Source organism: Lacerta agilis, chromosome 6, assembly GCF_009819535.1.
Source record: "Lacerta agilis isolate rLacAgi1 chromosome 6, rLacAgi1.pri, whole genome shotgun sequence".
Taxonomy (NCBI): domain Eukaryota; kingdom Metazoa; phylum Chordata; class Lepidosauria; order Squamata; family Lacertidae; genus Lacerta; species Lacerta agilis.
Window position 1 is genome coordinate 90,754,776 of NC_046317.1, and position 277,818 is coordinate 91,032,593.

The 277,818-nt window shown below is 47.1% G+C and overlaps 4 protein-coding genes, 2 long non-coding RNA genes, 2 other non-coding genes, 1 pseudogene and 1 gene segment (V, D, J or C); 3 read left to right on the top strand and 7 right to left on the bottom strand.

Moving 5' to 3' along the window:
• Positions 1–20,303: 20,303 nt before the first annotated feature.
• LOC117047817 lies at positions 20,304–20,765 on the top strand (annotated as a pseudogene).
• A 22,712-nt stretch (positions 20,766–43,477) lies between these two features.
• LOC117047818 lies at positions 43,478–55,897 on the bottom strand. The gene is made up of 4 exons (XR_004426780.1): positions 55,809–55,897; positions 53,829–53,850; positions 46,699–46,741; positions 43,478–43,859 (listed from the first exon to the last, which is right to left on the bottom strand). It is a non-coding gene; the product is annotated as an uncharacterized LOC117047818 (long non-coding RNA).
• Positions 55,898–72,014: 16,117 nt separating this feature from the next.
• Positions 72,015–95,591, top strand: LOC117049255 (signal-regulatory protein beta-1-like). Its single transcript, XM_033153996.1, has 5 exons — positions 72,015–72,171; positions 90,916–91,257; positions 92,378–92,692; positions 93,652–93,990; positions 95,446–95,591. Exons 1-5 carry the CDS (start codon positions 72,015–72,017, stop codon positions 95,589–95,591), a joined length of 1,299 nt encoding a protein of 432 aa, XP_033009887.1.
• Positions 95,592–98,796: 3,205 nt separating this feature from the next.
• Positions 98,797–145,174, top strand: LOC117049256. The segment is given in 10 exon segments: positions 98,797–98,815; positions 105,198–105,539; positions 106,958–107,272; positions 108,468–108,806; positions 110,109–110,216; positions 122,503–122,811; positions 123,761–124,084; positions 141,748–142,056; positions 143,000–143,145; positions 145,037–145,174. Coding segments are annotated over 10 exon segments (2,349 nt in total).
• Positions 145,175–152,442: 7,268 nt separating this feature from the next.
• LOC117049257 (tigger transposable element-derived protein 1-like) lies at positions 152,443–154,137 on the bottom strand. Its single transcript, XM_033153997.1, has one exon. It carries the CDS (start codon positions 154,135–154,137, stop codon positions 152,443–152,445), a length of 1,695 nt encoding a protein of 564 aa, XP_033009888.1.
• Positions 154,138–154,654: 517 nt separating this feature from the next.
• Positions 154,655–159,208, bottom strand: LOC117049131. 4 transcript variants are annotated; one of them, XR_004426918.1, is made up of 5 exons: positions 159,194–159,208; positions 157,245–157,376; positions 155,908–156,155; positions 155,696–155,794; positions 154,655–155,058 (listed from the first exon to the last, which is right to left on the bottom strand). It is a non-coding gene; the product is annotated as an uncharacterized LOC117049131 (long non-coding RNA). The 4 variants fall into 4 exon arrangements; XR_004426917.1 differs by lacking the exon at positions 159,194–159,208 and adding an exon at positions 159,157–159,173; XR_004426916.1 differs by lacking the exon at positions 159,194–159,208 and adding an exon at positions 158,867–158,950.
• On the bottom strand, positions 155,367–155,502 carry LOC117049339. The gene has a single exon (XR_004426967.1). It is a non-coding gene; the product is annotated as a small nucleolar RNA SNORA5 (small nucleolar RNA).
• Positions 156,750–156,884, bottom strand: LOC117049338. Its single transcript, XR_004426966.1, has one exon. It is a non-coding gene; the product is annotated as a small nucleolar RNA SNORA5 (small nucleolar RNA).
• Positions 159,209–164,462: 5,254 nt separating the features above from the next.
• Positions 164,463–204,451, bottom strand: CSNK2A1 (casein kinase 2 alpha 1). Of its 2 annotated transcripts, XM_033153813.1 has the most exons (14): positions 204,331–204,442; positions 195,806–195,847; positions 182,270–182,480; positions 181,636–181,747; positions 178,347–178,448; positions 176,317–176,367; positions 174,538–174,597; positions 172,345–172,428; positions 170,962–171,072; positions 169,254–169,355; positions 167,743–167,843; positions 167,125–167,273; positions 165,338–165,424; positions 164,652–164,787 (listed from the first exon to the last, which is right to left on the bottom strand). In XM_033153813.1, the coding sequence occupies exons 3-14, from the start codon at positions 182,368–182,370 to the stop codon at positions 164,672–164,674; spliced, it is 1,176 nt and encodes a 391-aa protein (XP_033009704.1). In that variant the 5' UTR covers positions 182,371–182,480; positions 195,806–195,847; positions 204,331–204,442; the 3' UTR covers positions 164,652–164,671. The 2 variants fall into 2 exon arrangements, with proteins under 2 accessions (XP_033009705.1, XP_033009704.1); XM_033153814.1 differs by lacking the exon at positions 195,806–195,847 and having other exon boundaries at positions 164,463–164,787; positions 204,331–204,451.
• Positions 204,452–234,749: 30,298 nt separating this feature from the next.
• Positions 234,750–250,578, bottom strand: TCF15 (transcription factor 15). The gene is made up of 2 exons (XM_033153815.1): positions 249,968–250,578; positions 234,750–235,351 (listed from the first exon to the last, which is right to left on the bottom strand). Exons 1-2 carry the CDS (start codon positions 250,460–250,462, stop codon positions 235,274–235,276), a joined length of 573 nt encoding a protein of 190 aa, XP_033009706.1. The 5' UTR covers positions 250,463–250,578; the 3' UTR covers positions 234,750–235,273.
• Between the last annotated feature and the right edge of the window lie 27,240 nt (positions 250,579–277,818).

Sequence of the window (277,818 nt, forward strand, 5' to 3'; positions counted from 1 at the left end):
TGGGTCCCCTATCAGTAGGAGGAAATAACAGAGGCCAATCAGAGTATTGTTGTTGTTCAGTCGTTCAGTCGTGTCCGATTCTTCGTGACCCCATGGACCAGAGCACGCCAGGCACCCCTATCCTCCACTGCCTCTCGCCGTTTGGCCAAACTCATGTTAGTAGCTTTGAGAACACTGTCCAACCATCTCATCCTCTGTTGTCCCCTTCTCCTTGTGCCCTCCATCTTTCCCAACATCAGGGTCTTTTCCAGGGAGTCTTCTCTTCTCATGAGGTGGCCAAAGTACTGGAGCCTCAACTTCAGGATCTGTCCTTCTAGTGAGCACTCAGGGCCGATTTCCTTCAGAATGGATAGGTTTGATCTTCTTGCAGTCCGTGGGACTCTCAAGAGTCTCCTCCAGCACCAGAATTCAAAAGCATCAATTCTTCTGCGATCAGCCTTCTTGATGGTCCAGCTCTCACTTCCGTACATTACTACTGGGAAAACCATAGCTTTAACTATACGGACCAGTGAGCACTCAGGACTGATTTCTTTAAGGATGGATAAGTTTGATCTTTTTGCAGTCCATGGGACTCTCAAGAGTCTCCTCCAGCACCATAATTCAAAAGCATCAATTCTTCGGCGACCAGTCTTCTTTATGGTCCAGCTCTCACTTCCATCAGAGTATATTGAGAAGCAAAGTGGCTAGTAAGCCTGATCTTTATTAACTGTTGCAACAGGGTCCCCACTCACCACACAGAGGGGGGAGGAGAGAACCCTGAACAATGGTGCGCAAGCCCTTATATAGACTTTTGAAATTGCCCACCCTGGAGCCCAAGACCACCCACCAAAACATCACACATGCGTCACATGAGGAGGCGGTCTACAGCAGAAATCCTGCTTGCCAGGATAGCTGATAATGGTCACTGATTGCATTACCTGGGCAGCCAGGCCATTCTTTTGTGGTGGTAAATACTTTAGTTCCTGAATGCAGGTCACAGGCTCACCCTATTCATACACAAACATGCCCTCAAGACAGGATTTGTAAGCAAAAGTACAGTGGGAAGGCTTTCCCCCTTTGCCTCCCTTACAGCAGAGCAGGGGTGTAGCAAGGGGGGGCGTAGGGGGGCAGACCGCCCCATGTTCCAAAATGGAGGGGGTGACAAATTATCAAGGAACAATTACTGCCCTACTAGGGCGGTTCATAAAAAAAATTTATTAGAAAATGCCTGCTCCAAAGGACTTCTCTTACTATACTAGGGATTATATAGCTATATATGAAATTTCATGCATATCAGTTAATATCTTGACCCTCCTCCACCAAAATAGCTGTTCACTTGGCTGTTTTCCTATGTCGTGAAGGCTGAAATTTCAGTTCAGTGGAGCACTTACTGTTCCCAACCCTAACCCTGTGGAAAGCCATCTAATTAGATTTTAATTAGATTTTGAGATGTTTTTTAGGAGGTAATTTAATTATTGTTGGATTTTATACCAATGTTATGTATCTGATGTTAGCCACCCTGAGCCCAACTTTGGCCGGGGAGGGTGGGGTATAAATAAAAGTTTTATTATTATTATTATTACTACTTGTTATTATTCCTTTGTAAGAAAATATGAAATAACATAAAACTGTTTTTGCAGGCGGGGAATATACATTAGGGATTAACAGGAAGTCCAAATTGTGGTAGTATATATATGATTTTGGAACATTTTGGAATATAATTTCGTAAAACCTTTTTTTGTTTTGTTTTGTTCGGTTGGTATGCATATTATTAATATATGTGTGGGTGAAGACAAAGACCAACAAGCCATGATGAGTGCTATAATAATGTTTATTTTTTGTAACATAAGAATGTGCTTTATAATCTGTGATACATAAAAACTTTTGTATTGAATATCAACTTTATGCATTGTTTTGTTATGTATTCTTTTGTTTATTAGTTTACTTTGTAATATAAAATTCTTAATAAAAATCAATTAAAAGAATTAAAGTCAGCAATAACCAAAGAACAGGTTAAAAAGCAAATTCTACATATCTTACCTAAACAAATATGTTTTTAGCAGGCATCGATAAGAGTACAGTGGTACCCCGGGTTGCGTACGTAATTGGTTCCGGGTTACAGTTCGTAACCCGAAAAGTACGCAACCCGAACAAGCGCGCGGAAAACCTGGAAGTAGCGGTTTGCGCATGCGCAGAACGCATCTGTGCATCGCGCACACTCCGGGTTGCGCTTCCGGGTTACCGGAGTTTGGAACCCGAAAAGTACGTAACCCGGAGTGTACGTAACCCGAGGTATGACTGTACAGGGAAGGCACATGCCTGATGTCAATAGGCAGGGAGTTCCAAAGTTTAGGTGCTCTAAAAGGTCAATTTCTTACAAATGCAATTTCTTACAAATGCAATTTCTTACAAATGCAATTTAGCCAATGCAATTCTGGGCTGCATCAATAGGAGTATAGCGTCTAGATCAAGGGAGGTAATATTACCACTATATTCTGCTCTGGTCAGACCTCACCTGGAATACTGTGTCCAGTTCTGGGCACCACAGTTCAGGAAGGATACTGACAAGCTGGAACGTGTCCAGAAGAGGGCAACCAAAATGGTCAAAGGCCTGGAAACAATGCCTTATGAGGAATGGCTTAGGGAGCTGGCTATGTTTAGCCTGGAGAAGAGAAGGTTAAGGGGTGATATGATAGCCATGTTCAAATATATAAAAGGATGTCATATAGAGGAGGGAGAAAGGTTGTTTTCTGCTGCTCCAGAGAAGCGGACACGGGGCAATGGATTCAAACTACAAGAAAGAAGATTCCACCTAACATTAGGAAGAACTTCCTGACAGTAAGAGCTGTCCGACAGTGGAATTTGCTGCCAAGGAGTGTGGTGGAGTCTCCTTCTTTGGAGGTCTTTAAGCAGAGGCTTGACAGCCACCTGTCAGGAATGCTTTGATGGTGTTTCATGCTTGGCAGGGGGTTGGACTGGATGGCCCTTGTGGTCTCTTCCAACTCTATGATTCTATGTGGAATGGGTAGGAAAGCATATTTGAAAAAAATATGTTTGGAAAGGCAAACTTTGTGAGAAAATGCATTCATAAATGCTTATTTAAATTTGTATTTAAATCTTCATGTGGATTTAAAAACCATACTAATTCAACGATTAATGTAAAAAAATGGCACATATGAATACATGGAAAACTCACACAGATTGGAAACTGCCCGTTCCTAGATTCAGCTCATTATTGTTTCTCTCGGCCCCAGAAGTGTGAAACCAAAAAGATTTTTGCCATTAACTACACTTTGCCTCCCTGCTTCGACCAGCCCCAGTTCCACCCTCAGGCTCCGCTTAGATGCCAGAGTTTCTGAAATCAAAAGAAACGCGGAGCACACAGCTACAGGCAATTAGGCGAGGCAAGCATAAAATCAGCTGCAAATCGTAGCGCCAAAAACGTCTCTGTGTAAAGCACTAGTGACCACTAGGCAGGCTGGGGGTTCAATAATTTATTTATCTTTTAGCAATGGCTCCAAGGAGTCTGAACAGGTTGAGGAGCCACCCCAAAGAAACAGTATGAACCCCTTTGGCTCCTCAGGCCGCCAGATCCCTACTGGGCTAAAAGCTACAGTACACCATCTGGCCTGAATCAGTACCGGATTGACGTATAAGCTAAACAAGCTATAGCTTAGGGCCCCACTCTCTTGGGGCCCCCAAAAAAAAATTAAAGGGGAAAAAACCTGCATGTACATTTCCAAAATATAAGATAAAAGACGAATAAAATAAAACCTACATACAGCAACAGTTTTTGTGTGTTGTGTACGCTCCTGTGATATAAGTAATGGGCCCCACCTGCTAGCCTGCTCCCTAAAATATCACTGGTTTGCTCATTTCTATATATAGGGTTCTGCATGGACTGGTTGCACGGCAAATGGCTTTGGGTGCATATTAGGTCCACAAATTACCATACAGCATATATTTCACTAAAAAAAAACCAAGACAATTTGTTGTTGACAAAGGACAGCTGGACATATAAAGGGCCCCATTACCTTCAGTAGCTTAGGGCCTCATCAAACCTAAATCCGGCCCTGGGTTGGAGGACTGCACTGCAATATTCAAGGCCACGCAAATGGCTGGTTGTGAGAGCAGAATGCTGGGTCTGATCCAGTAGAAGTCTTCTTAATATTCGTACACATCGCTAAAAAGGAAGGCACATAGACGCATACAATTTGGCAGGAGCTAATTTAGATCCTGAAGCTGAGGCTCCAGTAATTTGGCTACCTCATGAGAAGAGAAGACTCCCTGGAAAAGACCCTGATGTTGGGAAAGATTGAGGGCACAAGGAGAAGGGGACGGCAGAGGATGAGATCATAGAATCCTAGAGTTGGAAGAGACCCCAAGGGCCATCCAGTCCAACCCCCTGCCAAGCAGGAAACACCATCAAAGCATTCCTGACAGATGGCTGTCAAGCCTCCGCTTAAAGACCTCCAAAGAAGGAGACTCCACCACACTCCTTGGCAGCAAATTCCACTGTCAAACAGATCTTACCGTCAGGAAGTTCTTCCTAATGTTCAGGTGGAATCTTCTTTCTTGCAGTTTGAATCCATTGCCCCGTGTCCGCTTCTCTGGAGCAGCAGAAAACAACCTTTCTCCCTCCTCTAGATGACATCCTTTTATATATTTGAACATGGCTATCATATCACCCCTTAACCGTCTCTTCTCCAGGGTAAACATACCCAGCTCCCTAAGCCGTTCCTCATAAGGCAACCTTTCCAGGCCTTTGACCATTTTGGTTGCCCTCCTCTGGACACGTTCCAGCTTGTCAGTATCCTTCTTGAACTGTGGTGCCCAGAACTGGACACAGTATTCCAGGTGAGGTCTGACCAGAGCGGAATACAGTGGTACTATTACTTCCCTTGATCTAGATGATAGACTCCTATTGATGCAGCCCAGAATTGCATTGGCTTTTTTAGCTGCTGGTTGGACAGTGTCCTTGAAGCGACCAACATGAGTCTGTCTGACCAAACTGCGGGAGGCAGTGGAAGACAAGAGTGCCTGCCGTGCTCTGGTCCATGGGGTCACGAAGTGTCGGACACCACTAATCGACTAAACAACAACAATTTATAGGCATAAAGACAAATTTGGGCATAATCACCTGAATCTAAAGAGAAATGCAATGAACTCCCCCTCTCGCCCATGGCGGACAAGGCTGTGACCAGACGATTGTGTCCCTGCTTCCTCTCCTGCCCAGGGACTCCCTGTGGGTGGGCAACTTAATCCTCTGCCCCCTTCTGCTATTCCGTCTAAATCAGTGATTCCCAAAGTGGGCAGTACTGCCCCCTGGTGGCAGTGGGATTGCCCAGGGAGGCACTAAGAGATAAGCAGGCAGCAGGGGGCGCTGGAGGTGTAAATGACATTTAGACTTTGAAAAGTGAATCAAGTTCACCAGTTTTGTTGAACGAATTAAACGTGCAACCAGTTGTTACTGTTTTGAATTTTATTGTGCTGCTGCCTTCCTTAGCGGGTTGTGCAGACCCCTATTCTGAATTTATAAGGTAGGGGATGAGTTTGTGGAACCAAGCAAGGGTGGTGCCCCCCCCCCCAATGTTTGGGAACCACTGTTTGAAATGGTTATTTATTTTTAAGCATGCTCACTTCAAAGAGAACACCCGTTCCAAGAGAGAGGACTGCCCTCTGTAAAGTAGGACCCATGGTCATCCCAGCCAGAAGTCCCAAGTTTGAGACCTTCCTCTGGTGCCATGCATTGTGCTAATGATTTACTTCTTTGCACACTGGAGCCAGAGACCTGTAATCCAGCCAGAAAAGGCTTCAGGCAAGACCTCCGGGTTACTGCATGAGTGCTGGATGGTTCTTCTGTCTCTCGCAGGGAAAGTTCTCGGGAATGTTTTGCTGGCGGGCTTCTGATGTCCCTGGAGTAGCCACAGCCAGTCACACTCCCGAATCAGTCCATCGGCTTTGACCAGGGTCAGGTTTGCCACTATGAAAGAAGGACTTTCCGAAAAGTGAGCCACTAGCTAATTCGCTGCTAACGAGACGGAGAGGTTAGCAACTGCATGGAAGTGGTGAAACAGATCTGAGTGAAACACGCTCAGGCAAAGCCAGCTAATTCAAATGCACTCGCAGAAAGTCAGAATCCTTACATCTCCCCACCTCGCCTGCTAAATGGAAAGCTTTCCAATATTCTGATTTCGGAGTAGTAGCTAGCAGTGCCATGGACTACAAGAAGATCAAACCTATCTATTTTGAAGGAAATCATCCCTGAGTGCTCACTGGAAGGACAGATCCTGAGGCTGAGGCTCCAATACTTTGGGAAACACTGGCCTGCGAGCGCTCCAATTGGAGAACAGCCTTTACCAAAGGTGTCATGGGCTTTGAAGACACATGAACTCAGGACGCAAGGGAGAAACATGCTAAGAGGAAGGCATGTTTGGCAAAACCTCACCATGATCAACTCCCGCCTGGAAACCTATGTCCCCACTGTGGAAGGACGTGTGGATCCAGAATTGGCCTCCACAGTCACTTATGGACTCACTGTTAAGATTGTGTTCATGGAAGACAATCTTCCTCGGCTATGAGTGATCGCCAAAGAAGAAGAAAGAACTACAACTCCCATCATCCCTTCTCACTGGATATGCCAGTTGGGAGCCAAGGGAGCTGCATTCCCACAGCATCGGAAGGGCACCCTGCATCAAGTTGGGATACAGAATCCACCTGCCTAGGCCGGCGCATCTGCTTGGCAGCCCTGCAAGAAAGTACTGTCCATCTGTGTGCTTTTTTGCAAGGACATAGTGGCAGCGACAATGGCATTTTATGGACAACTGACCTCTAAGTGACATTTGATGGACGGTGGTGTTTCATTGACAACGGAGAGCTCTGTTCTTCTTTCTTGGTAGATCAAAGGTGCCTCCTTCTCTCGTTTGAGCCAGGCTGTGTCTCACGGTCATGAGCTACAAGCACAGCCGCTCGGCCCCCACCCCTCCTTGTTTTGTCCCTAGGACGGTGCTTTTTCACGCACGCCACTGTTGCCGAGAGATGAGCATCGCAATAAAGGGAGGTGGCAATGGATGCTCAGCTGGGCACGAGGCAGGAATATCAAAGAGGTGTCAGCCAGGCCGGCTTTGAGATCAGAAAGAGGAGCGGTGGGTGAAAGCATCTCTTGTTCAGAGAGAAGGCCTAGGGGAAGTTTTGCTTTGCCAAATAATAATAATAATAATAATAATAATAATAATAAAAGCTGCATCCCAGGAAGATGTTTGGATCAGTTCTTTCTGGAGATCTACTCCAGGTCACCCACAAGTCCTCACTGGTAACCTTGCAGGTGAGGAAGGCTTGCTCAGGACACCTGGGTCCCAATGTGGTGCAGTGGTTAGACTGCCGGATGAGGAGCTGGGAGACCAGGGTTCAAATCTCCACTTCAGCTGGGTGACCCCGGGTCGGTCACTCCTTCTCAGCCTGAGCTACCTCACAGGGTTGTTGTGAGGATGCAGTGCCTGAGTGCGATGTCTGTAGGCCGCGTTGCACTCCCCAGAGGAAAAGTGGGATATAAATATAATGAATGAATAAATGAATTTATTTTTAGGGTCACAGACTAACTTACTAAATCAATAATACAAAAGTAATACATTAATACAATCACTTTCTTGGGTTCCATGATCACTGCAGATGGTGACAGCAGTCACGAAATTAGAAGACTCCTGCTTCTTGGGAGAAAAGCAATGACAAACGTAGACAGCATCTTAAAAAGCAGAGACATTCCCTTGCCGACAAAGGTGTGTATAGTTAAAGCTATGGTTTTCCCAGTAGTGATGTATGGAAGTGAGAGCTGGACCATAAAGAAGGCTGGTCGCCGAAGAATTGATGCTTTTGAATTATGGTCCTGGAGGAGACTCTTGAGAGGCCCATAGACTGCAAAAAGATCAAACTTATCCATCCTTAAAGAAATCAGCCCTGAGTGCTCACTGGAAGGGCAGATCCTGAAGTTGAGGCTCCAGTACTTTGGCCACCTCATGAGAAGAGAAGACTCCCTGGAAAAGACCCTGATGTTGGGAAAGATGGAGGGCACAAGGAGAAGAGGGCGACCGAGGATGAGGAGGTTGGACAGTGTTCTCGAAGCTACTAACATGAGTTTGACGAAACTGCGAGAGGCAGTGAAGGATAGGCGTGCCTGGCGTGCTCTGGTCCATGGGGTCACGAAGAGTCGGGCACGACTGAACGACTAAACAACAACAATACATTAAAATTTGCACAACAAAAACCATACACGTATATATGAATGAATGAATCTGCACTAGAGATTTAAGGCACTGTTGTGCCCCTTTATTGATTTTTTCCCATATTACATTGCACTACACATGATTCACAACCACCACCTTTACCCCCTATACCTTTATATATCGTCAATCAATCATATTTATTCTTTTCTCCTGCCTCCCACTTCCCTCCTCCCCAACTCGATTTCCTTCCGGTTATATTAGTTACAGTATGGATTTGTAAATTGAGTGAATATTTAGTTTTGGCAAAACTAACGGCCATTATTAGAAATCAGTCGAATCAAAAATTTAAAAAGGAGTGGAAGTGTTTTGATGATTATATGGTAAAGTATTGCTCAAAAAAAAGATATGCTAATATGCCTAGATTAAAATGTGAAGCATTAGATAGAAGAAAATTTGTAAAGATAGAAAATAAGAATACATAGAAAATTTGAGAAGATTGTAGACTGCAAAGATTACCGTTGTACGCCTTTAAACAGTCATGGCTTCCACCCCCCTAAAGAATTCTGGGAACTGTGGTTTGTTAAGGGACTGAGGGTTGTTAGGAGACCCCCTTTCCCCCCACGCTGCGTTTCAATCCCCAGATTGGTTTCACAATAGAATCGTAGAATTGTAGAGTTGGGAGAGACCTCAAGGGTCATCTAGTCCAACCCCCTGCAGTGCACGAATCTCAGATAATGAATCGCTGACAGATGACCATCCAACCTCTGCTTCAAAACCAACAAAGGAGAGCCCACCACCTTCTGAAGGAATCAGTTCCTTTGCTGAACAGCCCTTCCCATCAGAAAGTTCTTCCCAGGGAACTTTGGGGATGTCTTAGCTCAAGAGAGCGTGCAGCATCAGGCCAATGAGAGCATCAACAGGACCGGTGCTAGGGTTTCTTGCGCCCTAGGCAGACCACCTTTGGTGCCCCCCTCCCCCGCCAAAGCCTGCTTTAGCGGGAGGTGGGGGTGGTGGAGAGGCAAGCAGCAGTTTCTCTGCTGAACGAAGAAGCTGCTGCTCACCCGCCCCACACCCCGCACCCCGCCCAAGCCTGCTTTAGCGGGAGCCGGGGGGTGGTGTAGGGGGCAAGCTGCACCTCTCCGCTATAGCGGAGAAGCTGCTGCTAGCCCATCCTGCCCATCTGCTGAACAGCTCTTCCCACCAGAAAGTTATTCCCAAATCCCTCTTCCCAGGGAACTTTGGGGATATCTTAGCTCAAGGCAGGGGCGTCGTAGGGTGGGGGCGGGGTGGGGGCGGGCCGCCCCTCGTACCGCCCCTAGGTGGGCGTAACATTTTTGCGCGTGGCGGTGACTTGCGGCGGCCCCTCCCACCACTCCCACGCGCCGCCGCTCCCTCCGTCACCCCGGGAGCAGCAGCGCTGCACGGACGGGGTGCTCGCTCGGCAGCAGCGGCGCACAGTGTGTGCGGTGCTGCTGCTCCCGGGGCGACGGAACGAACGGCGGCACGTGGGGTGACAAGCGGCGGCCCCTCCCATCACTCCCCACGCGCCGCCGCGCCGCTCCCTGCCCGCTGTGCTCAGGGAGCGGAGCCCGGGGCGAAAGGACAGGGGCAGGCCCGCTGGCCCAACCCCTCTCCTTTCCCCGGGACGGCTCCGCTCACGGAGCGCAGCGGGAGAGGGGCGGGCCAACTGGCCCGCGCGGAGGCGTTGTTCCGTGCGCAGACGTCATGCGCACGGAGCGACGCCCCGCCCCCATGGGTGCCACTGGGCTTGCCGCCCCCAGCAGCCCGGTGGCTAGCGACGCCCCTGGCTCAAGGGAGCGTGCAGCATCAGGCCAATGAGAGCGTCAAACTAGCTGGCTGTACAAAGGTAAATCTTGCACGCATTGCTCCTCCCACTTTGCCTTTGGCCACGCCCACTTGTGGCATATGCTCCCCCCCCCCAATTTTCCCCACAGGGAATTTGACCTTCGAGCTGACAAGGGTCCCCTATCTAGCGACAAAGGGGCATTAAACTTACCAGATTCAAAGGCTACAGAGTGCCCACCTAGTATTTTGACTCTGGGATGTCTACCATCCGTTGTCATAATCGGGTAGGATCCAACCCCAGAATATAACCCACACAGTTTCCTGCAAGTGCTGCCTTTCCCTGTTGCAATTAGGGATGGCAGAGAATTTAGTCTGATCCACATTTTTACACCAGCTGACCTATTTTGCAGATCCTGGACTTGCACATGCGTTGGAAGGTAATTATCCTTCGGGTTTTGTACTTCTCCCGATTTTGCAGCACAGTCCTCAGCTCAACAAAATGTATAAATGCGTCGTATTTTAGCATTCATTGAGAAATGTATTTGTAGAGATAAATTATGTATTTAAATGTGCCTATTCTGATAAAACCCATATTTAAATACTGTTGCACACCACCCCAATCTCCCCATCTTCCACGTGAGAGCCCTTGAGATATTTGAAGATGGCTATCATATCTCCTCCCAGTTTCCTTTCTTCCAGCCTTCAACCATTCCTCATCAGGCTTTGTTCTTGGTTTTCTTCCTCTGCACGTGGTCCAGCTTGTCAACATCCTTCTTAAATTGTGGTTCCCAGAACTGGATGCAGTATTCCAGGCAGGGCCAACTTAAGTAAAACCGGTGCCCTGGTGCGAAGACCCCTCTGTGCCCCTCGCGCTCTGCTGGGCAGGGCCAGGCACAGCGGGTAGCCGGAGGGCGCGGAGGGGCGGGTGGAGGCGCTGCCAGCTATGCTCCACCTCCGCCTCCGCCTGCTTGGCCGAAGTGGCGGCATGGCACTGCCGTCCAGGGAGCCCTGGCTGCAGCACCCACGGGAGGCTCGCCACCGGCCTCCCCACGTCCGCAGCCCAAGAAGAGGTGGGTGAGAGCGGCGCTGCCGGCGGGGCTGGAGGGCGCAGGTGCCCTCCTCAGGCCTTGGCGCCATGGCACCTTGTGCCAGTAGCCTCAATGGCTAAGACATCCCTGATTCCAGGTGTGGCCTGACCAAGACAGAATAGAGTGGTACCCAAGTGGGAAGAGCATCTCCTGTTCTTGTTGTGTGCTCCTGGCTGTGAGAAGAGGATGCTGGACTAGATGGACCTTTGGTCTCACCCAGCAGGTCTCTTATGTTCTTACACTAAGTCAATTACAGCAAGCCACAAACACCTACCGGTAGCTATCCAGGAGGGAAGGTTGCGGAGAATGAATCCCGGCAGCTGAGCTTCTCTCTCTCCCTCCCCCACCCCCCGCCGCCCTTGGCATCCTCTCAAATAGATTTCTCATTGCCTGTTTTCTTCACACAGCCTGCCTGCCCGCTTCATCCTGCTTCTCCAGAGGCAGGATTTCCAGCCAACATCTGGACCCTTCCTAAATCACTACAGCAACAGCATCGCTCGCAAAGGGTGGAAGGCTTCTTTTTCGCTCCTCGGCGATTTAATATTTATGCAGGGCCTGCAATGCCGTCAGGCCAAGATGCTCAGCAAATATATAACCAAAATGAAGAAAACCGGTGCTCCAGAGATTTGACTGGTTAGCTCAGATCAGTTAAGTGAAACTCAGCTCCTGCTATTTCTCTTGGCCCTTTCCTGCCCCGAGGCTCCTTTGGCTGCAACCACCCTGCATTTTTCTGACTCCAGCCAAACCCCTTTACTTTCTGGATCCCTGCTTTCTACAGCTCGATGCCTTTCCCACCAACTGGTCCTTAGGCTTCTGCCTCTTGGCACACTGCCTATACTCTGCCCCATCCTTCTGATCTCCATCCCTGGGTCTTTTTCTCGCTCAGCCAGCCTAGATGCCCCATATGCCTTCTTCTTTCCCTGTATGCCTACTGTCCAACATTTATCCGATGAGAATAGGGATGTTCTGTTTAATAATAATAATACTCTGCCCAGCTGACAGGGTTGCCCTAGCCACTCTGAGTTGCTTCCATCATCTATACAAACATAATAAAACATTTAGCATTCAAAACCTTCTCTATAAGGGACTGCCTTCTGATGTCTTCTAAGGGTTGTATAATTACTTATCTCCTTGGCTTGGGGGTCACATAACTCCATACCTTCCATCATTTCTCTGGTGAAAATAAGGACATTGTCAGGGTACACCATGGTGTTGCTCATGAGTAACGACAGAGTCCTCTTACACTAAAGACTACTTCATTGCGCATAACTATTTACAGTGCAGAGCTAGCTAAAAACATGACCGCTCAGTCACTTGCAGAATCTGGAAGTGCCCCTCTCCTGTTTCCCACCCAGCACCAAAGCCTCGGCACCCTGAAACGACGTCTTCTGTGTCCCCTGACCCCCCCCCCCCCATGTTGTGCTGGCGCCGGAAGCTGCAACTCCCCCTCTGATCGCTTCTGGCTGGCGTTGCTGGGTCTCTGCCCAGCATCCCTGACCCTCGGCTCCTCCTCCTCTTCCGCGGGAGAGCCAGTGTGGTGTAGTGGTTAAGAGCGGTAGACTTGTAATCTGGGGAACCAGGTTCATGTCTCCGCTCCTCCACATGCAGCTGCTGGGTGACCTTGGGCTAGTCACACTTCTCTGAAGTCTCTCAGCCCCACTCACCTCACAGAGTGTTTGTTGTGGGGGAGGAAGGGAAAGGAGAATGTGAGCCGCTTTGAGACTCCTTCGGGTAGTGATAAAGTGGGATATCAAATCCAAACTCTTCTTCTTCTCTTCTTCTCTGGCGATGGGCTTTGAGAGGAGTCAGATGACAGCAGTGGCTGGGGCTCCCTGTACCTGAGCAAGACCTCCTCTCGAGGAGGTTCCCTACCCTGATCCTCCCCACTAGCAGGATCACCTTCCTTGCTTTTCCCGCTAGGAGTACTCCCGCCTGGGCTCTCCTCACAAGTAGGACCTCCCCCCGGGCTCTCCTCACGAGGAGAAGGCAAATCCCTGGCAGACGTCCTAAGGAAAAGTGGGACATTCCAGGATCGAATCAGAAACTGAGACAGCTTCTATAAATCCGGGACTGTCCCTGGAAAACAGGGGCATGTTTTATGATCCATGGGGGCTCATCCGAAGCACAACTTGTAAACTGCACACAGTTTGAATTCCTTGCCATCTATTCCTGTTGCAGTTTGCACCTCCCTTAGGTTGTTCCATGCCGGCATCTGCCTAATCTAGGCCAAAGCATCTCCAGAAAGTGCCAGTTTCTTTCTTTCCAGCTGTTTCCCATCTCTCCCGGTTCGGCTCCTGGATGCCTGGCTTTGAATTATTAACATCCTGGCAGCCGCGCTCTTAAATCTCAGCTTCTCTGGCTCTCCCCCCAAGGCAAGCTTTCAGAGTCGGTGTTTTTTCTCAGAGCCAAGAGGTCCCATCGCAACACAAGCAAGTTTTTGTCCAGCACAGTAGTGACTGTTCTGTGTGCTACTGGGCTCTCTCATTAATCGGAGGACACCCAGTTTATTTACAGGGTCCTGAGGCTACGGTGTCTTCCTTCTTTGACCAAGGCGCGTTGATTGGTGCTTAATTTAGCGGCGGTGGGGTTTTGCCAGGGAAACGAACAAGGGAACTCCTGAGAATAGTGAAGCCTCTGCTTTGGCTGCAAGGAGTTTTCATTTGATCTGCATTCTGAGTTGAAATATGAGTTTTCAGAGCTAAAGATACTTCAGCTGCAAAGCCTCGCTGTTTATTTATTTTTGCAAAATTTTGAGCTCCCTGCTGAAACCAGTTGGGTGCCAGATTTCCACAATCCCTCTCGCCTCCATAGTTGTTAATTTGTGTGTCAAACTGTCACTTATTTTAGTTTAAGACATCTTTGATCCTGTCTGTCTGTTGAGCAGGACCCTTAAGGTGGTAAACAAACAGCGGTAAAATCAGAAGTTTTAAAGATCAGGTGACATACAGTAGCAGCAGCTGGGGTTGAGTATAGCCGAAAAGGCAGAAACAAATGAAAGTGGGAGGATCTCTCGAAGTGGAAGTGGCGCCCTGTGAAAATAATAACTGAACACTGAAAAATAAGCAATGAGGCACCCAAAGACAGAGACCCACCTACTCTCAGCAGCCAGAAACATCATAGCCAGACACTGGAGAGACCTGTCAGGAGCAAGCATGGACCAATGGTGTCAAATAGTATGGGAAACAGCCTTATTAGAAAAACTAACCAGCAAACTGAAACTGACGTGGGGACAAATAGAAGAAGATGCCTTCACCCCAGTATGGCTACCCCTTTATCACATACACAGCCGAAGAAGAAGAAGAAGAAGAAGAAGAAGAAGAAGAAGAAGAAGAGGAGGAGGAGGAGGAGGAGGAGGAGGAGGAGGAGGAGGAGGAGGAGGAGGAGGAGTTTGGATTTGATATCCCGCTTTATCACTACCCGAAGGAATCTCAAAGCGGCTAACATTCTCCTTTCCCTTCCAACCCCACAACAAACACTCTGTGAGGTGAGTGGGGCTGAGAGACTTCAGCGAAGTGTGACTAGCCCAAGGTCACCCAGCAGCTGCAGGTGGAGGAGGGGAGACGCGAACCCGGTTCACCAGATTACGAGTCTACCGCTCTTAAGCACAACACCACACAAGACAACAACAAGAATCCGCCGACAGCATACAAATCAATCTGGCTAACCCGATTCAAAAATACACACACACACACACGGCTCACACACAAAAACAACCCTCACTGCAGCCAACCCAAGACAACCAACCGCACCCTAAGCCACCCCCAACCTCTCTCACCACCAAGGAAATACAACAAGTGAATAGTAAGAGAACCTGTACAAGTAACACTGACACAACCCCTCCCACACACACAAAGTAGAAGGATGGAAGCATAACCACCCCACCCCACTCGCCTTCCCCCCCTGTTATGTACTGAGTTGAATAGGATCCAAAATGCAGCAGTCTGATTGGTCCTAGAACAATAGGATTGAGATTGCAGCAGTCTGACTGGTCCCAGAACAATAGGATTGAGATTGCAGCAGTCTGATTGGTCCGCAGGAGCCACCCAATCCAGCTCCAGGTGGAAGTGAATCTGCACTCCGATTGGAATACAGGAGTATCCTGGAATTAGCCAATCATGTGGGTCCCATTGTGTAAATAGTGTATATAAAGCAAACATTTTGGGGGAACTGCATTCCTCACTACTATGAGCAGAATAAAGAGCATGAAATTCACACTTGACTCCGAGTATATTTCATCCCCCTTCCCCCTCTTTTCTTCCTAATTGTTTAAACCAATTCATGAACCAAGAACTTATACATTGACCACTAATAATGAAACACTTGCAGACATTTCCCCACATTTATTTATGTTATTTTTGTGGTGTGCAAAGGACATGAGAAAACTTGGTCTACTTACTTGCATAATGTTATTCTTGCTTATTACACCACCCCCTCCCCACAAAAAAGTCTTTCCCTCGGCCTCCCGGAAGCAGCAGCAGCAGGTGCAGACCTTCCTTGCATGTCAGAAAGTGCAGTGGCGACGGACGCGAGGTTTTCCCCAGAGCAACTGCGTTCCCTGATTTCCCCATGCGGTCTGTGCAACCCACAGGGCCACATGGCGGCATGCGGGGCATTGCACTCACACCACACCCTCCAACGTTTCTCCGATGAAAATAGGGACGTCCCATTCCACACTGATAATTTTACTATTTATACCCCACGCATCTTACTGGGTTCCCCCAGCTTCCAACATATATAAAAACACGATAAAACAATAAACATATTTTTTTTAAACCTTCTTTATACAGGATTGCCTTCGGGTGGCTCGGGGGCCGGATACCTCCCCATACCCTCCAACATTTCTCCCATGAAAATAGGGACGTCCTAAGGGAAAGCGGGACATTCTGGGATCATAGCTGTCAAGTTTTCCCTTTTCTTGTGAGGAATCCTATTCGGCATAATAGAATTTCCCTTTAAAAAAAAGGGAGAACTTGACAGATATGTCTGGGATCCAACTAGAAACCGGGACAGCTTTTGTATATCAGGGATGCCCCTGGAAAATAGGGACCCTTGGAGGGTGTGCCACACCTTTCCACACCTGTGCGGCCACCTGCAGTGACGTTCTGCCCTGCTCCTTCCTGAGACTCTCTCCAACGCCACGGCCCTGCAAGGCCACGCCGAAGCCACAATAAACAAACGCAGAGAGAGAAACAGCTCTCCTTGGCCATACGAGCCACATCTAAGCCGTGCGCCTATCACCAAGAAAGAAACATCATTCCTACTGGCATCCCCTCTTCCCTCTCTGTGTGCTTACCTTGCAGGGTTACATTCTGGGTTCCTGTTTGTGTTTTCTCCTGCCAGGGCAGACTCCGCTGGTGGCTTAAAGGATTTTCCCACAATAACCTGCAAATCCCTTTCCCAGAGTGACTAATAAGCTAGAGAAACAATCGCTGCCTCCGACTGGATCCTGGCATGCCAGTGGCTACACCCCCCTTGCTGGCTTTTGACATCAGGCTAAATCTATTGTCTTCCTTTGCCTTCTAGGTTTTCATTTTGTTTTCATTTTAACCTGGGCCATCTTCCATCCAGGTTCAACCTCATCAAGAACCTCTAATCCCCTTCCTCTTTCGGTTATTTGCATAAAAGGACTTCCACCGACTTCATAAAATCTGCTTTCTCGGTCCTGCCGGCCTTTTGAAAAATAATCATAATCATAATGTCTTTTCGCTGTAAGTATTGAGAATCAGGACATGCAATCTAATGGTGGTAGAGTGAAGATCTTGATTTCTTTCACAGTTCCCACCACAGATTTAATAGTTAGTTCTGGGCAAGTCAGTGAGGCAACTATACACATATATATCAGTTACAGGTAGGTAGCCGTGTTGGCCTGCCATAGTCAAAACAAAATATAAAATAAAATAAATCCTTCCAGTAGCACCTTAGAGACCAACTAAGTTTGTTCTTGGTATGAGCTATCGTGTGCATGCACACTTTGTGCATGCACATGATAGCTCATACCAAGAACAAACTTAGTTGGTCTCTAAGGTGCTACTGGAAACATATATATCAGCCAGTGTGGTGTAGTGGTTAAGAGCGGTGGACTTGTAATCTGGTGAACTGGGTTCGATTCCCCGCTCCTCCACATGCAGCTGCTGGGTGACCTTGGCTGGGCTAGTTACACTTCTCTGAAGTCTCTCAGCCTCACTCACCTCACAGAGTGTTTGTTGTGGGGGAGGAAGGGAAAAGAGATTGTTAGCCGCTTTGAGACTCCGCCGGGTAGTGATAAAGTGGGATATCAAATCCAATATAAGGAATAAGGAATAATTTATTATTGGCCAAGTACATTTTCCAACATACGCAGTACTTGGAATTTGTTTCTGCTACATTGCAATGTAAACATACAAACACTGTTCCTCTCACAACACAAAGAAGCAAAGAAACCCCACCCATAATTGACCTCCCCTCCAGCTACACAACTACGAATTTAACAATTTAATGGCACAAGGCAAAAAACTATTCCTGCGCCTGGCCAATTTTGTATATGAAGTCCTGTAGTGACGTCCAGATGGAAGTAAATCAAGCAGATGATGACCGGGATGTAAAGGATCTGCTACAATTCTCTCTGCTCTCTTCCTAACTCGGGTAGCATAGATTGTCTCTATTGTAGGCAAGCTAGCACCAATTACCCTTTCTGCAATTCTTACAGCTCGTTGGATATATATCCTAGCCCCCTTTGAAGGAAACTCGAGCACCTTGTCATCTGGTAGATGAAATGTTTGGAAGTGAGCTGTGGTTTCTCACTTCTTCAAAATATGTACGGTAATGTCTGAGGCAGGGGTGGGTGCCAACTCGTGGGTGTGGCTCGAGTAGCAACTGGGCTTTTATTTGCTATCTATTTGTTTTTAAATATATATATTCTACCCAGTGGAGTCGGTTCACACATTTGGCAAACAGGTGTGGGGACACTCAGAAGTACACATGCATGTGTGAAGCAGGTCTCAGGTGTATGGCTGGAAGTACAGTCACATCTTGGTTCTCGAACGCCTTGGTACTCGTACGTTTTAACTCCCAAACGCCGCAAACCAGGAAGTGAGTGTTCCGGTTTGCGAACGTTTTCCGGAAGCCGAATGTCCAACGCAGCTTCTGCTTGAGTGCAGCCAATCGGAAGCCATGTTTTCGAATGGTTTCGGGAGTCAAACGGACTCCCGGAACAGATTAAGTTCGAGAACCAAGGTACCACTGTACCACATTCAGCACTGTGGATCCAGTGCCCTGAAAAATAATCACAATTCCATATCACACAGAACTCAGATTCTACACCAAGAAAACCCGAATTCTGCCACTGTTAGGCAAACCAAGCAAATTTGTATGGATTAGCGTAGATTCAATTTGTCACAAAACATGAGAGGAGGCCAACGCATGAAACTGACACCCTGACCTGCAAGACCCAAAGCCTCCTGAAAGTGGATTAAGCATGAAACCCATCTTGACTTTTAAGGAAAATTACTTTTTTTTTAAAAAGGAACAGTGGGATTTTTCAGGATACACAAGATTCTTCACCCAGGGTGAGATCCTGCATCTGTATTGAGTGACCACAGAGTATGCTCACAATAATGTTTCTGATTGCATACCTGCACTCAAAGTGAATGAATGAATCTTTATTTGTGTCGGCCATCGGCCATAGCAACAGAAGACCAATGCGATATACAAAGAACAGAAATAATAAGTCAATTATATAAAACACACTTTAGGGTTCTGAATCAACAGACAAATAGTGGACCTTATTCTGACTTCCCCAGCCAAAAACCTTGCAACCTTTACTGCCATCTCAACGTAATAGCCTTAGAATTCATTTTCACCTGATGCTGAAGCGTTCAGTATTGCACAGAGGCTTGCCAATTCTTTCGCTGACCCTGCAAAAAAGATCACATTTCTGTTCCACCTAAACTTTAGGAAGAACTTCCTGACAGTGAGAGCTGTTGGACAGTGGAATTTGCTGCCAAGGAGTGTGGTGGAGTCTCCTCCTTTGGAGGTCTTTAAGCGGAGGCTTGACAGCCATCTGTCAGGAATGCTTTGATGGTGTTTCCTGCTTGGCAGGGGGTTGGACTGGATGGCCCTTGTGGTCTCTTCCAACTCTAGGATTCTATGATTCTATTCTATGATTCTATGATTTTATGTTCCGTGTTATCTCTTCGGAAAGTCGCACAGGTTTAGGCCTGGTGTGGTTCTCCACGTTGCAACAGGCTACGCCAGGCCTTCCTCAGAGCTTGCATCTGCCAGGGTGACGTAAAAATGCCGGCGTTAAATCTCCCCCCACCCCATTATTCCTTCTTTCTCTCTCCCCCGCCCTCTCCTCAACCCTCTCCCATCTCTCTTCCGAGATGCCAGCCTTCCCCCTTTCTGTTTCCCAGAAGAGACTCCTGGGCTCCCCCTGCAGCCTGACTTCCTTGATCTTAAGACCCCTCCGAAGCACCGAGGTGATGTTTTGCTGCTGCTGTTGAATATGGAACATGTCGGCACCGCTCAGCATAAATAAATGCCATCTGCCTCCGTTGAGCTGCGCTCCGTAGGCAGCCAAGAAGCAAGATGACCTCCTCCACCCATCACACTGCCAAATCTTAGAAAACATCCCCCCCTCTCTCTCTCTCTCTCTCTCCTTTCTGCAGCTTCCCTGCTGCTCCCCCCCCCCCGTTCTCTTCCTCTCTCCCCCCCCCCTGCAATCCTTGGTCATGACTGCGCCTCCGTTTCAACATTTAAGCGCACAGAATTTGATGGGCCAGGCGGCGCCACTGGGTTCACGGCTTTATCGATCACGTGTTGCTGTGGGTGACGCTTTTCATCTTGCGGGGAGGCCGGCAAAAGGTCAAGCTCCCTTCCCGCAATGCATTTTTAAATGCTGCTTGTTCGTACATTGAGTTTCTTGAAGCACGGGCGTTGGAGCAACTTGAGGCCTCGGGGGAGAGGAAGAAGGCGAACGGAGAGCTGGGGTTTCACAGGCGCTGAACCCTGTCACATATTCATATCTGTGTGGAAGAGGCAGGATGATGATAATAATAATAATAATAATAATAATAATAATAATAATAATAATAATAATAATAATAATAATGATGTTATTATTTATACTCCACCCATCTGGCTGGTTTCCCCAGCTACTCTGGGTGGGTCCCAATAGAATATTAAAAACACGGTAAATACATCAAATATTAAAAACTTTGCCTGCACGGGTGCCATTCTCTAGCAGACACTATGCCGGCCCTCAGACCCCTCATCAAGCCTAAGATCGTCAAGAAGAGGACCAAGAAGTTCATCCGCCATCAACCTGACCGCTATGTCAAAATTAAGCGTAACTGGCGGAAGCCCAGAGGTATTGACAACAGAGTCCGCAGAAGGTTCAAGGGGCCAAATCGTGATGCCCAACATTGGGTATGGTAGCAGTAAGAAGACAAAACACGTGTTGCCTTCAGGATTCAGAAAGTTCCTTGTCCACAATGTCAAAGAGCTGGAGGCGCTGATGATGAGCAACAAGTCCTATTGTGCAGAGATTGCTCGCAATGTTTCATCCAAGAATCGGAAGGTAATTGTGGAAAGAGCAGCTCAGCTTGCTATCAAAGTCACCAATCCAAATGCCAGACTGCGCAGTGAGGCAAATGAATAAATAGTTGTTCTTGTACAACTGTATTTAATAAAAAGTTTTTAAAAGTGTTGGGGGGGGGAATATTAAAAACTTCCCTGAACAGGGCTGCCTTCAGATGTCTTCTAAACATCAGATAGTTGTTTATTCCCTTGACCTCTGATGGGAGGGCGTTCCACAGGGCGGGTGCCACCACCGAGAAGGCCCTCTGCCTGGTTCCCTGTAACTTCGCTTCTCGCAGTGAGGGAACCACCAGAAGGCCCTTGGTGCTGGACCTCAGGAGGAGATCTGGGGCCCGGTGCCTTAACAATGCATCTGTGTGTAATGCACAAGGAGACAAACGCAGATCATGCCTCTCTAAGGAACACAAGAAAGATGATGGAGAAGCACAGCGATCAGATCTCCTTCCTGGCACCCCAAACTTTAAAGCATCTCCAAGGGGGCTTTTATCAAAGCAGTGATGCTCAGGGACTTAATTAACCCTCTCCCCCCCCCACTAGAGATAGATAAAACTCTCCATTTTGAGCTTGTCTCAGATACTCCAGTTTGGACATAAGAAGAGATCAGATGCTGGATCAGGCCCTTCTAGACCAAGCGTTTCTCCCTTGCGTCCTGAGTTCGAGTGTCTTCAAAGCCCATGACACCTTTGGTAAAGGCTGTTCTCCAATTGGAGTGCTCGCAGGCCAGTGTTTCCCAGTTGTTGGTGTTTATACTGCATTTTTTTTAGATTTGCCTTGAGAGAGTCTTTAAAACTCTTTTGTTGACCACCAGCTTTCCATTTTTAAGTTCGGAATAGAGTAGTTGCTTTGGAAGACGACAATCAGGCATCCGAACAACATGACCAGTCCAACAAAGTTGATGTTGAAGAATCATTGCTTCAACACTGGTGATCTTTGCTTCTTCCAGTACACTGGCATTAGTTCGCCTGTCTATGACTCCCATCACAGTTAACCATGAGTCATGCAGACTCGCGCTGACGGGAGGTGGAGTCCAACGATATTTGGAGGGCCACGGGTTACTCAGCACCAATCACCACTGCCCTATCATATCCATATCTCAGTTCAAAGCGTAACTCTCTATAACTGATGGGTTCTGTTCCAAGATCGTGGACTGTGCCTAAATTATTGCAAAAAGACATGGAATACATGAGGGATATTTCGATAATAAACCAAAAGTAACGGTTCTCAGGGCCAGTGCTAGGGTTTTTTGTGCCCTAGGCAAGATCACCTTCTGGTGCTCCCCCCCCTACCAATCCCTAGCACCGGCCCTGCGGAGAAGCCCGATTTTAGGCTGCTCCCCCCTCCCCGTCACTCTGCCACTGGCGGAGGGAGCGGAGAATCCTGATTTCGGGCTGCTCCCCCCTCCCCGTCACTCTGCCGCTGGCGGAGGGGGAGGAGAAGCCTGATTTGGGCTGCTCCCCCCTCCCCGCCACTCTGCCGCTGGTGGAGGGAGCGGAGAAGCCTGATTTCGGGCTGCTCCCCCCTCCCCGTCACTCTGCCGCTGGTGGAGGGAGCGGAGAAGCCTGATTTCGGGCTGCTCCCCCCTCCCCGTCACTCTGCCGCTGGCGGAGGGAGCGGAGAAGCCTGATTTCGGGCTGCTCCCCCTCCCCCGCCACTCTGCCACTGGCGGAGTGGGGGGGCGGGGGGCAGGCTGGCCAGCGCCCCCTCCATTTTGGCACCCTGGGCAACTGCCTAGTTTGCCTAAATGGACGCACCGGCCCTGACGGCTCTCCTAATACATTCGCTCGCCGCAATATCCAAATCACCCTCTTGCATTCAGCTTCCCCCCTGTAATAATTTAAGATTCAGATTAATCAACCTACAGTTTAAGAATGTCAAACCTGAGAAAAACTCCAGCCTAAACAAAGGGAAAGGTCCTTTGTTGCTAAACAGTTGCAAACTGCAGGCATCGTGCAAAGCTGGTGTTGGCGTGCACGCGTATTTTGGCAAAGTCTATTCATTCCTCGCAAACCTGTAATTAACATTACCCCGAGCCAGCTGTGTAAGAAAAACATCAGAAAATAATGTGATGCCTTTGAAATCCGGGGATTCTTTTCCAGACGTGGAATGCCACATCTCTTGACGTCTGGCAACAGCCCCAGTTTGCTGGGCCTGAGGGAGTATGTTGCCTCAAGGCCTAACTACCCATGATCAAACGACAGTGTTCAAAGTGGAATTGAGATCATAAAGCAGCTACTAAGGAAGGCCATGGATTCAAGGACAAATTCCTGTCTGCAATATTCATACCTTTGCTTGCCGAATCAATGTAAAATGGCAGAGGGCCTTCTCGGTAGTGGCGCCCACCCTGTGGAACGCCCTCCCACCAGCTGTCAAAGAAATAAACAACTATCTGACTTTTAGATGACATCTGAAGGCAGCCTGTTTAGGGAAGCTTTTAAATTTTGATGAATTATTGTATTTTAATATTTTGCTGGAAGCCGCCCAGAGTGGCTGGGGAAACCCAGTCAGATGGACGGGGTATAAATGATAAATTATTATTATAACTTATTATTATGGATAGACCATCTATCCAGGTCTGTCTTGCCTAGACGGAGGGCAGCATTCCCTTCCAGGGATTCGAACCGCCGACCTTCCGATTGGCAAGCCCAAGAGGCTCAGCGCCACCCGTGTCAACCTGGGCATGGGCAAATTCCAACAGAGTGTGTGGCCAAGTTGTTTTCAAAGGGGCACGTTTTTGTGGGTCTTAGGTTTTGGAACCTTTTGGCATCTTAGAATTGCTCACATCAGCAGACCTACAGGGGTGGTCAGGGAAGCATTTTTTAAAATAATAATTAACATTTGGAGGGGTGAGATTTTCGGAAGGCCATAATAGACTCTTAGGCACACAGGAAGCTGGTCTCTCTAGCTGTTGGTCTCTCTAGCTCAGTATTGTCAATACCAGGGACTGAGAGTCTTCAACTTCCCTCAACCCTGGCTACCGCTTATGTTTGCTGAGGCTGATGGGGGTTGTAGTTCGGCAGCATCTGGAGGGCAAAAAGTGCTCCACTTCTCACATACACTGGCTGGCAGTGACTCTCCAGGGTCTCAGACAAAGGTCTTTTGCACCCCTGCTGCAACAAAACATGTCTCTCCCACATTGGTAACTCTCCAACAGTTTGACTTTGACATGGAAGGCGGATGCCTTCGATGTCTTCCGAGACAGATGGATGTCAACAACAACAGGAACTTCCAAGTTCCTGGGGCAACACAGCCAGATGGGTGGGGGTATAAATAATAAATTTTTTGAATTATGGTGCTGGAGGAGACTCTTGAGAGTACCATGGACTGCAAGAAGATCAAACATCCATTCTCAAAGAAATCAGCCCTGAGTGCTCACTAGAAGGACAGATCCTGAAGTTGAGGCTCCAGTACTTTGGCCACCTCATGAGAAGAGAAGATTCCCTAGAAAAGACCCTGATGTTGGGAAAGATGGAGGGCACAAGGAGAAGGGGACGACAGAGGATGAGATGGTTGGACAGTGTTCTTGAAGCTACTAACATGAGTTTGGCCAAACTGCGAGAGGCAGTGGAGGATAGGCGTGCCTGGCGTGCTCTGGTCCATGGGGTCACGAAGAGTCAGACACGACTGAATGACTGAACAACAACAACAACAACAACTATTATTATTATTATTATTATTATTATTATTATTATTATTATTATTATTATTATTATTTAAATGAGCCCTTTTGGGCCAGGAGAAAGTTTCACCTAGTCCAACGGCAACCTGCTTTCCACAGTGGCCAACTACTGTACACCTGATCCCTAGCACTCAGGATTCAGAGATAGATTGCTCCTGAAGCTGGAGGTTCCATTTAGCTGTCATGGCTAAAAACCATTGCTGGACCTCTCCTCCGTTAATTTGTTTAAGCAGCCAGCATTTTTAGCACATTGTGGAGCAGCAAATCTCACCAATGAACTGAGCGCTGTATGAAGAAGTGCTCTCGGTCTCGACTCTACCATGAATCACTTTCACTGAAGTACCCCAAGTTTTAGTGTTCTGGGAGAAAACTGCTCTCTGTCCACTTTGCCCCCAGCAAGTGCATAAAGGGCAGCCTCTAGCAGAAGCGTCGTTGCACGGGCAACGGAGAACTAGGCTTCAAAGCTGAGTTGCGTGGTGAGAGGCAGTGTGGTATAGTGGTTACAGTGTCGGACGAGGACTTGGGAGACCAGGGTTTGCATCCTTGCTTGGCCATGAAGTTCACGTGCCACCTTGAGCTCCTCGGAGGGAAAAGTGGGGGCTATAAAGGCAATGAAGTGCCAAAGAAGCTTGACAGAAAGAAGCAAAAATTATGTGCCGACAGAAGGACCCAGGAATGTCCACCTCCCTTGCGATTATCTGCATCGGGGTGATGGTGCTTGCTGTGTGTGGAAGGCCGCAGACACCAGAGAGGCAGCTCTGAATCTGCATGAGGCGAAAACACCAGGTGGCCACATTTTTAGCTGGGAAAGCCGCTCCTCCTCCGGGAGGGGAGGGGTTGTGGTCGGGAGCCGGCTCCTGCATCATCGTGGGGGCGTCTCACCCCCACCCTCACCTGCCTTACCTTTCCGGCTGCCGCGCCGCGCCCCTAGCAGTCAGCCAATAGGGCTGGCGCAGGGGTGGGGTTTTAGCTGCTCTTAGGGCAGCCGCGGCAGCGACCTCCGCCATTCTGCGTCGCTGCTTCGTCGGATCACCCGTCCACCCTCCCTTTGGTTGGCCCTGGTTAGGACATTGCTATGGACTTCGGTTGGTCGCCTTGTTTGGTCAAGGGGCCTGGTAGGAGTTTTTCTCCAATTGGCAAATTGGCTCAGCCTCTTGGTTTTTCGCCTACCTCGTAGCAAATTGTCACAACTTTGTTAGATTGGCGGTTAGGCATTGGGTTTAGTGTGGTATCGGAGGGCAAGGTTTGGGCCATCGCCTAACCCTCCAATTGCTGGGTATTCCGTAAAGGAATCCGGCGGTCGTGGATCCTGTCCGACGCCCTGTTGGTGGCTAGGGCCATGGCACGACCCCCGGTGACTTCAGGGGTGGAGCTTTCAGTTGTATTTTGCATCAACAGGCTCCACCTCCTGGGTGGTTGAGAGACTCCATGCTTTGCGGGGGGAGTCTACTGTAGTTTGTTCAACCCAATGCCTAAGCCAATACCACTCACATGCTGTAACCAATAAAAGTTGTGGCCTTTTTCCTTCCATTAACCAAAATGTTTTGTGTCATTGTGTTTTATTTCTGCATGCGGGAGTCGGGTCCTCGAATTACAAAGGTGCTTTGCAGAAAACGAAATGAATGGGGACTGAATGGTATGCCAGGAGCCACGCGCAAATTGCATCAAGGTCAGAATCCCCATCTGACTCGGACCCCGTGAAATAAATGCAACAGGGAGTGCTTCCGAGTGCGATGTGCAGACAATGGGATTCGCTCCCACCAGAGGCAGTGATGGCCTTCAACTTCAGAAGAGGATGAGACAGATTCACGATGGAGGAGAACACTGTCAACGGTTAGTAGCCAGGATGGCTGTGCCCTGACCCCACGGAAGGGGGCAGAACTGCTTCTGGTTGCCGTTTGCTGGAAACTCTACAGGAGGCAAGGGTGATCTTGTGCTGGAATCCTGCTTGTGTGTTTCCCAGGATGCTGCAAACCCTCACCGTGATGAACTCCTGCCCGGAAACCAATGTCCCCACTGTGGAAGGACGTGTGGATCCAGAATTGACCTCCACATTAGGGCGGTTCATAAAAAAAAACTTTTTTTAAAAAAATGCCTGCTCCAAAGGTCTTGTCTTACTACACTGGGGATTATATAGCTATATCTGAAATTTCATGCATATCAGTTAATATCTTGACCCTCCTCCACCAAAATAGCTGTTCACTTGGGCGTTTTCCTATGTCGTGAAGGCTGAAATTTCAATTCAGTGGAGGAGGGTCAAGATATTAACTGATATGCATGAAATTTCAGATATAGCTATATAATCCCCAGTGTAGTAAGATAAGACTTTTGGAGCAGGCTTTTTCGAGAGAAAAAAGTTTTTTTTATGAACTGCCCTACACATCACTTAAGGACTCACTTTTAAGATTGTCCAAACAAAATAAAATAAAAAAATTCCTTCCAGTAGCACCTTAGAGACCAACTAAGTTTGTTCTTGGTATGAGCTCTCGTGTGCATGCACACTTCTTCAGATACTTCTTCAGATACTTTGTGCATGCACACGAAAGCTCATACCAAGAACAAACTTAGTTGGTCTCTAAGGTGCTACCAGAAGGATTTATTTTGTTTTGTTTTGTTTTGACTATGGCAGACCAACACGGCTACCTACCTGTTTTAAGATTGTGTTCATGAAAGACAATCTTACTCAGCTACGAGTGATCACCAAAGATGTGTCTAGAAGTATCTGAAGGGCCTCAGATTCCTCACTCCTGTGTTATGGTGGGCTAGATCGGGGTAGGCAACCTAAGGCCTGGGGGCCGGATGCGGCCCAATCGCCTTCTCAATCTGGCCCGTGGACGGTCCGGGAATCAGCGTGTTTTTACATGAGTAGAATGTGTCCTTTTATTTAAAATGCATCTCTGGGTTATTTGTGGGGCCTGCCTGGTGTTTTTACATGAGTAGAATGTGTGCTTTTATTTAAAATGCATCTCTGGGTTATTTGTGGGGCCTTCCTGGTGTTTTTACATGAGTAGAATGTGTGCTTTTATTTAAAATGCACCTCTGGGTTATTTGTGGGGCCTTCCTGGTGTTTTTACAAGAGTAGAATGTGTGCTTTTATTTAAAATGCATCTCTGGGTTATTTGTGGGGCCTGTCTGTTGTTTTTACATGAGTAGAATGTGTGCTTTTATTTAAAATGCATCTCTGGGTTATTTGTGGGGCATAGGAATTCATATTTTTTTTCGAAATATAGTCCGGCCCCCCACAAGGTCTGAGGGACAGTGGACCGGCCCACGGCTAAAAAAGATTGCTGACCCCTGGGCTACATGATCCTTGGGTGCATTCCAACTCAATCAGATGGGTGGCATATAAATAAATTATTATTATTATTATTATTATTATTATTATTATTATTATTCCATGATTCTGTGACCAGGCCACCCTGTTGAGATACTTTTGATTAAATGGCTAAAACCTCATTGGTTTACGAATAAATGAAGTTGGTGATGATACCTTCGATTACTCCCCCGCATCTAACATCCCTTTTGCAAATTCTTTCCATTCATTGTATGATTGTGGCCCATTTCATCCTTTGAATCAATAGCATGTTATTGATATCATCAGAGCCTTTGCCCTCATTTCCTTAAATGCGCGCTGCCAAGTTTATTCCTTGCTTATAATAAATTGTGTCTGGATTATGTAACTGAAGCAGAAACAAACACACTCTGACATTTCGCAGTTGGGAAAAAGGGATGACCTTGCAACACCTCAATTTATATACCCAGGATCACTCCCCAGATACAGAGGCCCATTGCTACACATTCCTGAAGGCCAAAGGACCTTCTAGTTCAGCATCCTGCTAAGTTCAATATATCTACTCTGAGCAGGACTAGTACTGGATACTGGATACAGTGGTACCTTGGTTCTCAAACGCCTTGGTTCCCAAACACCAAAAACCCGGAAGTAAGTGTTCCGGTTTTTGAACGTTTTTTGGAAGCTGAACATCCAATGTGGCTGTCAGCTATTGTTTCTAGGGCACCTGCACCAATCAGAAGCTGCGCCTTGGTTTTCGAACATTTCGGAAGTCAAATGGACTTCCGGAACGGATTAAGTTTGGCGCTTTTGTTTATGCTGTTTATTTTGTGTTTCTGTTTTTGAGGCTTTTTCGGTTAATTTGTTTTTGTGACTGTGTGGAACCCAGTTCAGCTACTGATTGATTGATTGATTGATTGATTGATTGATTGTGTGACTGCGGAAATGGATAAAAGCCCCCACCCAAACAATGACTATCATCAGTGCAGGTAAGAAAAAAAAAATAATGCTGTCTTATTTATTATATGGTACAGTACATTTATTATTGCTTTCATTTTATGGATCAATGATCTCGTTCAATAGTAAAATTCATGTTAAATTGCTGTTTTAGGTACAGGTAGGAAGCTGTGTTGGTCTGTCGTAGTTGACAGACTACGAACCAGAGCAGCGCACGGAAACGCCGTTTACCTTCCTGCCGGAGCAGTACCTATTTATCTACTTGCACTTTGGCGTGCTTTCGAACTGCTAGGTTGGCAGGAGCAGGGACTGAACAACGGGAGCTCACCCCGTAGCAGGGATTCAAACCGCCGACCTTCCGATCGGCAAGCCCTAGGCTCTGTGGTTTAACCCACAGCGCCACCCTAGGAATCGGCAAATCTGTCACTTCCAGATTCTTTCTCTGACTTTTCCAATACTAACATCATCTTTTCCACATTTCCACATCAGTTTACACTCTTTTTTTTAAAGACCTCATGAAAATTCATCAGCATTTTGCTGCAAATTTCTCCTATCAGACACGTGTTTATATGCAATTTTGCTTGATATACACGTTTTTGAAAAACATATTTTGTCTGAAAATGGGAAAGGATTGCTTAGCAGAAGGTAGAACAGCTGGATGTCACCGCAGAGTGGATATTTAGGATAATTTTTTTGTATGTAACTGACAGATGGAAAATTGGAAGTCATTCTATCTCTTTTTTTTTTTTTACTTTCTCTCTCTCTCTTATATTCCTCTCTTTCTTTTATCTTCCTTATTCTTTCTTTGTCCGCCCCACCCACCGCCCCCTTGGAGTCCTCTGTTCCGGGTCTTTATTGGGATTATATATACACATGAAGGTGATGGATGTTTGATGAAGGACCCTGCCTGAAAGTGAGGGAAACGAAAATCTCCCATTGGGAGAAGAAAAGGACGCTCCCAGGTGAAAGCTGGGAGGGTCAGGGGCCGAGGAAGCCGCTTCGCCACCCGGGGCGGCAAACCCAGGGGCGGAGTCACTCCGTTGCGCACATGCACAACGTCAACGTTGCCCATGCGCGCTACTGAGCGGAGGCGAGCCAGGGAGGGGCATCAGCAGCCCAAGAGAAGCCCACAGCCCAAGCAACAAAGCGCGCACCAACGGCTAACCTGCTCGGTGTGCACTTTGCTATTTCCGGCTCGGGCGGAGGCGAGTGGCAGATCCGCCCCTCGCCTGCACCCGAGCCGGAAATAGCAAAGCGTGCGCCTAGCAGGTTTGCAAGCCCCGCGGCGGCGCCAAATGTGGCTTTTCCCTGGCATCCACAGGGCTCGGCTTGGGTGTCATGCCGGGGGGGGGGCGCCCAGAGTGTCACCCCTCCAACCTGGAACACGGGGCGCACCGCCCCCTTCACCCCCCTTCCTATGCCACTGGGGAGGGTCCACCTTTTTCTGTGTGAGACAAGGGTTAGCAACTACCTTTCTTTTTCTTATTGCATTTAGACTAGCTTGTTTTTAAGTGCATTGTGAAACAACCTTAATAAAATATTATGGACAAAACACATCTTGCCGCCTAGTATAATTGACGTTTGCACGTACTTTTCACTAGCACATTCATTCTCATTCACGCTTCCCCGTAGTGTGTGCATTTTTGCACACCTTGGGTGGAGAACTGAGTTGCAAAATGCACATTGCGGATTTCAGAGGAGGGCTGTGTTTCAGTACAGATATCGCTTCGGAAGGAGCAGATTGGGTTAGTTTGCCTCTAACTGTGAGCTGAATTGAATTCTGCCCCCCCCCCATACCTAGGCAGAAGAAAATGTCTCTGTGTGTTTTAAAGGTATATGTTTGTGCAATAGATCTAAGAACAAACATGCATTCCCATTCTTTTTTATTAATTCAGATAGCTGATCCTTTTTGTAAATTCTGCCCCTTATTCCTGAAGAGAACCACCAGGCTAGTTCATAGTTTTAAGTGGAATCCAAAGAGCAGTGGAGCCTTTAGGGGGCATGTACAGAAATCTGATGAAAATCTGCAAGCCGTATCTTGCACTTAGGAGCTGGTTTATCTGCAGAAGAAGGAGACGACTCTCTTCTGGAAAACAGGACATGTGTCCACTCTGTGTCTTTGCATAGTACTAATCACAATCTGAGCTCTCACAATGGCACCCATTAGCTGCCTGGAGCTGCAAATCCAGCTCATTACACCAGTCCCAGGCCTCGTAAAAGTTCTTCAAACGTCTTGCTTTCTCTCTAAGTCCTCTGAAGTGCATATATTTCCAGTGTTTTCTTGCCTCTGTGAAGCTCATCAAACTTTTGCAACATGTCAAAGTTGGCCTTCTCAGTCTGGCAGTTGCATGCTATTAAAAAAATAAATGTCAGCTGCTTCAGGTCTTGCAAAATTCAGGAGTAAAATATTTTCTGCTTTTTTTTTTGTCACAGCGCTGAATCTCTTCCAAGGTTCTTCAGTGTGCCTTGAGAACTGCGGTTCCTGTGGGATCTTCAGATGCCTCATCCATGCAGCACACTCACTTCATCGCGTCAGTTTTCTTTCTGATCAAAGTTGGCTTAGAGATCCCACTTCTGGAAGTGTCCTAAGTTCTCCTTCATTAAAACCGATGGAACTGAAGGCTGTCTTAATGTAATTTGTTTTTAGTGTAGCAAATACATTCTCGCACCAAATCTCTTTGGCATATTTTTCTCCTTGTTGCTCTCATGTGCCTTCAGCTCGACTGAAGATGGTGTGTACGCCCATTCAAGGAGCGACGGGGGTCTGTTCAACTGGGAACGTCTTCAGGCTAGTCGCTCCAAGCTCCCTTCCAACTCCTGTTCTGTGATAGGCCTGCACAGATGGCCTCTTCTCCTTCCTGGCCTTATGCTTAGGTGCCTGTGAATATCACAATTCCTTACTTTCATTGCATTTTCATTGCAGCGCGGGCATATGCTCTGCCACTGCCCAGTGATTCGAACCCGGGCCTCCTGAGTCCCAGTCTGGCACTCTAACCACAACACCACAAGACCGGCTCCCTTATCCCACTACTGTTCCTCCGAGGAGCTTAGGTTGGCACACATTCTTCACAACAACCCTGTGAGGTAGGCAACGCTGGGGGTAGGTGACCAGCCTGGTGTCACCCAGTGAGCTGCGTGACTTGATTGAGAGCTGTCAGGTTCTCCCAGCCCAGCTCCACCCGCTATACCATGCTGTACCTATAGCGGAAAACAGACAGCAATGATAGTGATTAAAAAAAAAAAAATCTGCAGAAGTGTGGGAAATGAACCGTTTTTCCCCATGGAGGAAGAAAACTAACATTATCCTGCCCTCCCCAAAAAACAACAATACAAAGCTCTCCGTGTGTCTTTTGTGGGCTTCAATGCACAACAATTTTTTTTCCCATTCAGTGTTTCCGGCAGTGGTATAACTACACAAAGCAACAGACAAACGGAGGAGAATAGTGTGTTTCTCATTTGTAATGGAGGAGGAGGAGGAGGAGGAGATGGTATTTTCTCTGGCGCAGGTTTCCAAACACCCTGCTGGCTAGAGCAAGAGTGTCAGGATGTAGCAATTGCAATTCTTTTGCCCGAACTGTTCTGCGGGAACCCACGTGGGAAATAACAACCGAGCAAGGTAAAATTGCTTTCGGGGGTCAGGGTCGACGCGGAGGAAGTTTTGGGCTCGGAGCAGGTGCTGAAAACTTGTTTTGAAAGCGCAGCAGCCTCCTGGGGCCGAGCAAGGTGTGTCCGCGTGCGAAGGGTGGCACTGACGGGGGTCTTTGGCAAGACGACCAGAAGGAAGCAGAAAAGGAGACGACAGACGAGCAAATTGGGCCACGAATTGCTCGCACGTTTCCCAGCTTGACATATCGCATCCCACCCACCCTTTACTGTCAATGCTCCCTGGGGCAGCGCGGGAGAATGCAGAAAACAATCAAAATAAGCTGGCCGCTCGGGGCAGGGGACATATTAAAAGCGCCTTGCAATAAAAACATGGCGGCAGCAGAGTGAAAAGGGGGAAAAGAAATAAAGAATCAATGCAGTATTTTAAAAGGTCAAGGATTTTGTCTGGGGCTGGGAAGATAGAGACTGAGCCATCATAGTAGTTAAGTTGTCAGGCGGGGACCGGAGAGGGACTTGGGTTCAAATTCCCACTCAGCTACAGAATAATTTAATTGGAGAATTGGAACGGGCGCTCCCAAGAGTCGAGAAGTCAAATATTATTTAACCGTTGAGTATTATTTATTTGCGAAGCCAAAGCCATTACAAAAAAACCCAAACAAATCCAGGATACATAGAACAAAATAAAATGTATTACATAGTTGAAATTATTAATAACAGGCATTTAAGACTTCGCTCCCCTGAAGAATTTATCTTATCACCCCACAAGGTTTCCTCCCTAAAATTTATTACTCTAAAAACAACACAGGGCACTTTTTCTAGAAGTGCAAGGGAACTTGTTCCCTAGTAAAAAGTTACCCAACCAAACCATCAGTGGTTTTTTATTCATTTAAATCCCACTGTTTCCTCCAAGGACCATGAGGTGCTGTACATAATTCTCCCCTTCCTCATTTAGTCCCCACAACAACCCTGTGAGATACGTTAGGCTAAGAGGAAGTGGACTGACCCCTAGGTCAGACCCACTGAGCTTCATGGCCAAGCGGAGCTCTGAACCCTTGTTTCCCAGGTCCCAGTCCAATGCTCTAACCACTACACCACACTGTCTCTCTGAAGCTCTCGTGAAGCTCACTAGACGAGAACAGGGATGGAGAGCCTGTAACCCTCTGAAAGTTCTTGGGAGTCCAACTCCCATCAGCTCCAGCCAGCAGAGGAAACGATCGAGAATGGTGAGCTTTGGAAGCCTATAGGGCTGACATATCAGGTCGAGGAGGCCCCATATCAGACTGGGTTCACTCGGGATAGATCTGGGGCAGTTGCGCATCAAGGAGGCCGGAGGAGATGCATCCAGGTTTTGGAGAAGAATCCCAGCAAGATGGGAGGCTTGGTGGGTGATTCCCAGGTCTGGGAAATCAACCTACTGCCTGCTCTGGATGGGGCCACACTCTCCCCAAAGGACCAGCTGTGTGGTCTAGAGGGGTTTTCCTTGACCCATCTCTGTCACTGGAGGTGCAAGTGTCTTCAGTGGTTATCAGCAGTGGCGTCACAATGGGGGGCAGTGTGCCCCGGGTACCATGTCTGGAGGGGTGACAAAAAGGCACCCCTGGGGGTGCTTGCCCCGCCACCCCTGGGCATGGCAGCGCGAGCAGCCATCACGCTGCCACAGCTGCATGTGGAGGATCCCTCCGCCGCCACTGCAGCCATGAGCAGAGGATCCCGCCACCATCCGTACAGCGCTCGGGTGGCGCCGCGGCAAACCGCTACATACAATGCATGCGCGGTGTCGCACGCATGCGCTGTATGTAGCAACGCTGCACATGCGCCCTATGTAGCGACGCCACGCATGTGCTGTACATAGTGGCACAATGCGTGCGCAGCCAGCGGTTTGCCCCGCCCCAGGTGTCAGTTAGCCTTCATCTGCCCCTGGTCACCAGTGCCTCTTACGAGAATCCCAGTTAACAGCAGCCATTCCTTGACCACAATTGCCAATGCATCAGGAACCTCAGAGCTGGATTTGTGGGGCTACCCTTGACTTTGAGCTACAGGATTCAGCTAGAGCAGGATTTCCACGAGCTGCCAATATGCTACCAGGACATGCTCAAGGTGTCGGTGCAAACATGTAAGGCCCTGTACAACCCAGGACCAGGGTATCTGAGAGACGGCTGTATCCTTATACTGCTGTCTGTGCTCTGGTGACCTTGAGATTAGATTACTGCAATGCATTCTATGTAGGGCTGCCTTGGAAGATTACTGTATTTTTCTGTGTACTGTATAAGACTAAGTTTCCCCCCCAAAAAAATAATGTCCAAAATTTGGGGGCGTCTTATACACGAGGGCCATCTCCCTCCATTTTCTTAAATCGGAGCCCCCCAAAATTGTTGTTGTTCAGTCGTTCAGTCGTGTCCGACTCTTCGTGACCCCATGGACCAGAGCACGCCAGGCACGCCTATCCTTCACTGCCTCTCGCAGTTTGGCCAAACTCATGTTAGTAGCTTCGAGAACACTGTCCAACCATCTCATCCTCTGTCATCCCCTTCTCCTTGTGCCCTCCATCTCTCCCAACATCAGGGTCTTTTCTAGGGAGTCTTTTCTTCTCATGAGGTGGCCAAAGTACTGGAGCCTCAGCTTCAGGATCTGTCCTTCCAGTGAGCACTCAGGCCTGATTTCTTTAAGGATGGGTAGTTTTGATCTTCTTGCAGTCCATGGGACTCTCAAGAGTCTCCTCCACCACCATAATTCAAAAGCATCAATTCTTCGGTGATCAGCCTTCTTTATGGTCCAGCTCTCACTTCCGTACATTACTGCTGGGAAAACCATAGCTTTAACTATATGGACCTTTCTCGGCAAGGTGATGTCTCTGCTTTTTAAGATGCTGTCTAGGTTTGTCATTGCTTTCCTCCCAAGAAGCAGGCGTCTTCTAATTTCGTGACTGCTGTTACCATCTGCAGTGATCATGGAGCCCAAGAAAGTAAAATCTCTCACTGCCTCCATGTCTTCCCCTTCTATTTGCCAGGAGGTGATGGGACCAGTGGCCATGATCTTAGTTTTTTTGATGTTGAGCTTCAGACCATATCCCTCAAAATAGGGGGCGTCTTATACAAGGGGGCGTCTTATAGACAGAACAATGTGGGAGTTCAGAAACTTCAGTTAGTGCAGAATTCAGCAGCCAAGTTGCTCCCCGGAGCAAGATGGTTTGACCCTGGTCCCATTGCAATGGCTACCAATTAGTTTCGGGGCCCAATTCAAAGTGCTGTTTTTGACCCATAAAGCCTTAAACGACTCAAGACCGCAATCCCTCAAGGACCACCTCTACCCATATGAACTGACCCGGACCCTGAGATCACCTTCTGAGGCCCTTCTTCATGTGCTTCCTCCGTGAGAGCTCTGGAGGGTGGCAACACGAGAACGGGGCCTTTTCTTAGGTGGCTCCCCATTTGTGCAATGTTCTCTCTTCAGGGAGGCTCACCTGGCGCCTTCATTATACACCTTTAGGCACCTGGCGAAAATGTTCCCCTTTAACTAGGTCTTTGGGCGATTGACATCCAATGCCCTTTAAAAATGTGTTAAAATGTTAAAATTTTGTTTTGACTATGGCAGACCAACATGGTTACCTACCTGTAACTTTTAAAATGTGTCTGGGAGATTGGGGTTTATTGGGTTGTTTTCGTTTTTGTTTTTATTATGTATTTTGTGTTTTCACACTGTGATTTTTTGTTGTGAACCACCCCGAGACCTGCGGGTTATAAGGTGGTAGACAAATTTAATTAATTATAGTAACGATAATAATTATCCTTTGTACACACAGTAGGTCACTGCATTCTTCAGGAGCGTTTACCATTAAATTCTCAGAAATACCTGAAGCCTGCTGCTGCGCAATAACTGGGAGCAAGGCTTTTAGTATCTGCCTTAGGCTTTTCAAAACAAAAACACAAACAAAAAACCCAAGGCAGAATAAACACCGATCTGTGGTTGTCATATTCCGTAGTGCTTTTAAAGCTGTTTTTATTTCTTTTGATGTTGGTCACCTTGGAGACTCATGTGGAAGGTAATCCATAGATTAATCGAAACAAAATAGAAAATTCTTTCCAGTAGCACCTTAGAGACCAACTGAGTTTGTTCCTGGTATGAGCTTTCGTGTGCATGCACACTTCTTCAGATACACTGAAACAGAAGTCACCAGATCCTTAAATATAGTGAGGGAGTGGGGAGGGGTATTACTCAGAAGGGTGGTGGGAATGGGTGATCAGCTGATAGGTGTGGAAAACCTGTTGACGACTCTTAACGGCTGCAATTAGTCTTGCAGGGAAAGGCAAGGGGTGAGATGGCTAAAGATAGCTTTGTTATGTATAATGAGATAAGAATCCAATGTCTTTGTTCAGACCAGGTTTCTCCATGGTTTTAAGTTTGGTGATTAGTTGCAATTCAGCCACTTCTCTTTCCAGTCTATTTCTGAAATTTCTTTGTATTAAGACAGCTACTTTGAGATCTTTTATAGAATGTCCTGGGAGATTGAAGTGTTCTCCTACTGGTTTCTCTGTCTTGTGATTCCTGATACCAGATTTATGTCCATTTATCCTTTGGCGTAGGGTTTGGGCTGTTTGTGCAATATAGAGAGCTGAAGGGCACTGTTGGCATTTGGTTGCATACACAATGTTGGAAGATGAGCAATTAAATAGTCCTGAGATGGTATGTTTGATGTTGTTGGGGCTAGTAATGGCGTTCTCCGGGTTTATGTGACAGCAAAGTTGGCATCTGGGTTTATTGCAGGCTCTGGTACCAGTGTCCATGTTGAGTCCTGTTGTTGTATTATTGTGGGTGAGGAGCTGTTTGAGATTGGGTGGCTGTCTGTAGGCGATGAAGGGTCTTCCTCCCAGAGCTTGAGAAAGAGAACTGTCATTGTCTAGGAGAGGTTGTAGATCTCTGATGATGCGTTGTACTGTTTTAATTTGGGAGTTGTATGTGATTACTAGTGGTGTTCTGTTATTTTCTTTTTTGGGTCTGTCTTGCAGCAAGTTCTCTCTGGGTATCAGTTTGGCTCTGTTGATCTGTTGTTTAACTTCATCAGGTGGATATTTTAGTTCTAAAAAGGTTTGCCATAGATTAATATAATTTTAAAAATGATGTTGTCTCTTGTGTGACATATGCATTTAAAATTTGATTTTTATATTTTACCGTAGCCTGCTTAGGGATTCCGGGTATTAAGTGTATACCAACCATTATTTTTATATAATCAACATAGATTTGGAGGCTAGCAGGTGTGTCCACACACACACACACACACACACACACACACAAAAGTTATCTTGATATTCCTGTATTGACTTTTGAAAATCTGGAGCGAGGCAGTGGAGGGACCATTTGATTGAAAGGCAGGGTTTAAATCTTTAAAATTAACAACCTAATGGTTCTCCTTGCGCTGCTCTGACTCTTTTCTTGTTCCGTATCATGTTGTTTTTCAGAGTACATACGCGGCGGTGCTCAGCGGGGCTTCCCCCCTGTGTTCCCGGATCTGCTGTTGCAAAAACGTACCGTCATGCATGTTGCATGGGCTGGGGCTCAGTGGAGCAGCATCTGCTTTGCTTGAGAAAAATCTCTGTTTCAAACCCCAGCATCTCATGGTGCTGAAGTTGGTTGCTAGCTCCCAGTTCCTTCTTCGCTCAAGATTCCAAAGCACTGAAAAATGAAAGTTTGTGTATCCCCGGACTCCAATTTAGGTTAGTAGGCCCTGAAGCCCCAAATAATCACTGGAACACTCGTGTATATATGCACGGAGAAAGGATGCAGCTTTTTGGACTTTTTGGTTTAGAGAAAAGGCGAGTAGGAGATGGCATGTTGTTGTTGTTCAGTCGTTCAGTCGTGTCCGACTCTTTGTGACCCCATGGACCAGAGCACGCCATTCACTCCTGTCTTCCACCGCCTCCCGCAGATTGGTCAGACTCATTTTGGTAGCTTCGAGAACACTGTCCAAGCATCTCGTCGTCTGTTGTCCCCTTCTCCTTGTGCCCTCCATCTTTCCCAACATCAGGGTCTTTTCCAGGGAGTCTTCTCTTCTCATGAGGTGGCCAAAGTATTGGAGCCTCAGCTTCAGGTTCTGTCCTTCCAGTGAGCACTCAGGGCTGATTTCTTTGAGGATGGATAGGTTTGATCTTCTTGCAGTCCATGGGACTCTCAAGAGTCCCCTCCAGTACCAGAATTCAAAAGCATCAATTCTTCGGTGATCAGTGGAACACTCGAATATATGCAGGGAGAAAGGATGCAGCTTTTTGCACTTTTTGGTTTACAGAAAAGGCAGGTAGAAGATGGCAGTTTTTAAAACTATTCACGGCATGGAGAAAGTGGACAGGGGGGAACTTTTCTCCCTCTCTCATAACGCCTCTTTCCATATGAACCTACCTGGACCCTGAGAACATCTTCTGAGGCCCTTCTTTGTGTGTCTCCTCCTTGAGAGGTCTGGAGGGTGGCAACACGAGCGCAGGGCCTTCTCTGCGGTGGCTCCCCATCTGTGGAATGCTCTCCCCAGGGAAATTTGCCTGGCGCCTTCATTGTACACGAGGCCTTTGGCTGATCTGCCCCCAAAAGATAGAAGATTCTTTCTGTATGCTATGACAGTTGCAAGACTATTGCTTGCCAAAAACTGGAAAACACAGGACATTCCAACGATAGAAGAATGGCAAATGAAGATGTTGGACTATATGGAACTAGCCGAAATGACTGGATGGGTCCGAGAACAGAAGGAGGAGACGGTGGAGGAAGATTGGAGTAAATTTAAAGTATACTTTAAAAAAATTGTAATATTTGAAAATTGGAAAGATTTTGGAAGTAAATGGAGGCTAAGGTTTAAAATGAAAATAGTAAAATTGGAAATTAGGGCAATAAAAATTAGATGATGTTAAAAAGAAGGTTAATTTCGAGGATTTTTAAAGCTTAATAATGAAGTTGGAAAACTGCTAAAGATGTAATATAATGAAATTCAACAAAGAGGGATTTGAGGAAGCCATGTAAACCTGTGAGGAAGGTTAGGAAAGTTAAATTTTTATTTGTGTCATAAATTGTGATGAGGTATATTAACTCCGTTAATGTAAGTATGTTGTAATCCTTTTTTATTATTTGTTGAAACTGAATAAAATTTTTTAAAAAAACAACAACAAACTTAGTTGGTCTCTAAGGTGCTACTGGAAGGAATTGAATGTATCTCATGGACATCCAATGAAGCAGCTGATGCTGGAAGACAGAGGACAGAGAAGAAAATCCTCATTCACACAATGCACAGTTAAACTGTGGAACTCACTTCCACATGAGGCAGTGATGGCCACCAACCCAAACAGCCTTGAAAGAGGATTGCACAAATTCATTGGAGGAGAAGGCTATAGATTGCTATTAGCCATGATGTCTTTGTTTTGACTCCAGAGTCAGAGGCAGGTATTCTTCTGAATCCCAGTTCCTGGGAAACACGGGGAGCTCTTTCACTCGGATCCTGCTTGCAGGTTTCCCACAGGCCACCGCGAGAACAGCAGACTCTTCTTAAGTTCTTTTAGAATCCTAGAGTTGGAAGAGACCACCAGGGCCATCCAGTCCAACCCCCTGCCAAGCAGGAAACACCATCAATTCATTCCTGACAGATGGCTGTCAAGCCTCCGCTTAAAGACCTCCAAAGAAGGAGACTCCACCACACTCCTTGGCAGCAAATTCCACTGTCAAGGAGTGTGGTGGAGTCTCCTTCTTTGGAGGTCTTTAAGTGGAGGCTTGACTCTCCCACCTTTGATCTCAACAATAATGCGATTCAAGCAAAATCATCTTTTAATTTTTTTAAAAAAAATTCATATTTATTCACTGCTTGGTTAGTAAAATACCAAACGTGTGTGTGTGTGTGTGTGTGTGTGTGTGTGTGTCAATCTATCTATAATAAATACCAATTAACAACAATTTGAAACATTCAAATATTCAAAGTCAGCAATAAACTGAATAAATTCTAGTTATCCGGCTAGGCTTATCTGAACAAAATGGTTTTTGGCAGCGCTCAAAAGGGTATACTGAGGGCAGCTGCCTGAGATCACGAGGCAGGATGTTCCAAAGTGCAGGTGCTGCTGCCGCACCAAAATGTGGATTTATTACAAATGTGGGACAGGTGCAGTATTATGCAGCACCTATAGGAGTGCCAGTTCTGAAGATCAAAGTGGAATGATGTCGCAATGTTTGCAAAATGTTCATAAATGCATGACAACATTGTAACACCCCCCCCCCAAAAAAAAACAAGACAGAGAAACCAGGAGAACACTTCAATCTCCCAGGACATTCTATAAAAGATCTCAAAGTAGCTGTCTTAATACAAAGGAATTTAAGAAATAGACTGGAAAGAGAAGTGGCTGAATTGCAACTAATCACCAAACTTAAAACCATGGAGAGACCTGGTCTGAACAAAGACATTGGATTCTTATCTCATTATACACGACAAAGCTATCTTTAGCCATCTCACCCCTTGCCTTTCCCTGCAAGACTAATTGCAGCCGTTAAGAGTCGTCAACAGGTTTTCCACACCTATCAGCTGATCACCCATTCCCACCACCCTTCTGAGTAATACCCCTCCCCACTCTCTCACTGTACATAAGGGTCTGGTGAATTCTGTTTCAGTGTATCTGAAGAAGTGTGCATGCACACGAAAGCACATACCAAGAACAAACTTAGTTGGTCTCTAAGGTGCTACTGGAAGGAATTTTTTGATTTTTGATTTTGTTCCAAAAAAAAATATGTCACTGGGGATGCCCCCCAAATTGCTCTGGGAAAGCACAAATCATCCAAGTAAATTGGAGAGTGCCCTCAAACAGTGTTTCCCAAACTTATAATAATTGTGTACCCCTTTTTGCAGCGCCTGATTTAGGCTGGTGCAGGAAATTCCCCTGCGCAGGACACCAAGCCAAGGGGGCTCTTCATCAACATCAAAAAAATAAAAAATAAAAACCCCTATATTTATATGAGTACCTACTGAGAAATTAGGGACGCGGGTGGCGCTGTGGGTTAAACCACAGAGCCTAGGGCTTGCCAATCAGAAGGTTGGCGGTTGGAATCCCCGTGATGGGGGTGTGCTTCTGTTGCTCGGTCCCACCTCCTGCCAATCTAGCAGTTCGAAAGCATATCAAAGTGCAAGTAGATAAATAGGTACTGCTCCGGCAGGAAGGTAAACGACGTTTCCGTGCGCTGCTCTGGTTTCGCCAGAAGCGGCTTAGTCATGCTGGCCACATGACCTGGAAAAACTGCCTGCGGACAAACGCCGGCTCCCTCGTCCAATAAAGTGAAATGAGCGCCGCAACCCCAGTCGTCCGCGACTGGACCTAACCTTTACCTTTACTGAGAAATTATTGTGAAAAAAAGAAATATGGGGGGTGCACGCCATTCCCCTCCTCTCCCAGGGCACCATCTTATCAAAGTCTGCTCCTGTCTTTGGAGAGTTTGGTCTTACTACTACTAATAAGAATAATAATAATATATTCATACCCCACCCATCTGGCTGGGTTTTCCCAGCGCCTCTGGGCGGCTCCCAACAGAATATTAAAAACACAATCAAACATTAAAAACTTCCCTAAACAGGGCTGCCAATGCACCCCTTCTCAGGCAAAGATAATTTGGGAGTACCTTTAATAGCGCTATTTTATATAGACGTAAATTGATTAATATAAATTAGTAAAATAAAAGTTGCAGTATGATGATGATGATGATGATGATGATGATTATTATTATTATTATTATTCTGCCGTGTACCCTTTGAAACCCTTTCGTGTACCCTCTGGGGAACGCGTGCCAATTGGGAAACTCTGCTCTACAAGCGCGTCTGCGTTGTGCGCAAATAAGGAACTGGGAACCACGAACCGCGCCCTGGGCATCTCCGGGTAGGGCTAGGCGAGACTCGTGCCTGAAACTCTGGACAGCAGCTGCCAGTCAGGGTTTGAATAGACCAAAGGCCTGACTCGGTATAAGGCAGCTCCCTGTGTGGCTCTGCCTTTTCGGCAGGGGTCGGGGGGTGGAGCAGATGACCTTTGGGGACCCTTCCCTTTCGCAAACTTAAAAGCGCGCAGCCCTCCCTCGCCACCTGCTGCCCTAAACGCGAAGCAAGTCGCAAACGGAGGGGGGTCCGGGCCGCTTGGGGTGCGAGGAGAAGCTCCGGGGGTGGGGAAGCAGCTTGCAAGGAAGGCCGTGTTATCTGGAGACTGTTTTAAGGCGCTTAAGATGCGAAGAAGCCACCGCCCCTGAACGCAAGCAGGAGGATAGCTGAGGAGCCGGAGATTGCGCGCTCTGAACGGCAGGGGTCGCTCGAAGGCTAAGGAAGCCGCGGCTGACCTGGGATTGCAAGTGTCACACGAAACAAAGCCATCTTTAGCCATCTCACCCCTTGCATTTCCCTGCAAGACTAACTGCAGCCGTTTAGAGTCGTCAACAGGTTTTCCACACTTATCAGCCTATCACCCATTCCCACCACCCTTCTGAGTAATACCCCTCCCCACTCCCCCACTATATTTAAGGATCTGGTGACTTCTGTTTCAGTGTATCTGAAGAAGTGTGCATGCACACGAAAGCTCATACCAGGAACAAACTCAGTTGGTCTCTAAGGTGCTACTAGAAAGAATTTTCGATTTTGTTTTGACGAAACAAAAAGATGTTGTTGTTGTTGTTGCTTTATTTAAATGGCTCTTGCAACAGCGCCGCAAGCTCAATCCGACCAGCGCGCCCGGCTCCCTCTTTTGCTGCCGGCCTGCCACTCAGAAGGCAGCGTTGTTGGTGTATTTGAAATGGATCCTGTTCTGCAGGAAACATTTGCCAGTATATTAAAGGGAGGCGGAGCGGGGAGTTTAGACGGTTGCTGCTGCGAAAGAGAAAAGAATCCAAAATTTCCTTTGCTTCGCCTTCCCTTGGTCTCTGCAGAGATGCGTCTTCCTGTGTGCATCAGAAAAACACGTGTCTCTCCATCAGCCTCCTAGGGAAACAACCCCCAGCACACCCGTGTCTTTGCTTGCCTGGTAATCAAATTAGTTATCTATTAATGGATGGGCCAAGCCTAGTGGGTTTAGTTGCAATGCTCTGTTTTTTGGTTAAGAATAATCCAATGGGCTGCTCTGCTCTCCCTCAGCAAGGGTGGAAGAGTTTTAGCTTCGTGGTAGAGAGTATCCGCTTTTCAGAAGGACCCTGGTTCAATTCCCCATCGCATCTCCAGTTGGCTCCGTCTGAAATCCTGGAGAGCTGCTGCTGCCAGTCAGTGTGGACACTACTGAGCTAAATGGACCAGTGGACTGACTCAGTATAAATTCATTTCCAGTGTCCCTGAGCTGTGCAATGTCCGGAGAGTGATGCCGGCCTCTAGTCTCCCTGCACAAATGAAAAAAGAAACAGCCTTTCCTTTCAAACTTCTTGCAAAAACAGCTGGATCAAATAGCCTCTCTGAGCCAGAATTCATGCAGCACACCCAGACTCTTTAAATTGCGTGGTAGGGTCGGTTTGATGGAGTTTCATCTCTGGTCGGTGGTTTTTGAGTCCAGGCAGGAAAGTGTTCCTCATGCAGCCGCAGATTAAGCTACCCGGACAGTGGCGTATTCTGAATGCTCCTCTGTCTTCCTTTGCTTAGGTCTTTGCAGGCCGCTGGGATACTTCAGGTCTACATAGACAATCTCTTTATTGACAACACCCTGGATGAAAAGGGGAAAAAAGAAAAGTGTGATTTCTTCTCTTCAGGACATTTGAGGCAGGACAGCTTATTTTGCAGTTCTCTCCAAGAGCAGGATGAAATCCTGGGTGAGGCTTCCTAAAAATTCTGGCTTCTTCTTTTTTAAAGGATGGTTTTTCTAGCCCTTAAGATTGTAGATCGTTTAGGAATTGCTAAACATGGATGTTCTGCAACAGGTCTTTTAAAATCATAAGAACGTGATAGAATAAGTTATTTAAAATCAGATAAAATAAGAAATATGCAGCTTTTCTTGCAGCAGGATCAGGGCCGTCTCATCCATAGGGGCTTTGCGCGCCCTTCCAGCACTCCAGCTGGGGCTCCGGGAGGCCAGGGCGGCCAGCTTGCAGCCCGCCCGCCCGCCCCTCATCCCCCGCCCACCGGCGCGAGAGCGCCCGCTCCAACGCCACACCCCTCATCCCCCGCTCGCCCACCCCCCTCCCGAGGGGCGGCCAGCGCAGGAGGGAGGCGGGCGGAGAGGCGGCAGGCCGGGGGCGCCGAGGGATCGCTGCGCCATGGCGGCTGATCCCTCTAAGACGGCCCTGAGCAGGATTTCAGAATTCCTGAGCACGCAGCCCCAGTTAAGCTAAGGTCACATCCACACCATGCCTTTGAAGCATCTTTTCACCACTTTAACACTTCCTCTAAAGAATTCTGGGAACTATAATTTTTTTAAGGTGCCAATGGTTGTTAGACTCTTCACAGAGCCACTATTCCCGGCACTCGAAACAAACTGCAGTTCCAAGGATTCTTTGGGGAAAGCCAAGACCAGGGCCACCTTAAGCATATCTGGCGCCGTGGTGCAAAGCTCCCTCCGCCCTGCCCAGAGCCGTCTCATCCATTGGGGCTGGTGGCGCGGCGCGCCAGGGCGCAATGGCCTGGAGGGCGCCTCCGTCCTCCAGCCCCGCTGGCAGCGCCTGCCGGCAGCGCCCTCTGACTCCCGGCAAGGGAGCTGGCCGGCCACGCCACGCCCTCTGGCTGCCCAGCAGAGCACAGGAGCACAGCTCTGCGCGCCCTTCCAGCGCTTCCGGGACGGGAGGCGAGGGCGGCCGGCTCGCGCTCCCGCGCGCAGCCGGCCGCCCACCCAATGGAGCACAAGCTGCCCAGCCGCGCCGCCCGGCTGCGCCGCGCCATCTGGATGCGCGCGGAAGCGCGAGCCGGCCGCCCTCGCCTCTCGTCCCGAAAGCGCTGGAAGGGCGCGCAGAGCCCCGCGCCGCTCCAGCGCCACGCCCCTCATCCCCCGCTCGCCCACCCCCCTCCCAAGGGGCGGCAAGCGCGGGAGGGAGGCAGCAGAGAGGCGGCATGGCGGGGGCGCCGGAGGGATAGCCGCGCCAGGGCGGCAGATCCCCTTAAGACGGCTCTGGCCCTGCCCCCTGTTTCCCAGAGTTGTCTACCTTTTTTTAGGGATGACAGTGCTGCTGGCGGGGCTGGAGAAGGCAGGGAGCGGCTGGAGGGCAGCTCCTCCGGCAGGGAAGAGACGGAGGCTAGACGCGGCACCTCCCAGCTCAACTGACCGCTTCGTGTCGCGGTGGCCATGGCAGATGGAAGCTCCGGGCCCGCGCAGCCCTGCTTCGGCGCAGTATGGCAGAGGCGGGCAAGGGTGGCGAGCTCATGCTGGGAGGTGCTGCATCCAGTCTCCGCCTCTTCCCTGGCGCCCCGCGCCACTAGCCTCTGTGGGTAAGACACCCCTGGACAAGACTGTTTCAGTGGTGAAGGTGTGCTTTAAAGAAGACCTATGGTTGCATTCATATGAAGCTGTTACTACCGGGAGCCAGACCCCTGTGTTGTAACCCCTGAGCTGCTCCAGGGACTTGTGAATGAAGCTTGCAGACGGCAGCCAATGGATCTCGCTGCCCAGCTGGGAGGGAAGAGACGTCTAAACAAATGAGACATTCATAAAGTTGCATCAGTTCTTCCCCCCACCCCCAAGCAAACAACATAGAATCATAGAATTGTAGAGTTGGAAGGGACCCCAAGGGCCATCCAGTCCAACCCCCTGCAATGCAGGAATACAGTCATACCTTGGGTTACGATAGCTGCGAGTTGCATTTTTTGTGTTACGAACGCAGAAAACCCGAAAGTGTTTATTTCCGGGTTTCTCTATGTGCACATGTGCAGAAGCGTGATATTGCGCTTCCGAGCATGTGCAACATTGCCGCTCAGGTTATGGACTTCTCAGGGTGCAAATAACGGCACCCCGGAATGGATTGCGTCCACAACCCGAGCTACCGCTGTATGCAGCTGTCCCATACGGGGATTGAACTTGCAACCTTGGCGTTATCAGCATCATGCTCTAACCAACCGAGCTATCCAACATGTCTGTGGGGCCTCCATTGCTTCTTCAGAATATGCAATGGGCCTTGTGTATAATTCAGTAACTCAGGGGGCTTGCTTATGGGTCTGTGAGAGCTGGAGGCTTCTCAGAGCCCCTGGGGTGGGTGCCATACGACACCCCCCCCCCACCTGCTCAAGGACACAGCCTGACAGTTTGAACTTAGCTGAGGGGGGGGGGAGATGGATGCTAGGAGTTTTTGCAACCCACAGGCAATAAACCCTGGGGATAAGAAAAAGTTCCAGGGACCTTCTATTTGCTTTTGGGTACACTGATGCTTATTCAAATAAAACATTGCCTTTCCCCCTCCTTCTCATCTTGCAGTTTGCAAATAAACTGACATTACGCCAACACATCAATGTTTTCAGGCTTCTTTCCTCCCAAGGGAACTCATCCTGAATAAGCTGTCCCAGTGACTTCCTGGTCTTTGCGGAAGGGGGAGGAGAGTGCATAGCAATATTATTCTTCATACCTGTTTAGGAAGTCTTGTGTTCTCTCGTGTGGGAGCTTCAGGCCTGGGGAGGGAGCAAAAATCATCAGCAAGGGGAATTCTTGATTATATACCCTCTTCCATTTTTTGCAATAACAAGGGCTCTTGCTATACAGGTTGTATATCCTTTTCCACAAACCCCACCAGCTTTCTCTGCCCGCAAAACCCAACATTTGAGCACCCCAAAGCATCCGGAAATGATACAGAAAGATGCTCCACTTTTTATGAACTTCTTTGAATGCTTTCTGATGAACCAGAGATCCAAGTTGGGGGAGAAATTCACTGGAGAGGGAGCTGTTGGAAAGAACAGCCAGGCTCTTACTAGAAATTAAAGGTAGAAAACGGAGTGTTAGAATCATAGAACTTTAGAGCTGGGAGGGACCCAAGGGTCATCTAGTCCAACCCCCTGCAATGCAGGAATACGGTAGATATAAAAGAAAGAGGAGGCTATGGGTTGAGGCAACATGAGAGGGGGCAGAATAGTGTACAGGCCAAATTGCTGCTTCAGCTGCTCCATGCTAGCCATGACAGCTATGTTCCCCCTTCACTACCATGACTCTGAAAAGCCATCGCTGGAAAGCACAGGAGAGGCAAGGCCTCAGGTCCTGCTGGCTGGTTTTCCTGTTGGGGCATCTGGTTGGCCACTGTGAGAACAGGATGCTGGACCAGATGGGCCACTGACCTGACGTAGCAGCGAGGCTCTCCTTATATTCAGGTGTGGCATAGCAGCAGGTGTTTTCCTCCCCATCCTTTGAACCTCTGCACTTAGCCCAGGTGGGCATACCTGCAGAGCAGAGATGACACGACTGCCCTCTGCCATCCCTTCCACCCAGCTGCAATGTTGCCTGCAGGGCCATCTTTAGCAGATGCGGCGCCGGGGTGCAAATATCCACCCAGCACCCCCCAAATTACCACGGATAGTGTTGGGGTGGCCGTAGCTGCACACTGCCAGCCATCCTGGGAGAGGGGTGCAACTCTCCCCCATGCCGTTGCAGGAGAGCGATCCCCGCAGAGGCTTGGAAGTGAAGTTGCACCCCTCCCAAGCCTTTGTGGGAGGAGAGGGCAGCTTCCCTCCCAAGCCTCCTCGGGAGGAGAGCAATCCCTGCAGAGGCTTGGGAGGGAAGCTGCACGTCCACCAGCCTTATGGTTGGTGGGGTGCAGCTGGCGGGCGTGCAGGGAAAGGGGAGGCCGCCAGTGAAACAGTGCAGTTCCCTCACTTGCTGGGGCGCCCCTGAGAGGCCGGCACCCTGGCGCGATGCACCACTAAGACCTATGGGAAAGACGGCTCTGGTTGCCTGCCACAGATCCTGCTGCTGCCACCAAGGGGGGGGGAATGCCACATGGAGGGAAAATGGGCACTGGTGGTTTGCCACGCCTGTCTGAAATGTCAGAGTCGTTTGAGGACCCTCCGTTGCAATATATCTCCACCTCTAGGAGGGCAGGGAGACCTTGCTTCCTAAACTCTGGAACTCAACTTGTATATCTGCGGACAAGATCCACGTGGGATTCTGTGAAATGAGCATAGCAAAGCAAAAAAATAAAAATAAACCAATGGGGTGGGAGCTGTCATCTTTCACTTAGTGAAGCCGGTGTCAGAGTTGACTTTTAAATAAACCTCAAACACACTAAACAGTCCGCTAGAATTATAGCCTGGAGTTTTACGCAATGAAGATAATGGAGGCAAATGAGCTGCATTTTATCCATTATTAACGTAGTGGACATGACTCTATTTGATTTCTCCATTGCTGCCTCTTAATAGGCACTTGGGCTTAGATTTATTAAGCCTTAAGGCATTTGCATTTTTCAAAGCGCTTTCGAACCTTTTAAAGTGTCTAGTTTGGGGCTAATTGGAAAAATGTGTGTACATGAGAGAGAGAGAGAGAGAGAGAGGGAGAGAGAGAGAGAGAGAGCGCTCTTAAAATTTGGATTTGTTGCATGCCACCCCAATCTCTCAGTGGTGCATGAGTCCAGGAGTTCCTCGGAATGAGGCACAGCGGAGACCGTGGAGTCTTTATGATATATCATTTACTTACATATACAGTGGAACCTCGGTTTTTGAACTTAATCCGTTCCGGAAGACCGTTTGACTTCTGAAACATCTGAAAACCGAGGCACAAAGGGCTGTTGGCAATTTCCATTGAGAAAATGGAAAAACACGCCGCAGAGGCGTTTGACTTCCGAAGCGCATTCAAAAATGGAAGCATTCTTTTCCGGGTTTTCGGCATTCAGGTTCCGAAACGTTCGGCTTCCGAGACGCTCAAAAACTGAGGTTCCACTGTATATATATAACCTGGGCTTGCAGTCGAGGGTTTCACAGCATCAATACCCCAAAAGAGCATTACTTTCCCCATAATTGCAGCCTTGGCTTCAAGCAGAAATCAGCCGTTGCTCTCCGACCCTCTACTTGCTACTCCCCCCCCCCAGTTTCTCACTCACATAACATAACAGCACACACTGTTCTCAAACTCCTGCTTTGTCCTGCTAGGAACTGGAGGAGGGGCCCCACCCATTTGTCTTCTGGCACAGAGCCCCCTTTCCTTTGTTCTCTTATTGGCCCATTACTTTTCCTTTTGCTCTCTTAATGGCTCATCACTCTGGCTGGCCTGGATATTCCAGCAATTGAATCCATGCTGAATCCAGGAATTAGAACAGTCTTGCATACAGCCTACTCCCCCCTCCCCCTCAAAAAAAAACACACAATTCATGACACCCACAAACTCCTAATAGCATGTTTACCCATCCAATTTGTAATTTTAGAAGCTGCTTATTGTGGAGCCTTGCCATCAATGGAGCTTGGCATGAGACAAGCTAAACGTTTTAACATAGGCACATAATAGAAAAACTGTTCTGTTATTGCATGGTCAGGGCTCTCTGCATAGCCAACAATCCTGCTCAGATTCAGAATTAAAAAATAGTCCAGTGGCACCGTAAAGGTAAAGGGACCCCTGACCATTAGGTCCAGTCGCGGATGACTCTGGGGTTGTGGCGCTCATCTCGCGTTACTGGCCGAGGGAACTGGCGTACAGCTTCCAGGTAATGACTAAGCCGCTTCTGGCGAACCAGAGCAGCGCACGGAAACGCTGTTTACCAGTATATTCCCACCTATTTATCTACTTGCAATTTGATGTGCTTTCAAACTGCTAGGTTGGCTAAGTTTGTTCCCGGTATAAGCTTTCGTGTGCATGCACACTTCTTCAGATGCACACGAAAGCTTATACCCAGAACAAACTTAGTTGGCCTCTAAGGTACTACTCTAAGGGACCCAAGTGGCCTCTAAGGGACCCAGGTGGTGCTGTGGGTTAAACCACAGAGTCTAGGGCTTGCTGATCAGAAGGTCGGCGGTTTGAATCCCTGCGACGGGGTGAGCTCCTGTTGCTCAGTCCCAGCTCCTGCCCACCTAGCAGTTCGAAAGCATGTCAAAGTGCAAGTAAATAAATAGGTACCGCTCCAGCGGTCAGGTAAACGGTGTTTCCGTGCACTGCTCTGGTTCGCCAGAAGTGGCTTTGTCATGCTGGCCACGACCCGGAAGCTGCCTGCGGACAAACGCCGGCTCCCTCGGTCTATAGAGCGAGATGAGCGCCGCAACCCCAGAGTCGGACACGACTGGACCTGATGGTCAGGGGTCCCTTTACCTTTAAGGTAATACTGGACTATTTTTTTATTTTGACTGCGTCAGACCAACACGGCTGCCTATCTGAATCTAGATTCAGAATTGTAAGGATTAATCCCACCCTCTCTCTTAAAAAAAAAAAAGGGGTTTCCAGACTTTAGTGGTAGTAAGAAGCTTGAAAGTGTGTGATTAATACATGGTGGAATTGCAGTAGCAATTCATTAGGTAGGGGATTAGGGTTCATGTGATTATCCAGGGTTCAAAGTGCGTGGGGGGGGGGGGAGAGACCCTATGCATAGCTTTCTACCCATACAGTGGTACCTCTGGTTACGTACTTAATTCGTTCCGGAGGTCCGTTCTTAACCTGAAACTGTTCTTAACCTGAAGCACCACTTTAGCTAATGGGGCCTCCCGCTGCCGCCGCACCGCCAGAGCACGATTTCTGTTCTTGTTGTTGTTCAGTCGTTCAGTCGTGTCCGACTCTTCGTGACCCCATGGACCAGAGCACGCCAGACACCCCTATCCTTCACTGCCTCTCGCAGTTTGGCCAAACTCATGTTAGTAGCTTCAAGAACACTGTCCAACCATCTCATCCTCTGTCGTCCCCTTCTCCTTGTGCCCTCCATCTTTCCCAACATCAGGGTCTTTTCTAGGGATTCTTCTCTTCTCATGAGGTGGCCAAAGTACTGGAGCCTCAACTTCAGGATCTGTCCTTCTGGTGAGTACTCAGGGCTGATTTCTTTGAGAATGGATAGGTTTGATCTTCTTGCAGTCCACGGGACTCTCAAGAGTCTCCTCCAGCACCATAATTCAAAAGCATCAATTCTTCGGCGATCAGCCTTCTTTATGGTCCAGCTCTCACTTCCGTACATTACTACTGGGAAAACCATAGCTTTAACTATACGGACTTTTGTCGGCAAGGTGATGTCTTTGCTTTTTAAGATGCTGTCTAGGTTTGTCATTGCTTTTCTCCCAAGAAGCAGGCGTCTTCTGATTTCGTGACTGCTGTCACCATCTGCAGATCATGGAACCCAAGAAAGTGAAATCTCTCACTGCCTCCATTTCTTCCCCTTCTATTTGCCAGGAGGTGATGGGACCAGTGGCCATGATCTTAGTTTTTTTGATGTTGAGCTTCAGACCATATTTTGCGCTCTCTTCTTTCACCCTCATTAAAAGGTTCTTCAATTCTTCCTCACTTTCTGCCATCAAGGTAGTATCATCAGCATATCTGAGGTTGTTGATATTTTTTCCGGCAATCTTAATTCCGGTTAGGGATTCATCCAGTCCAGCCTTTCGCATGATGTATTCTGCATATAAGTTAAATAAGCAGGGAGACAATATACAGCCTTGTCGTACTCCTTTCCCAATTTTGAACCAATCAGTTGTTCCATATCCAGTTCTAACTGTAGCTTCTTGTCCCACATAGAGATTTCTCAGGAGGCAAATGAGGTGATCCGGCACTCCCATTTCTTTAAGAACTTGCCATAGTTTGCTGTGGTCGACACAGTCAAATGCTTTTGCATAATCAATGAAGCAGAAGTAGATGTTTTTCTGGAACTCTCTGGCTTCTGTTCTTATCCTGAAGCAAAGTTCTTAACCTGAAGCGTTATTTCTGGGTTAGCGGAGTATGTAACCTGAAGCGTTATTTCTGGGTTAGCGGAGTCTGTAACCTGAAGCGTCTGTAACCTGAAGCGTCTGTAACCTGAGGTACCACTGTACTTCATAACTGAGAGCCAAGCTACATGTGGCATGGGAGAGAGATCTGTGATCACATCGTCCAATGCTCGTATTTTTGCTTTCAAAGAATTTGCAGGCAGTAGCATCCACGTTTGATAGGCACAGCAGAGGTGCTCTTTCCCATTTTTAAATACCCCCATTAAGCTGCAACTAGCCCCATTAGTGGGGGGCAGCGGCAGGATACAAATATAGCAGCAGCTTTCAGGGTGGGGAAGGTGACATGAGAGAGGGAGGGCTTAGTTCTCCGTCTTTTCTAGCTCCACTGCTCCATTCAGTTTCAGAAACCCCTGCGGCTACTTTAAAGCACAAATTAAAGTATCAAGCGATCCATCCAGGAGGCCCCTGCATTGTGTGGAGTTTGGCTTAAACAGAAGGGAAATAAACTATGCACTGATGGAAAGTTTGCGCAAACTGCAGGATTCAGCAGAAGAGAATTTGGGGCCCCTGTGCAGTGCTGTCAAGTATCCCGTTTTCCCCGGGATTCTCCCATATTTCAAGCAGTTTCCCGCTGCTCTCCCTTATTTTTTATTTCCCTTAAATATCCCGTTTTTAATGGAAGCAGCTCCTCCCCTGCTGGCCAGGGACTGGGTGGGAAGACCTCGCCTACTTGGAGAGAAAAGCCTCAGCCCTCAAAGCAAGTGGGAGCCGTTTCCTGTGCTTACAGGGGGGTGTATTCCTCCCCTTGTATCAGCCCCTATCCGTTGCTGCCGAGCCCCTCAGCCGGCCAATAGGGTTAGCTGGTGGGCAGAGCCTGGCTGCCTTTGAGTAGCTGCTGCTTCCTGTCCTGTTTTGATGGGACCAGACAAGAAGACGATGGGGCTCCATCGCGCGGAGCACATGGCTGCCCTCCTCTTTGCTCCGCTCCGAGCCCGAGGCCGCTTGGAGTTTACATTGCTGCTCCGCCCACCTTTGCTTCTGGCTCCGCCCACCACTGACATGTGACTGTCCCCGGGATAGGTGAGACTGCTGATCCCTTATTTTCAAATCCAAAACTTGACAGCTATGCCCCTGTGTCCTAGGCTGTGTGCTTTATTTTGAGCCAAAGTTTTCATATCCAAACAGCTAATGCTAGCACACCCCAGGGACTTGGATGTCCACAGTGGGAAATTTGGTTTTTGCTTCCTTTCACTCATTCATCCCATTTCCGGAATGGAAATCAATCCCTTGGTATTCGCTGTTTTGTTTTCAGCCTGCAAATAAAACATAATCAAAGACGCCCATCTCCAATTTGTATTGAGATGTAAAATTCTGCTGCAGTGCACAGAAGGAGACTAGTGCTGTAGTCTTTGTCAGAAGCTGAACGGAAGCAGAACGGAAACAACGCTGCGTGCAATGAACATAGGCTGGAACAGAAATTGATGGTACATTTTATGTGTGTGTGTTTGTGTGTATGTGTGTGGGCTTTTGGTAAGAGGAGAAAAATGGCAACAATTTGGAAATGGGGCAAATTGAACTTAAGCCTGGAGAAATGAGAAATTGAAATCGGTAATGATACATTGGGCTAAAGACATTGGTTAAAATATACAGTTAGAAGAAGAAGAAGAAGAGTCTGGATTTGATACCCCGCTTTATCACTACCCTAAGGAGTCTCAAAGCGGCTCACATTCTCCTTTCCCTTCCTCCCGCACAACAAACGCTCTGTGAGGTGAGTGGGGCCGAGAGACTTCAAAGAAGTGTGACTAGCCCAAATTGCTGTGACTTAAACACTCATCTCCCCAAACACTAGGAAAAGTTAATGAAATTGCATTTTTAAATATATACAGACCTTGAGGTATCTTGGTTTCTGCCTAGATGCACACACGGGAGAAGAGAAGAGAAGAGAAGAGACAGTAAATTGGCTTTCAAACATTGAATGCTAATTAGTTTTACTACATTTACATGCCTCTGCTCTTCCAGGGATCCCGGGATTAGCAGTTCTGGCCTTTCCCTTCTCAGACGCCATGTCATTCTCACAAGCACCCTGCGAGGTAGGCCAGGCTGAAAAGAGCAGCTTGCTCAAGGTTGCACAGTGAGATGATGATGATAATAATAATAATAATAATAATAATAATAATAATAATAATAATAATTTATTATTTATACCCTGCCCATCTGGCTGGGTTTCCCCAGCAACTCCAGGCTGCTTCCAACAGAACATTAAAATGCAATAGTCTATTAAACATTAAAAGCCTCCCTAAACAGGGCTGCCTTCAGATGTCTTCTAAAAGTCTGGTAGCTGTTTTTCTCTTTGACATCTGATGGGAGGATGTTCAACAGGGCGGGTGCCACCACCGAGAAGGCCCTCTGCCTGGTTCCCTGTAGCTTTGCTTCTCACAGTGAGGGAACCACCAGAAGGCCCTCAGCGCTGGACCTCAGTGTCCGGGCCAAACAATGGTGGGTGGAGACGCTCCTTCAGGTATACTGGGCCGAGGCCGTTTAGGGCTTTAAAGGTCAGCACCAACACTTTGAATTGTGCTTGGAAACATACATGGAGATTCATGGATGAGCAAGGAGTTGGACCTCAAGTCTCGAGGCCAAACTGCACGTGGCGTGAATTTTGTGTTTACAATAAGCACCGTCTGTTGGGCTGCTTCTTATTCTTGAGAAATAGCAATTGTGGGCTCTGGTCTCTGAACCAATTTTCTGCTGAAAACGATCACTTCCTTTCTCCTCCACAATCCCGAAAAGGGTTCCTAGCACTTTCGAAGCAGCCATGGAGGGGAGCGATTTTCAGAGTTAGGCCACAAACCGTATCTGAGGCAAGTTCTGGATCAGGGCCACACGGCGACGTTTTTCCTTCTCTTCAGAATAAAAGCAACCTGGCTAAGCAGGCTGGTGTTCCGTTTTTAATTCAGAGCAAACACCCCAAAATAAACACCAGAATAAAACCACGCTGTATTCAGAACTCAGAGCATCAATCAGGCATATTTAAACACATGATGGGCATCGCATGACAACAGCATCTGAACAATACATTGAAAGCAGTATCATAGCCCTTTAAATGGGCATGGTTTCTCCCAAGGAATCCTGGGAATTGTAGCTTGTTAAAACAATTTAAGAATCAGGGCCAGCCTACCCATGAGGCAAACAGAAACAGATGCCTTGGGCTGCAAAATCCTATGGGATGGCAACCCAAAAGGTCACAGCGGCTTCCGTCGAGATTTCATGAAACTCTCGCAATCTTGCCGGTTTCGCGGAGAGGAGCCGCGGCACCTTCCCATTTTGCTTCACGCAGTGAAACCAGTGGCGTAGCAAGGTCAGGTGGTACCCGGTGCAGAAAATTTCTTGTCATTCCCCCCACCCACCCATTGAAATTATTAAAAGAAGGAATAATAAGATACTTACAGTCAGTGGCATAGCTAAGGTTTTTGCTGCCCGGGGCAGTCACTGAGTTTGCCATAAAACGGGCTGGGCCACCCCTGCTTTACAGCTCTGCGAGGGGACTAGGAGCCTCCAAACAACTCTCAGCACCCATAAAAAAAACCACAGTCCCCAGAATTCTTTTGCAGGGGGGACCCTGGCTGTTTAAAGTGGTATGACTCTGCTTCAAATGTATCGTGCAGATGGGACCCAAGCCTGATCCCACAAGGTTGACTAGTCTGAGCAGAAGTGACTGGCCCAACATTTTGGCACCGCATTTTTCAGAAATTCAGGGAGGGGTGGAAATATAGGGCCCTCAGAGACTATATGGGAAGGATTTATTCTGCTCCGCTGACTCGAGGGAGAGGCGGGGCCAGTTGCTTCCAAACAAAGGTGCCAAACTCACCTCTCCTCTTCTTTACGTAGATGTAAACTGCCACGAGGAGCAAGACAGCGAGGAGGAGGAAGCTCACCCCAGCAACCACTGGGATGTTGTTGGCAGGTGGCGAATCTAGATGAATGTGGCGGTATAAGATGGAAAGTTAGGACCAGAAAATAATTGACATTGAAAACCAAACTTCCTTGATGGTGGGGTGGGGTGGCAGAGTCCAATACAAGAACAACTCCTTCATTTGGACTCTCCTTCCTCAGAGGCTTTTAAGCAGAGGTTGGATGTTCATCTGTCATGGACGCTTTAGTTGAGATTCCTGCATTGCAGGGGGTTGGACTCGATGACCCTTGGAGGGTACCTTCCAACTACCATTCTATGATTCTATGATTTAAGGAAGGAATGGCTAGCCTTCCCCGTTTTTTGGACCAAGGGTTAGAGTTAACCCTGGACGATTAAGCTCAATCAACGGTGACTTTGGGGTTGCGGCACTCATCTCGCTTTTCAGGCTGAGGGAGCTGGTGTTTTTTGACTGACAGCTTTTCTGGGTCATGTAGCCAGCATGACTAAACCGCTTCTGGGGGCTTTTTCAGCATAAAAAAATGTGCTGGAAAAGTCGGCTTATACTCAAGTATATGCGGTATTTTCTTGCTACACTGAGGCTCACCAACATGGTGCCCTCCATAGCCAATTCCCAAATATCTTGGGGGCACCAATATTATTATTATTATTATTATTATTATTATTATTATTATTATTATTATTATTATTATTATTATTATTATCATGTGTTCCAAATAGAGGGAAATGGCAAAGAGCCACTCTCTGTGACTTAGTATGGTGGTGGCTGAAGGGGGTCCTTTCGTTGTCTGCTCTTTTAGATGCCACCACCATCTTGCCATGAGCCATGGCCGCCATTTTGTGACTGGTGTCCACAGAACTTTATCCAAATTCCTGGCCCCCAAAGACTAAACACCCCTGTCCAAGCATATGGTGAGAATGAATTTGGCCACTGCTGGGATGCAGGGACTATATTGGGAGGTGGGGAGTCCTGGAGAACTTAAAAAAACCTGTAGCTGGACATGACTACCACACTAGTCCAAGGTGGCTCTAAGCCAATGAAACCAACTAGGACTTGAAATTTAAAAAAAAGAAAGAAATTCCATTAGTTTCCCCCCCACTCACCTGTCACAGCCACCTCAGTTCCACCCCCATGTAGCAAGACGTCTTCTATTCCGGATTGTGACTTTACCTTCCCACAGTAATAAATACCAGCATCCTCCCAGGTAACATTATGGATGACAATGGTGAAATCTTCGTTGGAATTTTCATTATTTCTTGTTACTCTCTCAAAACTTCTGGCACCTGAATAGATAACCTTCTTTGTGGGACCTTCTCCCAGGAACCACCTCACAGGTCCTAATGGACCCTTCCCAGTCACCCTGCATTCCAGTGTAAGATCATCTCCTATTCGTACTGAGATAGGATCCTTTGGCTGGTACACCTGTAACGGCGGCTCCTTCTCAGCACCTGAAAAGAAAGACACTCAGCAGTCTGTTGTGACAGCTCACCCTCCTAACAACCTTTCTGACACTTTTGATTTTGTGAGAGCGATTGTTCTTCAGCTGGGGTCAACAACCACTGGTGCTCTGTGGTGGACATTCCCTGGAACGAGCCTACGTTGAAAATAACCAAGGAAGGAAATGTCAGGATGTCCTACACAAAAGTAGAACCTTGGCAGAGACACATGCCCGACTGGCATGTTCCCTCCCTCCTGGGCGATCGTTCAGGAGCTTCATAAGCATTCCGCAGCCCGAACATCACAGCGACTGATGCCAGAAGACATTAGCACACTAACGGATCCGCAGAGGTTTGCGCAGTTGCATAATCTACTTTATTTACAAGCTGGAATTAAGATTGCCGGAAGAAATATCAACAACCTCAGATATGCTGATGACACAACCTTGATGGCAGAAAATGAGGAGGAATTAAAGAACCTTTTAATGAGAGTGAAAGAGGAGAGCGCAAAATATAGTCTGAAGCTCAACATCAAAAAAACTAAGATCATGGCCACTGGTCCCATCACCTCCTGGCAAATAGAAGGGGAAGAAATGGAGGCAGTGAGAGATTTTACTTTCTTGGGCTCCATGATCACTGCTGATGGTGACAGCAGTCACGAAATTAAAAGATGCCTGCTTCTTGGGAGGAAAGCAATGACAAACCTAGACAGCATCTTAAAAAGCAGAGACATCACCTTGCCGACAAAGGTCCGTATAGTTAAAGCTATGGTTTTCCCAGTAGTGATGTACGGAAGTGAGAGCTGGACCATAAAGAAGGCTGATCGCCGAAGAATTGATGTTTTTGAATTATGGTGCTGGAGGAGACTCTTGAGAGTCCCATGGACTGCAAAATGATCAAACTTATCCATCCTTAAAGAAATCAGCCCTGAGTGCTCACTAGAAGGACAGATCCTGAAGCTGAGGCTCCAATACTTTGGCCACCTCATGAGAAGAGAAGAGTCCCTGGAAAAGACCTTGATGTTGGGAAAGATGGAGGGCACAAGGAGAAGTGGACGACAGAGGATGAGATGTTTGGACAGTGTTCTCGAAGCGACTGTCGTGAGTTTGGCCAAACTGCGGGAGGCAGTGGAGGATAGGGGTGCCTGACGTGCTCTGGTCCATGGGGTCACGAAGAGTCGGACACGACTGAATGACTGAACAACAACACTTTATTTACATATAAATACACACAGAGCACTTCAACATGGCTCCCTCTCTCTCTAACATCAGGCAGCAAAGAGAAAGAACAAAGGACAATAGTCCCACTTCAGGGAACCCAGTAAGACAAACATCCTGTCTTCGTCACATCCCATTCCTGTGGAAGCAAAACACACACCGTCATGTGATAAACAACAATCCCATGACTGCACACGGGGAATGAATCTCCAAAAGGAAAATGCTGGCCAACGTGAAATTCAGGCACTGTATTCTTCCCCTTGATGCTGGTGTTCTGAAGACCCGCAATCAGAAGTGCCTTGACCCACAGATGTCTCAGTGGCACAGAGAATCCCAAAAACTAATTCCTCCCACTTCATTTGCTGCAGCAGAAGTGAAAATTTCTGGCGTTTGCTTATTTGTCCCATGTCTGGAATAGAAATCAATCCAGCAAGTATATTGCTTTTTTCAGTCAGCAAATTATACATAACTGATGACATCCTCCTGACATGTAAATAAGTGATTCCTTTACGCTGAAATGAATGGTGTGGAAATAATAGGTATAATTATTATTACAGTGGTACCATGGTTCTCAAACTTAATCCGTTCCAAAACCAAAGCGTTCCAAAACCAAGGCGTGCTTTCCCATAGAAAGTAATGCAAAACGGATTAATCCGTTCCAGACTTTTAAAAACAACCCCTAAAACAGAAATTTAACATGAATTTTACTATCTAACAAGACCATTGATATATAAAATGAAAGCAATAATCAATGTACTGAACTATAAAATAAATGTGACAGTATTATAGGAGATGAAAATTAAAATTATTATTTTTTCTTACCTGCACTGATGATAGTTATTGTTTGGATGGGGGGCTATTATCCATTTCCACAGTCACACAATCAATCAATCAGTAGCTGAACTGGGTTTCACACAGTCACAAAAACAAATTACCGTAACTGAAAAAGCCTCACAAACAAAAGCGCCAAACCTAACCCGTTCCAGAAGTCCGTTTGACTTTCAAAATGTTCGAAAACCAAGGGGCAGCTTCTGATTGGTGCAGGTGCCCCGGAAACAATAGCCGACAACCACATCAGACATTCAAAATCCAGAACACTTACTTTTGGGTTTTCGACATTTGAGAACCAAGGCATTTGAGAACCAAGGTACCACTGTAATTGTGTTAACTTCATAACCTGCATATATGGCGTAAATGTTTGTGCAAATTACATTAAATAGTGGACTGTGAGATGAAGAACGTTGTGTTTGGTGGAAACTGAACTGCAGCAGAATAGAAGCAGCGCTGATTGCGACAAAGACTTGTCGGGAGGGAAGCTGCCCAGTCCCTGGACAAGGCGCATAGGATGCTCTGGGAACCTCAACAGAGGAGCGCAAGGGACACAGGGCACCAATACAGCTCCTTGCCAAGGGCACAAGGGAACCTGGTAATACCTCTGGCCTTCAGCGGTGGAAGCAGAGCATAGCCATTGTGCCTAACAGCCATTGATAGCCCTCTCCTCCAGGAATTTATCCACTTTTCTTTTAAAGCCATCTAGGTTAGAGACCAGGGACCTGGGTGGCGCCGTGGTCTAAACCACAGAGTCTAGGGCTCGCCGATCAGAAGGTTAGCAGTTCAAATCCCTGCAACGGGGTGAGCTCCCGTTGCTCGGTCCCTGCTCCTGCCAACTTAGCAGTTCGAAAGCATGCCAAAAAAGTGAAGTAGATAAATAGGTACTGCTCCGGCGGGAAGGTAAACGGTGTTTCCGTGTGCTGCTCTGGCTCTCCAGAAGCGGCTTAGTCATGCTGGCCACATGACCCGGAAGCTGTACGCCAGCTCCCTCGGCCAATAAAGTGAGATCAGCGCCGCAACCCCAGAGTCGTCTGCAACTGGACCAAACGGTCACGGGTCCCTTTGTTGTTGTTGTTCAGTCGTTTAGTCGTGTCCTACTCTTCGTGACTCCATGGATCAGGGCACGCCAGGCACGCCTATCCTCCACTGCCTCCCACAGTTTGGCCAAACTCATGTTAGTAGCTTCAAGAACACTGTCCAACCATCTCATCCTCTGTCGTCCACTTCTCCTTGTGCCCTCCATCTTTCCCAACATCAGGGTCTTTTCCAGGGACTCTTCTCTTCTCATGAAGTGCCCAAAGTACTGGAGCCTCAACTTCAGGATCTGTCCTTCTAGTGAGCACTCAGGGCTGATTTCTTTAAGGATGGATAAGTTTGATCTTCTTGCAGTCCATGGGACTCTCAAGAGTCTCCTCCAGCACCATAATTCAAAAGCATCAATTCTTCGGCAATCAGCCTTCTTTATGGTCCAGCTCTCACTTCCATACATCACTCCTGGGAAAACCATAGCTTTAACTATACGGACCTTTGTCGGCAAGGTGATGTCTCTGCTTTTTAAGATGCTGTCTAGGTTTGTCATTGCTTTCCTCCCAAGAAGCAGGCGTCTTTTAATTTCGTGACTGCTGTCACCATCTGCAGTGATCATGGAGCCCAAGAAAGTAAAATCTCTCACTGCCACCCTTTACCTTTAGGTTAGAGGCCATCGCTGCCTCCTGCAGGAGAGAATTCCATCCTAAGTGGGGGCTGCAACAAAATGTTCCTGTGCAAAGTTCTGCTTTCCACCCAGTTTTCCAGTACCTTGCTCCATTCCATTGTTCCAGAGCCCTCCCCATTGTGCTTGGATGTTAGCATTTTGGCTACACGGGCACTGACATAGCTTGAACATCAGAAATGGAGAGAATGATTCCCCCCCCATGGTGGATAATTATTGTTATTTATTGAATTTATATACCGTCCTATACCCAGAGGTCTCAGGGTGGTTCACAGAAAAAAAAATCAAAATATAAAAACCACAAAATATATAATCAAAATAAAAACAACAAACCAATAACACACCCACCCCAAAAGAGCCATATTTTAAAAGGGTATGCAATTAGATCAACCAAAGGCCTGGTTAAAAAAGAATCTTTTTGCCAGGCGCCTAAAGGTGTATAATGAAGGCGCCGGGCGAACTTCTCTGGGGAGAGCATTCCACAGATGGGGAGCCACTACAGAGAAGGCCCTGTTCTCGTGTTGCCATCCCCGGCACCTCTCGAGGAGGAGGCACATGAAGCAGGGCCTCAGAATGGGTTTCCCTGCTGGCCACTAGAATTAAATTTAGCATCACCACTAGCAATCTGGCCACCTGCTTAAAGCAGACAAAAGTCTGCAGACCTGCGGATGTGGTAGAAGAACCCGCTATAAAAACTAGGAAGCTATAAAGGTAAAGCGACCCCTGACCATTAGGTCCAGTCTTGGACGACTTTGGGGTTGCGACGCTCATCTCGCTTTACTGGCCAAGGGAGCTGGCGTACAGCTTCCGGGTCATGTGGCCAGCATGACTAAGCTGCTTCTGGCGAACCAGAGCAGCGCACGGAAACACCGTTTACCTTCCCGCCAGAGCAGTACCTATTGATCTACTTGCACTTTGACGTGCTTTTGAACTGCTAGGTTGGCAGGAGCAGGGACCGAGCAACAGGAGCTCACCCCGTCGCAGGGATTCGAACCGCCGACCTTCTGATCGGCAAGCCCTAGGCTCTGTGGTTTTCTTTCCTTCTTGCACCTAACCTTTCTGCTTGGGAAAAGCACCTTCTAATGCAAAAGAGTCTGCGGCTGATGTATTGATGCTTCCTCTTTTGGAGCTACACATGTCTGAGTTTGTGGGTGAAAAAAGGAACTAGGCCTTCGTAAGAGTCATGCTGAGTCAGATGTGCAATTTTTTTTGCTTGTAGCACAAGAGTGAAGAATCTGGCCCTCCAGATGTTGGTGAACTATATCCAGTGCTATTTTTCTAGAAAAAGAGGTGCTGGAACTCACTGTGAGAGCCTCCCTTGTTCTCTTAAAATGGCAAAGGCGCACACTTGGCAGGTACTGGAAATGAGTTTTGGCAAATTCCTGCTGAGGAAAAGCCCTGACTATAAGTTCCACTAGCCTTAGCCAGCAAGGCCAATGGCCAGAGTTGGTGGCAGCAGGGGCGTAGCAACGGGGGAGCGGTGGGGGCGGTGCACTCCTGGTGCCACATCTCCGAGGGTGACAAGGCATGCGGTTTGCCGGCAGCGCCGCTCCAGCGCCGTACGGACGGTGCCGGGATCCTCTGCTCGCAGCTGCAGCCGCATGTAGAGGATCCTCTGTTCATGGTTGCAGCCATGAGCAGAGGATCCTGGCATTGTCCGTATGGTGCTGGAGTGGCGCCGCTGGCAACCTGATACGTAGCGCGCATACACAGTGTCGCTACGTACAAAGCATGCGCGTATGTAGCGACACTGCACATGCACGCTACGTAGCGATGCCCCGTTCCCCGGGTGCACATCATGTTTGCCGCTCCGGGTGCCTGAGCGGCTTCCTACACCTCTGGATGGCAGCTGGAGTTCAGCAACATCTGCAGGGCCAACAGGTTGCCCATCCAGCTGTATCAAGTGTGGGAATGATTAGGAACGTGGATGAGGATATATTTTCTGATATATCCTATCCGAGCTTCTGTTAGCAAGCTCCAAACTTAGCAGAGTTTCATTCCCTTTTAAAACACACGCACAGCAGACGCGCTTGCACAGGCTTGCTAAAGCCTAAAATAATATATATATTCCTGGTATAATTCCCCTATATCCCTCTTAAAAGACTGCACACGACACAATGTATCTTACATGAATTGAAGAGTTTACTCACATACTTCCTGAGTTACACAGCGTTTCTCAGAAGGCAGGCTTGCTCAGTAAAAAGTATTTACTTGTGGTTGCTACTTCCATAGGGAAAAGTAGCTCCCTTTGTTCTCTTGGCTGAGAGCCAGGAGAACATGCTTGTTGCTCTTTGGATAGACGAGGAGAAAATGGTGACTGGTCTTGGGATCTTGTTCCCAGGTGAGACCACACCTACTTCTGGTTACAGAGGAAGTTAACTCAGTCCAGGTAGCAGGAAGTTATGCCTGGAGGACTGAGTTATCTTCATGTCCACTCTAGCAATGTTGTGTTTTGACTGCTCTGTGTTTATATCCTACATCAAGTGATTAGTGAGAATATAGAACATCTTAGGGAAATGTACGTAGGAGATAAAAGCCCAGCACAAACCGTGTGGGTGTCTATTTCAGAAACTCAGTCTCGGAGGCCTGTTTCTGCACATCATCTCTGATGACTGCGCCATGTCAAGTGGTCACTTTCATCTGTGGATGAGCCATCAGAGGTCAAGCCCACGCAGACACAACTGAGGCACCGCCACAAATCATCTGAATGGTGTTTTTCAATGGTCACACATTCAGCTGGCAGCCATAGACACATAGATTTGTAGAGTTCATCAGACAGTAAGTTCTCGACAAACTTGGACCCCCAATCCACATTCTTTCTTTTTAAAACTTTTTCCCAGCGCCTTGTACTTTTAATATTTTGCTGGGCTCCACCCAGAGTGGCTGGGGCAACCCAGTCAGATGGGTGGCATATAAATGATACCATCGTTAACATCATCATCATCAACAACAACAACAACCAGGTGATAAGTGTTTTCTACCACTTATCTCCATGGCTTGAAAGAGCTTCACCTGTTAAATTTCTGTCTGTCAGGTTGTAGGGGCCAATAAGAATTTGGCAACCCAAGTCCCAGGGAAGACGTGGCTCATGGGTCTCCTCCTCTAACTTTCCCATGAGCATCTGGTTGGTCATTGTCAAGAAGAGACTGCTGGAGCATCAGGGCAGTGAGCCATCAATAGCTCTCTCCTCACTGAATACTGGACCAGATGGACCACAAACCTGGTCCAGCAGACTCTTCACATGTTCTTCCTCTGAAGAGCAGCTGACAGTCAGTGTAGACATTACTGAGCTAGACATTACAGTCAGTGTAGACATTACTGTTCTTCCTCTGGAGAGCAGCTGACAGTCAGTGTAGACATTACTGAGCTAGATAGACTAAAGGACCTAAGACCAGATGATCTAAGGCAGCTTTCTGAAGTCCTATTATCTCTAGCTCATAGCTGTCAACTTTTCCCTTTTTTAAGGGAAATTCCCTTATTCCGAATAGGATTCCTCGCGAGAAAAGGGAGAAGTTGACAGCTATGCTCTAGCTGCTAATTGAGAGGCAAAAGACAAATGGAGAGGCCGTTGTGTCTTTGTAATTTGGAGTTTAGGACTTCAGCTCTTAATCCTGCAGCTCTTTTTCAGAGTGAATCGCCACCGAATATTAGTTCCTCTCTGAGAAAATAATTGCCTCTTTTATCAGCTGCACACTTATCTTCCGCAAGCACTCCAGCATTCTTTCAGGTACTTAAAGCAATAAACAATAACAACAACGAATAGATTTAAAGCATAACATAGGAGGATTTGCAGTGATTCAGACTCTTAAGGAATCATTCACAGATAGAAGTGTAAGAGAGAGATTCAACTAAGACATGGAGCAGACCCACTGTAATCAGTATAGGCTCAAGTTATTAAAGTCAGGTGACATCAGTGTGTCTACTCAGAGTGTGACTGCATTATTATTATTATTATTATTATTATTATTATTATTATTATTAGTTGATGCCCCTAAAATGATCTGCAAAATGTAATAGAAGGTTAAGAAGTTATGATTATTTAAATAATGGGAATCTCTCAGTCTATTAATGTTAATGTATTCAACTAAACAAGCAGGAAGGACTTAAGGAGATGGGACTGAATGGGAGAATGGTTTTGGTTCATAGAATCAGAGTTGGAAGGGACCCCCAAGGGTCATCCAGTCCAACCCCCTGCAATGCAGAAATCTCAGCTAAAGCACCCACGACAGATGACCATCCAACCTCTGCTTAAAAGCCTCCAAGGAAAAAGGATTCAACCCCTGGTCTCCCAGGTCCTAGTCTGACACTCTAACCACTACACCACACTAAGAAGGTAACACCCCCCCCCAAAAAAAACCCAGCCTCATTAGGGTGGAGCAGCCTCAGTGGTGACAGCATGCTGTCTGAAAACCAGGGGGGAAGGAACGGAATGGAGTTTCTCACTAAAGGGCATGTCTGGCTGGCTGGCTGTAACCCTGATGAGGAGCAACGTTGCTGTTCTCACTTCTTCAGTATAATTTCCCCACTGTGGCCGAGTACTCACCTTCCATTCCTTTTGAAAACTGGCTCATCAGCACCCTGAAAAACAGGCACCCAAGGGGGCCCTTGAAAGCCATCTGAGACGCTGGTTGCTTTGAAAGGAGAAAGAGTCCTGGGCACCTTCAGCACTGGCTACTTGAATGTGGCATGGAAGAGTCTGCTGCTCGCAGATCGCCAGGCTCCACTCTGGGCATTTCCACTGTCTTGCGGCCTCTGGTTTCAGCCCACAAAGCACAAACAGGAAGTCGCAGCAGGAAACCGAGTCGCGCTGGATTCAGAATGTGGTTCAATCACTGTTTGCTGGGTTGGTTTTCCATGGTAGACAAAGGCCATAGAAGGCACTGGGACAATATTCAGAAAGTGTTTTTGATTTGGGGATCATTTAATTGAGTTTCCCCACTGAAATCTGATGGAAGATTGAAACTAATGAAGCTTCGGCTTCAGGGCCCCTAATCTGGGGGGGGGGGTTTGAAGAAGAAGAAGAATAATAAATAATAATAATTTTATTTATACCCCGCCCTTCCCAGCCAAAAAACCGGGCTCAGGGCGGCTAACACCAATTAAAATCACAGCAAAAAACATAAACACAATCAATTTAAAATAACAGATTAAAATACAAATTTAAGAATTCAATATTAAAACTGTGGTCTCAGTTCCAAAATAACCCACCAATAAAAGAATGAAGCATAAATATTAAACAGAAACCAACCCAAAGGCCAGGTGGAACAGCTCCGTCTTGCAGGCCCTGCGGAAAGATGCCAAATCCCGCAGGGCCCTGGTCTCTTGTGATAGACTGTTCCACCAAGTCGGGGCCAATATTGAGAAGGCCCTGGCCCTAGTTGAGGCCAACCTAGCATCTTTGTTGCTCGGGACCTCCAAAAGATTATTATTTGATGACCTTAAGGTCCTACACGGGACATACCAGGAGAGGCGGTCCCTTAAGTACGAGGGTCCTAAGCAAGTTTAGTCCACATTGTGTTGTTTTTTGTTTTGTTTTTAAGATCTAGTAAACCCGATTTGAGTCACACAACTCAAATCAATTAGGTTGTTTTTTTGGGGGGGGGGGTTTAATATATTTCAACAATCCCGAAGTTTGAGAGTCACTAGCACATATCTTGTAAATGAGGCGAGTCGTGTTAAGTTGGCTGCTCTGCTGTGACCAACGTAATTTCCCCCCCCCTTTTAACAGAGGTGAAGACCCTAGAAGAACAACACTGAGTTGACAAAAATACTTGCGGATACCAAAACCGCAAATTCATGGAAGATTTGTGGTGAACTGTTGTGAGTAACAACACCATTGAAGAAAATAACATGAAGAGCCAAACTTCAGGCCATCTCGATTCTGTCTTCTGCGGCATTAGCTACCCCTCCCTGTTTGGTGTCATCTGCAAATTTGATAAGCATCCCCCCATTTCCTTCATCCGTGTTATTTATAAAGACTTTAAACAACAATGGACCCAGGACAGAACCCTGCAACACCCCACTTATCGCTTTTTTCCAGGAACCATTAGTGAGCACTCTTTGAGTTTGGTCAGTCAATGTCCTGAAACCCAGCGTACTCTGTCAATCTAAAAAGGTAAAAGGTAAAGGACCCATGGATGGTTAAGTCCAGTCAAAGGCGACTATGGAGTTGCAGCGCTCCTCTCGCTTTCAGACCGAGGGAGTCGGCATTTGTCCACAGACAGCTTTCCAGGTCATGTGGCCAGCATGACTAAACCACTTCTGGTGCACTGAGGACCATGACAAGTGCCAGAACGCACGAAAATGCCATTTACCTTCCTGCCTCAGTGGTACCTATTTATCTACTTGCAATGGTATGCTTTCGAACTGCTAGGTTGGCAGGAGCTGGGTCAGAGCAACGGGAGCTCACCCCATCGCAGGAATTCGAACCGCCGACCTTCTGATCGGCAAGCCCAAGAGGCTCAGTGGTTGAGACCACAGTGGCACCCGCGTCCCTTCTGTCAACCTAAAGCACACTAACTCGCAATTTCCATTCCCTGTGCAACTTTCAGGGCTTTTTGAATATCTATACAGTGGATGCTCGGGTTGCGAACGTGATCTGTGCGGGAGGCACGTTCGCAACCCGCAGCGTTCGCAACCCACATCTGCACACGTGCGGGTCACGATTTGGCACTTCTGCGCATGCGCACGCACCGAACCCAGAAGTAACCCGTTCCGGTACTTCTGGGTTTGGCACGGAGCACAACCCAAAAAGACGCAACCCGCATTGGACGTAACATGAGGTATGACTGTACTGGGTTCTGCCAATGAGCATCACATGGGCATATGTCAGCAACATCAAGAGGACCACAAGTTCCCCATCCAGGGAGGATAGGAGTCCAAAGGAAAGCTCATTTTATATAATTTAGGAGGAGGAACTAACAGTTCCCCCCTTCTTTCTACAGAGGCAACATCTGACGGGAAATGAGATGGTGCCAGACACAGCACTGAAGGGGTTCGTTTCTGCCCTCCTGGTGACTGCCATGGGCTCATTCCTTGGGTCTCCTCGTTCATTTCTGCTGCTCCTTCTCCTGCAAATGCTCGGTGAGTGTTTAAAGGTAGACATTGAACTAGCAGGCTTGCTCAGATTCTTAGCTACAGTAAAATCCGGTATAACCCATAGCTTCCCAGAATCCGCCACTCTGGTACCCCTAAGATATATGGAAATTGGCTATGAACAACACCAGGTTGGTGAACCTCAGTGTAGCAAGAAAATATAGGGAACCTGCGGCAGCCATCCAAGGTCCTTCCCTGTGTACCTCCATCACGGGAGTGCCAATGGTAGAATGGGCCTTTTCAGTGGTGGCTCCCCATTTGTGGAATGCTTTCTTTTGTGACCTGGGCTTTTGGCCTTGAAGTTGTAAGGTTTCAAGTACTTGCAGACTCTTTTGAGTGGAACAGGATCTGTATGTCCCATGTTTTTAAGGGTTGTGTTTCTTGTAACTGATCTTAGTGTTTAGAGAGAGTGTTTCTATGTAGCTTTGGGTTACATTTGTGACTTAATTATAATAAAGAATAGTGCGAGGCAAAGTAAGGGAAGCTGTTTGATCTCCTCACTCAAGGACAAAGCGCAAAAGGGCAAGGCTGCTCTAATTTTTAGATAAAAGAAGATATCACTACTTTAAAAGGTAGTAGCACCTTAGAGGGGACCCAGGTGGCGCTGTGGGTTAAACCACAGAGCCTAGGGCTTGCTGACTAGAAGGTCGGCGGTTCGAATCCCTGCCACGGGGTGAGCTCCCATTGCTCAGTCCCTGCTCCTGCCCACCTAGCAGTTCGAAAGCACGTCAAAGTGCAAGTAGATAAATAGGGACCGCTCCAGCGGGAAGGTAAATGGCGTTTCCGTGCGCTGCTCTGGTTTGCCAGAAGCGGCTTAGTCATGCTGGCCACATGACCCGGAAGCTGTCTGCGGACAAACGCCGGCTCCCTCGGCCTATAAAGCGAGATGAGTGCCGCAACCCCAGAGTCGGACACGACTGGACCTGATGGTCAGGGGTCCCTTTACCTTTACCTTTAGCACCTTAGAGACCAACTGAGTTTGTTCTTGGTATGAGCTTTCGTGTGCATGCTTTCTGTGTATCTGAAGAAGTGTGCATGCACACGAAAGCTCATACCAAGAACAAACTCAGTTGGTCTCTAAGGTGCTACTGGAAAGAATTTTTTATTTTGTTTTGGATACCATGTCGTTTATATAATAGTTAAACAAAAGGGGAGCTAGTACGCATCCCTGTTTGACACCCCGCTGAGTAGGTACCTGACGTGTTAGATGCCCCTCAGGCGAGCAGCGGATCCTAAGGTAGGTGTTCGTATATAATAATCTTATCAGATGGAAGAGACGTGGGTCTATTGATGAAGATTTTAACTTCTCCCAGAGTTTGGTTCTTGAAATGGAGTCGAAAGCAGACTTTAGATCGATAAAAGCCGCATATAGGGCAGAAGATTTGTTGACCGTATACTTTTCAACGAGATGTTGGAGTACTAGGCAATGGTCAACAGTGGCTCGGCCTTTTCAGAAGCCAGCCTGATCTGAAATGAAGAAAGAAGGGGGAGGGGAAGCTCAAGACTCTGTTGGAAAGACAGAGTAATTCCTGCCTCACCTCCGTTTAAAAACAACAAACACCAAAATGGACAAAAGGTATCTCCACGGACCTAACAGTTTCACATACAGGGCAGAATAAAGAGAACAGTTTTGAGTTCCTCACTTGAAGCTTTGTAAATGTGTATATTGCAACATCACGAATAGAAACCATTAATTATGTAGCTGTTGACTAAGGGATTATTATAATAACTGAAATGTAAGTGACATTAATTAAGATTATGGAATGCAGTGATCTAAAATCGGAAATGCGCCCAAATCACCATGTGGGGGGGGCACTTTAACTCAAATGTATTAATTGGAAGTTGATTGGCATTTTGATAATTGTATAGTTTGGGCATTAATTGTTATTGTTTCAATTTGTCTGTTATTGGGGGTATATTGGAAAACTAATAAATAAATAACTGCATCGTTGTGTGAGAGGACGTCTGCTCATGCTGTGGGATTTCACTTTCCTCTTCTTCCACTGCAGCCCCTCGCGGACCCTCAAATCCTGCTGTAACCCTCTCAAGCAGATTTTGAGGGCACTCAGGGGCTGCAAGGAGGAGAAGAGATGTTGGATACAAGCACACAATGTTGGATACAACTTCCTCCCGTTTGGGCTACAACACTTCAACAGGAAGGTTCAACAACTGGGGCTATCAGTGGAATTCCTGCGCACAATGTCCTTACTATCTGCCAAGGCCACAATAAAAACTAGGTTGTGGGACATCGAGCGCCAAGAACTCATAGAGGCAGCAGGCAAAACATGTTCCCCTCTTTATTTCATCTTCCGTAGGCACATGAAACAAATTGTAATTATCTTGATTTTCTACTGAACCCCCCAGAAAGAAGGGCTTTTTCGTTGGCCAGGTTCAATGCAAATCCATCGAACCTCCTATGGGGAAGGTTCTCAGGCAGGGTGGAGGGTGAGAGGATTTGTCCATGTGATGACCACCAGGTAGAAAGCCTTGTTCATTTGGTTTTTCACTGCAAACTTTACGACGATCTCCGCCAGCAATTCCTGGACCAGCTCTGTATCCCTAGAAGGAGACCAGAGCGGGAAGTCTTGCATTTCCTACTAACGGGGACTGACCAGGAGCTTACCAAATTGGTAGCTCAATACCTACATTTGCTCTTTTCTCGTCATAATATTCTGCAGTCGTCTGAGTTATCAGGAATCCCAGAGATGTGATCGTGGTCACCGGAGTCTTGTCTCTTTTCTCTTCTAATCTGTGCCACTGTGAAAGTATTAATCCGCTTCTGTTTTGTATGTATGTATGTATGTATGTATGTATGTTCAGGGGCGTCGCTGGGGAGGGGCGGTGGGGGCGGGACGCCCCCAGTGACAGGGTGAGCAGCGGCGGGTGGGGGTGTCAAGCGGCGGCCCCTCCCGCCACTCCCACGCGCCGCCGCTCCCTCCGTCACCCCCGGAGCAGCAGCACATGGATGGGGTGCTTCTGCCGCTTTTTTTCGGCGGGGGGGGGGGCGACCCGCGAGGGGGGTTGTCACCCCCTCCTCGCTGGTCACCCCCCCCGCGCCGAAAAAACCGCGGGGGGGGGGGGCGGGGAAAGCCTGGAAAGGAAGCAGAGCAGGCGCGTTTAAGCGCCGCTCTGCTTCTTTTTCCGCTTTCCACCGCTTTTTTTCGGCGGGGGGGCGACCAGCGAGGTGGGGGTCACCCTTGTCACCCCCTCCTCGCTGGTCACCACCACCCCCCCGCCGAAAAAAACCGCGGGGGGGGGGCGGGGAAAGCCTGGAAAGGAAGCAGAGCAGGCGCGTTTAAGCGCCGCTCTGCTTCTTTTTCCGCTTTCCGCCGCTTTTTTCGGCGGGGGGGGGCGACCAGCGGGGTGGGGGTCACCCGTCCCCCCCTCCTCGCAGGTCACCACCCCCCCCCCCCCCGAAAAAAAGCCTCGGAAAGGGGGAAATCCCCCCTTTCTGTATACACGTGCGTCGTGACGTCATGATGACGTCACGGCGCGCGCGTCGTGCCCCTCCCCCAGGGGGTGCCTCTGCGCTGCCGCCGCCCCCAGCAGCGCAGAGGCTAGCGACGCCACTGTGTATGTTTGTTTGATGCCAATAAAAGGTTGATGGATGGATGTTGGATACAAGCCCAAATTCTGGAGATAGACGGTGCTACTCATTTTGTTGCAGGTGCCAAAGGCCAAGATTTGGAAGTTCTGCAGCCCACGGGACCCTTGTGTGTGTCAGTAGGAGAGAACCTCACTCTGACGTGCACAGTAAGTGTAACTGGTCCACCAGGAGGCGTGAAATGGCACAAGGGTTTGGGAAGAAACCAGCCCACCGTTTACAGTGAAAGAGGACCACCTCCCTCCCGCATGACCAGGGTTGTTCCTGGATCACAAAGAGACTTCAGCCTCCGCATCACCGACATCAGACCTGAAGATGCTGGAACCTATTACTGTGTCAAGTACAGGGCAGGAGCCCAAGACACAGAATTTAAATCGGGAGCGGGCACTGAGGTTTCTGTGATCGGTAAGTCCCCTGCTCAAACTCTCTCTGCTTCCAAGGAGGAAAATATGCCCCCCTCAGTACAAAAGTTCCATATTGTGAGCAAAGGTCTCTGATGAAGGTCAGACTTAAAAAAGAAAGAACAGTGGATGGAGCCACAAAACGTTCCTCTGATTAATATTCTAATTAATATTCTAACTCTTTTAAATGTTTTTTTTAATGCAAAAAATTTTTATTGATTAAAACACAATACAACCAATACATTCTCACATTAACATACAATATCATATATTTCCCATTTTCCCATCCCATCCTCACACCCACCACCAAACACCCCTCTGACTTCCCCCCGTCACTCTTTCGACATCCATTGTAAGCTATTTATTCACTATTTGTACATTCTTAGTTTCTGTATATTTCTATAGTCGTCTTTAATTCTTTATGTGAATTGAATATTTAAAAATTCCTTCACATCTCTTACTCCAAGCATATTAGCACTTCTTTCTTTGAGCAATGTTTCTCCATATACTCCTCATAACATTTCCATTGTTCCGTCAAATTTTGATTTGTTTGGTTTCTTATTGCTGCTGCCAGTTTTGCCATTAACAAATACTCGTTTAACTTGCCTATCCACTCATCCTTTGTTGGGACCTTTTGTGTTTTCCATTTAGCTGCTATCACCATTCTGGCGCCATGCTAGCATACAAAAGAAAAAACTTTTCTTTCCACTAGGAAACATTTTTAAATGTTTTTTTGTGCGGAGAGTGTTATTATTTGGTCGCTCCTGGCTTAATTATTTGTTTGTGCTTTTATCTTGTATTTTAACCTTGTGATCCACCCTGAGATCTTTTGATGACGGGCGGTATTTAAACCTAATAACCTTTAAAAATACAAATAAATAAGGTAATAATATTAATGTGAAATATAGCAGGCCAGTAAGAGGCACAATTGTAGCTCGAGGACACATTTCAGCCAGGGAGAAACACACAAGCAGTGAGCAAAGTGGGACCAATAAAGGTATGGCCTAGGAAGAAGGTGTGTGGCCTGGGGGAGTCCCAGGGGCGAGGTGGTCCTCTAGCAAGTTCTCTTATGGCTATGCTTTCTAAGAAATCCTGCTCTCTGGATGTCTGCAACATACCTGGGTCGTTTTTTTTAAAATTGTTTATTGTACGAGAATTTTTACATACATTGTATAATCTCCGTCAAGTATTGAATTACCCGTACAGTTTTTTCCTTTTTCCCTTCCCACCCCCCTCCCCACCCATGGTCCATTGCAAGGGTTCAAACAGTAGACCTCAGCCACGGGCATAGAGTCATTAATTTCCACCGAATGTCTTCCCCCCCCCCCCGGTTGTTATTATCCATTGAAAATAGAGCTTCCATCTGGTCTTGATCATCGTAGCCTTGACCTTCCATGACGTTTCCTGTTTCGTGACTGCAATGATATCCGATTGGATAAAATCAAAAAGATAATTAGACCAGACCTCTTCTGTCCATTTTTTTCTATCCTTCCACCCCAGCGCTATTGTTGCCTTTCCTGCTAGAATCATGGCTTTGAATGTAAACTGGTCCCCTTTCTCTATGGCTATATTTCCAAGTAATCCCATTGTCATTAGGTTAAAGTCTATAGATAACTTCACTTTTAAAACTTCATTAATGATCTTAAGAATTTTATTCCAGAATCTCCTTGCCTCTGGGCAATCCCAGTACATATGGGAAAACCAGCCCCTGGCCCGTTTGCAGTGCCAGCAGTTTGGGTTGAGTCCTGGTACATACCTGGGTCATTATTCCATGGGAATAGGTGGTCCTGACTCTGCCCCCAGCCTGGTCTGATTTCCTAATTGATCAGTTAATTATTTGGGCATTTGAGGGAAGGGAGAGGGGCAAAGAGCATCTCTCTCTGATGAAGCACAGTCGTGGCTGATGAAGGAGTCTTTTTTTACTATTGATTATTACCCTGGATCGAGCTGGTTAGAGCTAAACTCGGCCCTCCAGATGTTTTGGGACTACAGTTCCCATCATCCCTGACCATTGGTCCTGTTAGCTAGGGATGATGGGTGTTGTAGTCCCAAAACAGCTGGAGGGCCAAATTTGGCGGTGCCTGGGTTAGAGCAAGGGTAGGCAAAATAAGGCCTGGGGCTGGCCCAATTGCCTTCTAAATCTGGCCCGTGGGCGGTCCAGGAATCAGCATGTTTTTACATGAGTAGAATGTGTCCTTTTATTTAAAATGCATCTCTGGGTTATTTGTGGGGCATAGGAATCCGTTCATTTCCCCCCCCCCAAAAAAAGAAAGAAATATTCCGTGCCCCCCCCAAGGTCTGAGGGACAGTGGACCGGCCCCCTGCTGAAAAAGTTTGCTGACCCCTGGTTAGAGCATGGTGCTGATAATGCCAAGTTTGCAGGTTCAAGGCAGTTTTGGATTGGTTGAAGCAGCTGGATCAATCCAGAGCAGTTCAGGCTAACCTAGGGCTCAAAAAAAGCCAGCCTCCAAAGTGTTGCGGAAAAACACCATATAAGGAAGACACCGGGAAGGGAGGAGCTTCCAGTCACCCAACACTCTCCAATCACAGTGCATAAGTTGTTAAGCTAAGTTTTCCAGCTATTTTTAAGGAAATTTGCAAAAAAACAACAAATCAAAACAAATTGACATGGGTTGCCACACGTCCCAGTTTTCCCAGACATTTTCCCAGAAATTCCTCCCCACCCAGCGCTATTTTAAAAGGATGAATCCCAGATATGACCAGGAAAACCCAGACGTATAGCAGCAGCCCTATGAACGAGCAGCTTGCTCTTATTGCCTTTAACAATTTGTAAGTTCTCTGGAAATTACCGGTACCTTGCCAGAGTCTTTGGACAGAGGCTCCCCTTGCTGTTGGGCCAAAGCTTTTCTTGGCGGTTAATCCACTGTCTTTTCCCTTGCAGATCATTTTCTGCTGTCCTCCTTCAGTGTTTTTATTGGACTTATTCTGGCCAACAAGCTTATTGTTCTTGCCCCTTTCCTCTTATACCGTTTCCTCAAAAAATCACGTGGCAAGAGGAACCTGGGGAACACAGCTGTGAGCACCTAGGGACAGGAGCTGGTGGAGACCTTCCTGCAACTTGTCTACATCTCAAGGTGCTGGCGCTGGTGACCAAAGACCTATGCAGCTGGGGGCCAGGATACCTTGGAGATCGCCTCACCCCTTACCATCTCATGAGATCCACTCTGCACAATGTGGGAATGGTGCCAGCGACCTTTTGAAACTTCCTTCCATCATGTATCAGAAAGGTACCCTCCCAAGTAGCCATTTCTGCACCCGCTGAAGTCCTCCTTTTCTCAACAAGTCTTTTCCCTGGAGATGTTTATCCTGTTATGTATCTGCATTGGATTAGAAACTGTTTTCAGGGATATTTTTCACTGTTGTTTCCCCCCCCCCTACCCCCATGTTCTTTATTGTGATTTTCCAGCATTTCAGAAGCTGATGCCCCTTATACTGGAACAACAAAAATTATTAACACCCTTTCAACTTTTTTTCCTGGAGAGACCACCATGCAAACCAAGTTATTCTCTTGCAGTAGAAGCAAGTTATATTGTAGCAAGAAGCAACCCAATATAGTTGTTTGTTACACTATCCCACAAATGGGCGTACGCCTTTCATCTTCCGGTGTGTTTGTGAACATAATGAAGTTCCTGTTGGAAAAACACTCTGGGGACCAGACAGCAAACTCCCCAAGACTCCGGAGCATCTTCCTTGACCCTCTCTGGCTGGCATCATCCCTCAGTCCAGAGCGCCGGTAATCTGCGACTCTTCTCTCGTGAAAAGAGCACACAATGTCTTCTGGCATTACTCAGCAAGAAGAAAGACTCATCTGTAGCCCTAAACTACTTTATTTACAGTCTTATATGCAGAAACTCCATAAGCACGTCTGTGTTCTCCAAACAACAGTACAGAACTGTGACACTGTAAAAGTAAAACTAAATTACAATAACAACACTTAGGCAGAAGAGATAAGACCAACTTCCTTTCTCATACTCACTCAGACACTCATGTGATTCACAGAATCATACCAGCTCTTGCTAAAGCAGCAGAGGATAGATAAAAATCCCAACAGTTCCACCATTCTCTGTGCCCCCTTGTGTTTTATTCCTCTGGATAGTTTCAGGTTTTGTGTTCATTTCTCCATGGGGGTTATTTGCCACACTCTCTCAGAGCAGGGTGCTACGGGAGCTCCCTTGAGGTCTTTCCAGAACTTGGCCATAGCCACACATGCTCCCATCAACACAATTCCAGTTAAATGTTTGTTCACCAGCTCTTGGCTTTCATTTGTCAGAAATGTTATCTATTTGACTCATCGCCTGGTTCCAAAATGTCACGAGGCAGAAATTCTATAAATCTCATGATTATTAAGGCTATGCTTGTGTCTGTTAAGATTACAGTCTGACCACTAAACTGGGGTGGGGGGTGGGGAGGGGGCCAGTTTAGAGCGAGCCTGACTGACTGCTTGGGTTGAATAAGTGTTTGAAAGGACTGTGTTTGGGTGGGGTGAAGTGATGGTGAGGTGCTGGGGTGGCAGAAAGGGCAGGAGATAGCTGGCTAGAGGATGAAACAGCCAAGATGATGGAATGCTCTCACAGACTCTTTTGAACTCTGTCCAGTAATGCATTACTCAATAAAAGTGTGATAATCTGGTTTGAGCCTCTGTATTGACCCCTCAGGAATGAATTTTCTCCCACAGTTGCCACCTTTGGGCGCGTCGACCACATGTGCCTGTAGCTGTCCCTGTTGCCTCTGCCGCACCAGCATATTATTATTATTATTATTATTATTATTATTATTATTATTATTATTATTATTATCATCTACTCATCTGGCTGGGTTTCCCCAGCCACTCTGGGCAGCTTACAGCACATAAAAAAAAAACATTAGACATTAAAAATTTCCCAATACAGGGCTGCCTTCAGATGTCTTCTAAAAGTCAGATAGTTGTTTATTTCCTTGACATGTGGTGGGGGGGGTGTTCCACAGGGCGGGCGCCACTACCGAGAAGGCCCTCTGCCTGGTTCCCTGCAGCTTCACTTCTCACAGGGAGGGAACCGCCAGAAGGCCCTCGGAGCTGGACCTCAGTGTCTGGGCTGAACGATGGGGGTGGAGAAACGCCTTCAGGTATACTGGGCCAAGGCCATTTAGGACATTAAAGTTCATCACCAACACTTTGAATTGTGTTTGGAAACTGGCAGCCAATGAAGGTCTTTCAGGACCAGTGTTATATGGCCTCGGCAGCCACTCCCAATCACCAGTCTAGCTGCTGCATTCTGGATTAATTGTAGTTTCCAGGTTACCTTCAAAGGTAGCCCCACGTAGAGCGCATTGCAGTAGTCCAAGTGGGAGATAACTAGAGCATGCACCACTCTGGCGAGACAGTGCACAGGCAGATATGGTCTCAGCCTGCGTACCAGATGGAGCAGGTAAACAGCTGCCCTGGACACAGAATTGACCTGCGCCAACATGGACAGCTGTGAGTCCAAAAGACTCCCAGGCTGCGCACCTGTCCTTCAGGGGCACAGTTACCTTATTCAGGACCAGGGAGTCCCACACACCCGCTCACTCCCTGTTCCCCAAATACAGTACTTCTGTCTTGTCAGAATTCAACCTCAATCTATTGACCGCCTTCCATCCTCCAACTGCCTCCAGACACTCACACAGGACATTCACCACTTTCAGTGGTTTTGATTTATAAGAGAGGTAGAGCTGGGTATCATCCGCATACTGATGAACACCCAGCCCAAACCCCCTGATGATCTCTCCCAGCGGCTTCATATAAATATTAAAAAGCATGGGGAAGGCTTCCGGTTAGGTGCCGGTCAATGGCGGACGGGAGCCGAATAGCTCCGTCCACTGCGAGGCTATAGGGACTACCGTGCCTGCGCCACGGGTCCCTTAGAGCCACGGGAAGAGCGTCCCGTGGACCGTGTGTCTTGTGGGTCCCAGACGTGTCGTCTCCGCTCCTGGTTGACCCTCGTAAGGGGGGAAATCAGGCGAGCGGAGCTCCGGCACGGGACTGAAGAGACGGCTGCCTCCTCTGGACAAAGCAGCGATCCCGCCAGACTCGAGCACCCGGCACTTCCGACATAGAAACTGCAAAAGAAACTCTGTAAGTAAAAGTTTTGAACTATCTAACAACTTTGGAGAACACTGCTTACAGAGAAAACGTCAAAATGAAGCCTGTTCTCTTTGAACTGTTTGCGCGAGCTTGGTAGCGTTATAAGATCAAAGCCGCGACTAACGGAAAAGTTTTGCGAACTCTGCCAAACTTTTTAAAAGTGGATTAAAAGTTGTTTTAAGGATGTTTAGAGACTTAAAAACAGGTGATATGGCAAAAGAAGACACCGCTCACCCTCTGGATTAGGATTCGGGGTCGGAAGCGGGCTGCATTATTTTGTTGCCATTTTTTCTTTGTTACTGCTTCAGTGACTGTTTACCAGTGGAGACATTTTAACTGCTTTGCAGCCAGATACAAGTAATTATATGGACTTGGTGGTAACACTGCAAGCGAGAAACAGCTACTGACTTGGGCTATTTAAAAATAACTCTTCTTGGCTATAAGAAAGTTTGGTACTTTGAAAATTTGAACTCTTTGCCTAAAAGTTGAATTATTGGACTTGTGTGGGACTCCTGGCTCAGCAGGCTCTTTGTTCTCAGAAGGGAGCTGCTGGCCACCTGGTGTTTATTTTTGGGACTGTTGGTCTTCTGCTGTGAATGTCTGAGATTGTTACCACAGCAACTGGAGTGACCTTGAGATTACAATTGCAGAGCCCACAGGAAATGCATGAGAGCACTAGATCTAAAACAAGTAGCTCTGAACGAAGAAAAGGCTCTGTTTCCCTAACTTTGCAGGAACAAATGGAGAAATTGGTTGCCAGTGTTGCAGAAATAGCAGCAGGACTTAATAATGTGACTGAGGGGTTGAAGCAGACGCAAGAGTCAGTGAATACAATTGGTGCATCAGTTAACACAACAGTTAACTCTGCAATAGAAAAACTCCAAGTGGATATAAAAGCTGATATTAAAAAATCCACCCAGATTTTGGAAAAATCAATCGGCCAAATTGAGGAAAATGTAAGGAGGAACAGAGAAGAAATTAATAAAATTGGGCAGGAGGTGACAACCTTGAAAAAGGATTCTGAGGAAATTAAAGTGGTCAGAGAAAAAATAAAAAAGGTGGAGGAGAAATTGGACAATATAGATTTGGAGCAGATAGAGCAAATTGGAACACGACAGAGAACTGTAGAAGAATCTCTTGCCTTTCTTCAACTCCACCAGAGAGAGGGGAACATCCGTCTGAGGGGTCTTCCAGAATTGGAAGGGGAAGACCTGAAAGCCTATATTGTGGAGCAATTTTCAACATATTGGGAGTTAGAAGAGGTAAACGTCTCAGCACGCATAGTGAAGGCCTTCAGATTTGGACCCAGAGGATCCAGAGGAAAGAAAAGCACTAAAACAGTCAGCGACTGTTTGATTGTGCTGCATGATAGACACGACAGAGACTACTTTCTGGACTTGCATTACAAAAATAACCTGGTGGTACAGCAGAATAAAGTCATTTTTTATAAGGACATCCCCAAATTTTTCCTGGACAAAAGAATTCCCTACAACGATTTGGTCGCTGAGCTAAGAAGAAGAAACATCTCCTTCAGTTGGGAATTTCCAGAGGGCCTGGCATTTACGTTTGAAGGGAAAAAGATAAGGATAAAATCCCTGGCGGAAAAGCAAAAATTCTTGGACAAACATCTGGAACAATTTAAAGGTACACCACTCGATCCAGCACAGCTGTATAAGTTTCCAGCGGTATTTCCACCGCCGGGAGTACCAGGACCAAGCCAAAAGGACCCAGAAGAAGGCAAGAAAGGAGAGGCAACTGGAGAAGGAGACTAAATAAAGCAAAATGGCGCTCAAATTAATGACTTGGAATGTTCGGGGATTGAACCAGAGACCAAAGAGACGCAGAGTGTTTTACAACTTAGAAAAGAAAAATTTAGATATAATATGTTTACAGGAGACCCACATAGTTCGACGACACAGAAGATTATTACAGAACAAAAAACTAGGCCAAGAGTTCATATCATTGGATAAGGTCAAGAAGAGAGGAGTAGTGATATATGCAAAGGAGAAATATAGCCCAAGACAGCTATTTAAAGATGAAGAAGGGAGATACATCGCAATTGAAATTAACGTACAAGGCGAAAAATTTTTGATTCTGGGACTTTATGCACCAAATGATGGAAAGTCGATTTTCTACAAGAATATACATGATCTGCTGTTGGACTATTTGGAATACAAATTAATTTGCCTTGGTGACTTTAATGGTGCAGTTTCCACATTAATGGATAGATCTCAAAGAACTAAATTAACGCATGATGGGAAACTCCCAAAGACTCTTTTTGAAATGGTGGACAATTTGAATTTGGTGGACTCTTGGAGGTTAAAAAATCCCACCGAAACAGAGGCAACTTATTTCAGCGAACCCCATCAGTCATGGTCGAGGATAGATTACATTTGGATCTCGAATGAATTGGCTCCAAAAATACGAAAGGCGGAAATCGGCCCAAAAACATTTTCAGACCATAATCCGGTACAGCTAAATTTAAAAATGATTTCCAAGGATTCTTTTAGATGGAGAATGGATGACGCTTTGATGAGAGACACCAAGCTAGTAGAAAGAGCGGTGAAAAAGATGAAAGAGTACTTTCAAATCAATTGGAACTCTGAAGTGGAGAAGAGGATTGTTTGGGATGCAAGTAAAGCGGTAATGAGAGGATTCCTCATAAGTGAAAAAGCAAAAAAGAAGAAACTACAAAATGCGGAAATGGAGAGATTGTTGAAATTAATCAAAGAAAAGGAAAAAGAATTAAGAGGACATCCCAAATGTGTCAAAATTCAAAAAGAAATTAAATACTTGCAATCCCAATATGCGAATATTATGAATCAAGACATTGAATGGAAAGTGAAAATGATGAAGCAAAGAACATTTGAATCTGCAAATAAATGTGGAAAACTACTAGCTTGGCAACTAAAGAAAAGACAAAAGGCGAATGTCATCAGTAATTTGGCAGTAAATGGAAAAAATATAGAGAACCCGGAGGAAATCAGATGGTGTTTTCAGAAATTTTACAAGCAGTTGTACAAGGAGGAGAAGATAGAAGAAGCAGAGATAGACCGATTTCTGGAAAAAAATGGATTGCAAAAAGTCCCAGAGGAAAAACTAATAACCCTCAACCACCCAATATCGACACAAGAGATAGAGGATGCAATTAACAATATGCAATTGGGGAAGGCCCCAGGACCTGATGGATTAACAGCAAAGTACTACAAGATTTTGAAAGATTGGCTATCGCAGCCGTTGAAAGAAATTTGCAACAAAATTCTAGAAGGAGATAGGGCACCAGAGACGTGGAAAGAAGCCTTCATCAGACTGATTCCAAAACCAGATACGGACAAGACTCTAATGAAAAATTATCGTCCAATATCCCTTTTGAATGTGGATTATAAAATTTTCGCAAATGTTTTGGCTACAAGGTTGAAAAGAGTGTTGAAAGATTATATACATAAAGACCAAGCAGGTTTCTTACCAGGAAGACAAATAAGCAATAACACAAGAATTATTGTGGACATATTAGAAAAACTGGAGAGAAACATAAATACAGATGCGGCACTATTGTTTATTGATGCAGAGAAAGCATTTGACAAAGTATCTTGGACATTTATGAAAAAGAATTTGGAAAAGATGGGAGTTGGAGAAAAATTTCTAAATGGCATCAAGGCCATTTATACAGAACAAAGAGCAAAGATAATAGTAAACAGTGTGATATCGGAGGAAATTGAAGTTGAGAAAGGAACAAGACAAGGGTGCCCTATCTCCCCTTTACTATTTATTACGGTCCTGGAAGTCCTCCTAAATATGCTACGAAAAAATAAACAGATAAAAGGAATTAGAGTGGGAGAGAAAGAATACAAATTACGCGCCTTTGCAGATGATTTGATGCTATCCCTACAGGAACCGGAAAGCAGTGTCCCCAAAGCCTTGGAATTAATTGAACAATTTGGACTTGTAGCTGGCTTCAAACTAAATAAGCAGAAAACCAAAGTCTTAGGTAAAAATATGAGTGCAGAACAGATACAAAGATTACAAGAAGGCACTGGCCTTAATTTTGTTAAAACTGTAAAATATCTAGGTATCAATCTCACAGCAAAAAATCTGAACCTGTACAAGGATAATTATGAAAAACTGTGGATGGAGATAAAGAAAGACATGGAAATATGGACAAGATTAAAATTGTCATTAATAGGAAGAATAGCAGTGGTTAAAATGAATGTCCTACCAAGGATGCTGTTTCTATTCCAAGCCATACCAATTTTGGATAAATTGGATTGCTTTAAGAGATGGCAAAAGGACCTATCGAAGTTTATATGGCAGGGCAAAAAGCCTAGAATTAAGTTTAAGATTTTGACAGACTCTAAAGAGAGAGGAGGCTTTGCCCTGCCGGATTTAAGACTTTATTTTGAAGCAGCGGCCTTTTGCTGGTTGAAGGATTGGTTTAAACTAGAGAATGTGGATGTGTTGGACTTGGAAGGACACGATAATATGTTTGGTTGGCATGCATACCTTTGGTACGACAAGGTTAAAATTCACAGAACTTTTAAGACTCATATAGTTAGAAAATCCCTGTATCAGGTTTGGATTAGATATAAAGACTTACTGGAGAGAAAGACTCCTAGATGGATTTCACCAGTGGAGGCCAAGGCCTATAAGAGACCGAATATGTCTGCAAGTTGGTTACGATATATGGACATATTGCAGCAGGAAGGGGACTCATTTAAGCTGAAAAGCTATGATGAAGTCAAAAGTCAAGTCCCCGACTGGCTGCAATATCACCAAGTATATGAAACATTCAAATTAGACAAAAAAATTGGTTTTCAAGTGGAAAAATCAAAACTGGAAACAGAACTGATTGAATCGAACTCTAAAAACCTTTCCAAGATGTATAATTTGTTGCTAGAGTGGCATACGAAAGATGAATTGGTTAAATCGGCAATGATAGACTGGGCGAAAGATGTGAGACATAATATTATGATGGATGACTGGGAGAGATTGTGGCAGAAAGGTATCAAATTTACTGCTTGTAACAGTTTAAGAGAAAATATAATGAAAATGGTATACAGATGGTATTTGACACCAGTTAAGATAGCTAAGATGAATGCCAAAATGTCAGATGTGTGTTGGAAATGTAAACATGCGAAAGGTACCTTTTTTCATATGTGGTGGTCGTGTCCAAGGGTAAATGCTTTCTGGGATAAGATTTATAATGAGCTTAAAAAGGTAATGAAAATTACCTTCACTAAGAAACCAGAGGCATTTCTTTTGAGCATGACCAATGAAGAGATTCCCAGTCAGGACAGAGTATTTTTTATGTATGCCACAACATCGGCTAGAATTTTATTGGCAAGAATCTGGAAAGGTGAAGAGATCCCAACAGTGGAAGAATGGCAGATGAAGCTAATGGACTACATGGAACTCGCAGAACTGACCGCCAGAATCCGAGACCAGAGGGAGGAGAAGGTGTCACAGGATTGGAAAAAATTTAAAGACTATCTAGTTAAATCAGTAAAATTGAATATTTGAGCAGAATTAAGCAGAAGATCGGCTTTAGTAGGTTTATATTAGATAAAATTGTTTCGAAGAAACTTTTTTGTGCGAATGATTTAATTGTTAAAAAAGTATTTTAAGATTTGGTGTTTAAGATATGGTTTATATTTGATTAGGTATTTGATTAAGTAAAGCTAAGTGTATCAAAAATATGGTAAAGGTTAATGGAATAAGATATAAAGCTACCTAGAACATATATATGATTTTGAAGACAGTGGAGGGAACGGGGGAAGTCCCCTGAATAGAGAAGATTGTAATAAGAAAACTACGAAGATAAGTGTTGGTTAAGGTTTGTATATGTGTCTATTTTATGTTTGCTTATATTGTTATTGTTTTTATTGTGTTTATGTATTGTGTTTTTATAGTGTTTATGTTGGTGTTTAGGCTATGTTATTCTTTTCTTTGTTTTAATGGAAAAATAATAAAAAATCTCTTTAAAATTTTTTTAAAAAGCATGGGGGAGAGGACGGAACCCTGAGGCACCCCACAGGCAAGAGCCCAGGGGTCTGAACGCTCATCTCCCAACACCACTTTCTGGACACAGTCCAGAAGGATGTCATGGTCGATGGTATCAAAGGCCACTGAGAGATCCATCAGATCCAGGTGTTTCCTGCTTCGCAGGGGGTTGGACTGGATGGCCCTTGTGGTCTCTTCCAACTCTAGGATTCTATGATTCTATGATAGTTAGGAGAATAACAACTTAAACACATTGCAGGATTCCCACCCCCACCCCCAAAAAATAGACCACCAGAGGCAATTAATATTTCATCCAGCAGAGCTTTGCTGCTACTGAAGGCAAATGAGCATAATGGTCTCAAATCCAAAACATTCAGGATTGGCCCTGTCCATAAGAAATCCAGTTGCAGCAGACTTAACTTAAACTTGCAATAACTTATAATAAGACTAAACCTTAATGCTATATACAGAACACCACACCAGAAGTAAAAGAGATAGAAACAGAAAGTGAAACCCAGGCTCCTTCTGGCCTCTTATTATAGTCGGCATGACCTTGACGGAAAGAGGTAAGAGAACCAGTTTAAGCCAGCTGTACTCAGCTTCTCTGAAGGAATTGTGCCCAAACATCAGGAACCTTGTGCTTGTTCCTTTCACACAGAGACGCTTCCAGAAGATTCCAGAACCCTCTTGAATTAATTAGAATAGGAAAGATCTCTGCACATCAGACCAATACTTTCTGCACTAAGAAATGCAAACTGACAGTTTTCTCCTGCTCTGGAGGGTAGGAATTGAACCGATGGCTTCAATTTACAAAAGGAGGTTCTGACTAAACACCAGGAAGAACTTACTGACAGTAAGAGTGGAACGGGCTCCCCTGGAAGCTGGTGGACTCTCCTTCATTGGAGGTTTTTAAGCAGATTTTGGATGCAGTGGCGTAGCAAGGGCGGGGCGATGGGGTTGGGGCGCCCCGGGTTCCAGGGCTGGGGGTGCCCCCTCCCGCCACTCCCCGCCACCCGTGCTGCTCCACGAATGGCCGGGGCAGCCCCACAAGCCACTGCTTACCCGGCGCCTCCTCCGGTCACCACAGGAGCAGCAGCACCGGGTGGGATGCACTGCGCATGCCCAGAAATTCAGGGCATGCACAGTGCATCCGAGTCAGTGTCGCTGCTCCCGCGGCGACCGAGTGAGCCACTGATCGAGCGGCGGCCCGTGGGGACACAGCAGCCCCATGCCCCACCACCCGCTTGGCGGGTCGCCACGGGAGCAGCGGCACCAGGCCAGATGGACTGTGCATGTGCGGCATTTCCACGTCGCGACGCCCCGCCCCGAGGGGGGTGACTCCGCGGCGCCACCCCGGGCGGTGCAGAGGCTTCCTCCGCCGCTGGTTGGATGGCCACCTGTCATGGGTGCTTTAGCTGAGATTCCTGCATTGAAGGGGATTGGACCAGATGAACCTTGGGGTCCCTTTCACCTCTGCAGTTCTGTGATCTGCAACCTCCATCTCTTGCGCAATTTCTGGGGCTTTTAAATAATCTAAGCAGGATTTTTCGGAACTAGATGAAGCAACCGTTTCCTCTTCCTTTTCTGCGGAGGCAGCATGTGATGGGAAAGGGTTGAGCTCAGACACAGCACAGAAGGGTTTCCTTTCTGTCACCCCGATGGCTACTTTGGGCTCCGTCTCTGCGTATCCTCACTCATTTCTGCTGCTCCTCCTTCTCCTGCAGATGCTCGGTGAGTGTTTAAAGGTAGACGTTGAACTTGCAGGCTTGCTCAGATTTCTAGGTATGGTAAAGTCCAGTATGACCTACAACTTTCCAGAAATTGCCACTCTGGTGCCCCCAATATATTTGGGGATTGGCTGTGGAGGGCACCAGGTTGGTGAGCTTCAGTGTAGCAGGAAAATACAGGGAACTTGTGGCTGTCAGCCAAGGTCCTTCTCTGTGTGCCTCTATCACGGGAGTGCCTATGTTATAAGGGGCCTTTTCAGTGGTGGCTCCACATTTGTGGAGTGCTCTCCGTTTTTACCTGAGCTTTTTGGCCCTGAGGTAGAAGGTTGCAAGTACTTGTGGCCTTTTTTAGTGCTGCCGGATCTGTTAGACCCATCTTGCATTTGCAGAGATGTGTTTTCTAGATTTTTAATTCTTGTGTTTCATGCAATTGGCTTTAGTGTTTAGATAGTGCTTGTAAGTAGCTTTGGATATCTTTTGCGAACTAATAATAATAATAATAATAATAGAATAGTGCTATAGGCACTTGTAGTGGACATGATCAAAGGTGGCAAATTTGGAGGAACCAGTCCTTTAAGTATTCATAACCATATCTCACAGTCTCCAGAGTTTGCATTATATTGAACTTGCATATTTCAATGAAATGTCAGGCCATGGCAATAAGTTCTCTTAGGACATTGATTCTGTAGTATCTGAAGATGAATTGCAATTTTGTTGTTGGTCAGTCGTTCAGTCGTGTCCGACTCTTCGTGACCCCATGGACCAGAGCACGCCAGGCACGCCTATCCTTCACTGCCTCCCACAGTTTGGCCAAACTCATGCCAGTCGCTTCGAGAACACTGTCCAACCATCTCATCCTCTGTTGTCCCCTTCTCCTTGTGCCCTCCATCTTTCCCAACATCAGGGTCTTTTCCAGGGAGTCTTCTCTTCTCATGAGGTGGCCAAAGTACTGGAGCCTCAACTTCAGGATCTGTCCTTCTAGTGAGCACTCAGGGCTGATTTCTTTAAGGATGGATAAGTTTGATCTACACTCAATATGCCAGGAAGTTTGGAAAACTCAGCAGTGGCCAGAGGATTGGAGAAGATCAGTCTACATCCCAATCCCAAAGAAGGGCAGTGCCAAAGAATGCTCCAACTACCGCACAATTGCACTCATTTCACACGCTAGCAAGGTTATGCTTAAAATTCTACAAGGCAGGCTTAAGCAGTATGTGGACCGAGAACTCCCAGAAGTGCAAGCTGGATTTCGAAGGGGCAGAGGAACCAGAGACCAAATTGCAAACATGCGCTGGATTATGGAGAAAGCCAGAGAGTTCCAGAAAAACATCTACTTCTGCTTCATTGACTATGCAAAAGCATTTGACTGTGTCGACCACAGCAAACTATGGCAAGTTCTTAAAGAAATGGGAGTGCCAGATCACCTCATTTGTCTCCTGAGAAATCTCTATGTGGGACAAGAAGCTACAGTTAGAACTGGATATGGAACAACTGATTGGTTCAAAATTGGGAAAGGAGTACGACAAGGCTGTATATTGTCTCCCTGCTTATTTAACTTATATGCAGAATTCATCATGCGAAAGGCTGGACTGGATGAATCCCCAACCGGAATTAAGATTGCCGTAAAAAATATCAACAACCTCAGATATGCTGATGATACTACCTTGATGGCAGAAAGTGAGGAAGAATTAAAGAACCTTTTAATGAGGGTGAAAGAAGAGAGTGCAAAATATGGTCTGAAGCTCAACATCAAAAAAACTAAGATCATGGCCACTGGTCCCATCACCTCCTGGCAAATAGAAGGGGAAGAAATGGAGGCAGTGAGAGATTTCACTTTCTTGGGTTCCATGATCACTGTAGATGGTGACAGCAGTCACGAAATTAGAAGACGCCTGCTTCTTGGGAGAAAAGCAATGACAAACCTAGACAGCATCTTAAAAAGCAAAGACATCACCTTGCCAACAAAGGTCCGTATAGTTAAAGCTATGGTTTTCCCAGTTGTAATGTACGGAAGTGAGAGCTGGACCATAAAGAAGGCTGATCGCCGTAGAATTGATGCTTTTGAATTATGGTGCTGGAGGAGACTCTTGAGAGTCCCATGGACTGCAAGAAGATCAAACCTATCCATTCTCAAAGAAATCAGCCCTGAGTACTCACTAGAAGGACAGATCCTGAAGTTGAGGCTCCAGTACTTTGGTCACCTCATGAGAAGAGAAGAATCCCTAGAAAAGACCCTGATGTTGGGAAAGATGGAGGGCACAAGGAGAAGGGGACGACAGAGGATGAGATGGTTGGACAGTGTTCTCGAAGCTACTAACATGAGTTTGGCCAAACTGCGAGAGGCAGTGAAGGATAGGTGTGCCTGGCGTGCTCTGGTCCATGGGGTCACGAAGAGTCGGACACGACTGAACGACTGAACAACAACAACAACAAAGTTTGATCTTCTTGCAGTCCATGGGTCTCCTCCAGCACCATAATTCAAAAGCATTAATTCTTCGGCGATCAGCCTTCTTGATGGTCCAGCTCTCACTTCCGTACATTACTACTGGAAAAACCATAGCTTGAATTGCAATGCTTCCTCCATTTTACAACCGTGAATGCCCCATTTTGTATCTTCCCCATAGGTTCCCCATTCCTGTTTTCAATGTAATAAAGCAGTAAAACACGAGGCAGGGTTTGTCTTTGTTCTGCTTTTTAAAATCATCGCTTTATAGCTTTTCAAACAAAATATTCAGGTTAGAGGACTGTGGTTAGAGTTGAAACCATTTCCCACCCTGATTTATCCATCAGTTATTCTCTGTGAACAGATTTCATGTTGACTGTTATAAGAAAAAAACTGCTCCTTTTATAGGGTATTCCGGAGCCCGTATAGAGTCCTTAAGTGGGTTCCCCAACCAGAGAAAATTGAGTCGCAAAGCAGCTAGCAAGCCTGATCTTTATTAACTGTTGCAACAGGGTGCTCACTACCACTTGCAGGAGGCAGGAACGACCCAGAACACTGGTGCGCAAGCCCTTATATAGACTTTTGAAACTGCCCACCTTGTAGCTCAAGACCACTCCCCCAAAACATCATACATAAATCACAGAAGGAGGCAGTCTACAGCAGAAATCCTGCCTGCCAGCATCTTAAAAAGCAGACAGCATCTTAAAAAGCAGAGACATCATCATGAGGTGGCCAAAGTATTGGAGCCTCAGCTTCAGGATCTGTCCTTCCAGTGAGCACTCAGGGCTGATTTTCTTAAGAATGGATAGGTTTGATCTTCTTGCAGTCCATGGGACTCTCAAGACTCTCCTCCAGCACCATAATTCAAAAGCATCAATTCTTCGGCGATCAGCCTTCTTGATGGTCCAGCTCCCACTTCCATACATCACTACTGGGAAAACCATAGCTTTAACTATACAGACCTTTGTCGGCAAGGTGATGTCTCTGCTTTTTAAGATGCTGTCTAGGTTTATCATTGCTTTCCTCCCAAGAAGCAGGCATCTTTTAATTTCGTGACTGCTGTCACCATCTGCAGTGATCATGGAACCCAAGAAAGTAAAATCTCTCATTGCCTCCATTTCTGCCGCCCCTTATGGACTCTCAAATTCTGCTCTAACCCTCTGAAGCAGATTACAAGGTGGCTGCTAGGGGAAGAAGCAGAAAATGAAGCTCTGCCCCATGGGTGAAAGACAGTTCACTCCAAATAGCCAGGAACTGACCTATGGGCCCACTGGCATAGGAAGGGCGGGGCTTAGGGGGCAGGGTGCCCCGAACAGCGCTATCCCGGTAGGGTTCCATCTCGGCTGCCCCCACCACCAGCGCTGCACGCCCTGCCCCCAGAACGCGCGCCAGCCCCGCCCCCGCCTGCTTCCCGCCCCCGGTGCCGGAGCATGAAGCTCCGCCCCTGTATGGGCCCCACACCTTTTAGGTACCCAGTGACAAGGGATCAAACAATATTGATTTGATCTTGAAAGAATATTACAATCAAGTATTAGGAGATTATTTGCGAGCAAGCTCCCGCCCCCCCCCCCCCCATTTTTTTTTTAACTGCCTAGAGGCCTCCACAGGGTTCAATCCGGTACTGTTTCACTCACACACAAACAATGTTTGATACAGCCTAAAGAAGATGGTGCTATCAGACCCTCGAAGTGTCCCTATTTTCCAAGGACAGTCCTGCATTTACAGAAGCCATCTTGGTTCCTGATTTGATCGCAGAATGTCCTGTTTTTCCTTACAACATCCCTGTTTTCATTGGATAAATGTTGGTGGGTATGGAGTTCCCCGGCCCCTGAGCTGTCTGAAGGCAGTCCTGTATGTTATGAAACGTCCCGGGGGGGGGGCAAGTTGTTAGACTGACCCCCAGACAGGAACGAAGCTTGCGTGCCCTCCTGGCTACTCGAGTCCAGGGGCACATTAGTAATATGTGATTGTTCCCAGTTTGAAGAACAACACACACAAGCCAGTGAAGGCTAAAACTACTTTATTGCAGTTAAAATGCAGAGTATGTCTCTGCATAGCCAGCTCATGAATTCAGAGCTGTCTGTAATGGCGTCCAGCATCTCTCGAGCCAGAACTGAAAGTAAAGTACAACAGTACAGTGAAAAAAAATCACGTGTGTGTGGAAAGCTGGTAGGATTGGTAGCTTTCCCACAGGATGAAAACAGACACAATAGTCAAGCTGACCTCGCTGCTGCAGCGTTCGCAGCTCGGCATGCAATAATATCACAACACTGTATGGGGAAGTTTTTTTTTTAAGTTTAATGTTTTATTATGTTTTTACATACATTGAAAGCTCCCCAGAGTGTCTGGGCCAGCCCAGTCAGTTGGGCGGGGTATAAATAGTAAAATCATTATTAAGGAATAGGAAGTCCCTCTTTTCATCAGAGAAATGTTGGAGGTTACGTGCTACTCATTTTGCTGCAGGTGCCAAAGGCCAAGATTTGGAAGTTGTGCAGCCCTCGGGACCCTTGTCTGTTTCAGCAGGAGAGACCCTCACTCTGGCATGTACAGTAAATGGAGTTGGTCCACCAGGAGGCGTGAAATGGCACAAGGGGTCGGACAGAAAGCAGCCCCCCATTTACAGTGAAAGAGGACCAACTCCCTCCCGCGTGACCAGGGTTGTTGCTGGATCAAAAACAGACTTCAGCATCCGCATCAGCAACATCCGACCTGAGGATGCCGGAACCTATTACTGTGTGAAGTACAGAGCAGCAACCCAAGACACAGAATTAAAATCGGGAGCGGGCACTGAGGTTTCCGTGATTGGTAAGTATCCCTCAATTTCTCTTTGTTTCCTAGGGAGATAATCTGCCTCCCTCACCCCAAAAGCTCCATGTTATATAGAAATGCAAAGGAATCTAATGAGGCTCAGACCTTTTTTAAAAAGTAGAAAATAGCCTTGTGGGTCGCATGTTTGAGTAGTGGAGCATTGGAAGGAGAAAGGATGCACAACTCTTTCAATGCTGGGCAATATCCTGCTCAAAATCTCTCTTCTCCCTCCTCCCACAGGGTCCAAAACCTCCTTTTCATACTTTGAAAACCTAGATGTCATTATAAGCATTTATCTGTAATGTGTACTTGACCCCTTTGGTAACTCAGCTACGTGGAGAGCCTGTTGTGAGCGGGGTGGGAATATTTGATCTGCTAGGGAATGGGACAACTCAGTTAATCACCTGGGAATTTCCTAGCTATCCAGGACTCATTCTGGAGCCCTTGGACTGGGCTGCAGAATTGCAATTTATTTTATCTTATTATTTAATCTGGAGCGGAGAGTTTGTGGCACAGGAGACATTGAGGCAGCGCCTGGAGGCATCAGTGAACCAAACCACACCTCCTAGGGCGCCATGAAAGGTCACGATAAGGATTCTCTGAAAAGGCTGCAATAAGACCGTTGGCTCTTCCTGCTTGGTTCCTGTTTGCACTGCCTCGGCCACTCCTACATTAAATACACCCCTTTACAAAGAGCCACGTTGCATTGGATGCCAGGGATATGGACCAAGGGAATAGGTGGGCCTGACTCTGTCCCAGCCTGGTCTCATTTCCTAACCGGTCGATTAATCATCTGGGCAGTTGAGGGAAGAGGGAGAGGTGCAAAGAGCTTCTCACTGGGACCAAGTGCAGTGGTGGCTGATGGAGGGGCCTTTTTCACCATTGGTGCAAGGGGGGGGTGTCCACACCATTTTGCGCTCTCCTCTCTAGATGTGGCAGGCGTTGTGTGTTCTGCCACCCACAAGCCCCAAGGCAGCCGTCTTGCGACTGGCACCCATGGCACTCTCTTAAAATTCCAGATGTGCCCACTGGGCCAGAAAAGGATTTCCCTTGGGATTGGTGATGGGTCCTATCCTGCAAGGGTCACCAGGTGATGTGTCGATGCTTCCTCCCGCAGCCACGCCATCCCCGCCATCTATCAAGGGTCCCGCCAGCAGAGTGTTATCTGGGACCTTGGCGACTTTCAGCTGCACCTCGGATGGGTTCTCCCCCCGAGCCATCAAAGTCACTTGGTTGAAAGACAACACCAGGATCACGTCCCCAGGGCCCACCATTCTGCCAGAAGGAGACAGCATCTCCTACCAACTACTGAGCACCGTGCAGGTGCCACTCACAAGAGACGATGTGAAGTCTCAGCTCACCTGCCAGATTGAACACGAGACCTTGCGGAGTCCCCTGCGGGAGTTTTTCAAACTTGGAGATATCCTACGAGGTACAGAGACTGGTGGGGCTCTGGCTGTCAGGTGGCGGATCCTTGCTTTCGATGGGGTGGCTCAGGTATCATGGTGGCTCTCACCTGCCTTCTGAGCAGCAAGCTTCACTGCTGGTTCCTGAGAGGGAGGGGTAGGGAACAAGCAGAGCTTGTTTTTCCAGCCAGAAATCACTGGAACTCTGTTCCGGCACCATTGCCGGAATGGTGGGCGCCATGGCCATTATAAAAAAACACAAGGCATCACAACGACAGCCACACAGATGTTGCTAGCCCAGAGATGGAAAGAAACAAGGTCCCTACCAGAGAAGAATGTCAAACTAAACTGCTGGAGTATGCCGAAATGGCAAAACTGGCCGGAAAGCTCAGGAGCCAAGAAGACCAAAACTTCAACAAAGAATGGGGGAATTTATTTGGAGACCGCTGTAAGCAGATGTAAACATTAGCAGAATTGCAATAACACTTGTAATGTAGCAAGTACTATGGAGATTAATAATAATAATAATAATAATAATAATAATAATAATAATAATAATTTATTTGTACCCCACCCATCCGGCTGGGTTTTCCCAGCCACTCTGGGCTGCTTCCAACAAATATTAAAAATACAGTAATATAAAACATGGATTCTTGAATAATATGCAGTTGAAAAGGTTAACAATAGGACGCATGGAGGGGAAGGTGGGAAGTCCAGAGATTCTGAGGAATCTACCAAAGTGGAGATGTATGGTTGTAGTGTTGTGATTTCAGACTTGTAAAATAAAATGTGGAGAAGGACTTTCTTTTATATGCCCCGGATCTTCCAATATTCAGCTTCCCTGGATGTCCCCAAGTTCTGGTGTTATGAGATGATACCCAACTCTACCAGGAATGCCATTCTAGCCCACGCTGGAGTCTGGCAACCACTTCCCCTCAGGGGTATTGAGGTCCTCCTTCTGATTTCTTGGCCTTTGTCCACACAGTTCCACCCAGAGTGAAGCTGGAAGCCAACCCAGCCAACCCCGTCCCGCTGAACGAATCGGTGACCTTCAGCTGCAGCGCGGAAGGGTTTTACCCAGAAGACACAACCTTGGCCTTGACTCTGAACAGCAGCCTGAGTGAAACAGGAACGGCTGAGCCCATGGCCCAGAACGGGGATGGGACATTCACCCTCAGGAGCTCCCTGAAGCTGAACGCCACAGAAGACAGGAACCAGTCTGCATTTACTTGCATGGTTACGCAAAACTCCCAGCCTGTAGCAGCTGAAACGTCAGTGTTGAACATCAGGGTGCCGACTGAAGGAAGTGAAAGCGTCAGTATAGGTAAATGTGGGTCCTAACACCATTTTTTCGTGGTTTTTGCCCTCCATCCCTAAATCCATGTTTGCTTTTTTGTCAACACGTATGTCTATTTGTGTGCTGGTTTCATCTTCAGACCACTTCACACCTAAAAGTGAGGATCTACAGCTCATCGGAAGAGCAGTAGTTCCCAGGAAAAGGCTTCTGCCCAAGACCCTGGGGAGAGGCCCTGCTAGTTAGTGTAGACTAGATAGATATGGGAACTGGCTGGTCCTCCAGAACTTGCTGAACTACAGCTCCCATCAGCTCCTGCAAACATGAGTAATGGCAGCGTGTGATGGGAGTTGATATTCAGCCATGTTTGGAGGGCCAAAGGTGCCTCCTGCCTGGTCAAAGGATCCCTACATAGTGCTTTGTGGTATGCCCACATTGATGCCCAATAAGGCTCCCTTGCCTCTTCTCATTTTGGAGGGAGATCCTGAGCATCACCAGTTTTTCTTTTGTGAAATGCGTTGGGGTTCTTTTGTTGCCTGCGGCACACATCCTTAGATTTCCAAATCTGGCCTTGGAAACAAAAACGTTTGGGGTGCCCCTGGTGGAATTGGTTTCCAGGAAACTTTCTGAGGGCCACATGCCAGTGGTGGGAGGGGCCTGAGGCCGATGTTTGTGGAGCAACAAATTAGCCTTTGTAAAATATACTACTTTCTCTACACATTCACATACCCAACTCTAACCCCCAATCCAGGAAAGCAGGAGCAGGGCCGTCTTAAAGGGATCGGCCGCCGTGGCACAACGATCCCTCGGTGCCCCCCGTGTGCCACCTCTCCGCCCGCCTCCCTCCCGCGCTGGCCGCCCCTCAGGAGGGGGGGTGGGCGAGCGGGGGATGAGTGGCGTGGCACTGGAGCGGCGTGGGGCTTTGCGCGCCCTTCCCAGCGCTCATGGGGGCGGGGGCGGTTTGTGGAGGGGGCACCCGATATGCTGGCGGGCTTGCGGGGGCGCCCCTGGGGGCCCGGTGCCCTGGCGTGCTGCGCCACCCAGGCCCTATGACGAGACGGCCCTGAGCAGGAGTCATTATCAGAGTTCAAGGTGACATTTTGATGCTGGCCCCAGTTCAGTGCATTTCTGGATTGATCTGAAGCAGATGGGTCAATCCAGGGCAGTTCAGACCAATCTGGGGCTCAAAACACTCTCTAAGAAAGCCAGAAAGCCTGCCTCCAAAGTCTTGCAGAATGACACCATATAAGGAGAACACCAGGAAGTGGGGAGCTAGATTGATAGCTCGGGCGTCCAATTCAGGGCTAGCATCTCACCCAACACTCTCCAATCACAGTGAAGTGTTAAGATCAGCAGCTTGCTTTTACTGCCTTTCTATTGTAAGTTCTCTGAAAATTACCTTGCCAGAGTCTTCGGACAGAGGCTCCCCTTGCTGTTGGGACAAAGCTTTTCTTGGCGGTTAATCCCCTGTCTTTTCCCTTGCAGATCATTTTATGCTGTCCTCCTTCAGTGTTTTTATTGGACTTATTCTGGCCAACAAGCTTATTGTTCTTGCCCCTTTCCTCTTATATCGTTTCCTCAAAAAATCACGTGGCAAGAGGAACCTGGGAAACACAGCTGTGAGCACCTAGGGACAGGAGCTGGTGGAGACCTTCCTGGAACTTGTCTACATCTCAAGGTGCTGGCGCTGGTGACCAAAGACCTATGCAGCTGGGGGCCAGGATACCTTGGAGATCGCCTCACCCCTTACCATCTCATGAGATCCACTCTGCACAATGTGGGAATGGTGTCAGCAACCTTTTGAAACTTCCTTCCATTATGTATCATAAAGGTACCCTCCCAAGTAGCCATTCCTGCACCCGCTGAAGTCCTCCTTTTCTCAACAAGTCTTTTCCCTGGAGATGTTTATCCTGTTATGTATCTGCATTGGATTAGAAACTGTTTCCAGGGATATTTTTCACTGTTGTTCCCCACCCCCATGTTCTTTATTGTGATTTTCCAGCATTTCAGAAGCTTATACTGGAACAACAAAAATTATTAACACCCTTTCAGCTTTTTTTCCTGGAGAGACCACCATGCAAACCAAGTTATTCTCTTGCAGTAGAAGCAAGTTATATTGTAGCAAGAAGCAACCAAATATAGTTGTTTGTTACACTATCCCACAAACGGGCGTACGCCTTTCATCTTCCGGTGTGTTTGTGAACATAATGAAGTTCCTGTTGGAAAAACACTCTGGGGACCAGACAGCAAACTCCCCAAGACTCCGGAGCATCTTCCTTGACCCTCTCTGGCTGGCATCATCCCTCAGTCCAGAACGCCGGTAATCTGTGACTCTTCTCTCATGAAAAGAGCACACAATGTCTTCTGGCATTACTCAGCAAGAAGAAAGACTCATCTGTAGCTCTAAACTACTTTATTTACAGTCTTATATACAGAGACTCCATAAGCACGTCTGTGTTCTCCAAACAGCAGTACAGAACGGTGACACTGTAAAAGTGAAACTAAATTACAATAACAACACTTAGGCAGAAGAGAGAAGACCAACTTCCTTTCTCATACTCACTCAGACACTCAAGTGATTCACACAGTCATACCAGCTCTTGCTAAAGCAGCAGAGGATAGATAAAAATCCCAACAGTTCCACCATTCTCTGTGCCCCCTTGTGTTTTATTCCTCTGGATAGTTTCAGGTTTTGTGTTTATTTCTCCATGGGGGTTATTTGCCACACTCTCTCAGAGCAGGGTGCTACGGGAGCTCCCTTGAGGTCTTTCCAGAACTTGGCCATAGCCACACATGCTCCCATCAACACAATTCCAGTTAAATGTTTGTTCACCAGCTCTTGGCTTTCATTTGTCAGAAATGTTATCTATTTGACTCATCGCCTGGTTCCAAAATGTCACGAGGCAGAAATTCTATAAATCTCATGATTATTAAGGCTATGCTTGTGTATGTTAAGATTACAGTCTGACCACTAAACTGGGGTGGGGGGTGGGGAGGGGGCCAGTTTAGAGCGAGCCTGACTGACTGCTTGGGTTGAATAAGTGTTTGAAAGGACTGTGTTTGGGTGGGGTGAAGTGATGGTGAGGTGCTGGGGTGGCAGAAAGGGCAGGAGATAGCTGGCTAGATAATCTGGTTTGAGCCTCTGTATTGACCCCTCAGGAATGAATTTTCTCCCACAGTTGCCACCTTTGGGTGCGTTGACCACATGTGCCTGTAGCTGTTCCTGTTGCCTCTGCTGCACCAGCAGAACATTATTATTATTATTATTATTATTATTATTATTATTATTATTATTATTATTATTATCATCCACCCATCTGGCTGGGTTTCCCCAGCCACTCTGGGCAGCTTACAGCACATAAAAAAGTAAAACATTAGACATTAAAGATTTCTCAATACAGGGCTGCCTTCAGATGTCTTCTAAAAGTCAGATAGTTGTTTATTTCCTTGACATCTGGTGGGAGGGTGTTCCACAGGGCAGGCGCCAGTACCGAGAAGACCCTCTGCCTTGTTCCCTGTAGCTTCACTTCTCACAGGGAGGGAACCACCAGAAGGCCCTCGGCACTGGACCTCAGTGTCTGGGCTGAATGATGGGGGTGGAGACGTTCCTTCAGGTATACTGGGCCAAGGCCGTTTAGGACATTAAAGTTCATCACCAACACTTTGAATTGTGTTTGGAAACGTACTGGGAGCCAATGAAGGTCTTTCAGGACCAGTGTTATATGGCCTCGGCAGCAGCTCCCAATCAGCAGTCTAGCTCCTGCATTCTGGATTAATTGTAGTTTCCAGGTTACCTTCAAAGGTAGCCCCACGTAGAGCGCATTGCAGTAGTCCAAGTGGGAGATAACTAGAGCATGCACCACTCTGGCGAGACAGTGCACAGGCAGTTAGGGTCTCAGCCTGCGTACCAGATGGAGCAGGTAAACAGCTGCCCTGGACACAGAATTGACCTGCGCCAACATGGACAGCTGTGAGTCCAAAATGACTCCTAGGCTGCGCACTTGGTCCTTCAGGGGCACAGTTACTCCATTCAGGACCAGCGAGTCCTCCACACCTGCCCGCCTCCTGTCCCCCAAAAACAGTACTTCTGTCTTGTCAGGATTCAACCTCAATCTATTGACCGCCTTCCATCCTCCAACTGCCTCCAGACACTCACACAGGACATTCACCACTTTCAGTGGTTTTGATTTATAAGAGAGGTAGAGCTTGGTATCACCCGCATACTGATGAACACCCAGCCCAAACCCCCTGATGATCTCTCCCAGCGGCTTCATATAAATATTAAAAAGCATGGGGGAGAGGACGGAACCCTGAGGCACCCCACAGGCAAGAGCCCAGGGGCCTGAACGCTCATCTCCCAACACCACTTTCTGGACACAGTCCAGAAGGATGTCATGGTCGATGGTATCAAAGGCCACTGAGAGATCCATCAGATCCAGGTGTTTCCTGCTTCGCAGGGGGTTGGACTGGATGGCCCTTGTGGTCTCTTCCAACTCTAGGATTCTATGATTCTATGATAGTTAGGAGAATAACAACTTAAACACATTGCAGGATTCCCACCCCCACCCCCCCAAAATAGACCAGAGGCAATTAATATTTCATCCAGCAGAACTTTGCTGCTACTGAAGGCAAATGAGCATAATGGTCTCAAATCCAAAACATTCAGGATTGGCCCTGTCCATAAGAAATCCAGTTGCAGCAGACTTAACTTAAACTTGCAATAACTTATAATAAGACTAAACCTTAATGCTATATACAGAACACCACACCAGAAGTAAAAGAGATAGAAACAGAAAGTGAAACCCAGGCTCCTTCTGGCCTCTTATTATAGTCGGCATGACCTTGACGGAAAGAGGTAAGAGAACCAGTTTAAGCCAGCTGTACTCAGCTTCTCTGAAGGAATTGTGCCCAAACATCAGGAACCTTGTGCTTGTTCCTTTCACACAGAGACGCTTCCAGAAGATTCCAGAACCCTCTTGAATTAATTAGAATAGGAAAGATCTCTACACATCAGACCAATACTTTCTGCACTAAGAAACGCAAACTGACAGTTTTCTCCTGCTCTGGAGGGTAGGAATTGAACCGATGGCTTCTATTTACAAAAGGAGGTTCTGACTAAACACCAGGAAGAACTTACTGACAGTAAGAGCTGTTGAACAGTGGAACGGGCTCCCCTGGAAGCTGGTGGACTCTCCTTCATTGGAGGTTTTTAAGCAGAGGTTGGATGCAGTGGCGTAGCAAGGGTGGGGCAATGGGGGTGGGGCGCCCCGGGTTCCAGGGCTGGGGGTGTGACACTTGGCGGCCCCCTCCCGCCACTCCCCGCCACCCGTGCTGCTCCACGAATGGCCGGGGCAGCCCCACAAGCCACTGCTTACCCGGCGCCTCCTCCGGTCAACGCAGGAGCAGCAGCACCGAGTGGGATGCACTGCGCATGCCCAGAAATTCAGGGCATGCACAGTGCATCCGAGTCAGTGTCACTGCTCCTGCGGCGACCGAGTGAGCCGCTGATCGAGCGGCGGCCCGTGGGGACACAGCAGCCCCATGCCCCACCACCCGCTTGGCGGGTCGCCACGGGAGCAGCAACACCAGGCCAGATGGACTGTGCATGTGCGGCATTTCCACGTCGCGACGCCCCGCCCCCAGGGGGGTGCCTCCACGCCGCCGCCCCGGGCAGTGCAGAGGCTTCCTCCGCCGCTGGTTGGGTGGCCACCTGTCATGGGTGCTTTAGCTGAGATTCCTGCATTGAAGGGGATTGGACCAGATGGACCTTGGGGTCCCTTTCACCTCTGCAGTTCTGTGATCTGCAACCTCCATCTCTTGCGCAATTTCTGGGGCTTTTAAATAATCTAAACAGGATTTTTCGGAACTAGATGAAGCAACCGTTTCCTCTTCCTTTCTGCGGAGGCAGCATGTGATGGGAAAGGCTTGAGCTCAGACACAGCACAGAAGGGTTTCCTTTCTGTCACCCCGATGGCTACTTTGGGCTCCGTCTCTGCATCTCCTCACTCATTTCTGCTGCTCCTCCTTCTCCTGCAGATGCTCGGTGAGTGTTTAAAGGTAGACATTGAAGTTGCAGGCTTGCTCAGATTTCTAGGTATGGTAAAGTCCAGTATGACCTACAACTTTCCAGAAATTGCCACTCTGGTGCCCCCAATATATTTGGGGATTGGCTGTGGAGGGCACCAGGTTGGTGAGCTTCAGTGTAGCAGGAAAATACAGGGAACTTGTGGCTGTCAGCCAAGGTTCTTCTCTGTGTGCCTCTATCACGGGAGTGCCTATGTTAATAATAATAATAATAATAATAATAATAATAATAATAATAATAATAATTTATTTGTACCCCAGCCACTCTAGGTGGCTTCCACCAAACATTATAATACATTTAAAATATCACAGTTTAAAAATTTCCCTAAACAGGGCTGCCTTCAGGTATTTTCTGAATGTCAGGTAGTTGTTTATTCCCTTGACTTCTGATGGGAGGGCGTTCCACAGGGCGGGCGCCACTACCGAGAAGGCCCTCTGCCTGGTTCCCTTTAGCTTTGCTTCTCGTAGTGAGGGAACCGACAGAAGGCCCTTGGCGCTGGATCTCAGTGTCCGGGCTGAACGATGGGGGTGGAGACGCTCCTTCAGGTATACAGGACCGAGGCCGTTTAGGGCTTTAAAGGTCAGCAGCAACACTTTGAATTGTGCTCAGAAACGTATTATAAGGGGCCTTTTCAGTGGTGGCTCCACATTTGTGGAGTGCTCTCCCTTTTTACCTGAGCTTTTTGGCCCTGAAGTAGAAGGTTTCGAGTACTTGTGGCCTTTTTTGGCGCTGCCGGATCTGTTAGACCCATCTTGCATTTGCAGAGATGTGTTTTCTAGATTTTTAATTCTTGTGTTTCATGCAATTGGCTTTAGTGTTTAGATAGTGCTTGTAAGTAGCTTTGGATAACTTTTGCGAACTAATAATAATAATAATAATAATAATAATAATAATAATAATAGAATAGTGCTATAGGCACTTGTAGTGGACATGATCAAAGGTGGCAAATTTGGAGGAACCAGTCCTTTAAGTATTCATAAGCATATCTCAAAGTCTCCAGAGTTTGCATTATATTGAACTTGCATATTTCAATGAAATGTCAGGCCATGACAATAAGTTCTCATAGGACATTGACTCTGTTGTATCTAAAGATGAATTGCAATGCTTCCTCCATTTTACAACCGTGAATGCCCCATTTTGTATCTTCCCCATAGGTTCCCCATTCCTGTTTTCAATGTAATGAAGCAATAAAACACGAGGCAGGGTTTGTCTTTGTTCTGCTTTTTAAAATCATCGCTTTGTAGCTTTTCAAACAAAATATTCAGGTTAGAGGACTGTGGTTAGAGTTGAAACCATTTCCCACCCCGATTTATCCATCAGTTATTCTCTGTGAACAGATTTCATGTTGACTGTTATAAGGAAAAAAAACTGCTCCTTTTATAGGGTATTCCGGAGCCCGTATAGAGTCCTTAAGTGGGTTCCCCAACCAGAGAAAATTGAGACGCAAAGCAGCTAGCAAGCCTGATCTTTATTAACTGTTGCAACAGGGTGCTCACTACCACATGCAGGAGGCAGGAGCACTGGTGCGCAAGCCCTTATATAGACATTTGAAACTGCCCACCTTGTAGCTCAAGACCACTCCCCCAAAACATCATACATACATCACAGAAGGAGGCAATCTCCAACAGAAATCCTGTTTGTCAGGATACCTGATAATGGTCACTGATTGCAGTACCTGGGCAGCCTGGCCATTCCTTTTGAGATGCTAAATACTTAGTCCCTGAATCCAGGTCACAGGCTCACCCTGTTCATACACAAATACACCCTTAAGAAAGGCTTTGTGAGCAAAGAGACAATGGCAAGGCTTTCTCCATTTCCTTCCTCAGTGCAGAGGAATATTTGAGGTCAATTTGGGAGAGTCAAAATGGCTTCAGGATTGTACTATTTCAAACACGTTGCTTTTATACTTACGTATGTGTTTGCCTTGTAAATTTATGAACATTTAATTTATATTTTTGAGACCTTAAATTCTTACAACATATACAACACTATTTCGTAACAGAAATGCAGTGAGAGATAGGAGGCATGCGGTAGCAGTTAGTATTTGGCAGTACTTGGTAACAGCTTTTGAGGTGCATTAAGTTTTGCCTGCTAAAATGAGAGAGAATTTAGAAAAAACAGAAAAAGAGAACAAAAAATAATCATTGCCAGCTAGTCTGAAATAGGAGTCCCATGACTATTGGAACTGGAATATTACATAAATCATGTACCTCTGGAGAAATGCTTTTGAGAAGAATTGAGGTGAGCAGGGCTCTGTTTTCATTCATCTTGCCTCTGTTTCCCCATTTTCATTCCCTGGATTAATGAAACCTTGTGTGTCTGGATGTCTGTGCATGCAGTGAGATTTCACCTTCCTTTCCTTCTGCTGCCACCCTTGTTGTTGTTGTTGTTGTTGTTTAGTCGTGTCCGACTCACTCTTCCTCCCCCCAACTTCCGAACAAAAGGAACAAACATAGTCATCAAAGTGTGCTGGCCTTTTCCGCTCCCGCTGGGACCGTCGTGGTTCCTGTGCCCGAATGGGTGACCCAGGAGGTTCCTCCGGTACCTGCGGTCTAAGTGGGGAGGCCAGCCCTGAAGGGGTCATGGCCAATGGCACCATTGAGGACTCCGGCCTGAAGTCACCTTGCTGGGGTAACTCGGTCACCGGCAACCCATCTGGTTCCCACCCTGGCCTGGGCACAGAGTCTCCCAAAGTACCCATTTCTCTGTACTCTGGTTCCGCTTGAAGTTCCCTGTTCGGAGGTGTCCTGGTTCTGATCTGGTCAAGGTGTCTCTTCCAAACCAGACCCCCCTCCAACCCTACCTTGTAGGAGACCGGACCTGTACAGCGGGCAATGGTACCTGGGACCCAACCCTGTCCGGGCCCATAGTTCCGGACGTACACAGTGTCCCCCGGGAAGAAACCTCTAGGAGCCCCCCGCACCACAGTCGATGGCTGTTGCTCAAGAGCCCGGTCGGGGTGCATACGATCAAGGAGGGTAGTGAGCCTCCTTCCCATAAGCAACTCCGCTGGGCTCCGGCCGGTCACTGCGCTTGGAGTGGTGTGTTGGGCCAATAAGAACTCCGCTAACCGGAGAGTCCAGTCACCATGCACTATGCGCCTAAGTGCGTCTTTGGTAGTACGGACCATGCATTCAGCTTGGCCGTTAGTGGCCGAGTGAAAAGGAGCAGAACGAATGTGGCGGATTCCATTCTTTGTTACAAATTCTTTGAATTCCGCCGAAGTAAAAGTGGTCCCATTATCACTCACCAGTGTGTCTGGCAAGCCATGTGTTGCAAATAGCTTCCTAAGCGTGTTTATAGTTGCTCTCGTGGACACGGTTGAGGTAGCCACCTCTAGCCACTTGGACTGAGAGTCGACCACTATTAGGAAGAGTTGGCCCTGAAAAGGCCCCGCGAAGTCCACGTGCACCCGGGACCATGGGGACTGTGTGGACTCCCAGGACTGTACTGGAGCCTTGGGTGGATCCGGCCGGGAGACCTGGCAGGGCTCGCAACGTTTCACCCAACCCTCTATCTCCGCATCTATATAGGCATTGGCCCGTAGTCTGGCCACCATATATAGCTACGGGCCAATGCCTTCATCCGGACAATTCCCGGGTGAGACACATGCAGCCCTTCTAAGACTTTTTTTCTTAACGGGGTGGGGACTATAACACGGCTACCCCATAACACGCATCCTCGGTGAGTAGACAGCTCGTCTTTGCGGGCTGTGTAACATGAAAATTCTGGACCCGGCTTCCCGGGCCACCCCCTCCCCACCCAGTCCGAGACACGGGCCAATAGTCTGTCCTTCACGGTTGCGGCGGCAATGTCCTTCACATGCAGGGGCTGGTCAGGTAAGTCTTCCAGCCGCAGGATCTGGTGGGCAGGAGCAGGGTCAGGGCCGCTCTCCGGCAGTGGCAAGCGGCTGAGCGTGTCTGCGTGACCCATGGCTTTCCCAGGTCGGTGCTGTAGTGAGTATTGGTACCCGGCCAGGAAAATGGACCAGCGCAATACTCGTGGCGAAAGCATCTGGGGTGTCTGGCGGTCGGGCGCAAAGAGTCCCAGGAGTGGCTTGTGGTCTGTAATGATTGTGAAAGGCCGACCATAAAGCAAGTCATGAAACTTGTCCTGCTTTTCCTTACAACATCCCTATTTTCATTAGATAAATGTTGGAGGGAATGGAGTTCTCTGACCAGTGCTGTCAAGTATCCCGTTTTCCCCAGGATTCTCCCTTATTTCAAGCAGTTTTCCTGTTATGTATTGGGTTTAACACGTTATGATTCTAACCAATCGCAGAGCGTAGGTGGACGAAAGTTCTAATGGCAAGCTCTGTCAACTGTCAACTGCCAATTTCCCGTTTTTAATGGAAGCAGCTCCTCCCCTGCTGGCCAGGGACTGGGTGGGAAGACCTCGCCTACTTGGAGAGAAAAGCCTCAGCCCTCAAAGCAAGTGGGAGCCGTTTCCCGTGCTTACAGGGGGGTGTATTCCTCCCCCTGCATCAGCCCCTATCCGTTGCCGCCGAGCCCCTCAGCCGGCCAATAGGGTTAGCTGGCGGGCGGAGCCTGGCTGCCTTTGAGCAGCTGCTGCTTCCTGTCCTGTTTTGATGGGATCAGGCAAGAAGATAATGGGGCTCCATAGCGCGGAGCACATGGCTGCTCTCCTCTTTGCTGGCTGCCCTCCTCTTTGCTCCACTCTGAGCCCGAGCCCGCTTGGAGTTTACAGTGCTGCTCCGCCCACTTTTGCTTCTGGCTCCGCCCACCACTGACATGTGACTGTCCCCAGGATAGTCAAAACAAAATCGAAAATTCTTTCTAGTAGCACCTTAGAGACCAACTGAGTTTGTTCTTGGTATGAGCTTTCGTGTGCATGCACACTTCTTCAGATACACAGGATAGGTGAGACTGCTGATCCCTTATTTTCAAATTCGAAACTTGACAGCTATGTCCCTGACCCCTGAGCTGTCTGAAGGCAGTCCTGTATGGGGAAGTTTTTAAAAAATGTTTAATGTTTTATTATGTTTTTACATACATTGGAAGCTCCCCAGAGTGTCTGGGCCAACCCAGTCAGTTGGGCGGGGTATAAATAGTAAAAGCATTATTAAGGAATAGGAAGTCCCTCTTTTCATCAGAGAAATGTTGGAGGTTACATGCTACTCATTTTGCTGCAGGTGCCAAAGTCCAAGGTTTGAAAGTTCTGCAGCCCCCAGGACCCTTGTCTGTGTCAGCAGGAGAGACCCTCACTCTGGCATGTACAGTAAATGGAGTTGGTCCACCAGGAGGCGTGAAATGGCACAAGGGGTCGGACAGAAAGCAGCCCCCCATTTACAGTGAAAGAGGACCATCTTCCTCCCGAGTGACCCGGGTTGTTGCTGGATCACAAACAGACTTCAGCATCCGCATCAGCAACATCCGACCTGAGGATGCCGGAACCTATTACTGTGTGAAGTACAAACCAGGAGCCCAAGACAGAGAATTTAAATCGGGAGCAGGCACTGAGGTTTCCGTGATTGGTAAGTATCCCTCAATTTCTCTTTGTTTCCTAGGGGGATAATCTGCCCCCCCCCTCACCCCAGAAGTTCCATGTTGTGTAGAAATGCAAAAGCATCTAATGAGGCTCGGACCTTTTTTTAAAAAGTGAAAAATAGCCTTGTGGGTCGCATGTTTGAGTAGTGGAGCAGTGGAAGGAGAGAGGATGCACAACTCTTTCAATGCTGGGCAATATGCTGCTCAAAATCTCTTATCTCCCTCCTCCCACAGGGTCCAAAATCTCCTTTTCATGCTTTCAAAACCTAGATGTCATTATAAGCATTTATCTGCAATGTGCACTTAACCCCTTTGGTACCGTATTTTTCGCTCCATAGGACACTCCGGACCATAGGGCGCACCTCGTTTTTAGAGGAGGAAACAAGAAAAAAAATATTTTTCTGGTTTTCCTCCTCTAAAACCCATGGTTTTTTTGAGAATCAGCTCAAAGTTTTACAGCTTTTTTTGCAAAGGGAAAAACCCTGCTTTTTTGAGGATCAGTTCAGATTTGTGCAGCTTTTGCAAAGGGGGAAAAGCATTGCTTACAAACCAGTAAGCACCAGTACAAACCAGTACAGACCAGTAAGCACCAGCAGGTAATAGGAAGCAAGAGGAAAGCGAACCAGTACAAACCAGTAAGCACCAGTACAAACCAGTACACACCAGTAAGCACCAGTAGAAACCAGTACGCACCAGCAAGTAATAGGAAGCAAGAGGAAAGCGAACCAGTACAAACCAGTAAGCACCAGTACAAACCAGTACACACCAGTAAGCACCAGTAGAAACCAGTACGCACCAGCAAGTAATAGGAAGCAAGAGGAAAGTGAACCAGTACAAACCAGTAAGCACCAACCCACGCCTCCTAGGGCGCCATGAAAGGTCACGATAAGGATTCTCTCAAAAGGCTGCAATAAGACCGTTGGCTCTTCCTGCTCGGTTCCTGTTTGCACTGCCTCGGCCACTCCTACATTAAATACACCTCTTTACAAAGAGCCACGTTGCATTGGATGCCAGGGATATGGACCAAGGGAATAGGTGGGCCTGACTCTGCCCCAGCCTTGTCTGATTTCCTAACCGGTTGATTAATCATCTGGGCAGTTGAGGGAAGAGGGAGAGGTGCAAAGAGCTTCTCACTGGGACCAAGCGCAGTGGTGGCTGATGGAGGGGCCTCTTTCACCATTGGTGGAAGGGGGGTGTCCACACCATTTTGCGCTCTTCTCTCTAGATGTGGCAGGCGTTGTGTGTTGTTCTGCCACCCACAAACCCGTCTTGCGACTGGCACCCATGGCACTCTCTTAAAATTCCAGATGTGCCCACTGGGCCAGAAAAGGATTTCCCTTGGGATTGGTGATGGGTCCTATCCTGCAAGGGTCACCAGGTGATGTGTCAATGCTTCCTCCCGCAGCCACGCCATCCCCGCCATCTATCAAGGGTCCCGCCAGCAGAGTGTTATCTGGGACCTCGGCGACTTTCAACTGCACCTCGGATGGGTTCTCCCCCCGAGCCATCAAAGTCACTTGGTTGAAAGACAACACCAGGATCACGTCCCCAGGGCCCACCATTCTGCCAGAAGGAGACAGCATCTCCTACCAACTGCTGAGCACCGTGCAGGTGCCACTCACAAGAGACGATGTGAAGTCTCAGCTCACCTGCGAGATTGAACATGAGACCTTGCGGAGTCCCCTGCGGGAGTTTTTCCAACTTGGAGATATCCTACGAGGTACAGAGACTGGTGGGGCTCTGGCTGTCGGGTGGCGGATCCTTGCTTTCGATGGGGTGGCTCAGGTATCATGGTGGCTCTCACCTGCCTTCTGAGCAGCAAGCTTCACTGCTGGTTCCTGAGAGGGAGGGGTAGGGAACAAGCAGAGCTTGTTTTTCCAGCCAGAAATCACTAGAACTCTGTTCCGGCACCATTGCCGCAATGGTGGGCGCCATGGCCATTATAAAAAAACACAAGGCATCACAACAACAGCCACACAGATGTTGCTAGCCCAGAGATGGAAAGAAACAAGGTCCCTACCAGAGAAGAATGACAAACTAAACTGCTGGATTATGCCGAAATGGCAAAACTGGCCGGAAAGCTCAGGAACCAAGAAGACCAAAACTTCAACAAAGAATGGGGAAAATGTATAATTTATCTTGGAGACCGCTGTAAGCAGATGTAAACATTAGCAGAATTGCAATAACACTTTTAATGTAGCAAGTACTATGGAGATTAATAATAATAATAATAATAATAATAATAATAATAATAATAATACTAATAATAATAATTTATTTGTACCCCACCCATCTGGCTGGGTTTCCCCACCCACTCCGGGCAGCTTCCAACAAATATTAAAAATACAGTAATATAAAACATGGATTCTTGAATAATATGCAGTTGAAAAGGTTAACAATAGGACGCATGGAGGGGAAGGTGGGAAGTCCAGAGATTCAGAGGAATCTACAAAAGTGGAGATGTATTGTTGTAGTGTTGTGATTTTAGACTTGTAAAATAAAATGTGGAGAAGGACTTTCTTTTATGTTTCCCGAATCTTCCAATATTCAGCTTCCCTGGATGTCCCCAAGTTCTGGTGTTATGAGATGATACCCAACTCTACATTAGGAAGAACTTCCTGACAGTGAGAGCTGTTCAGCAGTGGAATTTGCTACCAAGGAGTGTGGTGGAGTCTCCTTCTTTGGAGGTCTTTAAGCAGAGACTTGACAGCCATCTGTCAGGAATGCTTTGATGGTGTTTCCTGCTTGGCAGGGGGTTGGACTGGATGGTCCTTGTGGTCTCTTCCAACTCTATGATTCTATGATTCTATGATTCTACCAGGAATGCCATTCTAGCCCACGCTGGAGTCTGGCAACCACTTCCCCTCAGGGGTATTGAGGTCCACATTCTGATTTCTTGGCCTTTGTCCACACAGTTCCACCCAGAGTGAAACTGGAAGACAACCCAGACAACCCCGTCCCACTGAACGAATCGGTGACCTTCAGCTGCAGCGCGGAAGGGTTTTACCCAGAAGACACAACCTTGGCCTTGACTCTGAACAGCAGCCTGAGTGAAACAGGAACGGCTGAGCCCATGGCCCAGAACGGGGATGGGACATTCACCCTCAGGAGCTCCCTGAAGCTGAACGCCACAGAAGACAGGAACCAGTCTGCATTTACTTGCCTGGTTAGGCAAAACTCCCAGCCTGTAGCAGCTGAAATGTCAGTCCTGAACATCAGGGTGCCGACTGAAGGAAGTGAAAGCGTCAGTATAGGTAAATGTGGGTCCTAACACCATTTTTTCGTGGTTTTTGCCCTCCATCCCTCAATCCATGTTTGCTTTTTTGTCAACACGTATGTCTATTTGTGTGCTGGTTTCATCTTCAGACCACTTCACACCAAAAGGTGAGGATCTACAGCTCATCGGAAGAGCAGTAGTTCCCAGGAAAAAGGCTTCTGCCCAAGACCCTGGGGAGAGGCCCTGCTAGTTAGTGTAGACCAGATAGATATGGGAACTGGCTGGTCCTCCAGAACTTGCTGAACTACAGCTCCCATCAGCTCCTGCAAACATGAGTAATGGCAGCGTGTGGTGGGAGTTGAAATTCAGCCATGTTTGGAGGGCCAAAGGTGCCTCCTGCCTGGTCAAAGGATCCCTACATAGTGCTTTGTGGTATGCCCGCATTGATGCCCAATAAGGCTCCCTTGCCTCTTCTCATTTTGGAGGGAGATCCTGAGCATCACCAGTTTTTCTTTTGTGAAATGCGTTGGGGTTCTTTTGTTGCCTGCGGCACACATTCTTAGATTTCCAAATCTGGCCTTGGAACCAAAAACGTTTGGGGTGCCCCTGGTGGAATTGGTTTCCAGGAAACTTTCTGAGGGCCACATGCCAGTGGTGGGATCCCTCGGCGCCCCCCGCGTGCCGCCTCTCCACCCGCCTGCCTCCCTCCCGCGCTGGCCGCCCCTCGGGAGGGGGGTGGGCGAGCGGGGGATGAGTGGCACTGGAGCGGCGTGGGGCTTTGCGCGCCCTTCCCAGCGCTCGTGGGGGCGGGGGCGGGTTGTGGAGGGGGTGCCCGATATGCCGGCGGGCTTGCGGGGGCGCCCCTGGGGGGCCTGGTGCCCTGGCGTGCTGCGCCACCCAGGCCCTATGACGAGACGGCCCTGAGCAGGAGTCATTATCAGAGTTCAAGGTGACATTTTGATGCTGGCCCCAGTTCAGTGCATTTCTGGATTGATCTGAAACAGATGGGTCAATCCAGGGCAGTTCAGACCAATCTGGGGCTCAAAACACTCTCTAAGAAAGCCAGAAAGCCTGCCTCCAAAGTCTTGCAGAATGACACCATATAAGGAGAACACCAGGAAGCGGGGAGCTGGATCGATAGCTCGGGCGTCCAATTCAGGGCTAGCATCTCACCCAACACTCTCCAATCACAGTGAAGTGTTAAGATCAGCAGCTTGCTTTTACTGCCTTTCTGTTGTAAGTTCTCTGAAAATTACCTTGCCAGAGTCTTCAGACAGAGGCTCTCCTTGCTGTTGGGACAAAGCTTTTCTTGACGGTTAATCTCCTGTCTTTTTTGCAGATCATTGTCAGCTGTCCCCCTTCGGACTCTGTATCGGACTTATTCTGGCCAGCAAACTCCTTGTTCTTGCCTCTTGCCTCTTATACCTCTTCCTCAAAAAAGAACACGGCAAGAGGAATCTGAGAAACACACCTGTGAGCACCTAGGGAAGGAGCCGGTGGACAGACCTGCCTAGAATTTGTCTACCTTTCAAGTTGGTGGCCCTAAGACAGGCTTCCTCAAACTCGGCCCTCCAGAGACTACAATTCCCATCATCCTTAACCACAGGTCCTGCTAGCTAGGGATCATGGGAGTTGTGGGCCAAAAACATCTGGAGGGCCAAGTTTGAGGAAGCCTGCCCTAAGCCCTAAGCAGCTGGGATACCTAGGAGATCGTCTCACCGCTTATATCCCTTACATCCCAGTCTCTCATTCTCCTCTGCCAGAGAGGAATTCCTGCAGATACCATCTCATGAGGTCCATTTTGTACAACATGGGAACATGCCATCTTCCTTTTGAAACTCCCTCACTAGTGCCTTTCCCAGTCATGTTGAATACATTCTTTTTTTCAACAAGCCTTTTCCCTGGAAAGTTTTATCCTGCTCTGTATGTCCGTTGGATTAGAAATTGTCAGGATATTATTACACGCCAAGATGCAAAAGCTGCAGCAGCGAGGCTCACGTGACTATGTGTCTGTTTTTCTCCTGTGAGAAAGCCACTAGTCCTAACCGCTTTCTCACACATGTGTTGTTTTGTACCTTTTACTTTCGTTTCTGGCTCAAAGATGCCGGACACGCTAATGCACAGCTCTGACTGGCAAGCAGAGGCATACTCTGCATCTTATCTACAATAAAGTAGTTTTAGCCTTAATGGCTTGTGTGTGTTGTTCTTCACGCTGGGGAACAATCGCATATTATCAATGTGCCCCTGGACTCGAGTAGCCAGGAGGGCACGCAGGCTTCGTCCCAACCTGGGGCTCAGTCTCACAACTTGCCCCCGCGGGACGTTTGCTAACAGAAATTGTTTTCAAGTATATTTTTCATTATTGATTTTTAAAAAAATGTTCTTAATTGTTCTTTCCCAGCATTTCAGAACCTGGTGTTCCATGTGCTGGAGCAACAGAAATTATTCACGCCTAATCAATTGTATTAACTATGTTCCTGGAGAAAAAAGAAAAAGAAAAAAAAACTATGTTCCTGGAGAAACCACCATGTGAACCTAGTTATTCTCTTACAGCAGAAGCAAATTACATAATAGCGGCAATCGGTGCCCATTGGGGACATTTGGTGCCCATTGGGGGCGACTGATGTGGTGATTGGCACCCGGGGGAATTTTTTTCACCCCTCTCAGAGATAACCCCCGGGGCGAGACACCCCCACCCACCCACCCCCCTTCCTACGCCCCTGCTCTGCAGGGCTGTGACTCCCAGGAGCTGGCTGGGGCTAATTGATGTCATACTTGGAGGGCACCAGGTTAGTGAGCCATGGCCTGGAGAGAGACTACAGGGACCCTGTAACTGCCATCTAAAGCCCTTCTCTGCGTGCCCCCCCCCTCTGTGGGAGAACAGTCCTTTTCAGTGGTGCCTCCACACTTGGGAGATGCAAGGAGGCTCGGCTGGCTCCCTCTTTATCTTTAGGCATCAGGAAGAGGAGGGAAAGTCTGCGTGTCTGCAGTGTTGCAGCTTTTAGGGCAATAAGGTCAGAAAAGCAGCATGTGGACAGACGACGCGGGCATCTTCTGCACGGAGGCGAGCTGCTGATCCTAGCAGGCAAAAGAGGCCGTGGTTGTGTTGCTCTTCACAGTTTCAAAAGTTGGCATGAAGTGTTAGGAACTGGCAGGCTTTCTTATCGGATTTCTCCCCTGGTGATCCTCTATGCAAAGATTCTATTTACGTGTGTTATTCTTAATTGCCATGCTAGTGCAGGGGTCGCCAGCGTGATATCTGTGGGTGCCAGAGTGCCCGCCAGTAAAATCATAGAATTGTAGAGTTGGAAGAGACCCCCAAGGGTCATCTAGTCCAACCCCCTGCAATGCAGGAATCTCAGCTGAAGCATCCATGGCAGATGGACACCCAACCTTTGCTTTAAAATCTCTAAGGAAGGAGAGCACACCAGCTTCCAAGGGGGTCCATTCCACTGTCAATCAGCTCTTACGATCGGAAAGTTATTTGTATTGTTTAGTCAGAATCCCCTTTCTTGTAACTTGAACCCATTGGCTTGGTTTCCACCCTCTCAAGCAGCAGGAAAGAAGCTGTGTGACAGCCCTTCAGATATTTGAAGATGTCTCACAGTCTCCTCTTCTCCAATTTGTTCCTTCAAATCACAACCCATATTTGGGCCAAGATATCGAGGCTGTGACAATGTCAGTCACAGAGATGAATAAGGAAGCTCATTTCTCCCTCGGTGTGCTGGGTGCACTGGGCTGGGGTGCTCATGCAATGCCCCTGAGCATATACTGTGTGTGTGTGTGTGTGTGTGTGTGTGTGTGTGAAATAAACTTGTGGATTATGGGTTGAATCTAATGCACTGCTGTGTAAACTGTGTTAGCGCAAGGATTCATGACTTGCACAATGAAACTCCCCCCCCTTTTGCTGCTGTGCATTATCTAGAGCATGTGGCAGGTGGCGCTGTGGTCTAAACCACAGAGCCTAGAGCTTGCCGATCAGAAGGTCATAGAATCATAGAGTTGGAAGAGTCCACAAGGGACATCCAGTCCAACCCCCCTGCCAAGCAGGAAACACCATCAAAGCATTCCTGACAGGTGGCTGTCAAGCCTCCGCTTAAAGACCTCCAAAGAAGGAGACTCCACCACACTCCTGGGCAGCAAATTCCACTGCTGAACAGCTCTCACTGTCAGGAAGTTCTTCCTAATGTTTAGGTGGAATCTTCTTTCTTGCAGTTTGAATCCATTGCCCCGTGTCCGCTTCTCTGGAGCAGCAGAAAACAACCTTTCTCCCTCCTCTATATGACATCCTTTGATATATTTGAACATGGCTATCATATCACCCCTTAACCTTCCCTTCTCCAAGCTAAACATACCCAGCTCCCTAAGCCGTTCCTCATAAGGCATCGTTTCCAGGCCTTTGACCATTTTGGTTGCCCTCCTCTGGACACGTTCCAGCTTGTCAGTATCCTTCTTGAACTGGGGTGCCCAGAACTGGACACAGTATTCCAGGTGAGGTCTGAATACAGCGGTACTATTACTTCCCTTGGTCTAGATGCTATACTCCTATTGATGCAGCCCAGAATTGCATTGGCTTTTTAAGCTGCTGCATCACACTGTTGACTCATGTGATGCAGCAGCTAAAAGACTCTTAGATCCTTTTCACATTTACTGCTCTCAAGCCAGGTGTTCGAATACCCGCGACGGGGTGAGCTCCCGTTGTTTGGTCCCTGCACCTGCCAACCTAGCAGTTCGAAAGCATGTCAAAGTGCAAGTAAATAGGTACCACTCCGGTGGGAAGGTAAATGGCGTTTCCGTGCGCTGCTCTGGTTCCCCAGAAGCGGCTTAGACATACTGGCCACATGACCCGGAAGTTGTATGCCGGCTCCCTCGGCCAGTAAAGCGAGATGGGTGCCGCAACCCCAGAGTCGTTCGCGCCTGGACCTAACGGTCAGGGGTCCCTTTACCTTTACCTTTACCATCTAGAGCAGATTTGGAGAGGGTGTGGGGCATACATGGGGGGGGGGAAGAACAGAGGGGGAAATCTGCTGCACAAGCATAAACCCTGCTGCTAATGGAGTGGGTGCATTTCATGAAATTCCTAAGCAGCTTACATCTCAACAAAAAATCATCATTTATTACATAAAGACACCACACTGAATACAACCGCAACCGCTAATAATAAAAGTCCATATTTTAAGTTGGATAATTATGCAATACATCTCTCTGCACAAATGTACCCGAGTACTTAAGTAAAACAAACAAGAGCGAATGATATTAGAAAAATAAAAACATCAAGATAAGCATTGGAGTACAACGTAATTACAATATATATATAGAAACCTGATAAATATTGTAAAACATCCTCACATGTAAAGATACAGTTCAGGAGCCCTGCTGTTTTCCCCAAACACACTTTGCACCAACCATATTGCTTTATCAACTTCAATAAAACACTCTAACACTCAGCAACTAATCTTTCTTCTTTGGCGATCACTCATAGCTGAGTAAGTTTGTCTTCCATAAACACGATTTTAAAAGTGAGTCCATAAGTGACTGTGGAGGCTAACACTGAATCCACACGTCCTTCCACAGTGGGGACATTGATTTCCGGGCAGGAGTTGATCATGGTGTGGATTTGCCAAGCGTGCCTTCCTCTTAGCACGTTTCTCCCTTGCGTCCTGAGTTCGAGCGTCTTCAAAACCCATGACACCTTTGGTAAAGGCTGTTCTCCAATTGGAGCGCTCAAAGGCCAGTGTTTCCCAGTTGTCGGTGTTTATACTACATTTTTAAAGATTTGCCTTGAGAAAGTCTTTAAATCTCTTTTGTTGACTACCAGCATTACGCATTACATTTTTAAGTTCGGAGTTGGCATCCATCTGCCCCAGGAGAAAAGTGTGGAGGTGTGTGTCTTTGGGTGGTGAAGTCAAACCACTAGAGAGTTACAGGGCCTGCTGTGACTGTAGAGACTGATAGGGGAGAGACATGTTTTGTTGCAGCTGGGGCAGATAAAGGCATCCGGTTGTGCTGCTGCAGATGCACCCTGGTATTTCCTCTCTCTGCGCTGCTCCCAGGTGTCATTCCTCCTCTGGTCACTGCTGTGGATACACGACCTGACCATCTGTCTCCAGGCATTGTGGTTGTCTGCCAATCCATCATCAGGCGAAAAGTCCCGTCTCCCTGCTGCATCATAATTTCCAAGCATCTTTCCCCTGGGGCAATCCAGACACATTCTCCACTTCTCACCAAGGGAGTTTAAGCCCTTCTCCACCAACAGACTCTCACGCTGAGTACGCATTCAGGGTAATTCGGGACTCTATGCTTGCCTTGGCATACCCTCCAACATTTCTTCAATGAAAATAGGACGTCCCGTTCCATAATGATAATGTCACTATTTTTACCCCACACATTTTAATGGGTTGCCCTAGCCACTCTGGGCAGCTTCTAACATATGGTCGTACCTTGGAATTTGAACGGAATCCATTCCGGAAGTCCGTTCGACTTCCAAAACGTTCGGAAGCCAAAATGCGGCTTCTGATTGGCTGCAGGAAGCTCCTGGATCAAGTTCATCCACGTTGTTGAATTCATGCAACTGAATAGTTTTAATTGGAATTTGAACAAATAGTTGGTGTTTTGAATTTTATTGTGTTATTATCTTCTTTAGTGGGTCATAGAATAATAGAATCGTAGAGTTGGAAGGGACCCTGAGGATCATCAAGTCCAACCCCCTGCAATGCAGGAATATGCAGCTGCCCCATACGGGGATCGAACCTGTGACCTTGGCGTTATCAGCACCATGCTCTGACCAACTCAGCTATCCAAGTTGTGCAAACCGCTCTTCTGAATAATGTTGTCTATAGGGTAGAGGGCACTGGGCATGAGCTTATGGAACCAAAGGGTTGTCAGACTGAAAAGGCTTGGGAAACGCTGGTATAAAGGGCCATCAATGCAACCTATTGATATAACTACAATATATTACAGCAATAGTGCATAAGAACACACCCAAAAGGAAATAATCATGTGTCTGTACCAGGGTCCTACACGAGAGTAGGACGCCCCTAACAACAACATGTGTGAAACAGACTCATGCTGTAGCAAAACAACACCCAGCCTGCAACTTTCTAAATCTGGGCAATTGCTTTCTGTGTTGCAGCTTCCATTGAACAATAAACCCCACTTGGGGAAGTTTTGCTGGTAAAATAACTGCTGCTTAAGCAACCGTACATGATTCACGTCAGATAATACACTTCTGGAAAAGGGCACAGCAGAGGCTGTTGGCCGTGTTATTTTTAGCAGCCGGACACAACCAATTGCTCATTTTAAAACTCAGCTTTGATGAAGCAACAACACGAATAATAATAATAATAATAATATTTATTATTTGTACCCCGCCCATCTGGCTGGATTTCCCCAGCCACTCTGGGCGGCTTCCAACAGAAACCAAATACAACAATATCAAACATTAAAAACTTCCCTAAAAAGGGCTGCCTTCAGGTATTTTCTGAATGTCAGGTAGTTGTTTATTTCCCTGACCTGTGATGGGAGGGCGTTCCACAGGGCGGGCGCCACTACCGAGAAGGCCCTCTGCCTGGTTCCCTGTAGTTTTGCTTCTCGCAGTGAGGGAACAGACAGAAGGCCCTCGGCGCTGGATCTCAGTGTCCGGGCTGAATGATGGGGGTGGAGACGCTCCTTCAGGTATACACGAAATGTAATCTGGAGATCTTGGGGTCTTTCTAAAGAATGCTCAACAACATTTGGGGCATTAAATATTAGTGCTATTGCTACTGCTAATAGCACTAATATTTAAAAGGCCACATTTTGAGGCTCCATTACTTTGGCCACCTCATGAGAAGAGAAGACTCCCTGGAAAAGACCCTGATGTTGGGAAAGATGGAGGGCACAAGGAGAAGGAGACGACAGAGGATGAGATGGTTGGACAGTGTTCTCGAAGCGACTGACATGAGTTTGGCCAAACTGCGGGAGGCAGTGAAGGATAGGCGTGCTTGGCGTGCTCTGGTCCACGGGGTCACGAAGAGTCGGACACGACTGAACGACTGAACAACAACAAGGATATGTCAGAACAACATACATTAGTATATAAGACACATAAATATCTGTAAGCAAAATAAATGCAAAATGCAAATCCTATAGAAAATGTCAAAATAGCAAGATACAACATCAGGAAACAACACAACTAAAATATATTGCTTTGAAAAATCTCATAAATATTATCCCCCCCCCCAAAGGGAAGGGGAGGATAATTATTTGTACAATAACATTGTACAAAAAATGTACATGTTAGGGGACAATAGGCATCAAAATGCATGCAGCAGAAGGGGCTTCTCTCTCCCCCCCTCCCCCAGCCCCTCCCCTGCCTACCTATGGTGTTGCTGGCGCAAGGGCGGACTGGCGCCGGAGAGGCGCTGTGCAGCGCAAAACTCTGCCAACTGCAGCTCCTGTGCCTGCCCTTGCTTTCGAGCCACCCACCCCTCCGCCACTGCCACCGCCAGCCTCTGCGGCTCGCAAGGAGAGGCGCTGCCCAAAATGGCACTCGGCCAGCTCAGTCCAGCCCGCTTCCTCCTCTAGGCAGGGCAGGGAGAAGCCAGGAGGAGGCGCCTGAGAGGTGTTATAAAAATTCCGTAACTGGGTCCGTCTCCAGAAGGGAGTCCATAACCCCGGGAAGAGCTCTACATTTTAAGAGCCCTTTCTGTTAAGTCGTGGGTGGACACAGCAGACGACACAGTGATTTCCAAACAGCTCTTGTTTATTCTCAGGCTGGAACAGAACTGAGCTGAAGGCCTCAGCAGCCTGCTTATATAGAACTCAGCTACAAAGCAACAGTAACAACTTTCCGCAGTTAACCAATCCCTGAACATCCTTTACCATCCTTCTTTTGCATATGCGGACCTGAGTGAAAACTGCAGCAGAATGAACTATATACACCCACCCCTAGTGGCCTAGGGTGAGAACTTCAATACATAACACTTTCCGACAATGCAGCACAAAAGACAAAGACAATACCGAGTCTCCCAAAGCAAGGCCCTTTTTATTAGAAACTGCTGCAGCAGGGTGTTTTGCAAGCCAAAGACCCCGAACAAAGGCGCACAAGCTCCTATATAGACTTTTGAAATTGCCCCCCTCCAGCTCAAGACCACCCCTCCATACATCATACATGTTGTGTATTAAATAAGATATTCTGTCAGCCGGGTAAAGTAATGTTATTGGTCAAGTTAAAGAGTACAATCACAATCCACAGCCTGATTGGGTCCCGCCGGAAAGTTTGAATATTATTGGTTCCCGCTAAAATGTATCTTTTCCCCCTGTCCCAATGTGTCTATAAATAGAGCTTTCCCTACCCCCTATTCCCCAGTCTTGTCTTATCCCTTATAATAAAGAGCTGTTCACTAAGAAGTGTTGCTGGACTTATTGCTACCAGAACCCACGACACAACAATACATACATCACAAATTGGGAGGGTCTGTTAGCAGTGATCTGAGCATCTTGGACCCTGCCCCCATGTCTCCTCTTGCCCTCCACCAAACCCATCAAGTGAAAACAAAGGAGATATTTACATTTCCCTGCTTCCCAGCAAAGTTAATCACAGCCTTTTGTCTGGCACTGGTATCAGGATGCCAAGGATTACTGAGATAATGGGAAGGTTCCCCAACCCCCCCCCCCTTCCTTGCAGAGAAGCAGTTTATCAGTTTGGGAGTGAAAAATGGTGTGAGGCCTGTTCTTCCTATGTTTGCTTGGTGAATTAATAATATATTATATATATAAATAAAAGACCTTAAATTCTTACAACAGAGGGAGAGGGGGAATGGTGCCCCCCAAAAATTATGGCGGCGCAGGAAAGAAAATGACAACAAAATGAACAGAATCCACATGATCCACAGACCATCCGTGGGCCGGATCCTGAGGGCAATTGGGCCGGATCCGGCCTGTGGACCGTAGTTTGCCAACCCCTGCTTCAGTGATGTTTCTGTCATTGGCTTTTGTATGTTTAAACTCCTGAGAGCCCTATTTTGCCATGACGTGGTGCATGTACCATATTTTCCGGCGTATAAGACGACTGGGCATATAAGACGACCCCCAACTTTCCCAGTTAAAATATAGAGTTTGAGATATACTCGACCGCAGATTCTCTACCCGGCGTATAAGACGACCCCCCGACTTTTTCCTGGATTAAAAAGTAATCTTATACGCCAGAATATACCGTATATAAACATGCATCTTCCTGTGTACATGAAAAAATGTTAAATGTCCTTATGCTCTGCAGTTTGAGTGTTGTGTCTGCAGTGAGGATGAACGGAGGGTGAATGCCCTTCGCCCAGCAGTTTAGTGAACTCCTGGGTGAAACCCCTCTCCCTTTTAAAAGAGATAAGAATTGGAATGAAGGGGGGCTTTAGGTAAGAGGGGAGGGGCTTGGGGCAAACTTTGGGGAGATAGGCGAGGGGGTGGGTGAAGTGCAAAGGGAGAGGGGTTGGTCAGGTGTGAGGACAGGCAAGGAGGTAAATTAATTATTATTGAGACTTTTATTTATTTTTATGGCAGTTGAAGATGATTGATTACATGGAGCTCGCAGAAATGACCAGGAAAATCCGAGACCAGTGGGACGACGCGGTGGAGAAGGATTGGAAGAAATTTAAGGACTATTTAAACTGCGAGAGGCAGTGAAGGATAGGCGTGCCTGGCGTGCTCTGGTCCATGGGGTCACGAAGAGTCGGACACGACTGAACAACAAAGAAATCATGCAAAAATAAAGATCTAAGAAAGGAGCAGATGGAAGTAATAGGCAACACTTAGTTTATATTAGAAATAGAAGAATAAGTTTAATAGTATTTCTTATTGGTTAGAATTATGAGGTTAGGGATTACTACAGATGCGATACAATGTACGTAGAAGGAGAGGGTGTGCGGAGGTCACTAAGGCAATGTAAAAAAAGATGTAATGGAATTTATGATAATGTTTTGATGTTGTTGGTTTATTGTTTGTATTGTTGTTGTCTTGTTTTTCTTTTTCTTTTTTGTATTGTTATATTAGAAAATAAAAAAAATTATTAAAAAAATAAAGAGACTTTTATTTATTTTTGTAAATGACTTTATGTTTGTCGTTTTTGTTGTTTACAGTCAAGCAGTGGGGTTGGCAAGTGAAGCAATCAGGCCTTGCAGCCCCTAGTATGTGGGTGTGTGGATATCATTCTGTGCAGGGGAGCCTGAAAGCAAAGTAGACTTTCCAAATTCGGGGAAGTGAAACTGGCTTCTATTAATTGCAGGAGGAAGTGTCACAGCCAAAAGGAAAGAAAAGCCTTTCTTCTGCAACTGGAACGAGAGTTCCCGAGACGCAACGCAGGCGGGAATGTCGGTTTTTCTGCCACTTTGATGGCTGCTTTCAACTCTTGGCTGTGGCTGATCCGTCTGTTCCTACAGCTCCACCTCTTCCTGCAAACCCCCGGTGAGTCTGGAACAAACAAACTCGTAAATGCCATTAAATCGACTAGGACCTGCTTTCTGAGCTTCGTGAATCCCGGTGAAATAAACTCTCTAGGGAGGGAGGTGATTTGTGGCTTCGGGCTGCTTGCGCGCAGTAGAAACCCAGATGAAGAGGACCTTTCAAGTCTCTTCATTGTGGTCCATTTCAGAACCTTCCAGAGTTGGGTTCAATAGTTTGTTGATAGGGTTGCCACCAGGTATCCAGAAGATTAGAACCTGAGACCCAGAGGGTAGAAATTAGGACCTCCATAGGGGTAGATGCTAGAAAGAGCAATTTAATAGAATCATAGAATCATAGAGTTGGAAGAGACCACAAGGGCCATCCAGTCCAACCCCCTGCCAAGCAGGAAACACTATCAAAGCATTCCTGACTGCTGAACCCCCTGCCAAGCAGGAAACACTATCAAAGCAAATTCCACTGCTGAACAGCTCTCACTGTCAGGAAGTTCTTCCTAATGTTTAGGTGGAATCTTCTCTCTTGTAGTTTGAATCCATTGCCCCGTGTCCGCTTCTCTGGAGCAGCAGAAAACAACCTTTCACCCTCCTCTATATGACATCCTTTTATATATTTGAACATGGCTATCATATCACCCCTTAACCTTCTCTTCTCCAGGCTAAACATACCCAGCTCCCTAAGCTGTTCCTCATAAGGCATCCTTTCCAGGTCTTTGACCATTTTGGTTGCCCTCCTCTGGACACGTTCCAGCTTGTCAGTATCCTTCTTGAACTGTGGTGCCCAGAACTGGACACAGTATTCCAGGTGAGGTCTTTTCTCAAGGGCTGCTGGTCATGTTGACTACATTAACACACAAGTGCATTAAAAACAGCCTGCTGGGTCAGACAACCATCTGGTCCAGCATTCTGTTCTCACAGACGCTTAGGGGAAAAGAGCCTGCAAACAGGATCCGAGCACAAAAGCCCTCTCCCCTCCTGCAGTTTCCAGCAACTGGCATTCAGACACACGCTGCCTCCAAGAGTGGAGGAAGGACATCAGGGCTAGTAGCCATTGGTAGTCTTATTCTGCAAGAACATGTCTAACCCTCCTTAAAAGCCTGCAAAGTTGGTTGCCGTCAACAAATAATTCTTTCAATGCATGAGTAGCTGGGAGTAAGCCCCTGAATACCATTGGCATCTGCCTGTCTCGGGAGACAGTGGAGGAGTGTGCCTTTAAGGATGAAGCCAAACTGTTGGAAGTTTGCAGCACCTGCTGTGGCCGTAGACACCGATACAGGAGAGACATGTTTTGTTGCAGCTGGGGCAGAGGAAGGCGTCCGGTTGTGCCGATTTCTTCTCTTCGCTCCTCCCAGCGGTCATTCCTCCTCTGGTGATTGCTATGGATGTATCCCCCATGTTATTTCTGCTGGATCAGCAGCACCCAAGTGACCTCCCCGGGGTGCAAGCCTGGGCAGTGTGTATAGAGGTCCTAGGCTGCCCAGAGTACAAGACCCCCCCCCTCAGCCTCGCTGATGTCCAGTTCTGGGCACCACAGTTCAAGAAGGATACTGACAAGCTGGAACGTGTCCAGAGGAGGGCAACCAAAATGGTCAAAGGCCTGGAAATGATGCCTTATGAGGAACGGATTAGGGAGCTGGGTATGTTTCGCCTGGAGAAGAGAAGGTTAAGGGGTGATATGATAGCCATGTTCAAATATATAAAAGGATGTCATACAGAGGAGGGAGAAAGGTTGTTTTCTGCTGCTCCAGAGAAGCAGACATGGGGCAATGGATTCAAACTCTAAGAAAGAAGATTCCACCTAAACATCAGGAAGAACTTCCTGACAGTAAGAGTTGTAGGACAGTGGAATTTGCTGCCAAGAAGTGTGGTGGAGTCTCTTTCTTTGGAGGTCTTGAAGCAGAGGCTTGACACCCATCTGTCAGGAATGCTTTGATGGTGTTTCCTGCTTGGCAGGGGGTTGGACTGGACGGCCCTTGTGGTCTCTTCCAACTCTATGATTCTAGGATTCTATGATGTGGTCCAAAGGAAAGCAGAGCAAGGTGTTTAGCACCAGCTTGGCTGCAGGAGTTGCTGGAAGGAGGCGGACAAGGCCCCAACCAGCCACCTTAGGGACTCTACTCTGGATTTTTGTAGGGTTTACTCTTCACCCTTTTCTTCTCCCAAAGAGTTTGGGGTTGGGGTTGTTCTTCCATGGTTTTGAACTGGAGGTCAAAGGCTACCTCCAAAGTGATTAAAATGTTTTAAATCAAACAGGGGTAGTAAAAGCAGAATCTGGAGAGGAACCAGAACTATGTGATGTTCTTTCAGATGCCAAAAGAATCTATGCGAAGGTCCAGCAGAAGCCCAAATTTCTATCCACTTCCATTGGAGAGACCATCACCCTGCACTGCCAATTGACCCGGGCAATTATCCGCCCTACCGTGAAATGGTACAAGGGGTCCCAAGCTCTTGACACAGGAACCGATTCCCGGGTGAGAAGAGTCCACCCTGGCTCGCAAACAGACTTCTCCATCCTCATCCCCCACATCGAACGCCAGGATGCTGGGACCTATTATTGCACGAGAGAATTCTTCGGACTGAAGCGCAAGGGAAAAGGCAGTGTGGTTTCTGTGGTTGGTAAGTGACTGACAAATTGTTCTTACATCAGTGGGGAAGAACATTATCTCCAAGCAGTGAGAGCCTCCAGGGCTGCCTTCCTGTGTTTTTCCAGAATTTCATTTCCTTCGAATGAAGGTCAGCAGGGACTGTTGGGTCTTTATTTACACATATAGGTAAAGGTAAAGGGACCCCTGACTATTAGGTCCAGTTGCGGATGACTCTGGGGTTGTGGCGTTCATCTCGCTTTATTGGCCGAGGGAGCCGGCGTACAGCTTCCGGGTCATGTGGCCAGCATGACTAAGCCACTTCCGGCAAACCAGAGAAGCGCACGGAAATGCCGTTTACCTTCCCGCCGGAGCGGTACCTATTCATCTACTTGCACTTTGACGTGCTTTCGAACTGCTAGGTTGGCAGGAGCTGGGACCGAACAACAGGAGCTCACCCTGTTGCGGGGATTCGAACAGCTGACCTTCTGATCGGCAAGCCCTAGGATCTATGATTTAACCCACAGCACCACCTGTGCCCCTTATTTACACATATATGTATACATAAAATCATAGAATTGTAGTTTGGAAGGGACCAATTCTGTAATTCTCCCCCAAAAGGATACCTCAGGGAAGGTGGGGTCACCAGGCTATTTCTCAAGGGACCAGCAAGGCCTATTTTTACGACTATTAGCAGTCTGTTTCCATCCCAGTCAGCACCCTGTCAGTTAAAAGGAGACCCTGGTGACATAAGTTTGGTTGATTTCCCCTTCCCTTCCCTTTTTCCTTTTGTGTTGTAGCATTTTAGACTGAAGTCATTGCTAGTTATTGCATTTTACATATATATTATATGAACATCGTTTTGGGAGCCTTTCTGGCTGAAGAGTAGGATATAAGTCCTATGAATTAATTAATATTGATTTCTCCTTAAAAGCGCAGAGCATAAAAAGTCCACATTTTAACAATTGGCTTTGTCTGCTCAGTTCCGCCCAAAGTATGGCTGAAAATGGACCCTCCCTCACCTGTCCAGGTGAATGACACTGTGACAGTCACCTGCTACGTAGAAGGCTTTTATCCCAGAGACATCATTTTTAACTGGCTGAAGGACCGGGAGGAAACCCCCCTGGAGGTGCCAGTTTTCAAAATCCCAAATCAGGATGGGACCTTCTCCCTTCGGAGTTCCCTGGAAGTGACAGCAACTAAGCAGAGAAGCTCTTCAGTGTTCACTTGCTGGGTTGTGCACAACTCCCAGCCCCCCATTAGCAAATCTGTGGTGCTAAAAGTCGTAAGCAGCACATCTGAACCAGGTAAGCCTGGGCCCCATTTCCCCCAGAAGTATCTGGATATATATGAAGGCTGCTTTCTACCGAATCAAACCAATGACTTGCTCAGCATTGCCTAGTGACCCTGAGGATCTCCATGGCTTCCCAGTCCTGCTACTGGACCTCCCATTAGCCAGAAATAAGGACATTAGTAAGATGCTCTATTGTATCAAAGGTTCATCTCCTCCACCCTTCACCTTCAAGGAAGATGCTCTGGAGTGCAACTCCCATCAGCCACAGGCAGCAAAACTGTGCTGGCCAGGGCTGATGGGAGTTGTAGTCCAGAACATCTGGAGGGCACCACGTTGACAAAGGCTGATTTAGTCCCTTTCCCTTTCCCCCACAGTGCAGGACAGATGCTATTGAGAAACATACTGGCAGAGCAAGGTGGCCAATAGTGCTCTCCTGTTGGTGTTTCCTTGTTTTTGTTGTTCAGTTGTTCAGTCGTATCCGACTCATTGTGACCCCATGGACCAGAGCATGCCAGGCACTCCTGTCTTTCACTGCCTCCCGCAGTTTGGTCAGACTTACGTTGGTAGCATCGAGAACACTGTCCAACACTCGTCCTCTGTCGTCCCCTTCTCCTTGTGCCCTCCATCTTTCCCAACATCAGGGTCTTTTCCAGGGAGTCTTCTCTTCTCATGAGGTGGCCAAAGTACTGGAGCCTCAGCTTCAGGATCTGTCCTTCTAGTGAACACTCAGGGCTGATTTCCTTCAGAATGGATAGGTTTGATCTTCTTGCAGTGCATGGGACTCTCAAGAGTCTCCTCCAGCACCATAATTCAAAAGCATCAATTCTTCGGCGATCAGTCTTCTTGATGGTCCAGCTCTCACTTCCATACATCACTACTGGGAAAACCATAGCTTTAACTATACGGACCTTTGTCGGCAAGGTGATGTCTCTGCTTTTTAAGATGCTGTCTAGGTTTGTCATCGCTTTTCTCCCAAGAAAAGATGCTTCCTAGCTGCTGGTATTCTGTGGCGTGCTTTCTCCTGACATGGAGGGTCCATGTAGCTATCTCCACTTCCATCAATTTGTCTTCTCCCCTTTTAAAGTCATCTAAGCCAGTTGTCCTCACCACATCTTAGGGCCACTAATAATAATAATAATAATAATAATAATAATAATAATAATAATAATGTTTACAGTTATACCCAAATTAAAATGACCACCAACCTCAACTAACATTTAACCAACACCAACCCAACAAAAACAAAACAGAGGAACCAAAATTAAAACCACTTAAAACCCCATATATACAACCTGGGGCCATCTTAATGCAACACATGTACGCTTCCAGTGTGGTTTGGGGCCTTCCCTCAAATTGCAGGTTGCTTTGGAATGAAGCTACTTTGTCCATCCAGGCCAGTATTGTCTCTCTGATGTCATGGACTGGTTGGGCACAGAGGAATGGTGGGAGGAACCAGCTGGGGAACCAACAAGGGAAGAAGACTCAAGAGTCCCAGGATTGGTGGTGAGACAATGTTGAGTGGTCAAAGAGAGAAGACAGAGAAGAGGAAGTGTCAGAAGCGGAAGAGGTAGTCTGTGGCGGAGAGGAGGCCAGAATCAGAGGCAGAAACTGAAGCAGTGGGGAATTGAAGCCAAGAGACAGAGATGAGTCCGGCTGTTGAAGAAGCAAGAGTGTCTCTTCCTTCTGCTGTGACAAGCTCCCCTCCCCACTTGTTCCCCAGAACCAGAAGAGGCATGCAAAGGGCGGAGGAGATGTTGTCTGCATGCTGGCGCAGTCTCTGATTGCTCGGAAAAAGCCCTGGAGAGGAGGGAACTTAGATAAGTGTAGGGAAGCAGAGACTTTCAGTCTCAGCAACTAATTTTGAAGTAGAAAGGCCACCTGGAATGAACTGCTCTGACACTCATCCAGGTCTATGGAGGTCCTGTTTTAGCTGGTAAAAAGTCAACTCCAATTTTGAACTGGGTGATTACTGTTGATTTTGAACAGTTGATTCCCTGGTGGCCCGCTGGAATGCGGAGTTAACCAGGGCTATTGACTGTCTGGCTCCGAAGCGTCCTCTCCGATTGCATGGAGCCCGGACAGCTCCGTGGTTTTCCCCGGAGCTGAGGGCGATGAAACAGTCGCTGAGACGGCTAGAGCGCCGGTGGCGGAAAACTCATTCTGAATCAGACCGGACACGGGTTAGAGCTCAACTTCGAGCCTACCAAGTGGCAATGGCGACAGCGAAGAGGACCTTCTTCGCTGTTTCTATTGCATCTGCAGAAAACAGCAGCAGGAGACTCTTCCAGGTGGTTCGCAACCTAGCAGAACCACCTTTATCACCGGGGTCTGGTAGGGACCCCAAGATCTCCTGCAATGCTTTTGCAAAGTTTTTTGCAGATAAAGTCGCTCAGATTCAGAAGGAGGTAGACTCCACCGTGGGAGCAGGGCCGGGGCGGGAGAGTGCTAGAGCCCTGTCTAGTCATGTTTCATGGGATCAATTCCAATCTGTTACCTCCGAGGATGTGGACAGGCTGCTTGGACGAGTGAAACCGACCACCTGTCTCCTAGATCCTTGCCCATCCTGGCTTATAAAGCTAGCCGGGAAGGGCTGGGCGATGGGCTCTGCGCGGTGGTGAATGCTTCCCTCTGCGAGGGAATCTTTCCAGACCCGCTGAAAGAGGCGGTCATTAAACCGCTTCTTAAAAAAACATCTCTAGACCCGGCCAATATGGCCAACTATCGCCCAGTCTCAAATTTACCATTCTTGGGCAAGGTGATTGAGCGGGTGGTTGCTGAACAACTCCAAGCACGCCTGGAAGATGCGGACCATTTGGATCCCTTCCAATCAGGATTCAGGCCTCATCATGGGACTGAAACTGCCTTGGTCGCGCTGGTTGATGATCTCCGGCGGGCTAGGGACAAAGGTGAGAGCTGTTTCCTGGTTCTGCTGGATCTCTCAGCGGCCTTTGACACCATCGACCATAACATCCTTCTGGACCGGCTAGAGGGGTTGGGAGCTGGGGGCACTGTTATACAGTGGTTCCGCTCTTTCCTCCTGGGCCGTGTTCAGAAAGTGGTGGTGGGGGATGAGTGTTCAGACCCCTGGGCTCTCACTTGTGGGGTGCCTCAGGGTTCTGTCCTCTCCCCCATGCTTTTTAATATCTATATGAAGCCACTGGGAGAGATCATCAGGGGGTTTGGGTTGGGTGTTCATCAATATGCAGATGACACCCAGCTCTACCTCTCTTTTAAATCAGAACCAGTGAAGGCGGTGAAGGTCCTGTGTGAGTGCCTGGAGGCTGTTGGAGGATGGATGGCGGCTAACAGATTGAGGTTGAATCCTGACAAGACAGAAGTACTGTTTTTGGGGGACAGGAGGCGGGCGGGTGTGGGGGACTCCCTGGTCCTGAATGGGGTAACTGTGCCCCTGAAGGACCAGGTGCGCAGCCTGGGAGTCATTTTGGACTCACAGCTGTCCATGGAAGCGCAGGTTAATTCTGTGTCCAGGGCGGCTGTCTACCAGCTCCATCTGGTACGCAGGCTGAGACCCTACCTGCCCGCAGACTGTCTTGTCAGAGTGGTGCATGCTCTGGTTATCTCCCGCTTGGACTACTGCAATGCGCTCTACGTGGGGCTACCTTTGAAGGTGACCCGGAAACTGCAATTAATCCAGAATGCGGCAGCTAGACTGGTGACTGGGAGTGGCCGCCGGGACCACATAACACCGGTCCTGAGAGATCTGCATTGGCTCCCAGTACGTTTCCGAGCACAATTCAAAGTGTTGGTGTTGACCTTTAAAGCCCTAAACGGCCTCGGTCCTGTATACCTGAAGGAGCGTCTCCACCCCCATCATTCAGCCCGGACACTGAGATCCAGTGCCGAGGGCCTTCTGGCGGTTCCCTCACTGCGAGAAGCAAAACTACAGGGAACCAGGCAGAGGGCCTTCTCGGTAGTGGCGCCCGCCCTGTGGAACGCCCTCCCGTCAGAAGTCAAGGGAATAAACAACTACCTGACATTCAGAAAACACCTAAAGGCAGCCCTGTTTAGGGAAGTTTTTAATTTGTGACTCTGTATTGTATTTTGATTGTTGGAGGCCGCCCAGAGTGGCTGGGGAGACCCGGCCAGATGGGCGGGGTATAAATAATAAATTATTATTATTATTATTATGACCAGCCTGTGACATCTGACTTGTGGGGGCTTTCCAGATTTTGGCTTTAATTTGGCTATTAGAGATGCTCTTATGCCTGGAACTGAGCCAGTCGAAGCTGGTCTATTAGGAAGAACGGGGCACTTTCCTACCACCCCTGAATCTGACCTCAGCCGACCATCATCTGTCTACCTTCTTCCTTACAACCAATGCAGGGTTTGGCCTTGTCTCTCAGCTTCCTCCTCCTTAGGCTCAGCATTGCCCTTTTGTTGAACTCAGCGGGGAAGAGAATTAGGACAAAACTAGAATGAGTTGGCTCTGTCCATCATTGGCCCTGGTGTCCCTGCCTTCCATGCCACCAATCCGACAGGGCACCAGTCACCACTGCCGAACTTGTGACCTTCTGAAAGCAAAGCGTGGAAACTCCCTGAAGGTTGCCCAATGCAAGTGACTCATGGTGAACGAATGGGTTCATGGAAAGTGTCTTCTGTTGCCAACACCAACACTTTCCAGCAAAGTAACGTCGCCAAGGCAACCGTCTCCATAGGCAACTTTTTTGGCACAATCCCAATTTCTGTGGGGTGTTGATGGAGAATGGGACGTGGGTGGCACTGGGGGTTAAACCACAGAGCCTAGGGCTTGCCGATCAGAAGGTCGGCAGTTCGAATCCCCGCGACGGGGTGAGATCCCATTGCTTGGTCCCTGCTCCTGCCAACCTAGCAGTTCGAAAGCACATCAAAGTGCAAGTAGATAAATAGATACCGCTCCGGCGGGAAGGTAAATGGTGTTTCCGTGCACTGCTCTGGTTCGCCAGAAGCTCCTTAGTCATGCTGGCCACATGACCCAGAAGCTGTACGCCAGCTCCCTCGGCCAATAAAGCGAGATGAGCGCCACAACCCAGGAGTCGTCCACGACTGGACCTAATGGTTAGGGGTCCCTTAAGTTGATGGAGAGCTCTGTGCAGGCCAGGCACTGGCCCACTGGCAAACAGCAACCACCTGCAGCAGCACACTAAGTCTCTGCAAGCACATGGCCAGCTCTTCAGCTCTTCTCCAGGGGCGTAGCAAGGTAAATTGGTACCCGGGGGCAAAAAAAAATTTGCCCCCCCCCCGGCACGGGAAGGCCAGGTGGTACCTGGTGCGGGAAATTTCTTGTCAACCCCCCCATTGATTCCCCCCCCCCGCAAACATTGTTTTACGTTATTTCATATTTTCTTACAAAGGAATAATAACAAGTAACAAAAAAAAACTTTTATTTATATCCCGCCCTCCCTGGCCGAAGTCGGGCTCAGGGTGGCTAACATCAGATACATAACATTGGTTATTGGTATAAAATCAAACAATAATTAAATTACCTCCTAAAAACATCTCAAAATCAAATTAAAGTCTAATTAGATGACTTTCCACAGGGTTAGGGTTGGGAACAGTAAGTGTTCTCTGAACTGAAATTTCATCCTTCATGACATAGGAAAACAGCCAAGTGAACAGCTATTTTGGTGGGGGAGGGTTGTAGAGGTTTGGAGCTTTTAGAGTTAACAAGCTCAACCAGATTGTCCCACCCACAGGAGGAAGAGCGTCACCGGATGCTCTGTGTACTGTTGTACTGTGTAATGTGATACTTTCTGTTTCTTTGTCCGGAGAACGGGGAGAAGGGAGAAGCCACCAACATGGCTTGCGACTCTCCCGGAATGTAATGATTTATGCCTTGTAAAATAAAGCTTCTAGATTAGAAAGAAGCCGGACTCTGTTGTCTGTAATATGCTGGCATGCACACAACCCGTTGCGTGAGAGAAGATAAGAAAAGAAAACTCTGCTGAATAGCACAGGAGACGGCAGCAAGGAAAGGCGCTTCAGTAAGGTACGCGCAGAGGAAACGTGCCGGGCTCCAAGAAGTGCAGAAGTTGGTTTGAAGCGTTTCCAACAATCAAAAAACACTTCAGGTTATGGATCCAAGCTTTTCCCCATTCTGGATTGATTCTGGGACAGTTCCAAGGATCCAGAACGTGTGTGCTTTGCCTCCCTGGCTTGGACTGTGATGGAGCACCCAGGGAGTTTGCTTTGCCAGCAGGAGCATTCAGCAGTCTGCTGAATGGCTCAGGAGCCTAAAACCTGCTGCCAGAGGTTGGAAGGCAGCAGGAAAGCCCAGATTGAGGTGTGCCCAAGCAGTGTACCCTCTCTGGTGAAACCCCCATCTGTGGAGCCGGGTGAGAAGCTACAGATTCGTAAGTACGCTACCCCTGGGCAAGATGGAGGGAGCCATAGCATTCCCAGCAAGGAGGAGGGAAGCTTTTGTTTGCAAGCACCTCCAGCCTCACAGCTTCGGTGCAGAGGGCTGTTCCCTGAGAGCGTTGATGTTCTGGCCAACGCCTGTGAGGAGGAAGGTCTGGCCAGTGCTTGTGAAGCCTGGAAGAAGACCCTAGCCCAGTTTCCTGGGGCTGAGGGACTGGCTGAAGTGGCTTTGGAAAGCTCGCCCCCAGCTCGGCTTATGGCTGTTGTGCAGCAACAGTGCCATGGAAAGCAGGAGGGGGGCCAGATCGCCGTGGGCTTTGCTCCCAGAAAGGGAGGGGCTGTTTCCAAGTCTGAAGCCAGCGTAAACGCCTTGACTGTGGATCTGTGTTTTGGCACGTAGCCTGCACCTGGTCTTTTGTTGACGTGCATGGCTGAAGATAAGGCCAAGGACATGACGTGTGGTACTGGCCATGAGAATCGCAACAGCTCTACCACAGCCCAGGCGGAAAAGGATGGAGCCGAGATAAGCCCTACTGTTGTGGTGCAGTTGCCGTGGCAACGAAGGCCAACCCTGGTGAGCTGCGTGTGATGGTTGCCATCGTCATCGTCATCGTTCCTCCTGGTGGACTTGTGAGGAACTGCAGCTCTTTTTCTACAGAGCAGTTTGAAGAACTGACTGTTGGAGGCAAGAAAAGGCTTGACTTTTTGCTAACAGTCAAGGGACAGATCCAAGGGACAGAACTGGCGTTTTCTGTGGCTGTTGACATAACTCTGTATTGTTTGTTTATGTCAAACCTTCTGTCCAATGTTTTTGCTGTCTGTTTTGTGCTTATCACCTGTTCTGCTTGCAGGGGCCAGAAGATGCTTCTACGCATGGAATGCAGCCAGGACGGGCTGTTTGCTGTTAAGAAGTCTCAATCCAGAACAGGGGGAGGTGGCGCTGATGGAATGTTTGCTCAGTGCACCAGTGTGCCCGTGCACCACTTATGTTTGTGTCAGTGGTACCAAAGGCTGGCAAGTCGCCACTGGGACAGTGTGCTGAAGCAGCCTGAGTTCTCTGAAGGGTGCAAGTTAAGGGCATGTAACAGCTTTCTTGATTGCAGGGTTTGCAAGGTCGAGGAGTCGACATCCTGCTACCCCGCGTCTGAAAGGGAAACCACGCGTCCCTTTTCCCTGGTTCATGTGGCTGTTTCTGAAGGGAAGCCAAATGCTAGCCTGGGGGGAGCGTGCTGTTCTGAGTGTTTGGCTGATGCTTTCTCTCACCACATGTGGTCTGCGTTGCTCAAGGAGGCAACTGAGGCAGTACCACTGGTTGCAGATGTGGAACAGCAGGTTTCTACTGGAGTAGGCTGTTCCCAGGTATGTGGTCTTGCAGAGAGGCAGCAAAGGATGCTGCATGCTGCCACTGAAGACATGCTCTTGGATGCAGAGCTTCCTCAAGGGTTCTGGGTGGAACTGGGTGGTACCAAGGTTCCGAAAGTGTTTTTCTGTGGGTACGAACCCAGCTTGCGTAGCTGGAAGTTAGTTAGCCCAGATAGTGACCAGACCCAGGTTCTAGTCAGCAGGAGTGCTGAATTCTTTGAGCAGAATGGATTGGAACACATCCCTAGAAGCCCTGATGTTCTGGATGGTCCTGTCAGTGATGGACAGGCAGATACGCCACCTGCTGGTGGCGGTGGTGGTCCAGGTGGATCAGCCCCAAGAGGGGGTATTGCTGTGGCTTTGGCACCTGCTGGTGGCTCGGGCCGAGTTCCCGGCCATCACCAGGGTGCAGCGCAGCTAGGGGCAACTCCAAGGCAGCAGCCTGGGAGTGCACCCGCATCTCCTATGTCACGGACTAGGAGGCAGGCCACGCATGGTGACTCTTTGTGTGGCAACTCTTCTCCAGGAGAGCCTGGCGCAGGTCTCGTCCTGGAGCAAGAGCAGGGTTCTTTGGGAGTGAAGCAGGAGCCCAAAGGCGCGCCAACGTCATCCTTAGGTGGTTCAGTTAGGATGCACAGGCGCAGCAAGTCAGTAGGTGAGATGCCTGACGTCAAGGACGTGCAGGTGGAATCCAGTGCAACTGGAACAGAGGGAGAATCTGAAGTGGTATCACAGCAGTCTGCACGATCCACTGAAGGGATTCTGCCCGAAAGGTTCACGGCCACTAGCGTGAGTGCTTGTTTGGTTCAGTGTGAACCGGAGAGCCTTGTGAAGGTTCAATGGGTATCTCAAGGTGAGGCCCAGAAATGGCAGGATGCCATGGTAGAGCAGGTAAGCTCAATGAGGTCTTTGGGTGTGTGCACAACCACGACGCTGTCAGAAGGTCGTTGGGTGTGCAGACTCAAGACGGCAGCAACTGGCGAGTTGCAGTGCGAGGCTAGGTCAGTAGCCAGAGGTTTCACTCAGGAGGAGGGGGTCCATTGTTCCGAGGTACTGGACGCACCCTCTCTCAGAAGCGAAACCACGCGCATGCTGTTAGCGGTCGCGACTCAAAGCAGTTTTGAGGTAAGCCACTTTGGTTTGGGTGCCTGTTTGGATTCTGACCTGGATGAGGAGAGGTACGAGGTACCTCCGCCAGGGTTCGAGGACAACGGGCCAAATCAGGTGTGGAGTTTGCACGAGGCAATCACTGGCTTGAAGGAGTCAGCCAGAGATTGGTCCTCAGGCGTGCAAGAAGCTTTGAGAAAGCTAGGTGTCAGCCAGAGTTGTGCTGATAGCTGCCTGTTTCTGGCAGGAGTAAGCCCAGAGCAGGAGCTAGTTCTGCAGTCCAGTGCGGACATGCTTTACCTGGTGGAGACCAGGGGACAGGTGCAACGGTTCGCAGAGGAGCTTGGTCAGTCTTTCCAGCTCAGGAACCTAAGCCCTGTTGGTGTTTACCTAGGTGTGCAGGTAGACAGAGCCGAAGACGGTAGTGTCTTGCTCAATCAGACTGGCAAGGTAGTGCAGTTGTTGAGGAAGTTCAGAGTGTCTGAATGTGCTAGTGTCAGAACACCCATGGAGACGTGTCTAAGTGAGGACAGTCAGACCGGGGAACGCTCTGAGTTCGAGAGCCCCGAGGTGTTTAGGTCAGCTCCTGGGAGGCTGTTGTTTCCTTCACAGTTGAGCAAAACTGACATAGCAGTTGCTGTGGATCTGTTCAGCAAGGTGGCTGCAAATCCCAGCGTGCATGCCTGGAATGGCATGGTGAGAGTGCTCCAGAGTTTGCAGGAGATTAAGGAGTTTTGCCCGGAGTTGTCAGCTACCGGTGAGCCCCAGCTCACACGCTGGTGCGACAGCGATTCGGCAAATTCCGAGGACAGGAAATCTGTGTCTGAAATGGTTGTACAGTGTGGAGGAGCTCTAGGCGGGCTGAAGTCCCGGTGCCAGAGCCTCATTGCTCGTTCTCGTGCAGAAGCCAGGTACAGTGCGTTGTCAGTGCTTTGCAGGGAACTGGAGTTCAATAGTTGTTTGGTCCAAGAGATCTGCGTTCAGAGTTGCCTGCCCGTGATGGTTTGGGAGGACAACCAACTCTGTTTGTTGGTGGCAGAGTCTGGACAAGTCAAGGCCAGACCCAAACACCTAGACGTTCTCTTTCGAGACGTGTGCGTTCAGACCGGCTTGGAGAAGCTGAAGTACTGTCCTGGTCAGGTGAACCAGAGGGTTGGGTTCACGAAGCCCCTGAGCTTCCAACGTCATGGGGAGTTCTGTGAGGGTTTGTGTGAGGTAAGCTGCAAGCTTACAACGCCCCTGTGTGCGGGACAAGAGGGGGTGTAGAGGTTTGGAGCTTTTAGAGTTAACAAGCTCAACCAGATTGTCCCACCCACAGGAGGAAGAGCGTCACCGGATGCTCTGTGTACTGTTGTACTGTGTAATGTGATACTTTCTGTTTCTTTGTCCGGAGAACGGGGAGAAGGGAGAAGCCACCAACATGGCTTGCGACTCTCCCGGAATGTAATGATTTATGCCTTGTAAAATAAAGCTTCTAGATTAGAAAGAAGCCGGACTCTGTTGTCTGTAATATGCTGGCATGCACACAACCCGTTGCGTGAGAGAAGATAAGAAAAGAAAACTCTGCTGAATAGCACAGGAGACGGCAGCAAGGAAAGGCGCTTCAGTAAGGTACGCGCAGAGGAAACGTGCCGGGCTCCAAGAAGTGCAGAAGTTGGTTTGAAGCGTTTCCAACAATCAAAAAACACTTCAAGGGTCAAGATATTAACCGATATGCATGAAATTTCATATGTAGCTATATAATCCCTAGTATAGTAAGATAAGACCTTCGGAGCAGGCATTAAAAAAAAAAATTTCAAAAGTTTTTTTTTAAAAAAAAAAAATTCCAAAAAAATGTTCCTTGATAATTTGTCACCCCCTCCATTATGGAACACGAGGTGGCCCGCCCCCCCCGCCCCCCTTGCTACGTCCCTGCTCTTCTTCCTTCTTATATCTGAAGGAGAGGCACATGCACACAAAAGCTCATACCAAGAACAAACTTAGTTGGTCTCTAAGGTGCTACTGGAAGGAAATTTTTATTTTGTTTTGACTACGGCGGACCAACACGGCTACCTACCTGGAACTGGAACTGAAGGAGAGGGAGAGGGAAAGGTTTGAGCAAACCAACTTTTATGCATTGTGGATTGTTGAGGGGATATTTACCGAGGACTTTTGCAGGCAGCATGAGAGTTGCTGCTCTTCTGGGCTGCATCAACAGAAGTAGTGTCCCAACCAAGGAAAGTTGTAGTACCACTCTATTCAGCCTTGATCAGACCACACCTGGAATACAGTGGTACCCCAGGTTACGAACTTAATTCATTCCGGATGTCCGTTCTTAACCTGAAACCATTCTTAACCTGAAGTGCGCTTTCGCTAATGGGGCCTCCTGCTGCCGCCACTGCCACCACACAACTTCTGCTTGCATCCCGGGGCAAAGTTCGCTACCAGGGGCACCTACTTCCACGTTAGCGGAGCTCTTTACCTGAAGCGTCCGTAAGGAGGACGGTATGTAACCTGAGGTTCCAATTCTGGGCACCACAATTTAAAGATGTTGACAAGCTGGAAGGTATGCAGGAGGGCAACCAAGATGACCAAGGGTCTGGAAAACAAGCCTTATGAGGAACGGTTGAAGGAGCTGGGTATGTTTAGCCTGGGAAAGTGGAGACCGAGAGGAGATATGATAGCCATCTTCAAAGATCTGAAGGGCTGTCACATGGAAGATGGAACAAGCTTGTTCTCTCTTGCTCCGAAGGGTAGGACTCCAACCAATGGCTTCAAGTTACAAGAAAGGAGATTCTGACTGAAATCAGGAAGAACTTTCTGACAGTAAGAGCTGGTTGACAGTGGAATGGACTCCGTCGGGAGGTGGTAGACTCTCCTTCCTTGGATGTTTCTAAGCAGAGGCTGGATGGCCATCTGTCAGGGATGCTTCAGCTGAGATTCCTGCATTGCAGGGGGTTGGACTAGATGACCCTTGGGGGTCTCTTCCAACTCTACAATTCTATGATTCTACTGGCGGGCAAACTGGCACCCACAGATATCACGCTGGCGACCCCTGCACTAGCATGGCAATTAAGAATAAGACACATAAGTAGAATCTTTGCACAGAGGATCATCGGGGGAGAAATCCGGTAAGAAAGTCTGCCAGTTCCTAACACTTCGTGCCAGCTTTTGAAACTGTGAAGAGCAACACAACCGCGGCCTCTTTTGCCTGCTAGGATCAGCAGCTCGCCTCTGTGCAGAAGATGCCCGCGTCGTCTGCCCACATGCTGCTTTTCTGACCTTATTGTCCCAAAAGCTGCAACACTGCAGACACGCAGACTTTCCCTCCTCTTTCCCCATTGGCTTTGCTTCGATTTGGGGTTCAAATAAACGTATCAGCTTTCCCTGCCACCAGCCAGCCATACCAGGGTGGACCTGATTGTAATGATTTTGCAGGAAGGAAATGAGCACAGGCCATATCTCTTTTTCTTTTTACAGGGATGGAATTTTCTTTCTTTTTTTTAAAAAAAAAAACTCTATTGACAATTTTGCAAATACAAAAAAGACACAACTTGAAAACAAAAATTACATAACTTAAATATATATATATATATATATAAAATAAAATTAAAAAAAACAATTTCCCCCTTTCCCGCCACCCCCCCCCACCCTGTGATGGCTTCTAGCCTTCCCTATATTGCATTTTTTTCTTTCTCCTTAATTATGTGTATACCTTTATAATTTTTCTTCTCTCCTTTATGCGTTTGCTTGAGCCTTCACAGATCTGCCAAAAGATCAGCTTTTTCCACATGACATAATATACTCTTTAAATGACTTCCAATCCTTATCTATTCTTTCTTGACTTATTGTAACTTCACCAATTTTTGTAGCCAAATTATAATAAGCTATCATTTTTATTTGCCAATCTTCTTTACTGGGTATTCTTTTGGCTTTCCAATTTTTTGCTATAAGGAGTCTGGCTGCTGCTGTTGCATACGTAAGTATGCACCTGTCCTTGACTTGAATATCATCGTCCAGCATTCCCTATAGAAATAACTCTGGATTTTTTAAAAAAAGAATATTTCAGCATCTTTTTTAATTCCTTATATAACATTATCCCAAAATCCCTTAATATTTTTGCAATGCCACCAAATATGAATATATGTGCCAATTTCCTTATTGCATCTCCAACATTCGTTATTTGAGCACAGGCCATATCTTTAGGTGTCCACATTTACAGTGAATTAAAGACTGTCACGCTTCCCCAGTTGGTCAGGACCATCCTCTGGAGGGCAGTGGTATCTCAGTTTTCAAACAGCTTAGTTGAAACTACTTGGAACCTGAACACTTCAAACCTGGAAACGAGTATTCCAGTTTTGGAACATTTTTCGGAAGTTGAACGTGCTCTGTTCTGAGTATAACTTCCGTTTTGAGTGCTTCACTTCTGTTTTCCTAGTGAGGAAAGGTGGGCTGGGTAGTGATAAAGTGGGATATCAAATCCAAACTCTTCTTCTTCTTCAACAGCCCTGCTGGGGGCAATGGTGTGCGTGCCCATAGAGAGGGCCCTGAGTGCCCTCTCTGGCACATGTGCCATAGGTTCGCCACTACTACTGATCTAGGACATCCTAAGAGGCAAGGGGGTGGCAGGGGTACTAGAAATGACTCTTGGACTGCTATTGCTGGATAAAGTTCACTTTTGTGAATTAAACTAGTTTTCATTGGATTGTGAATAAATGTGCAATTAATCATCACTCTTTTGAGAGCTGATTCTCAGCCCCACAATCCCAGAAAAAAGGGGGCTCCCTTCTCCAAAGTATTTTTTGTAGGGTTCCAATGAATAATATTTTATTTCAGTTTTTGCATCCCAAGCGGTGTTGGTGCTGGGAGGGAGGGGGGTTTAAAAAGTTTCCTGGAAAATAAACCTGTAATTGTGAATAACAAACAAGAGCTGATCTGCCTTTCTTTCTTAACAGGCGAAGGACATCTATTCTCCAGTTCCGCTTTCTGGATTGGATTTATCCTAAATAAGGTCATAGCTGCTTTCTTGCTCCTATGTCTTTTCCTGAGAAAACAGCACAGCAAGATGAATCCATAACATTATGGGAGTGAATGAAAACACAAGTCCTTTATTTGCTGCAGAGGATGAGGAGGTTGTAACCAACACACAAGCAGCAGCTGAAATCAGTTTGCAAACTTTAAAAGAGATATGTTAGTGGGAAGCTACTGAATGCATTTCTGTTTGTGAAAATTTGTAAGCATGGTGTTATAGGGAGCTCGACAGCACATTATACATAAAAGAAACTTGGGGAAGAGAGATCTGCAAGGCAAGGTGCGTTCAAAAAAAAAAGTTTCAGGATAGACAAAATAGGATGTGAATATGCAGCTTTTCAACTTAATTTGACAGAATATTGTTGCATGCCACCCCCCCTTCAAAGCACTGCAAGATTCCCACGGTTCTAGGCACTCACCTGGGGTTCGTGATTTATTTTGGAAATGAGGCACAGTAGAGACTACGGTGCCTTTATTATAGAGGGTTTATTATAGAGGGTTTATTCACACATATATGACCTTAGACACAGCATTAACATGCCAAGCTGATTCAGACAGGCACCAGCCGTATCTCCGAGCCTTTCTCCAGCTAGTCGCCTCTACCAGAGTGCAACCTTTTCCCTCCAGGTCACATTCCAGCCAACTCTTAAACCCTGGCTTTGGTTCTTCTAACTCACTCTGAGCTGAGGGCCCTGGGCATTATTAATGGCTCATCACATTCCTTTTGTCCTCCTAATGGTCCACCCCAGGTAATTTCCTGGTCAGGAGAGTGGCCTGGCATATATTTTAAGGTTTGGCTTGATTGAATTCTAACACTTACTAAACCAATAATTTAGGATTCTAACAAACACATAACAATGTTGACTATTGCTCAAATAACTATAGAGAGTGCATAAGATAGCCACAGAGCAGTTAGGTGGCACTACAACATCCTTCTCTGGTGAGCTGGAGATGTTGCCCCACCAGGCTGAGAACCAACAGACTCCTCGGAGGATGAATCAAACACTCCATAGGTCTAGGGCCTTAAGTTGTTGGCAGGATCTTCTTAAGGGACTCAAAGGGGCTGGCCTAGAGAGACCTGCTGAAGAAACCCTGCAGCTGTGGAGCAACCCATCTTCAGAAACACAGTTGCCAAATGGTCTGGGTCCAGGCTGAAGCAAGACATGACATGCATCTGTGGACCCATAGCCAATGTGTGACTTTTGTGAAAGGCTTCTCCGCTTAAGGATTCCCAAAACTCCTTTATTACCAGCAGCTGTGATCTAGGAAGCAGATGGATCTACTTCTTGAGCCTTCCAAATGTTAGAAACAAAGTTTTTTTTGCCCCCCCCCCATCTAGCACCGTTCCCTTAACTCCCTGCAATATTGACCATGGGACTTTTTGCAGAGTTTGCCTCTGGATCACATTTTGAACCTAGACCGGTTCACTGCGATTAGCCTCGGTTTATTTGCACTGCACTGCTGCTGCACTTGGCAAAGAAGTTCATGCCTTGGCCCTGCTCAGAAACTCTTGGAGCAAATTTGAACGTCACTGAGACAGAGAGAGGGTGTCCGTCCCCCCACCTGGGCAGCCCAGGAGCTCCATACACACTGCCCAGCCTTGTGCCCTGAAGCCACTTCAGTGCTGCAGTCAATTCACCACACTGCAGAGACGGGCAAAGTCTAGCCACTGTGTGCAAATCTCATTATGGGGCAGTTGCTGTTCCAAAGACACATTTTGCCTTTTGAGTCAGGTTCCTGTTTTGCTGTTTGGAACATTTTTTATTACTATGCACATACATCAATAAGTTATTCTGTAAGGTGTGCTATATACAGCAGTTATCAGCCAATGAGCTTTACAAGTGATCCAAATGCTTCTATCACTTCTGTCCCAACGTAGCTCCCATTGATGGAAGGGGCGCTCCTTTTTGTTCCCTGAAGGCACCAGGATTCAGCAGACGATTCCACTTACGGAATGCGATGCTTCCCACTCTTGCACTGGCCTCTGTGCTGCTCCAACCTCCCAAAGCAGATTTTCATGAGACTGCAGGGGGAAGGAAGCAGTGGCAAAAAAAGCTCTGACACAAAGCACCCTCTGCGGACGGAACTCTTCTTTCAGGTGTCTAGGAAAGTCTGCAACTGCAGCCGAATAGTGGATCAATCAGCACACTGCCTACTCTGATGAACCCCTCACTAATAAACAAAAAAATATGAAAACCCAGCAAGAAGTCTGAAACAATTGAGATTTTTAAATTATCAACTTTAATGCCTTAGCAAATGTAAGCCTCAAATGTGTGTGTGTTTATTGACCTGCATCTCTCCAGTGTGGTGTAGTGGTTAAGAGCGGCAGACTCGTAATCTGGTGAATTGGGTTCGCGTCTCCACTCCTCCACATGCAGCTGCTGGGTGACCTTGGGCTAGTCACACTTCTTTGAAGTCTCTCAGCCCCACTCACCTCACAGAGTGATTGTTGTGGGGGAAGAAGGGAAAGGAGAATGTGAGCCGCTTTGAGACTCCTTCGGGTACTGATAAAGCGGGATATCAAATCCAAACTCCTCCATGTTATATGTATAAATCTGTTTGAAATACAGTGGTACCTCAGGTTACAAACTTAATTCGTTCCGGAAGTCCGTTCTTAACCCGAAGCATTTTTAAGCCAAGGCGTGCTTTCACACAGAAAGTAATGGGAAAATGGATTGATCCATTCCCGATGATGAAAACCCGTAAAACAGAAATTTAACATGAGTTTTACTATCTAATGGCAACCTAAGGCCCATGGGCCATAAGCCCACTGCGGCGTCTGTGGGACCGTGAACCTGCTCAAGCCATGAAAATGTTGCTGACCCCTGATCTAATGAGACCATTGATCCATAAAATGAAAGCAATAAAAATGTACTGTACTGTAAAATCAATAAAACAGTATCAGTGATTTTTAAAAAATGAAAACATGTTTTCGTCTTACCTACACTCATGATAGTCATTCCTTCCCTTGCTTTTGTTACACCACTGCTACCTGGTTCAGACTCACTGGATCTCTTCCTTACCAAAATATTTTCACTTGAGACTTTTCACTTGAGACACCACAGTTCAAGAAGGATACTGACAAGCTGGAACGTGTCCAGAAGAGGGCAACCAAAATGGTCAAAGGCCTGGAAACGTTGCCTTATGAGGAACGGCTTAGGGAGCTGGGTATGTTTAGCCTGGAGAAGAGAAGGTTAAGGGGTGATATGATAGCCATGTTCAAATATATAAAAAGATGTCATCTAGAGGAGGGAGAAAGGTTGTTTTCTGCTGCTCCAGAGAAGCGGACACGGGGCAATGGATTCAAACTACAAGAAAGAAGATTCCACCTAAACATTAGGAAGAACTTCCTGACAGTAAGAGCTGTTTGACAGTGGGATTTGCTGCCAAGGAGTGTGGTGGAGTCTCCTTCTTTGGAGGTCTTGAAGCAGAGGCTTGACACCCATCTGTCAGGAATGCTTTGATGGTGTTTCCTGCTTGGCAGGGGGTTGGACTGGATGGCCCTTGGGGTCTCTTCCAACTCTAGGATTCTAGGATTCTATGATGTGGTCCAAAGGAAAGCAGAGCAAGGCGTTTGGCACCAGCTTGGCTTCAGGAGTTGCTGGAAGGAGGCGGACAAGGCCCCAACCAACCACCTTAGGGACTCCACTCTGGATTTTTGTAGGGTTTACTCTTCACCCTTTTCTTCTCCCAAAGAGTTTGGGGTTGGGGTTGTTCTTCCATGGTTTTGAACTGGAGGTCAAAGGCTACCTCCAAAGTGATTATAAAATGTTTTAAATCAAACAGGGGTAGTAAAAGCAGAATCTGGAGAGGAACCAGAACTATGTGATGTTCTTTCAGATGCCAAAAGAATCTATGCGAAGGTCCAGCAGAAGCCCAAATTTCTATCTGCATCCGTTGGAGAGACCATCACCCTGCACTGCCAATTGACCCGGGCAATTATCCACCCTACCGTGAAATGGTACAAGGGGTCCCAAGCTCTTGACACAGGAACCGATTCCCGGGTGAGAAGAGTCCATCCTGGCTCGCAAACAGACTTCTCCATCCTCATCCCCCACATCGAACGCCGGGATGCTGGGACCTATTATTGCACGAGGGAATTCTTTGGACTGAAGCGCAAGGGGAAAGGCAGTGTGGTTTCTGTGGCTGGTAAGTGACTGACAAATTGTTCTTACATCAGTGGGGAAGAACATTATCTCCAAGCAGTGAGAGCCTCCACGGCTGCCTTCCTGTGTTTTCCCAGAATTTCATTTCCTTCGAATGAAGGTCAGCAGGGACTGTTGGGTCTTTATTTACACATATAGGTAAAGGTAAAGGGACCCCTGACTATTAGGTCCAGTCGTGGATGACTCTGGGGTTGCGGCGCTCATCTCGCTTTATTGGCCGAGGGAGCCGGCGTACAGCTTCCGGGTCATGTGGCCAGCATGACTAAGCCGCTTCTGGCGAACCAGAGCAACGCACAGAAACGCCGTTTACATTCCCACTGCAGCGGTACCTATTCATCTACTTGCGCTTTGACGTGCTTTTGAACTGTTAGTGGCAGGAGCTGGGACCGAACAACAGGAGCTCACCCTGTTGCGGGGATTCAAACAGCTGACCTTCTGATCGGCAAGCCCTAGGATCTATGATTTAACCCACAGCACCACCTGTGCCCCTTATTTACACGTATATGTATACATAAAATCATAGAATTGTAGTTTGGAAGGGACCAATTCTGTAATTCTCCCCCAAAAGGATACCTCAGGGAAGGTGGGGTCACCAGGCTGTTTCTCAAGGGACCAGCAAGGCCTATTTTTACGACTATTAGCAGTCTGCTTCCATCCCAGTCAGCACCCTGTCAGTTAAAAGGAGACCCTGGTGATGTAAGTTTGGTTGATTTCCCCTTCCCTTCCCTTTTTCCTTTTGTGTTGTAGCATTTTAGATTGAACTCATTGCTAGTTATTGCATTTTACATATATATTATATGAGCATGGCTTTAGGAGCCTTTCTGGCTGAAGAGTAGGATATAAGTCCTATGAATTAATTAATATTGTTTTTTCCAAGCGCAGAGCATTAAAAGTCCACATTTTAACAATTGGCTTTGTTTGCTCAGTTCCGCCCAAAGTATGGCTGAAAATGGACCCTCCCTCACCTGTCCAGGTGAATGACACTGTGACAGTCACCTGCTATGTAGAAGGCTTTTATCCCAGAGACATCATTTTTAACTGGCTGAAGGACCGGGAGGAAACCCCCCTGGAGGTGCCAGTTTTCAAAATCCCAAATCAGGATGGGACCTTCTCCCTCCGGAGTTCCCTGGAAGTGACAGCAACTAAGCAGAGAAGCTCTTCAGTGTTCACTTGCTGGGTTGTGCACAACTCCCAGCCCCCCATTAGCAAATCTGCGGTGCTAAAAGTCGTAAGCAGCACATCTGAACCAGGTAAGCCTGGGCCCCATTTCCCCTAGAAGTATCTGTATACATGTGAAGGCTGCTTTCTACCGAATCAAACCAATGACTTACTCAGCATTGCCTAGTGACCCTGAAAATCTCCATGGCTTCCCAGTCCTGCTACTGGACCTCCCATTAGCCAGAAATAAGGACATTAGTAAGATGCTGTATTGTATCAAAGGTTCATCTCCTCCACCCTTCACCTTCAAGGAAGATGCTCTGGAGTGCAACTCCCATCAGCCACAGGCAGCAAAACTGTGCTGGCCAGGGCTGATGGGAGTTGTAGTCCAGAACATCTGGAGGGCACCACGTTGACAAAGGCTGATTTAGTCCCTTTCCCTTTCCCCCACAGTGCAGGACAGATGCTATTGAGAAACATACTGGCAGAGCAAGGTGGCCAATAGTCCTCTCCTGTTGGTGCTTCCTTGTTTTTGTTGTTCAGTCGTTCAGTCGTATCCGGCTCTTTGTGAACCCATGGACCAGAGCACGCCAGGCACTCCTGTCTTTCACTGCCTCCCGCAGTTTGGTCAGACTTACGTTGGTAGCATCGAGAACACTGTCCAACACTCGTCCTCTGTCGTCCCCTTCTCCTTGTGCCCTCCATCTTTCCCAACATCAGGGTCTTTTCCAGGGAGTCTTCTCTTCTCATGAGGTGGCCAAAGTACTGGAGCCTCAGCTTCAGGATCTGTCCTTCTAGTGAGCACTCAGGGCTGATTTCCTTCAGAATGGATAGGTTTGATCTTCTTGCAGTCCATGGGACTCTCAAGAGTCTCCTCCAGCACCATAATTCAAAAGCATCAATTCTTTGGCGATCAGTCTTCTTGATGGTCCAGCTCTCACTTCCATACATCACTACTGGGAAAACCATAGCTTTAACTATATGGACCTTTGTCGGCAAGGTGATGTCTCTGCTTTTTAAGATGCTGTCTAGGTTTGTCATCGCTTTTCTCCCAAGAAAAGATGCTTCCTAGCTGCTGGTATTCTGTGGCGTGCTTTCTCCTGACATGGAGGGTCCATGTAGCTATCTCCACTTCCATCAATTTGTCTTCTCCCCTTTTAAAGTCATCTAAGCCAGTTGTCCTCACCACATCTTAGGGCCACTAATAATAATAATAATAATAATAATAATAATAATAATAATAATAATAATAATGTTTACAGTTATACCCAAATTAAAATAACCACCAACCTCAACTAACATTTAACCAACACCAACCCAACAAAAACAAAACAGAGGAACCAAAATTAAAACCACTTAAAACCCCATATATACAACCTGGGGCCATCTTAATGCAACACATGTACGCTTCCAGTGTGGTTTGGGGCCTTCCCTCAAATTGCAGGTTGCTTTGGAATGAAGCTACTTTGTCCATCCAGGCCAGTATTGTCTCTCTGATGTCATGGACTGGTTGGGCACAGAGGAATGGTGGGAGGAACCAGCTGGGGAACCAACAAGGGAAGAAGACTCAAGAGTCCCAGGATTGGTGGTGAGACAATGTTGAGTGGTCAAAGAGAGAAGACAGAGAAGAGGAAGTGTCAGAAGCGGAAGAGGTAGTCTGTGGCGGAGAGGAGGCCAGAATCAGAGGCAGAAACTGAAGCAGTGGGGAATTGAAGCCAAGAGACAGAGATGAGTCCGGCTGTTGAAGAAGCAAGAGTGTCTCTTCCTTCTGCTGTGACAAGCTCCCCTCCCCACTTGTTCCCCAGAACCAGAAGAGGCATGCAAAGGGCGGAGGAGATGTTGTCTGCATGCTGGCGCAGTCTCTGATTGCTCGGAAAAAGCCCTGGAGAGGAGGGAACTTAGATAAGTGTAGGGAAGCAGAGACTTTCAGTCTCAGCAACTAATTTTGAAGTAGAAAGGCCACCTGGAATGAACTGCTCTGACACTCATCCAGGTCTATGGAGGTCCTGTTTTAGCTGGTAAAAAGTCAACTCCAATTTTGAACTGGGTGATTACTGACCAGCCTGTGACATCTGACTTGTGGGGGCTTTCCAGATTTTGGCTTTAATTTGGCTATTAGAGATGCTCTTATGTCTGGAACTGAGCCAGTCGAAGCTGGTCTATTAGGAAGAACGGGGCACTTTCCTACCACCCCTGAATCTGACCTCAGCCGACCATCATCTGTCTACCTTCTTCCTTACAACCAATGCAGGGTTTGGCCTTGTCTCTCAGCTTCCTCCTCCTTAGGCTCAGCATTGCCCTTTTGTTGAACTCAGCGGGGAAGAGAATTAGGACAAAACTAGAATGAGTTGGCTCTGTCCATCATTGGCCCTGGTGTCCCTGCCTTCCGTGCCACCAATCCGACAGGGCACCAGTCACCACTGCCGAACTTGTGACCTTCTGAAAGCAAAGCGTCTGGTGGCTCCTTCTCTGTGGAAACTCCCTGAAGGTTGCCCAATGCAAGTGACTCATGGTGAACGGATGGGTTCATGGAAACTGTCTTCTGTTGCCAACACCAACACTTTCCAGCAAAGTAACATGTCGCCAAGGCAACCGTCTCCATAGGCAATTTTTTTGGCACAATCCCAATTTCTGTGGGGTGTTGATGGAGAATGGGACGCAGGTGGCACTGGGGGTTAAACCACAGAGCCTAGGGCTTGCCCATCAGAAGGTCGGCGGTTCAAATCCCCGCGACGGGGTGAGATCCCATTGCTTGGTCCCTGCTCCTGCCAACCTAGCAGTTCGAAAGCATGTCAAAGTACAAGTAGATAAATAGATACTGCTCCGGCGGGAAGGTAAACGGCGTTTCCGTGCACTGCTCTGGTTCGCCAGAAGCTCCTTAGTCATGCTGGCCACATGACCTGGAAGCTGTACGCCAGCTCCCTCGGCCAATAAAGCGAGATGAGCGCCGCAACCCAAGAGTCGTCCGTGACTAGACCTAATGGTCACGGGTCCCTTAAGTTGATGGAGAGCTCTGTGCAAGCCAGGCACTGGCCCACTGGCGAACGGCAACCACCTGCAGCAGCACACTAAGTCTCTGCAAGCACATGGCCAACTTTTCAGCTCTTCTCCCTTCTTATATCTGAAGGAGAGGCACATGCACACGAAAGCTCATACCAAGAACAAACTTAGTTGGTCTCTAAGGTGCTACTGGAAGGAATTTTTTATTTTGTTTTGACTACGGCGGACCAACACGGCTACCTACTTGTAACTGGAACTGAAGGAGAGGGAGAGGGAAAGGTTTGAGCAAACCATCTTTTGTGCATTGTGGATTGTTGAGGGGATATTTACCGAGGACTTTTGCAGGCACCATGAGAGTTGCTGCTCTTCTGGGCTGCATCAACAGAAGTAGTGTCCCGACCAAGGAAAGTTGTAGTACCACTCTATTCAGCCATGATCAGACCACACCTGGAATACAGTGGTACCCCAGGTTACGAACTTAATTCATTCCGGAGGTCCGTTCTTAACCCGAAACCATTCTTAACCTGAAGTGCGCTTTCGCTAATGGGGCCTCCTGCTGCCGCCACACAACTTCCGCTTGCATCCCGGGGAAAAGTTCGCTACCAGGAGCACCTACTTCCACATTAGTGGAGCTCATTACCTGAAGCGTTCGTAAGGAGGACGCTATGTAAACCGAGGTTCCAATTCTGGGAACCACAATTTAAAGATGTTGACAAGCTGGAAGGTGTGCAGAGGAGGGCAACCAAGATGACCAAGAGTCTGGAAAACAAGCCTTATGAGGAACGGTTGAAGGAGCTGGGTATGTTTAGCCTGGGAAAGTGGAGACCGAGAGGAGATATGATAGCCATCTTCAAAGATCTGAAGGGCTGTCACATTGAAGATGGAGCAAGCTTGTTCTCTCTTGCTCCGAAGGGTAGGACTCCAACCAATGGCTTCAAGTTACAAGAAAGGAGATTCTGACCGAAATCAGGAAGAACTTTCCGACAGTAAGAGCTGGTTGACAGTGGAATGGACTCCCTCGGGAGGTGGTAGACTCTCCTTCCTTGGATGTTTCTAAGCAGAGGTTGGGTGGCCATCTGCCATGGATGCTTCAGCTGAGATTCCTGCATTGCAGGGGGTTGGACTAGATGACCCTTGGGGGTCTCTTCCAACTCTACAATTCTATGATTGTACTGGCGGGCACACTGGCACCCACAGATATCACGCTGGCGACCCCTGCACTCGCATGGCAATTAAGAATAAGACACATAAGTAGAATCTTTGCATAGAGGATCATCGGGGGAGAAATCCGATAAGAAAGCTTGCCAGTTCCTAACACTTCATGCCAGCTTTTGAAACTGTGAAGAGCAACACAACCGCAGCCTCTTTTGCCTCCTAGGATCAGCAGCTCGCCTCCGTGCAGAAGATGCCCGCGTCGTCTGTCCACATGCTGCTTTTCTGACCTTATTGTCCCAAAAGCTGCAACACTGCAGACACGCAGACTTTCCCTCCTCTTTCCCCATTGGCTTTGCTTGGATTTGGGGTTCAAATAAACGTATCAGCTTTCCCTGCCACCAGCCAGCCATACCAGGGTGGACCTGATTGTCATGATTTTGCAGGAAGGAAATGAGCACAGGCCATATCTCTTTTTCTTTTTACAGGGATGGAATTTTCTTTCTTTTTTTTAAAAAAAAACTCTATTGACAATTTTGCAAATACAAAAAAGACACAACTTGAAAACAAAAATGACATAACTTAAATATATATATATATATAAAATTAAATTAAAAAAACAATTTCCCCCTTTCCCGCCACCCCCCACCACCCTGCGATGGCTTCTAGCCTTCCCTATATTGCATTTTTTTCTTTCTCCTTAATTATGTGTATACCTTTATAATTTTTCTTCTCTCCTTTATGCGTTTGCTTGAGCCTTCACAGATCTGCCAAAAGATCAGCTTTTTCCACATGACATAATATACTCTTTAAATGACTTCCAATCCTTATCTATTCTTTCTTGACTTATTCCTTTAACTTCACCAATTTTTGTAGCCAAATTATAATAAGCTATCATTTTTATTTGCCAATCTTCTTTACTGGGTATTCTTTTGGCTTTCCAATTTTTTGCTATAAGGAGTCTGGCTGCTGCTGTTGCATACGTAAGTATGCACCTGTCCTTGACTTGAATATCATCGTCCAGCATTCCCTATAGAAATAACTCTGGATTTTTAAAAAAAAGAATATTTCAGCATCTTTTTTAATTCCTTATATAACATACCCCAAAACCCCTTAACATTTTTGCAATGCCACCAAATATGAATATATGTGCCAATTTCCTTATTGCATCTCCAACATTCGTTATTTGAGCACAGGCCATATCTTTAGGTGTCCACATTTACAGTGAATTAAAGACTGTCACGCTTCCCCAGTTGGTCAGGACCATCCTCTGGAGGGCAGTGGTATCTCAGTTTTCAAACAGCTTAGTTGAAACTACTTGGAACCTGAACACTTCAAACCTGGAAACGAGTATTCCAGTTTTGGAACATTTTTCGGAAGTTGAACGTGCTCTGTTCTGAGTATAACTTCCGTTTTGAGTGCTTCACTTCTGTTTTCCTAGTGAGGAAAGGTGGGCTGGGTAGTGATAAAGTGGGATATCAAATCCAAACTCTTCTTCTTCTTCAACAGCCCTGCTAGGGCAATGGGGTGCGTGCCCATAGAGAGGGCCCTGGGTGCCCTCTCTGGCACATGTGCCATAGGTTCGCCACTACTACTGATCTAGGACATCCTAAGAGGCAAGGGGGTGGCAGGGGTACTAGAAATGACTCTTGGACTGCTATTGCTGGATAAAGTTCACTTTTGTGAATTAAACTAGTTTTCATTGGATTGTGAATAAATGTGCAATTAATCATCACTCTTTTGAGAGCTGATTCACAGCCCCACAATCCCAGAAAAAAGGGGGCTCCCTTCTCCAAAGTATTTTTTGTAGGGTTCCAATGAATAATATTTTATTTCAGTTTTTGCATCCCAAGCGGTGTTGGTGCTGGGAGGGAGGGGGGTTTAAAATGTTTCCTGGAAAATAAACCTGTAATTGTGAGTAACAAACAAGAGCTGATCTGCCTTTCTTTCTTAACAGGCGAAGGACATCTATTCTCCAGTTCCGCTTTCTGGATTGGATTTATCCTAAATAAGGTCATAGCTGCTTTCTTGCTCCTATGTCTTTTCCTGAGAAAACAGCACAGCAAGATGAATCCATAACAACATTATGGGAGTGAATGAAAACACAAGTCCTTTATTTGCTGCAGAGGATGAGGAGGTTGTAACCAACACACAAGCAGCAGCTGAAATCAGTTTGCAAACTTTAAAAGAGATACGTTAGTGGGAAGCTACTAAATGCATTTCTGTTTTGTGAAAATTTGTAAGCATGGTGTTATAGGGAGCTCGACAGCACATTATACATAAATGAAACTTGGGGAAGAGAGATCTGCGAGGCAAGGTGCGTGCAAAAAAAAAAAAAATAGTTTCAGGATAGAAAAAATAGGATGTGAATATGCAGCTTTTCAACTTAATTTGACAGAATGTTGTTGCATGCCACCCCCCCTTCAAAGCACTGCAAGATTCCCACGGTTCTAGGCACTCACCTGGGGTTCGTGATTTATTTTGGAAATGAGGCACAGTAGAGACTACAGTGCCTTTATTATAGAGGGTTTACTTACTCATATATATGACCTTAGCCACAGCATTAACATGCCAAGCTGATTCAGAGAGGCACCAGCCATATTTCCGAGCCTTTCTCCAGCTAGCCGCCTCTACCAGAGTGCAACCTTTTCCCTCCAGGTCACATTCCAGCCAACTCTTAAACCCTGGCTTTGGTTCTTCTAACTTACTCTGAGCTGAGGGCCCTGGGCATTATTAATGGCTCATCACATTCCTTTTGTCCTCCTAATGGTCCACCCCAGGTAATTTCCTGGTCAGGAGAGTGGCCTGGCATATATTTTAAGGTTTGGCTTGATTGAATTCTAACACTTACTAAACCCAAGAATTTAGGATGTCTAACAAACACTTAAAGAGTGTTGACTATTGCTCAAATAACTATGGAGATTGCTGTTGAAAAGAGTAAGATAGCCAAAGAGCATTGTTAGGTGGCACTACAGCATCCTTCTCTGGTGAGCTGGAGTGGTTGCCCCACCAGGCTGAGAACCAACACAGACTCCTCGGAGGATGAATCAAACACTCCATAGGTCTAGGGCCTTAAGTTGTTGGCAGGATCTTCTTAAGGGGCTCAAAGGGGCTGGCCTAGAGACCTGCTGAAGAAACCCTGCAGCTGTGGAGCAACCCATCTTCAGAAACACAGCAAGACATGACATGCATCTGTGGACCCATAGCCAATGTGTGACTTTTGTGAAAGGCTTCTCTGCTTAAGGAAGCCCCAAAACTCCATTACTACCAGCAGCTGTGATCTAGGAAGCAGATGGATCTACTTCTTGAGCCTTCCAAATGTTAGAAACAAAGTTTTTTTGCCCCCCCCCCATCTAGCACCCTTCCCTTAACTCCCTGCAATATTGACCGTAGGACTTTTGCAGAGTTTGCCTCTGGATTACATTTTGAACCTAGACTGGTTCACTGTGATTAGCCTCGGTTTATTTGGACTGCACTGCTGCTGCACTTGGCAAGTATTTTGCAAAGAAGTTCATGCCTTGGCCCTGCTCATAAACTCTTGGAGCAAATTTGAACGTCACTGAGACAGAGAGAGGGTGTTTCTCCCCCCCCCCCCAACCTGGGCAGCCCAGGAGCTCCATACACACTGCCCAGCCTTGTGCCCTGAAGCCACTTCAGTGCTGCAGTCAATTCACCACACTGCAGAGACGGGCAAAGTCTAGCCAAAGTCTAGCCACTGTGTGCAAATCTCATTATGGGGCAGCTGCTGTTCCAAAGACACATTTTGCCTTCTGAGACAGGTTCCTGTTTGGAACATTTTTTATTACTATGCATACATCAATAAGTTATTCTATAAGGTGTGCTATATACAGCAGTTATCAGCCAATGAGCTTTACAAGTGATCCAAATGCTTCTATCACTTCTGCCCCAACGTAGCTCCCATTGATGGAAGGGGCACTCCTTTTTGTTCCCTGAAGGCACCAGGATTCAGCAGACGATTCCACTTACGGAATGCGATGCCTCACCCTCTTGCACTGCCCTCTGTGCTGCTCCAACCTCCCAAAGCAGATTTTCATGAGACTGCAGGGGGAAGGGAGCAGTGGCAAAAACAGCTCTGACACAAAGGTCCCTCTGCGGACGGAACTCTTCTTTCAGGTGTTTGGAAAAGTCTGCAACTGCAGCCGAATGGTGGATCAATCAGCACACTGCCTACTCTGATGAACCCCTCACTAATAAACAAAAAAATATGAAAACCCAGCAAGAAGTCTGAAACAATTGAGATTTTTAAATTATCAACTTTAATGCCTTAGCAAATGTAAGCCTCAAATGTGTGTGTGTGTGTTTATTGACCTGCATCTCTCCAGTGTGGTGTAGTGGTTAAGAGCGGCAGACTCGTAATCTGGTGAATTGGGTTCGCGTCTCCACTCCTCCACATGCAGCTGCTGGGTGACCTTGGGCTAGTCACACTTGTCTGAAGTCTCTCAGCCCCACTCACCTCACAGAGTGATTGTTGTGGGGGAAGAAGGGAAAGGAGAATGTGAGCCGCTTTGAGACTCCTTCGGGTAGTGATAAAGCGGGATATCAAATCCAAACTCCTCCATGTTATATGTATAAATCTGTTTGAAATACAGTGGTACCTCAGGTTACAAACTTAATTCGTTCCGGAAGTCCGTTCTTAACCCGAAGCATTTTTAAGCCAAGGCGTGCTTTCACACAGAAAGTAATGGGAAAATGGATTGATCCATTCCCGATGATGAAAACCCGTAAAACAGAAATTTAACATGAGTTTTACTATCTAATGGCAACCTAAGGCCCATGGGCCATAAGCCCACCGCGGCGTCTGTGGGACCGTGAACCTGCTCAAGCCATGAAAATGTTGCTGACCCCTGATCTAATGAGACCATTGATCCATAAAATGAAAGCAATAAAAATGTACTGTACTGTAAAATCAATAAAACAGTATCAGTGATTTTTAAAAAATGAAAACATGTTTTCGTCTTACCTACACTCATGATAGTCATTCCTTCCCTTGCTTTTGTTACACCACTGCTACCTGGTTCAGACTCACTGGATCTCTTCCTTACCAAAATATTTTCACTTGAGACTTTTGCCGATGTTTTAAGATTTGTCTAAAGTGAGACATAGCGAAATCATTGAAAGTGTTTGTGGCGTGACTCACAGCAGCTTTATCCGGGTGGTATTTTTCAACAAAAGCTTGCATTTCAGCCCATTTTGCAAACATTTCTTTGATTTTTGCTGTAGACACACTTTCTCTGCTCTCCCCCTCCTCCTCCGAAGATATTTCCTCAGTTGCCGCCTTTTGCTGCTCCCTCAGAAGGTTCTGAAGTTCTTCTGTGGTGAGCTCCGTCCCGTGCTCCTTCACTAACTCCTCCACATCAGCACCACTCACTTCCAAGCCCATGGAATTTCCCAGAAACACAATATCCTCAACAATAGGAACATCCTCTTCAACAGCCTCCGTTACATGTTCTGGGACAGCATCCGGCCACAATTTCTTCCACGCTGCCTGCAGCGTTCTCTGACTCACGTCCTTCCATGCTTTGTCTATCATATGTAAGCAATGGAGGATATTAAAATGATTCTTCCAGAACTCTCTTAGGGTTAGCTCTGTGTCCGAGGTCACCTCAAAGCACTTTTGGAACATTGCTTTGGTGTAAAGCTTCTTAAAATTAGATATGATCTGCTGGTCCATGGGCTGGATGAGAGAAGTTGTGTTGGGGGGCAAAAACCTCACACTGATGAACGCAAACTCTTCCAACAACTCGTCCTCCAAGCCTGGAGGGTGACCTGGAGCATAGTCCATAAGAAGCAGGCACTTCATTGGAAGGTTTTTCTCCTGGAGGTATTTTTTCACACTTGGCCCGAACACTTCATGAACCCACTCAATGAAAAATTGCCTGGTTACCCAAGCTTTGCTGTTTGCCCTCCACATAACATGCAATTTGCTTTTGATAACGCTGTTCTTCTTAAATATCCTGGGGTTCTCCGAATGGTAGACTAGCAACGGCTTCAACTTAAAATCCCCACTTGCGTTCGCACACAATAAAAGGGTCAGCTTGTCTTTCATGGGCTTGTGCCCTGGCAGTGCCTTCTCCTCCTGTGTTATGTAGGTCCTCCTTGGCATTTTCTTCCAAAAGAGGCCCGTCTCATCACAGTTGAAAACCTGCTGGGGAACGAAGCCCTGTGACTCAACGTAATCTTTGAATTCCAAAACAAACTGGTCTGCATCTAATTTGTCGGTAATGGAATGCGACTCGACGTTATCTCTAAATTCCAAAACAAACTGGTCGGCATCTAATTTGTTGGTACTGGAAGCTTCGCTGTGTTTGCTGCGGATGCCACTTCTCTTCTTAAATTTTTCAAACCACCCTCTGCTTGCCTTGAAACTCTCAACCTCAGCACTTGCTCCAGGGGTGTTTGCGACGAGATCGGCATGCAAATGTAAAGCTTTTTCACAAATGATGCTCTCAGAAATGCGGTCGCCCGCCAACTGCCTTTCGGTTATCCATATTAAAAGCAATTTTTCCATTTCTTCCATTGTCTGTGTCCGTTGCTTGAGCGTTTTAACACCCTTTGCAACGCTGGCCCCCTTAATGGCATCCTTGTTTTTTATCATGGTGCAAATCGTAGATTTGGCCATACCAAACTGCGTTGCCAGTTCACTTATACGGACCCCACTTTCATGCTTGGAAATGATTTGCTTCTTCACCTCAACAGTTATCACGGTTCTCTTGCCTTTGCTGCTTTTATCCATGTCAGCAGTCCCACAGCCAATCAATAAGAAGCTCAAACGGGTTCCATATAATCCCCAAAATAATGGCAGAAGGCAGTCCCCCAAAAGTCCCCAAAACAAAGGAGCCAAGCAGATACAAAGGCACAAGACAGACTTACATAAACAAATCCCAAAATCCCTTGCAGAATCCCAGTTTTCCACTCCCCCCTCCCGCAGGGTGGGTGGGCTTACCTGGCCAGGTGCCACCCACCTTGCTACCAGCTTGGCGGGGGGGGGGGCAAGGGCCGGTAAAAGGCTGGTGCTTTCCGGCCCAGGCTCACTTTGTTTACTCACTAGGCTCACCGCTTTCGCTTTTGGTATTCGTTACATAAGTGTTCCTTGCCTAACGTTTGGGGCTGGAGCGCGACCTATTGGGCCTCCTGCAGCTAGAAGCATGCCTCCTGACACCTCCTGCGGCCAGAACCCATTAGCGACGGCCTCTGTAAGCCCTGCAGATGCCAGGGCCTAGCTCTGGGCTGCAACAAGGCCTCCCAAGACCGGAACCCGATAGTGGAGGCTTCGGTAGGTGCCGGGGCCTAGCGATGCCTCGCTCACATGCCGAAATAAATTCACAAGCAGGAACACTCAGTTCCGGGTTAAAAGTGTCCGTAACCCAAAAAATTGTAACCAGGGCCGTTCGCAACCAGAGGTACCACTGTAATGAGATGTTGAGGAAATATGAACAAGCCACACTCCCCAGTCTGACTGCCAAAATCCAATTAAAGCTGCCAGGTGTGTTCTGACTTGGTTCTTCCTTGCAGGTAGTCTGATAAGAAAACGATTATTTGCCAGCAGGAGACATTCGTAAGAGGCCGTGCATCGCTCGCTCACTCAACAGTTCTGTGCTTTCCTGAAGCTCCGAAATACCGGGAATTCCAAATCTAAACATGAAATCTTCTGAACCTATTACAAAAAGAAAGAAACATTAATGCTGTACACTGCGCACCAGTTTCAAAAGACTGGGATAGGCAAAGTAAAATAGTCCCTTGGGGAATTCCTAATCGAAATCTGCAGTGTTTAAAGGCCAAACGCTCGATGGCATTTCAAAGTGTGGAATCAGTCAACATGTTTTAATTTGTTGGAAGTTGCCCAGAGTGGCTGTGGCAACCCAATCAGATGGGTGACATATAAATAAGTTATTATTATTTATAGCTGGGGGGGGGGGGGTGAGTGCATGCCCTCGGATTCGGAGAGCCAGGAAAGTCTGGCACCAGTGTCTGCAGAAAAACTGTCCCCAGAGCCCACAAAAGGGTTCTGAGGCCCATGGACGGCAGATTGTTGCTGTGGCAGCTGCTTGGACCACTCCCCGCCACAGGAAAGGTGGGCAATGAATTTGACACAGCTGCAAAGGGCTTCATGGGTTCAGCCAGGCAGAAGAGAATTTGTGTAGGTCGGAAAAGCTCTGGTTACCCCCAGAGGGACAGGGCAAACTGGAAGGGGACGTTAAAACAAGCGTGATCTGCAACAGCAATCCCCCTTGTAGATCAGTTTGAGCCTCCTATAAAATCCATTTTAACTACTGGACTGTACCAATTCTCACCTCAACTGCTGGAGAGAGCCTCCTCTTTAGGCAGAAGCATCACAATGCATTCTGTATATATCCATGGTGCTGGCAGCTGTGTGTTTAGCCAGGGAAGGCCTAGTGGGAAGAGGTGGGGAGAAGCAAAATTGGGGTGAGGACATTGTCTTCCTTTTTTCTTCATGGCCTGCACACCTCTAGGAAGCCCCTTGGAAGTCAAGTGCTCTACTCACCAGCACACCTCCTGCTCTGCTCTAGTGCCATCCAATTGTCAGCCTGGATAGCTCACTTGGTTGGAGTGTAGTGCTGATAATACCAAGGTTGCAGGTTCGATCCCCTTATAGGACAGCTGCATATTCCTGTACTGCAGGGGGTTGGACTAGATGATCATAAGGGTCCCTTCCAACTCTAGAATTCTATGTGTCTAAATGAAGGTCCTTCAGAAGGTTAACCAAAGGGCAGCATTCCAAACACGAGAAATCTGGGCACAACAAGAAGACAGGGAAATTTTAAAGAGACAAATAAAGAGATCTCAGTGCTCAGGCAGATAAGGTTACTAATCAGGAAGTTAAAAGAAAGGTTTATGCCAAATAGATATGCCTTCTGAAGAGATGGTACCTGTAGGATACCAACTCATCAACTCCTTTTGGGAAACCTTGTAAACCAGTTTGATCCTCCTTTAAATCCAGTTTGAATCAGTTTACATCTCGCATGTGCAGCACAATGAAACTGTCCAACCCAGAGGTAACAAACAAATGGGTTACAGTGGTCAGGCTCTCCTGGCCCAAAAACTGGCCTGGCTATCTTACCAAACAAAACAGACACAAGACAGTCTTAGCCAGACAGTATTAGCCAATGAGATAACCCAAACCCAGAGATGGACTCAGCAGCATCCCTAGAGTATGAGCCTGCTCCAAATCAACTGCACCAGAATCATTTGTGTGAATGAGCTAAGCAGAGATCCAGACCGCCCCAAAGCTCTCCAGTAACAGGGCTCCACTCAGGGGCTTTTTTTGGGGGGGGGTGTCAGGGGAGGCAAATGCTAAAGGGTTGGAGGGGCAGGAGAGTCTGGCACCAGTGTCTGCAGAAAAACTGTCCCCAGAGCCCACAAAGGGTTCTGAGGCCCATGAACGGCAGATTGTTGCTGTGGCAGCTGTTTGGACCACTCCCCACCACAGGAAAGGTGGGCAATGAATTTGACACAGCTGCAGAAGGCAGTCAGCCTCGCTAAGATGAGTATTAGGCTTTGGTTACCACAACAAGCAAAAGAAAAATGGGAAAAACTGGAAGCAGATCCTAAAATGAGCATGTTCTGAGCTTTGGGGCACTTTGTAGACTACAGTGGTACCTCTGGTTACGTACTTAATTCGTTCCGGAGGTCCGTTCTTAACCTGAAACTGTTCTTAAACTGAAGCAACACTTTAGCTAATGGGACCTCCCACTGCCAGAGCACAATTTCTGTTCTTATCCTGAAGCAAAGTTCTTAACCTGAAGTGTATGTAACCCGAGGTACCACTGTAGTTTGATCCTCGTTCAAATCCAGCTTGTGTTGGATTGCATCAATTCTCACCTTGCTCTTTCAGATCATCCATCAGTGGCATAGCAGGTCCCCACTTTAGGCATAAGGATCAAAACACATCTTTCTTATTTGCTGCGTCACCCAGGCGCTTGCTCTGGTCTCCCTTCATTGTGCACTCCAAGCCTGAGAAAGATGAAGACAGTTTCGTTTTTAAACATCGATACAGAGGATTGCCGCGGTGCTTAGAAAGATAGCTGAGGTTACTAACAAGAAATCTTTTTTAAAAGTTTATTTCTTTAAAAAAAGTTTATGACACAGAAATATACCTTATTCCCAGTTCTGTGATAATCAAGTTCCATGTGTAGAATTACACAAATAATATAAGCAGAAGAATATTAACCTCATTGCACAACAGAACTGCGCTTGTAAGGTAATTAACCCCTTTCTTCTGTTTTTAAGTCACTGGTTTGCCCTAGGCAAGATAAGAGCAACTAGACAAATGTAAAAAAAAAAGTGAAATAAATAGCTTTTATCCTGCACCATCCCACTTTAGCACTGGAGGCTGCACCAAGGTCCCTGAGAGAGGCAGGAGCCATATCGATTGTTGCAACCGATTGCTTCAAGTTACAAGAAAGGAGATTCTGACTAAACAAACAGAAGAACTTTCTGATATTAAGTGCTGTTCAACAGTGGAACAGTGTCCCACGAGAGGTGGTGGACTCTCCTTCCTTGGAGATTTTTAAGCAGAGGTTGGATGGGCTTCTCCCATGGATGCTTTAGTGGAGTTTCCTGCATGGCAGGCGGTTGGACTAGATGACCCTCAAAGTCCTTTCCAACTCTACAATTCCATGATTCGCAAACTGCCCTCCTCTGCAGGGGCCACAGGGCGCCAGACAGCTGTTCTCCCACTCCCAGCTCCACGTATGATCCTTTACACCAGGGGTGCCCAAACTTTTTTTCAAAGACAGACAGATATGATGAAGTGAACATGCATGAGAGCCGACCAAAGTTGTAGACCTTTTTTTTCGGATAGAGGTTGTTGCGCAGGCATAGGCAAACTCGGCCCTCTAGATGTTTTAAGACTACAACTCCCACCATCCCTGACCACTGGTCCTGGTAGCTAAGGATGATGGGAGTTGTAGTCCCACAACATCAGGAGGGCAGAGTTTGCCTATGCCTGTTGTTGAGGTTTTTTTTTTACCGCAGGAGATAGACTGCCACAGGGGCCAGATTAAACCAACCGGTGGGCTGGATTGGGCCCCCCAAACGGACTTTGGACATGCTTTACAAAAGAAATCCGGAAAGAGGTTTCTGGGTCCTCCTCCCGATGGCCATGTTGCAGCAAGGCAAAAGGGGGGGGGATCGGGGCTGGTGGTCTGGCAAGGTGGCCCCAATCCTGGCTCCCCTCCCGCCAAGCTGGTTTTCCATTCGACCTTTCCCTGTTTAGGGAAGCTTTTAATGTGTGATATTTTAATGTATTTGATTTTTGTTGGAAGCTGCCCAGAGTGGCTGGGGAAATCCAGCCAGATGGGCGGGGTACAAATAATAATTAATAATAATAATAATTATAATTTCCCCGACCTTCAGTTTACACGAAATAAATTAAAAGTCAAGAAAAGGAAATAAGCCCAAGCCAGCCTTGCCCTCCCCAAGATCTGGGAACCCGGACGAACCTCTTTCCGTCTTTCCCGGCGGCCCCTCATTCCTTTCCCCGTCCAAGCGCAGCTTCCCACACGTGCTCCCGGGGCAAAAGGAAGAACAGGAAAGGGCCGTCGCGCGGGCTGGTGCGTCACTTCCCCTGCGACGGGAGAGCGCTCCCCCTTGCCCTCGACTGCCATTGGCTTGCTGGGAGAAAACCGCTGGCGCCATCTTTGTGGAGGGTATTTGTCCCTTTCTGCTCACCCCGCTGCCCCTCCCCTAGATAGAAATTCAGAATAAGGGCCGAGATACTCCCCTTCCTTACCTCCACGTCTCTCCCCCGTTTTCCTGGCATCGGTTACCTCAGAAACCGTCTCCCCGCAGGCTTGCAGAGCGACGGTGCGCGTGCGGCTCTTCCCTTTTCCTTTCTCTAGGGCTCGACCCTCTCTCGTCTTCGACCCGCGGCCCGATCAACCGGAAGCGAACGTTGGAAGGAGGGGGCGGAGCTTGGCGCCAGGCAACGCAGCCAGGGGGCGGGGCGCTCCGGGGACTTTTCGCCACGCACGTCGATGCTGGACTTCAATTCCCATCAGCCCCAGCAAGGAAGACATTTAATGGCCGTAGGTGATGGGAAGTGTAGTTCAACAACATCTGGCGGGACTGAGGTTCTCCACAACTGGCCCACGTGGCTGCTATAGTCTCATTTCGACCCAAGTATATTTAATTGTTTTAATAAATATCAATTTATTACATTTATGGACCACCCTTCATCACAGGGCAGTTTGCAACATAACATGGCAATTCTGCACATCTTTTAAGTCCAGGGACCTTATTCAGGCAGAGGGCCAAATTGCCTCCTGGGCAAGCTTTCGGGGGCCACATTGTCATTGGTGGGCAAGGCCAGAGGCAAAAATGGGCAGGGCAACATTTCCCTTTTGGTGCAGTAGCCTCGATCCTACAAACACTTGTTCAGCCCTCTCTATCCTTCACCCATTGCCCAGCCAGACAAAAACACTTAAGGAGGGAGTGCAAAATCTCCCTTTTCCAGCTCCTCCCGGGGCTACTGAGCAGAGAGGAAGGTGGGGCGGGGAGTCCCAGGTGGGGCCATCACACAGCAGCCCCACACCCAAGGATACCACTGCAATTTCCAGCAACTGGCATTCAGAAGCCTCTGCATGCAGGAGGCAGAGCAAAGCCCATGGTGGCTAGTAGCCAGCCATCGATAGCCCTTATCTTCTCTGTTGGATTTGTCCAATTCTCTCTTAAAGCCATCCAAGTCTGTGGCCAACGCTACCTCCTGTTACCCAAATGCTCATTATATGAAAATTTACTTATCCAAAGACAAGGAATCAGGACCAAAACCTCACTACACATGCAGCAGATTCAGATGTCCAATCTGTTGGACCTTTGAGTTGTGCTGTAAAAAAAAATAAGCAGTCTTAAGTGATTCTTATTTTTTGTTTTGCTGGTCTGCGGCAGTCATTTTGCCTGAAATTATGGTGGGGAGGAAGGGGGAGTTCAGACATGTAAGAGAGCAATTTTTTTCCCTTCCATGTTTGCAAGGTTTCAGCAGGTTTCCCTGGTTTTTTCCACATCATTTGGAGGTGGACCATCATTCTGTGGTCAGGAAGATTTGAGATTTCCCCACATGAATTAATGGAAATCGTCAACTCATCATGCAAACACTCATCAAACAATTCATTGAGAGCATATTATGTTTGGAAAGCGGTAACTGTGTGTATCTTTGAAATAGTAGGAGGGTTCCAATCAAAATTAAAATGAAGGGAAGGCAGGAGTGACTGAACAATTAAAAAATAATTTCTATCCCATCCTCTTTTTGAAGATGGAAAGGGTGGAAAAGTGAAGATGATAAACCACTCAGATTGGGTCACATTAGTCATATAGGAGCACCCAGAAAGGACTCTTTATAGCAGGCATAGGCAAACTCAGCCCTCCAGATGTTTTGGGACTACAACTCCCATCATCCCTAGCTAACAGGACCAGTGGTCAGGGATGGTGGGAATTGTAGTCCCAAAGCATCTGGAGGGCCAAGTTTCCCTATGCCTGCTTTATAGGCTCCACTGACAAACAGCTGGGAGACACCAAATTATTATTATTAAAAAATTATTATTAAATAAATAAAAATTATTATTATTATTATTAAAATAAATTTTACCTAAGAGTTACAGCAAAAGGGAAAAAAAGCAGATGGAGCTTTATCACCCTCTGCTGGTCAGCCTGGTCCAAAGAAAGAAGCCGCAGGCACAACATCACCATTCCATTCTTTGATTAGCAGGACACAGAAAGAACAGAACCAGTTGGCTGGTGACTTAGCCTGGTCAATACTGCTGCAAATCTTGGATGTGAGAGCTTTTTTGTGTGTGGCGCCAGTCTGTCTCGAGAGACAATGGAAGGCACCTCCAGGGATGAAGTCAAACCACTGGAGAATCGCAGAGCCTGCTGTGGCTGCAGAGACCGGTGAGTCATAACTTCCTCCTACATTGTTTTGGCTGTGTTTGCAACACCGAAGTGACCTCCCCAGGGTGCAAGCCTGGGCAGTATGTATGGAGGTCCTGGGATGCCCAGATGACAAGACCCCTCTCTCGGCCTCACTGATGGGGTCCACAGAAAAGCAGAGAAATGTGTTGGGCACCAGCTTGGCTGAAGGAATTGCCAGGAGGAGGCATACAACCACCTAAGGGACTCCACTCCAGATTTGTGTGAGGAGCCTATTCTTCTCCTGAGAATATCTTGCAAGGCTGCAGAAGTTTAGGGTCAGAGATTTCCTTCTCCTAGATGGGCTTCGTTCCCAGGTGGACGAGCTCCATCTGCCCCTCACTTCCCTCTACCACACGTGCAGAAACCACAAAATCCCGAGGATTCCCACTACCACCTGCTTTTAAAATGGAGCGACTACTGGGCTGGGGTGTAGTTTAGTTTCAATTATTTTATTTTAAAAAAATTAAAGACCTCCATGGCACAAGTTCTTCCCAGCACAGTTAAGGGTTAGTTCTGAACAAGTACAATACAATTACAACCAATAAATTCAAAAGGAAAACAACAAAATAATAATAATAATAATAATCTAAATTTCAACGGATAAAAATAAAAAGGATCACTTCAAACAAGATTTAAAAAAAACCTTTTTCTTTTCTTCTTTTTTAAAAAAACCTTTTTTAAAGTTAAGTTGCCAACACGACTATTTGTATTGGCAATTGATTTTCCTGCCATCTAACACAATGCGGGGGGACGACGACCAGGAAGTGCTGAGAAATCCTTTAAAAAAAATGTGTTCTGATACAAGGTATACAGATGAGGTAATTTACAACACAGATGCTGTTAACAATCTGCAGTTTCCTCGCGCTCCTTTCAAGACTGCTGCTTGGGTGGGCAGCAAAACTGGCATTAAGCACGGAGAAGGAAATTTGTTTGCAACGCTCCCTGAATCAGAAACCTCCTGCTCTCCCCCCACCTTCTCATGATTTAAGGTTGGGTGCTTACTGAAATTTGCACCCTGGGTGGGCTCTCCCCTCACCTGTGACGTTAGGATACCCTTTAGCCCCATCTGCCAAGTTAAAAAGAGAGGCAACTGGAGGGAAAATTATCGGCTGCTTAAAGAGGTTTTTTGTAGGTCTCTCCATGCCGGTGCAAAGATGGACACAACATTTCTGAATGCTGAATTTTTCACAGCCACTGACGGTTGCCAAGAAGAGGTTGTCTAGCGTGGGCCTCGCTTGCACATCCACAGGAGGCCATGAACCACCACAATTACCCACCGGAGTTTCCAATAAGCTGCTGCCATGTAAATTTTTAAGTCCGTACTAACTTTCCAAAGTGGCGGTGGGGAGGCCACGGAGAATGCAGCCCAGGGTCTCATGCTCTTCGCTATGCAATTCAATCATGCTTCAACCGCACCCTCAAAAGTGTCACAACCCAGAAGAACAAAAAACGGGGGGGGGGGGAAGCAAAGTTAACAAAACAGGAAGAAATACGCGGTTACCTAACTCCGACCCCCCCCCCCCAAAGTTGCATATATTATTGAAAAATCAAGTGATTGGTGCTCCCCCCGGGGGCAAACTGCCTCTTGTAGTGGTTGTCGAACGAGGAGGCAACTCTGGAGGAAACGGGAAGGGGCTGCTGTCTCCCCCGTCAGTGGTTTGAATCAAGCGCTGAGCAGCAGCACGCAGAGAGCCACCCCTCTCTCCATCCTAAGTTCCAGCGCTGCCGAGGTGCAAAGGGAAAAATGTATGCCGAGGGTCCGGGCGATGCTTTGGCTTGTGAGATGCTTCTTGTAAGGCTTCTTAGCGCTGTTCGCTACTAGAACCATTATCTGTGCACGGTGCAAAATAGACAGTGATGGAGAAGAGGCCTGAGCCTGCCTGCCCGCCCACCTACCCCCCAAGCCCCCTGGTTCGTGGTCTGGAGGCCCGCCAAGCTGCGTTTTAAGAAGCGTGGCGCTGGCTCAGGGAGAACCTCTGCACAGGAAACGTAAAACCTAACCTTTTGATAAATAAAAAAAAAAAACCAACCCCAACAGTTTTATTTACATCAAGGAATTCCAACACTGGATCTTTCAGCATAGGAAGGACAAGAGTTATATACACACACGCACACAGGGGGAAGCAGATGCTCTCCATGGCTAGGGTTTCTTACAGGTCTACCATTTTGCTCTCTTTTCCTTTCTCTGTCAAAGTCTCGAGGCTGTTCATTCCTCCCCCCACCCATCCCACCCCTCCGCTTTCTATTTACAAGACCACGAGTTAGGTTAAAAATAAAATGAAAAGCGAAAAACAAAACCCCAGCGTACAACGGCATCTCTCGCCACATGGCACATGGGAGGAAGGTGGGCAGGCAAACGTCCCGCTGTCAGTTTGCATGGTCCAGTTTGGGCGGAACCAACCTGCCGACCAGAAGCTTGAGTTGCTTTTAAAGAGAGATACCCACTGGCCAACTCATTTCCAAAATACCAGACCAAGAAGACGTTGATGGATCTTGCCGTGGGGCAGCGGGGAAGAGAGAGCGACTTATGGCAAGATGCCGAGACTCCTTTCAAGGAGACAAGGCAGCTTCCTTCTGACTTGGATCAGAAACCTGAAAACTTCCGAATGAGGACACATGCAAGGGGGGAGGTGCTGCCGGTGAGCAAAGGGGGCTCATAGGAGAAGACCCCGTTGCTACATGGAAGCTGCTGCCCCACAAACCTTTTGCTGCAACTTAAAATACTTATTTTTGGTAGCGGAAACTCCTCCCACTCTAGCTATCAATCGCAAAGAGGCAAAAACGACGCAACCACTGCTTAAAGACCTTCGTCCTTCCCTGCTGCCTTTTAAGGAGCACAGCTCAGGAATTCCCGAAAGGTCCTTGCTAATCTCACCCCTCACCCATCTCCGACACGACATCAGCCAGCAGAAAGGAACGGGGAAAGAGGGAGAGCTTTCCGGCAAGAACCGAGACCCTCGAGACACACAGTCATCTCGCCTTGGATCTTACAAAAAATAAAATGAACAGGGAAGGTGTGTTTGTGTGTGTATGGGGGGGGAATTGTCCATGAAATACTCCATCTGCAGATTTTGTCAGGGAACCCCCTGAGATACGAAAAGTTCAAGTAAAAAAAGGGGAAAAATCGGCCTATATATTTTTCTTTTTTTTATGACTGAACTACTATAAATCCACAAGCAACTGTTCAGACATAACTCCTCCAAAGCATTCCATACCCTCCCTTCTCCCTCCCCACAACGCCGGCCACAAGCGGCTGCAGTTGTCCTGGGGAAGGGGGTGGAGGAGGGACCTCGGCCCCAACCCGGCTCCGGTCAGGCATCTGGGAGACGGGGCGTCATCCTCTACTGCTGGGCTCCCGCGGCAGCTGGAACTGGCATACCTAGGGTGTTGGCAGCAGCTATCACAGGCGAGCCCGCTAGAGGCCCCAGGGGTGAAGACGTTGGCACTGAAGAAAGCCCTGGATGGGAAGGAGAAGAGTGTTAGGGCCGTGAAGGGGGCAGTTTCGCGTCAGAGCATGGGGCCAGTGGCCCTGTCAGAGCCCAGCACCTCCGGGCCACCACGGAACGCTCGATAACTCACTGCGGAACACATAAGCCAGCCGCACAGAGAAAGCATCAAAGCAATTAAAAACAACAACAACAATCTGCAACGGTTCTTTTGCACGTACCACCACCTGACAATTAAGCTATCAAGTGATAAGCGAGCCGTGTGCCAGCCAGCCCTTTTGGGAGTCCTGGCACTTAGAAAGCATGTGGGGGAAACGGCACTGACATTTGGGCTCTGTCTTTCGTTTATCTGTGTTCCGAATGCTTTCTGGAAGCTGATTTGGCCACAGTTTGTTGTGGGAAAGCAGCATTTTAGTAAACTCAAATCAATCAACCAAACAGTGGGAACAGCGGGGTTTAAAGCATTTCCCAGACTGTACCACCTCTGGCTGTGGGATGAGGCTCGCCCGGCAGAGGCCCAGTACCCTGTGCAGACGCGAGCGTGGCCGATCGTGGACCCACCTGACAACATACTGGCGCTGCTGACGGGGGTGCTGCTGCCCGGCATGTTGGTTGAGCTCATCCGAGCCTGGTCCTTCACTATGGGGTCTGCAAAACACAAACAAAACAGGCATCTCGATTAGAACAGGGGGTGGGGGCACTCCCGTTATCTGCATCACACATATTGCATGCCATTCGGGAAGCCACGATGTATCCCCTGCCCAAATCGCCTGCAGACGGTGGGGAGGAAGAAGCAGCCGTGATATACATTCCATACATCACGGTATATCAGCAGACTGTGGTATTTAGCTGCTGTTCTATCACAATGTTGAAAACCAGGTATCGCCCAGCCCTACAGCTGATGATCACAGGTTTCGTTTATTTAAGCAGGGAAGTGTCCAGCCACAGAGGCAGTGAAGAGAAGCTGGAATATGGATGGGAAGGCCTGGCAAGAGTCCCACGTCTTGCCTGTTGGGAAAGCAAGTATCGCTGGAGATGCAGCTTGGTGGTCAAGGTTTGGCATGACAACTGCTGAATTACTCTCTGTTCCCTAACAGGTATAGTTCGCACAAGTTGCAGAGCTCAGGTTTTGTTGGTAGGTACAGGCCGCCAGGGCTGCTGCAGCGCAGAGAAATAACCGTCTGCCTCCTCTTAAAAACATCCCTCATCAGGATGGCAACTTGCTGGTAGATCAATTGCGGAGTGTGATTTGGGGCTGGTGGGATCTAAGCAGGTGTCACCACCCAAGAGAGCTTCCCACTAGCGGGGAAGTGAGGGTGGGGGGAAGCAAAATCCCCAAACACTTTTATTCCCACAAGCCCTTGTGACAACAGGACATATACAGGGTGAGGCCTGTGGCGTTCACCCCTAAAGGTTCTCCAAGGGTTAACTTGGCAGGGAGGAGATTGGCCAATGGGAGCTCTCCAGGCAATTAGAGTGTGCAAGGATGGCAGTTAGGGAGGATAGAAAAGGGAGTTACGAGGTTAGAAGTCAGACAGATGAGTTGAGTTGGGTTAGGGAAGGATAGAGAGAGGGAGATAGAGCCAATGAGCAGAGCTAGAGCAGGTTTAATACTAAACAGGAGGCATTAGGGATAGTTATTGGAATACTAGGTTGAGAGTTGAAATATACTTATCTGAATAACCATACAGTTATACTAAACATTTCACCAAGTCATTTGAAACCATTACGCTTTGTACAACAATAAAGAAACTTATGTTTTATTTTACCAAAATCTGAATCTGAAGTGAGTTATTCATTTGCCAGAGTGAATACTGGCTGGTGGCAGCGGAGATACCATATGTCGTTGGGGCAGTTACCAATAGACCGTTAAACGTCCGGGGGTGCTGCTCAGGTCTGAGAGAGTGACCGCGACAAGGCCTTTAAAAGAGGCCCCGTGGATACAGAGTACACGTGTTCCACGGGGCCTCTTTTAAAAGACTCACCCTGTAATATTGAGAAACCGAGGAGCATTTCCTGCTGCAAAACTGCCTGACTGTGAAGAGGCAGATTCTTCATTAATGTGGAGTATTTTGACAAGAACTGCAGGATTTAGTTGGGCTGTGGGAGGGAATTGGCAGCTTATTTTCTCCCACCTCGTTTTACCGGCCCAAATCAAGCTCGGCTCTGATAAGATTTTGCCATATGGAGCCCACAAATTTTGAAGTGATTTTGTGGCACTGTCAACGTGGCTTTTCAAGGAAGGAGAAGGAGGGTCGGGGTGCCCTTTCTGGTCTATCTCTCCCTCCTCCCTGACCTTTGCCCCTTCAAAAGTCTGAAAAGCTGGGCTCACGGAGGACCAGACTCACAGAAGTAAGGGTGCTCCATGGCTTCTCTCGCCGTGAGACGGGATTGGTGGTCGTATCGCAGCAACTTGTCCAAGAAATCCAGGGCCTCGGGGCTGACCAAATGCTGATTCTCACTGTGGACGAAGCGTTCCCATCGCTTGCGGGAATGTCTATGAGCCAGGCGGGGGGGAAAACACAGAGTGAATGGATGAGGTCCCCTTGGACAGCCTCTGTCAAACCTTACCAGTATTTCTGCACATCGTCGGCGGCTCGTAAGAATGGAAAGAGGAACGGACACAACGAGCTCGAAGTCAAGTCGCCTGCCATTTCTACAGCGCCTTACAAAGCACTTTCGGCACTGGATCGTTTTGGAGATGCAAGTGGAAGGAAGCAAAAAGCACATGTCCCTTCCAGACCACTAAACAGGCACAGAGAGAAGACATCGCAAGGCAGCCCTGTCTAGGGAAGTTTATAATGCTTTATTGTGTTCTTTTATCTGTTGGAAGCTGCTGGGGCAACCTAGCCAGGTGGGTGGCAAACTATTATTATTGTATTATTATTATTATTGGTTTCTGGAACTGGGGAGGGGGTGGCCCCCAAAAGTTTGGGAACCACTGTGTTAAATCGATCTCATCTTACCTGCCCAAGATGTCGTTGAAACGGGGGTCAAGTTCAATGTTGTATTTGTCAATGTAGTCGTATAGGTCTTCTGTCCCAAGCACCTTAGCTATTCTCACCAACTGTGAACAGAAGGCGTAAGCCAGGATGTGGAAGTGTAGCGGCTGGGAGACTGAGCAACGAATCGGAGAGGTCTCGAGTTCAAATCTTGCCTCTGGCACAATCTCGCTTTGGGCAAGGCACTCTTCCCTCTCTGCCTCAGACCACCCATCTGCCCGCCAATATCGGGAACGACATTACTGTGTTCCCTTAAAGGGTGACTGTAAGGATCACAGCTAGGTAATAAAGGCTGAGTGCTCTGAACCCTTGAAAGCACTATATGAGTCTTAATGACAGCTTATCTTTATATTTTATATATAAGCCACAGGATGGTTGACAACAAGCAAATGGTATATTTAAAAAAAAGCCATAAAGCAACTAATGCTAAAAAAAGAAAAGTAGCAAATCAATAAGGAACAGCTGCTAATAGCAGCAGCAATCAGATTTCTCCTTCTCCAATTGCCTGCTGAAAAAGATGTGCATGAACTATAGAGACGGGGCAAAATGCACTTCATTAAGGAGCGAGTTCTCTAAATTCACACAGAGAAGAGCCTCCCTGTGTCAGCCACAGAACAGGCCCATGTGACACCAAGTGCCATTAAAAAACCTTACATGGGAACACCAATCTTGACTTGGGCGGAATGTGATTTCCCCAAATAAGCAGCTTTAGCTGGAAGACGGTGATCACAGCCACTTCAAGCACAAGAAGGTTAACTTCCCCCATGGCAGAAACACGAGCTTCTCTGGACAGTTGTGGAGATATTAGAAAACAGGATATGATCACTGTCATCCGCCCGGCAATCCCTGGCAGCTGCTCTTCATTTCGCCGTCGAGAGTATTTGCAAGGCAAGTCAAGAGCAGTGGCATCGCAAGGTGGGAGCAGGGGCATTCGCTCCAGGTTCCACGTCTGGGAGGGTGAAAAGAAGGCACCCCAGGGAGTGCTTGCCCTGCCGCCCCGGCCCGGGTGGCGCAAGCAGCCATTGTGCTGCTGCAGCCGCGAGCAGAGGATCCCGCCACCATCCACATGGCTCTTGGGTGCCACCAAAATGCTACGTATAACGCATGCGCTGTGCGCATTGACGCCGCACATGCACTGTACATAGCGGTTTGCTGCCGGCGCCGCTGGAGCGCCGTACGGACGGCGGTGGGATCCCTCCTCCCCGGCTCGCCGTAAGCGGCTCCTGCTTTTCCGCTTTAGAGTGAGCCAGGGAAGGGCGAACAGGAGCCACGGATTTATATCTGTGACCCATTCACATGTGCAGGTCCTGACTGGAGGTGGCGGTGATCAAATGAGAAACGTGCATGTGAACCAATCCAGTGAATTCTTGATTTTTCCATCCCCTGGGAAGCCGAGAATATGCAGAACACAGAAGTCACAGAGGAAGGGAAAGCCCTGTGCCTGAACACCACCATCATCTCTCTCTCTCTCTCACCTGATCATAGTTATCATGACCATGGAAGAAGGGCTCCTTTCGGAAGATCATGCTGGCGAGCATGCAACCCAAGCTCCACATGTCCAAACTGTAGTCGTACATCTGCAAAGGAAGCAAAAGCAGGCCCATCGGTCTGGCGCACTTAACAGGCGTGAAAGGGGCAAAGAGAACACCGCAAACAAAGCCCTGCTGCGTGTGAAAAACACATCCCCGCGAAAAGTTGACAGCAACCATCTTGCACCAGGAAAATAAACACTACAGGGTGAGGAGTCCCTGTAGTTCTTCGGGGGTTACTCAAATCTGAGTGCTCATTCGAAGGATTGGACTCTCCTTCATTGGAGGTTTTTATGGCCGGATGGCCACCTGTCGTGGATATTTCAGTTTGAGATTCCTACATTGCAGGGGGTTGGACCCTTCCAATTCTACATGTTAGTGGAACCAGGCAGAGGGCCTTCTCGGTAGTGGCACCCGCCCTGTGGAACGCCTTCCCATCAGATATCAAGGAAATAAACAACCATCTGACTTTTAGAAGACATTATTGTATTTTAATATTTTGCTGGAAGCAGCCCAGAGTGGCTGGGGAAACCCAGCCAGATGGGTGGGGTATTATTATTATTAATAATAATAAAAAGAATACAGTGGTGCCCCGCTAGACGAAAATAATTCGTTCTACAAATTTTTTCGTCTAGCAGTTTTTTCGTCCAGCGAAGCGGCAATGACAGCCGCGCTCCGCTAAACGAAAAAAAAAGACGAAAATTTTTCGTCTTGCGAAGCAGCCCCATAGACTTTTTCGTCTTGCGGGGCAGCTTCCGCTAGACGAATGCCGTTCGTCTAGCGAGTTTTTCGTCTAGCGAGGCATTCGTCTAGCGGGGCACCACTGTAATAGCAATTAGAAAGCAGCCCTTTTAAGGGAAGTTTTTAATGTTTGATGCTTTAGCGTGTTTTTAATATTCTGTTGGGAGCCGTCCAGAGCGGCTGGGGAAACCCAGCCAGATGGGAGGGGTATAAATAATAAAGTGTTGTTGTTGTCGTTGTAGTAATAATAATAATAATAATAATAATAATAATAATAATAATAAGTTGTTGTTATTCTTTCAAGGAACAAAACCCAAGAGAGAAAAGCAGATTCTTTCATCTGCTGAGACAGAGCTGCTGTGACCACTGCCATGTCGCAAACAGGGAGAATCCAAACCTGATTCAGGCCCAGAGCCTGGTCCATTGGGAAGAATGGGGTGCTTCCCCACCAACCTCGATCTGCACCCAAGCCAGGCCCAACTTGCTTGCCTGCTTTCTGGTAACCAGAGGGAGGCAATGGGCATCACCTTCTTCCTCTTTAGTATCAGTGCTGACCTTGCAGAACTCAGCGAGGAGGAGCTCTGGCTCCACCTGATGGCAGCCTCCTGCCTTACACCCCTCAAGTCCCAGATGGGCAGCAGCCAGCACTGTTTGGAGCAGAGTAAACGAAATGAACCCTCAATCAATTCCACACCCAAACTGAAAGCTAAATAGGTAAGGATGCAGTTAGCACCAGGGGTGTCTAAAGTGAGAATGGAAGGAAATGCAGTTCTACCTGCAGGGGAAGGGGGAAAGAGAAACGTTCAACTGATTTTTCTAACCGTAGGGCTGAACACGCAAGTACTTGTGTTCTTTAATTGTTTGTGCTGCTTTTCCAGAAACCTGATTATTTCCGTAGCTGGAACACAGTTACCTGATAATCTACGAGGAGCTCTGGGCCTTTGAAGTATCTAGAAGCCACTCGGACATTGTACTCTTGGCCAGGATGATAGAATTCAGCCAAACCCCAATCTATTAGCCGGAGCTAAAAAGGGAAAAGGGAAAGGAGATTGAGGAGGAGGAGAAACCTCTTTACCTTGGTCTGCATCTTCCAGTGACTGTGCAGATTGCTTGCTGCAGGAAATAACAGCATCAGAAATAAATGGAATGTTATGAAATGATGCGAAGATTTAATTGAGCGGAAGCGCAAAACGTAACTGACACCATCTGGCATGGACAGGGACAAAAATAGTGCAATCGAACTATTGAACTGTGAGTGAGAAGGAGGAGTAGGAGGGCAGAGGATAATTCTGCTCTGATGAGTAGCCAAGGCCTGGAAAATAGGAGTCAAACCACCAAAATGCAGTGTTTCTCAGATGAAAGATCAATAATTACAGCAATGAATAGCTTTGGCTCAAAGTTCACACAAGGGTAAATTAGACAAGCAGGCTAGGGGGAAGAGAAAAATACAAAAGGGAAGAAACTGAAAAGAAAATCAATTTGACCCCTTGAATTGTTGAAATGGGAGCTGCAGAAAACATCCTTCTTCCTTCTCAGCACGCCATGCACGAGCCTTTGCCCAACCTGGTGTCCTCCCCAATGTTATTGGACTACAACTCCCATCAGTCTCAGCCAGGACAGCCAATTCTCAGGGGCTATGGGAGCTGTAGTCCAAAATGTCTAGGAGGAACCACGTTGGGGAATCCTGCTATACAACATCTCTGCTCCTTACTGATATATTGTGAACTTCCCTGAGATCTACAGATGAATGGTGTGAAAATTTAATAAATAACGAGTATAATAAAAATAACAGTATCTTTAACATTGAAATGAGTGGTCATGTTTCCCCTCCCCCCCCCCAACAACAACAAACCAACCACCATCACCAGCCTCCCCTTGGGAGGTCCCCACGAGGGACATATCTTAGAACTTACTCTCAGTTCACAAAGAATGGCGGTGAAGTCCAATAGGCTTGACCAGTATCCTGTATGAACCAACTCTGTTCTGGGACATGCTCCAGAACCCTTGCAACACGAAAGGGTTCTGCAGCACATACCCAGAGACGCTTTGGTAGGTAAAGTACTCAATGAAGGTAAAACGTCTGAACGCCAACAGGAGTTCTGCAGAAGCTCAATGTGCAAGATTTCACTCCTACCCTCCATGCTTATCTCTTTTTGGAAATCTCTTTTCCACTCCTGCTACTAACAGGCCACAAACACACCCAGCAGCAGCCGCAGCAGTGCACTAGAGGAATTTTGCTTCCGCCACAATTAAATGCCAACTAGAAACAGAGGACAAAGACTCCCCCAAGCCTTACCTTTCTGTGCTCATGGTCAATCATGACGTTGTGGGGTTTGACGTCTCTGTGCATTATTCCCATACTGTGGCAATAATCCAGGGCCTAGGGAAGAGACGCATGTTGATCACACACAAGAGCCTAAGAACATCGGAACAGGCCAGCGGCCCACCTAGCTCTCACAGTGGCCAACCAGATGCCCGCGGGGAGCCCGCGAGCGTCAGAGAGCAGATCCCCACCTTGCTCATTTTAACTTTATCTGTATGAAAATCCGCATGGTGCTTTGCAGCCCTAAACAAAGCCTTCCCAAAGGTCGTCACAATGCAAAAAACGCAAGAGCGGCATCAAACAGCAAGAGTGCCAGTTGAGTGAGGAGACACAGACTTTTCACAAGGGAATGTCAGGTGAAGAGTTCCCAACAGCTGGTCGAAAAGGAAGGAAGGTAACGAAACCTCCCTCAAGAGGGAGCTGCACAACTTTACAACGCCACAAAACGGGAAAAGCCTCGTCTCGTGAAATGCTTGTGATACACGTGGGATGCTAAATAAGGCTGCAGAGGCTGACTGGAGTGGGCAGGCAGGATCGTATGAAAGTTAGCCCTCCTTCCTACTGAATGCCTCTCAGGTTGCCACGTTACTGGAAGCTACAGTAGGTAGGTGTGCTGTGAAACAGGAGTGGGAAACATGTGGCCTTCCAGGCACTGTTAAATTACAACCGCCGGAAGCCCCAGTCACCATGGGCAATGGTCAGGGATTATGGGAGTCCAACAACATGTCAATAAGCACAGGTTCCCCACGCCTGATTAACTGGGAATATTGGGAGAGGCCAAATGCTTCAGCAGCATCTATTGCCAAGCTTGCCCCATTTCCCTATATGTAAGGCATCAACTTCCTAGCTCCAAGGCACTGGTCTTCAACTGCTGGGAGTTGGGCCCTGGTAGTGGGTCATGGCCTGATCCAAGGCAGGTTTTGCCTACGGGAGCACCATCACCCTGCAAATGTACGGTAGAAGATTAAGAACTGGGTCCTCAAATGCATGCTTGAGTTAGAAGTCAGTCCTGGGCCTGAAAAAAAGTGGGAGACTGGTCCTCCAAGGCATTACGACCACTATTGGAACTTCAGATATTTAAGTTAATCGCCAAATGGCACCTTAAACCTAGGTTATGTTCGCCACAATGGAATGTCTAGGCACCATTATTTTATTGCAGTGGGGTTTTCAATTCTATACCACTTTGTATTTTGAAGAAAAATCTCAAACTGGTTTACCACACATTGAAACACTGAAACAGTCCAGAATAAAACAAATTCAACCTTCAAAGATTATATTTCAGACCCTTCTCTATGTGGCATTCTGCTTTCCTCATATTGATTTGTCTACTTAATTTATATCACTGCACCATAGCAGAAGTACTCTAGAAAGGCAGTGTGGTGTAGAGGTTAAGAGTGTCAGACTTGGACCTGGGAGATCAGGGTTCAAATCCCCACTCAGTCATGACCTTGGAGTCAGTCGCAGCCTCCTAGCCTACCTCACAGGGTTGTTGTAGGAATTAACTGAGGGGGAGGAGGGGTAAGCCTTGCACTCCTTGGGAGGAAAAGGTGGGAGGTCAATGCAATGAATAAGCTCTTCTGCTTACCTGCCTAAGAAATCTGGAGGGGCCAGAGGCAGATGGAGATATCTGCTGCCAACCTGGCATCTAGAAATCTCCATGTCGTCGCAAATGGACCCGCGTCAGTCGCAAAACGCACCTAGCTAATTTCGAACACTTATTTCAACCATGTGCATGGTAGAGGATGCCATAGGCTGCACCAGAGACCTCAAAGGGCCTGATAAGGCTCTTGGCCTTATGCTCCGCAGCTCTGCTCTCATAAATCACATGCACAGTCTGCATGGCACTTGGAGTGAAGTACTGACAGCCATCAAGAACAGGCGCCAATATCCATGCTAAATATTACCAGTGCTAAACATTGCTAGCACTTCTGGTAATCGTGGTGATGGATCGATGGAACAAGTGTCGGCTCAGAGGCAAGCAGGATCTGCCTGGGCCATGTTAGGTTATGTCTGGAACACAAAGATTCCTCAGAATAACCAACAGAAGAGAGAAATCCTTCAACTCCTCAGGGCAGCCGGTTGCCATTTCTCAGCCAACCTCAGGCTTCACCCACCCCCCCACCCCCCATCCCAAACAGGAAGGGCAGTGGAAAAGGGCAAACTCACCTTCAAGATTTCATACATGTAGAACCTGATGTCGTAGTCTGTTAACGTTTGGTATAATTGCTGTAAGGCATCAACATTAAAAAAGTAAGTTTTCAAGCAACAAATTATGGGGGTTAGGGGTTTGCTTGTTTTTTTGTCATCCATTACGGAGCGTGTGATGAGGAGGGTAATTCAGTATTTGGGGACATTATTGAGGCTTTGTCACACATTATGCAGAGACCAGTGCTTTTTTCCCAAGGGGTATCAAGAGTGCACAGTACCGGCACCTCTTTTTGTTGTTGTTAGAAAGTGTGGCACTTACTATAGCAACTTCATGGTGAGTACCAGGACCTGTTTTTTTTTTAAGAAAAACCTGGATTGCTACCAAGTATACACTCAGGACAAAGCTGCAGCCAATGGTGATTCCCTAAGTAAGTAAATACGTAACACATGTGCACCCGCATGCATGCACACTAACTACCGTATTTTTCGCTCCATAAGACGCACTTTTTTCCTCCTAAAAATTAAGGGGAAATGTCTGTGCGTCTTATGGAGCGAATGGTGGTCCCTGGAGCTGAATTGCCCAGGGGCCAAAAGAGGACCATGCTTTTTATTTTACAAAGAGAAAAGGGGGTGTTGAAAGGACCCCGCTCAGCAGCTGATCAGCAAGAGATTGGGAGAGAGATAAGAGTCCCGGCTCCCTTTCAGCCCCGCCCTCCTTTGTTGAATGTGCTGCAGAGGGAGGTTGTTTGTTTCCTCAGCGACATGTGACTTGCTGATTAGATTATCTGTCTGGAAACTGTTGAAAAGGCTCCCTTTCCTTTAGAAGCTGCAGAAATGTGAGTTGAACCCCATAAAAATGGGGCTTTTCCTCTTTGCTTTTCCCCCTTTGCAAAAGGAGCTTTGCTTTTCCCCCTTTGCAAAAAAGCTGCAAAACTTTTAGCTGATCCTCAAAAAAACAGGGTTTTTCCCTTTGCAAAAAAAAACTGCAAAACTTTTAGCTGATCCTGAAGAAAGCAGGGCTTTTCCCTTTGCAAAAAAGCTGCAAAACTTTTAGCTGATCCTCAAAAAACGGGGCTTTTGGTTTGCAAAAAAAGCTGCAAAACTTTTAGCTGATCCTCAAAAAAACCAGGGCTTTTCCCTTTGCAAAAAAAAGCTATAAAACTTTTAGCTGATCCTCAAAAAAACAGGGCTTTTAGAGCAGGAAAACCAGAATTTTCCCCCTTGTTTCCTCCTCTAAAAACGAGGTGTGCCCTATGGTCCGGTGCGTCCTATGGAGCGAAAAATGCGGTAACTGCTTGCTGTATTCATCTCTTTGTCATAGATGAACATTAAAAGAGATTTTGAGTGAATGCACTTGAAGCACACGGAGCGCCTGGCCTACGCCACAGGGTTGTTGGGAATATAAAAATGGAGGAAAGGAGGGGGAGAACTACCTGGGCTGCCTGGCAGGAAGGGAGAGACAGAAACACAATAAAATAAAGAAATGAAATGCCAAGTCCAAAGTGCCTTTTGTAGACTGGACATGGGGGTGTTACTGTTACCTGCTGGAATAAACAAACGTTTATCCGGTGAAAGTAACTGGCCTTAGGTAACTTGATCGCACTTTACCAAAAATGACTTATATTTTTTATTTCATTTTCATTAAAATCAGAATGGGGGGGGGGGGACACCTCAAAAGGTCATTTTGGGTTGAACCCTCTGCCGATATAGGAAGTTCACTATTGCAGCATCCCCAAAACCAGGCATGCATCCATCCTTAAATACTCTAAAACCCCAAGGCTGAGTGACAAACCGTACCTTAAAGTCTGTGTTGTTTACATGTTCGAAAACCAAGGCTGGGGTCCGAGACTAGGAGAAGGAAACCAAAACAGTCAGTCATGTTGGGACATTTAGCTGCTTCACTGGCCTAACACATACATGTCCTCACTTGTCCGCCATCCTTAACAGGAGGTTTTCAGCATCTGACTATTTGCAGTTACACCAAATGCAATAGCCCACATTTCCACAAAATCTAGAAGGAACTGCAGGGAGGGGGAGGTTTCTCTGAGAGAAGCTAATCTGATTAAAAGGCCTGATCTGATTAAGCAATTCGAAAATAGGATTAGAGGAAAACCAGAGAGCAAACAGGGAGCGGGGCTGTGTGGAGGTAATTCTGCATCTTATGATCAATAGATGCCTGAAATGCCAACATGTTTTATATTTTATAAAGTACTAGGAGTTCTGCTGCTGTGTCATTACTTGGAAAGACAAAAGCAGCTCATACGTGTAGACAATTCTGTGCTCGTTTTCACCCGCCGCCCCATTCCAGTGAAGCATTTGCCACCTCATTCTCACAGTCAGATGGATAAATTGGGAGAGGGGGATTTGTAATTCACAAGCTGGCCCACTCAGCAGGCTTTTTACCCACTAAAAGCAAAGCCCCCCAGAGCTCTTTCACAGCCCACATTTTCTGTGAGTGCAGACAGATTATTCAAGCAGGGGTGCATTACCTCTCCTCCCTACCACAAAAGGACCACGAAACCGGAAATGCCGAGATATACAGCTTGACTGCACCCTTGCAGTCCTAACGCTGAGCACCACACACACACACAAAGAAAGTCATCCGTGTCAGAGACACAAGCAAAGAAGACAATCTGCCTTATCTTACTGGCATCTGAAGCCAAACACATTCCTCCAGAAAGGAGGCGAGGAACTTGTGGTGCTTGGATCACTTCTGACCCTCAATTTCCATCATCCCTGTTTAGCCCAACTGGTTGGGACTCAACAGTTAAGGTCCAATGGACCTCTGGAGGGCCAAAAGTTCAGAACAAAGGGTCTCAGGGTGGTTCACAACATAAAAAGACAAGGTAAAAAACACAAAATAAATGAATAAATACAGGTGAAACTCGAAAAATTAGAATATCGTGGAAAGGTTCATTTCTTTCAGTAATTCAACTTAAAAGGTGAAACTAATATATGAGATAGACCCATGACATGTTATAATTGTGATGATTATGGTGTACAGCTGATGAGAACCCCAAATTAACAATTTCAACTTTGGGGTTCTCATCAGCTGTGCGCCATAATCATCACAATTATAACAAATAAAGGCTTGACATATCTCGCTTTGCATGTCATGAGTCTATCTGATATATTAAACTCCAGTAGCTAATGAAAACAATTGCTTTACATAAATGGACGTTTCCACGATATTCTAATTTTTCGAGTTTCAGCTGTAATAGCAAAAACAAACCAGTAACTCCCTTCCCCCCACAACAAACACATTTAAAAGGGCTTAGCCTGTTAATAAGTTAAAGGCCTGGTTGTAGAGGAACATTTTCGCCCGGTGCCTAAGGGTGTATAGGGAAGACGCCAGGAGAGCCTCCCTGGGGAGAGCATTCCACAAACAGGGAGTCACTGCATAAAAGGCCCTGCTCTCGCATTGCCACCCTCTGGACCTCTTGCAGAGGAGACACACGAAGAAGGGCTCAGATGATCATTGCAGGGTCTGGGCAGGTTCATACGAAGAGAGGCAGTCCTTGAGGTACTGCGGTCCTGAGCTGCTTAAGGCTTTATAGGTCAAAAGCAGCACTTTGAATTTAGTACTCGACCAAAGGCCCAGTCCAGTCTAGCATTCAGTTTCCAACAAATGGCAGCTACCTCTTGTTCGTCTCCAGCACCTGACACTCAAAGGCAGGCTCTCTCTGCAGAAGCAGGTCCCACTGGGCTACTATGATGACTCCTAAACACCGACGGATCTCTCTCCCCAGAGTCTGTCCAGCCCTTTTACGAACCAACTGTCCCAGCTTCCTCTCTCCCCTCTGCTCCAGAACCTCAGAGCTACTCACCACGGGGTCTTTCACTATGTCTGCAAGGGTGATGATGTTGGGGCCGCCTCGCAAGTTCTCCAAGATTTTGATTTCACGCTTGATTTTCTTCTTTTTCACAGGCTGGTGAGAGAAATGCCGGTTTACCCAAGGCAACGTTTCAAGTCCAAGTGAAGCCAGTGGGAGTGCGGGGAAAGAATCCCACTGCAGCTTTGAAAGTACTGCTGCACCTGGTTCTTATTATTGAGTCTTTTTTAATTTTACAAAGAACAATCTAGCTGTGAGTTCCTACCCGATTTTCATTTTAAACTGCTGACTGCAACTTGGAAGCCTGTGTCACACCTGAAAAAGTGGGTTAAAGTAAGTGTTTGTGTCTGTGTTTTTTTATCTTATGCATGGATTCCTATACCAGGCCAGATGAAAACTTCAATCAGCTCCTAGCATCTGATCCGAATGGAATGAAGGAGGCAAGTCAGGAAGTTCACAAGGAACATAAAATGACCATCTCATTCAACACCAGAAGTTCAGCAATGAGATTACCATCATTTCCACCTCCCACAGCTAGTAGTCCTAAATAAGGCCACCTTTCATGTATTTGCCCAATGCTTTCTGAACGGCGCCAGCAGCCATTGCAACATCGCATGAACCCATATACTAAGCTGGGCAGTGTGTGAAGAAGAAATGCCACCTTTAATTTCAATGGCTGGGCCACAAAGAACCACACCATTGGGGATTTGGGCTTGTTTATCTCAAAACTGCAACACACACACACACACACACACACACACACACACACACACACACCTCTGTTGCATGACAAAACACTTCTTAAATAAAGGGGAAACTTAAAAACAGTTTGGAATATTGCGTGGAAGGCTGAAGTTATGAAGAAAAACATGCTAAGCCCCAAGCCCTTGAGAACATCTAAAGAGACTCTTTGAATCTTGGTGAATAAGACTTAATTGCTATCCTCCAACTCGTAATTAACGAACTGTGTAATAAATACTCAGGAGCCCAAATAGTTCGAGGCTCCCCCAGCCTGGTGCCCTCCAGGTGTTTTGGACAGGAACTCCCATTAGCCCCAGCCAGCGCAGCCATTGGGTTTGGAGTCCCGAACATCTGGAAGGTTGGGAGTTCATTGAAAGCTTGCATGAAGCTTTCTGCGTAAGAACATGGGATACTCACCTGCCTGCCCTGTTTGCTCATTTCTAGCTCTTCTCTGTCCTTCCCACTAAAACAGGCCATCTCAGCCACTTACAAGATAGTGCATGTCAACCACAAGTGCTTGTAGCAGCTTGGCCGACCGAGTGGTAAACGTCGAACCTCTTGCCGAGACAGCTGTCGTGTCTGGGGGGAGCTAAGCCAGGCCACCTGTTTCACCATCTGCCTTAACCTTGGTCAAAACCTAAGCTTCATCAGAGATACGCAAGGCGACTTTATACCATTCTTGTGCTAACCCATCATTGTGGTTGCTGGCTGCCTGCAATCAGGGCTGCCCAGGCTCAAGCACACACACCCCAAATTTGCTGCTTGAAATGTTTTGCGATTTTAGGCCTGTGTGCCTATTTTGATTCAGCTTGCACTACCCACTCCAATTGTATTTATCAAGCTCACACAAATAGGAATATAAATTGTCAGCAATCTAAAAGGAGATTTCCTGCTCTGCTTTATGCTAAAGCTTAACTTGCATCTCCTCAAGGTTTAAATCTGTTGCTTTTTATCCCATTCTCAGCACACACAGTGAGCAGCATCTCCCCCTCCCCACTCCTTCACGGTCATTTAGCACACACACAAACACGCCACCTTCCTGGTAGAACCCTAGAATGCACTTGGAACCTGTGAGACACTCAAGAAAAGCTTCTGAAAGGTTGGGCGAGCAGGGAGAGGAATTTTAGGATTCAACTGCACCGCAGGCGATGTTGTGCCATATGCCAGATTATGTTTCAAGCAGCTTCCAGATCATGTCTAAAACTCTGAGAGGCTGGAAACCACCAACTGTAGGGAAATTCCAGTGTGAAGTTGCAAGCGAAGTTCTACTAGCCAAAGAGAACACTGGCTACAGAAAGCCAACATCTGCCACTAAGAGAGCCACTCAAAACCAGATGGTGAACATTTGCAGAGGGCGAGTAAGGCCAGGGCATCCCTAACGTTCAGCAAGCTCATTACTGCCTCTACTTTAGAGAAAGCTGGGCTTCATGCAAGCAGCTCCAAATGGCCATTTGGTGTCAACCTAAGGAGTGGAGACTTTAACAATTTGTTATTCTCCAAAGGGAGATAAAGGGCTTTTCAACTACTGTTGAAAATACTATAGTGTTGTTGTATTTTCAGTCCAGTTGAAACATTTGCTTCGCCAGAAGCCCATCTGCAGCTTATGTTCTCTCAACTATTCTGAGCATTTTCGGAACATTTTCCAAATTAGTTCCAACTTCCCCCCATTTCCCTTAAATCTCTCAGAACCACCCACTTAGTTTTGAAAGCTTGCACCCCTAAGCACGGGAGCGTTTCATTCCTTTCCCCCATGCCTTCTCAAATTAAGCTATCCTAAATAAAATAAAAAATTCCTTCCAGTCGCACCTTAGAGACCAACTAAGTTTGTTCTTGGTATGAGCTTTCTTCAGGGTATCTGAAGAAGTGTGTATGCACACGAAAGCTCATACCAAGAACAAACTTAGTTGGTCTCTAAGGTGCGACTGGAAGGAATTTTTTATTTTATTTTGTTTTGACTATGGCAGACCAACACGGCTACCTACCTGTAACTAGGCTATCCTAATTCTTGTTGGCTTGTATGTTGTAGTGTTTTATGCTCTATATTATGTGTATATTCTTAATTCTGTATGCCTTTCATATATCCTATAAATATAGAGCAGCTTTAAAATCTTATAAATTGGGCAAGAGGGTTTTCACTTCACTTCAATTTATTAATTAAAATTTATATACCACCCTTCATCTGAAGATCACAGGCTGGTTTACAGTACAAAATCACATCAATCAATCATTCCACCATACATACACCCAGGGTACGTCCACATGACAGTTGCAGAAAATGTTGGGGGATATGGGGCTGCCAATGGCGACCCACACTAATGTGTCAGGGCAGTGTGCCACCCCACCCATCACAAGACAACATTTAGAAACCTGCCCTCAACAGTCAAATGACTCAAGGTCTTGCAAACTGGCTGTGACACGTCCCTCAAAAATCTGAACTCTACGTCCCTTACAAGTGGCTAGCCATTATCAAGAACCAACTCGGACGTACTGCACAAAAATATTTCTGCTTGCAGCAGCAGCCACCCAGACATTAGAGGCTCACCTTCAGGATTTTAACAACTACTTTTTCATTATTTGTGATGTTGATGGCTTCGAAGACTTCACTGTATTTGCCCCGGCCCAATTTCCGGACTAGTTGGTAGTCATCTTGGTTACTGTAAAGACAAAGCCAACAAAGGACATTGTGCACCACTCCAAAAATCACCATTTCAAAACGTGTCGTCAGATTATTCACAAAGGTGGACACATTAGAGAATGTTTCTAGAGGCCCCACCCAGCCACCCTCACTCCCCTGTAAGGACAATTTTGAAGATATTACTCTGCACTGCTACATACAGATTGAGGGTGCAAGAATAATAAAATGCTACCAGTATTTTAACAACAAAGCAACTTGGAACAGAGTCACAGCACTGGTCAGTCTAGACCAGTACCAGCCGCTCAACAATTCTCCAAAGACTCTCCTTTGAAGAGCTAAGTAGCCCCTCTCTCTACAGATTTCTTTTTTCCCCTGATAAGAGAATTCCCAGGTTCTCCTCCCCACAACAAAATGTGGGGAATAGCACTAGGTTACATGTACTGAAACAAACAGCACTTTGCAAACACAGAAGGAACCAGTGCCAATCCCCCCAAACCCAACACGGGCCACACGTGGCCAGTAAACTAATGTGGGAACTTACCCCCATTCAACAACGTGCGACTCATAATCCCAGTATTCTCGTGGTCTGTGTGTATTTACATCTGTGTAGACTCTGGCCCTGCTTGGCACAGGTCCCGACATTGTGGACAGATTGGCAGGCCGAGCTAGGTTAAGGATCTGGTGTTCGCGCCGCTTCCAATTTCAGTGCAAATCGTGGTGGTGGGCCTCAGGCAGAACTCAGAATTTTCCAACTGTGGGCACAAAGAGAACCATTGTTAAAATGAGGCAACACACTGAGACGCTTAATAAGGTAGTTTGCACGGATCCCTGGGGTGGGGTGGGGAGAATGGCATGGCTGCTTCTCCCAGGCGTGAATTCGGTCCAAATGCCAAGTAACAGCAGCAGCACTTTAAACTGGTTGCCAGCAAGCATCTCAACTGCTTGTCTTTTTTCAGGGTGAGATCAATGCTATCACTAGTGATATGAAGTGAGAATATTCTCTGGAGAACATTCTCGAGAATGAGAATATTCTCTGCTAGAAAATTCTCCGGAGAATATTCTCCACAAACTGTAAATTCTAATGTAAGAACCAGTTTTACAACCCACATTTTAAAAAATCTAGTAAAAAATAAGTAAAGCTGTGCTATTGCCACTGTAAGTAATGAATATTTTTTTTAAATTTTTTTATCCAGTTACATTACTGGGTATTGTGTCATTCACCAATGGCAGTTCTGAAATGTCAGCTACAGAAAACATTTTTTTAAAGTTTTAAAAATGCTATTCATTTAATTTGATGAACATTTGAATTCGTATGTATTTCAACTATATGTAATAGCCTTTTTTCTATTTTGGTGTGACCCTATTCTTAGCAATTCTATATCCTTGGCCATACAGTGTGATTTTTTTAAAAACAGAAAGTAGCTTTAATGCTTTATACATTTAAAGTACCTAGGCCTATTCAATTATGTGTAACACTAAGTTGATGTTTCTATATTTTTAATTAGTGCCAGTAACTGGTTTTTGCAGTGCCATTCAATGGTACAAGGTGCCATTTTCCAGAGACTGACATACTGAAATATATTATCATATAATGGTAATATATTTAATGTTAATGGCTTCTTTTTATATGTATGCACATAGTTTTGTTTATCAAGCTGTGTTTTAGTCACCAAAACAGTTATTAAGTGTTAGAGCTATTAGAAGCACAAGATAGCCTATTACTGAATGTACTTGTATCAAACCTTAACATGCCAAGTGTATTTTTTGACTTGTCCTATAACATGTACATATTCTAATGGAAGAATAAAATATGATTTAACTACTGAGTTTTCTTATGCCAAACCTTAACATGACAATTACTGGTGCCACCACCTTAGAATGACTTAACTTTAACTATAAAATATGTTTTACGTTTTAACTTGATACTTGCAAGTGACAAGTAGGCTTGTGCTTACGGTATATATTTTCCTGTGGTTCTTTTACTAAACAACAAGTTTCCCAAATGTCAACAGTGCTGACCTGCTAGCCAATAAGAAAGAGTTTTCCAGACTCCTCCCATTCCCATGATCCCATCCACACTGTCAATCATCTCCAGCATTGCCCCATTGAATAAAAGTATCTGTGCAGTTTTTGACTGCCATCTGAACAACTTTACCCATGAATAAACATGTATATTAACTATTTATATAATTTTCAATGCATTAAAATGAATATTCTCCTATTTTAAATGAAAATTCTCTAATATTCTCATTAATCGAGAATATTCTCAAGAATAATCTCGAGAATTTAACATTACTAGCTATCAAACTGCCTATAGGGAACTATGACTGCAGTAGACACCCTAGGTGAGCCTAATGCCAACTCTTCATATTGTATCTGGATAGAAGCATGGTCTAGAGAGGCATACCTAAAAACAACACCCAGAAACAATGGGATTATAATACATACGTCGCTCACAGACACGACACACTTCCATGGAAGCCTTGCAACAAGCATTTGCTGAATGTCCAAGTCTTCCTTCCACAACAACTATTTCTGGCATTCAAATCGGTTTTCTAGAGGTAGAGGGTCATTCTACATGGACATTGGTCTACTGGTGATTTCCGTGTTCGCTGTGTTTGGAGCATTTCGTACAAACACTGCTTTTCATGTTTCCCCAGACACACAAAGGTATCCCTCCCAAGAGAGGCAAAGGAGTTTCCGTGTGTGCAGCAGCCCCGAATCTCTTACCATTCAGATTCACTGGATGGCCCTGGGATCCAGAAATATGTGAGAGAAAAGCTTCTCCCTTGTTCACTTTCTGCACATCAAGCATTAATTGTATACAACTCTAGCACGTCCCCCTTATCTGCTCCCCCCCAACTAAACAGCTCCAAACAGGGGAGTTGTTTCAGCCATGTGATCATTGGGTTGCCATTTTCTTAGTTCTACAATATCCTTTTAATAGCAACCAGAACTGTACAGAGTATTCAAAGTGTGGTGCCCCACAGATTTGCATAAACCTGCTTCAATGCTGGCAATTTTATTTTCAATTCCTTTCCTGGTGATTTCTAGCATGGAATTGCCTTTTTTCAAAAACTGGGTCAGCCTCTTAAACTGAATAATGTGCCATGACCTTAGCATTCCTCTTCTGGTGTGCCATCACCAATCCCTGCCCCCCCCCCCAACAAATATTAGCATATTGGGATAGGTACTCTACTAATGATCCACATCCTGGTGGAGGGGATTAGGAGAAGCAGCAGGTGGTCTTCTCTTTCTATGGTACAGGTGAAATTACTTTGCTCAATTCTTCCCAAGGAGAAGGGAGGCCACTTTGTACTGGGATCTGTAGACACTTAAAAGCAGCAAGAATTTGTATTGTGTCCTTCGCTTTTCAGCATCTCCAAAGCACAGCATGGCTCAAGCGGTAACGCTGAATGTGGTAACGCTGAATGTGCTCGACTGCTGCTGCAACAGTGGTCGCGAATCCCGTTGCACAGAGGGAAGATGACCCCAATCCTGCCCAAAGACCTCTGGAACTCAGGAAAGCAGAAGGGCTGTTCACTCTCCCGTCTAGACCAGTGTTTTTCAACCTTTTTTGGGCAAAGGCACACTTGTTTCATGAAAAAAATCACGAGGCACACCACCATTAGAAAATGTTAAAAATTTTAACTCTGTGCCTATATTGACTATATATAAAGTAATTTTTCAATTTTTCCCACGGCACACCAGGCAACATCTCGCGGCACACTAGTGTGCCGCGGAACAGTGGTTGAAAAACACTGGTCTAGACAAAAGCAAGTTTCCCCTCTGAGATTGCTACAACACACAACAAACTCAGGAGAGGTGATCTCGCACATCATGCTTTCATCAGGCAGCCGGTTGCGAGCACATAACTCATAGTCCCCAAAGGAAGCTTGGTGGCTAGCTTCTCAAACCTACGTATTCATTCCACTGGATTCAAAGGACAACCTTTGCCATAAAAAAATCTCCCCCCTAGTTTCTTAGGGTAAAGACCCACTTCTGAAACAAAAACACACGGGATTGCAGTGTAAGTCTTGTGAAAGTTTCAGGCAATTCCTAGACTCACGGTCTTAACTCCAGAAATTGTCACATGAAATTATTGTGTTTTTTTTATTATTATTTAACTTTATATACCATTCTAGAAGACGCCCTAGAAAAGACCCTGATGTTGGGAAAGATGGAGGGCACAAGGAGAAGGGGACGACAGAGGATGAGATGGTTGGACAGTGTTCTCGAAGCGACTGGCATGAGTCTGGCCAAACTGTGGGAGGCAGTGAAGGATAGGCGTGCCTGGCGTGCTCTGGTCCATGGGGTCACGAAGAGTCGGACACGACTGAACGACTGAACAACAACAACAACCATCCTTCCTCCAGAAATCCCAGGGGAGTTTACAATATAAAAACTTAAAAATACCATACCATAATATCCAACAAAAACAATACCCAGATACACCTGGCAGACTTGCTGGAAGGGGTGGGGAGAGCAGAAATAAACATTGATTCCCAGTTTTCAGCTATGAACACTCAAAAGATTTAACTATCAGAGAAGAATTCTAAAGCTCCATCCATATTGGCTCTGTCTACAAAGAGGAGAGAATTCTGGTCTGTGGAAGAAAGTGGGTGAATCACACTACTGAAACGAAAGCTCTACCGTGGAATCTTTTTCCTCGTATCATGTGGCTGAAAGCAGACAGATGGTACACAAGCAAAGATGTTTGCTGAGCATTCCTTCCTTTGTATCTCCCAGCGATGGCTACCACCCAAGTATAACACTCCCTACCCCATGCGAGGATAAAGACACACATTTAACCACTAGCACAGGGATATGGAGACAGGGTGTAATTCTGCAAAGGTCTGACCCCACATGATCCCAGTGATCGTTCCCCCTTTTAAGCTGAGGCGTGGTATCCTCTTCTTGCATGGTCCTTACAAGAGTTAATGTAGAATAATGACAATGGGACTGAGAGCCAAACTACACATTATGTTAAATGAGCATTTGCATTGTGTGGCATTTTTGTTTTTCCTTCAAAAAACCCGCAATTGCAGCTTCCCTCCTGGGGAAAATAGCCACTTTGTAGGAAGGGTGGTTTTCATTTCCCCCTCACACCTGTGGCCCTGATTTGGGTTAGACCCAAAAGACGCATACATACAAATACACATTTAGTGTATCATTTGGCTCTGGACTACAAATCAGAAGTACGGAACTCCTAACTGCCCTTCGAAGTTGTAAATACAGCATCACACTAGGTTTGCTACACGCGATCTGAACCTCCCACTTCCCCATTGTAATTACAATTTTACAGCCACACGCCACCCAAATAGCAGCAACTTCTCTTATTTGTTGATGCAATCTAAATCAAGAAAAAGATTTCTCTGCGTAATAACAGCATTTATGCAAAGCTTTCCAGCATTCAGAGTGCCTCGTGTGCGTTATATTGTCATTCTGATAGCAACACTGCAAGTTGGGTCAGTTTTAGGGCGGTTGCGGGCGGGAGATATTGCTGGCTGGAAGGATCTGAGCACCGTTCGACTCCCAAGTTCTCCTCTGGTTCGGATCGTAATTCATTCCGGCACAAAAGCAGGATCATACAGTAATGCTGAGAAATGCATTCCCTGCCCCCCAAGGATGCCCTGTTTGTTAGTTTGGATAACAGACTCCCTGGATAGTACACGTCTCAGGGTTCCTTTGCAGTGTTCAAAATGCCAAGGAGGGAGAAGAACTCCAGCGAGACTTCCCTGCCAGTGTCAGGTTAACTGGTGTTCCCCTGGAGGTAATGTGTTTGTTTTGATTTTCTGCCCTTTATCTCCTACTCTCTCTCTCTCAAACGCTGAGGGCAATTTGATCCCAAACCAATCCTGCGGACAAACATCTGCTATTTACTCTAGCAAAACAAACAGGCCAAACACCTTTAAAAGTTTAACAAATTCCTTAAAACTATTCCCTTAGAAAAGTAACTATAGGTTGTAAGTGTTAAAATAGGGTGTAGGAGTTGAGAAATACAAATGTAGAATCCAGTAAAAGAATAAGTGGTAATGGTTTATTTAAAATTGCTTAAGGTTAATAGGCAATGTAGAATAAACTGCCAAAGGTGTAAAATAATGAAATTCAGAAGGAAGAGTTCGAGGTCACCCTAAGATGATAGAGAAGTTAGATGAAATTAAGAAAAAATATATGTTGTGTTTGTTTTTGTTGTGTATTTGTATTGTTGTATTGCTGTACTGTTTGTGGTGTTTTAATGATATTGTTTTGTTTCTTATAAAATGAATAAAAATTATTTTTTTAAAAAAAAAGTTTAACAAATTCCCAGCTCCAGAAGCAACATGGCCTTGGCTCCCAATTAAGGTCAATAAATTGGAAAATGTTTCTCCTTGCCAAAATTGAGAGGGTCGCGGTCACTGTTTAAATCTGCAATGATGATAACTAACTGGACACAGAAAATAGAACCCTAAACCCATTCCTCGATATAATTTTGTCAGTTTTAAGATGCATATGGATTTACACAGAGACACAAGTACCTTCAAGGGTGCTTGATGGCTTGTTGAAGAAGAAGAAGAGGAAGAGGAAGAGGAAGAGGAAGAAGAAGAAGAAGAAGAAGAGTTTGGATTTGATATCCCGCTTTATCACTACCGGAAGGAGTCTCAAAGTGGCTAACATTCTCCTTTCCCTTCCTCCCCCACAACAAACCCTCTGTTAGGTGAGTGGGGCTGAGACTTCAGAGAAGTGTGACTAGCCCAAGGTGACCCAGCAGCTGCATGTGGAAGAGCGGAGACGCGAACCCGGTTCACCAGATTACAAGACTACCGCTCTTAACCACCTACATACTTGTATGAGGCCACTCTTGACTACAGCCTAGCTACAGAATTTTGCGCTAGCTGAGGTTCCCAAGCCAGCTTCACGGGCAGCCCCAGATAAAGCGCATTACAGTAATCCAATTCAAGGCAGTGTTAGAAACTCAGATATAGACTATAAGCTAGGCACCAAATGGCTCCTTAAACCAAGGTTACAGTCGCCAAAACAAAATACCTAGTTGCCGTTTTGGTGCCAGGCGTCTCGAAGATCGTATTTTTCAACACAACTTTTTGCTTCCTGAAATTCATTTGGACAGTGCAGAAAAAAACGGAATGGCTAGAATTCTACAGGATGTGTTGCTAATGTGCGAAAACAGACGAGATCCAGGATCCCCAGGCGAACACCTCCAAATGGTGGAGACGTTAGGTACCATGCTGGCACCCGGGCATCTTCGCTTGGTCGCAAGTGGCCGATAAGTCAGGTGCAAAATGTGCCTGGCAAATTTTGAACGCTGATTCCAGGTTACCAGTGCTTGCACCACAGCAGCAAAGCTCTTCTTGCTCAGGAATATTCGCAGCCGGTAAAAGGGATTTTTAGTAGCAGAAGCCTCTTAAGCCTCCAAGGTGAGTGCTGGTTTTAGTTCTTTACTAGTGAGTGCAATCCCCACCCCCCCCCCACCCCACCCCAGAATAAGCAATTTACTCAGTTCTCAGCTGGGAACTACTCATACATTTATGTGTTCCATAAAAATTATACACCGCTCTATTGCAAAACAAGCAAACAAACCACCTCAAAGTGGTTTACAAAAAAAGCACACACAAGAAAATCAAGAAAACATGACAGCCATACTTAAAACACACAAAAGTTAAAATACTGAAACAGATAAATATTTCCACTTTCTAAGCATCTGGGTAGGCTTGTCTAAACAAGAATGTTTCCAGCAGGCGCTGAAAAAAGTACAGTGAAGGCCCCTGCCTGATATCAATAGGCAGGGAGTTCCAAAGCGCAGGTGCTGCCAAACTGAACGGTCGAGTTCTTGCAAATGCAGAATGGTAGATCGGCCAATTCCGCCGATCAATGTGGTCATCCAGAGGACCTGTATCTTATTAGAATTAATTCAACTTATTGGCCCTCATCCAGCCCACCACAATATCCAGGCATCTGTCCAGGGCTTGCAAAGTTTCAGCAAACACTGTTGGGTAAAGGCCCTGCCTCTATTTTTTGACTGGATATAGTCCAGAGTAGTGATTATTGTCCTCTACACTCAATACAAGGGTAACCTAGATTGTTATGGAGCTGCATTTGCACCATCCTTTGAAGACAGCACAAGAGCTAAGAAACACCTGCAGAGCATCTCTTGCCAGCAAGGAAAACATCTGGATGACTCAGCAGCTCCACAGCACATGGAACCATTTGCTATCTCTCTGAATTAATTGCTCTGCCAGCACAACTGTACTCATATAGGTTAATTTCTGCTCTCCATCCCAATCCTTGCTAGCAAGAGTGGAAAGGGAAGGGGGTGGTTGTATCATCAGAACTCCAACAGAGCCTGGATCTTAGAACTGAGTTCAGGGGTGGAGGGGTGGAACACTACCTAATTCCATCTAATATTTTGCCAAGCCCAATTCCAAGTCAGGCCAAATGAAGTTTGCAATCACTAATTATCACCAGCCTTGGGAGAGGCCATCTCCTATATCTCCAGAATCACCCACCGAGCTCATCTGCAGTCATGTACTCTCTTTGTATTAGGCAGCAGACTCTACCAAAAGCTTGGAAATTTGTTCAGCACTCAGATAATAAATATTTATGACCAAACATGAACATTTATTTCCCGTTTAATGGGGGAAAGGATGCTCTGCTTGCTAACTACTTGTTTCTACAAGAACCCGGGCATTCTGGACTGCCAGCAAATTGCCTTGCTCCGTGTTTTGAAATAAAGGTACAATATACATGTGTGTGAGCAGTCTGCTTGGAATGTCACATTGAACTGTAGTTTATTAACCTTGCTTTAATGTGAATGGGTAGCAGGTTGCTGCAACTAAAGGCTCTTTGCTCTTCCCTGTTCCTGCTGCAGGGAAACCAGGCATGGTCTGGCATAACCTGGGCTTCTGGTTTGTTCACCACTGTTTAAAAGCATGGGCAGAAGCAAAGGGTGTTCTTGGCCTATTGCTTGTTTGGAGGAAACAAACCATAAGCTCAGGTTCGGATCAGGCTTCTTCCCCACAAGTGTATGGTAGTGAGGAATGAAGAGCCCGCCGTTTCTGCACAAGCACACTGCTCATGCACACTAAACCACAGTTTGTTTTTGCTGGGTGGTACCCCAACTAACACGTTTCATCACCGTAAGGATTTCCACTTGTGCAACAGAACTTCCTCCCCCTGTAAGCCCCCAAAATCTGTTTTGGGGGAAGAAGCAGGTTTTCCAAACCCTCTGGAGCAGATTTGGGGAGGGTGCAGGGTGGGTGTGGGGAGCCAAGTGGGGGGCATTCCATAGTGCAAGTAGAAATATTTGGGCTGGTGGAATAAGTTAGTTGGATACTGCCCACTATGTTTCAATGTGATGTGTGAACCAGGTCCCTCTCTCGTTTTGTGCAATTAACCTCTCTAGTTGGATTAGCGATGGGGAGCATCCTGAAGGAGCGTCTCCATGCCCATTGTTCAACCTGCACACTGAGATCCTGCGCCGAGGGCCTTCTGGTGGTTCCCTCACTGTGAGAAGTGAAGCTACAGGGAACCAGGCAGAGGGCCTTCTCGGTGGTGGCACCCTCCCTGTGGAACGCCCTCCCATCAGATGCCAAGGAAATAAACAACTAGCTGGTGTTTAGAAGACATCTGAAGGCAGCCCTGTTTAGGGACATTTTTAATTACTGATGTTTTAATGTATTTTTATTCTTTTGTTGGAAGCCACCCAGAGTGGCTGGGGAAACCCAGCTAGATAGGCGGAGTGTAAGTAATACATTATTATTATTATTATTATTATTATTATCCCATCGCCTCCTTTTTACTGTGGCCGCAAATTTAGAAATTAAGTGTTTATTCCCTTTCTTGTCCATTGCTCCACCTCCTTACTTTTTTTTTAATTTCAAGGGAGCAAAATCATAAAACTGAAGAGAAGGGAGGCATTCACAGCTCCCACTCCATATCTGAAGCACTCATGAAAGGACAGTTACTGGCAAATCTTGAAATCCTCTGGATGAGGAGATGTCACTGCGTTCTCCACCCTAACCACACCCTGCCCATTTGTTTGCAGATAACTCTGGCTGGGGCACAGCATGCGCCACAGCTTGCCTTAACTTTTGAGGGGTATCTACATGGTGACAACAGTTAAGTGCCTCTGCCCCCCCCAACCCAACCTCGGGACAGATCCATACTGAATATTTACACCCATGGAAACAGCAGGGGTTGGGGAGTGAGAATGTGGTCCTTCTCACACAGGGCAAACTCTGCAGGAGGGAGACAGCTGGAGAAAAGACTGTATAAATTACACAGTAAAGCATTCCCAGTGAAGAAACTGTTCTGGCCCCGTTAGCAACCCTACCGACGCCATCACAGCGCTTGAAGAGTTGTGCCTCGGAGCCGGTCTTTTACTCACTGACTGCTGGCAATGAGGCTTCTCTAGCTGAGTAAGGGGAGGAGGGAACATAAAAGCCTGCTGGATCAGGGCAATGGCCCATCCAGTCCAGGATCCTGTTCTCACAGTGGCCAAACCAGATGCCTGCAGGAAGCCTATGAGAAGAATTCGAGCACAAGAGCCCTCTGCCCTCCTGCAGCAACTGGTATACAGAAGCATTGCTGCCTCCAACTGTGGAAGCAGAGCAGAGCCATCATGCCTAACCGCCTTCAATAGCCCTCTCCACCATTAATCTGCCCACTTCTCTGTTGAAGCCAGAGAAGAATCTTCACCTTCAGCTTCTCCTCTTAGAACATGCAGCTTTTAGGCTTGTTCCCTACAGCCTAATATTTGCAGAGTCAGTGTTTTATGGGATAAGTGCAGCACGATATCCAAGCACCCCCAAATCAAAACAAGGATTCACCTATCTGAAGAAGTGTGCATGCACATGAAAGCTCATACCAAGAACAAACTTAGTTGGTCTCTAAGGTGCTACTGGAAGGATTTTTTATTTATTTTTATTTTTTACTATGGCAGACCAACACGGCTACCTACCTGTAGAAGGATTCACCTAAGACAGAGGTCGGCAACCTAAGGCCCATGGGCTGGAGGTGGCCCATGAGGGTCGCTTAACTGGCCCATGAGCCACTCCTGAACTGAGCCGCCCGCTTGGCGAGTCCCTGTGCGCTGCACTAAACCGGCACAGCACGGTGTGGGGACTCTCTTCTGCGGCTCCGGAAATCGCTTCTGCGCATGCCCAGACACCAGAAATTGCTTCTGCACAGGCACGATTTTCGGCGTCTGAGCATGCTCAGAAGCGATTTCCAGTGCCGTGGATATGCGCAGACGCAATTTCTGCCGTCGCGCTGCGCCAGCCCGGCACACGGAGGATCTCCGTGGGAGAGATCCGGCCCCTGCCCGGTAGGCCTTGCTGACCCATCCTAAGAGATCAGAGTGAATGACTATCCTGCTTTCCAGCTCTCTACTGACCAATCCTTCCCTTCCTTTATACACCATCACCAATTCTCTTAAGTTCTTTTGTGTAGGATTTGCCTTTCAAGCCGAGCTCTGACTGAGACAGGTCCCAGCCCTGAGCAAGGCGGCCAACACACTGCTACCCAAGGCTTCACAGCTTCTCTTTCCTCAAATGCTGGCCTGAGCTGCTGCTGTGCTGCTCCTCATCCCCCTTTCTTCCTCCTTCCAGTCAGACACCTGGTCTTTTCCTCCCCTCAGCCTTAACATGCAACTGCCACAGCAGATTGGAAGGGCGGAAGAAGAACAATTTCCCTGTCCCTCTGGCTCAGAATGAACTCCAGGGGGGTTCCTTTTAATGCTATGTTTGACCCTCTTGTCCCACCCCAAGTTGGCTCAGGGAAAGGAAAAAAACAAGTTTCCTGGTAAATACTGTGCCAGCCTTGGTAGCCAGTGCCAGGGGCTTGGCTGTAACGCTACTAAGCTGGAAAATTCAGCTGATGAATTAACTCTCCTGTGATTTCCCAGCAATATAGCAATTTCTTTCATTGAACCTTTTATTCTAAATCTTTTAGCATTACCCTGAGTGAGCCAATATCCTGAGCAGGAAACCAAGGCCGAAGAAAAATTCAGAATTCCTAGGTAGCAGCATCAAAGTTTTAGTCACCCAAACAAATGGGATTTTTCCAGTCCTTAAAGCAAAACTGGTGCTCAATCAGCTTATTTTCAAAATTAAGCACAACCGCTTTAGCAGCTTCGCGCTAGAAACTGAGTGAAATGAACAATTTGGAAACCTCCTCTCTCTGCCTTGCCAGCGCAAACAAGCCCAGGCCCTGAAACAAAGTCAGAGTATTAGCATATTGGCAAGTAGGATCCCTGGGAGGCTGCAATTGCCAGGAAGTCTTGGAGCTGGGTGGTGCTGATGAAACTGGATAACCTCTGGAGGGTGGGACATTGCCACATTTGAAAGCACCTGCTGAGCTCTGAAGTGACCCTGGAACATCCCAGACAGGCTGTGCTCCCAAACAGAGAAGAGAGAAAAGTTGTTCCTTAGGAAGATATCCTAATATCGCTCCCTCACAGCTCCATCTAAAAGCATCCTTGTTTTTAAAAAAGTCCACAAAAGTTACTAACCTGCCAGCATCTGTGCTAGCCTGCTGGGGGCTGGCAGAGGCAAAAACAGACAGCTCTGATACTCCTGCAACAACCTTCAGCATTCCTACACAGTTGCAAACAAGGGAGTTTCTCTCCTCTAATAGTTCACGGCCAAACTGCAGGAGGCAATGAAAGATAGGCGTGCCTGGCGTGCTCTGGTCCATGGGGTCACGGAGAGTCGGACACGACTGAACGACTGAACAACAACAATAGTTCACGGGGAGGGACAGAGTACTTTATCCCTCCTTTTCCTTCACTCAACATGCATGCAATTCCTTGTTGCCCATGGCTGTGAGACTAACGCTTAAACACAAGGCTTTGCCTTGACTTGTGGAAAGCTTCCTGCAGCACAGTTAAGCAGGGTTTTCTCTCCAAACTGGCCCGATGAATTGATTCTGGAGAGTCAAGCCCCAAGGTACACTGGCAGGAACTAGAAATGAGTTTTATGGAAAAGAAAAGGCACAACCCAGCTAAGGGGAGGATATCAGTGTTCAGAATTCACCGGGCGCATTTTGCACCTGGCTATTGGCCACTTGTGATCAAGTGAAGATGCCCGGGTGACAGGATGGCACCTAACATCTCTACCATCTGGAGGTGCATGCTTGGGGATCCTTGGATCTTGACTGTTTTCACACCCTATCAACACATCCTGTAGAATTCTGCTATACCGTATTTACTCACATCTCATGTGCACCTTTTTTGGCCAAATTACATTGCAAAAATTAAGGTGTGCATTAGATTCGATGGCACATTGACATTTGCCAGCAAATACTTTTTTTGGTTTCAAGGTTCTGAAAATTGAGATGCGCATTAAATTGGATGGCGCATTAAATACAGTATTTTAGCTGCACCATCAGAATGAATTTCAGGAACCAAAAAGTCTTATTGAAAAATACGACTCTAAAGCTGTCTGGCCCCCAAATGGCAACTAGGCATTCCTTTTTGGTGACTGTAACCCTGGTTAAAGGAGCCATTTGGTGCCCAGTTTATATATCTGAGTTTCTAACACTGGTTGGTGGCCATTGCTACTTCTTGTGGATGCTAATTCCACAGTTTATGTGCTACTTTATCTGTCTTTTATTTTGTCTGTCCAACCTTCAGCATCACTGGACGGTCCAGAGATCAAAGTATTATACAAGAAGGGGGAAAAACTTCTCCTTTTCTATCAGTTGAGAAACAGCCTGATTCATTGCCTTGCTAGAAAAATGCAACCTGTGCTGTTGATGAAGATAGTGCGACTCGTACAGCACGTTGGCGACAAATATTAACGCAGTTGTTCAAAAATAATTTTACACCATTTATCAAATTTGTGAAAAAGAGACAATTACTTACAAAGTGCCACGAAAGCTTACAAGCTACCTAAAATAAAGTGAACTTGCAATATCAAGAGAAAAGTTTCTGCGAAAAAAACGAAAAACTGAGTCAAGAATTTGTAAGAACCGAGTAAAATCTGATATTGCAAGTTCACTTTGTTTTAGGTAGTTTGTAAGTTCTAGTTCCTAAACACTACTCTAAAAGTTAATTTTTTAAAAAATCAATTTCCCCTACCTTATAATTTAAGGCATTTTCAGGATGGCTCACAAACAAAACCTAGATGAACAAGAGAAAGCATTGTGAAAAACGGCAGCAAAATCATTAATAAGATTTTAAAGCAGCAGAACGGACTATGGAGCATTAAAAGCCTGGGAGAATGGAAGGAACTTGACATGATGCCTAAAAAATAAAACCTAACTAGTGATCGGATGAACAGCCCTGGCCTTTAAACAGCAAGGCACCAAGAGAAGGGCCTGAAAAGACCATCTCAAACCAACAAGCAAATTTATGTTGGACTGGGTGATCCTTCAAGACAACCAGGTCTCAGACCATGTATAAAGCAGTGATGTAGAAGGGAATTGTGCAAACCCTGAGGATCACAGCTCAACAGGTTTTGGGATCAGTACCTCCTTTTCCCAAGGGGCAGGGTGCCATGCAGAGCTGTCAACCTTCCTTTTTTTGCATTGGGAAACGGCCATAGCTGTCAACTTTCCCCTTTTTTGCAATGAGAAACGGCGCAGGAATAAGGGAATTTCCCGCAAAAAAGGGAAAGTTGACAGCTATGCTGCCATGTCTCAAGCAAAGCATGGAAGACAACAAGCCCTCACTCCTCCCCCAGCAGCTTAGAGCTGGAGAGGGAAGGCAGAGAGTTGCTCTGCCTCTGCCAGGTGCAGTGCGCACTCATTTGACACACAACTAAACCACAATAGTTCAGACCTGAAGGGAAAGCAAAGGCATGCCTGGCTCCCACAGGTGTTCCAAGCTTGAAAGGGCTTTGGGTGCAGGGAGAAAGCCACACCTCCCGTGCACAACTGCACGCTGAAAGGGGGGAAATGGAGACACACACACACACGTGTTGTTAACTATTAAAATGCAGAACAATGTGGAAAAGTCAAATATGATATGCAACACAAATACATAGGTAGATCACAACCTCCTAACGAATCTGAAATACTCAAAATATCTCAATTACTGAAAAGTCAAATACCAACACAAACATCTCACTCTGAGGGTATTTTTACAAACCCATGTTCATGCATACAACGTTTCCTGAAGACAAAACTGCACACCTACTGCAATGCATTTGTCCAAATGCAATTTTCTGTCTCGTTATCTGACTAATGCTTAATTTCTTGATTGCTCCAAGGTTTCACACTTTCTTTTTTCTTCAACCACAGAATAATATCTGGGACAGCTGCCAATTTCCCTACTTTCAATGTACAAATCTTAGCTACTACTAAGAGAAACGTGCTCTGTACTTTCTTGACAAGGCTCCAAATGCCAATAATGCTTCTGGTTTCAACTAGAACTAAATAGTCATTCCTGGGTATTACTTACTATTTCATGCAAGCCGGATCATATTTTTGGGAACGTCAACCACATTTCCAGGTTTGTGCCCCCCAGACCATATGGTTGTGGGCCACCCCAATCCCCAGGTGATGTGAGATTCCAGAGGGTTTCCATGTGCTTACCCAGGAATCAATTTCCTCAGAATGAGGGACAGCAGAGACTGTGGTGTCTTTATAGTACAGTGGAACCCTGGGTTACAAACGTGATCCGTTCCGGGTCGCCATGCGTAACACGGGCGTGCATGCGTAACTCGAACGCACGTAAAAAAAACCCCGAAAACCCAGAAGTCGCGTGATTTGAGCATGCTCCGGAAAACACTTCCGGGGTGTGGGAGTGCGTATCCCGAACGTTCGCAACACAGAGCGTACGCAACATGAGGTATGACTGTAGAGGGTTTATTTACATATATATACAACTTGAGCCTACGATGGAGGAGCTCACAGCACAAACACGCCAAGAACGTATTACTTCTCCCCTAGCCTTGGATCCCAGCAGAAATCAGGCATGATTCTGTCTCCCAGCTGCCCAGCCTTGCTTCTAGCTCACATAACTCAACTCCCAACTCTGGCCTCTGTCTTTCTAACTACCAGCCATTGAGGGAGGGAGACCACCCATTTGGTATCCAGCACAGAGACAATTCCTTTGTTACTTTAATAGCCCATACTTAGAGGGAAGGAAGCTACTTCTGCTACTCCAGGAATTGAATCCGTGCTTGATCCATACAGGAATTAGAAGGGGGCTCAGGCATACAGCCTACCCCCACCCAGCTGATAATGCTATCTTTTCCAGCTGCCACCATTGTCTTTCCTAAGCATCAAAGGACTTCAAGATACCAATTCAATCAAGTGCTCATGTCTTAAAGAATCAGAACACAGTCTTAACGCCCACAAACTACAAAATAGGACTCACTTTCTAACTTACCACATATAACCTCGTTCTTAAGACCTAATATGACCAGATGAAAAGCAAGGAAGTGGTCCCTGCAGCTTAACAATTCTATAGAGAGAGTGTTTTGTTACCTGCAAATCAATAGGCAAAAACGAGAAGTCATACCTGATGAGTTTCTCTCTTTTTTGTAACTATTAACAGTGTTCATAGTTGAAGCAAGTCAGAGTAAAATGTGCAAAGGTGCCTTTGCTGCATCTTTTCATGTCTCCCCCCTTTCTCTTAACAAATAAAGTTGTTTTATTAATGGTGGTAAGCATTGCTCATGTGGCCCTCATTAGTCCTGACCCACTAGCAGAAGATCAGAAAATTAGGATTACCTCAAAAGAAACCTCTCTTAAGATCACCTTCCCTCCTTCCTTCCTTCCACACCAAGTTCCAACAACAGTACTCAAATATTAAAATACAGTGGTACCTCTGGTTGCGAATGGGATCTGTTCCAGAGGCCCGTTCGCAACATGAAAAGAGCGCAACCTGAAGCACCGAATCTGTGCATGTGCGTGACGCAATTTGGTCTTCTGCACATGCGCAAAGCGCCAAACCCAGAAGTAACCCGTTCTGGTACTTCCGGGTTCGGCGCGTTCGTATCCCGTGATGAACACAACCCACAGCGAACGCAACCAGAGGTATGACTGTATCCGATTTGGCATTTGTCTGTACAGCTATCTGCATTTGGGATGGAAGAGGAGAGAACCCCAACTAAAAATAAAAACCTCAACCCACAATTTTTATTTAGAAAGTGCATCGCTTACCATAATAGCTTCAAGAATGGACTTCTGAATTTGTACCATAAGCAGATGCAAAGACGATGTGGTGTCATGTACCCACCTCCCCAGAGAGTGTGAACTGTATCTCTAAGAGGAATGCAAAATGTCCTGACTCATCTCAATGGGGCATTTTCTCACTCGCCCTATTTTTCACACTTTATAATCCACAGTGGCAAATAATTTAAACACACTTGCTGAGAGCCCAGCATGCCACTTCTGCAATTAAATGCAAGAACTAACATCACATGAACAGAGCAAAACAGAAATGAGACAAACAGCCGCCAGTCTCAAAGTCTAATGCGTGCTTTTCACAAGGAGTCTTTGGTTTTGCAGCAGATTTGAGTTTGCAAATCTCAGCATATGAAGAAAATACTGTACAGAGCTCAGAAAGGACGGGCAATGGCTCCAGTCAGGGTTTGACTGACCTGGACTTTAGCAAGCTGCAGAGCCTCCATGAACCTTTCCAACATCCTTCCCACCCCACCTGCAACACACACCCCAGTCTCAACCTTCTGTCTCTAGAGCCTTCCAACATTCAACCACCTCAATCCTCTATTGTCATACCACCACTGCCTCAATTCTGAAATGCTAAATATTGGCATAAAGCAGAGCTAAGTGAGCACAAAGGTAATCTGCATGGTTTATTGAGCAACATAATTCAGACTCCTAAGGTGCAAGATTGGAGTTTGAGAGCAGAGATCACATGGACCCAAGTAACCTTGCAGATAGCTACTCGCCAGTAGTGGATGACTACCCATTCTTTCCAGGTAACTAACTCAAAAAGGTTAACTTTCGCAATAGGCCTTTTAACGCTTGCCTGGAGTTTTAATTCTTGCATTTAGTTACAATATTTATTTATTTAATTAATTATTCTGTTTTTGTAAGGTGCCCTGGAAAAATTTATTCTGAAGGGCAGCATAATAAAAAAGAAAGGAAAAACACCTGGGTCCTCTCTGTGGAGAAGAATGAATTTGTGTTTCTGCAAGGACACCTGAGCATTTAAGCTGAAGAAAAGGGTGTAACAATGTTAAAGATGGGGAGCAAAGGCAGACCCTTATGCAAAGTCACTGTTCCATTGGGTAGGTAGGCAAGCATATTGAATTTTAAAGTGTCAGTCAGGCTATATCTGCACCCCATCTCATCAAAAGGAGCAATTCTCATTTGGAATAATTTAAGAAAGGCACACCCACATTTTGATAGCAAGCTCTAGCCAGTATGCATGCCACGGTATCACACATCCATCCAAGCACTGAATGACAAAAAAACCCTCCCAAGTCTGGCCAGGCTCGGAGGGTGGGGTTTTTGAGAAAAGTGGGTGGAGCAAAAATATGGATCTGGCAACATTTCCAAGCCCTGCTGGCTATATTCTGTGTATTTCTACGATAGCCCAATGGCCACAGAAATATTCACCCAAACACTGCATTAGAGCGGGGTCAACACAAAAGCTTCCCATGTTTATTAGCAGGTCATCCTTTACATTACACGCAGGGTGTAATGCACTGCAACCTTTATGTGGAGCTCAAGCTTGATTTGGTCTGCACAGGAGGATTTTAAAAGCTGAAATTGTTTTGTGAAACTCCATTCTGGCGGCGACTAATGATTCTAATCAAGAATTTGAAAGCTAGCTTCCATCAGCAGCAAGAAAGAAAGTTTTCCTCGGGGCATAAACCTCTACTGTACAAACATCTTAGGATACTTTCTCCAGGGCAATCAGCTTTTTCTTGCGTGGCTGCACAGGCCAAAAGGTACATTCTTATCAAAATGGTTAAAAAGAGAGAGAGAGAGATGAGGAACTCCTGACTGTATCACTGCTTTGTGATTTGCAGTCAGTGTTCTGTTGTCCAAATTCTATGAAGCAAGTGCATTTGAATTAACTTAATTTTGCATAATTTATTCTGCTTCTCCTAACCATAGCTAGGGTGTTGAAGACTTACGCGGAGATGTTTTCAAAGGATCAACATCTCCAGGTTGTGAGTTCGAGCCCCACATTGGGCAAAAAATCCCTGCATTGCAGGGGGTTGGACTAGATGACCCTCATGGCACCTTCCAACTCTACGATTCTATGCAAGGTCTTCTCTGTGATGGTTCCGTTTGTAGAAACAAAATAAAAAATAAATAAATTCCTTTCAGTAGCACCTTAGAGACCAACTAAGTTTGTTCTTGGTATGAAGAAGTGTGCATGCACACGAAAGCTCATACCAAGAACAAACTTAGTTGGTCTCTAATGTGCTACTGGAAGTAAAAAAAAATACTTTTTATTTTGTTTTGATTATGGCAGACCAACACGGCTACCTACCTGTCCCTGTTTGTAGGACAGTCTCTCCAGGGAGGCTCGCCTGGCACCATCATCATATATCTTTAGGCACCAGGCAAAAACGTTTCTCTATAACCAGGCCTTTGCCTGATTAACATTCTATGGCCTTTTAAATGTGTTTGCGGGAGGGGGGGTTTATTGGTTTGTTTTTTTTATTATGTATTTTGTGTTCTCTTTGAATTTTTATGTTGCGAACTTCCCCACGATCTTCAGATAAAGAGCAGTATAAAAAAATTAAATAATGAATTGATACCCTGCCTTTCCCTCCTCAGCAGTATTCAATTTTAATAAATAAAATAGTAGCCACCAGCTACTATTGGGGATGAGCCTGTCATTGTATTGCTTATAATTTTAAATAAGTCTGTTTGTCACTAAATCCTTAATATAGGAAGCCTCATGAAATACAATTCACTGATAACAAGGCCATCTTTATTTTTCTTGACATACAACACCACAAACCCGAACCAGCCTAAAGACGTACACTAACAGGGATGCCCCTCAACCTCAAATTAAAATTTGCCTTTATCAGTTAAAAGTGTGTCTCTGCAATCAACCAGCAAAATTGTTAGTTGATTAACAATTAGCAGTGCAATCCTATACATGTCTACTGAGCAGCAAGCTTCATTGAGTTCAATGCTACTCAACTACCAGGTAAGCATGTGCAGAGAATCTTGTAGCTCTAATAAGCCAACAACAGAGATCTACCTCTCACAAGGGGAAACACAGTATGGAGAAGGTAAGAGATCAGTCTTCAGCTAGCACAGCTTATTGGAACCAGGAGTTTCCTGACCACAGTCACCAAATTACAGGCAGACATTTGCATATGCTACTGGTTGGGGAAGCATCCCTCATGCCCACTTAGCCACGGCAGATGTGCTCTTGGTAGTGGGATCATACTCCTGCAAGGGATGACAATAAAACCTGGGAAGGAATCTCTTGCTATTCTAGTGGTAAAGGAAGGAGAAGTCTTCCCTAAAGACCAAGATTTAAAAGCTCTAGTATGCAGCATGAAACATTCTCAGGCTATCCCTCACTTCCCAACCCACTATTCCTACAAGAATAAATGAAAGTGTTCCAATATATAGCCAAACTGAGATGATGCAACTTGTCAGGTAATGGGGAAAGAGTGTTTCTTACCTAGTAATATTACATTCTCATGGGGATAAGGAGGAAACCAATTCAGCTGAAGATGAACAGATCTAAAATGGGCACTTGCTACATATATTCATACCCAACAATGGGGAAAATATCAGAAAGTCTGAATATTGTATGCCTGCATCTACTATTTTTTTATTCATCCCCCCAACTGCTAGGAGGACTGGAATCTAGAACTCTGTAAGAAGCTCTGAAACTTTCACTGGAAATGTTTCTTTGGCTCCCCACATTCTCTTATTTCTAACCCCATTAACTTACATACAGCTTCTCGACTTCCTAGTGTGGAGTTAATACCTTTTTTCTATCATTGTGGAAAAAGACATCCCTTTACACCAACTGCACGTAGCAAGGAAGGAACAGTTTTCTTGGGCATGATCCATGAAAAGAAGAGACAACAAATCATTAAAATAAAACAAATAGCAAGGGCAGAAAACACTTCAGAAGCCCAGACACCAAGAAATCAAGTTTGTAGGATCAAGAGTAGATTTTAAAACATCACACTTTACTGTTTTCAGGTACACATATCTGTCCTATCCTATCAAGTCTGGTCTTTGTATACAGGTGGTTGCAGGAAGGGGAGAAGACCCCACAGTATCAGCACCACAGTAATTGGGGAGAGCACTCTTCAACTGTTCAGAAAACATTCCTACATTTAGCTGGAACAAGGCAATCAGACCTCCCATCCCAAATTAGTCCTAAGAAGACAGAGAGTCTGGTCTTGGGAATTAGCTGGGAGAAGAGCACCTCAGTCAGGACTCTACAAGTTCCCTGGGGATGACTCTACTCAGTAGTGCCTAGAGGCTTCCAGCTGTCCAATGTTGGAAACAGGATGCTAAATTAGACATCTGATCCAACAAGGTAATTCTTATATCCCCCATAATGATAGGGCAAAGGAACCAGCAATTTTCACATATTTACCCTAGATTTCTGAACTGTCCTACCACAATTACTCAAAGAGAAAACAATCATAGGAAATGATAATACCTTTGTTTCTGTTTTTGAAATGCAGATTAGCATGCATTAATGACCCCACCCTAGGCTGTCCTCAACCATCAAACAAGCTCCCAGAACCACAAGCCCAACAGCCCCTCCTGAAAGATGCTCAGGCTCAAGCACTGGCGGACCTCACAAATAAAGAGATTAACAGGTACCCTTCAGCCTCTGGCACAGAAAGAGATCCCCTATGCAACCTGGAAAAGGGGCAAAAGATCCTTGGTAAAAGCAACCTTTCACATACACACACGTACACACACACACAAATCCACCATCATCTCCCCCCCTGCCCCTCTCCATTCTGCCCCCACCCCCAAGCACAGAAGAATCACTGCAGACCCTCAGCAGGACCCCTCCTTCCTCCCCCCCAACCCCCAGATCCCCCCCCATTATATGCAAAAGAATATGCCAGAACACACATCTTTGAGGGGGGGGGCGAGAGAATATAACCTTTTTTTTTTTTGCTAGAGTGCAAGGGCCACATTTGGGTGGGGGGCACCTTTCAAAGGACTGTCCTGCTTCGTTCCCAGACTCACACAACTGGGAGGGGGGCTTTCTTTCCCCTCCCCCACCTACCCCCTCCCCCAACAAAAGGAAGCGTCCCAGTGGTCAACCGGTGCACAGGGGGGGGGGTGCGGTGGGCGGGGTCTGCTCCCTTCACGCCCAGGGGCGTCTCCACTGGCAGCCTCACCCAGGATGGGGAGCCTCCCCTTCCCCGCTCCCCCCCCCACACAAGAGGCTGCCATACTATGCAGCTGCCTCATGGGGGGGGGGAGGGAAGAAGCAAGAGCCGCACTTCTTCTAGAACCAGAGACCCCTCTTTTTCTCATTTTATATATCTCCCCCCCCCACACTCCGCCGCCCCCTCCCCTCCCTTGAGGCTCCAAATGGGGGGGAGGGGGAGTCGAGGAAGCCCCGCCCTCCCCCTTCTCCTGCCCTTTCCCCTTCTTCCCCCCTCCCCCACCGGGTCCATTCGGGACGGGGAAGGCGCTCCCGCACCCCCTACGGCCACCCACCTGAGGAGGAGGCGGCAGCAGCCACCACCGCGCCTCCCTCGCCGGCCTCACACAGACAATATGGCGGAGGCACAAGGCTCGGCCGCCAGCCGCAGGGCCCAGAGCGAGGCTGGCCGGAAACGGAAGTCGCTGCCGCGCCGCGCGCTCGGGCCTCTCTAGAACTCGGGAGGCTTCTCTCTGCGCTGCCTGGCGAGGGCGCATGCGCAGGCCGCTTTCCAGGCGTTGCCCTCTGGGAGGTGTAGTTCTCTGAAAGGCAGGATGGGACCGAGCTGGGGGACTCTGACTAGCAACTGTTCAGAGGTGGGAGAGTATTATTATTATTATTATTATCCTGGTTTGTCAGCGTCTGAACTTTGGAACTCCCTGCCTCTTGAGTTACAGCCTTCACTACACCTTTCCCGGCGCCTGCCAAAAACTTTCCCGTTTAGAAAAGCCGACCCAGACGCCGAGGAAGTCGAGGTGATTTTAATTTTTGTATGTCTCAAAGTAGGGTTTTGATTCCTCCCCCGCCCCACGCTTTTATTCTTTTATCTTTCTGCAAACTGTTTTGAGGTGATTGTTTTGTACAATCAAGCGGTGTATAAATTTTATTAAATACATGAATGAATCAATAATGTCTCAGGGTGGGTTGCAACATTATTTTATTTATTCATTTATTAAAATGTTTGTATACCGCTGTGCCATAAAAATAAAAGCAGTTTACAGCAACAAAAGCAGAAAGCCACACAATAAAAACCATTACAAAGTTGTTGTTTTTAAAAGACATCAGTTAACCATTGTGGTACATTAAAAACACGGTATTAATAACAACTTACAATTTTTATATCACACAGAGAGAGAGCTGTAGGTATGCCTATACGGCTTGCCTTATGAACATTGGAAACTTCCTTCTACAGAGAACAAAACAGACAATTTATTCATCTGTCTTAGTGTTGTCTTCTGCTTGTCTGACCTCCACAAATGGGGAAATCTACAACAGTGATGATACTACTGAGAAGAGTCTGTCCTTGGTACCTACCGATTGGGTTTTGGTTGAAGAAGGACCAGGAAGTATGGATTTTGATTTCTGATTTTAAAGGGTGGGGCATGTTCTTATGAAGGAGGGCAGTTATTAAACTAATCTGATGCCAGGACACCTGAGGCTTTAAAGATTAATACCATGAGCAGATTAAATTTGTAACCAATGTGACTGATAAAGCGTTGATGTATTACAATCCCACGCCTTGCTCCCTCCATTTCCAGTTTCTGAACTATCTTTAAATGCAGTCCCCAACCCCACACACAGATGGCAGTGCAATATTTGGCGTAACGCGGGTGGCGCTGTGGGTTAAACCACAGAGCCTAGGGCTTGCCGATCAGAAGGTTGGTGGTTCAAATCCCCGCGACGGGATGAGCTCCTGTTGCTCGGTCCCTGCTCCTGCCAACCTAGCAGTTCGAAAGCACGTCAAAGTGCAAGTAGATAAATAAGGACCGCTCCGGCAGGAAGGTAAATGGCGTTTCCGTGCGCTGCTCTGGTTCGCCAGAAGCGGCTTAGTCATGCTAGCCACATGACCCAGAAGCTGTACGCCGGCTCCCTCGGCCAGTAAAGCGATATGAGCACCGCAACCCAAGTCGTCTGCGACTGGACCTAATGGTCAGGGGTCCCTTTACCTTTACCTTTTACTGGTGCATAGGTACTTTGGCCACCTCATGAGAAGAGAAAACTGCCTGGAAAAGACCCTGATGTTGGGAAAGATGGAGGGCACAAGGAGAAGGGGACAACAGAGGATGAGATGGTTGGACAGTGTTCTTGAAGCGACTGGCATGAGTTTGGCCAAAATGCGGGAGGCAGTGGAGGATAGGGGTGTCTGGCGTGCTCTGGTCCTTGGGGTCACGAAGAGTCGGACATGACTGAACGACTGAACAACAACAAGGTAGCTTGAGGCTAGATTTGCTTTTTCCAGGTAGGGCTGGAGTTACCAAGCCACATGAAAAGCATGGGGAAAGTGCTTTTTCTGCTGGTGGCTGGTGTCTTCTGGGCCAAAAAGTGATATGTTCCTAGATTGTAATAAACCATAGCATAACACAGCAAACCCCTCCAATAGATAGCAGATCCACCACAGGGAGACTCCTGCACTGCACCGTAAGTTGTGTCACTTACCCATTTAGCTGGAAACTTGCAATGAATGAGTTAAAAATTTAAAAAAAATCCTTCCAGTAGCACCTTAGAGACCAACTAAGTTTGTTCTTGGTATATGCTTTCATGTGCATGCACACTTCTTCAGAATGAGTTGTGATCCATCTCACATTCCAAAGGCAGGAGAATTTGCTCAGGCCATTAAGGAAAACTCTCTGATTCCTTAATGACCTAAGGAATGATAATCCTCTTTTGTCTATTCCCTAACTACCCATTAGTCTGAGTGTTCCTGCTAATTAGTCACCCAAAAACTCAAAAGTGTTTTTCATAGGTGCTCCAAGAGCAGCTTTGTTGTTGTTGTTGTTGTTGTTGTTGTTGTCCATCCTTCCTTCCAAAGGAAGCCAGGGCAGCAAACAAAAAGTGATGAAAACATATTCAGAATATCTTAAAAATAATTCCAGTACAGATGTAGACTGGGAAAGAACTGGAAAGGCGTTTTGGAAAAGGAAGATCTTCAGTAGGCAGTGACAAGACAACAGTGACAGTTCCCTCCCCTTGATTAGTAGCTGTGACTCCTGCATTGCAGGGGGTTGGACTAGATGACCCTTGGGATCCCTTCCAACTCTACAATTCTATGATTCCTACACTGCTTGAGACAGACCTTCTGGTATAAGATGGTATCTGCAGGACTCCCTCACTTGCAGAGCACAGTGATAAATTGGATATATAAAGTGCAGGGTGTTTGAGGACCGGGACATTCGCAGGGAAACCAAAATGCTTGTTTTCAAAGCTTTTGTACTACCAACCTTACTATATGCTTGTGAAACATGGACCACTTATAAATGCCATCTCCAACTCCTCGAAAGATTCCATCAATGGTGTCTCCGAAAAAATTTACACATCGCTTGGGAAGACAAGCAAACTAATACCAGTGTAGTGGAAGAAGCAAAAATCACCAGTGTTGAAGCAATGATTCTTCAACGTCAACTTCGTTGGACTGGTCATGTTGTCTGGATGCCTGATGATCGTCTTCCAAAGCAACTGCTCTATTCCGAACTTAAAAATGGAAAGCGTAATGCTGGTGGTCAACAAAATAGGTTTAAAGACTGTCTCAAGGCAAATTTTAAAAAATGTAGTATAAACACCAACAATTGGGCAACTCAGAACGCAAGGGAGAAACGTGCTAGGAGGAAGGCACACTTGGAAAATCCACACCATGATCAACTCCCGCCCAGAAACCTATGTCTCCGCTGTGGAAGAACACGTGGATCCAGAATTGGCCTCCACGGTCACTTATGGACTCATTCTTAAATCGTGTTTATAGAAGACAATCTTACTCGGCTACAAGTGATCGCCAAAGAAGAAGAAGATAAGGAGTGAGATGATATTTCAGGAATCCTGGTCCTAAGCTGTATATGGCTTTATGCATATAAGCCATGAATGTATCACATCTATTTAAACTTTCTCCCCATTTACTTTCAACTTGTCATTATTTGGGCACCTCCTCCCCCCCAAAAAGTGTCTGAACCACCTGACAAAAAGCTTACAAAAGCTTTTATGGTATGTTCCTAGAATCGTAGAACTCTTTAGTTGGAAGGGTCTTCTAGTCCAACCCCCTGCAATGCAGGAATCTCAGCTAAAGCATCCTTGACTCTGCTTAGAAACATCAAATGAAAGAGAGTCCACCACCTCCTGAGGGAGACCATTCCACTGCCGAATAGCTCTTGCACAGCTCTTGCTGTCAAAGTTCTTCCTGATGTTTAGTCAGAACTTCCTTTCTTGTAACTAGATGTTGCTAAGTCAGCTTGACACATGTGTAAAGGTTGTTGGCATACAACAAGAGACCACGGAGTGTGTCTCCGGGAGCCAAATCAAGCTGATGGAGGATCGCAGCGCCCGCTGTGGCTGCAGAGACCGGGAACTCATAACTGCTGCCTCACGCGTTGTTTTTGCTGCGTTAGCGACACCTAAGTGACCTCCCTGGACACAAGCCTGGGCAGTGTGTCTGCAAATCTTGGGCTGACCAGATGACAAGACCTCCCCTCCGTCCCCTGGCCTCGCTGCTGTGGTCCAAAGGAAAGCAGAGCAATATGTTTGGCTGCAACTCGGGTGCAGGAGTTGCAAGAAGGAGGCATACAAGATACCATCCAACCATCTTAGAGACTCCATTCCAGATTTGTGGAGCATATACTCCTTAGCCTTTTCTTCTCCCAAAGAGTTCCTTCCTGCAAAGCAGCGGGTACAGACTTTTCCTTGGAATTTACACCTGAGCGTCTTTCTCACGAATGAGTAGAGCAGCAAGGAAGGTAAAGGAGGCTTAGGATCAGAGTTTTCCTGCTCCTAGATGGGCCGCTTTCCCAGGCTGATGAGCCCCATCTGCTCCTACACGTGTAAAAAGTGATTCATAAATCGATAAACAATGAACAGAATAGTTTTGCCCGATAAGCAGGGAACATTTTCAGCTGTCGTAATTGATGGCATCCAATTGCCAAATGAGCATTCACCACTAGGGGGCCTGTTAGCCCTGCATGCTGTTCGCCAACCCAAATAGCACATTCTCAACCAACATTCCCATACTGAGCCCAAAATAGATCTACTCCTCAAATGTGTTACATTTCAAATTTTCCTGTTGAATAACAGTGATTGTTTGGGGTTGTTTTTTTTTACTGCTGAGGCTTCTGCTAATCCTTTCCCTTATGCACTGTTTTTAAACCAAACTGGGTGCAAGATTTATGTCGCTGGGAAAAGTGACTTGGATTCTCGCAACAGAACAAGCAAGCCTGAGTTTTTGTTTACTTTGTTTTAAAAACAACAACTATTGTCAAAGTGTGCAGAAACAGAAAGAGCAGATTATTCATCCTGATATGGTGGCAGGGAGATTTTTAAGGAGCTTTCAAAGAGAGTGGTATAACCAAGAAAGGTAGCAGACTCTCCTTCACTGAAGGTTTTCTAAACAGAGGTTGAATGGCCATCTGTCAGGGATTCTGCACTTGTGATCCCTGCCTTGCTGGGGGTTGGACTAGATGATTCTTGGGGGTCCCTTTCCTATCCCACAATTCTATGATTCATTCATTCTGATATCTTTCTTTCTTTCTTCTTTCTTTAGCGATCACTCGTAGCCGAGTAAGATTGTCTTCCATAAACACGGTTTTAACAGTGAGCCCGTAAGTGTGGAGGCCAATTCTGGATCCACACATCTTTCCACAGTGGGGACATAGGTTTTCGGTGGGAGTTGATCACGGTGTGGATTTGCCAAGTGTGCCTTCCTCTTAGCACGTTTCTCCCTTGCGTCCTGAGTTCGAGTGTCTTCAAAGCCCCATGACACCTTTGGTAAAGGCCATTCTGATTTGTTATCAGTGGGAAGGCTGGAAGGGGCTTCGTCAAAAGCCAGCATTAACCCACACTTTCCAGTGCGTTTTCTGTCATTTTCCTTCTTGCAAGAAGCCCAGTCTTTCATAGAATCATAGAGCAGTAGAGTTACAGAGGACCCCATGCAATGCAACTAAATCAGGGTTGTTGCACCAGTCCTCCAGATCAACTATAGCTGCATAATCTGAATTTATCATCATTTGATTGAATCCCACCTGAAAACAGTGACTGTGTTGAAGTGCACAGCTGACTTGGCAAAGTGCAAGGACTGTCTCTGCAAGGAATTGTGGTGTATTGACCTGTGCTTTGAAAGTGCTTTCAGGTTAAAGAGTTTTGTCTCTATATTCAAAGAATGGGAGTTTGGACTGCATACGAATGGGTGGTTCAGCTTCCACCCATTCCTGAAAAGGATAAGTGTACCAATGGCGCGGGTGGCACTGTGGGTTAAACCACAGAGCCTGGGGCTTGCCGATCAGAAGGTTGGCGGTTTGAATCCCCACGACGGGGTGAGCTCCCGTTGCTTGGTCCCTGCTCCTGCCAACCTAGCAGTTCGAAAGCACGTCAAAGTGCAACTATATAAATAGGTACCTCTCCGGCGTCTCTAGGTTATTTGTGGGGCATAGAAATTTGTTCATATTTTTTTTCAAAATATAGTCTGACCCCCCACAAGGTCTGAGGGACAGTGGACCGACCCCCTGCTGAAAAAGTTTGCTGACCCCTGAGTTAAGATAACAATAGAGTAAAAACAGATTGAAACTCATCAACTTTCTAAGCATCTGGGTAGGAAAGTTTTTAGCAGGTTCTGAAAGGAGTACATTCGTACCTTGGCTCCCGAACGCCTTGGGAGTCAGACGTTCCGGCTCCTGAACGATTGAAAACCGAAGTGAGTGCTCCGGTTTTCAAACTTTTTAAAGGAAGCTTCCGCTGTTCTTTCCAGCATGCCTGCGCAATCGGAAACCAATCAGAAGCTGCGCCTTGGTTTCCAAACTTTTCAGAAGTCGAATGGACTTCCGGAATGGATTCTGTTTGACTTCCAAGGTACAACTGTATGGAGAAGGCCTCTGCTTGATATCAATAGGCAAGGAGTCCCTAAGTAGGGATGATGATGATTTAATTTTTACTCCATCCATCTGACTGGGTTGCCCGAGCCACAATGGGCAACTTCCAACATATATAAAAACATTAAACATTAAAAAAACTTCCCTATACAGGGCTGCTTTCAGGTGTCTTCTAACGGTTGTATAGTTACTTATCTCCTTAGCTCGGGGGTCACATAACTCTTTACCCTCCCATGATAATCGGGATGCCCTAAGGAAAAGTGGTAGTAATGGTTTTCCCAGTAGTAATGTATGGAAGTGAGAGCTGGACCATAAAAAGACTGATCACCGAAGAATTGATGCTTTTGAATTATGGTGCTAGAGGAGACTCTTGAGAGTCCCATGGACTGCAAAAATATCATACTTATCCATTCTTAAAGAAATCAGCCCTGAGTGCTCACTGGAAGGGCAGATCCTGAAGTTGAGGCTCCAGTACTTTGGCCACCTCATGAGAAGAGAAGACTCCCTGGAAAAGACCCTGATGTTGGGAAAGATGGAGGGCACAAGGAGAAGGGGACGACAGAGGATGAGATGGTTGGATAGTGTTTCGAAGTGACTAGCATGAGTTGGGCCAAACTGCGGGAGGCAGTGAAAGATAGGCGTGCCTGGCGTGCTCTGGTCCATGGGGTCACCAAGAGTCGGACACGACTGAACGACTGAACAACAACAACAGCAAGGAAAAGCGGAACATTCCAGGATCCAATTAGAAAGCGAGACAGCTTCTGTAAATCCAGGAGTGTCCCTGCAAGATAGGGACACTTGGAGAGTCTCCAAAGTTCTTACAAATGTGGAACGGGTATACTGCGGAACAGTTCTGCCAAAGGAAAAAGTGGGTTGGGGTGAGGCGATCTCGTAGGTAAACTGGTCCGAAGTTGCTTAGGGCTTTGTATACTGAGTGTGACACCTTGAACTTTCATGCAGGAGCAAATCGGAAACCGGTGGAGATCTCTGAGCACAGGTGCTATATGCTGACAAGGCCTCACTCCGGTCAGCCATCATCCTATAGGTGTCTCTTCAATGCTGGGCCACTGCAATGAGGTCTTCAGAGAACTCTCGCCCCCATGACGCAGTGCAACCGCGAGCCAAGCACCCTAGCCTTTTATTGAAAAGAGCAACTGGCTGTACCTAAGAAACATCAGCCCACACAACAAAACTGGTTGAAACTCAGATGGGCAGGTAGATGGGTTTCCCATGGAAAGACACCACTAGGGATTGGGAGTAGCACAGAATCTGTCCTGGAAGTTAGTTCCCCCCCCCCCCAAGTGACTACAGTAGGATGGGCTGGATGGAAAGGATGATGGTTGAATGCAACCATGCTGGCCATGTTCTATTGTCCGTTGACCCGTGCACTTCCTGGCTTAGTCCTGGGTGGACAAAGGTGTCTTTGGGATAATGGAACAACAGAGAATTGTTTAAGGCTGTGGCCAGGCCAAAGAGGAGTCCGTCCAGCATTCCTCCCAGTCTTGGAGAAGCCCAGTGGAAAACCTGAGTCCCCGGCCACGTTTCACCTTGTTTTCCCGTTTCAGCGGGAGCCTTGCCCACCCCCTGGCGGCAGCTTTCCTGCCCTCTCCCAGGGTCATTAGCTTTGGGTAAAGGAGCAGATAATCTCTGGTTTGCAGTCTCTCTCTGTCTCTCTCTCTCGGCTCCATTTTCCTTGCATTGTACACCTCCAAGCCATCGAGGAAATCTTTCGGGCCTTTCTGCGGCCGAGTGGTCACTGGGGGGGAAACCCAGCCCCCTTCCCCCCATTGTCAGAGTCCAGGCTGTATCCTCACTCTAAAAATAGGCCTTGTTATCAAGTGATTGTTCTGACACCTCAGCTTGAAGCGTTTGACGTGGGTCTCGGCCAGAAGGGCAGGTGGGGTCCGATGGAGGAAGGCCCATTGGGAACGGCATCTTAAAAAAATAATAAAAATTAGCCAGTACTGAGAATTCTTCCAGTACGCTTCATGCTCCCGAGCCTGGGAGAAGCTGAAACGCATTCCTGTATCCCCCCCCCCCAAAAAAAAAGTCTTAATAAGCGCCTCAATTGGACAGGAGTGGGAAGAGATTTGGGAGTGCGAAATTCTCGCCAATATCCTGCAAATTGCATGAAGATCTACCAGTAAATCCCAGTCCAGTGCCATTTTCTATCTACCCTTCCCTTGCAGTGCTGAACTTTCGGTAATGCAGCCACCATCAACAAGAACTTCTAGTATTTTATTATTAATATTTAAACTCTAAAAATATTCTTTATTATACATCAATCTACACAAAGCTTAAACAGTACAATACCTACATACATACCCAACATAGACACACCGTGAATATTAGATTTCCAGTAACAGGTGGGTAGCCGTGTTGGTCTGCCATAGTCGAAACTAAATAGGAAATTCTTTCCAGTAGCACCTTAGAGACCAACTGAGTTTGTTCTTGGTATGAGCTTTCGTGAAGAAGCGTGTATGCACACGAAAGCTCATACCAAGAACAAACTCAGTTGGTCTCTAAGGTGCTACTGGAAAGAATTTCCTATTTTATTAGATTTCCAAATATTCTCATTGTGCTGTTTTATTGTTAATCTGTGCACATTTCATTTTTATTGTTCTGCTTTCCTATTTTTTGTCTGAACAAGTTTTGCTGTACATTTTCTCTGTTTTCAAGATTAAATCTGTCAGGAGATTTACATTGTCCGTGTAATTTTTTAGGTAATCTTTAAATATTATCCATTCCTTATTGACTTTTTTGTATTGTGTTTCCTCTTACTCTCCCTGTCAATTTTGCAAGCTGTAAATATTCAATCATTTTCGCTCACCAGTCTGTTTTTGTGGGAATATTGTTACTTTTCCAGTTCTTGGCTATTAAAATCCTCGCCGCCGTGGTTACATACATGAATAGAGGTCCATGGACACGATACCAAGCAGGAAGGCTTTGTGGTTTTTTTTGTACAAAAGAGAATTTGAATATTTTTCTTTTTTAGTTCATTATAAATAAGAAGTTAAGAGAATTTTGGGACATTATTTATAAAGAACTTCTAGCATTTTTCATTTGACACCCACCCAGCGATATATGTGTGTTCGGTGACCATCCGCTGTGAACCTGATTGGTTGCTAAAAGTCAGAGGGTGGGATAGGTGGGAGATTCAGTGCTTGGCGTTTCTCCAACAGGAGTTACCGGTAATAATTGCCTTCCTTAATGATCTGGAATCTCTCTCCAGCCTTTGGAATGCAACACCCATCGGAGTTTGCGGGGAATGCAACAGCCATCAGAGTTTGCAGGGAATTCTCTCTAGAGAGTATTTTGGCGGTTAAAATTTGGACACAGAAGGAGCAGAGTGGTATGAATTTCAGCTGCACTGGAGGCATGCTGGGGAACCGTGAAGGTTGAAGGTGTTGGTCTCTTGGAACCTGATGCAGTACAAGCGGTTTTGCTGTCTTACTGATTCTGCTTGTATATAAACTCAAGTTTGTAGTGCTTCCTCTAGCACAGGCATGTCCAACAGGTAGATCGTGATCTACTGGTACACCACTGGACATCTGTGGTAGATCACCGGTAGATCAGTGGCTTCCCCCAAAGAAGCTAAAAACTTTGTCTCCCCTAAAAAAGCCCTCTACATCTTTGCCCCACACCCCTGAAATGACCTGAACCACCAAAAACAGGGCTTTGCTTCCTAAAAAAAAGCTCAACGTCACTTCCCTCCTCCCTAAGGAACTCAACAACTTTTACGTGAACCCCCAAAAGTGCTTTCCTTCCTAAAAAAAGCTCAACAATTTTGACCTTAACCCCACAAAAGGGGGTAGATCACTGCCGGTTTTAAACTCGGTGAGTAGATCGCAGTCTCTTGGAAGTTGGCCACCCCTGCTCTAGCACTTCCCATAGCTCGGTAGAACTGTTCCTTGCAGTTCTCTGCAGTTAGAACAAATGGGTCTGCCATCATCATCTCTCTCTCTCCCTGCCCAACCTACCCAGCCTGAACATCTGGGGAAAGCTATAAATCCATGGGTTGTTGGCACCTCTCTGTCTCAAGAGACAACGGAGTGTGCCTCCGGGGGTGATGTCAAATGGCTGCACTAGCAGCACCAATGTGACCTCCCGGGTGGAATCTACACACTTATAAAAAATGCTGTGAAAATGCTTTTTTTTAAAAAAAAAGTTTGGAAAAATATATTGAATTTTGCATAGCTCACTGTCGCCATCTAGTGTCACATTTGTATACTGCACTTTGCAACACGTTTAAAACATTTTATTGGGAGCTGTGTAGCTGAGACCCCAGTGTGTATGGAGGTACCGGGTTGCCTAGATGACAGAACACTCCTGTTGGCCTCACTGACGTGGTCCAAAGGAAAGCAGAGCAATGTGTTTGGCACCAGCTGGGCTGCAGAAGTTGCCGGAAGGAGGCGTACGAGGTGCCATCCAGCCTTTTCTTATTCCAAAGATATCCCACGAGGCAGCAGAGGTTTAGGGTCAGAGTTCTCCTTCTCCTAGATGGGCTCCCTTCCCAGGTGGATGAGCCCCACCTGCCCATCATTGTTTTAAAAAAGGGAGAAAAAAGAAAAGTGCATTAAACATCCCACCCACACAGAAAGGCCATAGATTGTTAAAAGTCAAAGGCCTGATTAAAAAGGAATGTTTCCGCTTGGCACAAAATAACAAAATGTGTTAGGCAAAATTTGTTTTGCAAAAATGTGTCTACTGGGTAAAATTACATACAAAAATATATGTCCTAGGAGAAAACTGGGTATTTCATTACTTATCTGTATGGTGTTATATGTTGGAAGAAATTGATAATTTGTTTTTAAAAGCTGCTGATAAATTGTAATGAAGGCTTTAAATATAAATAAATTGCCAACTAATGGAGATGTGGCGGACTGGATTTCAGACTGGACAAACAAGAAACTAAAATCATCAGTGCTTTTTTATGAGGGGGGGACGCAGGGTGACGCATACCCCTAAACATTTTGCAAATTTAAGTTTGGCCTTACTGAGGGGCAGTATTTCAATATGAGTGGGAAAATGAGAGTACCCCCTAAACATTTTTTTTAGAAAAAAACACTAATAATAATAATAATAATACTCCACCCATCTGGACATACAGTCGTACCTCGGGTTACGTACACTCCGGGTTACATACTTTTTGGGTTTACGAACTCCGGTAACCCGGAAGCGCAACCCGGAGCACGCGCGACACGCGGATGCGCAGAAGCGTTCTGCGCAAGTTCGCGCATGCGCAAACCGCTACTTCCGGGTTTTTCGCGCGTTTGTTCGGGTAGCGTACTTTTCGGGTTGCGAACTGTAACCCGGAACCAATTACGTACGCAACCCGGGGTACCACTGCACTTGTCCATCCTGTAAAAGATCAGAAGTCACCTGTGCAAAACGGCAGCAAAAAAATAAAACGTGAACGCAGGTTCCCATTTAATTCCTTTCCGCGGCCGTTTCCCACATGCAACGCAGCACTGACCTGATCCGCAAATCTGGCCGCTCAACCTTTCCTGGGCTGGCCGAGCCAGGAAGAGGGGGAAAGAGCACGTGGAGGTCGAGCCCTCGGGCTCTTGGGTGGATGCAGAGATGCAGCTTCCCCTTGTTTTCTTGCTTCTGCGGAGAGGTAGCGGCTGTTTTTATGGAGCGTTGTCCAGGTGACCTTCAAGCAAAGGCTGAATAGGCCCTGGAGACTTCCCCTGGACAGCTCAGCGAGGAACTGGGCCAAGGAGTGCAGTAATTGCCTCCCTGTTTCCCCCCCCCTTCTCCTCTCCCCTTCCTAATTTACTGAGTGCTAAATACAAATATTACAACTTCCCCTCCTTGGGGCTGGTTTACGCAGGCAGCCCCCGGCAGGGCATTGTCCTATTGTTTTCAGAGGGAAGCCACGGCTGGAAATTAACCTGCTGTTCACCCCAGTCATAGGTTTCACACCCTGTCCCTGTTGGGGATTGAGAAAGGAGCCGGGAGGGGTTGCAAAGGAGAGGAAAGAGAGAAACAGCTACTTGGGAGACATAGGGATGGGATGGAGCAATGCATGGAACTGCCCTTTAAAGAAACAACAACAACAAATTTATTCGTGTTAATCTGTTATCTGCCTATCTGGTTTCACCGTCAAACAGGCCGGACTCTGTGCAAAAGAATTAATGGACGCAAGGTATGTTTAGCCCGGAGAAGAGGAGAGCCATCTACAGATATTCAAAGGGCTGCTGCAAGGAAGATGGGGTGGCAAGCTTCAAATGGCAAGAAAGGAGATTCCAACTAATGGATTCAAATGGCAAGAAAGGAGTTTCCAGCTAAACATCAGGAAGAACTTTCGGACAGTAAGAGCTGTTCGACAGTGGAACATTCATGACAGATGTTAACAGATACAGTGGCACCTTGGTTCTCAAACTTAATCCGTTCCGGAAGTCCATTCCAAAACCAAGGCATGCTTTCCCATATAAAGGAATGCAAAACGGATTGATCCATTCCAGGCTTTTAAAAACAACCCCTAAAACAGCAATTTAACATGAATTTTACTATCTAACGAGACCATTGATCCATAAAATGAAAGCTGTTATGTATTGGAAGTTCTCACCCTAGGCCACTAGGGGTGTGTGTGTATATAGTTCATTGGAAGAGTTTGGATTTGATATCCCGCTTTTCACTACCCTAAGGAGTCTCAAAGCGGCTAACATTCTCCTTTCCCTTCCTCCCCCACAACAAACACTCTGTGAGGTGAGTGGGGCTGAGAGACTTCAGAGAAGTGTGACTAGCCCAAGGTCACCCAGCAGCTGCATGTGGAGGAGCGGAGACGCGAACCCGGTTCCCCAGATAACGAGTCTACCGCTCTTAACCACTACACCACACTGGCTCTCATTCTGCTGCAGTTTTCACTCAGGTCCGCACATGCAAATGAGGGATTGAAAGTGACGTTCAGGGATTGGGTAACTACAGAAAGTTGTTACTGTTGCTTGTAGCTGAGTTCTGAGCCCTTCAGCTCACTTCTGTTCCAGCCTGAGAATAAACAAGAGCTGCTTGAAAATCACTGTGTCCACCCACTACTTAACAAAAGCAATAATCAATGTACTGTACAGTCGTACCTCAGGTTACGTACGCTCCAGGTTGCGTACTTTTCGGGTTACGAACTCCACTAACCCGGAAGCGCAACCCGACGCGCACGTGATTTGCGCATGCGCAGACCGCTTTTCACGTTTTTTTCCGGGTTTTTTCAAAACGAATTGTTCGGGTTACGTCCTTTTCAGGTTACGTACTGTAACCCGGAATGGATTAAGTACGTAACCCGGGGTACCACTGTACTATAAAATAAATAAGACAGTATTGTAGATGATAAAAAAATTAAAAATAAATAAATTATTACCTGCACTGGTGATAGTCATTGTTTGGATAGGGGACTTTTATCCATTTCCTCAGTCACACAGTCAATCAATCAATCAATCAGTAGCTGAACTGGGCTCCAGACAAAAACAAATTAACCAAAAAAGCCTCAAAAACAAAAATGCAAGATAAATAGCAAAAACAAAAGCGCCAAACTTAATCCGTTTGGCTTTCAAAATGTTTGAAAACCGAAGTGCAACTTCTGATTGGTGCAGGTGCCCCGGAAACAATAGCCGACAGCCGCATTGGACATTCGGCTTCTGAAGAACATTAGAAAACCAGAACACTTACTTCCGGGTCTCGGCATTTGAGAATCAAGGCATTTGAGTACCAAGGCATTAGAGAACCAAGGTACCACTGTATAAGCCACAAGAACCAGGAGAACCTACAGATTCAGAGGCAGCATGCCTCTGTGTTTCAGATGCCCTCCAAACATCTGTGCACAGTGCCTGACTTTGTCAGATGATGGCATCATCATAGGAACATAGGAAGGGTTCTCTCCTACCCTGTATGGAGATGCCAGGACGTGAACATGGGACCATCTGCATTGAAACCAAATGCTCTATCGCTGAGTTACGGCCAAGGGGACTTTGAAATAAAGAGAACGAACCTCTCTCCCAAGAGCGTGCAGAGTAGGTAAAATATTTTCCACAATTTAAAGAATTTACGTTCCCCACCTGCCGTAAATCCTCGAAGCGGAAGAATTTATAGTTAGCCTTGTGGAGGAGTCTGTTAAGAATTAAAATGGTCTCCATGAGAAAAAGAAAGAAAGAAAGAAAGAAAGAAAGAAAGAAAGAAAAGGAAAGCAGAGGCTCAGTCCGGAAATCACATCAAATCAAATCATGGTTTGCATTTACCATAGTTTAGAACCCAAACCAGGGTTTGCGCTTCCAGACATGCACAGGCAAAGAAAGGTTTAAACCAGCCTTCTCCAACTTGCCGTCTTTCAGATGTTTTGTGCTACATCAGCCCCAGCCTACATTGTCACAAGGGGTGGGTCTGAACCTGTGTCCAGCACTTGCAGGTACAGTGGTACCTCGGGTTACATACACTTCAGGTTATATAGTCCGCTAACGCAGAAATAAAGCTTCAGGTTAAGAAATTTGCTTCAGGATAAGAACTTTGCGTCAGGATAAGAACAGAAATGGTGCTCTGGCGGCACAGCGGGAGGTCCCATTAGCTAAAGTGGTGCTTCAGGTTAAGAACAGTTTCAGGTTAAGAACGGACTTCTGGAATGAATTAAGTACTTAACCCAAAGTACCACTGTATTCCTACACACACTACCAAGAGGTATAGAACCTTTTGCTGGAGTTTGAAACGTGTGTTTCTTATGAATATGTGTTCATTCTTCAGTACAGTCAGATGTACATCCTAAAATTGACTCTGTAGCACTTGGGCCCAGATGCAGGTATGAATGTTCAGTCCAGGGACATGATACCTGTAGTATGAAACACAATGGAGCACATACAGTATTTCTGCTTCCACGCTATCAACCCACCCTTAAAACCCCCCCATCTGTGCCCAAGTATATCTGCAAATTTCCTTGCAGTGCAATAAAGAAATATTATCCACTAAATTATGAACTAGAAAGCTGCTGGTTCCAGTTTTTCCTCCGCCAGGAAAACAGTGAGTGCCCATGTGTATCATGGAGAGATGGGCAAATAGGTCAATTTTGGTTTCTCTAACTTACTCACCTCCCCATTCTTCCATTCTCCACATTTCCACATTGGGTTATGGGGACTTTTGTGCAAGTTCTCATGAGAATGTGTCAGCCTTCTTGTGTGAATATATCCCACTGCTCACAGCTTGCTTGCGATTTAGCGTAATATGCACATTTTTGAGAAAGGGAAACTGAATTGATCTCCATTCCTGGTATCATGGGAATGATGCTAATAATGGCCTACTTTACACGGCTGTTGTACAATTACAGAGGCACAGTAGTGCGAAGTCAGTAGATGCTAAGGATTCATCTCCCTTTCTTTCCTGCAAAACGGAAGTGAGACATGAAGCAGGATCAAGAGGCGCAGGTTCGATGATAGGAACCTAGGAAGCTGCCTTATACTGAGACGGACCTCTCTAGTCCTGTATGGCCTAAAGTGAAGGGCAGAAGTTTTCAAGGGTCTCGTTAGGGGTCTCTTCTAGCCCCCCATCTCACCAGAGTGGTGCATGCTCTAGTTATCTCCCGCTTGGACTACTGCCATGCGCTCTACGTGGGGCTACACTTGAAGGTGACCCGGAAACTACAACTAATCCAGAATGCGGCAGCTAGACTAGTGACTGGGAGCGGCCGCCAAGACCACATAACACCAATTCTGAAAGACCTACATTGGCTCCCAGTATGTTTCCAAGCACAATTCAAAGTGTTGGTGCTGACCTTGAAAGCCCTCAATGGAGCATCTCCACCCCCATTGCTCAGCCCAGACACTGAGGTCCAGCGCCAAGGGCCTTCTGGCAGTTCCCTCCCTGCAATAAGCGGAGTTACATGGAACCAGGCAGAGGGCTTTCTCGGTAGTGGTGCCCGCCCTGTGGAAAGCCCTCCCACCAGATGTCAAGGAGATAAATAACTATCAGACTTTTAGAAGACATCGAAAGCAGCCCTGTTCAGGGAAGTTTTTAATGTTTGATGTGTTTTAATTTGTCGGTAGCCGCCCAGAGTGGCTGGGGGAACCCAGTCAGATGGGTGGCCTATAAATGAATTATTATTATTATTATTATTATTATTATTATTATTATTATTATTATTATTATTATTATTTTTCAGGGATCCTCTCCAGCATCTCAGACAAGGATCTCTCCTAGCCCTACCTGGAGATCTTGAGGATTGAACTTGGGACCTTCTGTATACAGAGCAGATACTCTACCCACTGAGCTATGGACCTTCTTCCCCAAAAGCTATGGCCCCCCACTTGTGATGTCTAAGAGAACACCTCCCCCTGTCGTCGTCCCCGCATCTCCAGCTGCAAGCAAGAATGACAGAGCAGAACTCTGGCTCCCTTTTTGGCTCGGAAGGAGCCACCGAGCTCCAGAAAGCTGCGCCAGGAAAGAAAGGATTTGACACCAAATGACAAATGGGCTCCAGGTCAGGGGAGGTCGCTGACTTCTGCTGTGTTTCTTTCCTCCTTGCAGCAGGTAAATCGAAACACAGGCCAGTGGCAAGAACAGAGAGGAAAGCATGCCGCATCTAAACGTGGCAGGAAAAACAACACAAGCAGATTAAAGTGGGGAAAATATCATTAGACTTTCCCTGCTTCCTTTTGGATACTTCTGAGGGTGTTTTTCGCAGACTGCCATTGATGGAGCAGAGGGGAATGCCCTACCCCCCCCAAAAAAAACAGCTTTCTTTTCTACTGATCTGGTTCACTAGACATTTTCAATTTCTATGTCCCCTGCACAGACACCTCTGCGAATATGATGGCATTAAAATATTTTGTTTTTACTTCAATAAAAGAGGGGAAAATGAGTTCCTACTGAAGGTATGCTTCTTGGGAGGAAAGCAATGACAAACCAAGACAGCATCTTAAAAAGCAGAGACATCACCTTGCCGACAAAGGTCCATATAGTTAAAGCTATGGTTTCCCCAGTATGGAAGTGAGAGCTGGACCATCAAGAAGGCTGATCGCCGAAGAATGGATGCTTTTGAATTATGGTGCTGGAGGAGACTCTTGAGAGTCCCATGGACTGCAAGAAGATCAAACTTATCCATCCTCAAAGAAATCAGCACTGAGTGCTCACTGGAAGGACAGATCCTGCAGTTGAGGCTCCAGTACTTTGGCCACCTCATGAGAAGAGAAGACTCCCTGGAAAAGATCCTGATGTTGGGAAAGATGGAGGGCACAAGGAGAAGGAGGGGACGACAGAGGATGAGATGGTTGGACAGTGTTCTTGAAGCGGCTAGCCTGAGTTTGGCCAAACTGCGGGAGGCAGTGGAGGATAGGGGTGCCTGGTGTGCTGTGCTCCATGGGGTCACGAAGAGTCGGACACGACTGAACAACTGAACAACAACAACTGAAGGTATTGGGCAAGCCAACATGACAGTGGTGTGGGATTGAGGATTGGAGTGATCATTCTGTGATATTACGGCAGTGGACACAGCTGTATTGTAATTTTGGAATAAATGTGTTTTAACAACAGCAGCTTTCTTTTGGAGGCACTTGTTTAAATAGCACAGTGCGGGGGAAGTGGCTGTGGTCGTTAGGGCATCTACTCTGAATGCAAAAGGACCCATATCCAATCCATGACATATCCTGGGGAGACTGGGAGTGACACCTTGCCCCAAACCCTGGAGAATCGTGGCTAGTCAGTGCAAACAACTCAGAGCTAGATAGACCCATGCATAAGGCTATTTCCTATGCTTCTGTGTACCAGAAACAAAGGCATGTGTGGGTGGCAGAGCATGTGCTGGGCACGCAGAAGGTCCCATGTTCGATTCCTGGCATCTCCTGGTGGGCCTGGGGAAAGCTCATGGCTGAAACCCCAGAGAGCTGCTGCCCATCAAAGGAGACACTGTAAAAAGTCCACTGTTTTATTTAAGTGGACTAGGGAAGGCATGTCCAACTGGTACCTAAGGGACCGTCTCTCCTGGTATGTCCCGGGTAGGACCTTAAGGTCCTCAAATAATAACTTTTTGGAGGTCCCAAGCCACAAGGATGCTAGGTTGGCTTCAAGTAGGGCCAGGGCCTTCTCAGTACTGGCCCCGACTTGGTGGAACGGTCTGTCACAAGAGACCAGGGCCCTGCGGGATTTGGCATCTTTCCGCAGGGCCTGCAAGACGGAGCTGTTCCACCTGGCCTTTGGGTTGGTTTCAGTTTAACCCTGATGTTTTCATTCTTTTGGTGTGATTGGTGGGCTACTTAAAAATGAGGCTGCAGTCTAAATTAAATTTTAAATTGTATTTTAATCTGTATTTTAATGAATTGTTTTATGTTTTTGTTGTGATTTTATTGGTGTTAGCCACCCTGAGCCCAGCTTAAAATTTATTATTATTATTATTATTATTATTATTATTATTATTATAGATCGTTATCTACCGGTAGATCACTGGACGTCTGTGGTAGATCACCAGTAGATCAGTGGTTCTCCCCCCAAAAAACTCAACATCTTTGCCCTGCACCCCTAAAATTACCTGAACCACCAAAAACAGGGCTTTCCTTCCTAAAAAAAAAAGCTCAATGTCGCTTTCCTACTCCCTAAAGAAGCTCAATAACTTTTACGTGAACCCCCCAAAAGGGGGTAGATCACTACCAGTTTTTAACTCTGTGAGTAGATCGCATTCTCTTGGAAGTTGGCCACCCCTGCACTAGGAGCGATGGGTTCCCAAACTTTTGTTCTCTGAGCTGCAGTTTCAGAATAAACATTTGTTTGCACCAAGTGGTAGGAAATACACTGGGAAGCACAACTAGGATTGTCCTCAGTATCACTTGATGCCCTCGCTCTCATTTTGAAAAGATACGTATCACTGAGCCTCTTGGGCTTGCCGATCGGAAGGTTGGCGGTTCGAATCCCCGCAACAGGGTGAGCTCGCGTTGCTCTGTCCCAGCTCCTGCCAACCTAGCAGTTTGAAAGCACACCAGTGCAAGCAGATAAATAGGTACCGCTGTGACAGGAAGGTAAATGGCTTTTCCAGGTGCTGTGGTTTCTGCCACAGTGTTCTGTTGTGCCAGAAGCGGTTTAATCATGCTGGCCACATGACCCGGAAAGCTGTCTGCGGACAAACGCTAGCTCCCTCAGCCTGAAAGCGAGATGAGCACTGCACCCCATAGTCACCTTTGAATGGACTTAACCGTGCAGGAGTCCTTTACCTTTACCTTTACCTACAGCATATCTATACACACAGTGTTTTTTCCTCCCAAGGAAAAACATTTCCAAGACTCGCCACCTCAGCCGCCAATCCAGATGTAGACGCCATCTTGAAACCAAGATCATGTGACAAGATGCTGGGCTTTCCGCTTGCCCCCCAACCACCCACTCAGGCCGCTTGGGCCGCCATCCTGCGCACCGCACCGCTCGGGGACTTCCTTTGCTGGGTGAGTGGACTTCTTGGACAACGCAGGGAAGAAAAGGAAAAAAAAATAGGTGCCAGAAATGTGCTCTGGTGTGTTCTGGCAGGAAAAAAAAGTCCTGAACACACACACACACACACACACACACTACGTGCTCTGTGGGCAGCTGGCTTTCAGCACCAGTACAATTGACAGAGCAACTCTGTGTTACAAAGATATCCGCAAACGTAACACGAAGGCTGGCAACCTCAACCCCGCCATGTGGGAACCCCTTGCAGACAACCGCAGAGCCTGGAGGTAGCAGGGTCATGCATCCATAGCAGGGACCAGAGAAGAAATGACTGCTGGGAGGAGCGCAGAGAGAAGAACCGCCATATGGGGCGCATCTGCAGCGGCACAACCGACCGCCTTCCTCTGCCCCAGCTGCAACAAAACATGTCTCTCCTGTATCGGTCTCTGCAACCTTCCAGCAGTCTGACCACACCTCCAAAAGGCACACTCCTCCATTGTCTTCCAAGACAGGCGGTTGCCAGCCAACCAACTAGTATACTATGCTATGCTACACTGAAATGTTTAGACGTTTCTTTGATTGTCCTTGAATCTTGCTGCCACACTTGTCAAGGGTGGCGTGTCACACCCTTGGAGAACCACTGCACTAGGGAGACAGGAAATTTTAATATCACTTTCAATGCAAAATTGTAAAGTCCTGGTATGCACTTGAATTCCTCCTGATGGACTAGGGCAGTGGTTCCCTAGTGGGTGGCAGTGCCCCCTGGGGTTGGGTGGGGAATTAACGGGGGGGATGCTAAGAGGCAAGAGGTTGGCAGGGGGCACTAGAGCTTTGAATGAGCATCAGACTTTGAAAAGCTGGTCTCACGGACTCAAGTTTATTCATTTTGTTGAATTAAACAAATTAGTTTTAACTGGATTTTGGATAAATGTGCAAGACCCTGTAAGACCCTGTAAATATTGCAGTCGTCAACAGGTTTTCCACACCTATCAGCTGATCACCCATTCCCACCACCCTTCTGAGTAATACCCCTCCCCACTCCCTCACTATATTCAAGGGTCTGGTGACTTCCGTTTCAGTGTATCTGAAGAAGTGTGCATACACACAAAAGCTCATACCAAGAACAAACTTAGTTGGTCTCTAAGGTGCTACTGGAAGGAATTTTTTATTTTATTTTGTGCAATTAATTGTTAGTGGTTTTTATTGCGCTGTTGTTTTTCTTAGTGGGTCATGCAAACCACTATCTGAATACTGTAATGCTTTTAATAGGGTAGGGGGGCACAAGGAATGAATTTCCCCTTTTTAAAAATTAAGTGTTTTTATAATGGTTACTGTTTCCTTTGCAACAAAATGGGGAGTAGCAAAAGGTCTGCCTCAGTGGATTCCTGGCAGAGAGGCCTGGTCCACCCTCATCTCTCTCTCTCTCCAGCTCAACATCCTAGATTTGAGGGGGGGGGGGGTTAAATGTTTTCAAGAGCCTGAAATATTTGGGAGGGGAAAGAGCTATAAAAAGAATTCTGAAAAACACAACTGGGAAAAAAAAGAGAACGGGCGAGAAGAAGATGAAGACGAAGAACGCAGCTGTGCTCCGGGTTCCAGTTCCCAGGTGATGTCAGGATTGGAGCTCTGCCAACCCCAGCCCCACGGAGACAGTCTTTGTGGGTTCAGCACGGAGTGTTTTTCCTTCCTGAGACTTGGGGACACCTTCCTGTCTCAGAGAAGGCAGCCAAGAGTTGTTCCGAGGGTTTCTGAGAGCAGGAAGAGGGAGAGAGGGAGAGAAATGCAGAGAGAAATGGCGGGGGGGGCACCCTGGCGTCAACACCTGATATCCTGGGGCAGATGCCAGCACCCCAACCCTGGCAGGGCCCTGTGCTGGTGCCCACCCTCTCCTTATTTGTATTCTGGCTCAGTGCTCTGAGCAGCTCTGGGTGGCGAACCCTGGCCGCCTCTCAGTCTAACCTACCTCACAGGGTTGTTGCTGAGCAGACTTTGGTAATATGGCTCCCTGAAGGAGAGGAGGAGGAGTTTGGATTTGATATCCCACTTTATCACTACCTGAAGGAGTCTGAAAGCGGCTCACATTCTCCTTTCCCTTCCTCCCCCACAACAAACACTCTGTGAGGTGAGTGGGGCTGAGAGACTTCAGAGAAGTGTGAGTAGCCCAAGGTCACCCAGCAGCTGCATGTGGAGGAGGGGAGACACGAACCCGGTTCACCAGATTACGAGTCTACCACTCTTTTTCTTTTGGATTTGAAGTATTTTTAAGTCTACCGCTCTTAACCGCTACGCCACCCTGAGCGAGGACAAAATTTGCCCCCGCCCCTAAGTATTTCTTATTTTCAAGTTACAAGAAAGGAGATTCCGACTAAACATTTGGAAAAGTTTTCTGATAGCAAGAGCTGTTCGGCAGTGGAACAGACTCCCGCGAGAGGTGGTGGGCTCTCCTTCCTTGGAGGTTTTTAAGCAGAGGTTGGATGGCCATCTGTCATGGGTGCTTTAGCTGAGATTCCAGCATTGAAGGGGGTTGGACTCATGGGCGTAGCAATGGGGGGCGGGGGGGCTGTCCGCCCCGTGTTCCATAATGGAGGGGGTGACAAATTATCAAGGAACATAAAAAACTTTTTTAAAAAAAATGCCTGCTCCAAAGGTCTTATCTTACTATACTAGGGATTATATAGCTATATATGAAATTTCATGCATATCGGTTAATATCTTGACCCTCCTCCACCAAAATAGCTGTTCACTTGGCTGTTTTCCTATGTCGTGAAGGCTGAAATTTCAGTTCAGTGGAGCACTTACTGTTCCCAACCCTAACCCTGTGGAAAGCCATCTAATTACACTTTAATTTGATTTTGAGATGTTTTTAGGAGGTAATTTAATTATTGTTTGATTTTATACCAATATTATGTATCTGATGTTAGCCACCCTGAGCCCGACTTCGGCCGGGGAGGGCGGGATATAAATAAAAGTTTTTATTATAAGAGTTTGGATTTGATATCCCGCTTTTCACTACCCGAAGGAGTCTCCAAGCGGCTAACATTCTCCTTTCCCTTCCTCCCCCACAACAAACACTCTGTGAGGTGAGTGGGGCTGAGAGACTTCAGAGAAGTGTGACTAGCCCAAGGCTACCCAGCAGCTGCATGTGGAGGAGCGGAGACACGAACCCGGTTCCCCAGATAACGAGTCTACCGCTCTTAACCACTACACCACACTGGCTCTCATAATATTATTATTACTTGTTATTATTCCTTTTAAAGAAAATATGAAATAATGTAAAACCATTTTTGCGGGGGGGATCAATGGGGGGGTTGACAAGAATTTTTACGCACCGGGTACTATTTGACCTTCCCATGCCTGGGGGGGGGGGGCGACAAATTTTTTTTTGCCCCTGGGTACCAATTTACCTTGCTACGCCCCTGCACTAGATAGCCCTTGGCTCCCTTCCAATTCTAAGGTTCTGTGATTCACAACAATTTCTTTTGGTACAGTTGTCATGGGGATTAATTGAGGAGGGGGCGAACTCGCTGGAGGAAAAGGTGAAATATAAATGCGATAAATAAATAGGCAGAGGGAGAGAAAGTGGCAGACAATTCCTTTTGAACACATCCGTGATTTCATAGCATCCTCGATCAGGCTCAACGGAAACTCCTGTTACAGGTGGGTAGCCATGTTGGTCTGCCATAGTCGAAACAAAATAGAAAATTCTTTCCAGTAGCACCTTAGAGACCAACTGAGTTTGTTCTTGGTATGAGCTTTCGTGTGCATGCACGAAAACCATGGAGAAACCTGGTCTGAACAAAGACATTGGATTCTTATCTCATTATACATAACAAAGCTATCTTTAGCCATCTCACCCCTTGCCTTTCCCTGCAAGACTAATTGCAGCCGTTAAGAGTCCTCAACAGGTTTTCCACACCTATCAGCCGATCACCCATTCCCACCACCCTTCTGAGTAATACCCCTCCCCACTCCCTCACTATATTTAAGGATCTGGTGACTTCTGTTTCAGTGTATCTGAAGAAGTGTGCATGCACATGAAAGCTCATACCAAGAACAAACTCAGTTGGAAACTCCTGTGATTGATGGGTTTTGTGCTACACTGGAATTTCTGCATGGTGTGTTTTTGGTCTTAAAAAGCAACGCACACCAAAATGCAAAGTGAGAAATTTGTCTCCCCCAAGGACTGGAAGTGAACGGAGCCCTTTTGAGCCTCTGCCTCCAGTCTGCTTCACCGACCTCCACCATCTTTGGAGAACAAGAGTCTCTTAAACGGCCAATCCTGTAGCCCGAAGATGGCACTTCTCCTTGCTAAGTACAATTGGTTTAATTCACACTGAAATGGAGAATGCCTGTGCATATTGCTGAATGTCAGAAACCCTTGATGCAAATTGCCCAGATAGATCTCAAACTACCTTCTGCCTACCTCACCGTGGTTTAAAATGAAAACAGAGAACCTTTTTTAATTGATGTGAGCTGTTTTGGGAGACAGTAACTGTCTGAAAGGTTGATAGATTTACATTAGATATATAGAGATTATCTTCAAAGGTCCAGGAAATTATACCCAAGGCCCTCCTTTTCTGGCCCCAAAATTGAAATGAGTGGAAATTCCCTGCATTCCTAGTGCAAACTCTCTGCAAGAAGAAAGCTAACTCAGGCATAGGCAAACTCGTCCCTCCAGATGTTTTGGGACTACAACTCCCATCATCCCTAGCTAACAGGACCAGTGGTCAGGGATGATGGGAATTGTAGTCCCAAAACATATGGAGGGCCGGGTTTGCCTATGCCTGAGCTAACCCATCATACACAACCTGCTCAGGCCAGTCTCCTGCCTGCTGCTCTAGTTTTCCATTTGCAGGGATGTTACAGTATGTACTGAGTTGAATAGGATCCAAAATGCAGCAGTCTGATTGGTCCTAGAACAATAGGATTGAGATTGCAGCAGTCTGACTGGTCCCAGAACAATAGGTTTGAGATTGCAGCAGTCTGATTGGTCCGCAGGAGCCACCCAATCCAGCTCCAGATGGAAGTGAATCCGCAACCCGATTGGCATACAGGAGTATCCCGGAATTAGCCAATCACGTGGGGCCCATTGTGTAAATAGTGTATATAAAGCAACGTTTTGGGGGAACTGCATTCCTCACTACTATGAGCTGAATAAAGAGCATGAAATTCACACTTGACTTCAAGGGAAGTGCTTAGGTGACATGTGTGTGTAATTTCAAGAGGCAAAACGTTATTCCAGTAGGAAATCCAGAGCCTTTGGAGACAGCAGAGAAGAAAAAGGAGGTTGCCTCTCTTTGCCCAGGTGCGATTCAGTCCCACGTTGCATTTTCATTTTCTCTGGGCTGAATTTAACCCAAGGCTGTTTTGTTAGGGTTGATCCCGAGCTCCAGGGGTTATGAGAAATAAAACCCAGAGATGTCCAGAGCTTTTTTGTATCCTTTATGTTCTGGAATCGGCACACAGCTGCTATCTCTCCGTGCTCCACAAAACTTCCTTCTGCTCCTTGTGCGCAGCCCACCCCGAGCCGTGCTGACTCACAAGCTGTGTGGGAGCAGAACGGAGCCACGCCATCCCTGATGTTCCCCACAGAGAACCAGAAAGGAATTCCCTCCACCGCCCCCCCAGCCCCACGCTCTGGAGCCCAGCACCCTTGGTCTTGAAGGTTCCCTTCCAGTTCCCTCCCCACCCCCACCCCACACACAACTCCCCCTCTGGGTTTTGATTTATGGCCCTTGATTGCCCTGTGCAGCTGCGAGCGAAAGTCCCAGGTGGGGTCAGGGTGGGTGGGGACCGGTTTGTTCTCACTGTGTCTAATCCATCCCAGACCCCAATAAACAGCCGTGAGAGTCTTAAAAAAAACACCGCATTCCGGCCACTGGGCTTTACTGGGGAGACTGGGAATGGCCGTTGCGTTCCGTAAATAAATATCCCCAGCCCTTTTAAAAGCAGAAAGCTTGTTTTTCTTTGGGAGAATGGAGGCAATGGGAATATAAGATGCTTTTTTTTCCCTAAGGGGTTGGCTGCTACTGACTTCAGCCTGGAAACGGGAACTTCGCCCAAAGGCTGCATGCAATAGCGCTAGGAACTTTAAAAAATCTGTTCCATTTCATGCAGTGTGTAGTTAAACTACGGAACTCACATCCACAAGAGGGAGTGACTGCCACTGACCTAGAGAGCTTTAAAAGGTGATTGGATTGGATAAATACATAGAGAGGGCTACTAGCCACGAAGACTAGGCTGTGCTCCTACAGTTGGAGGCAGCAATGCTTCTGAATTTCAGTTACTGCAAACTGAAGGAGGGGAGAGGGCCCTTGGGCTTGGATCCTGCTTGCAGGCTGCCAGGAACATATAAAGGATCGACATGGCTCCCAGTAGGTTTCCAGCACGATTCAAAGTGCTGACCTTTAAAGCTCTAAATGGCATCGGTCCTGTATACCTGAAGGAGCGTCTCCACCCCCATCGTCCAGCCCGGACACTGAGACCCAGCGCTGAGGGCATTCTGGTGGTTCCCTCACTGCTAGAAGCGAAATTACAGGGAACCAGCCTTCTTGGTAGTGGCACCTGCCCTGTGGAACACCCTCCCACCAGATGTCAGGGAAATAAACAACTATCTGACTTTTAGAAGACATCTGATGGCAGCCCTGTTTAGGGAAGTTTTTAATGTTTGATGTCTTACTTTATTTTGCCGGAAGCCGCCCAGAGTGGCTGGGGGAACCCAGTCAGATGGGTGCCATATAAATGAATTATTATTAATACACTAGTACCTTGGGTTACGTAAACTTCAGGATGCGAAAGCGGCAAACCTGGAAGCATTTGACCGGCTTTCGCCGCACGCACATACGCAGAAGCGGTCCTCAGGTTGCTGAAACCTCGGGATCCGACCGGACCTCCAGAACGGATCCCGTCTGCAACCAGAGGTACCACTGTATTAGTTTCTGGACAGAGGGATCTTGTTGGCCACTGTGAGAAGAGGATGCTGGACTAGATGGGCCATTGTCCTGATCCAGCAGAGCTCTTCTTATTGTCCTTACATTCGTTTTGAGTAGACACGGTTACATTCAGAGCTGTAGGGGGGGGGGGAAATCAGAGATCCAGCTTGACCAGCAATTGTTTCTTTTGGAGCACGCTCAGATTCACACCCTCCTTCCTCCGGGACAAATTTGCTTTGGCAGCTTTTTCGTTCCTCGGGACAACGTTTTGGCCAAAAGTGGAGAAGATGCTATCGGGGAACGAACACCCTGCCAGTGGGCAGGGCAGGAGCTTCTATTCTTGCTGAGTGAGGATGGGAAAGGAAGACCCCGAGACCTTGGAGACAGAGCAGGGTAGTTGGGAGAGCTGTGGTCCTCCCGCTGTTGAGGGACTCTCAACTCTCATCAGTCCCTGCTAGTCATCCTGGCCAATGGGTCGAGGAAGAGATGGGCTGTAGTCCGCCTGCAGAGTTCCCAGCTTCTCCATCCCTGCAGCAGATAATATCGTACTGGGAAAACAGATAGTCACTTTCCTATGTTCCTGCAATGCAGGTGAGATTGCCACTGAAGGCGGCCAAGACACTTTAGGTCAGGGGTAGCCAACACAATGCCCTCTAGACACCCTTCTGCATTTCCCATCACCCTGGACAATTGGGCATGTTGGCTGGACAGCACCATGTTGGCTGCCCCTCCTTTGATAAGAAAGGTGGTAGATTCTCCTTCATTAGAGGCTTTGAAGCAGAGGTCTGGAGGGTGACCACACGAGAACGGGGCCTTTTCTGTGGTGGCTCCGTTTGTGGAATGCTCTCCCCAGGGAGGTTCGGCTGGCACCTTCATTATACAGCTTTGCCGCTAGGCAAAAAAATATTTCTCATCAAACAGGCCCTTTTTGGGCTGCTTAACATCCAATACCCTTTAAAATGTGTTGTGGGAGGGAGGATTATTGGGTTGTTCTTGTTTTCATCATGTATTTTCTGCTTTTTACTCTTGCATTTTTATGTTGTTAACTGCTCTGAGATCTACAGATGAAGGGTGGCATACAAATAATAATAAAATAATAATAATAATAATAATAATAATAATAATAATAATAATAATAATAATAATAATAAACAAACAAAAATAAGCCAAACATCCTTTAATTGGCTGGCCGCCCTAAAAGAAGCCCGAGAGAGTCCATGCAAGAAAAAGGAACTTTAAATTGAGCAAAACCTCATCGTGATTCAGAGCAAAGCAAGTCCATCAGCTCGTTAACCCCATCCTGACCAGCAACTGTGGCTTGGGTGCTTTCTCTGGCTTTTGTGGGCGCAGCAGTGCTGGTGGGGCAGCACCTCCTCCCTTTGGCCACGCCTGGGGTCCCTTCCAGTCCCTGACCCTCTGAAGCTGGCTCCACTGAGCACCTCCAAGCAGCTTCCTTGACCCTTGTGGTAAAGACCTATTTAAGAGGCTGGAAAGGGAAGGTCTTTAAGCTGGGCAATGAAGGCTCCGGTCTATAAAAGGGAATCGCACAGCCAGGCCTATTAGGAAATGAATCCCAAGCTTCCTGTCTCCACAGCTGGGCTGGACAGCCTCTGAGTCACCCAGGGTCATAGAGACACCCTCAACACCATTCACCTTTCCCAGACCAGATAAATCAGACAGGCTCCTTCCCATGCTGCGAGTTTCCAATGGTGTCCCCCACTTCAAGCGACTGCACCCTAGAAAGCCAGTGTGGTCAGGGGCGATGCTAGGGGGGGGCATGGGGGCAGGCCACCCTGGGTTACAGGAGGGGTGTGAGTGACTCTCAGCATGGCCACCCCACAACTCATAAGTTGCTCAGTGCAGCATCTGGCTTACACAGCACACACTTTGCTTTTTCCTTCCTGCTGGGAAGAGCCACAGAAGCACAGCTCTGCCCAGCCAGGGCTCCACCCAGCAGCCTGGCACATTTCACCAGGGCACTGCCCTCTCAGGGGGCACAAAGGTGCCATCTTCAAGGGGTGGCATTTGGCACCTCCACCTAGAGCCTCAAGCACAAGCCAGAGCAAATCCAGTGGCTTTGGGCTTAGGACTCACCACAGCACTGCAAAAGCATTAGCCGTGCTTGCTTTACTCAGTCCACCTGGACCTGGGGTACGATCCACCCCCACCCCTTCAAGTCACAGTGAGCGTTTTGCGTTCCCCTTGACTTGAAGGGGTGTGGGAGGATGTGGGGGGGGGGTGACAAAAAAAAATCTGCACCAGGTACCACTTGGGCTTGCTACGCTTCTGAGTGTGGTGTGGTGGTTAAGACTCGCAATATGGTGAACCAGGTTCGATTCCCCGCTCCTCCACATGCAGCTGCTGGGTGACCTTGGGCTAGTCACACTTCTCTGAAGTCTCTCAGCCCCACTCACCTCACAGAGTGTTTGTTGTGGGGGAGGAAGGGAAAGGAGAATGTGAGCCGCTTTGAGACTCCTTCGGGTAGTGATAAAGCGGGATATCAAATCCAAACTCCTCCTCTTCTTCTTCTAGGTGTGCAAATTTGGCTGAGTTCTCGGTGCTACCTGTCAGCACAAGGATCTGTTGCTGCAAAGGTTCGCTGCTGATAGTTTTTTTTAAAAAAAATCAGGATGACTTCCATCGTAATAGAATTTCAGCAGATCTAAAGGACTACTTAAAAGCCCTATATCAATGGTATTTAACACCTTAAAATGTGAAGTTAATATGCAAGTTAAAGGGACCCTGATCGTTAGGTCCAGTCGCAGATGACTCTGGGGTTGCGGCGCTCATCTCGCTTTACTGGCCGAGGGAGCCGGTGTACAGCTTCCGGGTCATGTGGCCAGCATGACTAAGCCGCTTCTGGCGAACCAGAGCAGCGCACCGAAATGCCGTTTACCTTCCCGCCAGAGAGGTACCTATTTATCTACTTGCACTTTGACTTGCTTTCAAACTGCTAGGTTGGCAGGAGCTGGGACCAAGCAATGGGAGCTCACCCCATCACGGGGATTCGAACCACGGGTGGCGCTGTGGGTTAAACCACAGAGCCTAGGGCTCGCCGATCGGGAAGGTCGACGGTTCGATTATGCAAGTTAGGCTCGGATAAATGTTGGAGATGTGGATCAAATAGCTCAGTCCGTAAGCATGAGGTTCGAATCACGTGGAGCTTCAGAGTCTCGGTCTGTAGAGCACGAGACTCTCAATCTCAGGGTCGTGGGTTCGAGCCCCAGGTTGGGCAAAAGATTCCTGCATTGCAGGGAGTTGGACTAGTTGACCCCCGTAGTCCTGTAGCTCTATGGTTTCATACACACACGCCTTTTGGAATTGTTCTCAGCTAGAAACATGACGGAAATCAGTTCACTGATAACGCCCAATCTTACGCTGCTTTCAACTTGCTGCAGCATCAGTTCATTCTGCTCTTTAGCTTTGCTTCATTTTGTTTACTGAGAACAGTTTCATTTTTATTAGTAAGTGGGATTGGGGCCGAGCCAAGCTCTCCTTAGTGGGATGGGCCTCTGAGAATAAAAGAAGGTTCTGGGACGTGGCAAACAGAGAGTCACACGAGGATGTGAAAAATAACTTTATTTTCAAGCCCTGCTGAATGAGGAAATAATAACAACTACCGACAGTGATCATACGGACCAGCAATCATCTTGGATAAAGCTCTGTTTCAACGTTGTCCATTCGAAAGTAGGCTAGAGGTCTCAGGAGCCCCTGCCCACCCCCCCAGGATCCACTAAGTTCTTGTGCCCTCTCCCCTACTGGAAGAGCACCGGTGGTGGGGTGGCTCCTCCTGGATCTGGGCAGATGTCCAAGGAATGGTTTGTCCCATCTCTCCTTGGCAAACCGCAATCCCTCGTTGCACTGCAGCTCGGTTTGGGGGGGTGTCGTTCCCACCCTCTCCCGTCTCCTCCGAGTCCGCAGGGCGAGCTTCCCCGTCGTCTTGGAGCTTGTCACCCGCCAGCACCGAGCCCACCCTGGTTCCAGTCACCCTACCCTCTTGCCCCAGTCAGGAACATCCAATTCAAGCCGCCCCAGGCATCAAGCCCACCTTGGCTTCTCAGACAGGCGGTTGTCTCTCCTCCGTCTCATCTCCGCAGCACCTTGAGGTGGCTCACGCCTCTCGCCTTCAGGCAGTTGCCCCCGCCCAGATCCCGCCGGATGCCCTGGAAAGGAAGGTAGAGAAAGTGTTGAAAGCAGTGCCGGACCAGCCCAAGGCTGTGGGGTGCAGTGGTTAGAGTCAGTGCTAGAAATTCCCCAGGCATCTGGTGCATTTTGCGACTGGCATGGGCTCATTTGCGACCACATGGAGAACTCTGGATTCCAGGCTGGTGACTGAGTTCTTGGTCTGTTTTTTATTGGTGCATTTACTAACAAGAACTCCAATTTATTGGAGAATATTAAAGACCCAAATCATTGATGTAAAGGAATAGGACAGATACAAGAGATAATAGAGCATGTAGATAGAGAAAAGATGACATTAATGCAGTAAAGAGAAGGTTGTGAAGTAACAGGGGGAAGGGGGGAGGGAAATCAGGGAGGGTGGGGTATGGGTAGGGAAATTAAGTGTGATATAGGATTTATGTTTTGTTTAGTTAAGTTATGTGCGTTTATGTAATTTTTATGTATTATTATTATTGTTTTTTTTCTTTTTTCTTTCTTTTTTGTAAATTTGGAATTTAAATAAAGTTTATTTTAACTAAAAAAAAAAGAACTCCAATTTATTTAACTGGTGATTGACATCTGGCTGGCCCCTCTAGCTTTCTTAAGCAGGTCAGCGAAAGAACTTACCGGTATTTATTGCATTCATACCCCACATTTCCTCCAAAGAGTACATGGTTCACCTCCCTCTTTAGTTACCGGTAATCCCTACACAATGACACAACCTTGATGGCAGAAAGTGAGGAGGAATTAATGAACCTTTTAATGAGGGTGAAAGAGGAGAGCGCAAAATATGGTCTGAAGCTCAACTTCAAAAAAACTAAGATCGTGGCCACTGGTCCCATCACCTCCTGGCAAATAGAAGGGGAAGAAATGGAGGCAGTGAGAGATTTCACTTTCTTGGGCTCCATGATCACTGCAGATGGTGACAGCAGTCACGAAATTAGAAGACGCCTGCTTCTTGGGAGGAAAGCAATGACAAACCTAGACAGCATCTTAAAAAGCAAAGACACCACCTTGCCAACAAAGGTCTGTATAGTTAAAGCTATGGTTTTCCCAGTAGTGATGTATGGAAGTGAGAGCTGGATCATAAAGAAGGCTGATCACCAAAGAATTGATGCTTTTGAATTATGGTGCTGGGAGGAGACTCTTGAGAGTCCCATGGACTGCAAGAAGATCAAACCTATCCATTCTGAAGGAAATCAGCTCTGAGTGCTCACTAGAAGGACAGATCCTGAAGTTGTGGCTCCAATACTTTGGCCACCTCATGAGAAGAGAAGACTCCCTGGAAAAGACCCTGATGTTGGGAAAGATGGAGGGCACAAGGAGAAGGGGATGACAGAGGATGAGATGGTTGGACAGTGTTCTCGAAGCGACTAGCATGAGCTTGGCCAAACTGCGGGAGGCAGTGAAAGATAGGCGTGCTCTGGTCCATGGGGTCACAAAAAGTCGGACATGACTAAACGACTAAACAACAACAACAACAATCCCTACAACAACCCTGTGAGGCAGGCGAAGAGGCTGTGACTGACTCCAAGGTCACCCAGAGAGCTTCCAGGCTGTGTGGGGATTTGAACCCTGATCTCCCAGGTCCAAGTCCGACACTCTAACCACTACACCACCCTGGCTTCCTAGAGTCCTCCTGCTATGGGACAGCCACATAAATGAAGTAGGTAAATAAATATTGGTAAAGCAAATTGTCATTTAGAGATGGATCTGAAATGTTTTCCTTGAAGCTTGAATTTGTTTTTTGTTTAAGGTAAACAGCACTGAGATTTTTTTTCTTTAAAATATAAAGCTGTATATAAATGAAATGAAAAATAATAGCAGCAATAAATCACATTGAGGAGAAAATGGCGCTTAGACGTTCCATCATGGGAGTCGTAACCTAAGGTGCTATTTGGCGATTAGCTTCTATATTTGAGTTTCTAACAGTTTAGGGTTAGACTAGGAGCTGTGGAAGACCAGGGTTTGCATCAAAGGGTGGTGACTGGGGGGGCATTCACTGCCCCTCAGCCTAACCCACCCCCAGAAGCGTAGGAAGGTCAGGTGGTACCCGGTGTGGAAAATTTCTTGTCACACCCCCCCCCATTGATTCCCCCCCCCTGCAAAAATGGTTTTACGTTATTTCACATTTTCTTACAAAGGAATAATAACAAGTAATAATAATAATAAACTTTTATTTATATCCCGCCCTCCCCGGCCGAAGTCGGGCTCAGGGTGGCTAACATCAGATACATAACATTGGTATAAATCTAACAAGAATGCCACATTGAGGTCCCTGGAGAGGAAGAAGAAACACAGGAAGTAAAACAATTCACCTGCATTATCTTGCAACAGTCACAACAACCCCCCTCAGCTTCTTTCAGGCTTGTGAGTCCACTGAGTGAATGGGTTACTTCAGGCCCCTCCAACATGTGTCTAATAACATTGGCCTACGCCCTGGCGTAGTGGCTAAGAAGCTGAGGGTGGGGGACTCTTTTCAGACGGAGGGCCACATTCCCGTCTGTGTAACCTTCCAGGGGCCATGTAACAGTGGTGAGTAGCACCAGGGTTTTTATTTATACCCCGGCCAGAACCGGGCTCAGGGCAGCTAACACCAATAAAATTACAATAAAAACGTAAAAGAAAGAAAAAACAGTTAATTAAAATACGGGTTAAAATACAATTTAAAATGAAGTCTCATTTTAGTAGTAGCCCATAAATCAAAACCATAAGGGGAGGGAAACGTAAGGGTCAGACTGAGTCCAAACCGAAGTCCAGGCGGAACAGCTCCGTCTTGCAGGCCCTGCGGAAAGATGTCAAATCCCGCAGGGCCCTGGTCTCTCGTGACAAGAGCGTTCCACCAAGTCGGAGCCAGTACTGAAAAGGCCCTGGCCCTAGTTGAGACCAGGGGACGTCCAAAGTGTTGTTATTTGTGGACCTCAAGGTCCTCCATGGGGCATACCAGGAGAGGCGGTCCCGTAGGTACGAGGATCCTAGGCTGCATAGGGCTTTAAAGGTCAAACCCAGCACCTTAAAGCTGACCCTGTACTCCACCGGGAGCCAGTGCAGCTGGTGAAGCACTGGATGAATGTGGTCCCGGGACGAGGACCCTGTGAGGAGTCTTGCAGCTGCATTCTGCACCTGCTGGAGTTTCTGGGTCAGCTTCAAGGGCAGCACCGAGTAGAGCGAGTTACAATAATCAAGCCTGGAGGAGACCATCGCATGGATCACAGTGGCCAGATCAGGGCGAGAGAGGTAAGGGACCAACTGCTTGATACGGCGGAGATGGAAAAATGCCACCTTTGCTGTGGCTGCAACCTGCGCCTCCATGGAAAGGGAGATGTCGAAGGTTACACCCAAGCTCTTGACAGAAGGCGCTGGCACTAATGAGCCCGTGCAAGAGATGGGAATTGGCCCCCCAACCCCAAGTCATCCTGGCCCAGCCAGGGGACGCCTGTCTTTGAAGGATTTCACTTCAACCAGCTCCCACGCAGCCATCCAGCCACAGCTTCCAAGCATCTGGTCAGTGTGTCCGGGGCCGAGTCGGGGCGGCCGTCCATCAAACAGATAAAAGAGGGCAGGGCAATCAATGCCTTTTGTACAGAAGGCCCGGGGCGTCACATTCACACAACGCTCACTATCCTCTTTCCAGGCAAGCAAGGCGTAGCATCTTTTTAGGCAAGCGAAAAGCACTTGAAGATGGGGCAAAACGGGGGTGGTAAAGGGGGGCGGCTCAGGGGGTGGTGTGACCTGGGGAGAGTCCTGGGGGGCAAGAGAAAGATGCCTGGAGGGCTACACCGCTGCCCACCCCCTCCCCCCGGGCTGAGACTCACCATCCTGCAGGCATAGCCATAAGCTGCATGTTGCATTGCTAAAGACGTTTTAAACCAATGAACTCTGAGTAGGGTCACGTTTTTGAGAAAATCCAGATCAGTACTGTGACACTCCCCTCCCCACCACCCCTAGCAATATTTCCTTTGGTTTATGAACAGGAGCTGCAAGAAAAGAAAAGAAAAAAGCTAATTACAAACCACTGCATGCAAAGATAATTATCTATGCCAGGGGTGGGGGACGACTAGCTGGTGAGACCATTCCCACCTCCCAAACCACATCCAGCTGCCCACCAGCTGCTGTCACTCTCTGCAATCCTGCAGAGATCAGGATTAACTCTCTACTCACCAGCTGGGGAGCAGAGAGTTCGGTTTTGGTGGGTGAGGCTTTGCCAGGCTGGTTCCATAAGCCTTTTGCCACTTGGCACCCCAAGGTCATTGAATCATAGAATCCTAGAGTTGGAAGAGACCCCAAGGGCCATCCAGTCCAACACCCTGCCAAGCAGGAAACACCATCAAAGAATGGGGTAACTGTGCCCCTGAAGGACCAGGTGCGCAGCCTGGGAGTCATTTTGGACTCACAGCTGTCCATGGAGGCGCAGGTTAATTCTGTGTCCAGGGCAGCTGTGTACCAGCTCCACCTGGTACGCAGGCTGAGACCCTACCTGCCCGCGGACTGTCTCACCAGAGTGGTGCATGCTCTGGTTATCTCCCGCTTGGACTACTGCAATGCGCTGTATGTGGGGCTACCTTTGAAGGTGACCCGGAAACTGCAATTAATCCAGAATGCGGCAGCTAGACTGGTGACTGGGAGTGGCCGCCGGGACCACATAACACCGGTCCTGAGAGATCTACATTGGCTCCCAGTACGTTTCCGAGCACAATTCAAAGTGTTGGTGCTGACCTTTAAAGCCCTAAACGGCCTCGGTCCTGTATACCTGAAGGAGCGTTTCCACCCCCATCATTCAGCCCGGACACTGAGATCCAGCGCCGAGGGCCTTCTGGCGGTTCCCTCACTGCGAGAAGCAAAGCTACATGGAACCAGGCAGAGGGCCTTCTCGGTAGTGGCACCCGCCCTGTGGAACACCCTCCCATCACAGGTCAAGGAGATAAACAACTATCTGACATTCAGAAAAAACCTGAAGGCAGCCCTTTTCAGGGAAGTTTTTAATGTGTGATATTTTTGTATCTGATTTTTGTTGGAAGCCGCCCAGAGTGGCTGGGGAAATCCAGCCAGATGGGCGGGGCACAAATTATTATTATTATTATTATTATTATTATTATTATTCCCGACAGATGGCTGTCAAGCCTCTGCTTAAAGACCTCCAAAGAAGGAGACTCCACCACACTCCTTGGCAGCAAATTCCACAGTCAAACAGCTCTCACTGTCAGGAAGTTCTTCCTGATGTTTAGGCGGAATCTTCTTTCTTGGCAGCCTAGCTGGCTGAAAGGGACCTTTTTTCCATGCTCAACCTTCTCCTGCAATGCACCATTTGATTCATTTCAAGGTAACCTCTCAGCCCAGCAGCCAGCGCTCATGCGATCCGAATGCCTCGGGCAGAGGCAGTTTTAGGGTGGCGCGCCCGGTTTGGCCGCAGCGGGCACCATAGGAATGCTGCAGAACAGGTGGGGGGTTGCCAAATTTTAGTGTCACACAGGGTGCTGCTGACGTTTGAGAGCTCGAATCCTGCCACTGGTCTCGGAACATGGTCATTACTAGGTATTGAAAGGGCTCAGGGTATGTGCGTTACTTATGGGGTAGAGATATCTCTGGGCAGGTAGCTGGGGGTCTCACCAGCCACTGTAAGCACAGTGAAAACCATGCTTTCTAAAGCCTGGTGTGAAAGACGAAAGGTTCAGTCACCCTGGGCCACCCTCTAACAACACCCATGTCCCAGAATTCTCTAGAGCACCTGCTCCCAAAGGGGATGGTACTGCCTCCTGGTTGGGGTGTGGATTACTTATGGGGCCACCAAAAGACAAGGGGGCAAGAGGTGGAGCTGTAAGTGACTATTAGACTTTAGGAAACCTGGTATCACTGGGTCAAGTTCATCAATTCTGTTGAATTTAAGTTTAATGCAACATTAAATGAAGATTTTGACCCAGTAATATCTGGTTTTCCAAAGTCTGATAATCATTTACACCTCCAGCTTTAATTGCACTGTGAGTAACTGTGCAATTGCTTCTGTTCTGAATGTTATTGTGCTATTGTCTTTCTTAGTGGGTTGTGCAAGGCGCTGTTCTGAATAATGCCTTCATACACACACACACACACACACACACACACACACATACTGGGAACAACCAAGGATTCTGGATCAGCCCAGCAGCAGACAGTGTGTTGGTCACACTGTGGTGTAGTGGAGCCAGTGTGGTGTAGTGGTTAAGAGCAGTAGACTCGTAATCTGGTGAACCAGGTTCGCGTCTCCCCTCCTCCACATGCAGCTGCTGGGTGACCTTGGGCTAGTCACACTTCTTTGAAGTCTCTCAGCCCCACTCACTTCACAGAGTGTTTGTTGTGGGGGAGGAAGAAGGGAAAGGAGAATGTGAGCCGCTTTGAGACTCCTTCGGGTAGTGAAAAGCGGGATATCAAATCCAAACTCTTCTTCTTCTTGGTGCACCAGCAGTCACTGCTGTTGTCAGTTGTGTTGCTGCTGATCACCAGGGGGGTAAGGGGTAGGGGTGAAGCTGGGGTGAGGTTTGCCCATTGCAGATGTGCTGGAGAGAATTCCAAGTTGGCTCCACCAGTCTGCTTGCAGAGCTCCAACCTCGCTGCTCCCTCACTTTCCCCTTCTGCCTCCCAGTAAGCATAAGAATGCAAGAGCCTACTAGATCACGTCAATGGATCATCTAGTCCAGCATCAGTAGACTCTTAGCCGCAGAGTTCACAGGTTGGGCAAAAGACCCTCACGGTCCCTTCCAATTGATGCCCACAAATTTCCAAGAGGGCTTTAAACTCCAGTGACAAGGACTTGCAAAGTGAAGCAGAAATTTGTAGAAATGAATTTCCAGGCTCCTCATTTTCCCAGCCTTAAATAGAGAAACTGAAAGAGTGAACGCCTTTGCTTTGCAAACTTAGGGGAGGAGAGGCTTTTGCAGGGGAAGCAGGCACACCCGGTGGAACCTGGGAATCTGCCTTGCACTGTTAGTCTGCCCACTTGGCTCCACCAAGCTCAGTGCTGCCCACAGCAACTGGCAGAGACCCTCCAGGGTTCCAGGCAGGGGTCGTTCTCAGCTGTGCCTGGAGACAGCAGGGAGTGAACCCAGGATCTTCTGCATGCACAACTCATGCAAGCTGATCTACCATCTCTTAGGGACTAAGAGCAATGGCCGTTTTGGCAGAAGGGGGCATGGGACCTGGAGCGTCGCCCTTCCTGCCTCTCCCCGCCAGGCTGCCAGAAGTCTTGCTTATGGCCTCACAGAAGGTTGCCATGGCGAAGGTCATGATGTCATCACCAGCTGGGGAATAGCCGGAAGCCGGAGCGAGTCTGGAATGACAGCCAGCTCCCAGGCTGAACCCTGGATTAAGGGTCTCCTTCAGTCGCTTTGGAAATAAAAAAGGTCACACTCCTTCCCAGCACTTAGAAAAGAAAACTTTTCGATCGAGCCAGTTTTTTCAAAACAGAACAAATGCATATCCTGGGCTCCCCTCGTCATCTTCTCCATTTTTGGAAGTTGAAACTACCATGGCTTGAAGGACAAAACCACACACCGCTGTGATCCTGCCAACATTTCCATATCTCCTTCCAACAACCTGTGAAGTTGCTTCACACTGCAGATCCCATAATCTCTGATCATTGGCCATGGTGGCTGGGGAAGAGTTGCAGAACATCTGGAGGGCACCGGGTTGGTGAAGGCTGCTTATTATTTGGAGCAGAGCATTGCTTTTCAAAGATCAATACAGTACAGTTGTCTGCTTGCTGACCAGTACATGTCTTTCTCTGCAACCAGAGATGCTGGACTGGGCATTATACATGAAACCCATGTGCTCTTCCACTAATTAGAAGCTATTGAATGGAGCTGCTATTCACAGAATTGTAGTGTTTGAAGCGACTACGAGAATAATCTAGTGACCCAGGGGTGGCCAACTCCCAAGAGACTGCGATCTACTCACAGAGATAAAAACTGACAGTGATCTACCCCCTTTTTGGGGGTTCAGGTCACAGCTGAGCTTTTTTAAAGGAAGGAAAGCCCTGTTTTTTAAAGTTGTTGAGCTTCTTGTTATGGGCTGCAAGGCTAAAATGTTTAGCCTTTTTTTTTAGGGGAGCCAACGTTCTTGGGCTTCTTTGGGGGGAGCCAGTGATCTACCACAGACTTCCAGTGATCTACCGGTAGATCATGATCTATGTGTTGGACATGCCTGTATCTAGCCCAACCCCCTGCAATGCAGGAATGTTCAATCCGATTGCATTCCTGCTGTTGGATTCTACACTTTGGCTGTGTCATGCTGTGAAAATGTTATGTTAAAAGCCACTGCTACCAAAAAAACTGAATTCCCTTGACAGTCCATTAAAGTGCTGCAAAGACCCAAAGATCAGGAGATGATATGTGTGTCCTGATTACTGAGGCTAGACAACACAGAGACACAGTCAGTCTCCCTGCAAAGCTCACCTGCTGTTAGTGATGCTGTAAGGAACACAAGATGCTGCAAATGCAGCTCGAAATAGAATCATAGAATTCTGGAGCTGGAAGGGCCCCCAAGGCTCATCTAGTCCAATCCCCTGCAATGCAGGAATTCTGCCCACAGCTGTTCTTGGGTGGGCTCAGACCACCAACTTTCTGGTGAAGAGTCAGTCACACCGCCCCATTCTGCCACAGAAGGTCCAGTTAGCATGGGATTGTCTAGTCTGTTGAGACCCTACTTGCCCGCAGACTGTCTCGCCAGAGTGGTGCATGCTCTGGTTATCTCCCGCTTGGACTACTGCAATGCGCTCTATGTGGGGCTACCTCCGAAGGTGACCTGGAAACTACAACTAACCCAGATTGCAGCTGCTAGACTGGTAACTGGGAGTGGCCGCCGAGACCACATAACACCTACATTGGCTCCCAGTACGTTTCTGAGCACAATTCAAAGTGTTGGCACTGACCTTTAAAGCCCTAAACGGCCTCGGCCCAGTATACCTGAAGGAGCATCTCCACTCCCATTGTCCAGCCCGGATACTGAAGTCCAGCTCCGAGGGTTTTCTGGTGGTTCCCTCACTGGGGGAAATGAGGTTACAGGGAACCAGGCAGAGGGCCTTCTCGGTGGTGGCACCCGCCCTGTGGAACGCCCTCCCATCAGATGTCAAAGAAATAAACAACTATCTGACTTTTAGAAGACATCTGAATGCAGCCCTGTTTAGGGAAGTTTTTAATGTTTGATGTTTTATTCTGTTTTAATATTCTGTTGGAAGCCACCCAGAGTGGCTGGGGTATTAATTATTATTATTAGCTGTGATTCCTCAGGGTCTTAGGCAGAGCACCATGCCTATGCCTGAACTGGTAACCTATGAGGAGTCGTAGGAGCATAGAATTGGAAAGGACCCCTGAGGGTCCCAATCCCTGGCAATGCAGGAACCACAGGTAAAGACTTCTTGGCAGATGGCTACCCACCTCCAGTGAAGGAGAGTCCACCAACCTACTCTGAGAAAGAACCAGATTCCTCACAGCTTGAGGACCTTAAGCAGCAGGCAGGGTCCCCTGAACCCTGTGCTGCAGACCCCCCTTGAGGGGCCTTCCAGGTTGTGACCTGGAGGGGAATCCCAAGGAGCTGTCTAAGGAAGAGGGAGAACCCCACCCCCAGTCCTCAAGAATGCCAGTGCCAAAAGTTTAGGATCCAGGCTGAAGGGTGAAATCGTAGCATGCATCACCATGCCCAGAGTTGCCCTGCTACTCGTTGGGAAAGGGTCTACTCAGAAGTAAGCAATTCCATGAACTCCTTCAAGCTGCCAGCAGCTGTGGAGAAGGTGTAGTTCAGGAGAGCAGAGTATGCAAGGTCTCCCTTGTCACAATGCACATTTTCTTAAACTATCAGTACCAATTATGGATCAGAGCCAACTGTGAATTTATTTGCATTTTACTGCAAGGTGCAAAAGTAATGAGTTTATTTAGGTGGCTGAACTTTAATGAGTTCCCCAACCAAGTCAGATTTCACGAGCAAAACTTGAAAAGGCTCTTGAATGTGTGAGTACAACTTGATTTCATAAAACTGGACAAAACTTTCAGTTCCGCTCTAGGGAGAGCTGCTTGCTGATCCTTGGGGTCCCTTCCAACTCTATGATCCTATTATTTGGAGGGCACCAGGCTGGGGAAGGCAATTGGTAAAGTCTGTAGCCTCTGCAGCCAAAAGAGCCTACAGGGTTTCAGAAGAGGAAAGAGAGCAAAGGCTCATTCATAAAAGATGCTCTGAGGCTCACGCGTTGGTGCACGAGATCATCAATATAAAACCGACCTGCAGACATTAAACAGGCTTTGCCTAAATAATTTTTAGCCCCTTGGAGGCAACTCTGCAAGAACAGAATGACCCCTTCCTCCCCATGTCGTTGTCACGCTGGAGATCAAGGGGCAAGCCCCAGTTTTCATAATAGGATACCAATTCCACCAGAATCAATGGGGAGTCCCTAGATCAGGGGTGGGGAACCTTTGGCCCCCCACAACACTAAAGGATGCAGGTGGTGCTGTGTTCTAAACCACAGAGCCTAGGGCTTGCCGATCAGAAGGTTGGCAGTTCGAATCCCTGCGACAGGGTGAGCTCCCGTTGCTCGGTCCCAGCTCCTGCCAACCTAGCAGTCTGAAAGCACGTCAAAGTGCAAGTAGATAAATAGGTACCGCTCCGGCGGGAAGGTAAACGGTGTTTCCGTGCGCTGCTTTGGTTCGCCAGAAGTGGCTTAGTCATGCTGGCCACATGACCCGGAAGCTGTACTCCGGCTCCCTCGGCCAATAAAGCGAGATGAGCACTGCAACCCCAGAGTCGTCCGTGACTGGACCTAACGGTCAGGGATCCCTTTGCCTTTAACACTAAAGGTCACCGTCACCCAATGGTATTCAGAGGTATGCTGGGGGTCCCTCCCCACATCAACCATTACTGAATATATAGGCTGGTTCAGACATAACATAACTCAGACATAACTATGGCTGGTTTGTACTAGCCGTAGACTATTGCATGTTCTGCATCAGACACACACAAGCCAACCATGGTTTGTTATTTGTCCTGCTACCTCAGCTTGCCAAAAGACCTCCTGGTTGCCATTCCACACGCAGTAGAGTCTGTGGGTGATGCAACAGCCCAAGCCATGGCACTGCTGAGCCACAGTTTGCTGAAAAACAACAACCACCCCAAACTAACCCCAGCTTGCAAGCTACCTTATAAAGGAATATCGGAAGCAGCCTTATTATACTAAATCAGTACAAAGAACAACAACAAGGGTCCCTAAAGCAAACACACACACACAAAAAAACATTATTTGAAACCAGGATATCTCTTCAGGAACTGAATGTTATCACTTTCTCCATTGACAACCGAGAAAACAAAGTGAACTGGAAAAGACGGAGCAGCTGAAACGGATTTTTGTCCACCATTGTGCGTCTTCTTGGTGTTTTGTTTCCTTATCTCCGTTCATACATATATATTCAGTGTAATTTGAAAACCGGGTTTTCGGGGGGGGGGGATGGGGGACAGCCAAGCAGTATATAAACTTTATGAACTAAATAATGCAACACCACTTTTCTATTCAGCTCTGGTCAACTGTTTTAGCTCTGGTCTGTGGCATAGCTGTCAACGTTTCCCTTTTTTTTAAAGGGAAATTCCCTTATTCCAAATAGGATTCCTCGCAAGAAAAGGGAAAAGTTGACAGCTATGGTCTGTGCTAGGTCAGAACACTGGTCTACTTTGCTCATAGTAACACAGAAAGCAGCCTTATACTGAGGCCGATGACGTTTCTCAAATTTGGGTCGACAGCTGTTGTTTTGGACTACAACTCCCATCATCCCTAGCTAGCATGACCACTGGTAAGGGATGATGGGATTTGTAGTCCAACAACAGCTGGAGAAACAAGTTTGGGAAACACTGTGGGGCCTATCTAACTCAATATTGTCTGCACTGTTGGGCAGCAGCTGTCCCTGGTTTCTGCCACTAAGTCACCATGCTTCTCTAAACTATAGCTTCGGATCCTGCCTTGGTGCCCTCTTGGAAGCGATGGTTCATCAGATGGTGTTGATTCAGACATTACAGCAAACCCTGGTTTCGTGTTACATCCAAACCATCTCACTGGCTTCCTGCAAGCAGGAGGGCATGCCATTTTAAGGGTGAATTTTTTGACAAATTTCTTCAGTGAGGGGGTCTTAAAAATACATTTTTGGGTGTGAGGAATTCAAATCTGCTATTATTTTTGTGAGTGGACAACATTTAGCTTGGTAGATCAATGTTTGACTAAAAAGTACAGAAACTGCTCTTGGAAAAGCCAAGAATTTTAATTTTACCTTCTGAAAATGCCAAATAATGCTAAATATTAATATGTAATAAAACTGCAAATACCTGGCAATCATTTTTAACGATGTCTATGCAATTATTATTTTTTACACAAAGGCAACTTATTTAGCAAAACTAAATTGTATTAATTTAACCAAAATATATTCTGAATTTCCAAATCATGCTACAACTTTTTAGCACCCCTAATTTTTGGAATTTGAAGGTTGAAAAATTCAACACGTCCTACTGCAGCAGGCCAGCCTCATGTGCAGAGAAACAGAAAGAGCAGCTCTGTAAACTATGATGGATTGAGACTTCTGGGGGTGTTTCCAGACGAGGGCTTCATATTGTAAATGGGTCGCTCAGATATTGCATTTGGGTCATTGGCGGCAACAGGTTTATTTTAAAGGGTAAACTCAGATTAAACGGGAGTGAAGGGACAATGTGCTGGCATTCTAATGCCTACAACAACGTGTGGCTGCTGTGAGGAAAGCTGCGTGCAGGAGCAAGCACTCGCCCCACACCCATCTCAATGCGCCATAGACAACTACTTCCATGCCTAGCTTACTCCTCCAAGCAGGGCGGAAAACATGGCAGCACACCACAGCAAGGGAAGGAAGCAGAGCCTTGGCTTCTCCCATTACATGTGAAAGGGACCGTTCCTGATCTAACCAACTCTTCATTCAAGGAAATGCAGCTCAAACTGGCGATGCCTCCAGAGCGTCTGTTTTGTACACCAGAATTTCAAGTGTGTGCAAATAAAATGGATTTAACGGTTCTGTGGCCCTGGCACCACAAAACCACTTTTGAAACAAGCACTTGGAAAGTGGATAGAAAAGTGTGGAGTGCCTGAATGGGAAGATGTAGAGACACTCCCCCCCCCAAGCAGATCAGGATGAGTGCTCAATAAATACTGGGCACACCCTGACCACCGTATAAGCAAATCAGGATGAATGCTGTGCCCATCGGTTGTCCGCAGGAGGCTCAAATATTTTGAGGATGCGTTGGCTGCGCTAACTACCTTCAAAGGCAAAAACTGCCCAGCTGGATCAGACCAAAGATCATTCAACTCCAGGGTCCTGTTTTACGCCAAGTGGCCCACCAGCAAGTTATGAAGGTCAAAGCGTCCTCATCTCCCCAATGTCAGAAGAGTGGACCGGATCCAGGAGGGCCAGTCCAGTAGAGATGGAAGCCATGTCTGACTACAGCCCCCCCCTTCATTATTTTGCAGTGGGGAGATGCAGGAAATAGATGGAAAACAGACTGCATATGCAAGCACTCAGAACTAACGCTGTGCCTTGCTATCCTGGAGGCTTGTGGTTGTCTGACTACAACCTCTGCCATGAAGCTTTACTGGGTGACCTTGGGCCATTCGTGGCCCCTCAGCCTAACCTACTTCACAGGATTGATGTGGAGATTAAATGAAAAGAGGGGAGGTGTATGCCACACTTGAGGAGGAGCAAAAGTTGGGGTATAAATGCAATCAATAAAAACAGAATTGCAGAGGGCTGGTGTTAGATCAGGACCCTAGACTCATTCATCAATGAACTAAGGGTTAGCCACCATCTTCCAACCTCAGTCTACCCATCTGCACAAAGGGGGATAAACATTGGAAGTTTCCGCACTGAAGCCTTTGGAGAAGCCAGGAATTCCAACCTTTCCTCCCAACCTGGTGAGTGCAGGTGTACACCCCTGCTTAAACAGCAGGAGAAAAGCATTCTGCGCATGTCCAGAGACACCCTTCTCCTTTAGTACTACTGTACCGCATTTGATTCAGGTCTGAGCTCTGGCCCTGTTTGGAGTTAAGCCCTGTTGGACACAGTCTCTAAAAAGCACAGGGATATATACAAACACATAAAATGAAGAACCAACTCTGCTGGCCCGATTGGAATCCCCTTAGCTGATAGGAGGAGGCGGTTGCCTACCTGCCACGGAGGGTTTTCACAGGAGAAGCAAAACTGACCTGTGTGTAAAGGAACAATCTGCTAGCTCCCCGGGAAATGAGGGCTTTTATATAAACTTCCCCACCCTGGGGAGTTGTTTCTGAATGCCTTGCAACGGGGGCCACGATTGCCAAACCAAGCGTGCCTCTGAGCATGCACAGAGTGCTGCTGAGTAATTGCTTCCAGGCATGGGTGTAGCCAAGGAGGGGCGGGGGGGGGGCAATCGAAATACTTAACTAACTGACCCATCACGTCGGTTCTGCCCCTCCAACAAGTCTTCCTTCCACCAACAAAAATCCTGGCTAAGCCCATGCTTGCAGGTGAAGGATTAGGGACCCGGGGGCTGGGCGCTTCTAAGCTATCCTGGACGCCCCCACAGCGCCCCCACCCGCAGCCCCCTTGGGCAGCAGGACTCACCCCCTTCCTCTGGTTGCTGAGGCAGAAGGTGCAGATGCTGCGCGGCTGCTTGCCCGGCTCCCTCACGTCTCCCTTGGCCCCGCACAGGGCGCGGAAGCAGGGCTGCCCGTCGTCGGCGCCGTCGCCCAGGAGCAGCACGTTGGCCAGGTGCGCGATGTAGCTGGACGCCAGGCGCAGCGTCTCGATCTTGGACAGCTTCCTGTCCACGGGCTCGGTGGGGATGAGGGTGCGCAGCGCAGTGAAGGCCGTGTTCACGCTCTGCGTCCGGTCCCGCTCGCGGGCGTTGGCCGCCTGCCGCTGCTTCACCACCACCACCGGCCCACCGGGCGGCCGGGCAGCGGCCGGGCAGCAGCCGAACGAGCGCTCCGACGCGTCGCTGCTGCCTCCGCTGCGCGCCTCCTCGTCGTCCTCCGACGCGTCGTCCTCCTCCGACAGCAGGCGCAGCTCCGGGTACAGGACGCGAGCCGCCACGGGGCGCAGCAACGCGAACGCCATGGCCGCGCCGTCGGGGGAGGAAAGGAGAGCCGCCGCTTCTCTGCAACGGGCGCTGCGCGCGGCCGGAGCCCCGCGGAGGCGCGTCGGACGCGGGGGAACTCTCGCCGACACCTAGCCGCGCGTTCCGGAGCCGCGCTCTGCAGGGCTCGCCAAGGCGCCGTCTAGATATATCTATAAAAGGCGCTGGGCGGAGCCGAGTGGCCACGATGGGATACCCTCCGGCCATTCGCGGCGCCGGGCGAGGCGCATCCCTCGCCGGCCTGGCCAATGGGAAGGCCGCGCTGATCCGGCTTCTGGAGCCGTCTGGCCGGGATGTGTCGCTGCCGCGCATCCACCGCGAGTGTTTGCGCAAAAGGTTGCCAGCTGTCCTGTTATATATAATACAGGAGTGTCCTGTATTTCAATGTAAAATGCACACGCAAGTTCATACCAAGAACAAACTTAGTTGGTCTCTAAGGTCCGTATAGTTAAAGCTATGGTTTTCCCAGTAGTGATGTACGGAAGTGAGAGCTGGACCATAAAGAAGGCTGATCGCGAAGAATTGATGCTTTTGAATTATGGTGCTGGAAGAGACTCTTGAGAGTCCCATGGACTGCAAAAAGATCAAACATATCCATCACATCAGGCCTGAGTGCTCACTGGAAGGGCAGATCCTGAAGTTGAGGCTCCAGTACTTTGGCCACCTCATGAGAAGAGAAGACTCCCTAGAAAAGACCCTGATGTTGGGAAAGATGGAGGGCACAAGGAGAAGGGGACGTCAGAGGACGAGATGGTTGGACAGTGTTCTCGAAGCTACTAACATGAGTTTGGCCAAACTGCGAGAGGCAGTGAAGGATAGGCGTGCCTGGCATGCTCTGGTCCATGGGGTCATGAAGAGTCGGACACGACTGAATGACTGAACAACAACAAAGGTGCTACTGGAAGGAATTTTTTTATTTTTTATTTTGTTTTGACTATGACAGACCAACACGGCTACCTACCTGTAACTGGAACTGCTGTATATGTGTATCTGAAGAAGTGTGCATGCACATGAAAGCTTATACCCGGTCTAACCCAGAACAAACTTAGTTGGTCTCTAAGGTGCTACTGGACAATTTTTTAATTCATTAATTCATTAATTAAGTTTGTGCTGTGTCTGAAGTCTCTCCCTCTCCCTCTCTTTCTTTTTCTCTCTCTCTCTGCCTGTTTAGGGATCCTCTCCAAATAAATGAGTGTGAAAGGGTTATGCAAAGCACAGACGGATTTGCAAATTCATGAGTCGTGGGCGTAGCTGCCTCCTCCCACACCCTCAAAAAGGATTTTTGAAAAACATTTTAAAAATAAAAACAAAATAAAAAATAAAAAATTCCTCCCAGTAGCACCTTATATAGACCAACTAAGTTTGTTCTTGCTATGAGCTTTCGTGTGCATGCACACTTCTTCAGATACGAAAGCTCATACCAATAATAAACTTACCGTAGTTGATCTCTAAGGTGCTACTGGAAGGAATTTTTTTTTATTTTTTATTTTGTTTGGACTACGGCAGACCAACATGGCTACCTACCTGTAATTTAAAAAAAATACTCAGTTAACTGAGGATCTGCTCCTCCCCAGCAGAAGCCTCCCTCCAACAATAAAATAATAATAAATAAATAAGTAAATAATAAACCTTTATTGTCACTACACCACCTTAGTACAGTGAAATTAAACAAGCCTCTTCCCCCCCCCCATACACACATACACTCAGTCTTGTTCGCACTCTGTGTGCTTGTCGGAAGTCAAATGCACCACTATCCCCCCCCCCCATTCAGCAGCCCAAAGAGTCCACAGATAAAAACTGTTCTTTAACCTGTTGGTACGGCTGACTATACTTTTATATCTCCTGCCTGAAGGTAGGAGATTAAAGAGGTGCTGGCTGGGGTGTGAGGCAGCGGACTCCTGCGATGTCATCTAGTGAACTCAGGGGACAACAGCCCATGATATCATGTGCTGTATTCACCACCCTTCGTAGGGACTTCCTGTCCGTGGCTGTCAAACCAGCGCACCACACCGTAATGCAGTGTGAACAGGGGCGTAGCAAGGGGCGGGGGGGGCAGGGGCCCCTGGGCAGCGCCCTGCTGGGTGTGACATTTTGGGCGGTGGCCCCGCCCCCTGGGCTTTTTAATTTATTTATTTTTTAAAAAATAGGCTATTTTCGGCACTGCCGGGGTGGAGCTGCAGTGGGGCAGGGTGTTTCAACTAGAATAAAGTGTTAGACCAAACTGTTTAACTTTTAATTTCCTGTTATCTGTATGATGCAGCTTCATATGAATATTTTTAAAGTGATGACAGGAAGCATTAAAATTATGATAATAAAGCAATTTGCCCTTGGTTAAGTTTTTTTTAAGCACCCTGCTAAAAGTGCAGAAGCACAGCACTGAGAATGGCAGCAACTCTCACTGCCCTTGGGCCCTGTGAACACATGCAAAGTGTGACATTTCAATAACAATAACAATAACAATAATAATATGAGCCAAGTTGCTATCTAGGCACTTGATGAAATAACAGTGTGCTTTTTGGGAATGAGGATATGCAAATCGGGGATTAGAGAAGGGTTGCAATTGGACCTGACAGTTTTTCATCTTGCAATGGTGTATGAGCAGATGCATGCAGATCGCCACTCTATTCCTTAATTAATAAATTAATGAATTTTGCAATTTTTCTCTTGCTGCCACTTAAGCTGCACGAAATGCTGCCCATCTCCAAAGGAGCCCCGAATCTCCTGGCACCAGCCTCTCCCAGGTCACGGTGTCCCAAGTCCCATGTCGCCGGCCTGGGAGGAAGGAAATGGCAAGGAGCTTTTTTGGCTCAAGGCACTCCAGTGGGGGAGTCTTGGGGAAAGAGAGGCGGAGAGCCTGGAGGTGAGAAAGCGAGAGTGAGAGAGAGAGGAGTAAATATCTCCGGTAAAGGGGAGCAGACAGGAAAGGAACTCTCTCTGGCCATAATTCAATGTCTCAGGAAGCAAACCCTCCCTCTGTGGGGAAGCCGAAGGAGATCCTTTGACCTCTCAGAGGCAGAGGTAAACCGCAGCCGGTGGGTCAGGCTGGAATGGATCCGGTGAACCCCGAGTGGATTTGGAGGCCTCGTCGTCCTTGCAAGGAAAGGATTTATCCCTCCCCACCCCAAAGCTGGAAAATACACATGCACACAGAAGGGGGGGGGGAACCCATCTACCTCCTGAGGAAATATATTTCTACACAGCTCATCGCTGCTGATCCAAAAGAGAAGACAGGCTTCTTACAGAATTCAAAAGGCCTATTTACACTTTGGGGTGATAGAGAAATTTTTATGGAATTTGCATTTAGAAGCAAACCTGATGAATTTGCAGTTTCCAGTTGCAACAGCCACCCTTTGAAATTTGCCCTTCTCTGAATTTTGCAAAGTAGTTCTCTAGCTGAGTAATCACAGAACAGGAGAGTTAGGAGGGAATCTGAGGATCATCTAGTCCAACGCTCTGCAATGCAGCAATTGTGCAGCTATCCCCAGCTACGTAGGAAAGTACCCAGTGTGGAAAATTTCTTGTCAACCCCCCACCCAATGATCCTCCCCCCACAAAAATGGTTTTACGTCATTTCATATTTTCTTACAAAGGAATAATAACAAGTAATAATAATAATAATAAACTTTTATTTATATCCCGCCCTCCCCGGCCGAAGTCGGGTTCAGGGTGGCTAACATCAGATACATAACATTGGTATAAAATCTAACAATAATTAAATTACCTCCTAAAAGCATCTCAAAATCAAATTAAAGTCTAATTAGATGGCTTTCCACAGGGTTAGGGTTGGGAACAGTAAGTGCTCCGCTGAACTGAAAATTCAGCCTTCACGACATAGGAAAACAGCCAAGTGAACAGCTATTTTGGTGGAGGAGGGTCAAGATATTAACCGATATGCATGAAATTTCATATATAGCTATATAATCCCTAGTATAGTAAGATAAGACCTTTGGAGCAGGCATTTTTTTTTAAAAAAAAAGTTGTTTTATGAACCGCCCTAGTAGGGCAGTAATTGTTCCTTGATAATTTGGCACCCCCTCCATTATGGAACATGGATCGGACCGCCCCCTATGGCCACCTTGCTTCGCCCCTGGGTATCCCAAATGTGGATCGAACCTGCAACCTTGGCGTTATCAGCACCACGCTCTAACCAAAGGAGCTATCCAGAATATCCCTTTTAAACTGTAGTGTCCATAAATTGGACACAGGACTCCGCAATTTCCATTCTGACAACAAAAATGCATGGGGGTGGTGGTAAAGTGTCCTTAGAAAGATGCATATCTAACACATAAATGCATTTTTTCAGGGGAAATGGCTTTTTGAGAAATTGTGCGCATTGCAAAACTGCACACAAATTATGTCTTCGCAGAGAAACTGGCCCTAAAATGCCGGTGGACTTTTGTGAGGAATAATTATCTTAAAAAAAAAAAAAAGCATCGCAGACGGATGTGGAAATGTAGGGAACCGAAATTAAGGTTAGAAAAAGAGATGCTGGAATAGACATATCCGCCCCTCTGTATTTCCAGTGCCTGAAATTCCACATCTATGGAGACTCTGTCCTGTCTCTGCAAGGTCTCCTTTTGTTTCATGCCATTTATATCACAGTTGGAAGATTTGTGGGGCATTGGGGGGGGGAGAGAAAGAGCTTTGTACCCATGGCAAACAAGTGGTGCAGCTAAGTTGATAATTTTAGACTTTGGAATTACGGGTGAGGGGGGAGGCCGGTGCTCAGTTATTAGCCCTTCCCCTGCTTATATCCGCATATGGTGCATTCAAGGCCCATTGCCTTTGCACAAACGTTCAGCCAGGCTCCACTGGAAAGTGTTGTCCGCCCTGCGGTTTGCAAAGTGGACACCTCGGGACGACCAGCGGGGAGAGGACCAGTTTGCAGGCGTTCACATTCGGCAAGGCAAATCAGGCTGGCCTAGAGCTGGTCGGGGGTTAAGGACACCCCCCCCTCTGCTTCCCTCTCCGCAGGACTTAATGGGAGAGTGAGCAGCCATCCTCTTTTCTCTGTGCTTAGAACCATTCCCAATAAAGCAGAGCTAAAGACCTGCTGTGGTGTTTGTTTGTGTGTGTGTGTGTGCAAGAGAGATGGGGGTTCTGGCTGGGGGAACCCAGGGGAAAACAAGGAGCCAAAGGTTGAACACTGCACATTTTTCAGAACATTTTGCCTGCCTCCTTCTGTCTGGGCAGAGAGGGCTCCATTTTTTTTAAAACTGCTTTTATTTTTTATCTATGTCGTTGTAAATTGTAATTGATATTAATGCTGTATTGTTAGTTTTAGATTTTATGATTTATGTGGAAATTGTTTTCCATTTGGTTGTGTACTTTTTGATGTGTTTTAATTATTGCTTATGACTTTTGTTACGTTGGTAATTATGCCGTTTATCTTCCTGGTGGAGCGGTACCTATTTATCTACTTACACTTTTTTGGTGTGCTTTAGAACTGTTAGGTTGGCAGGAGCTGGAGCCGAGCAACAGGAGCTCACCCTGTTGCGGAGATTTGAACCACCGACCTTCTGATCAGCTGTGATCTAAACCACTGAGCCTAGGGCTTGCTGATCAGAAGGTTGGCGGTTCAAATCCCCGCGACGGGATGAGCTCCCATTGTTCTGCCCCAGCTCCTGCCAACCTAGCAGCTCAAAAGCATACAAGTGCAAGTAGATAAATAGGTAGCACTATGGCAGGAAGGTAAACAGCATTTCCATGCGCTCTGGTTTCCGTCACGGTGTTTCATTGCACCAGAAGCTGTTTAGTCCTGCTGGCCACATGAACTGTAAAGCTTTGGCTTACTGTAACTTTCCCAATATTTGCAACAACGAGCTTTTAAAGAATGCAAAATTTCCCTCTCCATAATTCACACTGACGTTTTGCAACAATTTGGATTCTTTTGTGCAGAATTGACCCTCAGGCAAGTACTTCAAGGGGCATGTTACATTTGGGCAATTGCTTAAAACCCTGACAGCTGTGTAGAAATGGCGAGTGGCTTTGTGGAATGCCCTCCTGGCAGATGTCAAACAGATGAACAACAATATAATTTTTTATCTTTCTCCATGGAGTTTTCTTGGCAGGGATACTGGAGTGGCTTGCCAGTTCCTTCTCCAGGTAGATCACATTTAGTCTAAACTCTCCGCTATGACCTGTCCATGTTGGGTGGCCCTGCATGGCATAGCTCATAGCTTCCCTGAGTCACTCAAGCCCCTTCGCCACGACAAGGCAGTGATTCTTGGGCTCCATGATCACTGCAGATGGTGACAGCAGTCACGAAATTAAAAGACGCCTGCTTCTTGGGAGGAAAGCAATGACAAACCTCGACAGCATCTTAAAAAGCAGAGACATCATCTTGCCGACAAAGGTGTGTATAGTTAAAGCTATGGTTTTCCCAGTAGTAATGGATGGAAGTGAGAGCTGGACCATAAAGAAGACTGATCGCCGAAGAATTGATGCTTTTGAATTATGGTGCTGGAGGAGACTCTTGAGAGTCCCATGGACTGCAAGAAGATCAAACTTATCCATCCTTAAAGAAATCAGCCCTGAGTGCTCACTGTAAGGACAGATCCTGAAGTTGAGGCTCCAGTACTTTGGCCACCTCATGAGAAGAGAAGACTCCCTAGAAAAGACCCTGATGTTGGGAAAGATGGAGGGCACAAGGAGAAGGGGACGACAGAGGATGAGATGGTTGGACAGTGTTCTCGAAGCGAATAGCAGGCCAAATTGCAGGAGGCTGTGGAGGATAGGAGTGCCTGGCATGCTCTGGTCCATGGGGTCACGAAGAGTCGGACACGACTGAACGACAAAACAACAACATAATTTTTTGTAGACATCTGAAGTCAGCCCTGTTTGGGGAAGCTTATAATGTTGTTGCTGCTGCTATTTTTCCTCCTGTTTTTTTGTTGGAAGGTGTCCAGAGTGGCTGGGGCAACCCAGTCAGATGGGTGGGATATAAGAAATAAATTATTATTATTATTACTGTGTGTGTGCTCAATTTTTTTTGCATGCGTTTCTGTAACTGGCTACAAAGCTGATGTCAGATGTGGGAGATTGACCACTGGCCTCAGGAGGACTAGAAACTTAATTCCTTCTTCCTGACCACTGAGTTTCTTGGGCATTCTAGCAACATAGGAATGGGTCATAGCTTCATGCAACTGTAATATTGGAAGGGACCATGTGGGTCATCTAGTCCAACCCCCTCAATGCAGGAAAATTTTGCCCAATGTGGGGTTCGAACCCACGACACTGAGACTGAGAGTCTCATGCTCTACAGGCCGAGACTCTGAAGCTCCATGTGATTCGAGGGTTAAGTACCCCACCCCTGCCCTGCTCCGTCCAAATGTCCAAATCTTCTTCTTTGGCAGGATTTTTTTTTTTTTGTTTTGTTTTGACTATGGCAGACCAACCCGGCTACCTACCTGTGACTTCTTCTTTGGCAATCACTCGTAGCCGAGTAAGATTGTCTTCCATAAACATGGTTTTAACAATGAGTCCGTAAGTGACTGTGGAGGCCAATTCTGGATCCACACGTCTTTCCACAGTGGGGACATTGGTTCCCAGGCAGGAGTAAATCACGATGTGGATTTGCCAAATGTGCCTTCCTCTTAGCACGTTTCTCCCTTGCGTCCTGAGTTCGAGAGTCTTCAAAACCCACGACACCTTTGGTGAAGGCTGTTCTCCAACTGGAGCGCTCGCAGTCCAGCGTTTCCCAATTGTTGGTGTTCTGTGGGTTAAACCACAGAGTCTAGGGCTTGCTGATCAGAAGGTTGGCGGTTCGAATCCCTGCCACGGGGTGAGCTCCCGTTGCTCGGTCCCAGCTCCTGCCCACCTAGCAGTTCGAAAGCACATCAAAGTGCAAGTAGATAAATAGGGACCGCTCCAGCGGGAAGGTAAACGGCATTTCCGTGCGCTGCTCTGGTTTGCCAGAAGCGGCTTTGTCATGCTGGCCACATGACCCGGAAGCTGTCTGCGGACAAACGCTGGCTCCCTTGGCCTATAAAGCGAGATGAGCGCTGCAACCCCAGAGTCGGACACGACTGGACCTGATGGTCAGGGGTCCCTTTACCTTTACCTTTATCCTACATTTTCAAAGATTTGCCTTGAGAGAGTCTTTAAACCTCTTTTGTTGACCACCAGTGTGGTGTAGTGGTTAAGAGCGGTAGACTTGTAATCTGGGGAACTGGATTCGTGTCTCCACTCCTCCACATGCAGCTGCTGGGTGACCTTGGGCTAGTCACACTTCTTTGAAGTCTCTCAGCCCCACTCACCTCACAGAGTGTTTGTTGTGGGGGAGGAAGGGAAAGGAGAATGTTAGCCGCTTTGAGACTCCTTCGGGTAGTGAAAAGCGGGATATCAAATCCAAACTCTTTTTCTTCTTCTTCTTCTTCACCAGCATTACGCTTTCCATTTTCAAGTTCGGAATAGATTAGTTGCTTTGGAAGACGATCATCAGGCATCCGAACAACATGACCAGTCCAACGAAGTTGACGTTGAAGAATCATCGCTTCCACACTGGTGATCTTTGCTTCTTCCAGTACACTGACATTAGTTCGCCTGTCTTCCCAAGCGATGTGTAAAAATTTTCGGAGACACCGTTGATGGAATCTTTCGAGGAGTTGGAGATGGCGTTTATAAGTGGACCATGTTTCACAGGCATACAGAAATGTTGGTCTCTCCATTTCAAGCCGCTGTTCCCCATCCCCTCCTCCTGCCATGCTTGTTTGCTAAGATGTCTCTCAAGCACTGACTTCCCACTGGGCTGGGGCTTGGCTAAGCAAGGAAGGGGCACAGGTTCATGACAGCCGGCTGACGGATAAGCTACTGCTGTATACTCAGGTGCAGCTGCTGTCGAGCATGTGAGTGCCATCTGAAGGGGAAGAGGCCAGCGGAGATCGTGGGGGGACCGAGTGTCACTTTGCAGGCAAATACAGGGCACAGCCTCTCCCCACGAACCTCTCCGGAAGATGCGATGGGTCCACATTTCTGCATCTTTAAACACGGGAGCTGCCCCAATCTCATAAAAAAACAAAACCCAACTTGTGGGAATATGTAGCGATAGCTCCATCAGTCAATTTCAATTCCCTTGTTTCTCATCTCCCCCCCCCCCATCTTAAATTCAGCAACACCTACAACTTTGGAACTCCCTGCCTATTGAAATCAGGCCAACGCCTTCATTGTAGTCATTTTTATTGAGATAGTTAATGAGATTTTTAATAATAATAATAATAATAATAATAATAATAATAATAATAATAATTTATTTATTTATTTATTTATACCCTGCCCATCTGGCTCCCAACAGAATATGAAAAACGTGATAAAAACATCAGTTCATAAAAACTTCCCTAAACAGGGCTGCCTTCAGGTGTTTTCTGAATGTCAGGTAGTTGTTTATTTCCTTGACATCTGATGGGAGGGCGTTCCACAGGGCGGGCGCCACCACCGAGAAGGCCCTCTGCCTGGTTTCTAGTCTATTTAAATTTCTGAAAGTCTTAAAAAGTCTTTAAATTATTGTTAATTTTTCTTATTCTTGTTCATTTCTCTTATGGATAATTTTATCGTTTTATCTTTTCTGTCAACTGCTCAGAGATTTATTTTTAAAAACAAGCAAGCAAGCAAGCAAGCAAGCAAGCAAGCGGTGTATATCTTTGGGAAATAAATAATGAAAACAAAGGGGAAGTAATTGGTAACTAGGTACAATCGGAGTGTTTGCACTTAATGTACAAAAAAGCGTGAATACCAGCTTGCTGAGAAAGATCCACAAGCATTTGATCCTGCCCCAGGGCTCTCCGAATGTTGAGGGATAGCTCAATCAGCACAGCATGAGACCCCTAATCTCAGGGCCGTGGGTTCGAGCCTCACATTGGGTGAAAGATTCCTGCATAGCAGAGGGTTGGACTACATGACCCTTGTGGTCCCTTCCTGTGGTTCTGTGATTATTATGGGACAGAGCATGCCTCTGAACAGCAGTTGCTGGAAACCGCAGGAGGAGAGAGTTGGCCTTGTGTTCGAATCCTGCTTGCGGGTTTCCCACAGGCATCTGGTTGGCCGCTGTGGGAACAGGATGCTGGAATAGATGAGCCACTGGCCTGATCCTGCAGGACTCTCCTTATGTGTCCCCCAAAAAATTTGATTTTCCACATTACAGTTTACATTCATAACACATCATATTATCTACATACAGGATTCCCTCGAATCCCCTTGACTTTCCACCTCCTCTTTGTGGGTCTTATTGTTATAGTTTTCTTACTGCATCTTTTAAAGTAATTAAAAAAAATTCCCTTTCAATCATAGTACCTGTTACATTACAAGTGTTACTAAAATCCCGCTAACGATTTTAACTGTTTATCAACAACCTCGGATATGCTGATGACACAACCTCGATGGCAGAAAGTGAGGAGGAATGAAAGAACCTTTTAATGAGGGTGAAAGAGGAGAGCACAAAATATGGTCTGAAGCTCAACATCAAAAAAACTAAGATCATGGCCACTGGTCCCATCACCTCTTGGCAAATAGAAGGGGAAGAAATGGAGGCAGTGAGAGATTTCACTTTCTTGGGTTCCATGATCACTGCAGATGGTGACAGCAGTCACGAAATTAGAAGACGCCTGCTTCTTGGGAGGAAAGCAATGACAAGACATCACCTTGCCGACAAAGGTCTGTATAGTTAAAGCTATGGTTTTCCCAGTAGTGATGTATGGAATTGAGAGCTGGACCATAAAGAAGACTGATCGCCGAAGAATTGATGCTTTTGAATTATGGTGCTGGAGGAGACTCTTGAGAGTCCCATGGACTGCAAGAAGATCAAACCTCTCCATTCTGAAGGATTTCAGCCCTGAGTGCTCACTGGAAGGACAGATCCTGAAGCTGAGGCTCCAAGACTTTGGCCACCTCATGAGAAGAGAGACTCCCTGCTAAAGACCCTGATGTTGGGAAAGATTGAGGGCACAAGGAGAAGGGGATGACAGAGGATGAGATGGTTGGACAGTGTCCTTGAAGCGACCAACATGAGTCTGACCAAACTGCGAGAGGCAGTGGAAGACAGGAGTGCCTGGCATGCTCTGGTCCATGGGGTCACAAAGAGTCGGACATGACTAGGCGACTAAACAGCAAAAATATTTTCCACGTTCCTTGTTTTGATCTTCCCGATTTCTAATTTTTCCAGTTAGTTTCACCATTTCAGTGTAGTCCATCAACTTAGTCTGCCATTCTTCTCTGGTCGGGACTTTGTAATCTTTCCATCTCTGGGCTAGGAGAATCTGCACGGCTTTCTTTGCCTACATAAGTCATTTCTGTTCCTTTGGGATTTTGGTACCTCTAATTCCTAAAAGAAAAGCTTCAGGCTTTTTAAATAAAAGTTATTTTAAACGTTTTCCCCCAATTCATCATACAGTGGTACCTCGGTTTACGAACTTAATCCGTTCCGGAAGTCCATTCTTTAACCAAAACCGTTATTAAACCGAGGCACACTTTCCCTAATGAGGCCTCCCGCTGCTGGTGCCCTTCCACCGTTCGGATTCCATTCTTAGACCAAGGTAAAGTTCTCAAACCAGGACACTGTTTCCGGTTTCGCAGTGTTTGTAAACCGAATCGTTCTTAAACTGGACTGTTCTTCAACCAAGGTACCACTGTATATCATTTCCCAAACTGCTTTCGTTACTTTGCATGCCCACCACATATGATAAAAGGTACCCTCTTTTGCCTTGCATTTCCAACACAGATTTGACCCTGTCTTATAAAAAGGTAAAGGGACCTCTGACCATCAGGTCCAGTCGTGTCCGACTCTGGGGTTGCGGCGCTCATCTCGCTCTATAGGCCAAGGGAGCCAGCGTTTGTCCGCAGACAGCTTCCGGGTCATGTGGCCAGCATGACAAAGCCACTTCTGGCGAACCAGAGCAGCGCACGGAAACGCCGTTTACCTTCCCGCTGGAGCGGTCCCTATTTATCTACTTGCACTATGACGTGCTTTCGAACTGCTAGGTGGGCAAGAGCTGGGACCGAGCAATGGGAGCTCACCCCGTGGCAGGGATTCGAACCGCCGACCTTCTGATCAGCAAGCCCTAGACTCTGTGGTTTAACCCACAGCGCCACCTGGGTCCCCTGACCCTGCCTTATACAGTTTTGCTAATTTGCAGGGAGTTAAATTCCAATGGCACATCATTCTCGTACGGTTTTCTTTTAGTGAACAACAAGCTGTAAAATTTTAAATCGTATTTCTATAATCTATCCCATGCCGAAGGATGTATATTATATCCAAAGTCTTTTGCCCAGTGAATCATTACCAATCCGATTTCTGGACTCCCCTTATGTTCTTGTGCCATATGGGCACATCTCTGGGCGCAACTTGCCCTTCTGGCGGCCGCCTTGCATCCTCCAGATCCGGCTTCCCGCTGCCAAAAGTTGGGCAGTCTGGTGGGATCAGATATGCAAACAGTAGCCTGGAAACCTGGAGAGGGGGTCTCTGCAGTGTCAACATGGGACAACGACCCCCCCCCCTCGAGCACTTTGCACCCCCCACAAGGGGACCTTTTATCCAGGAGGTGATCCTTAAGTGTAAGTAAATAAACAGGGAGCAGATGGGAGGGATGTGCTGAGCTACTTTCCCCGTCTCCCTGGGGTACCATTACCTCTCCCGGCAGCCGAGGCAAATGGATTCCAGACCTGGGCCGTGTTAAACGTCGGACACATGTGGCCACCAGGATGCTGCCAACCTGACCTCCTCGAACCTTTGTTAAAGGGCCCTCTCCCTTACCGGGAGCAAGCTCCCCCAGCACGGTGGCCTCCTTTACAAGGCTCCCCCGTGCCCTTTGGGGTCTCCCTCCACAAAGCCTTTGATGGCCGGTGTCAGATATTAACACCGCAGTGGGGGCAAGACCTCTCCCAGCAAGGCTCTACAACTCTTCATGCCGAGTTACGCCGGAGAGGGTGTGTGTGTGTGTGGTGGGGGGGGGTTAGGTCATTTGCCAGGGTGTTGTTTCCAAAAAAGGGGAGATTTCCCCCTTCCAGCTTAGGAAACACTTATCATCAGCTCTCTGTGTCTTCTGCACACACACACACACACACAATTCAACTGCTGTGTCATTTCAGCTTCTATTTAGAAACATTATTCAAAAGAAATCAAGTTTCTAGTCCCTAGGAATGTGAAGACTCTCGAAGCAAAACTTCTGGCTGGAATTGTGTGTGGTCAGTAAAAGAGGGGGACAAAACCATCTCTTTTATCTAGTAGCATCTATAACTGCTCACTGGAAGGACAGATCCTGAAGTTGAGGATCCAGTACTTTGGCCACTTCATGAGAAGAGAAGACTCCCTGGAAAAGACCCTGATGTTAGGAAAGATGGAGGGCACAAGGAGAAGGGGACGATAGAGGATGAGATGGTTGGACAGTGTTCTTGAAGCTACTAACATGAGTTTGGCCAAACTGCGGGAGGCAGTGGAAGACAGGAGTGCCTGGCGTGCTCTGGTCCATGGGGTCACGAAGAGTCGGACACGACTGAACGACTGAACAACAGAAAACATTGCTGGGAAAAGCAGCATAAATTACTGTACATTGTTTGCAGTAAATGATGCTGGTTTGTCTTAACATGTAAAAGGTAATGGAAGCCAGATTGCCAGGATTCTTTTCAAGCATTTTCATTTTATTTTTACTTTACAAAGTTGTTATTGTACTTCACCAGATCTTAACCTGTTACACTTGTAAAAATGGATTGCAAATATCATTGAACTTGTCCGTGGCAAGTCTGCGTTTATATGCAAGTTGTTCATATGTTGCAAGTTTGTATAGGTGTTCAATAGAATGGAGCCGCATTTTTATTTTTCCATGTCATCAGGGTATCAGTCTTTTTGCTTTGGTAAGGGCACAGGGAGTCCACTCATAGAGCCTAGGGCTTGCCGATCAGAAGGTCGGCGGTTCGAATCCCCACAACGGGGTGAGCTCCCGTTGTTCGGTCCCAGCTCCTGCCCACCTAGCAGTTCGAAAGCACGTCAAAGTGCAAGTAGATAAATAGGTACCACTCCGGCAGGAAGGTAAACGGTGTTTCCATGCACCACTCTGGTTCACCAGAAGTGGCTTAGTCATGCTGGCCATGTGACCCAGAAAAACTGTCTGCGAACAAACGCTGGTTCCCTCGGCCTATAGAGCGAGATGAGCGCCGCAACCCCAGAGTCGTCCGCGACTGGACCTAATGGTCAGGGGTACCTTTACCTTTACCTTTATGTGCTGGGTATATAATACAAGAGAATATTTTGTGCTGTAAATGTTAGGTCGTTCTGTATAGTTCTGGTTATGGTTTCTGCCAAAACAAACAAAAACAAACACCTTTCAACACAGGACAATGAAAAAACATACGTTTTAGAGAAGCATTGTCCCTGTTACATCTCCAACAATTAGATACGATTCTTTTCAAGCCTGTAGATAATTCAGTCCAACTTATCTGTGGGACAATGATTTAGAATACAAGCTGAGATTCCTAACTGTTTAGCATCATTCCCCATATGAGAGAGAGATTCTGAATCCCAGGTGCTGGGAGAAGAGGATGGTGGCAGCAGAGGAGGTTTTGTAAGGTGAGATGGTTTTGGAAAGTGCCAGAAGTTATGCTCAGAAGCAGGGGTGTAGCAAGCCTCTGCGCTGCCTGGGGCAGCGGCGGCGCAGAGGCACCCCCCTGGGGGAAAGGCACGACGCGTGTGTCATGACGTCGTCGTAATGTCACGAGTCGCACGTGGATGCCGCTGAAAGGGGGGAAAGGGGAAGCTTCCCCTTTTCTGCGGCTTTTTTCGGCCCGAGGGGTGGGCCAGCGAGGAGGGGGCATCAAGCTTGTCCCTGGCATGACGCCCCCTCCTCGCTGGCTGCCCCTCGGGCCGAAAAACAGCTACGGAACGGCCTGAACGCGCCTGCTCTGCTTCCCTTTTCCCCCCTTTCCATCGCTTTTTTTCAGCGGGGGGGGGGGGTGGGCTAGCGAGAAGGGGGCGTCACGCTTGTCCCTGGCATGACGCCCCCCTCCTTGCTGGCTCACCTCCCGCCAAAAAAACCGCTGGGAGGGGAGGGAAAGGGAAGCAGAGCAGGCGCGTTCAAGCCCCCTTTCCCCCTTCTAGCGGCTTTTTTTATGTGCGAGGGGCGGGCCAGCAAGGAGGTGGTGTCATGGCAGCAACAAGTGCGATGCCCCCTCCTCGCTGGCCTGCCCCTCACACCAAAAAATAGCCGCTGGAAGGGGGGGAAAGGCGGCATGCCCCTGTTCGGGGCCCGCCCGCCCGCCCGCCTGGTGGGGTGGGGTGGGGAGGCCGGCCAAAGTGTCACCCCCCCTCCCCTGGAACACGGTGTGGACCGTCCCCCACCCCCCCTTGCTACGCCCCTGCTCAGAAGTGGGAGGAAAGTTTAGCTCCCACAAAGGAGGAGCTGTAGATGAAATTGATGGACTATGCTGAAATGGCGGAATTAAAAAGCAGAATTCGAGACCAGGAGAAGGAAGTTTTTGTTTTGTTTTTTAAAGAAAGAATGGGAGAAATTGGTGGAATATATGAAAAAATCATTGTAAACGTTAGCAGGATTAGATTAATTGAAGCAGGGAGGGAGGGATAAATAAAACAGGATAGAAAAAGAATGAAAAGGGAGTACTGTACTTGGAATATGCAGTAGAAAGGGGAAAATTATAACGGACCATGGAAGGAGGGGAAGTCGATATCACAGATGTGAATTAAATAACATAATTTGTTTCATTGTTGTAAAATTGAAAACGATAAAGAAAACGTGTTTTTTTTAAAGGAAAGGGTTGGTACTTCAGATAATGTTTTATTGTATTTTTAATATTTTGTTGGAAGCAGCCCAGAGTGGGTGGGGAAACCCAGATGGGCAGGGTATAAATATTTGTTTGTTTGTTTGTTTGTTTGTTTGTTTGTTTGTTATTAGATGAGCCCTGCTAGATAGGTGGAACAATTGTGGCTCCTCTCTGTTCTCCTAGCAGTGAAAGGAAACCTGCTATGGGAATCCTACCTTAAGCCAAGTTGGTTGACCTAGCACAGCAATGAACATAATAAGATCCTGCTGGATCAGGCCCATCCAGTCCAGCATCCTGTTCTCACAGTGGCCCACCAGATGCCCCAATAAGAAACCCACATGCAGGACTCGAACCCAAGACCCCTCTCCCCTCCTGCTGTGGTTTCCAGCAACTGGGATTCAGGAGCATTGCTGCCCCCGACTGTGGAGCAAGGGCATACCCATTGTGGCTAGCAGCCACTGATAGCTCACTCCTCTATTAATTTGTCCGTTCCGTCTTCTAAAGCCACCCAAACGAACTGCTCTTTTCACAAGCTTTGGCCCACCAAGCATGAAGAGAATTAGGAACGCTGGAAGTTGGCTCATACTGAGTCAGACCACTGGTCCATTGGCCTCAGTACTGTCTACACTGGCTGGCAGCAATGGCTTTCCAGGGTCTGAGACCACGACTCCTTCCCTGAGCCTTTTTGGAGGTGCCATGGACCGTACCTGAGACACCGTATTTTTCGCTACATAAGACGCACAGAAGCTGCAGAAATGTGAGTTCAACCCCATAAAAATGGGGCTTTTCCTCTTTGCTTTTCCCCCTTTGGAAAAGGAGCTGCAAAACTTTTAGCTGATCCTCAAAAAACCAGGGTTTTTCCCCTTGCAAAAAAAGCTGCAAAACTTTTAGCTGATCCTCAAAAAACCAGGGCTTTTCCCTTTGCAAAAAAAAGCTGCAAAACTTTTAGCTGATCCTCAAAAAAAAAACAGGGCTTTTAGAGGAGGAAAACCAGAAAAATATTTTTTTTCTTGTTTCCTCCTCTAAAAATGAGGTGCGCCCTATGGTCCGGTGCGTCCTATGGAGCGAAAAATACGGTATTCTGTGTGATTCTTCAACATCAACTTCATTGGACTGGCCATGTTGTTCGGGTGCCTGATGATCATCTTCCAAAGCAACTACTCTATTCTGAACTTAAAAATGGAAAGCGTAATGCTGGTGGTCAACAAAAGAGGTTCAAAGACTCTCTCAGGGCAAATCTAAAGAAATGTAGTATAAACACTGACAATTGGCAGCTCAGTACATAACAGAAACACTGGCCTTCGAGTGCTCCAATTGGAGAACAGCCTTTACCAAAGGTGCCATGGGCTTTGAAGACACTCGAACTCAGGACGCAAGGGAGAAACGTGCTAAGAGGAAGGCACGCTTGGCAAATCCACACCGTGATCAACTCCTGCCCGAAACCAATGTCCCCACTGTGGAAGGATGTGTGGATCCAGAATTGGCCTCCACAGTCACTTACGGACTCATTGCTAAGACCGTGTTTATGGAAGACAATCTCACTCGGCCACGAGTGATCGCCAGAGAAGAAATACAATCCTCCCCCCTGACGTGCGAAATAACCTGAAATATTTGCTTGCTGAGAATGGGGATCGGGGAGATGAAACTGGAGAGTATGAGGCTTAACCCTTTGTTCTTGGTCTGTGGGGCCCCCAAGGGATGGCGGTGTCTGTGCACATGTTTGTGAGCGCAGTGGTTGCGGTGATTAACATGTCTCATTTCCAGCCCACGCAGATGAGTTGCCGTCTCGGTGCAAGGGAAATACCGGGTGCCGGGGGGGGGGCTGCTCTGCTGCTCTTTTTTCTCCTCCGGGGACGTGTGCGGTTGCTGGAGGCATTCTTACCCAGACTATTGAAGTTGCTGCGAAACACACACCTGTGACATATAAAACGCAACCCAGCTTTCTCCCCCCCATTTTCGTTCCTCAACTGGAAACTGGATCTCAGCCTGAGAAACTCTGAAAGGAGCATCAGACTCGCTCTCAAATTGGATTGCTCTGTGGGAGGGCAGAGACTTTCAACTCTGAACATCTCTTTGAACATCTGACATCCGCGGGCACCTGTTTGCAACAATATCTCCCTTTTTATATCCGTATTAAAAGTTGCTGTTCGTTTGTCACTTAATTTCAGAGCCATTCACAGCCAAATGAATATCGGAAGCCCGTAAGACAGCTTCTGCTGGAACAGCCTCTCCCAGCCAAGTGTGGATGGGAGCTGCGGTTCAGAGCATCGGATGACATAAGGAACGGCACTCACAAGCCCGAGGTTTTGAAATAGAAGGAATCCTAGCGTAAGCATAAGGGCCTAAGTCAAGCCTGCTGGATCAGGCCCATGGACCTGTTCTCATGGTGGCCATTGAGATGCCTGTGGAAAACCAACACACAGGAATCTGAGTATAAGAGCAGCACTCTTGGTGTCGCCTAAGGCCAGTGCTGGATTTATGTATAAGCTAAACAAGCTATAGTTTAGGACCCCACTCCCTTGGGCCCCCCCCCCAAAAAAATTAAAGGAAAACAACAACTGGATGTCCATTTCCAAAATATAAGATAAACAAATACAGATGAAACTCGAAAAATTAGAATATCATGGAGAGGTTCATTTCTTTCAGTAATTCAACTTAAAAGGTGAAACTAATATATGAGATAGACTCATGACATGCAAAGCGAGATATGTCAAGCCTTTATTGGTTATAATTGTGATGATTATGGCGTACAGCTGATGAAAACCCCAAATTAACAGTTTCAACTTTGGGGTTTTCATCAGCTGTGTGCAATAATCATCACAATTATAACAAACAAAGGCTTGACATATCTCGCTTTGCATGTCATGAGTCTATCTCATATAGTAAACTCCAGTAGCTAATGAAGACAATTGCTTACATAAATGGATTTTTCCACGATATTCTAATTTTTTGAGTTTCACCTGTAAAATTAAACATACATACAACAACAGTGTTTTGTGTTGTGTGTAGGCTCCTATGATGTAAATAATGGGCCTCACCTGCTAGCCTGCTCCCTAAAATATCACGGGTTTGCTCATTTCTATATATAGGGTACCTACATTCTGTTGTTTATAATTATTAGTATATGTGTATTTGTAAACTGAGTTTCTAAAGGAACTTTTGTTATTGCCAAATGCCAATGTGTTTGCATTACTAAGTGTGTTATGGATTAAAAAATTTTTAAAGTTAGAGCTTAATAATTATTTCACTATTAATATACTTCTTCTTAACTGTATTTCAGTTCAACAATTACTTGGATAAAATACATATTTTGTTATGTGCAAATTACTTTAGATACCTATTAGGTCCATAAATTACCATACAGCATATATTCAACACAAAAAAACAGCGACAATTTGTTGTGGACAAAGGACAGCTGGACATATAAAGGGCCCCATTACCGTCAGTAGCTTAGGGCCTCATCAAACCTAAATCTGGCCCTGCATAAGGCACCGTTGAAATTTTAAAGCTCAAAATCCTCCATTGACTCTCCAATAATTTTCCCCAATCCCCTTTTGAAGCCACATAAGTCGGTGGCTATCACTCCTTCCTGTGGCAGGGAGTTCCATAGTTTAACCATGTGCTGGGTGGAGAAACACATTCTTTTTATCAGTCCTGAATCTTCCAACACTCAGCTTCCCGGGATGCCCACGAGTTCTATCATTAGGAGAGAAGGACAGGAACTTTTCTTAGTCTATATCTTCTTTCTCTGTGCAATATATATAATTTTGCAAACTTTGACCACAGTGCCTCTTACTCAGCTTTACTCCAAAATAAAAACTCCCAAACGTGGCAACCTTTCTTCAAAGGGAAATCAAAGCAAAATTCTCAACCCAGTATGAAAAACCAGCATGTCAGGGGTGCGGAACATCCCCCTAGCCTCCGCTGCCTGGGCAAGGAAGGGGCACAGAAAGGTTGTGTCTTCTGTACTGCTGACATTCCTGTTGGAACAAACTTACAAAATTCCTTCCAGTAGCACCTTAAAGGTAAAGGGACCCCTGACCATCAGGTCCAGTCGTGTCCGATTCTGGAGTTGCGGCGCTCATATCGTTCTATAGGCCGAGGGAGCTGGCGTTTGTCCACAGACAGCTTCTGGGTCATGTGGCCAGCATGACAAAGCCACTTCTGGCGAACCAGAGCAGCGCACGGAAACGCCGTTTACCTTCCCGCTGGAGCGGTCCCTATTTATCTACTTGCACTTTGACGTGCTTTCAAACTGCTAGGTGGGCAGGAGTTGGTGGGCAGGAGCTGAGCTCACCCCGTGGCAGGGATTCAAAATGCCGACCTTCTGATCAGCAAGCCCTAGACTCTGTGGTTTAACCCACAGTGCCACCTGGGTCCCTTAGCACCTTAGAGACCAACTAAGTTATCTGAAGTATCTGAAGAAGTGTGCATGCACACGAAAGCTCATACCAAGAACAAACTTAGTTGGTCTCTAAGGTGCTACTGGAAGGATTTTTTGATTTTATATTTTGTTTTGACTATGGCAGACCAACACGGCTACCTACCTGTAACTTAAGTTGTTGGTATGAGCTTTCGTGTGCATGCTAAAAGTTGGTCTCTAAGGTGCGACTGGAAGGATTTTTTAAATTTTGTTTCGACTATGTGGCAGACCTACTACTTGTAACTATTCCTGTTGGAGAGAGAGAGAGAGAGAGAGAGAGAGAGAGAGAGAGAGAGAGAGAGAGAGACCACCCTCCAGTTCACCTCCATTTTTCCACACCTGCCAGAGAAGCAGAGCTCTCCCCTCGGCTTGGCTAAGGGCTGAATCACAGATCGTTGGTCCAGCCCATCTGAGGACCCAGCGGAGGAAACCTGGAAGGCATTACACGGCTGTCTTTCGAGGAAGTCTCTCCGAGTTCCGGACCCAGGGATGCCGGTGAGCCACGCAAGATTAAGAAAAGAGAGAGCGGATCCCACAAAGGGCCTTTGTTCCTCTCCTGGAACAAATGGATTGGAGGCAGCTGAGGCCGTTTGTCAGCCTGTGTTGCGAGAGGAGTCCAGTTGCAGGTCAGGCAGGGAAGGGAGACAGGTGGGCAGATGGAACATCAACAGAGATAAATAATACCGTCCCTTCCCTCCCTCCCTCCCTCCTTATGGACACCCAGAGCTGCTTGCCTGACCACAATGCCATGCCATATGACTCAGAGAAAGAAAGGGCTTTGGGTACGTTCACAACATAGATTCAAAGCCCTATTATACCACTTTGCAGAGTCGTGGCTTCCCCCAAAGGATGGGAGCTGTATTTTGTTATAGGTGCCGAGAGCTCTTTGGTGTTGTTGTTGTTCAGTCGTTCAGTCATATCCGACTCTTCGTGACCCCACGGACCAGAGCACGCCAGGCACGCCTATCCTTCCCTGCATCTCGCAGTTTGGCCAAACTCATGTTAGTAGCTTCGAGAACACTGTCCAACCATCTCATCCTCTGTCATCCCCTTCTCCTTGTGCCCTCCATCTTTCCCAACATCAGGGTCTTTTCCAGGGAGTCTTCTCTTCTCATGAGGTGGCCAAAGTACTGGAGCCTCAACTTCAGAATCTGTCCTTCCAGTGAGCACTCAGGGCTGATTTCTTTAAGAATGGATAGGTTTGATCTTCTTGCAGTCCATGGGACTCTCAAGAGTCTCCTCCAGCACCATAATTCAAAAGCATCCATTCTTCGGCGATCAGCCTTCTTTATGGTCCAGCTCTCACTTCCATACATTACTACTGGGAAAACCATAGCTTGAACTATACAGACCTTTGTCAGCAAGGTGATGTCTTTGCTTTTTAAGATGCTGTCTAGGTTTGTCATTGCTTTCCTCCCAAGAAGCAGGCGTCTTCTAATTTCGTGACTGCTGTCACCATCTGCAGTGATCATGGAACCCAAGAAAGTGAAATCTCTCACTGCCCCTTTCCCCCTTGCAGAGCTACAATTCCCAGAGTTCCCTAGGAAGAGGGATTGAACGTTAAACCACGGTGAGGTTGAGGAGGCACGTAAATGCTCTTTTCGACCTGGCACTAGCGCATGTCTGATCACAGGGAAACTTGTCTCCTTGTTGCCTTCTCCTGGGATTATTTCACTTACCAGATTGAGTTTGCTTTGCCCCCTCTTCCTTCCCCAGCCCTTTCCCCTTTCGTGTCGTAAGGCGTTTAGATTGCTTCATCAATGATGGCACACTTTGGGAAGCTTTCCAGCTGAAGAGCGGCGGCTGAAACGCTCTGTCCGCACACCCACGAAAAGAATCCCCCAACATCCTTCTCCTTTTTTGCTGGACAGATGCCCAAACCCCGGGCACTTCCAGATAATAAGAGCTCAAAGGTTTGTCTCTAAGGCTCTTGAAGCTGCCGTTTCCCCCTTGCTGACGACAGTGTCCCCCTGTTTTCGCTGCAGGGGTGGGTGTGACCAGTAAGACAGAGACAGGGGTCTCTGTTGAGATAACTCCTTCGCGAGTGGTTCCTTTCGCAGACCTCCCCCCACCCCCGATCTTTGCAAGAGGAAACTTTTTGGCACGCCACAATTCTTCGGGCAAAATTTATAATCCTCCAGGGGAGCCGATGCCCAGGGTTTTTGCCTCCACGAGCCCTCGCAATGTTTCCTGCAGGAAGGAGGGATGCTTTGATGCTGCACAGGGAAGCCAGAGCGGCCTCTCCTGCTCAAGGGAAGGAGCCATCCAGTCTCACCTCCTTCTCTTCCGCCCTACGGTGACCTCCTGAGGAAATGGCTTTCTCTCCTGAAGCACGTGGCTCCCGCCTAGCAGGATCCTTCTTCTCTAACAGCTCTTGCATTGCATTCATTCATTGCAAAAGGATTCCTTCGCTTCCTCCAATGGTTCTGTTTTGTATTTCATTCATTCATTCATTCATTCATTCATTCATTCATTATAACGCAAGGAAAGGCCTGCTGCATCTAGGGCAGGGGTCGGCAAACTAAGGCCCATGGGCCAGATCAGGCCCAATTGCCTTCAGGATCTGGCCCGGCAGAGTGTCTGTGAATCAGCGTGGGGATTCTGTTTGTTCGGGCTGCGCCATTTCCCCCCAGCGCCATTCCACCCCCCTCCGTCACACACCGCCGCATCACCTCCTCCCTCCCTCCTCCTGGCTTCTCCCTGCCCTGCCTAGAGGAGGAAGGGGGCTGGGCTGGGCTGGCTGAGCACCATTTTAAGCAGCCCCTCTCCGGAGCCAGCCCTTTCGCGCCACTCATCTTCCCTCTGCTGCTGCCGCTGTGGTGCTCCTATTGGCCAGAGAGCGGAGTGGATGACCTCCCTCTGCCTCCCCACGAGAAGCAGCAGTGGTGGTGGCTGCGGCAGCCCTTGGGAAGGTAAGCACAGCAGCTGGGGCTGGGGGGTGGGGAGGAGGACTACTTGCTCCCCTCACCTCTTCTTCCAGCCCCCCCCCCATGCTGCTTCTCTGGCCCGCCACAAGGTCTGCGGGACAGTGGACCAACCCGCGACTAAAAAAAATTGCCTGCCCCTGATCTAGGGCTCTGGAAAGGCCTGCATTTGGTTTCCAGCAATGGCAACCAGTGTTTTGGATGAAAGCTCACTTCTTTCCAAGAGTTCTCCCCTGGCTCGTAAAATATTGGCGCATGCACACAGTGGCATAGCATGGGTTGCCAGCTCCTGGGGCTGCGTGGCGGGAGGGAAACAGATGGAGTATGCATGTGCATTCAACTGCCTAACAGTGCCCGCATCACCCAGGAGATTGCAGCTGGAGGGATAAGGAAAAAGGAGTCGTTCCATTGTCTGGGGAGGTCACTTCCTGGTTTCCATTGAGAAGCTGCTTTTAATGGAGCCCAGCGACGGAAGCAGCTGCACTGAGGCAGCACCAGGTGTTGAAAATTTTGTGCACCTAACAATCTTGCACCCGGGGCGATCGCCCCTGTGCCCCACTCATGCTACGCCACTGCCTGCACGCATGCTCTTCGACACGATGCCTCCTGCGTATTGTAGCTCCAAGAACCAGCCAGAGCTGAGAAGTGAATGTAAGAGCCTGGTGGATCAAGGCCAATGTTTCACCCGGTCCAGCATCCTGTTCTCAAAGTGGCCAGCCAGACGTTTGTGGGAAACCTGAAAGTGGGATTTGAGACAAGAGTAGCGCTCTCTCCTCGTGTGGTTCCCAGCAGCTGGTACCCAGAAATATTTCTGCCTCCGACTCTGTAGGCAGAGCATAGCTGTCCAGCTATCCAGCCCACGCTCATCAGAATAAATCAATCCCAGATCAAGAGAGGTTATAGATCCAGGAGGGCGATATTAGCCACACATTGAGCGTTTGCAAGAGAATTGACCCAAATAAGACGGGTAACTTTTGCTTGGCTGGGTAGCCTGGTCCACAAGTAATCTGCAAGGCTGCCTTCAGAGATCGCATCTTCACTATATATTTAAAACACAATGATACCACTTTAACAGTCATGGCTTCCCCCAAAGGATGCTGGGAACTGTAGTTGATTAAGGGTGTTGAGTGCTGCTGGAAGACCCCACATGGAGCTACAGTACAATCTCAAGAGTTGTTCAGCAATCGATCCCTCTTCCCAAGGAATGCCAAGCCTACTGGATCAGGCCAATGAATCAAGCTCAGCATCCTTCTTTTCACAACGGCCAACCAGATGCCTTGTGGGAAACTCCCAAGCAGAACCTGAGCCCAAGAGCCTCTGCAGCTGGCATCTAAAAGCGTCACTGCCTTTGACCAATTCTGGGCACCACAATTTCAGGAGGATATTGACAAGTTGGAACGTGTGCAGAGGAGGACAAGTGAGATCGTCAGGGGTGTGGAAACCAAGACTTATGATGAACAGCTGAGGGAACTGGGTATGTTCAGACTGGGAGGAGATGCGATAGCCATCTTCAAATATTCTCAAGGGCTGTCACATGGAAGATGGAGCAAGCTTGCTCCAGAGGCTAAGACCTGAACCAATGGCTTCAAGTCACAAGAAAGGAGATTCCGACTAAACATACGGAAAAACATTCTGACAGCAAGAGCTGTTTGGCAGTGGACTCTCCTTCTTTGGAGGTTTTTAAGCAGAGGTTGGAGGGCCATTTTGGGCTAGATGGGGGTCTCATTCAAGTCTACAGTTCTATGATTGTCCCATCCTCTTAAATCCATCCTGTGGAAGCAAGTGCCACAGTTTAATTATGTGCTGTGTGAGGACGCCCTTTTATTTAGCGATGCCCCTGGCTGTTGCAATAAACTCCCACTCTCTGCCATCTCCCACCACCCACAAACGGGGTAGGAAAATGGGGGGGGGGGAGGTGGCTGAGAATTTTGGCTCGGCCTTTAAGATTCGAAACAAGGCAGTTTCGTACGGAGGACCTCCCCACCCCCTCCCTGGCTTCCTGTTGCATCAGAGCAGAGGCGATGACGCTTCCAAACTGAATGCGAGAGAGCAAGTTGATTCTCCCCCCCCCCTTTCAGTGCAAACTGTCCAAGTGTGTTGCTGAGATCAAGACAGAATTCGGAGAGCAATCCCATAATTTCAGGACAGTGGCGCCATCTGCTGACACTCCTGTTAAGGGAGGCACTTCTTCCACATCAAAGACTCTCATATACAGGTGAAACTCGAAAAATTAGAATATCGTGGAAAAGTCCATTTATGTAAGCAATTGTTTTCATTAGCTACTGGAGCTTAATATATGAGATAGACTCATGACATGCAAAGCGAGAGATGTCAAGCCTTTATTTGTTATAATTGTGATGATTATGGCGTACAGCTGATGAGAAGCCCAAATCAACAATCTCAACTTTGGGGTTCTCTTTTTTTATCAAAAAAGCTTTATTGATTAAAACACAATACATCCAATACATTCTCACAATAACATACAATATCATTTTTATCATACATTTCCCATTTTTTCATCCTCACACCCACCACCAAAACACCCCTCTGACTTCCCTCCATCACTCTTTCGACTTCCATTATAAGCTATTTGTTCACTATTTGTACAATCTTAATTTCTATATATTTCTATAATCATCTTTAATTCTTTATATTAATTTATTATTCTACAATTCCTTCATACCTCTTACTCCAAGCATATTAGCACTTCTTTCTTTGAGCAATGTTTCTCCATACTCTTCATAACATTTCCATTGTTCCTTCAAATTTTGATTTGTTTGCTTTCTTATTGTTGCTGTCAATTTTGCCATTAACAAATACTCGTTTAACTTGCCTATCCATTCATCCTTTGTTGGGACCTGTTGTGTTTTGGGGTTATCATCAGCTGTACGCCATAATCATCACAATTATAACAAACAAAGGCTTGGCATATCTCGCTTTGCATGTCATGAGTCTACCGGTATCTCATATATTAGTTTCACCTTTTAAGTTGAATTACTGAAATAAATGAACCTTTCCACGATACAGTATTCAAATTTTTCGAGTTTCACCTGTATAGCAAATGCCATTCCATATGGACTGCTCACATTAATTCATACATTGATCAGGAAATGGGGAAACATTTCACCACTGGAGATAAAAGCTTGTACATAAACACAAAAAAGCAATGCAATTCTAAGGGCCAGGCTGTCTATGCACATTTAAAGCACATTTCTCTCCCACTCAAAATAATGCTGGGAATTGTAGTTTAAGGGTGCTGGGCAGTATAGGGTAAGCTACAGTTCCCAGGATTGTTGGGGGGGCGTGTACTTTAAATGTATTATTTCAGAGAATTTATACACTGCTTGATTGTAAAAAAAAGACCCTCAAAGCATTTTACAAAAGAGATGATAAAATTATCAATACCAAAAATTAGTAAGAATTTAAAACATCCAAATTGCTAAAATGAACAAAGCAGAGATCAAAACGTACACCAGCTTTCTAAACATCTATGAAGCCTTGTCTAAAAAAGCTTGTTGTTTCTTGCAGGTGCCAAAAAGAGCACAGCGAAGGCACCTGCCTGATGTTAATGAGCAGGGAGTTCCAAAGGAACGGTCAAGTTCTCACAGCTTTGATTTGTGCAGGAGTTACTGTATTTTTCGCTCCACAAGACGCACCTTTTTCCTCCTAAAAATTAAGGGGAAATATCTGTTCGTCTTATGGAGCGAATGGTGGTCCCTGGAGCCAAATTGCCTAGGGGCCAAAAGCAGATAGTGCTTTTTATTTTACAAAGAGAAAAGGGGGTGTTGAAAGGACCCCCTCAGCAGCTCAGTAGCAAGAGATCGGGAGAGAGATAAGAGTCCCGGCTCCCTTTCAGCCCCACCCTCCATTGTTGAATGTGCTGCAGAGGGAGGTTGTTTGTTTCCCCAGCGACATGTGACTGGCTGATTAGATTATCTGTCTGGAAACTGTAGAAATGGCTCCCCTTCCTTCAGAAGCTGCAGAAATGTGAGTTGAACCCCATTAACAATGGGGCTTTTCCTCTTTGCTTTTCCCCCTTTGCAAAAGGAGCTTTGCTTTTCCCCCTTTGCAAAAAAAGCTGCAAAACCTTTAGCTGATTCTCAAAAAAACACCCAGGGTTTTTCCCTTTGCAAAAAAAGCTACAAAACTTTTAGCTGATCCTCCAAAAACCAGGGCTTTTCCCTTTGCAAAAAAAAGCTGCAAAACCTTTAGCTGATCCTCAGAAAAACAG

Bases quoted from the DNA above. Each gene is read 5' to 3' on its own strand.
- LOC117049255 (XM_033153996.1), top strand. From the start codon at position 72,015: ATGACCAGGGTTGTTCCTGGATCACAAAGAGACTTCAGCCTCCGCATC. The intron at 72,172-90,915 runs GTAAGTCCCCTG...ATTTTGCTGCAG, and splicing joins CACTGAGGTTTCTGTGATCG to GTGCCAAAGGCCAAGATTTG. The intron at 93,991-95,445 runs GTAAATGTGGGT...TTTCCCTTGCAG, and splicing joins AAGTGAAAGCGTCAGTATAG to ATCATTTTATGCTGTCCTCC.
- LOC117049257 (XM_033153997.1), bottom strand. From the start codon at position 154,137: ATGGATAAAAGCAGCAAAGGCAAGAGAACCGTGATAACTGTTGAGGTG.
- CSNK2A1 (XM_033153814.1), bottom strand. From the start codon at position 182,370: ATGTCGGGACCTGTGCCAAGCAGGGCCAGAGTCTACACAGATGTAAAT. The intron at 176,368-178,346 runs GTGAGTAGCTCT...TCCTTCTCCTAG, and splicing joins ACATAGTGAAAGACCCCGTG to TCTCGGACCCCAGCCTTGGT. The intron at 171,073-172,344 runs GTAAGGCTTGGG...TTCCCTTTTTAG, and splicing joins TTGACCATGAGCACAGAAAG to CTCCGGCTAATAGATTGGGG.
- TCF15 (XM_033153815.1), bottom strand. From the start codon at position 250,462: ATGGCGTTCGCGTTGCTGCGCCCCGTGGCGGCTCGCGTCCTGTACCCG. The intron at 235,352-249,967 runs GTGAGTCCTGCT...CTTCCTTTCCAG, and splicing joins TCAGCAACCAGAGGAAGGGG to GGCATCCGGCGGGATCTGGG.